General features: G+C 40.4%; 20 protein-coding genes across 26 annotated transcripts; 12 read left to right on the top strand and 8 right to left on the bottom strand.

The window, feature by feature from the left end:
* The first annotated feature begins 53,321 nt into the window (after positions 1–53,321).
* On the top strand, positions 53,322–61,249 carry LOC146301160 (soluble guanylate cyclase 88E-like). The gene is made up of 16 exons (XM_084670615.1): positions 53,322–53,449; positions 53,644–53,776; positions 53,976–54,150; positions 54,244–54,335; positions 56,239–56,496; positions 56,740–56,884; positions 57,297–57,422; positions 57,507–57,627; positions 57,853–57,982; positions 58,406–58,552; positions 58,887–59,033; positions 59,482–59,638; positions 59,896–60,005; positions 60,327–60,416; positions 60,587–60,705; positions 60,886–61,249. The coding sequence occupies exons 1-16, from the start codon at positions 53,322–53,324 to the stop codon at positions 61,247–61,249; spliced, it is 2,442 nt and encodes an 813-aa protein (XP_084526741.1).
* Positions 61,250–64,088: 2,839 nt separating this feature from the next.
* Positions 64,089–69,686, top strand: tnfaip8l2b (tumor necrosis factor, alpha-induced protein 8-like 2b). The gene is made up of 3 exons (XM_084709470.1): positions 64,089–64,478; positions 67,901–68,224; positions 68,421–69,686. Exons 2-3 carry the CDS (start codon positions 67,907–67,909, stop codon positions 68,661–68,663), a joined length of 561 nt encoding a protein of 186 aa, XP_084565596.1. The 5' UTR covers positions 64,089–64,478; positions 67,901–67,906; the 3' UTR covers positions 68,664–69,686.
* Positions 69,687–69,935: 249 nt separating this feature from the next.
* lysmd1 (LysM, putative peptidoglycan-binding, domain containing 1) lies at positions 69,936–71,741 on the bottom strand. The gene is made up of 3 exons (XM_084709460.1): positions 71,120–71,741; positions 70,658–70,965; positions 69,936–70,483 (listed from the first exon to the last, which is right to left on the bottom strand). The coding sequence occupies exons 1-3, from the start codon at positions 71,297–71,299 to the stop codon at positions 70,303–70,305; spliced, it is 669 nt and encodes a 222-aa protein (XP_084565586.1). The 5' UTR covers positions 71,300–71,741; the 3' UTR covers positions 69,936–70,302.
* An 11-nt stretch (positions 71,742–71,752) lies between these two features.
* scnm1 (sodium channel modifier 1) lies at positions 71,753–74,392 on the top strand. The gene is made up of 8 exons (XM_084709448.1): positions 71,753–71,939; positions 72,109–72,179; positions 72,282–72,370; positions 72,466–72,560; positions 72,647–72,747; positions 72,846–72,976; positions 73,276–73,405; positions 73,569–74,392. The coding sequence occupies exons 1-8, from the start codon at positions 71,889–71,891 to the stop codon at positions 73,705–73,707; spliced, it is 807 nt and encodes a 268-aa protein (XP_084565574.1). The 5' UTR covers positions 71,753–71,888; the 3' UTR covers positions 73,708–74,392.
* A 1,009-nt stretch (positions 74,393–75,401) lies between these two features.
* tmod4 (tropomodulin 4 (muscle)) lies at positions 75,402–85,523 on the bottom strand. Of its 2 annotated transcripts, none has more exons than XM_084709431.1 (10): positions 85,372–85,523; positions 81,099–81,295; positions 80,528–80,684; positions 80,029–80,151; positions 77,447–77,539; positions 77,051–77,181; positions 76,774–76,881; positions 76,465–76,608; positions 76,098–76,242; positions 75,402–75,688 (listed from the first exon to the last, which is right to left on the bottom strand). In XM_084709431.1, exons 2-10 carry the CDS (start codon positions 81,198–81,200, stop codon positions 75,666–75,668), a joined length of 1,026 nt encoding a protein of 341 aa, XP_084565557.1. In that variant the 5' UTR covers positions 81,201–81,295; positions 85,372–85,523; the 3' UTR covers positions 75,402–75,665. The 2 variants fall into 2 exon arrangements, with proteins under 2 accessions (XP_084565557.1, XP_084565564.1); XM_084709438.1 differs by lacking the exon at positions 85,372–85,523 and adding an exon at positions 84,144–84,165.
* Positions 85,524–101,340: 15,817 nt separating this feature from the next.
* On the bottom strand, positions 101,341–103,254 carry mcl1b (MCL1 apoptosis regulator, BCL2 family member b). The gene is made up of 3 exons (XM_084709404.1): positions 102,622–103,254; positions 101,883–102,133; positions 101,341–101,763 (listed from the first exon to the last, which is right to left on the bottom strand). The coding sequence occupies exons 1-3, from the start codon at positions 103,103–103,105 to the stop codon at positions 101,647–101,649; spliced, it is 852 nt and encodes a 283-aa protein (XP_084565530.1). The 5' UTR covers positions 103,106–103,254; the 3' UTR covers positions 101,341–101,646.
* A 711-nt stretch (positions 103,255–103,965) lies between these two features.
* Positions 103,966–109,332, bottom strand: ensab (endosulfine alpha b). Its single transcript, XM_084709414.1, has 3 exons — positions 109,068–109,332; positions 106,991–107,113; positions 103,966–106,713 (listed from the first exon to the last, which is right to left on the bottom strand). Exons 1-3 carry the CDS (start codon positions 109,248–109,250, stop codon positions 106,546–106,548), a joined length of 474 nt encoding a protein of 157 aa, XP_084565540.1. The 5' UTR covers positions 109,251–109,332; the 3' UTR covers positions 103,966–106,545.
* A 77-nt stretch (positions 109,333–109,409) lies between these two features.
* On the top strand, positions 109,410–113,806 carry hormad1 (HORMA domain containing 1). Of its 4 annotated transcripts, none has more exons than XM_084709379.1 (17): positions 109,410–109,443; positions 109,621–109,726; positions 110,025–110,098; positions 110,226–110,370; positions 110,565–110,628; positions 110,905–110,941; positions 111,039–111,059; positions 111,197–111,223; positions 111,324–111,391; positions 111,482–111,633; positions 111,722–111,879; positions 112,030–112,119; positions 112,355–112,397; positions 112,518–112,579; positions 112,683–112,766; positions 112,961–113,029; positions 113,288–113,806. In XM_084709379.1, the coding sequence occupies exons 3-17, from the start codon at positions 110,066–110,068 to the stop codon at positions 113,375–113,377; spliced, it is 1,143 nt and encodes a 380-aa protein (XP_084565505.1). In that variant the 5' UTR covers positions 109,410–109,443; positions 109,621–109,726; positions 110,025–110,065; the 3' UTR covers positions 113,378–113,806. The 4 variants fall into 4 exon arrangements, with proteins under 4 accessions (XP_084565505.1, XP_084565518.1, XP_084565499.1 ...); XM_084709392.1 differs by having other exon boundaries at positions 109,421–109,506; positions 110,087–110,098; XM_084709373.1 differs by having other exon boundaries at positions 109,421–109,506.
* Positions 113,807–132,185: 18,379 nt separating this feature from the next.
* onecutl (one cut domain, family member, like) lies at positions 132,186–139,091 on the top strand. Its single transcript, XM_084670603.1, has 2 exons — positions 132,186–133,236; positions 138,781–139,091. Exons 1-2 carry the CDS (start codon positions 132,186–132,188, stop codon positions 139,089–139,091), a joined length of 1,362 nt encoding a protein of 453 aa, XP_084526729.1.
* Positions 139,092–142,826: 3,735 nt separating this feature from the next.
* Positions 142,827–148,011, bottom strand: ctss2.1 (cathepsin S, ortholog2, tandem duplicate 1). Its single transcript, XM_084709360.1, has 8 exons — positions 147,885–148,011; positions 146,613–146,744; positions 146,162–146,284; positions 145,278–145,430; positions 144,567–144,791; positions 144,238–144,403; positions 144,014–144,116; positions 142,827–143,725 (listed from the first exon to the last, which is right to left on the bottom strand). Exons 2-8 carry the CDS (start codon positions 146,742–146,744, stop codon positions 143,626–143,628), a joined length of 1,002 nt encoding a protein of 333 aa, XP_084565486.1. The 5' UTR covers positions 147,885–148,011; the 3' UTR covers positions 142,827–143,625.
* Positions 148,012–148,310: 299 nt separating this feature from the next.
* Positions 148,311–153,660, bottom strand: ctsk (cathepsin K). Its single transcript, XM_084709367.1, has 8 exons — positions 153,493–153,660; positions 152,845–152,985; positions 152,183–152,305; positions 151,933–152,085; positions 150,054–150,272; positions 149,624–149,789; positions 149,265–149,373; positions 148,311–149,011 (listed from the first exon to the last, which is right to left on the bottom strand). Exons 2-8 carry the CDS (start codon positions 152,968–152,970, stop codon positions 148,912–148,914), a joined length of 996 nt encoding a protein of 331 aa, XP_084565493.1. The 5' UTR covers positions 152,971–152,985; positions 153,493–153,660; the 3' UTR covers positions 148,311–148,911.
* A 10,952-nt stretch (positions 153,661–164,612) lies between these two features.
* On the top strand, positions 164,613–169,518 carry lingo4b (leucine rich repeat and Ig domain containing 4b). The gene is made up of 3 exons (XM_084709333.1): positions 164,613–164,701; positions 165,954–166,059; positions 166,365–169,518. The coding sequence occupies exon 3, from the start codon at positions 166,377–166,379 to the stop codon at positions 168,186–168,188; it is 1,812 nt and encodes a 603-aa protein (XP_084565459.1). The 5' UTR covers positions 164,613–164,701; positions 165,954–166,059; positions 166,365–166,376; the 3' UTR covers positions 168,189–169,518.
* Positions 169,519–171,788: 2,270 nt separating this feature from the next.
* On the top strand, positions 171,789–182,100 carry LOC146301148 (semaphorin-7A). The gene is made up of 14 exons (XM_084709343.1): positions 171,789–171,867; positions 173,510–173,649; positions 174,247–174,309; positions 174,835–174,930; positions 175,095–175,200; positions 175,895–176,002; positions 176,318–176,457; positions 176,748–176,926; positions 177,185–177,293; positions 177,540–177,741; positions 178,491–178,606; positions 178,989–179,161; positions 179,258–179,313; positions 179,480–182,100. Exons 1-14 carry the CDS (start codon positions 171,789–171,791, stop codon positions 179,824–179,826), a joined length of 1,914 nt encoding a protein of 637 aa, XP_084565469.1. The 3' UTR covers positions 179,827–182,100.
* A 2,396-nt stretch (positions 182,101–184,496) lies between these two features.
* tlr18 (toll-like receptor 18) lies at positions 184,497–192,167 on the top strand. The gene is made up of 4 exons (XM_084709322.1): positions 184,497–184,621; positions 187,488–188,489; positions 188,655–189,834; positions 189,940–192,167. The coding sequence occupies exons 2-4, from the start codon at positions 187,495–187,497 to the stop codon at positions 190,351–190,353; spliced, it is 2,589 nt and encodes an 862-aa protein (XP_084565448.1). The 5' UTR covers positions 184,497–184,621; positions 187,488–187,494; the 3' UTR covers positions 190,354–192,167.
* A 285-nt stretch (positions 192,168–192,452) lies between these two features.
* s100a1 (S100 calcium binding protein A1) lies at positions 192,453–194,317 on the top strand. The gene is made up of 3 exons (XM_084709316.1): positions 192,453–192,599; positions 193,651–193,813; positions 194,008–194,317. Exons 2-3 carry the CDS (start codon positions 193,673–193,675, stop codon positions 194,155–194,157), a joined length of 291 nt encoding a protein of 96 aa, XP_084565442.1. The 5' UTR covers positions 192,453–192,599; positions 193,651–193,672; the 3' UTR covers positions 194,158–194,317.
* A 153-nt stretch (positions 194,318–194,470) lies between these two features.
* mettl25b (methyltransferase like 25B) lies at positions 194,471–197,964 on the bottom strand. The gene is made up of 8 exons (XM_084709269.1): positions 197,799–197,964; positions 197,538–197,656; positions 197,216–197,429; positions 197,055–197,117; positions 196,792–196,926; positions 195,723–196,657; positions 195,342–195,526; positions 194,471–195,173 (listed from the first exon to the last, which is right to left on the bottom strand). The coding sequence occupies exons 1-8, from the start codon at positions 197,898–197,900 to the stop codon at positions 195,046–195,048; spliced, it is 1,881 nt and encodes a 626-aa protein (XP_084565395.1). The 5' UTR covers positions 197,901–197,964; the 3' UTR covers positions 194,471–195,045.
* Positions 197,962–201,129, top strand: isg20l2 (interferon stimulated exonuclease gene 20-like 2). Of its 3 annotated transcripts, none has more exons than XM_084709294.1 (5): positions 197,962–198,083; positions 198,398–198,537; positions 199,106–199,948; positions 200,236–200,436; positions 200,739–201,129. In XM_084709294.1, exons 3-5 carry the CDS (start codon positions 199,262–199,264, stop codon positions 200,841–200,843), a joined length of 993 nt encoding a protein of 330 aa, XP_084565420.1. In that variant the 5' UTR covers positions 197,962–198,083; positions 198,398–198,537; positions 199,106–199,261; the 3' UTR covers positions 200,844–201,129. The 3 variants fall into 3 exon arrangements, with proteins under 3 accessions (XP_084565420.1, XP_084565430.1, XP_084565434.1); XM_084709304.1 differs by having other exon boundaries at positions 197,967–198,083; positions 198,422–198,537; XM_084709308.1 differs by having other exon boundaries at positions 197,970–198,537; positions 200,236–200,254; positions 200,365–200,436.
* Positions 201,130–206,992: 5,863 nt separating this feature from the next.
* Positions 206,993–215,652, top strand: bcan (brevican). Its single transcript, XM_084709258.1, has 13 exons — positions 206,993–207,068; positions 207,480–207,872; positions 208,252–208,426; positions 208,594–208,721; positions 208,877–209,170; positions 209,315–210,220; positions 210,456–211,598; positions 212,262–212,369; positions 212,497–212,655; positions 213,228–213,310; positions 213,591–213,735; positions 213,835–214,017; positions 214,189–215,652. Exons 1-13 carry the CDS (start codon positions 206,993–206,995, stop codon positions 214,308–214,310), a joined length of 3,915 nt encoding a protein of 1,304 aa, XP_084565384.1. The 3' UTR covers positions 214,311–215,652.
* A 173-nt stretch (positions 215,653–215,825) lies between these two features.
* hapln2 (hyaluronan and proteoglycan link protein 2) lies at positions 215,826–218,508 on the bottom strand. Its single transcript, XM_084709281.1, has 6 exons — positions 218,318–218,508; positions 218,084–218,188; positions 217,509–217,865; positions 217,268–217,384; positions 216,966–217,148; positions 215,826–216,516 (listed from the first exon to the last, which is right to left on the bottom strand). Exons 2-6 carry the CDS (start codon positions 218,160–218,162, stop codon positions 216,239–216,241), a joined length of 1,014 nt encoding a protein of 337 aa, XP_084565407.1. The 5' UTR covers positions 218,163–218,188; positions 218,318–218,508; the 3' UTR covers positions 215,826–216,238.
* Positions 218,509–224,369: 5,861 nt separating this feature from the next.
* rhbg (Rh family B glycoprotein) lies at positions 224,370–232,338 on the top strand. Its single transcript, XM_084709245.1, has 10 exons — positions 224,370–224,705; positions 227,272–227,458; positions 227,680–227,830; positions 228,046–228,193; positions 228,959–229,125; positions 229,915–230,052; positions 230,277–230,410; positions 230,816–230,937; positions 231,057–231,130; positions 231,468–232,338. Exons 1-10 carry the CDS (start codon positions 224,519–224,521, stop codon positions 231,552–231,554), a joined length of 1,395 nt encoding a protein of 464 aa, XP_084565371.1. The 5' UTR covers positions 224,370–224,518; the 3' UTR covers positions 231,555–232,338.
* The last annotated feature ends 10,221 nt before the right edge of the window (positions 232,339–242,559 follow it).

Below are 242,559 nucleotides of genomic sequence, written 5' to 3'. Positions count from 1 at the left end.
CATTATCAAAATTCCAATACAGACAAGCATTGTAAATACCCCTGCAACCATTGTTGACTCTTCACAATTACATCGCCCTAAGTCAGTTTAAGTGAGGAGAAAGCATGTGAGCACAAAGGCTGTATTCTAATGGACCAGTGGGAATGACTTGCTGACTTTTGTCACCTGAGATCCAATTTGAGAAACTACAATTTAATATATCCATGTATCTTCCCATGGGTCTAATGCTGAGGCAGGAGAAAACAAAAGGAACAAATATGATGGTAAATCATGATGGTACAGTTGTATTGTCTCTGCTACCAATGGGATTGAAATGGGTCTACCTCCATAACAAATGACGTAAATCCCAAACAATATAGCATATTAAGGGCCACAGTCATGTGATTTCAAACATAATATATAAAAAATAACTTTATGCATGATCCACGGACAATTTTCTATCTCTGTCTCTCTCTCTGTGTCTCTGTCTCTCTCACTCTATTGTTCTATCTATCTTATTCTCTTTTAGTCAGGAGGTCATGCCTTGTTGTGTTGATGTTGTGACACCATCATGTCCTCTGAATCATGTGCCCACCCCATGAGTAATTTTCTAGTAAACAACTCAGAATTTTGTCACCAGAACAGGGAGAGAAAAATAAGATTTTTCTTCATCTGTGTTCATCCTCAAAACCTGACAGAACACGGTTATTGTCTATGTACAACAGGATAATGTTTTGAAATGATTATATCAGTACTAAAGCTCATTTTAAAACTCAAAGTGGCCAATATAAGGTTTACATAACACATGCAGCAAATCTATAAACAGAAAGGCTGTGCGTAATTTATGGTGACTGACAAAAGAAAAAAAAACAACAATTAAGGAAAAAAGTGTATTCGTATCGTTAAAATTAATGAATGTTTTTCGAGAAAAACACAATAACAAGGAAAGACATAATGATGGAACAGCAGAATGTGCTGAATGGAGTATGCGTAGATGTACTGTCAGATGATGTCAGTGGAAAATGCCAGTACTTTAGAAAAACCGCCCTTCCCTGTTGAAAGACTCCATTTGCAGGTAGCTAAGAGAGGAGAAAAGCGTCCATCTTGCCAGAGTGGTAAAGACCACCATACAAACTGCAAAATTACCTTGAGGTAAGAAAAAACAAGCTTGTTCACTTTGGAGATAAAAAAGGAAGAGGTGGAAGGAGGCAGATAAATGCAGCTTTGTTATAATTTTTATTACCAATGAATGACTTTATTTAGTACAAAGGGGTAAACCATAATGCTTATAATTTTTGTCATTTAGCAGACGCTCTTATCCAGAGCGACTTACAGTAAGTACAGGGACATTCCCCCCAGTGTCCATTTATCTGGGAACCATCCGTGAATGATCCTATCGTGTCCTCTTGTAGGCCACATTTAAATTGCATCATTCATTATGCACACAATGAAACTTCAGACAAAACAGCTGTAGACTTATTACAAACAAGATTGGTTTGAATTTTCACACTTTGTGTTATTATGAACAAGTCTGGTTTTGTTACTGCACTAACACAACTTTACGTGTTGAGTTATCAGACACTTAAGATATGATGACTCTCACTTGTTAAAACCACCTACAAGCTGTATTCAGGATGACCCAACGGCACTGTATTCAGGCATAGGCAACGATTGAGCTATCACTTTGGGACAAATAATTTTGGGAGGGTAGGGCAGTTCAACCAGTGGCCCAACCCTGCCTGCAGAGCCATGTGCCTGAGGAACCAGGTCACAGTTGGTTTGTGGCCTCCTATGCCCTGGCCCAGGGTCTAACCAGACAGCTCAACTACTGACATTGGTCTGACCTTCGACTGGCTGCCGGTTCCTTCTCATTATTCTCACTGGTGGGCAGTTAAACGCAAAGTCATGTAACAAAATGATCCAAGGACCCTTTTGCCCTGGGTGAATTATGAGCAGTATTTTAAACAGACCATATCATACCTGTGTTAAGTTAATAAATCTAGAGCTTTTATGAGGAGTGATTAAATGTTTTGCTGGGTCCATCTGCTGTGAGAGAGGAATGGGGAGCATCATCAAGGAAAATGGAAAACAATCCAGTTTCATTCAGCAATGCTTAGTGTCTAACAATATTGGTGTGGTATTTAACAGGCTGAAAATATCTCAAATATTTCCAGTATCCATCAGTTGCTTGTCTGATAAAGGTTAACAAAAAACGTTCATTTTAAAAGGTATTTTTGGGAAGATGAGGAACTGCCATGTGCTTGGGGTTTTTAAATGTCATCATAATGCATTGTTCAATTTATTATTTATTATTTAATAGGCCATTCGGTTTTTGAAAAGCTCCAACCACTGCCAATTCAATCAATTACATACTTTACTGTTCACACACACAACACTCCACAGGGAGGAGACAGAAAGACATAAATAGCAGTTGGTGAGGGGAGATGTAGAAAGTTGAATAGCATTGCTTGTGCTGAAAGTGGACTAGTTATGCAGTGTTAATCAAACCAGCAACGGGAGGGTATGGTGGAGGAGCAGGGGTGAGATCAGTAAAAGTGTTGACGAACCATAACTCGTTAGGCATCTCGCCCCACACACCCGCACCCATGTCCCTATCTAATGCTGTCTGTGTGCATGTTTAGACACACACACACACACACATGCACACCTGTCTAGACAGACAGACACAGACCTGTCTCGACACACACATACAAACACATACTCGCAAATACACAGCATGCTTACTGATCATAGCCTGTACTCACCAAGACTAATTAGACTGTCAAAGGGAAAAAGACAGCGAGGGAGGGGGGCTGCTATCCTCCTTGTGAAGTGACAGCAATTATTCTGTGCTGAATGTCACTATGATGGCGACCCTTGTCCTGGAGGTGACAGGCGTACTGACATTGTTTCTGCAGCCTAAATCTGTGCTGTTGGCAGTCGTCCATAGTGGTGAACAACATCAAACAAACAAACAAGCAAACAGGAAGCGAGGGAATGTGTGGTCCTTGATCAAGAATATACTACGGTATTGTAAACATTACTTCAATTGCTCATCACACCAATTATAACTATTTAATTATACATTTTCACAATTGGATGACTAGTAATATGCAAACACAATCCGAAAAAAGAACTAGCTTGTAATCAAGTCATTTGTTCATTATTCATCTTATTGCAAAATGAAATAAATTAACATAATGGACTTCCCACGAATAGCATACAATCAATATAACGCAGATGATAAGAAGGCGAAGTGATAAAAATGCCCCTCACATCCTGTCAACTCTACTGTACTTGACTGGTGCCCTCTGCCATGACTCTCCTCTCCTCAGCTCTCAATTACCAAGCCCCGCACGTACCCTTATACCTTGTTCTATGTATCCTCTCTTATAAAACCTCACCGACTGTGTTACAGCCTGGGCCCTGTGTATCGTATATATCTGCATGACAATGTGGAGGCTGTTTTATTGCAATGTAATTTCCATCGCAGCCCTGACCTGAGTTGTCCGACGTGTTTCCTGCCTCTCTGTAATTGTTGTCCTTGTACTTTACCTTGGATAAACCAGGGACCGACGCACAGACTGACACATAGCAATAGTTAAGGTTGCAGGCAGGTAGAGTAGGGAGAGAGGGGTGTGGAGAATGAGGAAAGGAGTGTTAAATAAAGATAGAATGTGAGGACGAGATAAAGAGAGTGTGTTTGTGTGTGTGTGTGTAAGAGAGGGAGGGAGGGAGACAGAAAAGGTATAGCCTGTAATTGTCCTCAGCATGATTACTAATCCCATTCTGAAGCAGCTCATTTCCACAATCACATTATGAGCTTTCCACATGTACAGGTTCCATTTAAGAACAGTCCACAGTTCACACCTAGGATAGCACCCATTGTGACGCATATCAGAAACAGAACAGTTTACAGAAACGGTGGACATGGTATTGTTGGCCATCGACTCTCTCCTAAACTGATTTTTTTCATTGGTAGATAAAATATGGCATTTGTCACTTTTACTCTCCCTCTGGATAGGTACAAAAAGAGATTCTGGTGTAAAAGACGTGGCCACGCTACGTCACAAGGTCTATGGGCCGATGTTTGGCACTCGCTGATTTGCCAAGCGCGACCACTACTAGCTAGCCAACGAAAAGCTAGCTCGTTGTTGATGCGGGTGGCCTGTAATATACTTGAGGAGTTAGTTTCACCGATTCACACCGGTTACATTGGGAAGTAAGAGAGTTAGATGACTTACGTTTCAAAGTTGCTAAACAAACATACACTACAGCTATGCTTTGAATATAACAAAACAGAAGTGTGGAGGGGGGGGGGGGATTACAACAGTAGAATTTACTTCAACAGAGATTAACGTCCTTCTCGCAGTTTTCCTCTGTTCTTCTTTTTTTGTCAAACTGGAAGATTTGATCAGGTAAAAATCTTTAAACGCTCATGTCTCTCTTTCCATATCGGGGTGGGTGATACCTTGAGCGGGTGATACCTTGATCTCTTAACCTCTGCCCTTGTGGTGCCGTGATAAAGCTGATAAGTCCCAGGTCAGTAACGACCTGCCAGAAGGGTGTATGGTTGAGAACATGGAAAGAGAGAGCAAGGGCATAGCTACCCAGACTGAAGCTGATCCTGGGTCTTCCAAAGGCAGTTGGAGACAAAAATAATGACCTGCTAGCCTTAGCCATAATAACAAGGAGATTTGACATGGGGATTTCAGGGTGACATGTAGGAAAAGGTCCCCTGTGCATCATGGGACCCGGATGTTTCTATTCAACTGTGAAAGCTGTGGTGTTCAATTAACCTTAATAACACACTTTTCTTTTTTCAGAGAATTATAGCATACCTGTTTGAAAAGAAAATGATCAGTACAACATCTGAAAACATCCAAACCCACTAAGTACAAACAACAGAAGTCCCATTCAGCTTGCTGGTCACGCAGGAAGTCTGATGGAGGGGAAACGGCACCCGGTGCAAGGGATTATGGGCTCCTGTTTGACCTTTACCGCTCTTGCATGGTGAAATGAGAATCTCTCTCAGTGGAGCATGCAACTGTAGCCAGTCTGGCAATGTTCAACATATTACCCATATCCATATTCATAAAGGGAAGGTTCATGCACCACCTGTTCTCCATTGATCAGCAGTTTATATGAGGGAAATTGACAGATTAACTAACATGCGTTTAGTCTTCAGAAGGAACTATGCTGCCCAGAGGAGATTGTAGGGATATTAAAACAAAACACTGGTTGGTATTTGAAGCTCTAAGCTGAGAAAATGTCCCAAAATGTTGCCATTACCTTAAGGTTTGCTAAAAACCTTGTACAGAATGACTGATTTATGTTGAAACCTGTGGTCTATAAACTGCAAGAGTTATGCAATATGTGTTTCAATTCTTCTCATCAGTATAAATAATGTCAGACCCCGAGATCTTATCTCAATAACCTAACTTGACCCTTCAGAAACTTTTTGGAATTAATACAATTTGACACATAATTTGTGTTATATTTTACATAGCCATGAAAGGAAACTAAGTTCCCAGATCAAATAGAATATCTCAAATGCAAATGCTGATTGGAGATGAAAACTTTCATGATAGTCTCATGAATGCAAGTGAGCCGAGGAACTCTCTTTGATACATCATGCCCATATTGGAGGGTCAAAGGTTGTGAGGATGAACTGCCCTTCTGCATACCCACAGAGAGCTACGAGTCAGTTTAATCTCCTGTCAGAGTTGGAAGAGCTTCAACTCCTGCATTGTTAAACTGACCAGATAGCATCATCTGTAAACCCTTTAACCTCAACTGGCCCTGTTCAAATATTACTGTCTTCAAAGAGGATGTAAACTGAAGATATGAGAAGCAGGGTCTGCTTGAAATGGACTCATATTTTATTCACATGGTTCAAAACACACTTTGGTTGTGTGTTTAACCATACCAAAATCTATGTTTTTGTTGTGCCTCATGTTGAAATGTTTTCTTTTACTTTGATCAAGAGATTCTGCTCAGTTACCGACACAGAAACGTCCATACATTTCAAACAAACAGAACTCCTGCAATGGTTTGTTGTATCATGCTCCTATAAGAGGTATATATGTTTGTCGTATTTTCTGTGGATGTTTAAATGAAGAAGAAAAAATATTTGATCATTATATTTATTTTGTTGATGTTATTCCTAAACAAGTGTTTGTTTAATCACCACATTACCCATTCTAGGCCACACAACTTAAAGCTTTGTAAGATGAATCCTCCGCCTATTATATTAATTTGAAAGTGTCTGGGGGAAATAAGAGTTACAATTTAGTGACAATGGGAATTGATTTGTTGGTGGGGTAGTGAAATATGTTGATGTTATTTTCTATTTACGCCCTATGGATACTCTAACCTTTTCCACCCACACAAAAGCTGTTTTCTTTCGACTAATGTGCTCACAGTGCACCACTGTTTATGTTCCTGACCTGCAGGTGCTCTTAGATTAAAGTGTTCATGTTTATTAAAATAACGGTATCATATTAAAGGCAAGAGCGCCTAGTCATTTTTAGAAATGGCACCTGATGGAACAACATTTATTTACAAATATGCACAAATACAGCAATGTCCAAGAAGGAACGAGAGAGATGTAGAGAGAGAGAGCTTTTGATTTTAACCTTTATATGAGCTGGAGATGTAAAGCATCAATTACTATAACATGAATTGTTTTTGTTCGATTTGAAAAAATACAGTGGGTAGAGATTGTGTTTACACTAAAAACCAATCCAATCAAGACATAGCATGTATGTAATACCATCTCATAATCAATGGAATGAATTTTCACATATGTATTACGCATTCATCCCAAATCTTGAATTTATGAATCTAGCATACCAGAATGTCTTTTTAAACCAGGAACCCACTTTTTCTTCTAAATCCACCTCCTTTTCAGTTGGTCACTGATGCATATGAATGAGCTGAAGGTGGCATCAGTTTAAAATCTTGCCTGCAGACGCCGCTGGTTTCTATTAAAGGGAACATAAATCAGTCAGTCGCAGCCAGTGGCCCCTGTGGGCACAGTGCTAGACTCACGTGGCACACCCTGTGCTTGTTAGTGTCACCAGACAGCCTGGTTGACTGGAACAGAGTGACAGTATGTATGTTTATTCTCTGACACGACCACAACTGTGCCTAAGAAACTACTGCAGGCAATGTGGAGTGATGTTTATCTTGGAGACATCAGATGATCTTTCACTGTGTCTGTCTTCATGTGTTTTTGTCCCAAGTCATGGCTACCAGTTTACACAAGCAAAAGTGTGCAGTACTAACAGCCATGCAGGTGCATACAATTCATACAATTCTGCTCTGCTTATACACCGGTACCTTGAGCCTACGTATGTGTATGAACAATGGGTATGTTCAATGAGTTGGTTCAACTGTTGTATGCTATTGTACACTCATCAATTATATCCTTAAAAATAAATGTATGACCGTTTTGTTGAAATATCTTGAATGTACACAATAGACAGACTAGTAACTTCTTGTTTTAACATACTACTTTTTCATGATCTAAATAGGATGAGCAAGGATGATCATATTCTCACATAAAGGGAACTGTACACTTAAATACCAATGCTATTGCAGTGAAAAGTCTATTCATGTCACCTAAGCCTGAACCTATATTTTCTAGATAAACTAGAATTATTAAAGATAATTAATACTAATACTGTCACTTTTTCAACTGCAGTTAATGTAGACAATGATGTTTATTAATGAGATCTATATTAATGAGAGCAAAAGCTTTTTAGAGCCATGTCTTTAATCAAGGCATAGAGTTTGTCTTATGACTTCTGGGCTGTGCGTATATTAAAGACTGGTGATTAAGCAAAAAGTTGACAACTTTAAACATGTTAAGTCTGACCTCTTGACCTTCTGTGGACAGAAAATAACACCCCACAAATCTTGTAAAAAAACTCCTGGTTAACGATTGAAATGCTCAAGTAAATAAACAAATGTCAGTTGTGCTTTGGTTAGCAGACTCCTACCGCCACTGGGTTGTAAAATGTGGGCGCTCTCAACTGTTAACTCTCTCCTCTACACACTCATGCGTGTGCACACACACAAAGACACACGCACACACACACAAGCGCAGAGTTAAAACCTGCTCGAAACTGGTTTTCATTTATATATCCCGTGCACTACTCAGCACTCACCACCAACCCCCAGAATTAATCTGACCCACACGGTTTTACCCTCCCACAGTCAAATTCCATTAGAGGACCAGTATCTAAAATGTCCACAGCCCTGGAACCCCCACCAGTAAATTACTTCAAATAATGAAGAACATGTGGATCAGGGGTTTGTGTGTGTGTGTGAATGTGTGTATGTATTTTGTCTATGAGTGAGGTGGAAGTTTGATAGTGAATTTGCAGAAATGTTTGGGTGAATGTTGGGGGAGAGGGTAGGTTCCAAGGGGGTGGTTACAGTATGCAGATTTGGAAAAACTATAGGAGTGCAGAGGTGAGATGTTTTTCTCTCAACTATGAGATTGATTTTAGTGATGGCACAGAGGGAAAAACATTATGGAGAGCGGAAGTCCAAGTGCTAATTGGTAAGAAAGAACGAAGTGTCCATTACTATTAAACCAATACACATGGAACACATTATCGAAATGTACTTTACCCACTTATAGCTGTGATTTAGAATGTTTTAGTTGTGAAGCTTTATTGCTAGTAAACAGCATTGGGGTGGAAAGTCTTTGTTTCCCTTGGGTTCTTTTAAAATGATGTTGCAGAGAGGAATGCCTATAACGGGGCATATGACAAAATACATTTAATGATCCTTAAACAGTTACTACTCCTCTACTACATGCATACATTTCACACTGCATACTCCACACAAGCCTGACCTGAAAAAGCACAAATCAAACTCAGGACCTTCTTGCTGTGAGGCGGCAGGTACTGTGCCCCCATACTCTAATGGAAGAGATGAATTTCCCTTTTGAAGAGCTTAACCAGCCACATCACAGACCAATGGTTTCAGTTACTGTCCCGGGCATTCAGAGCTTAGCTTTCTGCCACTGCAAGACAAGACAGAGCAAGCAGAAACCCTGCAGCTACATCCAACTCAGTAGTTCTTTAGATTCCAATCCATTTTAATGAGCAAAATATGTGCAAGATCTTTATGTATAATATGCTAATTGATGTATATATACTGTATGTATACATCCAACCTGACATCATATACATCCATATATCCATTATAACGCTTTCAATGCCAATCTTTCTGTGACCTTCTTTACCAGGTAGCCAGTTAAGCCAGGAATTTATCCAGTGTGAAGCTAAACAACAAGCCAGGTGTGTGTGTTTGAGGTAAAGAGTCAATTCTTTAAGGGACACACACAGGAGGTATGGGCACCTCAGACTGAGACAACATAAATCAAAGACATCCCGTTGGGTAGAGACACAAGAAGAGGCCAGAGGTGGGCAATGTTACAGCGCTTGGCTGCCAATTGGCCGACAGTTTGATAATAAATTCAGTTTGATTATACCGCTGTAGGGGAATGCCACATGGTATGACAAATAATCGAATGGGGGTTGTCACCAAAACAAGGGGCAGTCCAATTTAACGCTGGGTGGCCAGCGACTAGTGGTTCTGAAATAACTCAATAAAGCTGTACTGACCTTGCAGAGACTTTGAGTGGGTGTGTCTGTGTATGCTTCACTAGGTCAACATTACAGGATTAGCGACCTGGTGATACGAAGAAGAAAGAAGAAACCTTTATTACATCCTAACACCATGGCACATATACACACTCGTGCAGGAAACAGTGGAACACAAAGAGCCTTTTTGTATCACACAAAGCATTAAGCAGGGACTCAAGAAGAACAACAAATGGCACAACAGAGAATTCAATGCTTCAGTATGTATCTGACAAATTCAAACCCAGTCTGGTGTGGGTTGTAAAACGATCAAATATACTGCACGTTAACTTCTGATCTGAAATCTGACTTATTTTTGCATTTCCATTAGCTGTCCTACGTTCTTGTTCTAGAATCATTGTCAAGGGAATTCACAGTGAATACCTTTTCACGGCTGTCGGTATTTGTTGATGAAGTCAATCCTTACCGATCTTTTTTCAGGAATAAAGGACTAACGGAGTGTGTGGTCTACAAAAATAAGGTTTTGGTCAGACACAATGCATTGTCTGCCTCTAAAACATTACGTTTTAGATTTCACCCACCCCTAAATAAGGTTTGCTGAGCTTCAGAAAAAACTTGTAAGAAATCCTTGGAGTGCAAGTACCGCAGGACTGGTTCCCTTTTACTTCGGAGCTCAAAGTGGATCTTGCAGTGGGCGATGTGCGTGTGCACATGTCTGGATCAAGGGATTTTGCTAATTCACACCATCCACCTGCCAGTCATCTTGTGTGGATGCATCTCAGTGTATGCACATCGTTTTAGTACTCATTGGGGTGTGTCTATGCTCATAGGAACTTTAGGTTATAGACTATCCTCTAATTCGTTCCCTTTCCTGTCACATCCCCTTCAATGACAAGGACAATTACTGACGTAGGTAAGGTGGCAGAGAGAAAGAGTAGGGGAGAGGGGGAAGAAAGATTAAGGGGATGAGGAAGTGGGAGAGACAGGGAGAGAAAAAGAAAGGAAAGGAGGGAAAGGAGACTGACTGAATGAGAAAAGTATGAGTGAGACAACTGTGACAGGGTGGGTAGATAGTATTGCAACATATAATGTTGAATAACAATAACAAATTGTTATAACAATTAGCAATGTTAAATGTGGACTTTTTCTGTGATTGTACAAGAGTGTGAAAATGGTGGGTATGAGAGGGTAATACATATTGAACTCAGGATGACCCAAAGATGTTGCATGCGAGGTCAGCTATTAGAGGATATCCAAGTCAGGAACAGGTACATGCACTGTCAAATACATTTCCTCAGCAGGCAATATAAACCTAATTGCGGCTCACATCAAATTAGATATACTGAAAGGCAGGGTAAAGAATTGTCTGTGCGTTATGTTTTATGGATTATTACTTATCATTATATGAATCTTAAGAGAGCAGCTTCGCAAAAATGCCATAAAGCCCTCACACCCATTTCCATTATATCCTTTAGACTGAGAAAGAGCAGTCTTGTACTCTAGTAGCTCAGTGAAAAAAACTGTAAACGTATGTTTATTGCAGCACATGCCCTTCAATGGTCTTAGTTCAACGGTTTGTCGTGGCTAATGCAATTTTTCTGCCCTTTTATTTGATTAGTGCCACTGAAAGCATAATCCTTCTTCATCTTTGAGCTGAGTGATTTATTTGTTTGGAATTGTTTGTCTTTCCTTCATCCATTTGTTTGGATTTTGCAATAAAGGTCATCTTGACAGTGTGAAGGATACAACATGAAAGAACAATGTATGTGTGGGCTTTGCGTGTTGGTGTGAATGTATTTAGGTTGTGTGTGTCTGTGTGTTTGTGTGCACATTTGTATTGCGTCTGTGTTTATGTGCTTGTGTGGTGCAAATGCACTGCAAATGTCTCTGATGATGAGTTGTGTGTGTACATAAATATGCATGTTTGAGCCAAGTCAATCGAGTATTAAGGGAAATACCATTCAGTGTTTCACCTGCCTATTTCATTTCCTAATGGCCACGTATCGATTGCACACCCTCTCAATCAATATTTGCTATGCACGGCGTGCCTCTCACAATAAACATCTTGTGCCATCTCATAGGATTTCACTGGGGACAAATCTGCCTGGAAAAATATTGCTTGTCGAAATACATGGTGACACTGGAGGGTAAATTTTTTATGATTATAATAATTGAACATTGAATCTATCATGTTCTTGTTCTTGAGGAAAATTACATATGAATGCCAAGATTAAGAGCACTAAATGACATGCAGAAATTGACGAAAAACCTCCTCCTTCAACATCAACAGAATCGGCAGATAACGGATAAAGCAAAAATAACTACACAAAGGTAATATGACAAAGACTACTTAAAAGACTACAATTAGATTTGAACCCTAAACTAATGCACTTAAACATCAGCACAAATACACACATAGCCTTTCTTTCTTTGTACTTCCACATTAAGGCTCTAAATTAGAGTTCCTATGCTATTATGGATAAAACACTGTCCCTCCCCAGCTCAATGTTAGATTACTTCTTTTTTGTCTTCCATCAAAACAATTCTCCTCTAATCTGTCTCCGGAGCAAGTCCTCATAATACTCAACAACAACAACAGAGTCCCTCATGATGAGTAATTGCATCAAAAACTAATATCCATTGCCTCCCAAATGGGTAAACAAAACATATATTCCCAATAACAAAATGGTGGCATGCCACTAATCATCAAGATATTACAAAAGGATGAACTAATTAATGTACCTGCTGAGAGAAGATTACCAGTGTTGCACAGAAGATCCCAATGCTGTCAATATAATCTAATAGAAACTTAACATCAGAAGCTTCAAACTTACACCGTTGATTAACTCTGTGAAATGTGCTAACTGTCTTGCACACTATCAAGCATTTGTGTATCACCTATTTTCTATCCGCAATGTGGGGTTCTTGTAGGTTTAATTCAGCATGGTTATAGAATCCATATAAACATGAGACAATAAGTCAATCGTCAAGAGTTTTCAGTATTTAACAAAGTACTTTGGAAACTTCTCTTCAGAATCAATGTGACAAAAAGTCTAACCATACAACATACAAAGACAGATAAACACATTTCAGCCCATAAATTGCTAATGAAACATGTATTGAATTCTTATGAAACATCTCATGAGACATTGTTAGTCTGCAACTTCAGAGTGTGAAATTAAAAAAGATGGTCCATGGTCCATCATCTCAAGCCAGACATGTTAAGAAAAACTAGCTTCTTGTCAAAGATAAAGCTTTGAACAGACAATAGTGAGGAAGTCATACAATGTAGTAAGTACAACTGTGCCAGTGTGGTACAGGGACAATACTCGATTGTTTGGGCCTTGATGGTGGAAGACATTTTGAAGAGTCTTGAAAAGGTGCACTATATCAAACTGTAATCCACTGCTTACTGTCAGGGAATCATTCTTTTTTTTCTTCTAAAGGCTGTAATTTTAGGCTAATGTGGCTTAATGTGCTACAATTTGGCTATTCATGGAATTGTCGAAAAGGCACTTCACAATGATAGTTTCATTGTGAGATATGCCACAGGCGTAAATGTAGGCACTTCTTACGTTTGGATTCCCCAGTTTAAGCCCCCTCTCTTGTGAAGAGGTCTGTCATTAACCACTGATCAATTAACAATAACTTAATATTACTAACGATTTCTTTACAACTTTTTTTTTTTTTACAGTTTTTGTTCTGAATACAATAAACTGCTATATTAGCTCATGAGAACATGACCCTTGGTCATGTCCACGAGAGAAATATGCGGGAGGAACGTCCAGGCCATTTCTAGGAGCCCTGTCTAAAGACTAAACAAAAGCTATCTAGCACCATGAATTCCGTCTTGCTTGCGAAGGCTATTTGAATTGTCACCCCGCTCTACCATATTGTGATACTATTTAACTGGGGCACTAGAACAGTTTTTGTTGTTGGGAAATGCTAGGTGAATGACAACATATTGCTAAAGAAGATAGTAAAGTAAAGTGAAGCTTCTGTGTACCCTTGACTTAAATGACACACATACATGTACTCAACATGCAGATGTTTCATTACTCAGAACAAAAGTTATTCTGCAACCACTCAACAGCAGACTTATTCACTGTCGATCGCTCACTTAATCTCTCTCTCTCTTTACCCCTCTTTTATTCACAATACGTTTTTCATCTATTTCAAAGCTCATTCCTCCCTTGAGTCTTGTGTTTGGCAGGGCTTGCCGTGTGTCTGTGAATTGCCTGGCTGGGAGATGCTAGTGACAGGGTCATGACCAGTCTGTCATCAGGCTTGCCTGGCAGTGCTGGGGGACAGGGCACCAGCTACAGGGAATGGGTGTGGGAGATGTCCTTCAAAGTCAAAACTATAATAAGGACGTACAGCACGTCACAACATTTTGTTTCGGCACTTCCTCTGCGACCCAATGTTGAGACACAGATGAAAGTATAAACACAGACTTTCTCAGCTTTCTGGTTTGACACCAATTTTTCCTTAAAGATCAGAAGTTGATAAACAACAAGGCCCCAGCCTGACCGAAGGATTAACTCTAGATATTCCTGGGTAAGTTCTTCAGTGTTGTTTGCAGAATGCCAATGAAGGGGTCAACCTGGACTGTTTATTACGACGGTTGGTTTATCCTTGTTTGTTCCGAATTCACCTATGCTTGTTCCGTAACGTGCATAGGTGAACACAGGTTTTTACACGTTTCACTGTGCTTTCTGTTCATGTCATGCTCTGTGCATTGGCTAAGCTGCCAAGCTGCAGGCTTGTTTGCACAAACTTACTTATTAACTAGACTTATTTTGTGTGACTTCTATGCTTGCATTATTCAAAGTTATGCATGCGTAATATAATACACTGTGGGCTACTTGCTTTTTAATAAATACACATCAACACTTGCCAGAAAGCTGTAGTAACAGCAACAAGTAGGCTAGCCCTTGTAACGGTAAATAGACTCAAGAAATGTGAGCTGACCATGGACTACTGGAAAACATTATACTTTCACATAACCCAAGACTTATGCCTTCTTAGTTTGCTATGTCTTCCATGATTGGATAGAGTCGCTCTGGCAGGGAAGAAATATGTTCATTAAAAGCCATGCACAATCGGCAACAAAGCGGTGGGAGGCCTTAGAGGATGGGTTGCACTCACAATCGAACAACTGTCTGCTCAGCCCCACAATACCAATCGATTAGATGGCAGGGCACGAATCACTTTGCCTGGCAAGTGAAGGTATATATTCTCTCCAGTCTGGATGTGGGTTGGATTTGCATTTTTGGGAGACAGGGGCTTCCTGTGTGTATGCTTACGAGAGACACTTACGAATGTGTGTGCGCAATGCATGAGACTTTTGCTGAGTTACCCCAGTAACAGTGGGAGAGATTGCCGTGTTGCCGTGTTGTCCTTAAATAGCATTTTAGGTGGTTAGTTCTTTCTGTAACTATCTGTCTCCCGCAGTTCGATTTAGCTGTCCTCATTTAATGGTAAAACACTTTGAAATCTTTAAACCGGACTAACTATACTTACTATAACAGGGACTTGTATAATATCTGTGTGATCATGTTGACTCCTAACCCGGCACACACTGTCACTTTAAATTACAGGCCATTCTGTTGAATACCAATGAGCAGATTAGCCCATAGAAGACAAAAAGTTGAATAAACTCCCTTAAAGGTTTTTTTTTTATGGTTCCACATAAGCCCCATTACCAAAAAAGCACAGTGAATCCATAAATTCCACAAGACATTATTATGGCTTATAGATAATGAGAGGATTTGACACATTATTCACAAGGATGATCTGTGTTTTTTGGACCTCAGATCAAAAGTCTGCCAATCACAATCTGCGTTGTATGTCTCTAAGGGTTTCAGCAAATGTAATCCTTGATGATCGCATACAGAAGCTATGTTGAATTAATAGCTAAACATAATGCAAGGAAAATACATTTACATTTAGCAGACTAATGTACACTAGAAAATTGCCACTTATTAGCCTATCCAAGGTCTCCTCATCAATAATTTTAGATATTAGATATTTATATATTACATTCAATTTGAATCTCTAAAAACATTCTGAATCTCTTATTAAGCATTACTTTATTGGGAGGAAAACAAATTGATTTCTTTTCTTCGGAAATTGCAGTTAAGTTTATCTTAATTTTCCAAAAAGTAGGCAAAAAAATAATAATATTGACTGTGGTGTTGACATACAGTAACACACACTACAGTATATCAATGAAAATATTCCCTAATTTTTAGTCAATGTCAATTAATATGTATTGTGGGGTCAGACTGCATCATCGCTCTTTGAAGTCTAAATTAAGGATCACTTCCAAACATTAGACATGAAACAACCCAGAGCCTAGGAGAGACAGACACTGTATGCTTAGAGTGAAAGAGCAGCTAAAAATGATAACCATCTGGATATCTCCATGTTTCCTCACTGTCCATAAATCTTCCATATGACCGGCCTTATTATCTGAAACCATTCCAGGTTCCACACAGCCAACAGACAGAAAGCGCTCAGCAGAAAGCGATCTGTTAAAAAAGAAACTGCTTGCAATAGAGGCAGTTTTCTAATTTCAGACACATATTATACTAAACTGTAATACACTGACATATAAGCTCTGTGGACAAAATACTGGCGGATAATGTTGGAATACAACATAGACCCAGTTTTCAAGAACCAGCCTTGTCTAAACAGACGACCATGAATTCTGAATCCACAGTCCATAGTATCAATCTCCTTTCCCATCCATCCATCCATCCATCCATCACAAACTGCTTTTTAGGTTTCGAGTCGAACAAATTGAACAAATACTGCTTTTGGCACTGATCTGAGACATCATGGCATCATCCTATATTTGAGTGAGGTGCCATTGGTGCCACTGAAACTGCATGTAATAAGACAAAAATGGGGTCACACTGTTATGGTAACATATCGGACTTCTTAAACCCACACTGAGGTTGACTGTGAAAATGATTGGATTTATGTGTTAAACTCTGGAAATAACTTCAAGCCTGTGCTAATGCTCCATAATGATATAATAGGGCTATGGAGTGCTTCAGGGAGACATTTTGAGCCAAGATCCCAAGGAATTAAGTAATAAAAAGCATGGTTAGCTGCCTCACAGACTGGACTGGATTCAAGACGATTCTGCGTCCTTTACCACTGACAGCTTGTAAATATTTCATGTGAAAATGTACTATCTTATTCAAATCAAATTCCATTAGATAGCTTAAATATTTTATAATCAAAGGTGCATTTCTTTCGACATATGTAGGGTACATGACGATTCCTTTTTTTAATGAATGCCTGTTTTCCTTAAACACAAATGTTTTCAATTTTAACTTCTAGGTACGTGACATGAGTAGCTACACTATCTACTGTAGAATAACTGCACTGCATCTTCTAAAACTGTGTAATCACAAAAGGATACCTGTAACAAAAGTGGGGGTGGGTGGTGAACAACACTGCTACCGTTGCACTGCATTACCTGGATGAAGTGGAGTCATCCATCTTGTTCAGAGTGAGTTTCATATCATAGAGCCTATGATAGATGGGATCTGGGAGCTTTTCTGTGTCAGAGGTCGAGATCTCTCTGGCTTTCGTAGATGTGGCTTGAACTCAGCATGTCAGCATGGACACCAGTTCACAGCCTGTAATATTTCACTGAGGAATGGTTTACATGACATTGATTAATATAGTAGATTTTTTTTTATTGTACTTTAATACAATGGTTTAGTGATATTACAAAAAACTGTAATACATGTTGTAAATAATCCTCACCTCAATCTTCCCAGCTGTCCATGTTTTACATCTCAACAGTTTTCTGCAGGGACTTGTGTATATATATATATATATATATATATATATATATTAAAAAAAGGAAACTAGTAATTGGGTAATCTCATCACAAACACTCTCCCAGCCATCTCTGGCTTCATCTCCCTAATTACAGCCCTTTAGTTCTGTAACAGTGACAGCGTGGCACTAATTGCTTTCTCTATAATTGTGGTACCTTTTTTGATACTATACATCCCAGGGAGAGACAAAAACTAGGGAAGTAATTTGCCATCTGTGCTAAAGGTTCCTAGACCTTCTGTGTACATATAGGAAGCGGGAGCAAACATGGTAGCTATCATTACAGTAGCTTTGCTGAGCAGTTATCATAAAAAATATTCATTAGGATGACAAGACGCAGGTGAATAATGGGTGTTTAGTGCTATGTGTCATGGTTTTAACTTGTGGAGCGCTTGTGGATTCAATTAAAGCAATGCAATCAATACAGTAGCCTGCTGTACATTTGATTAATGGCTTACTATGCAGCAGTATGAAATATAGACAGATACTCTGACTAATAGACAGCACACATGTAATAAGCTAACAACATGAATGATATGTCCTCTTACTGAAGTTGAGCATTTATGTTAACTTGGGGTGTCAATGTTGATACTTAACAATGGACCATTGTGTGCATTTACAAGTACATTGTATTTTAATTCACAACATTTGTTGACATTATGTCAATGATATTTTTGCTTTATTTTTTTTACATATTTTTTATGTGCCTAAGACTTGTGCACAGTACTGTAGAGAAAAAATCTGACAGTTCCATACCTATCTAATTTGGGACCCTACAGACTATGATAAAAAGTACAGTTTTAAGTTTCAGTGAACTCGCCATTCCCTTTTTAAAGAATTAGCTGACAGATCATAAAAGGGAAAGGATTAAACTTCTTGGTCACATCCAGTCTGGGGACTGAAACGGATAAATTAGGTCTTTTAATCCCTGAGGCTATCTCTCTTGCACTGTCTCAACAAAAGTTCCAATGAGCCCAAGTGCATTGTTGTACGGGTTAGTCACCCTGACTTCCACTTTAATACAGTCTATTGAAGCAAACTCTTACCGCACTTGCCATGACAAGATGACAAGACCTCAATGCCCCCCTACATCCTGTCCTATTTTGTGTGACATACAGTATACATGTTCAAAGTTTGCGTCTTATTTTTCTTCAACTATAACTGAAGTTACTTGATAATTACAGATTAGTCTTGTTAAAAACATGACATGACTATACTGTAAAATTACTCTGAATCATAAAAAAAAAAAGATCAACAGGGCTAGTGGTAAATATAATGTTACCAATTTTACTAGATGACTTCAAAACCTTGCATGTTGGTTTGTAAAAGGCTATTGCCAGACAAAGAGACGTGTGTGAAGTTACACTTGAGGAAGACACTTATGAATGGTAAAAGTGTCTCAACACACCAGGTCGTACTCTCTGCACAGAAAGCAGTTACATCACCCAAGGTAGGAGCCCAAGTAAGAAATGTAATGAATACTCTCTCAGAAACAAACACACTTAAAATCTTACTGCGGCTAAAATTCTCAAAAACATCCAGTTTCAATCAAGTCAATATTTTTGTTATTTGGACTTGTATATCACATTCTTGTCAAGGCTTGGTACAGACAGGCATGCAGGAATCATTATGTCACCTCATTGGGGGATTAACCATTTTAATTACTTTCACCTCACAGCTATCGACGTCAGGATTGGCCTCCTCGAGCAACATGTCATTCAAATCAATTGCAGTGATCTGCACAATGTTTGCATGATAAGATATGCTGATGTGTTTCTCTGGCTTTGTAATACCGTTTGCATTGAATAGATAAGGCTTATTGCTTCCAGGGGTGATCTTTCTACATCTAGCACCATTCTTATTTAGATTAATTTGCTTGGGAAAAGGACATAACCAAACAAAAGTGCAGGCTGGGGGAGATAATTAATATGTTTTCTACACATAGCATGCATTAGGGAAGCCCTACTACATTGACTTACCCATTGCATCTATCTGGCTATACAGTATTGGCTTATACAATGCTGTGCCTATTATGCAAAACAAGCATCTTGGTTTATGGAGTGGTGGCATACAGCCAGCTCATACTGTATGTTTTTGTCATTTTCACTGCATCCAACTGAGTAAATGATGTCAGCCACAGATTCAATCCTGCCATTTGCTCAACAAGGCAATTACCAACACTAGCAATAAATTCCACAAGGCAAATATGTGAGCAAAAATAGCTATTGACGAGCACAATGCTCAATACAAGATGTAGATATACTGGAAGACCACAAAAATGTATTTTTTAGGGTGGCAGAGTTGAAGTCTTGACATATAGAAGCTAGACACAAAAAAAGACAAAATATGGACAGGTTAGATTGTTGATAAGTAGGTAGTTTTGAGACCAAATGACCCTTGAGCACTGATATGGATGACACTCGGTAATTGAACAGATCCTGTTTGGTATCTTCCCAATGTGAGAGCAAGGGGATCATTTTGAGTTTTTGCTGTCAGTCCTAATGCCGCTAATGGCCGTGAATTGTCTCCAAACTACTTTGATAGTCTCTTCAACACCAGACTCTTTGACTCCAGGGTAGAGAAAAAAGGGATTAGGGGAGAGAACCAGGCACAAAAAGCAATGAGGAAGGAAGGAAAGATAAGGGAATGAGAAGACAAAAATAGAGGAAGAGAGAATAGAAGGCTCATTCGGGGAGGTAGAATGGATGGCTGAGACCAAACATTCTGCCCAGACAGTGTCAATGGTAGATATACAGAGCTAGGTAGGAACAAGAGGGTGGCTTGTCAGTGTTACGGGAGAGTTAATGAGGATCTCGGGGCAGCTGAGCACAGTCCACACTATTAGTGTGGCGGCTGTGCATTAGTCCAGAGATGGCTTTATTTAAGCTGCAGTCAGGATCAATTGGGCCTCCTAATGCAACACAATGAGGTGGACGCCTCCAGGAAGAGAGGGTCAAGCACTCACCGCCAGACTTCCACAGCACATCTTAATCTGAGTTCATTAATAATATTGAAAGTAACTCACATTTTTGCAGCCAATAAAAGCCTGTACATATTTGTTTTAGAGCACAGGGTGTCTTTTATTCAATACAGAAACAGTTTTCTCTTTTAATCAACAATCATTGTGATTAGTTGCAAAGAAGTTGGCTGCCAGGCAACTGCAAACCTGTTTTATAAATGTAAATGAAAAGGGACCTCTTAGAACTTGGTTAGTTGTTGCAGGAATTATTTATTACATATTCTCAGATGCATTAAAGTTATATATTAAGGGTGATGTAGATGTGTGAAAAGTGATGGGTGAGTGACTCTCATAGAATCCTTAAAGTCAGGGTATCCATAGTTGAGTTGCAATGAAGAACACAAAACGTCACCAGCACCTCCAGTACAATGGCACCTAATTTAACATGATAAAATTCCCAAAGAGACAATCCAACATTCTTGCCAACATTCTTTTCTTCACTTAGCCCCAAGATTTTGCTAAATCTTTCAGAGATGAATACATTGTCCGGTTACCCACATAATTGAGCCCCAGACACACAGACAGAGTCCTGCCTTTAGAGTTTGATTAGGAGCAGGCTGGTAGAAAACAAAACAAATTATATAGGGGTTTCCCTCTTAACTTTGAAAAGTATATTCCAGAGCAATTTACCTCTCTGTTATTTCTTTCTTAATTCTTTCTTTACCCATCTTTAATCAGACTAGACACACAAATTGCTTCGGCATGATTGTCTATAGTGAAATATAACCCATAAGAAAAAAGCTATTTGTGGGCAATGGTAACTTCATGCAGGGATTATTAATAGCTTGTTCTCAACATCTAAGATAGATATAGGGCAAGAAATGGGCTGTTCCACAATCAATCAAATTATATAATGCTGACAAATTAAATGTCATTAGAATGCCAGTGATTAAATATGTAACAGCTACTGTGAAAAATCACAAATAATTCACACACAAATGAAACCTTTTCATGGTCTATTTTGGTCCAATTCCTAGTCCGATTACTGTCTTGTACTGGGCCACATCGCTTCATTTTATCAGATGGATTCTTTGATCATATTTTTTTGTTGAAGTTGTCTAATGTCTACACTGCATATCTGGGAATGGTTATCTCACTGGATTACTGTAGTTAAATTTCAGTATTTTTAGTTCATTGCCTTCGCAAAAATGTGTTAAATTTTCCTAAACAAAGCACTGATGAAGCAAACACTAAAGGTGACAGAACTTAACCATCTTACATGTACTGTAGACCTACTATATAGGGAGGCATTTTAATGTGTCATCTATATTTGGATATTGGAGGGAGGGGGGAAATACATTTACATTGGCATCTGGCATAATAGTAACATTTTGCTGAAAGTGGTAGTGCTTGAGATGAGGAAGGTGGAGTGTTCGAATCCCAGGTGCCAATGAATGTTGGCCAATAGTAACATATCACGGTCGGTCTGTGTTTTGGCACAAGGGGTCACATATTTTTATAGCTGTCGTCAGGTTGAATTTTTGAAAGGTCAATTTCTTTTTTTTAAATAAAGTTACCCCCCTGTATATTACAGTCTGGCCATTTATAATGCAATACCGTGATGCTGGTAGTGTATGTTACCCAGATCATTATATATAGTAACTTTCATCTATACACCAGTCTTTCACACTGAGAACACAGGGGGAACAGATTTCCCTGGAGGCCTGGGGAAAGTGGTTCCCCCCTGTATATTATTGTCTGACCATTTATAAAGCAATACAGTGATGCTGGTGGTGTATGTTTCTGTGATCATCGTGTATAGCAAGTTTCATCCATAACAGCTTTCCATGGAGGCACAAGAGGTCAAATGTTTTGATGGCTGTCGTCAGGTTGATTTAAATTTTTCGAAAGGTAAATATATATAGATTTTTAAGAACGTTTCCCAAAATATTTTGTTTTTAAATCTGGGTCTACCCTAGCTATTGGGGGAGGTCTGGTAGCAGGGCCAGACCAACGTTAAAGTTCACAGAAGTCTAGAACTCCAATCCTAACCCAAACCTAGGCCCTTAACCAAAACCTGTCAGGATCAGGGTTGGGATTGATGTTTGGGCAGTGGCTAAACTTAAGTCTCGGCCTACGGGAGAGATAGGGGGAGGTCTGGTAGCAGGACCAGACCAACGGTAAAGGTCACGGCAGTCTGACCCTAACCGTACCCAGGCCCAAAACCCCAACCCAGAAACAGGGTCATGGTTAGGCCGTGGCTAACCTCAACCTTCACCCCCCCCCCTTTAATTTCTGTTCACTGTATCGTAGCATCAAATGATTATTTCTGTATATTGAGGGGACTACAATGAGTAACCACAGTCGGTTTCAGGAATCTTTCTTTTTCCTAGTCAAAGTTAGCAGGTGGTGCAGTTTGCGGCAAGGTCAAACACAGCCCTGCTCTGAATTGCACCCCCCCCTATAATTTATGTTCTGTATATCCTTGCATCAAATGATTACTACTGTATAGTGTGGGAACTACTATGAGCCCCCACAGTAGGTTTCAGGCATTTTGCATGTTCCTAGTCAAAGTGAGCAGGGGGTTGCATTTTGTGGCAAGGAAACAAAAGGTCACATGTTTTGACATCTTTCATCAGGTTGAAAAAAAAGTTTTGTAAGGTTGAAAAAATCTTTTTTTTTCTCTTCACATTTGGGTCCGATAACTGTCGTCAGAATATGTGACGTCCCTATTTCATTGCTGAAAATGGCTGAAACACCAACCAACCATATTAAGGGGACTAGTATGAGTAACCACAGTAGGTTTCAGGCATCTGACACTTTCAAGTTAGAAGTGGGTGCACTGTATTCACATCATTTGCGGTGGGTGTGTGCCTTGGCACAAGAGGTCACATATTTAAAAAACGTTTTGAAACAAAGTTTTAAATAACTGTTTCAAAAGATTTAAAAATAGTTTTGAATTGAAATCTTCTAATGTATTTTTTTCACATCTGGATCGAGCCCACTGCCGACTCTCCCTAGTTCACATTATAAGACAATCTGGCTGCACTGACTATAAACGTTCACTCTTATTTGTCTTTGCAGCTATGCAAGCTGCCCAGCTGCCCCACCCCACCCCCCCACCTAAGGCTATGTGAAAAAAAACAATAATGACAACACCATTCAGTTTTTTCAAGAGTAAACTTTCAATGTGATTGAAGTGGTGGATGCATGAAGTGGGGTGTTTTATAATTGTGTAATTGTGGTGGCAAAATCGTTCATGTGTTACAAATCCTGGCGGGAGGGTAATGTCGCTGCAAGCTGCCTAATTATGCAGCCAGGCTAAGCAAATCAGTGCCACAAACAATCAGGAACGAATGCTGAGCTCACAATAGTTACAGTAGCCCCTACAAATGTTTGTGACAAGCGATAGTACAGTACAAAAATGCAGTGATCCCAAGTTTTTTCAAAAGTTTGGCTTATGATTCCCATACCTGTATATGTTTGGGTAAAAATGTTGGTATTCAGGACAACATGATTCGAGGGGTGGGTCCTTTTTCTGGTTGGGTTTGTACTTTGGTTTGCAAATGATACCGGCCTATAAAATGAGTGATCATTGTGAATATACTACTACTTAGGAGTGGTAAATGTAAAGAAGAAGCAGGAGCAGAGAACGTTTATGCTGTATATGTTGAATGGAAGTTAGCATAAGTATTGAACAGAAATGTTGTGTCTATTATCGCCTAACATTATGTGATGTTTAACAGGCAGTGGCAGGACAGTGTTTATCCCCATCATTGTCCCACTATCAGTAGGTATACCTTGTCTGGATAATCCAAACCCATCAATAACCACACAAGCAAAACCTATTTCCAGCAGGTCCTTGAATCTGAGGGAAGAAGAAAGAAGCTTTAAACCAAAACAGCCATTCTGGGATCATAAATTGCAAATAGTAATTTATGTGAACTAAGATTAAGTGGTGGTTAGAGGGTGGTCTAAACTAAAAATACTAAAACAACATCAAGAGACATAACATTTTGTTTCAAAGACTAAGAACTAAAGGACTCTTCATAACATCTCATCCTAAAAGTCCCTCATGAGCCAAGCCAACACTCAACCACATAGAGAAAGAATTGTCTTATCTGTGAAGTCTGGATGAGTTCTTTTTTAGGGCGAGTACCCCAGTATTTCAGAATCACAAAGAGAACCAAAAACGTATTTTAGATCCCCCTATTGTTGGTATTCAGTGCAATATACCAATTTATCCTCCTCATGATACAAGTACAAATATAACAGACGAGGAGGGAAAATTGGTTGTCATGAAGCCTCTGTTATATTGAATTTCACCTCGAGAATCCAGTTTGTGTGAGTTAATTTGTGAGTCTGTGTGTGTGTGGATGAGCTGTAATATCCAAAGATGATATTGAAAATATACACAATATCTTCCTCTTTGATATCTGTTTAATATTTAATGCTAGACCATTTTATACATTTTCTAAAGACTTGATGTTGTCTCAATGTATGGTTATTAAAAGGTTAGTTGCACACAGAAACTCACATTACATTCTGTTATATTCGGTGATGTATTTGAAATTGTCCTGGCCTTTAGTTTATTCATACTGTACTATGCAACTGTAAAAGAAATAGGCAAATCATGTCTGGAATGGGAAAACTGTATAAGCTTACCTGTAATATCCCTTTTGATTGTTTGGTCTTGCATACTACTGTACACACACACAAACAAACACATGGATGTAACTTCCTGTCAGCATGTCAGTTTAAGTGTGTGTTACATTTAGCAGACACTCTCATCCAGAGCGACTTACAGTAAGTACAGGGACATTCCCTGGAGGTAAGTAAGGTGAAGTGCCTCGCCCAAGGACACTATGTCATTTGGCACGGCCTGGAATCGAACCGGCGACATTCTGATTACTAGCCTGATTCCCAAACCACTCAGCCACCTGACTCCCGTGTGTGTGTGGGTTTGTGTGTATCGTGTGCAGGCTACACGTCTCCGTTAGATGAAGCTCGTAAGAGTGTATGCCACCCAAACACCTCCGGGAGCTGGGGACACCTAACAGAGCTGACAGCCCATGACTAAATACCCTCCTGAGACAACTTCAATGGAACTGACTGCTCCAATGAGGCAGGGTGGAGGAGACAAAGCATGTGTGAGTGGAGGGGACACAGACGGATGGAAAGGGCTGAGCTGGATGTGTCAATCTTCTCAGTTGGGGGACAACGAGGGGTTTTGTGGAAAATGGAGGCCGGGAGACACACCATAGACCGTGCCATAGTGCTCCACTCGGGAAACGGAACTATTGTCCCTTTCATTCGGTTCTGACCATGTTTTGTCTGCTTGGAGGGATGGGAAGCTTGGTGACAATGAGGTTGATGGATGTCTGCATCTTTGGTAATGATTATTCTTTATAAAATGGGACTATGGTTTTGTCGATGAATGGTGGGTATAAGAGAGTATTTGATTGAGAAAGGGAATTCTATTACTTAGCAGTCATTCAAAATCTTTCCTCCAATTTTCTACTTGAAAATACTGCATGCCTATCAACTAAAGTTGTGTTAGAACGGTGCTGCCTCACTACATCCTGGCACATTTTCTGATTTCACCTTCATGTTAGTTCAAAGTCAAGTGCTGATGCTTCAAGCTAGAGTTCAGGATAGCCCAGTTGAATCAATCAATTAACAAATAATTCTGCTGCACTTGAAGATAGACTAATCAAACCCAGCATCATTAGAAAATCTATCAAGTTGACCATTTTGATTGGCCATACACTCCAGTTGATTATAAAGGGGTCTGATAAGACACACGTTGATTATGGTCTCAGGTCAGAAACATGGCCTGGTGCCTCAAGCCCAAATGCTAGAGGTAGAAAATCAGAGTGTTCCTAGATTACCTTTGCTGAATGACTGATTTGTCTTTTTTATTATGTTGCGATAATTTAAGGACATAGTGAAGAATCTAATCTCACCTTTTTGTTTAAGATCTGCTTTGGAGAGACGAAAGACAAACAGTATCATAATGGCAAAGAGAGAAACCATGTGATGTAAACCATCACCGCACTCTTTACTGACAGTTTTTCTTTAAGATATATTTTAGGGTATATTTATTGGATAGTAACAGAGGGAAATACATGCAGAAAATGGATGAGGTTCAACATTGCTGTTGACTGTCAACTACCTTTTTCTCTCATGAAATTACAGAAACGGAGGAATCTAACTTATAGATTTTGTGGTTTGTTACTACACTTATTTTGAATCTTTATAAAGGTTGAGTATCAGGTGTAGTGCTCCAAAACATCAGTTATGTGCAACATGCCTAAATACATTATCAAAAAGATGTATGTGGGCATTTGCTTTGCATTGCTATCTCATTAGCGCCAAATCAACAACAGGCATATTATCTTCATGCTCCATCTGCAGTAGTGGACCCCACTTTATCTAGCGCTCGCTGTTTCTCATGCATGTGTTTTGGTGTATTCATCATTTTGAGTAAAATAACAAATTATGTAGATGAAATCTAAAATGGTCCATTCAGCAGATTTCCTCTTCTTTATTCAATGTCTTTTGCATTTTTGGTTGTTCTTCAATGAATCAATTGAAGCCGGGAGCCATACATCACTCTGTCATCTGAAAGCAGGAAATGAATGTTGTTTGCATAGACCTTTTGTGCCTCTTTCATTTTTCCCATTCCAAAAGATCAGAAAAGACTGAAGAAAAAAAAGGAATAAGGGAGGGAGAGGGAGCAAAATGTTGACCAAAAACAAAACCAAAATTGAATCTTAGAAGGGTGTCTGTAAATGTATTATTAGAACATTTTGCTCTCCAAACTGATCATGGGGATGAAAACGAAGGGGATTGGTTGCAATGTGTTAACACAGAAATGAGGGAAATTACCAAATCCAAGCTGCGGAGGAAACCTCTTGGACTCCTGAATTTCCTCTTCTTCCGGTGAAGTTTCTGAAACTACCAACCATGCAGAGGAGTCAGACACAGGCCACAGGCCAAAGTTTAATGTTCCTATTCCTTCTTCCTTATCACGGTCCTCCACTCATCCCAGGAGGTCAGACAATACTTGTGTCCAATTCCCCCTTGATAATTCAAGAGTCAACAGTAACTATGCTGCCCTAATCGGGTGCAAAGAACACACACACACACACACACACACATACATAGGTCCCCATACAAATGAACACACATAAAACACACACACGCACACAGGCCATATTCACCCTCAATGCTTAAGCTTCTGAAATCGAAGTGCCACAGAACATGCCTGTGAATATACATTGAGAATTAGGGGAAAGATTGTGATGGGACACAGTTGAGTCCCATCTCTTGAGCTCTTAATCAAAGTTCACACAAGCAACATTTTATCTACTGTCCCTGATGTAAACACTGTATGGACAACTATCATAAACTGTAACAATCTGCTGAATCTGCAAAGTCTTTACATTCCATAGTGGCATTGACTTCTTAGAATAAAATGTATTGATTCAGTCACCTTAACTAAATGTGATACACAAAGAGTATATAAGAAAGAGTTGCACTGCCAACACAATCAATATAAGATAAGAATCAAAAATAACTTTCACTGTAATTTTTTCTTACTGATATCATTTGTATTCTCACCAACAGGGAATAACTGTGTTCCTTCCCTCTGTATCCCAGAACAGCTGAACATGAGCCACACATCACAAACACCATAGTGTGCACCTTCTGTCTCACATTAGAACAGTCATCAGTTCTTCAAGGTCCCAAGAACAGAATTTCATGCATACATAAAATATGAGCCGTAATGACTAGTCCCTTATTACAGCAATGTGCAATTACCATCATAATGATTTGCCATTTATTTGCTTTTACAGCAATGTGAAGAATTGGGTTTAATTAATAATTTGTGAATATGAAATTAATTGAAAGAAACTGCAGCAGCAGCTGTGTGCGTGTCCCTGTTTTGCATAAAGGGCACAATTAAATGATTTGCTGCCATGTTGAAATGTGAGCTGGTTTGAAGACTAAATGCAGGAGGAGGAAAGGATTGATGGAGGAAATAGAGTTGCAATGAGAAAGCTGACATGCAAGGTGTGCAAGACTCGTAGCTGTCATTGGCGGAGAATGCCATTGGACGGAGCTGTGCTGTAAGCACAACCTCTGGCAAAGCCTCTGTCCTTTGGCACCGTTATCCCCACTGACGCATGCATCGGGGAATAATTTTAAGATGATCTAATGAACAAATGAACGTTTTTCACAACTTGCCTACTTGATCTTTTAGCAATGACTTGACTTTGACCATTGACTTATCAAGTACATTTACATTACATTTAGTCATTTAGCAGACGCTCTTATCCAGAGCGACTTACAGTAAGTACAGGGACATTCCCCCCGAGGCAAGTAGGGTGAAGTGCCTTGCCCAAGGACACAACGTCATTTGGCATGGCGGGGAATTGATCCGGCAATCTTCTTATTACTAGCCCGACTCCCTCACCGCTTACCGCCATCTGACTCCCTAGGAGTAGGAAGTAACAGGAAGTAGGAAGCAGGAAGTAACATTTCGGCCAAATGGTCTATTTGCCCATGCTCTGGGTGCAATGCTCTGGTTGTTTGCCACCAGCTCAGTTCTTCATCGTGTTGCCTACAGTTCAAGTTAAACTTCATTATCATGTGTATGAAAACAACCCACTACAGACCTACATAGACTATGTACACAATGCACTTGTATGTATACATTAAATACAAAATATACAGTAAAAAAATAACATCGCATATTATACAAAACCAATGTGGTGTGCATCTGGGTGCGGCAGCTGTTCAGCAACCTGACCTGAGTTGAGTGGTGTGTGATTTGATGCTCCGACAATGTTTTTGGGATGGAAGGAGTGGAAACAAAACATGAGTGGGGTGCTATCCTGATGCTGTTATTTTTTTGTTGTTGCAGCAAGTGGTGTAAATGTTAGGTAGCTCTGTGTCATTGATTTTTTTTTTCTGCTGTCTTTACTGTCCTTTGTAGCAATCCTGGGAGCCAGGTTGCCAAACCACACTGTGACATTGACTGAACAATCTCAATGTACAATGATACATGTTCACAAGACCTTTGGTTCACAAACCAAAACTCCTGAGATACCTCAGAAACGACCTACTCTGCTGAGCCTTGTTGAGGATAAGGTTGGTGTTGAGAGACCATGTGAGGGTCTCTCGAGATGTGTACTCCAAGAAATCTAAAACCATCCTCAATTTCAACAGACAACCTTTTGATGTCAATATTTTGCACTGATCCAACAATGATGTATTCTGTATTGTTGACATCAAGAAAGAGGTTGTTGTCATGGCTCCACATTGATGGATTGATCCACTTCCTGTACTTCAGTGACCAGACTTCAGGCTCAAAATTGACATGTTTCTGGTCTGGAGATAGTAAACGTTAAAATTATTAATACATTTATCATATAGAAATGGTATTTCTGAATATCAGTAATTTGTCAACCACACACAAGGTAGAACATCAACTCTTATGATATATGCATTGTAGTGTTTCACTTTTGAGCTGTAGCAAACCTGCCTTCTTAAAGGTAAAAAAGAAGAAGCTGGAATAATTGAAAAGGCTCCACATTGATGGCTTTGGAACAGCACTTGCTGTTCTCATTAGCTTTTAAATTATCACTGGATATCAATAGCCTCAAGGCTGAGACTGCATTTGTTTAGAATGGTCACCCTGCTGTAAGAGTCGATACAGAGTAGTGGAGGCTTGGTTTATGTGTTGTAGTTGCTTTTGTATTTATTTAATGAACATTGTGTTCCTGGGCAGGATGACATGAAGCCTTCACCAAGAAACAGGTAGCGTACAAAAGTATGATCTTTGATGTCTAGAAAAAAAAAATAATATTCTTACTGTAGCTAAATGGAATGCTAATACAGTCCCAAGGGAAAATAAATTAAAAGAACAGGTCATGAAAGGCTTTTATTTGTCATCTACTTGTAGTGAGGACACAAAATATGTTTACACACAGTTGAAAAAATGTCCTTGAGCTGAAATGGAAGACATGGGATCAAAATTCTTAGAATGATCATTTTTCCACCAGTAGTCTTTCACTTCACTTGCCCCTTCCTCTATTAACACACGTGATTAACTTTGCTGTGTTCCTAAACATCAATCCATCCATACTGTATGTCTGGGAAAGCTGAAGCATGCAGTACATCTGTATTCCCTTTTCCACAGGCGGGTGATGGATGAAAGTTAGCAGATTGTGGCAACCAAAACCAATTTATCCAGGAATGCTGCAACTATTTCTTATGACATCTGCTGTCCCCTAAAATGAAACTAATACAATCTGACGGGCACATATGACAACTTTGTGCTTGTAAGATTTTGGCCGCTTAAGCCCAACTCTAAATGAAATTATAAAGTACAAGAGATGTGGGTCCATGGACAAAAAACAACAACAACAGAAAACTTGGGCCTACAGTTCTTAATAGTGACCAACTTTTTATAAGTGAGTTGAATGTGTTGAATATGTTGATCTAACTTATTTTATGTCATTCCCAAGCTAAATATTTCTGGGTCATAATTTCTTTTTAATCAAGGATTAAATGAAAATAACATTTCCGTTCAAAGCACATTTATTCCACCCCCACACTCTGTTCCTTTACGGTTCTCATTATTGTTGTTTAATGCATTTGAGATCAGGTTTATAACCCCCTGTTCTGAAAAGCTCTTTATTCATTCTGTGGAATTCCCCCCGTCTGCCGATTCTCCTCCTGACTCAGCAAGGCCGTATGAAATAACACTGTTTCAATTTAGACTCCTCCGTCTATAACTAGATGGAGTTCAAAAGGTGTTTAATCTCACCTGCCACTCAAGAGACATTGGCAGGAAGACTGACAAGAACAGAGCATAAAACAGTATCCATGGTGTGCACAGTGTCTGCTGAAGTAAGCGGACTAGTACTTTTTGATGAAACATCTTTGAAGATGCATTTGTGGATCCAGTGGTCTTCAGGAACCAAATCCTGTGATGGAGTATTTAGTTATTACCTCTGCAGGAGAACTTTAGGTGCTCGTCTACAAAGGTTAATGCATGGTCTTGTATTAAAGATGGTTTGTTCTGAACATAAAGCCCCCATATGCCGGTACACATCAAAACCATTGTGGGAGACCCTTGTCTAAGTCCCAAATGGGTGGTCCATTACTCACTGTGTAAAGTCTGACTTGAATTTCTGGAGTGCAACACCAGAAGACCCATCATTCTCTTTTGTTGCAGGCTGATAAATCACAGTTTCTAATCAGGGTATAAATATGCATGAGTCCTACTCAGAGTGGTAACTCTCCACAAAGGGCTGTCAAGCAGCCTCAAACATGTCACACATTCTCAAGAGAAAGTTTAGAGGTTGGGAAACCATAGTTGGACTCCTTCTTGGGTTTCAAATTCCCTGGAAAAAGAGGATAAACAAAATGCATTAAGTAGATATGCAGGCTGAGTGACACTTACTTGAATGGGGTCTTCATAAGTATTCATGAAACTAATAGGAAACGGTTCCTAAAATCAAATGTTATTTGCTTGTGTTATGGATGATCACATCAGAACTCATGAAGCTGTTATGAGTGATTTCATAAAGGTGTCATTGAATGCTTATGAAGACCCTCTTCAAGTAAACCGTTACCGATATTCGCAGTTACATTATTCTAACATTCCAGAAACTATCTCACAAGCCTCTTCTCATTAATTCATGGGGATGAAATATGAGGTGGTCAAAAATGAACAATTATGGAAAACCATAAATTTATGAGCAATTTGGACAAGGGTATAAGAGTGTCAGAGACCAGAGATGAACGTGTTTTCAATTTGGGGTCTCTTTGTGCCTGCCAGGTTTTCTCTCCCTGCTTTAAAGCACCATTTCTCCTTGTACTAATTGAATACTCTCTCTTTCTCTTGCCGCACAATCATGTATTGCTCATCTATCATTGTTTGTTGGGAGCCAGTGTGGCGTCCTTTCCGCTGACTTTGAGAGACCACTTCATCTTATTTGTTTGTTCCCTGACACAGGCATGATGCACTCGACCGGGTGGGCCATTTAGAAGCTGGGTAGCATTCAAGATGGATTGCTTTATCATGCAACGCTACCATGTGCAATGGTTGTGTAAAAGAATCGTTTACAGAGGTTGTTTGTCACAAATAAACTATTACTATCACTGACAGTTAGTTGACTTAATTGATTAGCTACTGCATGGAAACTAAAGTACCGAGCTACAATAATGGAGGATGCGGACTTCTTGTAGTGCAACCTGAGAAGACATTCTCAACATTCGATACTGAACTGTTCAAATACAGTCTTCTCACATAGACCAGAAAACAAACTATTCTCCTGGATAGGTATTTTGCTATTTCAATTTCTATCTTTCTATATCAATAGCATTATTGAATATAAAGTCAGCCTACGTCCACTGTGTGGACACATCTCTTCACCCCATGAGAGATGAGAAAACAAGATGACTGCACTTGAAAGCAAGCAGACCACAAATGCTAGAAGAAGTTCATACTCTGTAAACATAAAAGTCCCTACAACCAGAACATGAGCACACAAGAAGAAACCTATGGGACCCGTTGCTGATGGCACACTGTAAATGTCATGAATATTTAGAGTTGAGCAAGCAGGCCAGTACACAAGTGGTGGGCGGACTGCGATTGGAGGGCTACATAGCAGTAAACCTCAGGTGGAATGGAGAGAACATGATTTCTCTAGATATGAGGTGACATTTATTGGAGAATATCTTCCATCATGGGAACCTTCAATTAGATGCAAGTCACTCGGTCTAATCTATTTACCTTCTGTCCTCTCCCAACATCGATCCACCCTACAGAGCAGAAGAGGAACAGATACAGCAGAATGAGAGGAGGAACATTTCAAAATGGTCGACAATGCTATTTTTCAGGGTGCGTTCACATGAAGAGATACAGTATACTATAAATATAACTTACTTGTCTGGACGCATCATCAATCTATTGTCATTATCCATTCATGTATCAATGAAACAATATCTTCAATAAAAGCAATGAAGGCATTTCAATCCATTGTGTCTTATGAGGAATGGGTTTTGATATTCTAGACTTTGACTTTGTGACTTGCAACATTATTGAACAACCACAACACTTTGTAATTGCATCTTCAATAGCAAAGATAATTTGCAGAGACTTTTGCAGAATCTAAAGCTTCTTTGTGACCAAGCATGAAGCCTACAACTTTTAACCCACATACACATGGGTTTCAATGTAATGTTTTTGTTTAATTCCATTCACTTTGACTTCAGGTTCCTTTCAGATGAGGCTTTGTGTCAGATGTTTCTGTGTCTGTCCAATGCTTTTTACCTTTCTTTGATGATATTTACTGCTGCTGCTGGAACATGAGGTTTTGTATTTTCATCCCAGATGGCCATGGTTTGTTTCTCTCCACTGCCAGGAGAGTAGCTTCTCCTGAGGACAGGCTGAATAGGGGGTCTGTCTTAATCAAAACAGCAGCTCTTTGCCAGCACTGACTGCTCCTCTGAAGAATAGAATGGGATGAAAGCCACTGTAGGTGACCAGATGAATCCAGCTTCAACCCCAGCTACTATGCCTTTCTTAGGGTGTTGAAAATGCAGTTGGTCTTGGTAGGTTTCACTGTAATGGGAATTGTCAAAAGAACAGTTTTGAAAATGACACAGCACACACAGAAAATAAGCATAAGAATATAAAAGTTAATTCAGATAAAACAATACTTAACGTGCCAAATGACGTTGTGTCCTTGGGCAAGGCACTTCACCCTACTTGCCTCGGGGAGAACTTGTACTTACTGTAAGTTGCTTTGGATAAGAGTGTCTGCTAAATGACTAAAAGTAAAGTAAAGTAAGTGTTCATTTGAAATTGTCATTATTACACTTAAATAGATTTAGGAATCTGACAACTCTATGACAGCTTATGTTTATAACGAGGACATTTAGTCAACTACAGGATGCTTCTTTGACCAGAGAGATACAGACAGTGTTGTTGACAATCTCTTTGAGTGGTGAGAAAATAGAGGCTGTTCTTTTGTCAGGCAGTCACCCAACTTGAGGAGGCTATGTTCAGGCAACTGGCATATGAAAGTCTGTCATCCGTTTTATTTGATTAGTTTAATTGCCGTAATGTTCACGCAAGTGAAGTATTCCACTTAAATATCAACTCAGACCCTCTAGAGTTGTTGGGTTGCACTCATCTCTCCCCGAACATGCAACTCTCAATTGAATGAGGACCCTCTGCATAGACCTCAACACTTATACCATGTGACAAAAATGAAGATACCAATGTACAAACTACTCCTGACTACAATACCAGTTCACCATTAATGTTTTCTAATTGCTAACCCTATCACATTACAAACCATAATCTTCTTACATCATTTTAACAAGACCAACATTTTATGCAAGAGAGGAACTATGAGAGAAAAACACATTCTGACATTCAGTATGAGCCCACATTGAAACAGGGCAGAAGTAATTTAATTTGCTAGAAGTAAGTGTCAAGCCATAATAGTAAAATACTATAATTTGTTGGTTAACAGATAACCCCCACATACAATATAACCAAAATGACCAAAACGAAATAGGTTTGTATTTGTGATGTCTCTATGACTTGTATGAAGGTACCTTTTGGACCATAAATGCATTGCGAAATGCTCATGTCTAATGTCATCTTACCATTCCCTCTGGCAGCAGTGCACAGTTCTCAAGGAGTTCACATTGTCTGCTGACATTTCCCTGGTTTGTCCTACAATACCTATTCCACCTCAGGAAAAACACGATACACTGACGTTATCAAGTGGTTGCCCGGGCGATAACATTTGGACTCAGCTGTGATGAAGATGAAAAGAGTAAAACTCAAGCATGAATATGGTGGACTCAAGGCGTAATCATTTGAGCTAGTTCTGGTTCAGTGTTTATGTTGTGCTACATGAAGAATTAAGTCACTTATGACCAAAGATGATATTTACTGTACATGTTTGAGGGAAAAATTTGGGGAGAGAGGAGAGATAGAGAAGGAAAGAAAACAACACAGACACAGAGAGCGAGACAGAGAAGAATGACAGATTCTTTCAGCTATGTAATGGGGTCATGCCAAAAAATATTTCATTTTCCCTTCAGTCCATATCACCAATTTAAGCATCATCTCAGACAGTCCATTAGCAGTGATGAAAAAACCCCTGTACAATTAGAGTGGCAAAATAGCCATGTGAATATTGTTTATTGCTGCAAAACTTTTGTCCCTAAATGGATCCCAAAAGGTTTCTGTAAAAGCCACAATCGTATCTTCTGTATTTTCAATAGTCTTGTATTTCTAACAGCACTGTCTCTTCAGGTGGTCGGTGTGTTCACTTGAGTTTGGGTGGTAGTGAATATTTTTGTCAAATTTAGAATTTCATTCTAAATCCACATAGTATTGCTAGTTTATGTACCCTTAGTATAGTTAAACCTCATATTAGATAGATAAAAAACCCATTCTCATTCAGATTCCATTCAGTGTCTTCCCCATGTTCAGTCCCTCGCGTCTCGGACTGCTTGCAGAGGCCATAGTCGCTATAGTTTAGATAGGCTATATTATATATTTCGTAGTGCATTCAGTAAGATTCCTTATGACTCAACATTATTCTCCTGTCAAAAAGTACTTGATAAAGCATACTGCCATGTACACTGGTGATAGACAACATTTCACTGGTGATAGACAACAGCTAGTGTCGCTAGCTGTTGTTAATCTGTTCGCAGTTAACAGTTGCAAACAGAAGGTGTGGAGTAAAATACAAAAAATGGTTTAGCAAGTCCATCATATGTTGTTTGGCACATGATGTACATTGAAACACCCCTAAATTGGAATGATTTAAATCTAGTTTCAGTAAACTATCTTTAAATGTAGGCTTAGCATTATTGTACATGAGAAAAAAAGGTTAAATCACAAGCATGAAACCCTATATTTTTATTATGCCAAAACATGTAGTTCTCATGTGGCTTGAACACCTGTCTGTGTAGAATCCTCTCAAAGGCACATCCACAACAGGCCTCTGAGTAAGCGCCAAAAGAAATGTCTGCGAATAAAAGAAACAGGTAACCATGAAGATCCCTTGCATGTAACCATTTTGTCTGCCTCCTGTGCCTCCTGTGGTAGAAGGGTACTGGTGACCTTGATGAAAAGGAAATTATTTTGGAAGGAAAGGGAGTGAGGTGGGATTTTTTTTTTTGGGGGGGGGGTTGTTCTCAGTGGGTGGTGAGGGATTGATGCCAGCTCTCTGCTGTGGACTGTCAGAATGTTATCAATGCGATTGAGCTCCGACTGTGGGGTAGAAGGAAAGGAAGGGGAGGGAAGGGGGAAGGCACACAGAGAGAGACGAGAGACAGTGACTGAATAACCATGCCAGAACAGAAGGATGAATGGAGGGAGTGAATGACAAAATGAGTGAGGGGAGGATGAAGGAGAGGCAGCTAAAGGAGACAGCAGAGCTTGGGGTCGAGGGATGTTGTTTGTCCCCTTGCTGGCTGTCAACCCACCGTAATGATGTTAAATGAGGGCGACGGGTCCGTGGAGGGACGTGGTGAGGGGTTATCACCGGTGGGTAGAAGAGGGGAAGAAAGGAAAAAGGAAGAGGAGGACTACAGGTGATTGACAGAGTAAAGGATGCACAGCGCTGGGTCAGTCAATCAATAGCTCCTTTTCTCTAGATCTAGGGGGAGTTCAGACTCCTCCCCATCTCTGCCTCGATTGCTGACCTGATAGGGCCACTATGTGTCTGCATGTGTCATCGAGCTGAAAGGAAAAGTCACCTTCTCCTGTTGCTTAATGGGATTCTCTAACAATGAAGAGATCTGGGACCTACAAAAGAGCTCTCACTTTTTATTCTTTAATGGAGGCTGTCTATGTGCTGGGATCACTGTGGGTTCACAGTCATGAAGGACATGAGATCTGTATTCTCACCTAACTTATGTTTAAACGTTGATACAGCTGGCTCCTGGAGGCAAAAATGCCCAAAAGCTCTGAGACAATTTTTTGCCAATTTTTGAATGTGTGGATGTGACTTTGAGACACTTTTGAAAACAGAATGTCTGTTGTCTTTCCCATAAACTATATTCCTTTCATTGTCTGCTAGCCTCAATGTTTAGAGACAGAAACAAAGCTTTATGTTAAGGATCTACTTCACCCTGCTCTACACAACTGACCCTTGCCCCAGGCTTAGTCTGTGAGCAGAGGTGAGGGTTCACACTGTCTGTACAATCTCATCTGAACCCGCTGGGCACCAAGTACCAGACTAACATCAAATTTAGCTCCTGTTCAAATTGGCTACCAGGGTCACACATACTGCTTCTCTGCCGTAGGTTTCATTCCAATTAACAGAAGAACAGATTAGATTTGCCACGTTGAGATGGTGTAAATCAGAGCCAGCAGGTATCTGAGTGAAAAAAAGGCCTTCTCAGCCTCAGAACAACATCTTCTAGAGCAAACAAAAGAAATTCGCCTTCATCTTTCATCAGATCAAATATTTGTTTGTAAAGATGATATGTACTTGACAGGAAATGTATTCCAGACACCCTATTGTATTTTGTTTTACTTCATTTCACTGTGATCAGGATTAACCAAGTACTATAGCAGCAACATTAACTTACTGATATTCTACAGCTATTTAGCTCATTTATTATTGTGCAATTATGTTCAATGTCCCCATCTCACTATTGCACTTACGGATGTCAATAAATGTAATCTAACATATGTGACCTTCAATGACTAGTCATGTTCTGCAACAAGACGTGTTAACTGAATGAGTGGGTTTGCTTTATATTTAGGCTTAAAAACATTGGGTTGGCTCAAACACAAACTTAATGTGAAAAATCACCTATGAGTTGTAATTTACTGTAACAGTCACCTTGGGCCTAACTCCAGTCACTGTGTCAAACATTTTAGAAAACAACCATACATCCAGTCCAACCTCCAAGCTAATATTGCAAAAATGCTACTTGTCATTTATTATTGCACACAGTTTTTCAACTACCTTCTTTTGATACTGGGTTATTTTTCTGGTTGAAGTAGACAACAATCCACTAGCCAATACAGATATTAATTGAAGTCTATTGAATTTTAACTGAGAACAGTGTGCCATTTGCCAGAACGGCAAGGTCAAAAACAACAGGCGGATGATCTGAGCCAAATAACGAATCAACAAACTATGAAGAACACCATTATTATGTTCTCCTGATAAATAAACAAAATAGGACCTTTAACAAATAACAAACATCTGCCATTTTGTTAGGTTTGTGCCTTTGTTGTTTTTATACTCTTTAATCTACCATGCATTCCATTTTGTCTCGCTTCAAGTGTTCCATTAGCTTTATTGCTAATTATATATTTCATTATGGACATTACTGAATACAATTTCAATCTGCTTGTGATACCTGGCATCAAAAATTGTTAATTAAGTTCATAAATGGCAAAACAGAAATAAATAAATAAACCCAAATTAGCATACATTAATTGAATGTCACTCTTAGTTATTCAGACTTTTGAATAGATGAGTGGACACTACTATATACAAAATGGGTGATCCTTAATTTAAAAAAAAATTACATTGTACTCACACGCACAAACATACAATGAGAAAAAACATTTACAAACACTGAACTTGGCTGACTTTGCTGATATGTCATAGCATATAATTAAACATCACAGGCATATCCGACAAGCCAGTGATGTCCAAAATGCCAGAAACATGACTTTTCAGGAAAATGGTCATCAGACAGATTAAAAGGGCATGTTGACTTCAAGAACAAACATTATGGTGATATAGACAATGACAGAACCACTGGAATTACATGCTATAGAAATGTTGTTGTTGCTTTTGTATTGCATTCAATGTATTGTAGTCACATTAACATGTATTGACACCAAGTAAAACATACATATCTAAAAGCTCCAAATACTTACAACAATAACATCGGCCTTGTGTCTTTAAAATACCAAGCTACCAGAGAGCAAAGAAGCAGGGGACGTTTCCCTTACCTAGCAGCCTGCCTGCTGTTCAAGCACCTTTACGGTGCATCAATATCGCCCCTGAAGATTACACAACGTATGGCAGCAGCTCCATCACAGACCTTGGTGAAGAGACAGATTTCAGAGACAAAGGCAGATGGGAAGACCTGGAGTAAAGCTTTGTGCCGGCTAATGAGGATAAGAGAAAAATATGGGCCATTTCTTCTTCTCCTCAGCTTCTTGAGAAGTCTGGGCAGAGACGATAAAAAGAGAGACAAAATTGCAGTCTTAATACTGTGGAAGTGTTACTGCCTTGAGTAGAAAGATAGGAGTTCTAGAAATAGCAATGGGGTTAGATGTGCTATCAAGCCCTAACGAATAGATGTGCCTCAGTCCTTTCATTCCTCCAATCTGATTTACCTAATTTTCACTTTTAGAAATACCTGGTTCTTTTTCCTCACTCTCATTCACTCATTCCCTTTTGCTCACAATTTTATATCACAGGCTGGCCTGTTTCTCCATACTCATATTACAGACTAAAACGCTATCAATTGGCAAAATTAAATAATACATACAGTAGATAAGGCAAACTGTTCCTGGAGTGTACTCATCAAAGCAAGGCTTTTCTGATTTCAGAGGAAGAGTTATAGAGGCTGTATCCATTCTGGGGTAGACTACCCACACCCATCCAAACTTCATTGTCAAATAAAAAATGTTTTATGAAGAGTTAAACTTCCCTTTTTCAAACAGGCAGAATACTTAATCAGTTTTAAAGAAATCTGTTGATTTGATACTGTACCACTGTGCGGTTGGTTAGTTATTTCTACATTCATAATATAAAAAAAAAGAGCATACCTTAAAAGTCATAAAGTAATTTCATTTGAATAACAGATTGTGTGAAATTGTGGTTCCCGGGTTACAAAAAACAGCAGCAGGTTTAACTGACCCATTTTCACCATCAAAACAAAAGCAGGCAACAAAATGGTGTAAACAAAATTGTAACATGGAACATTGAAGGTAATAAACCTGAAATTCATTTTTGTCTCTCACCTCTCGCTGTTGGGTTAATGACAAAAGAGGTTTTATTTAATCTAGAACTCCTCCGCTCATACCCTCTTGTTTAACCCCGTACCAAGCCAGCCACAGGTGCTGTCTTGTCGTTCTCAATTAGATGCAGGCGCATTGAACTTGTGCTACACTAAACAAGAGTTAGGCCAACATTAGCCATGGGTCAAACCACATCAAGATCGAACACACATATCGTCATGGCTAAGGAGGGACACAGCTCAGCGAGATGTCAGACAAGACAAGCTAGATTTCCCTCAAACTCCCACGCTATTTCTTGCCTATTTTAACAGTCTAAAAGCCTTGCCTCAAATCAAATTTTAGACAGTATAACAGTACGGCTCAATTAAAAAAGGATGTGATGCTTGATTCAGTTAGGGAGAGTGTCCTATACTCAGTCTTTAAGATAAGAATATGCTGCCAGCTGATTTGCTGGAGTTGTACATGTTGTCCATCCCATGTGTCATTAAATTACACTATATTATACATTACAAAATGCATTATTATTTTTGACCCTTCCATAATCAAACAATTTTCGCCAGAAGACTAAGGTATTGGTCTATGTTGTTTATTGTTTAATAGATCTATGTAAGCATTCATCTTTTGTTGGAAAGCTCCCAGCCCAAGAATGTATTTATTTTACATTATAGACCAATGGGAGAGAGCTCCATAAAATCCATAATTCAATATCCACCAGCCAAATGTTGAGACTGGGGTTCTGGAGTCAACAACATCATGCACAATTAGATCAACTAGTAGAGGAAATTGAAGTGACTGCAGCATGGTGGTATGTAAGTATTTCAGGTCCTTTGAATAGACCCCACTATCAGGTAATGTGTGCATATTTGTTACAATATTTTCCCCAACATCTACTATCATACTAACAAAAGTCACACTAAATACACCCATTTCCTAATTTGTGCAATGTAGTGAGGGTTAGGGTTAGTTTTTGTTGCTTCTCCTCTACTTGATAGTTAAAGAAAGAAAAGATTAAACATGGCTGAGGACATGGACTACTTAATATTATTACACATGACAGGTTTCCAAACAAAAAACACACAGACCATTAACTACACAAGATCCATAGTCTGTTTCTTAGTCTACACAGCCATTTCCTGTATTGGGTTCACAGTAAAGAATGGGCAGAGATTAAGGACTGACTGTTTAATTTACCTGCAGTATTCTGGTGTACTGAGGGACAAAAAAAACATTAACCAAGATGATTATGGAGAATCTTAATATATTCTGTAGTGTAGATAATTTCTGTCAGGCTGTCAGGCCTTTGCCTCTGACAAACAAAAAAATATGGGCTACAAACAGTCACTTTGTTTTCAGTCTCGGGCTATACAGTGCTTTTATGTACACGTACAAACAGATTTGATGTAAAGGGTAAAAAAATCCTTTGAATGTTTCGATTGATTTCTATTTTTTTTACTTGTCGCTCTGAGAAAAACATCATACTGTTTCACAAAATGTCATGAGAAGTGGGAAAATGTAAAGCAATGGCATACAACAACATTCATAACATAATTCACAATTTTAGTCCTTTTTACTGATTGAGTTTTACTATTTTACTATTTCTTGCAGAAATAACTTTCTATGCGAGCATTTCACAAATGTGGATGTGAGAGTAGTATGAATGTGTGTGAACGTTTCATATGTGAATGTCTAAGAACAGGTCGGAATTATTTCCTAAACGGCCCCTCATAGCCGTAAGCCTTCCCCTCTAGCTGTGCCAAATCATGCAAACACTGGGGTACACTGTAGAGAAAGATGAACAACTATCTATCTAACCAAGTTAATCTTGGTCAGGCTGCCTGGAGCGTAGAGCAGGCAGAGCACAAAGTGAAGGGATTGGTTGAAACGTTTTCATCATCCAACAGTTTGCGGTTAACAGCAGGTTGCAAGCCTTCCTTATCAGATGACTGAGATCGATGGAAGAGCAGCTAGTGACAACAGACACACCCCTGATTTCCTCTCACTGGACTCCATAACAGAACGTAGGTCTGGACATTGGGAACTACCAGCGATAGAAAATCATTAACCAACATTGTCTGATGCAATCAGGAATCCATCTTCCTGTTCCAAACAGTGTTGGCAGGATAACAGTACAACCAGTTTTTTTTCTGGATATTCCAGTTCCAATTTAAATAATTTGATTATCTATAATTTTTAATTGCAGGATCTGTTCAAAGGCTGAGGTAGCCTACTTTTCTACGTTTGTATTGTACCACAAACTAACTAATGTCCGAAAGTATTAAGATATGATACTCAAACTTCAAAGTTCTCTGATAGTGGAAATAAATTACTTATGTCTGAGATTTGTAGGATCCACTTGTAGGCCAACTGCAGCATTGAGACAGCTAAGCCACTAAAGAGACAACTGGCGGTAGGCTACTGCATCTGTGGAAAAGGTCACTGGGGAGTATTTTAGCGGTGGGACGTCTTAAAGGTTACCTCCATCGTGCTCCATCAAATTTTAACCGTACCAGACCTCCCAATGAGACCCCCTGCAGAAAAACAAGACCACTTAGTGAAGCAGGTGTCCTAAGATGCCATAATGCAAGACTGTTGTTATCGCAGTTTAAAACTTATCTTAAACCATCCTAGACTAGTAGCCGAAGCTTCTGTAAAAGTGTACTATTGTTAAGCAGTGTGTCATTGTGGTCTTTTCAGAACCAGACATTTGACAGGATATCTTTAAAAGGTCACAGGCAGGTACAAGGTGACTTTTTGCCCTTACGTTTCGAGTGGTTGCCATTACTTAATCGATCCAGTAACGTCGCTTGGGGAAACGTAAAGGTTAGGGGAATGCTGGTTATCTTTGGTCTGTTCTGTCTTATTACCTGTGAAATTCAGTCCATGGTATGATAATGGATAGTTTTAAAGGAGACAAAACCCCCATTTAGCTGTGAAAAGGCTCATAAACATGATCACTGTGTCCTCTATTAAGGAGTTTTGGCAAAGAAACATGAAAGGTGAAGAATTTAAAAATATCAAACTGAGAATGCATTATTTTGCTGGGAAATCAGAGAGACCATTGCTTACAGTATGAGTCTGTATGAACAATACAAATGACAGGTGATAGGCCTTTTGCAAGGAAAAAAGCTATGTTGGTTTGACTGATAAACAGTGTGTGTGTCCTGATAACCATTCATATTTTGGCAAAAACATTTTTCCCACTTCATCCTCTAACTGCTTGTTTCATCGCTGAAATAATGTCCATGCAATGTCCTGCCGTCCCCTTGCCATGAATGTGGATTAAACCACAAATCTCGTATTCAGACTGGAATGCAAATCAAGAAAACATAAAGCAAGCGTCTGTTGCTTTCTAAACACTGCAGTCCATTTTAAGCCAATGCTTACCCTTAGGGGCAATCTATTAATTTTGTTGTTGAATTTATGCAACCACTTAATACTATTCAGGCTGTGGACCCTTTTTGCCAACACACCTCATTGAACATTAAGTGTCCCTTCCCAGGTCCCCTTCTCTTTGTCCCCTAAAAAGTTCAGTCATTATACTGCAACAAACACACTTATTCACTGTCATTTGCAACTTTCCTTCAATATTTCTCATGTTTTTGTACTTGTTTACATTATGCTACTGTAATGGGCACCATGTCGGTTCAAAGTGACTCATGAATGAAAAGTTCATTTGAATGCACCAATTGGAAGAAAATTAGGCCTACTCCCCTACTGACAAATGCCTGAGAGAAAGCTCTTTTCATTTCTGTCTGTGTATTAAACTTGAATTTAATTTAGTAGAGTATGCTCTCTATACGCACTCTCCCAGCACCAAAACTCCGTATGGGGTCACAGTTGACAATGAAAAGTGCACATAATTCATATTTTCTCTGCACAATGGGACTTATACCTGAGACTGGTTCTGAAATCTCCAGTCGGCATCAGGCTGCAGAAAAACAAAACAAGGCATATCATCAGTGCTGTCTGAATGGTTATATAAGGCAGTTACTTTGCCTCAAATATAGCATTATTTTCTACAGTTCATGTTTTTGTATTAGGTCTTAACATTCTGTGTCTCTGAGTTTAGACATAACGCAGAACTAAAAACCCAGTAGACAGCCCGAATGAGCACTGAAGTGAGGAACCAACAAAATCACCACATCCCACTTAAAAAGAAGAAATACAGACTGTTTGAGATGTTCAGTGGGCATGCCTGGTATCTTGCTCGAGAAGATGAATCAGTGATGGAAAGAGAGAAAGCGAGGGAGGGAGAAGGGCAGGAAGAGTTTTGTGGCTGTTCATTTAGCTTACATTGGATATCAATTTGGGAGTATGTTCGCGTGCAGCTTCCGAGGAGTGCATCAATGTATTGATGTATGAGTTAGACTGAAATTGCACCATGGGAAAAGGGGGCTTCGTTCTGTGTACACGAGGATCAATACTGTTTCAAAGCTAAATGGTGAGAAATGTCCAGGTCACATTGAAAGATGGGACTGGGGTGGAGGTGGTGATGCTTGTGAGTATCAGACCATGGGTGAGATAGTGAGACAGAAAGGGAAAAGGCGTAGGTAGCATAAACTCCTATCATTTCTTTTGGGCTTTGCACTTGTGTATACTGTCTGATTGCTTTTAGAACAGGTAATCCCTGGTTTTTACACTTAGTGTAAGAAACAAATTAAGTGTTGCTATGGATTTTGAACAAAACAAAATCTTAGACTCTTTCAATCATATGTTGAGGTGATACTCAAACTATCCTTGACAATATTGTTAGAATTCAAGTTTCCATCCGTGCTTGACACTAGGAAGTTACTGAAGGTCAAGTTTTTCAAATATACCTACTATGTGTTCAACCCTATCATTTATTTAGAGCAAAAGATAAAAAGGTCATGAAAATTTGGCATGACAAAGTATTGCAGTTGGATTCTTCTATATTTTTGGTGAGTTGGAAGAATTGCTTAAAGAAATTGCATGCAAATGGAGAATCTTATCTAATGATTTCCACAGCTGTAGATGAAATATTAAACAGAGCCAAGGGCACAGTAGCTATCTGATTCTCAATAAAAACCACTTGAACAATTTTAAGTGAAGTTAATTGCATTGCAAAAGAAAGACGGGTGGAAAGAGAGCAAGAGAAAGTGATGAAGATAAAAGTAAGGAAAGGTCATATATTATGCCATTGATGATCCACAGATGCTCTTGATGGTTTATAGCAATCAGCTGCATAGTATTTATTATAAAGGGTTGAAAATGTTATATTACCTACATAATACAGTTGACTAAATATATTTGTCACCTATCTATTTAATATAGGTTCATGTCAAAGTTGGTGCATTAAAATTGACTGTCCAAGATGTTAGTAGACATATGGTTCGTGAGGACCAGTCTGAAGAATACAAAGGTCTGAATCTGCTAAACAACTTTTTTAGTTTAGCAGTCAGAAGAATACTGCACCATGGTCTCTAAAAAGATGCAAAAAAAAAGGAATGAAAGCCTGCTGTTATACAGATACATTTTCTATCGGCCCAGAATGGAACAGGTACATTTACTCAGCTTGCAGAAATTTAATCTAGCCTTGACCTTAAAAAGATGTAGTTCATGTTGGCCCCAGGTGATTCTGATACCAGCCTGATACTAGATAAAGCCCTGGAGCAGGGCTGAGCATCCTGATCAGCGTTTACAGTAAACTCAATTCTAAGCCCTCTCCGTATGGTCTTGACAATGTGAAGGGAGGGATTGGTTCACTTTCTATCTCAATACTTTCTCTCAGGCGCGTGCAATGCTTAAGACATGTTAATAGCCTGGAGCAGATAGGCTGGAGTGTGGGAATTATAAAATGCTGAGCCACTGTCTTTTTCATGGCATCCTTGAGGCAGGATTCTTTGGACCGTAACACATTGACTTCCTTCCCTGAGGGTAAAACAGAAGAGTAGATGGGAATGCTAATCATCTGAAAGAAGAGACTTGCCAGATTAATGCACAGATTGAGCATCAATCTGGCACCGCATGGCTGGGGTGGAGAGGCGAGGGTAGCACGTGGCTGCCTTGGCATGCTGCAAGCATCTGGCACTGGTGTGGGGAAAAGCGCACCCCCGCCAGATTCAGTTTATCTCACCACCCAGCATACTGCAAGACAATGGGGTCTGGAAATCTAGTTACATCCTCTCCCTCACTGTCTGCTGCTGGAGGTCTACATTTGTTTTGTGTACGGGGAGGGCCAGGCTTGGTGGTAATCTCATTGCGCCTGTGGCAGCATTATGCTAGGCTGGGTGGTCACAGGGAGGAGAGGAACATCGCAGGTGATAACAAATTAGCGGGTTTTTGAGGACATGAGAGGCCAGTCCCTCTTGCGCAGCTTTCACCGAGCCACACTTGAGTTGATCGATTAAGACGTCCATCCTCTGGGGTGTGCAATCACTTCCCAAATGCTGGCCCTCCGACTGCAATCTGAGTCAGAAATTTTAATTGTTCTTGAGCTTAGGGGTTCTCCTTTAGAATGATGATTGTAATTAGTCAAATGAGACCTAGGATATTAGTTACTGTTAGAGGAGATATGTCCATGGCCTTAATGGACCAAAGATTGTTATAATTCAGGCAATGCGTTATAAATAGGTTGATGCGTTTTGATTGTTTGTAAATTAATTATTGTTGCGCTGCATGAGGCAAGAGAACCCTAGGCAAGGAAGGAAATGTTTTTTACATTTCAATTTGTTTATCTGTCCATTTAGGGGACCAGGCTAGCCTATATTTATTTTCAATGAAAGACAATAATAAGGAGCTATAATAATATAATAATAACAACCATAATTATAATAAGGAGCTACATCCAGGTACAGTATGAGTCATTCTCAAATGAAATCCTTGTTAAATCAAAAGAATTACATAAACATGCATACATGCACACCTACAAAACACAAATACTACACACTGTACACAAAACTATACCTCCTTATTCTCCCTTGGGTCTTTTTTCTTCCCACCACAACAAAACTCATTACTGGAGCTTACTTTGAGGCACTGTGTACCAACTCCAAATATTTCCCTACAGTTACCAAACTGTGCATGCATTAGATAATCCTCCAATATTTCTGTTTACTTTTAACTGAATGAAATCACTTTGCTATTTCTGCCATGCAGAATTTTTTCTTTACAATTGGTAAAACAGTGGGTGTTTTATGATGGCAAAGCTTAAGGTTTGAGCTTTTAAAAATGCCACAAGGCCAGACAGGAGCACAAGGATTAGGCTGGAAGCTGTCATATGGGCAAGTATGTTGCCAGGCTCCTCATTAGCCAAATTCTACATAGGAGACCAACAATCTGGTTTCCATTTACCCCTGCATGGAGGAACCAGGCTCCACACGTGATTGGGCATAGATTTGCCACTTGGTAACCGCAGCCAAAATCAACCACATGGAGAGACATGTTCAGGGATTCACAAGCCAAACACAAGAAACCACACCGTAAACTGTTAAAAGCGAATTACTGTAGGCTTCTGAGCTTAGTATTCATAGTAATCATTGGCAATTTATTTGAACTATATACAGTACAAATCTCACATGTTAATCTACCAAATAGCTTTGACCACATGTTGTCCAATAATACCTAACTGCCATCAGAAAGCCAAGAGAGAGGAAAAGAAACCAACTGTGCAGAGAAAAAACATCCGGAAGCAGCATTCTCCAGCATCCAAACCAGCTGCCAAGGATTAACAAGGCCTGTCCAATGCCAAACTGAGACTCCAACCAAGAGGACAGGCCTTCTAGTGGGATTAGAGACATTACATGCTGATGCAAGTCCTGTCAGAAAGGGTGTGATGTACAACAGTCTCCAGCAGAGGGGGACGTAATTAAAATTCAAAGACAGGAAGGACTGCAGAGCTCAAAGGCTATAAACTAACCAGTCCTGCTTGGTGCTGTTGTGCTAGTTGACCCAGAGGGTGAAAAGTAGCTATAATTTGAGAAGCAGTGAATATATTATAACAGCAGGACTTGATAAGACTGTCACCTGCAATATAAGACATAAAAAAAGCTCATTAATGCTCATACAAACAAGTGACAAAGGGAAGGAAACGAGACATGAGGGAAGAAACATAATGAATGCAGATTGTTCCATACAGGTGTACTGCATGATACAATTAAACGATTTACACCACACCATTCACTATTATGTTTTTAACTGTATGTTGTCTTTAGTTTGAATACAGTTGATGTAAACAACTGTGTTCTGAATAGATACACCATGATGGGTCCTTTGACAGAGTTAAAACTAAAATGCATTTCCATGTTTTGCTTAAGACCTGATTATAGTATGAATGTCAATGAGAACTTTCACTCAGAGTCAATATGACAATATTATGTCCTATCGTGTTAGTGGGATTAATATTTTAATGACAAAATGACTGATAATATATTATAACTTTTAGTAAAAACGTATGTTAACTTGATTTGTTATCATCCAAACAAACAAACACAAAATCCTCTGAGATAATATCTGCTGATAAATGTCTGTAATATGCCACTCTGCACTTCTTTTACATAGATTGGTTTTGGGCCCAAGGTAAAACATAAGCAGACTTGTACTTTTTGTATATGTCTTGAAAAGTTGTGAAGAGGAGATGATTATGGTTTAACCAAGGAAAAATGCCAACAGTACTAAATAGGACTTACGGCTGTCCCTCCACTTAGTGTCACAGAGACTGTCAATATGATTTTCTGTAGTTTAGCAGTACATCTATAGATATTGTTGCCCCGAAGGACCTAATTACCTTCCAAGTGGCAGCCATGACTGATAACACTGATATATATATATCATCTATATGACACATAGATGATGGAAAAATCACAATGGTGTGTGTGTGTGTGTGTCTATTCAGTGCATGTGTGTGTGTGCACATGTATACACAGGGAGGGACAAATCAGTATACAAACCACATTAGAGCTGTCACAAGCCTGGCAGAAATTGGATTAGTGTCACCCATGATAAGGCGAGGGGCAGAAAAGGAAAGATGGAAAATTGGAAGAGAGGAAATGGCTACTTTCCTCTCCCCTTGCAATAATTTCATTTCATATTCAAGGCACTGAATGCATAAATGTACCATTATAGAGCCTTGCAAAGTTAATGGAATGTGTTTATGCAGATGGTGGAATTTTTTCTTACTTTCTTTGTCTGTTTTTCCCCTTCATTTTAACAATTGCCTTTGTTAGGATTTAACAAAGAAATGTACACCTCCAAGAGGCATGTAGTACTACTGCAGACTACTGAAAAACCCTTAGGGGAGAGACTGAATGAGAACTGTGATTTTGTCCAAAACTATTATCTCTACCACACTGAGGCACATAAAAATCAATGCAAAGGAGTAACAGACCGCCCAGCAGTATGGTTTTAAACTGTGTCGGAAGATTCAATTAGACTAATGCAGTCAGCAATGGAAGATATGGCTAGGCTTGTGAGGTTTAATATGACCTCTCCACAATAACCTGGCCAGATACCAGTCTAATAATTATGTGGTGGTGAATGGAAGGGTGAGGGTGAATGAGTTGGAATGTCAGAGTATGGGAACGGGAGTGAGCTGGTAACCGAAGGGACTGAAAACGAGACTAACAAATTTATACGGATGTATAAATGATTGGGGATTGGATTTAGAAGGAAAGATAGAGAGAGAGAAACAAACAGAGGAATAAATTAGGCCAAAGAAAGAAAAGTGGAAGTGAATGCAAAGGGACCAAAAGAGATAAAGAGAGATTTAAAGCGGTGAGAGCTAGCCCCTCTGCCAGGATCCACAATGAGTCACCCTTCCGTTGTTAGCATTCACCTAACGTAGCACAACCCCAGCTACTGCTGTGTGTACAGTAAAAACCAATAAGAGAGTGGTATCATGGGATTACAGGAGAGAAATATGGCACAGTGTTGTGTAGGGAATGCGCTGAAGGTGGAGACAGAGATATAGGAAGGCTGGAGACAGATAGACTCCTATTAGGTATTCAAGCACAGGGGTGCAAAAGTAAAAGCACATCCAGAGCCGGAGATTTCCATTTGCTGTATCCAGTGAATCATCCATATATAGCAGCTATTCAAGGGTAAACAGGAATATATGCATTCAGCAGTTAACATGTTCGTAGTTTGGCAAGGTCGAATGTTTACAATACTTGTTGTGTCCCAGTCCCACCCTCAGTACAATACATGACAGTCAGTGTATATATCCACATGTAGTCTATGGCCCCTATTCAGACGCTGTAGATGAACACATGCAAAGCCATCTTCCAGCCTACGTTTTGTGCTGGTGCTGAATGTGGTATGCATGATCTCCTGCACTGTCGCCAGTACTCTCTACAGATCAAATCATTCACAAGCTAAGCATGCCAAGCCTGATAACTCCATTGAAAGATAACAAGTGAGGAATAGACAGGGAATGGTAGAAGAGTATGTGTGTGTATGTTTCTTGCCTAGTGGGGGGTCAGACCAAGAAAGTGTACATCAAAAGATATGCGACCATGATGTTGCTGTACACTAGCTTTCAAATGGGGGGCTTTACAACAATCTAAAGTAGACCTAGTAAAGGATGAGATGTATCTCGACTTAAAAATGGATAAGACGAGTAATTTCCCCTGCAATAAAATTGCCTTTGGCATCTATCTGAAGAGAAGCGGTTGGCACAATCAGCACATGGTTATCTTCCCTCCATTTCCAAGCTAAGAGCCAGCCACGGACCTCCTGGGTTGCTGCCATACCGTACAAGAAGCCATTAAATGAGGCTGGAACACCTGGAAAGAGAAGCTGGGGAACAGGCAAAGTATGTGTGGAAGGACCCCCCACTTATCTAACTAGCTACTTTTGATGAAAACACACATACTTTTATTAATTGTGGTGTACAAGGATAATTTGTGGTTGGACGTAAAACTTTATTGCTCAAAACACAAGGTATGCAAGCCTCGATTTGGCACAGTCTCTATGATAACGAATGTGGGACTAAAAGGTTTAGCGGGAGTAAATTCCACACAGATAATGAACAGTAGGATCAAATTGCAAAGTTGTGATTACACATACAGTGTGGACGGAGCTTGCAGGTTGAAGCAATCTATTTTCTTTGGCTTTCAATCTATCTCACCCTACCTTAAGCCAGTTGTCGATCTTGTGGTGCCAGTGATGTAACAGTGTCCTCCAGTGGAAATCAGAGGAACAAATAAATATGGACCACAGCTTCTACCTGGTCACTGCGCCTGGTGAGGCTTGCTTTACTGCTTTGTAATTTATGGTACAAAAAAGTAAATGAATATTTAAGTAAAATTCGCTTTGGTACAAAAAGCCAGATAATTTGGACTATATATTCCTTTATGTACTTTGTGTCCTTATTGTCAAATCATTGTTATATGCTTATTTCTTCTTATTAATGCAAAAACATGTAGGATGCAGAAATACATATTAACTCTATAATAGAACACTTAATTTGTTTATAAACGTTTTCTGTGCTGTCAAAACACAAAAATAATCTAATCTGGGAGGACACATCCAACCGTTCATTTCACTAGGTCTTTTACATTAAGTTCCTATTGGCCTCACTAAGAAATATTATAATGCAATGCATGCCAATGATATAAAAATAAACTTAATTGAAGTCAATGTGTGGCAATAAGTATAGACTTTAAAATGCATAGTTCTAACACATATAGTACAGTAACAGAATTATAACAGGGTAATTCCCTCACAAGATAACCCATTGAAACGACCAACACACCTTTCTATTGGCATACATAACTTACATTTACATGGATTCATTTAGTGGACGCTTTTATCCAAAGCGACTTACAAGAAAGAGCTTTACAAAAAGTGCATAGGTCAATGATCATAAACAAGCCAAAACATGAAGCATACATTGTGAAAAGCAAATAAGTGCCATTGGGTAGAACCAGAAGAGCATGTAGTTAAACAAATTACAATTAAACAACAAGATCCTCGAAAGTGCTAGTGTACCTGAAGGAAAGAAACTTTCTCACATACATGACAATAGCCTGCTCTTTCTATACAGTTTGTTTGACTACTGTTGTACATTCATCACCACCCCTCTTCCTTTGATTACCTGCCAGAAACATGCCTTGGCGCTGCTATTTTAACCCCGGCCACCTATTGACCTGACAGAGGAGTGTCAGGAGAGGGTGGGTGTCACAAGCAGGTGTTGGCTTTCGGCAGGGACCAGAATTGTTTGTAGCATAGGCTGGCACAGTCGGACTCACGGATTTCACGGCATAGACGCACTGCAGGTAAGGACACCTGTCTTTTCATCCTCTGTGATGCTTAAAGAAACATGCTTTTATTCTGCATTTATGTGTTCTTCTACGTAATCCCATGTATTGGACGAGATCTGGTAGGTTTTCAAAGATAAAATCCGGTGATATAGTTTAGAAGTGCTTCTTTTTCAATGACAACTATCTTGAACAGGCTAGTTTATCGACCAGCGTGTGTTAATATATTTCAATCCTTGTGTGGTGTTCATATTATTGGTCCTCACCCAATGTTTGCGGGTTTGATGGACTCATTGGCCACATGGACAACATTACTGTATTTTCAAAACAATACAGACATAATTTCTGTAACTGAACCTTCCATTTGCATTTTACTGGGATAAAGTGTTGGAAAATATTTATTTTATTTTATGTATCACAATAATATTTGGAAATACTGTATTGTAATAACATGGAATATGTGTCCCACAGACCCGGATATGGGTTTAATAGACTATAATTCAAATAACAAAAACTATGTTCACCTAAATGTTATAATTAACCACCCACTTTGTCATTATCTTCTCGTCCTTCAATATTTCAGTTGAGCAGTTAACAAAGGCATCAAAATGGAGGTCCCTAACCCCCTTAAGATGTACGGCCTGTACTTGGAAGCAGTAAATGATTACATCAATGAGTCTTATGGGGAGGATGTATGGAGACTGATTGAGGCCAGAGCAGAAATACCCCATCTGAAGTTTGTCCGCCATCAGATGTACAAGTACGGTCACCGTCATGCTCCTTCACATTAATCACCATGATGTTGGTTACTTTTTTCAAACTTTCAAATCTCAAACCCACTTTCTTTTGCTTTAACATGAAAATAAATATATTTTGAGTTGTAAACTTGGATGTTAACGCAATATAGAAAGCTGTGCCTATTGTGATGTAGATTTTTATATATATTTTTTACAGTGACAACCTCATCCTACGGTTAGCCAAGGCAGCTGGCGAGGTACTGGGAAAAACCCACGACGAGCTGATGTATGCCTTTGGTGTCTACATGGTGAAGAGGATCGGCAACTATGGCTATGAGAGGATTCTGAAGGTGGACATGCAACCTTCGGAATTAATAGCAATCTATGAAAAATTACACATTTTGGATTAAGGGTTAATTCAATATTTTATACAAGACTCTCATGTCAGACAAATGCACAAATATTAAACTTCCTGATTGGTATTTGAAGTACATTGCATCCCAGCCAATACGAAAGATGTCTGAATATATAATTTCCTATCTGTGGCAGGTGCTGGGGCGTAATGTGCGTGACTTCATCAATGAACTGGACAACCTGCACGAGTACTTCCGCTTCTCCTTCCCCAAGGTGCAGCCTCCTAGCTTCTGTGTGGAGGAGGAGTGTGAGACTAGCCTCACACTGCACTACCGCAGCACTCGCAAAGGGTTCACCCAATTTGTCAAAGGTATGTGACAGTGGATACCCTTGGTATACGGTTGAGATTTTGAACTGAGCCACCAGGTTTCTCATGATGATTGTTCCTCCTCTACTGACACAGGCCAGCTCTCCCAAGTGGGACGACAGTTCTACAACACAGACATTGAAGTGGAAATCCTGTCAAAAGAGGAGACTGAGAAAATGACATATGTGGTAAGGATTCAGATGTTCTCTTGAGGGAAGTACAGCTACCCATGGATGCTATTTTATGCTCAAATATGAACTGTGATGATGTCACTCACTGTAATGACCTGTGTGAAATGTACAATAGTATAGTGAGTGCCATACATCAAGCCAGTAGTAGACATCTACACTCTCACCCCACAAAGGCTAAGAATACCAAACCTGGTTGGAACGAGTATGTAGCAGACCACCAAGGAGCCGCTAAGGCGGCTTATAGGACCTGGGTTACAGCTGGTAGACCCAGACAGGGGCCAGACTTAGAACACAAGAAGCTTACTAATGCTAGATATAAATATGCAGTGCGCTTTGTTGGGGAGCTCATTCTATGGCTGAAAACTTGCTTGGTAACAATATCACTGAGTTTTGGAAAGAGGTTAAAGCCACAAATAGGGCCAAAACAGTACTGCCATGCCACATTGAAGGTGTATCTAGTGCAGACAATATAGCAGAGCAGTGGAGGCAGCACTATGCAGCTCTGTTTAATTGTATCAAAAGTGAGCCCTATTGTGTGGGCAAGTTAAATGAGGAAGTGATTCATTTTACTCCCAACGAGGTTTATCATGCTTTAGAGCAACTAGCTGATAACAAAGCCAGTAGCAAGGATAAAATCACTGCAGAGCATCTCAAGTTAACCAGTCCCAGAGTAGCAGCACTGCTGTCCATCTGCCTCACAGGGCTGATGACACATGGCATACTGCCAGACACCATGCTGACAGTCATATTGGTGCCAGTAATTAAGGACAAGGCAGGTAAAATAGGGAGTTTGGACAATTATAGACCCATCGCTTTGGCCAGCATTCTTTCAAATGTGTTAGAAAAAATTGTACTAGATAGACTGAGTGAGTTCATTTGCACCACAGAAAATCAATTTGGTTTTAAGTCTAAGCACAGTACAGATCTATGTATCTATGCCTTGAAAGAAGCTGTTGAATCCTACAGAAGGCAGGGCTCTACAATGCTTCTAAGGTTTATTGATGCTTCTAAGGCATTTGACAGAGTAAATCACCATAAGCTTTTTACTAAACTCATGCTTAGGGGTGTGCCTGGATGCATCATACGGTTCCTGGCTTACTGGTATACTAACCAAGGTCAAATGGGGAAACAGCCCATCCTCATCCTTCAGTGTAGGCAATGGGGTATGGCAGGGGGGACTTCTGTCTCCAGCCCTGTTCAACCTATACATGGTCTTGGACAACCTGTCGAAGCAGTTGGGGAAGTGTAAGACAGGTTGTCTGATGGGGAACACTCTGTTAAACCATCGGATGTACGCAGACGATTTGGCTATGATGTCCCCCAGCACTGTTGGTTTCCAGCAGCTGTTGGATATAAGCTCAGAGTATGGAGTCGAGTTTGACGTACAGTACAATGCAAAAAAGAGTGTTGTATTGAAATGTAGGACCAAGGAAGATCAGAAGCTACACTTTCCTGATGGTCACGTTCATGTCTCGACTTGATGAATCACAAAACTGTGTTATAATGATGCTCACCAGTCCCAGGTGTAGCTCAGTATGGGTGCCTTTTAAAAGTCTCATGAATAAGAGTATGTTTGTATGCGTTTATGTATCTGTTCTTTTTTATGGTGTATGTCTTGCTATAGGGCCTGGAGCCTGTAATAAAGTTTAATAATAATATTGATTAGGAAAGGAGTATTTTTGCCAGGCCAATGGTGCGTGGTCATTGTGACTGGACAGGATTTATCCAGGTTTTAGGTTTGCATTGACCAGCAAATCTGGAATGACCTGTAGTTTGACACAAACGCAACACTTCTGAAGTGATACATTCAGCTCCATTGTCAAACTACCACTGGATTAACTCTAATGCCTCACAGCTGTACTGTTGCAGTTACCATCGCCTGTACTTTATCCACCCACAGATCTATAAGATGAACTTTGACAATGCTGCTTTCAAGCACCGCATGCCTCAACAGAAGACAGCCCCTGGCTATGAGAAGCTCCCAATGAAGAGGGGCATATTCTTCGACATGTTCCCCTTTAGTGTCATCTTCCGACGGGACATGACCATGTATCGCATCGGCGATGGCCTAAAGGAGGTCTTCTCCGATCTGCAGGGCAAGAAGGTCAACGAGGAGTTCACCCTGGTGCGACCCATGTTGGAGTTTAGCTGGGAAAATGTAAGTCTAGAAGTAAAGGAAATTACATTTTCCATGTAATTACCTAAACAAGACCAAAGTTAGCATCCACTTGGCCATGGAAAGCCGTACTTCCTCCATATCAAGTTTCACTGTAATATATTGTACCTCTACACCCATCCAGCATGTGTTACTGTAGGTAATGCTATGTAGTTACATGGTCGTTTTGAATTGCACCTTCATATTAAGTATTTCTGTTTTCTGTCACTGTTTCTGCTCCCTTAGATCTATACCCACTTGAACAATGTGTTTGAGCTGCTCTCCAAAGCTGTGGTAGAGAGCAAACAGAAGGTCAACATCCCAAAACTGAGTAAGGAGGAGCCTGAGGAGAAAGAGGAGTGCGAGAAAGTGAATCGAGAGGAAGAGAGAGGTACCGAGTTGGCAAGGGTGCATGCCCTACTCCGACTTTGCACACAGGCAGCCGAAAAGAAAGGGGAGTACCTCAACCGTTGTTTTTCCATACCAACCATTCACTCAACTGACTTACAACACATTTAAGATGTCTATGAGAAGATGATGGATAAAGTTATCAATAACAATTACAATTACAAAATCAATGTTGTATCGGTGCTCTCACACATTTGCTTGCATATCAGTTGCATATTCACTCATGATGCCGTGGACTCACTCAGGCACTCGCAACTAACTCCTTCACTCAGTCATAACTCACTCGCTTGCTCACTCACTCACTCACTCAATCACTCACTCACACATCGATTCACTTCCCCTCTCGAAGCCTTTCTTTCCTCATTTATTCAGTCATTCATCCCTACCACCGTTAGATGTGAAGTCAGTGGAGGATATGAAGGGAACGGACCAGGAGTACAGTGGTGCCCTAACTCAATACAACAGCTCCGCCAACTCTGGAGGCGAGGACATTGAGCTCCTGGCCTTCCAGACTGTCACTGGTGAGAATCTATTCTGTATTCAAAAAAACACTTCAATCATTCAGATGTCAATCACACACAGGTTTTGATCAATATCATGTCCAGGGAAGTGCAGTGAAACCATCTTTGAGGATATGAGGGAACCCCCGAAGAAGCCCCTCCACTTGAAGGGTCAGATGAAGTATGTCCCTCAGTGGGACTCTCTCATCTTCCTTTCCACCCCCATGTAAGATCCTTCACAATATTTAATAAAACAAGTATATATATACATATATTACAATTACATGAATCAAGAACTGAATTTCAGTCAATCTTAGAATGCTGTTAAAAAAAACCTGTTACACAAACCTGTGTCACTTCAACACTGTCTTACCTCCCCACACTACTGTATTCTATTGATCTATTCTCCTTTTCTGGTGCCTTGTCCTCTTACTCCCCTTAATTCATGCAGCATAGAAACCGTGGAGGACATGATTAAAATGGGGGTATATGTGAACGACTTAAACCTCCATGACTCGAGCAGAGAGCTCATCTTAGCTGGTACGCAGCAGTCGGCTGAACTGCAGTTGGCTCTGGATCAGGTAACATATTTCTTCTTGTAACAGGAACAGCAGGTTATTTATTTTACTGGTACCATTCCGTGCGCGTTCCACCTATTTTCCATTAGAAAATGCCCTTGTCTTACACACGTGAAACTGTCTTGTGAGATCTTGATACAACGATGACTAGCTACAATGAAAAAAAAAAAAAAAAACATTTTATAAATAATAAATTAATAATAATTCAAGTTATCTGCTTTTTTTGCTCATGTCCCTTTAGGGGTTGCACAATACTGTTTGTATAAATATGATGCTGACACTACTATAGGCTCTTACATTGCATGTACAGATACAGTGCATGAAAAGAATGTTTTGCCACATGAATAAGATGAAAAGCTTAGACCTAAAGAAGCTGAGGAATATTGTACATTCCTGAGTCTCTCTCAACCTTGCGTACAACTACAGGAGCAGCAGAAGTATGCCCAGCTGATGGAAATCATCAAGAAGCTGGACGAGGAGAAAAAGAGGGGGGATTCCCTGCTTTATGCTATGATCCCAAAGGCTGTGGCCGACCGTCTCAGGAAGGGCATCACTGCCCTGGAGACCTGTCAGGTAACAGACAGATAATGGCACATGTCGAGCTACATGGATGCAAACCAACTGCTTTTCTTTCAAAAACTTCAGAAAAGTGTTTTGTAATTTGGTGTATTTTCTTGGTTGCTATTAGTGCCAATGAACCCTGAAATGATTCAGGCTTTATCTTAAAAATATATTATATGTATATTTCACAAAGAGCATGCTATTACTTCAGTCCTTTTTGTAAATCTCTCCTATATTCCAAATGTATTATGGCTTTCACTTCATTAGATCCAAAAATACCCATTAAACTGTTACGGTAAACTGCTGAAAACTCTTGAAAGTGACTGTTCCTGCCTTTTCTCGCCAGGTTTTCCCAGATGTAACCATCCTGTTCAGCGACGTGGTGAAGTTCAATGAAATCTGCATCCACATTACGCCCATGCAGGTGGTGGACATGCTCAATGAGATCTACATCGTCTTTGACACGCTTAGTGAGAAACACAACGTGTACAAGGTGAAAACAATCACGACTGTTATTCCCATAATATGGTCCTATAGATGTTATGTCCTGTTCTGAAATTGTCAATTTCAGTCTCAAAAAGGGGATAATGGCTTATGTGCCCTAAATAGATTTGTGGTGGTACTCTTTAACAACCTCTAATCAAAATTCAAGAAATGTTCTATTGTATTCAAGGGTTCTGATCTTTAAAATATCAAATATATTATTTTTTTTAAGACTTGGAATCAATAAATGTGTAATGATAGCAACATCCACAATACTTTTTCCATTATTTTTTGGGGCCTTAATTTTGTCCCGGAAACCCACTAGATTAACATTGCATTGCATTTCTATGCTGACTGTCAAATCCAAGGTCCCCACTCTAAACCGTTGTGTGGTTACACTGATGTAGAAAATTACGTTTTATTCAGCAGCGAGTCTGAACCAAACTTAATCTTACCAGGTGGAGACGATCCGAGACGCCTACATGGTGGTAGCAGGTGTGCCCAACAAGACCACATTCCATGCCCACCATATATGTGACATGGCCTTGGACATGCTGAGCTCTATCGACCACCTCAAAGACCCCTCCACTGGGGACAACATTCAGATCCGAGTCGGTGAGTACAAAGATACTCAATAGCAAGACAAGCTGGACATCGAAATAAACAGATTTTCCATTGAAAAGACATCTTACTTCGAAAGTGCCAATTTATATTGATACCAACACTAATATACTAATATACACATTAGGCATTCCGAATTTACAGTATGGTCCTTCTGACCCTGGTAAAAATCTATCAAATTATGTTCAAGGTATAGCTTTTTTGCAGATGGAGAAATTAAATTGGTAACTTTGTTTGATTATGTGTTGTAGGTATTCACTCAGGCATGGTGGTTGCTGGGGTGGTAGGACTAAAGATGCCTCGCTACTGTATGTTTGGAGACACAGTGAACACTGCCTCTCGTATGGAGAGCAATGGGGTGGTAAGGAATGTTACCACAAGCTCCAATATGTTTTCACATTTACATTTAGTCATTTATCCATTCTTATCCAGAGTAACTTAAAGTAAGTACAGGCCCATTCACCCCGAGGCAAGTAGGGTGAAGTGCATTGGCCATGGACACAACTTCTTTTGCACGACCGGGAATTGAACCGGCAACCTTCTGATTAATAGCCCGATTCCCTAACCGCTCACTCATCTGACCACCTGTTTTAGTTTATTTTGTGGCTTAGCTATATGGTAACGACTGACTTAATGTTTTACTGTCTGTTAGTCTTTAACGTTTGACTATTTCTGTGTAAAGGGTATGCAAATACATATCAGCCAGACCGCCAAAGATCATCTGGAGCACGAGCCTTATATAATCGAGGAGAGGGGCAAGATATTTGTCAAGGTCAGTTTTTATATTTAAAAATGCTGGGCCAACTGACACTGAAGAAAAAAACTACAAACCACAATAGCATTTTGTTTCATAATACTCCTTTTTGTATCAACAAACATACACTGGCATTACAGAAAGTAAATGATAGCAGTAAGTCAATAATAGATTTTGCTTAAACCCAGGGTAAAGGCCAAATGAAAACCTATTGGCTGAAAGGGAAAAAAGACCTCTCGTTCAAGACCCCAGCAGAACTGCGCTACAGCAGTGAACAGAAAGACTCAGAGGACAGGAGCTCACATGGGTGAGTGGGGAAGAGGAGGGGAGGAAGGGTGAGCAGAGGAAAGGAAAGGGGGAGGAGTGAAAAGAAGGGGAGACTACAGTTAGACTGGAGTTGGAAACCTCCATGTTAGCAACCTTTCTATAGTAGACAGATGCAGCATCCCCCTATTGTTTAAGCCTTACTGTGTATGTGTGCTAACAGCTCCACCTGCACTAACACCAAGCGCTCCACCTCCAACCTCAACATCCCCAATGAGGAGCAGGCGGAGAGAAAGCCCACACCGACCGATATGCCTGCAGAAACCTTACCCCAGCGAGAAGGCAACACTGAGGCCCCCTCTGTTTCAGCTGAGCCCCAGGAGAAGGAGAAAGCCAAAAAGACTAAGAACAACAAAGGGGCTAAGCCTGAGGCACCCCAAGTCAATGCTGTGCAGGAAAGTGCACCCCTAGTGGGAAAGCCAGAGAATGCAGCCCCTGTGTTGAACAAGAGAAACAGCTTCCGGCAGCAGTATGCCAAGCTACCCACCAACCTGCCCTTGCGTAGCACTTCCTGCTGCATACTGTAAGAGCCGCCAGAGTGTTCAAGTCATGCCTATAGGGAAAATGATGGTGGGGTGAGGAGTGAGGCGAGGAAAGGATATGTTGTGCGATGCCCCAATATATGTTCCATGTCAGGACAGGGAAGAGTATAGCAACATGAAATGCCAAAACAACATACTCCGGCCATGCCATTTAGTTACACACACAATTAGCCAGTGAGACCATATCCTATCAAAGACATACATAGGTAGCGTATAGGTGGTCTCAATGCCCCTGTCTCTCCTACATGAGAGTCGGGGAGAACAGCATGGCAAAAGTGGCCTGTAAAACCTGGGAGAAACCTAGAACAGCAGAGCCAGTGTTTTATCTCAATGGCCTTTATTCAACACCACCCCAAAAATCCCCATTCTACTCATGGTACTTCCTTTTTCCTTGTTAGTCACTGTGTCTTGCTTCTTCATCAATGTTTATGCTCCCCTGTGCCATTTATACTAAACTAGGTCCAAAGTGAGTGGAAGTGGAATTTAGCTATTATTGACGCTATATCGAGAAATTATTTTCTCCCAAAGTTCACCTAAACCGGATTTGTAACACTTTCATCTCAGAGGCTTGTTGGGCTCCAAGCCTCGAGTATCAGTAATTGTGAATAGATAATGAATGCGGAAAAGAGGTACATTTTCAAATGCTTTTGAAACAGACAAAAAAAGTTATACATTTTTAATCCCAACTTCAGTTCTTCAAGTGTAACGTTTTACATGTTGTCACTCATATAGTCAAGAGAAAACAGACTTGTAATGTACATTTGTTCCGTTATTATGACCATGTTACAACAAAGGAATCATAACAATGTTCTGGAGAGTGATATAAGTCTCTTTTTCTTCAATTAAAATAGACTGCACACTCAGATTGGTACACAGGGTGATATGACGAGAAGTTGTATTTTATTTGCATGAACATCGATTTTAGAACATCTGAATAGAAATGCATATAGATTGATTATTTGTAATGACGGATATTTAGCATGATTTTCTCAATAATTTTGTTTTTCCACTTACCTTTATGTTAGTATATATTTTAACTATAAAAATGTGATGTACAGTCACTAAAACATGACTCTGCATTTTTTTGTTGTTCCTATTCTTCTTTACAGAAAACAAGTTATCCAAGTTTTCAAGACATAAAAAACTGTAAACACAATCAAATGATTATAGAAGCAATGGAAGAACCACAAAAATGAAGGAAGAGTTGCATGTGATACACCTTCAACCAAAGCAATGAGGAAAATGACTCGCAGTCAAATGTGGGGCGATAAGATTAATTCCTTGATCTCTTTTGAGTTAATATGACTTGTCTTTCTATATGCCACCCGCCCACCTATCAAATAACACATGTAGCAGAACTATAATGTGTGCTCAGAAAAAAAACTATTTTCACTCCAAAAGAATTATCAGTCTCGGCTATATTATCTCTAACACACTGAAGTCAGTAAATTAACATTAAAATTGTGATTCTCGCTTTCCTCTAAGAATTTATCTCAACAAGGAAGTTGTTCAAATGGGGCTTGTTGTAATACAGGTGGAAAAGGTAACGTTTTTTTTTCTGGACAAAAACTCACATACAAGCTCACAAAACACATGCACTCATGCACACACATTTAACTGTCACAGACATTTCTGTGTAAGATGTCATTACAAGATAAAGCGGAAGCCATCAGGAAACCGCTTAAGCACTGCTTCCTGTCTGTTGCCATGGTGGCAGGCCCCATTTTTCAGTTGAACAGTTTACTACATCTCAACTCAGTTTATTTCTTACAAAGGGATGTAAGTAAAAAACACTTTTAAAAAGAAACACAATGATGTAAGTCTCAAAATCTCCATTCCACTCACTGTGGGCTGGTATCCGCTCTGGCACTCCCTTCAGTCCAGTTGGGCCTTGATTTGACCTCTCACCCTAACATTTGAAAACAATCACACTCTTTAGACTACAGCACGATTGGACAGATCCCTTTAAGGGGTTGAGCCTCTGTTGATTGCCCTTTGGTCCAGCTGGTTGTCGTTGAGATACACCGATGGATAAACAGATTGTTTTTGAATCAGGGACTGGCCCAACCCATTTGAATCAGTTCATTCATGACTTGTCAGTGTGCTCTTTGATTCTCTTTATACAGCTTTAATAATGTTTACTTCATCTTAACTCTGCAGTGAGACCATATGTGTTTCCAAATTGCCATCTCTGGACAATATCAGTCTATTTGTTTTTTGTTTTACAAATGTAACATCCAAATGAGGTAAGAAAACACTGGAGGAGTGATAAATTCTATGGCAACCAGAGCAAACAAGGATATCACATAAAGGTGAGGAGGTAGTAGCTTGGAACTGGCCTCCTTCTATTACACCACTCCAATCCATTTCAGCACTCCAGTTACATAGGTCATAACAATACCATAAATGTAAGCAGTTTATTCCATGAAGTTTAGGATGAATGGATCCTGTGTATGATTTCCTATGAGGCTAGTGGGAGTTAGGAGAGAGAAATGAGAATGGAAGAGTGAGAGAGCGCGCAAGATAAAGAGGTGTGAAGTTTAAAATTAACATGTTGGTTATGTTTTGTAAGGTTACACATTGCGGGAAAGTGGAGTGTGCTGGTGTTCAGTGCTGACAGGAGCCACATTCCACAAGGTGAACACAAAAAGGACTAAGCCGCTCCCCTTTCAAATGACTGCATCACTGGATTATTGCAAAATTCTTTCTAGGGTTTTCACTTGTTAGGACCTGCAAAGGTACGCTGTCAGCAGATAGAAAAAGAGAGAGAGATAGAAAGAGAGAGAGAGAGACTAAGCAAAAGAAAAAGAGTTGGAAAGCAAGAAAAGGAGGAAAATATAGATTACTGAAGAGTATTGTCATTTCAAGAATAACAAGACAAGTTAGAATTAGCATATTTGAGTCACATACAAAAGAGATAGGAGATAGATAACGAGTGTAAGAGAGAGAGAGAGAGAGGAGAAAGAAAGAGACAGAGACTAAGGGGTGTGTCATAGCAATTTAGTTCCTCAAGGAAGTACAACTGAAAATGATCTTGAGACTGGTGAGCACAAGCAGATAGAAAGACGGCACAACTGATTTTCTTTTGTTTTCGCCTTGTAAAATGAAGGTGTACCGATAAATGTATTCTCTATGTTGACAACTTGATCCACGTGTAGAGAGCAAAAACTGACACAGAGGAGGGAGGGGGTACCACACTCACTGACAGACTCAGGTAAGGGTGCTCTCAATGTTTTTTATCTAATAGCAACCTAGCTACAACTAAACTGTGCAATTAATATTTGTATTGTACATAATTCTGTGATTGAACAAGTTATTTGAACATGTTTTGTGATTTACACCCAGGCAAAAAAGTAAGCAGGAAGGTGGTCAAATCAAAATCAATTTGGCAAAATGGATAATGTTTGATAATGTTCAATTTTCCTCTCATCTTTCTCATCTAAAACTTGGGTAGGAAAGACATTGTTCATTCAGATGGTGTAACAGAAAGGCAGCACCAAAGTGTATGTCCTTATGACCATAAAGCTGAACATACAGTACTGTCAGTGCCTGTTAAATATTACGCAACGTGGAGCAGTAGATGTTCCCTCCTTTAACTGGCCTACTTTGACTGAGTGTCCAAGCCTGTGAAGTGAAAGAAATATTATGACACAACAGCGTTCAACAGATGGTAGGGATGTAAAAAACAAGTTGTGAGTCTGTGATGACTCCTCAGTGCAAACCCAACTGCTGTCAGTTTCGTTTCCCTTTTGAACCAACAAAAGTCTGTGAGTCTTGAACACCCTATTACAAATGTAATTGTTACTATGGTACTACTACACAGTACTATAAGGTATAGGTTTAAAACAATTAAAACCATAATCAATTGATGAGTTCATCAGTACACTGATGATGCACTGGCACATGCACTAACTAGGGCATCTTAGGAAGCCAGTAAACATTCATCAACAGTCTCAGTGTACCTCCTTTGTGAGTGACCACAGTGCTACACATCCCTTTTTGATCTACTATGGGAAACCATTGATGAGGCCCACGTGGAATGTTTAAAAATATATACCTTGGGAACACTTTTGTTTACTTATCTGACAGAGATAACTCCAAGATGTCGCAAAGAACATGGACTGTTTCCATTATTTACTCTACAAAGTTTTAAAAGTTACACATTCTATGTATTACATTTTGATTATTCTCAATTTTGAAAAAGACTGCGAATAGAATAACGTGTCTCACTCGGGTCTCAGTGCCCCCAAGTCCAGACAAGCAACGACACACGTAAGCCTATTGGGGCTAATGTTTAAGAAGCCTGTACAAGCAAGGACCTGGTGCCTCTTAATAACAGTGTTACCCATGTGAGAAGGCCAACCTAAGGGAGTCACCACTGGCTTTACCTATACACACAGACATACATCCATGTATACATCCATAAATACATACAGACAGTACATACACACAAACAGATACAAACACATACACCCAGCCCCTGGCTACACACTGCCGTTGTCTGTGGAATGCTGGAATACTTAATGTTTATCTTTAATGCCTGCCTGCTTGTACTTAATCCACCAATCAGCACTCTCGATTGGAGTGTCTATCAATGGGACTCTCTTGCATCCAAACAACCTGTAGATGAAAGCGAAAGTTACAAAATACTGATGTGATTAATTTCTGGTTAATTCATCTCCAAAGGAGTATTTAGTTTCAGTCCATTTAGTATGGGTCTGGTTTGAGTTGTGACTAGTCATACATTAACACACCACCTAAAGAGTTGTCTCTTTCAATTGTGAACAATTGTTTTGAAGTTAGCAGTATAACAGGTCTGAACTCTTCCAAAATAGTTTTCTGCACCAGGTTATTATAGCTAGATCACCTGTACATAAACTCTTAAAAACACACATTAACCATATTCCTATTCCATTGTTGGTTGGCATTTCCATTAGTTAAAAAGTGGCTTAATGTAATAGTAGTATTTTGAACAATTGACTCTCATGCAGAGAGTTTAAACACAACCACAGTAGACTGTTTCCAGCTCTGCCTCCATATTTCTGGAGTGAATGTATTTCCTGATGGGGGCACACATCTCTCATCAATTCACAGTAGGCTTTTGGAGCATAGAAATGAGATTTAGAGCCATTTTGAAATAACTATCATGCTGCTCCACTTTCATTATCACAGTTGAGGGAAATGAATCTAATGAATGTTCACTAATTCCCCACAGAGATTAAGCTTTCTATTGAAGCACACCATTAGAAATATGACACTGGTTCAGAATTAATGGATATGCATGTATTAGAAGGCGTAATGGGATGTCTTATGCAAGATTAGTGTTTGAATAACATGGATGTTGTAACTGACACTGGGTGAATGCAAGCAATGCAGTGCTACACTTACTATCTATTAAGCACATTATATATATATATATATATATATATATATATATATATATATATATATATATATATATATATATATATATATATATATATATATATATATATATATATATATATATATATGGATCACACTGCTCAACACCTGGCAATTTGCTTTAAGTGCTATGAGTGTGTGCATAATTTCAGTGAAAAGTCTAGATTATCGCTTTTTAACCAAATACAGAAACACACCTGCAGCTGTTTAAAAAGTAGATAAAACACATGTTGTGTACACCCAAATGACACTTAAATGGAGTTCAATCCTGCTGCCCATGTTCTGTAAATGATGTCGCAAAGGAAAGAGGAGGTTTCATTTGCACAAGAGTGCATTCCAAACCTTCTATAGCAAAAAGTGACTTGGTTTCTAACATTCTCTGTTACCACTGTGTCAATGCAACCAGCACGGCAGGTAGGGACCTGCTGTAGCTATGCAGCCATGTCTGCCTCACAAACTTGTCCACACAGGCCTGAGTGGGGTTTCAACATTGAAGTACTTTACATAGGGTGGTGACAACAAGTCAATTAGTTGTTTAGTAGTTAGCTCTTGACAATGTTTATATGATGTGGAATGAAGTGGACTAACTCTAATCTTAATTCACTAATTCTCAATTTGACACATCCCACCTCAATAAACTATGGGAGTTATTCTGTATTTACCTCCATTGATAATATTCTTGATAACTTAAATCTCCAACTGACTACAAGAAAGCCACTGAAGTGCATTGTTAACCATATACATAACTATTTTCTCAAATGGGTTAGGATAAATCTATAATAGGCAAATCCAAGTCAAGCCTCTACCTAGAATGACCCTAATCCTGTCAGACTGTGTGGTATAACAGCAGTATATGTTTGCATGAAACAGATACAATGATCACTGATGACTTCCCATGGGTTGGTTTTCCGTATTTCTCCCCTGGAGAGTGGTAGGCATAGGGAGTGCAGCCTCCTTAGGGGACAGGTCTAGGTGCTTCCCGTGGGTTTTAGCTGTTTACGTCTGTTGTACTAATATGAAAAACAAATGATTTTGTCTGAGCTGAAGGGTACTTAAAGGGCTTAAAACAACCCTAAACCCAAACATCTAAAACAACAAACGGTGGATAAGTAAGTGCATAAAGCAGGCTGGATGTTCCAGATGTTTTTGGACAAGGCACGGAATTTAAAATGTTAACCATTTTTGTTCAACTCTGTCCTGCTTTCTCCTCAGGTGACAATGGAGTCCTTTAGCTCCAAAGACATGGCCATGCAGGCCCAGAAGAAGATCCTCAGCCACATGGCCAACAAGTCCATGGTCAACATGTTTATTGATGACAACAGCAGTGAGATCATGGATGAGCTCTACCGTGTGTCTAAAGAGTATACTGGCAATCGTACAGAGGCCCAGAAGGTAATAAAAGATATGATCAAGATTGCAGTGAAGATTGGTGTGCTGTTCCGACACAACCGCTTCAATGCAGGCGAACTAGGTTTGGCTCAGGAGTTCAAGAAGAAGTTGCACCAAGGAGCCATGACAGCCATTAGCTTCTATGAGGTAAAAAGACCCCAAAAAGTTTTTGTTTCATGTTTAACATGTGTAGTTCAGTATTTAGATAACCAATGACAAAAGGTACCATTTAAGAGGATCAATCAATTTGATGATAGTAATGCTATAATTTGAGAAGACGGGCATTTTGTTATAATACTGAAATCCCATGGTAATTACATGACTATCACTTCCTGTGGTGTAGGTGGAGTTCACCTTTGACAAGACCGTGATGTCAGAGATCTTGACAGGATGCAGGGACTTGCTGTTGAAGCTGGTCAACACTCACCTCACAGCCAAATCTCATGGCCGCATCAACCATGTGTTCAACCATTACGCTGACCCAGAGCTCCTGACTAAGCTGTATGACCCAGATGGCCCCTTCAGGCCCAACCTTATCAAGATCTGCAATGGACTCAACAAACTGGTAGAGGAGGGAACAATATGAGTCACCTGCAATGGCCTAACGTGTGTGAGACACTGAGAGATGTGTTCAAAAAGGTCTGGCTTAGAACTCATTGGGCTGACTGATCAGATAGGATGTGAAATCACTGAAGACTGTTACAGTTGGAACTGGTGTTACATGAAGCAGACCCTGATGTGCTATCATGCCAAAAAAAAGACTGAACAAATGGGAAAAAGACATCTGGACCTTAATATTTGTTGCTAGTAAATGATATTTCAATTTTTAAATGGTACGTCTAACACAGGAGTCTCCAAACCTGTTTCTGGTGAGCTGCCTGCATGTTTTTGCTCCAACACAAATCTAGCACACCTGATTCTAATAATTAGCTGGTTGATTGGGTAACTAGTGTTGAATCAGGTCAAATAAGTGTGTTTGGATCCAAAACCAACAGGCAGATAGCTCTCCAGAAAAAGGGCTGGAGACCACTGGTCTACTGTTTTTTATAGTAAACACAAAGGTCAAAAGGATTTCCAGTTTCTGGAAAGTCCAAAATATGCTTGAATGGGATAAAATCACTATTTGAAAAATGGAATTACCATCTATACATTTCAATTCATTGTATGCATTGAAAACCAAAAAGATCCCCAAACTATAACCAATGCTTTTCATTGAAGTCTTAATCACAAATTGATACAAAGATCCTGCATTGCCATCTGGTGGTTAAAAAAAGTCATGCTTCAGAAAAATGCAGTTACTATGTTGCACATCTATTTCAAAATACTGTGGGGTACAATCAGTAATTAATGTTACAGCTTAGGAAGAACTAAAAATAACGATTGTTTTTATATGAATCCCAAAATGGCTTATTTTGTAACATTCAAACCAATGCAATTTAAACAATAAATCTTGGTTATTTACTGTCTTTTTGTAGATTTTATGAATATGTTTTTATTCTGACAAAATCTATTAAGATTGGTGGTAGTGTGCAATAATACTGGAACATCTGAACTGCAGAAATGTAATGTATTTGCTCCTCACATGAGTAACAAAGTCAATGTACTGAAACATCACATTAAACCCTTCACTAGTTTTAGTAATCCCTTTGTAGTCTCAAATGGTTATCAAGACAACACAATTTGGACAAGCATCACTACCATCTATCTATGTCACCCACTTTTTAAAACACTAACCTGTCACAAGAAAGGCTCTGTTTAGCCTGCAAGATGAATTGACCTAATAATCAGATACACTTAGGGACTTAAACTCAAGTCATGAGCTGATTACATAATTTGAGTTAGGAACCAACACCTTGCATTCCATCTAAATAATTGCTCAGACAATGTTTTAATACAACACGAAACCGTTGTTGAGCTTCCAGACTTCATACCATGATTCATTTAATCCACAAATACCAAAATCGTGACTCACAAATTATCACCAGTTACAACTCGTGCAGCCCTAACTGGTATGGAGTACATGCCAGTTTAGACAGCAGCTAACCCTAACCCCAACAAAACGTGCACACACATTCAAGTAAGGAGCCCATTGAACAAGAGGTGATACTTCTGATGGAATAACAGCTCCTCTAAATCTGTCTGGCCAGATTATCTTGGAGGTCAATCCCTTTGACGAGCCTTTGTATTAGCTTCATCAGTCCCATAGTTAGAGGGGAGAAATGGCATCACAACTCAAAGATCTCGTCCTCCCGGTCTATTAGTTTCTTGGAGCATCTGGTGATAGTTAGGGGCACAGCCCCAAGTACTGTTTGCTGGTGTATTCTGGAAGCTGAAGTTGCACTTTGGGACCTTGTGAGCCTGCGTTCTGGTGCTCTGCTGGCACAAGCTGCTTCCAGAGAGGCAAATCTGTGATGAAGAAAAATAACAGCCCAATAAAGTCACTGATATTTGGCAAGGAAAAGCTTAATACTATTCACAGCACATATTCGTCTGATGATTTAATTTGTTGTCTTCTCTTAAATGCAGTTCAAACCATAATGCTTAAGAATACAGAATATGTGGAATGACAATTATTGCTACCTTTTTTCTCCTTCTAGACATTTTTTGACAGCAGCCTGCTTAGACTGGTTGATCCTACTGTCCATCCTTTTCAAGAAATCCATTGGCGAAAGTTCTTCTTCAAGGCAATCCTCCTTTACAGAGTTTCTCACTGGCTTCCAATGTTGGTCAGAGTTGCAAATGGTGTCCTTTGCCTGGTTTAAATTCTCCTCAGCTAAACCTGGTCCATTGTAAGAGTCAGGTGCCAAAAAAACTGGGATAGACAGAGATGTCTTTAAGAATATTGAGTCATTGGTGTAAAGCCTATTTGCTCTTTTAATGTCTTCCATCTGTAAGAGAGAACATAGTTCCAGGTAAGGTTACAACGTTGTGGGATGCCAGGTCCCATATAATTCCAAGGCACACTAAAGACAACCAAAAGCTAACTACATTAATTAAATAATCTATCACTAACTAGCGTTGCTAACTAGGCTTTATACTTACAGATACTCCATATTTCAAGGAGAGTCCTTGCAATGTCTCCCCTGGTTGGACAAGATGTTCAATTCGTCTTTGGCGAAGTGGAGAAAGAGAAGACTTAACCAGACTACCATACGACCTAGTGCGGGAACACCGTAGTCCACTCGTAGGTAGGGGAGCACATTCATTGACACGGGAGGACATAGCTAGACTTTACATGAAACATATGGTGTGTTGGTTTCAGCCTTCTGCAAATCCCTTGCGTCCATCAAGATCCGTCAGCTGCTTTGTCATGCAAACTGAGGTTAGCAAGCTAATCTAGCTAACAACGTAAACGTAAAAGCCTAGCAATAGTTCTAAACTATTCGTCTCTATCACATAGCTAGAGCTAGCTATAATACCGCACCGCGTTAGCATTCGTCTAACTAACTTCTTGGTATTTCGATTTCGGACAGCTAAACACGCTGAACTAGTACTTCACTGATTCACTCAATAAACTAGGGTTGCTCGCAAGCATGTTACCGTCAAATGTGAACGTAAGTCTTTACGGTTGGCTACGGAATAAGGTGCCATGTATTATATATCTCAATGGCAATCTTCATGTTATTCTAAAAACAAACAAGGAAGTTCAACGATTGAGGAATTCGTCTCATGCTCAGCATGCTCACTGTGATGAAACCCCATATCCCACAATTCTTTCTCCAAAAACCCGGAAATAAACATGAACACGTTCACTGTAGTCGATCAGTCTGCTAGTGCTAGAGCTACATAAATTGTAACCGAGAGACTAAACATGTCTTTCAAACGAGAAGGCAATGACTCAAGTCAACTGAATATTCTGAAGGTACTGTAATGTTTTTCACATAGCCTAATCATTTAAAACGTTTTCTACTCTACAGCCAGCTAATTGTCAGCATATTTTGTTTGTTCATCTGTGTAGCTAGGGAGTATTAGCTATTTACCTAGCTGGGAAGTCTAACTTGCCGGTCTGTGTTCAAACGATTACTTTCCAGAAACGACGTGTTGCAGATCTCCTATCTAACTTTATTCCAGAAGACGAAGCAGCCTTGTTGAAAAATGGAAGGTGGGGAGTATATTACGGCGTGTTAGCTCGATGCTTAGACCATGAAGCCTGCATGCATGTGTAGTGTGATAATTGATCAATGATTCTCAATTTCCTTTGCAGATACACTTGTCTTGTGTGCTCCTACCGTCCTGTTTTTGATACAGTTGACATGCTAACAGTACACCGGAAGGGTAAAAGGCATCTTGAAGGTGAGAGAAAGATGGCAACATTTTTTTCAATTTTAAGTAACAGGCTACTACTATCTGTGGAGATTGAACTTGCTTACACAGGACATATTTTTCAGGAATGAAGTGGCATTATGGACAGAAAAAACAACTGCAAAATGAAATAGCAAAAAGGCAGCATCAAGACTATGTTTTAGCTGAAGACAGTAGACAGGTAAAACTTGGATAGTTTTTTCTTGTAAAGGAATCAACAGGCCACTATCAGTGTAAGGCATTAGTTTGCGATTTTGTTGTTACCAGGAACCTTCCAGTTCAGCCCCCCTTCTGACACAGACACGCAAGATTGCCCATCATGCCTTACTGAAAACTACACCCTACAGCAGTTGCCATAAAAAGACCAGGTATGGTGATTACAAATTTTAGACACTGGTGTACTACACTGGTTCACTGTCAAAAGTCAAACTGTGCAGAAAACAATTGTTAAAATATTTATTTCCAGCACAAAGTCTGAAAAAGGGCCCGCAAACTCAGGCTCTGAGATTAATATCAGCCCTTCCAGCACAACATCATCACCTCAGCACCAAACAATAGAGCAACCCTCAATCAATGCAGCCCACAGCACACCAACAGGTACTGTCTACAGTAGGGCTGCCTAACCCTGATCCTGTAGAGCTACTGACCTGTAGCTTTTCATGCAAACCCTAATAGGACACACATGATTCTAATAATTAGATAAAGTGAAACATGTTTGCTTCAACAGGGGTTGGAGTGAAAATGTACAGGAGGATATTATAGATCTCCAGGAGCAGGATTGGACAGCCCCTGGTCTACTGCATGATTGTCTTGGGAACCTGGTTATATCAATGCATGGGTGTATTCATGAATGTTCATACATTCTTTAGTTGGACCATTGTTATGTATTTCAACAGTTGATCAGGGATTGTGTCCATCTGAGAGGAAAAATGAGTCGAAGACAACAGATCCAACAGTGTCCCATGAGTCTGAACATTCAACAGCCCAGAGAAGACGAGAGTTGGAGCATTATCTAAAGTTGAAAAGGTACTGCTTACAGTTTTCTGGTCATGAATTCAAGTCAAGCTTTTTACCGTGTTTATGATTTGCTTTCTTCACTTGTATATCACACCACTAGGTGTCAGTATAGCCTTTCTTAGTATTCATCCGTATTCCTTTTCTACAATTCTTTATTCCGTATCATCAACAGTGCAGGGTGGCTGCAGGATAGAAGTGGTCAGTGGGTGAAGGATGAGAATGTGGAGTTTGATTCAGATGAAGAGGAACCTGCTCCTGTACCGTCTTCCCCCGGTGACTCAACCAATAACAGACCAGAGGACCAGCATTGACATCACTGTTAGTGATTCCAAAAGCCCATTGGTGGGGAAATCAGCTAAAACTACTGAGGTTTTTAAATAATATAGGACCAAAAAACGATGGAAAAACAATAACCATTTGACCTTAGAAAATTAACCTGTTGTAAAGTCTTAACAAAGATTGTTGCAAGATGATCACAGTGACTTTCCACCTGGCAAACACTGTTGCCTCTTGCCGGCAACTATTTTCAGTTCCTTTTGTGTCCTACTCTTTCTCCTTTCTCCTATTGTATTTTGTCCCAACACCTTCAAACTACGCCCCCTGTCAGTTAACTATAAATCAGCTAGTCATCAGATGGCCAATAAAAGTTGCTAATTTTGGTTGTGGAGCCACCGGTTAACATTTCTCGGAAGGTTATTATTCATATCACCAGTTGGTTTGAATTCGATCTCCCTCGGTCCTCTGTCGCTCTGTCCTTTTGGAACTCAGCATGTGATTGTCTCAGGATGTTGAGAATAAATGACTTCTTGATCTGTTATCTGTTTAAGCTAACTTTTATGAATAGGCTGGTTTAAAAAATAAATTAAAAACAGGATGGTTTTAAACTTTTTAAGCAAATACTGTGAATGATTGTTAATGACTGATGTATCATTGGAAATGCAAAAACTGACTGGTTTGTCTGGTATAAATCAATACAATTACCTTTTGATTTTCGAATACTCTCCATATATGATTGCTAACCAGAAACTTAAAACTGACCTGAAATGGATCGTTCCTGGGCACCTCTCAGCTGGGTAGTTGATAAAGTAGGTCAAGCACAACATAGTCTACATGTTATCCTACATTTGGTCTCCATAAATACACCTGTTTTTTCCTGTGCTACAATTATCAAAGGAAAAATACCTCCTAAAATAAATTATGGTATGGCAATACTGAACTTAAATCATTGCAACACTGGTTTCCATGCCAAGTGTCACCATGTAAAACAAGACAATGCAACCATGATCCATGCTAGACCGCATGTGAAAATCACCTGCCGCTTGCATAAAGAATGATTTTCTTGAAAGTCAAATGTTCAAAGCCTGTGGATTCCTTTAGGGCTGTGAAAGTCCTCAAAGGTTAACAGCTGTTTCTTCATGAGTTCATCATTTTTATGTTGGCAACTTGCGCATGTCCCTCACTGCTCCAGAGCTGTGAAAAGTTGTTACATATATTTGGAACTGGGAAACTCAAGCCCAGAGGAGTGAGTTACATAGACAGGACAGTGGCTTGGGGGTATATGGTGAGAGGGTTGTAAAAATAGGTCAGGTGCTGGGGGTGCACACCAGGAGGACTGAGGAAATTAAGAGTCATGATTCTCAAACTGATATAGAGGTATAAGAATTACAACAAATTAACTTTGATTTTCTCAGTACCATACTTGAGATCTTAAATCGTTTTCCTTCTGAACCAAAAATGTTAAACCAAGAAAGTATCATTTTGTTTTGGAACAGATAAACAAGAAATGTATAGATGGTTTGGCAGTGGTTTGTTATTCTGTTTGTCATATGTTTATGAAGTCATGCAGTCAGACCACATTATTCAAACTTTTTATTTAAAGTATTTACATATTTTGTCATCTATTTATAGCACCACATTATGTGCATGAATTAAGGAAATCTGTTGTTTTTTGTTGGATGTTGTCATTGCATGCTCTGGAAGCAGAAAAAGACACATCACATTTAGATGAACTGTACATGCTTTATGATTGAGTTTAATGTTCTACAGAATGCTGTTAATGGAGAAGGAAAAAAATCATATTTGGCTCATCTCAATGTTATTGTTAAGTTTTGTAGCTATAATACAAGCATGTGATGAGGACTTGTGTGAGCTTCGTTGCACCCCACTGTCAAAGCTAGCACAAGGATGTCAAGGGCAGTCTTTCACAGTCAGAATATCCCAGGGCTGAATTTATAGCCAAGAGAAAGAGGGGGATGTTGTTCTTGTTCCTTCATCCTACTCTCTGTTGGCGAACTGGATGGAGGAGAGAGAAAAAAGTAAATAGCAGGTGGCAGATTGTCCCCCAAGAGCTGTGACACCACACTAACACATTATCACAAACTGTACTGATCACTAACATTGTACTGAGGTCACTAACATTGACTTCTAAGTAAGAGCATACGGTTATCATGACATCCTATTCCTACTTCATGTCCTTGTACACCATATTTACAGAACAAATTCAACTTTGAAATCAACGTGCTTAAACTTGGATTGGCAACATTTCATGTTGAATCAGAATGATTTACTTTCTCAGCTGTAAATCTCTTACCAGACACAGTGCTATCAATAATATTGTACATCTGTAGACACAATTGGAATGCTTCGAAGTGTAGTCCTGACAATTGTTTAAAGGTTTTTGTGTGAAATCCTCTACACTCACGGATGTCGTTGTTCCTGGTGACAGCCATGCCTGCTCTGGCGCGGGGCCCCTGCTGGGTGAAATGATAGCCAAACTTGATGATGCTGGAGTTGTTCTCCAACATGGTGGCTATCTCCATCTCCACTGAGTCTCCCAGTTTCTGTCTCTGTTGGTGGATAAGGAAGCAAAAGTGAGTGAATTGGTTGCACCAGCTGATCTGAACAAATCTCATCGAAAACTGTCACGACTTGGATATCTAAAGTAGGTTATGAAATCAATTAGCAATCAGTTGTTACAATAATACTAAATGATACAATCCTACAATTCTAAATGATGTGTAACTCAAGTTATGATGTATTAGTGCATTAAGTAAAATGGGATGTCTGACCTGGTTGTCTATCTTGAGCTCCAGTAGTGTTGTATTGTTGGCCATGGCCTTGACAATAGCCATCATACCCTCTCCAGTGATAAAGTTGGACTCAATGTTAAGACTCTGAAGAGTAGTGTTGTCATGAAGCATCTCAGCAACAGCCTGAACCACAAACATGCAAGAAGAACCTGTTTTCAGGAAGCTCTTTCAACACTATCATGAACAGGGGAGCACCGGTAGTAGCTACAGAGGTATGTCTGTTATAATTTATAGCCTTTTATTCAGTAAGTGAATTATGATATTACACCTGATGAACTGAAAACTTACATAGGCCACAGGGTCATTGCTACGAGTAGCAGCAATGCTCAGTGTCTCCACACAAGAGTTTTGTTTCATCGCCTCAAAGATCTCTTTCAATGTGGGAATGGGTATGTCCTAAACAAGAAAAGTGGATAGTCAGTACTTTAAAAGGCTCTCAGTTCATTCAAAGCTCAAACCGAATCTACCCCCTCACTGGAACTGTAGCATCGACACTACTCCTTCAAGAAGATTTATAAACCAAGGTTGTGTGATCCCAATACTGTGTGAAATCAATGCCTTTCACCTTGATGTTGTTGAGGTTGACTTCTGTCAGGCTTCTGTCATTTTTCTGGATACTCTGCAAGGTAACCTCCACATTGGTGGTGTTTGGGGGTTCTTCCGGGAAGATCTTGAACGGGTCTGGTTTAACTACGCCTGGAGGTACCAGAGTACCACAGGTGAGGGAGCTGTGCAGTAGGCTACTATGGTGGGGTATTCATAATCAAGGTACATGAAGACATGCAAAGAATCCATACCATTATGTCAAAATTCGAATTTGTGTGTTAATGCTATCATTGTCCTTGGATTAATTAACGCACTGAAATTATAGTAGATTGTTATCATATCACAACAACTCAAGCCTACTGCTAAAATTGTCTAGATATTTTAAAGAAAGACTGGTTGAATATTTCCCACATACTGTTGATTCCCTCTGTGTTGGCGATGGTGCCTGTCGTGCCCAGAGCGTCGTAGTACTGCTTGTTACTCATCAATGTGTACATTCCCAAGATGGCTGAAAAGACATTGTTGAGGAGACTGTTAGTTAGCAAAACCTTAGTATAAGTATTTATTTAGAAATGTACATGTAGAATTCATAAAGGACATACTGTAGCTAGGAAACAGTAAAGGAGTAGTACAAAGAATTCCATGTACTTCTTACTGCCCCTGTACTCCTGCTTCTTCTTGTTCATATGTTTGTGTCGTTTATGTTTTAAAATGTCCATTATGTTGAGATTATAGATGCATTATTTGTCCATTTGGATTTTTTGGCTTGTTTTTCTGCTGCTGTAACAGCCAAATTTGCCCTCCTGGGAATCAATAAAATTTCAGGCTGTTAAAATGTTAAGACACCCAGCAATTATGTGAGGGATTTAGGAAAGCCCAGTCTTATTCTTGTTGATAATGGTTCAACACTAAATGATGGATTGTCTTGCTTCTTGTTTGAGTTCATATATAGGCACAGAGAACACTGTATGGTCCAGTGGCATTCTACTAGCTAGGGCATCAGAATTTTGAATAACAAAATCAACAATGTGTTTGAGCTGGGGCAGCTCAGCTATGTTCATTTTGCAAGATGGGGCAAATCACAATGGCCTTCTAAAAATGTGCAGTGTAGTTTTAAGTTGATTTGTTGCTTCTGCCAGTGTTACAATTCACCAGCAGGAGGCAGTGCTTCAAATGCCTTCTCTTCTTTTGGTTACAGCCGGCCCATCTCCACCAAACTGTGTCACACACCAACTGCTGCGACAGCATACCCCCAACAGCCCCCTGACCTGGAGCATGAAACTCTGGGAATGGCCTTGTGACGATAGAGAGATGCAGAGACAGCTGCTTGCAGCAATGAGCCAACGGCACCAAATCAGCTTTGAGCAGCCTTGGTCAATGTTAGCTTCATAGTGCAACATGCTGCCCTCCCGCCCCTCTCCCAGGATAAATAGAGTTAAGTAAAAAGCTTCCCTTCCTGTTGAGCTGGCCAGCCTGTCCATCATGGATTACACACACTCTTCGTCTTATATTCTCACACTGTGTCTACATCTTTCTTTCTGTCTCTCTTTCTGTATCTCTGTGTGTGTCTCTCTCTCTCTCTGACATGCATATATACACCACACACACACACACACACACACACACACACACACACACACACACACACACACTCACACACTGTTTCCCACTGACACCAAAACAAAAGATTGACAGAGGCTAACGAAGTTCTAATCCCCATCTAGGCTCCCTCCATGGTTAAAACTGTGGACTCAGTGAGAGGGCTGACAGACTAATCTATCTGGCCTAGACTCCCCCAAACCCCCACTGTCACTTTCTGGGTGACTGTCCAATGCATGCTTAAGAACACCTTACAGGAAACTACAACTATACACAAGAACACAATAAAATATGAAAGAATAAAAATGTTGGAACAATTTACTTTTTAGATATTGTTTTTGTTTGTGCCATAGCTAAAAATAAGGCTGCATTGCTTATGCTGTTTGTGTGAAATCCATGGATATATACAGTACAGTATAATACTATAAATATTTCCATGGAAGCATCAGCTTACTGCTAATACACCGACTTCCTGATAATGCATTGACTTAATTAGGACTTTTTGTATATGACAATGTGGGCCAAAACACTAACAGTACATCGGTGAAGTCCACCAAGACCCCAAAAATACCTTGGGGGAGAAACATATAAAAAAAACTCCTACATGCCAATTTAATACATAATCCCGCAATAACATTTTGCAGATTTATTGCCTCAGAAAATAAACACAAAAATGGTTGGTCCAATCGAGTGTGCAATGGTTCATTGCCACAGTGTCTGGTTAAAATTGATACAGTATCTGTCCCCAACATTCAACTCATTAGCCCCCTTCCCCCCCTTCCCCTTCTTCCCCCCTTCCCACTCCACCCTGCCTTCGGTGGACCTATGCAGGCCTATTTTGGTATTGTTGAGTGTGGGGAATTGGAACCCCCATGATGCCATGCCCCACATCCCATGGTTCCATGTTTGTCTTTAAGTGGGGGGTGTTTCATCCGACTACAATGTGTTATGTGAACCCAACACTGATCTAACTAAATATTGCCACATAATGTGCCAACAAAAGCAATGGAATAAAATCGACCAGTAGCACACTCATGTCATTGGGCCACAACACATAAGATATCGTCACAGTAACTCCAAGCCTGCATGAAAGAATAGACCTCCACAAAAGGAAATCAAAGATTACATCTTAATGGCCGTGTCATATTAATTTGGACCTTCATCAATCAACGCAGATTACAATTAAATGAAAATGCTAACATCACTGTAAATCAATTTGTTTAAATGACAAAGGAACAGTGTAGTCTACGATGTCATTGTAAGTGGCAGTTAGTTAACAAAACAATAGTGCTCACTTGTCAAAGAAAAAAATGCATTAACTTGAATTGATAAATATTGAGTCTCCAGTTTCAATGAAAGAAATGTGTGTGTGTTTGTGTGTGTGTGTGTTTGTCTCACCTGCGATGTCACACATCTCAGCATCAGTAGCATTCTTCAGAGCCTCCTCCAGCTCTGGTTCTAGGGTGATCTGTTCATTATCAGGGATTTTTCCTGAACCTGGCTTAGGCACAAAGGTCTTCCCTGGATACATATAGGGAGACAGAAAGGGGCAGAGAGGGGAGAACTAAAGATATAGTCTTCAGAGCAAAAACCTTAATAATGGTGAATTCTCACCGGTTTCCTTCCAGTAACATTTACATGGCAACACATGGACTCACAAAGATTGTTTGCTCAATATGAGTTTGTTTTCTCAGGCAACATTGTGTGTCCCTTTGAGTGGATTTGACTTTATTTTCAGGATGTCATTGGATCGTGTCTGCTTTTAAAAGGGATAAAGCTTTTATTGGAACTGTTTTCTGCCCTGCATGCTGCCATACATCTATGCATATTGAGTATACAGAGTGCAGATGTCCCCTTTCAAGAGTTTTCAAGAGGTTGCTGAAGCTCAGTTAGCTACCTTTCTTCTCTCCAGTGAAAGGCACCAGGTCATCCCTGTCTGCATGCTCCAGAGCCTGCTTCTCCAGGTGGTCCATCAGGGCGTCACGGTCAAACTGTCCTGTCGGGTTTTTCTTAGTCTGGTCACGCTGGCGGTAGCCGGCTGGCAGCATGGCGTTCTGAGGGAGGGCAGAGGTGATGTTTATGTGGCAGAGACAAGTACAGATTGTTCTCGCTGGTCTTCCTACGTGTTCTATCTGGCTGTACTGTATGCAACCATGGCAACCTTGATGGCTGTACTCTTGAGAAATACAATAAAAAATTAAGCTGACACTTTTTTCCAAAGCGATTTAAAACTGTGGTTAATGTGGCGGTGGTTGAATCCCTCTGGATAGACATTTTGTCTTTATATGTTATCGTCCCAGTTGAGGTAAAGTACAGTACACAGTTATGGTACTCTACCTGTTTTAAACTTTGGCATTTGTGTGTCAATGAACCCAACCCAAATGTGATGTGTATTCTTCCTCTATCCCCTACTACTGGAGACTACAGGGCCAGTATCCCTGGGTGTTCCTCCTTGTCCAGGTTTGTACCTCTGGATCCAAATCCTGCAGTTCATACTCCAGTTGCTCCAGCTCCTGTGGGCTAAGGCCCTTGAGGAGCGCATCCTCGTCTATGTCCCGGGGGTCCGACATGTCTGCAGGCTGGTGGGGGCCTTCTACGGCTCTCTCTCATACACACACACACACTCACACACTGCTCCACACACCACTCGTGAAGAGGGCACTGTCTGCGAAAGGGGACAGAGAAAAGAGAGGGTATGAGTTAAGATATTATGAAGATGTGAAATAATATCCAATTTGACTTAACTGACTTTGACTTGTTTTATTGAGACAGCTCACTGCCTAATGGCTCTATACAAGATCATCATAGTTTCACTTATCAACACAAAATGCATAAAGGACTGTATTCAACACTAATGTACATGTGCCAAAGCTGAACTGGAATCAGATCACAGATTCACACATCTTACATACTAACTTCTATGGGTCATGACAAACAAAGTGACAGAGAGAAAGAGAATTAATTCAGGCAATGGGGTGAAGGTGGGAAAATGAGAGAGAAGCAGCAAGAGAGAAAGAGAGAGCTAGTTCTTTGCTATTCTTAGTTCCAGTGCAGTGAGCAACAGGTTTAGAGTTACAGAGCAGAGACGTGAGAAGGGAAGGAGTGGGGTGGAAAGGGTGTATCCTTTTTTATCACTGACTGACACACATACAGTATATTAGATCCCACCCCTGAAAAGCCACAAAACTTAACGCTGAATGACCACAGATAGAGTACCAACACACTGGTACAACAAACTGGTTTGTAGTACATTTTCAGCAGTATTGGTGGATAAACGAGAAACAATGACTATATTAAGCCTGGGCGCCCACAAGAGGAAATGCCATAAAAATTGAATACCTTAGGCAAAGTAGATGACTCACTGTGTGAGTAATGCAGCATCGTATAAGAGGTCAAATCCATTTTAATGTTCAGCCAAAATTCCATTCCAACTTGGTCAATGCATTTTTTTTTTCCAAAATCAATCATATCAAGTAATGAAAACAAGAGAAACCCCTAACTTTCTGTTATTGTGATTTAGAATCAGCACACAGTAGATGATGCCTAACCTGGTAAAAAGAAAATAGATGATGAGAAACTATGTGGAAGTAAGTAACTCATCAACATCAGGTGTGTCGAATTTTTTATACCACCAGGGACAATAATAATGTACCCACACATTTTAATAGCAATGTCAATGTCACATTTCCTTCACCAAGGTCCACTGAAAGTGATACGCCCTTAGCCTTCAAGTCAACAAGGTGAATGTATCCACCGATCAGGTTACAATGGCAACGTTTATTAGTAGACTCACACATAGCTTGTGACTTGATGAAAGGCACATGTACACAGTCTGTGACTATGGATTTATAACATCAACTAAATACAATGACTGTATAGTTGAATAGTGTACCCGTAAACAATGTGCTACAGATCACAATGCCATTTTATACAATGTCTGAATTTGAAATGTTCATCTTGACAGGAAGTGCCTATGTGATGTGTGTGCATGTGGTGTGTGTGTGTGTGTGTGTGTGCATGTGTGGTGTGTGTGCATGTGTGTGTTTTTTATAATCTTAGTGTTCCATGGACACCATGACATTTGCACAGTGGTGCTCTAATGTGTAAAGCCAACAACTTATACACTGGATCAAACAGCTGATTGTTTGGGAAAGATGGAGGAGATAAGAACAGAAGGTGCAGAATACTCGACTCACACTTTAGGTTCACGTCAGATGCCATTCTGAAGTGTCTGAATACTTTGAACTTGCTAAAAGTAAAGGAGTAACCAGAGTAACCAGAGTAACCATTCTCAGCCTTTTCCCCTCTCCCTTGCCAGTGATGCTTTAGGACAAGCTTTCCAACCCATTTCAATTAACTTGAGATCTCACCGGACAAAAAAAAAGAATCATATTGATGCAGCCCCTAAGTCTGGGGTTTTGTTTACATAAATATGGTGACTTTGTGAGTTTTATGATATCCATGCCCTGGAGATCAGATGATAAGGCCCAAATGGCCTTTCAATTAACAGCAACCAACTACATGATAATGAATCATAACAAAATGGCTATGATAATTGTAATCATATTTGTGCATGCCCATTCTATACGGCAATTGAAATAAGTCTAATTATAAGTTAATGTAAGAGTTGTGATTTGCGATATACCACATATACAAGATAAATGACCAAGGGCCAGTTTCCCAGAGATTAATATAAACCTAATCCTAGACTAAAAACGTTTTCAATGGAGATCTTCATTGAACTTTTCACTTCAGGACTAGGCTTAATCCATGTCTGGGAAACTGGGCCCTAGAGTTCAACTGTCATGGTTTGACTTGCAGTGACATTGTAAATAGCCATGTCTCATATTCCAGGAAACAACTGATTGAATGCTAATGAATGCACACCTGTCTACAGAATTCCCATGTTTTTTTTTTATGGGAACCAAAACAATGTGAGAATGGAAGACATAACAAACTAGCTGGGTCAGATTGTGTCTTTCCACAAGCATTATCCACAAATGTGAGTTGACAACCAAACCATTACAGGAGAGGCATTTATTAGCTGGCTCCTCTCCCTTGCATTCTCCATTTCCTAAAGGGAAATGGTGGTAAGAGATTTTAATCCATGAGATTAAAATGGAAATACCTGTTGACACAGAAGGGAATCTGTATAAAATAAAAAAGATTTATCTCAAGTCTTGTAGTCCCTCTTTTGCACAGTTCTGATATTAATGGAACATGTTTTGTCACATACTATACAGCATGTTTTTGTCAACAATTACTGTCCAGACTGAAACTCTTAAGTACTCTCAACATATTCAAATGTTAAGTGATTTGTCCAAGTCTCTCGAGTACAAGGGACTTTGTACAATCCATAGTCATATTCACCTCTGGCAAGACTCAATATGATCTAACTGCATACGCAATTCAGGTCAAGGTGAGAGTCTAGCAAACTACCTGTATGACAGGCAACACGGCGTGTACAAAGACCATTAGAAACGGTGTCCAAAGTGCCCAGAGCTGTGACTCACTTTGTCCGGCTGGCAGATCAGGAGATCTCACACCATTTGCAGGTCGGCTCCTCCAGTCCTTACCACTGAAGTGTAAAATTCCAAATCAACCCCAGCTTAATTTTAGCTTCACAAGTCAGCTTCTTGCAATGGTGTAAATCTTCTTTGGCTTGGGTTGCACTCTCAACCCAGCCCAAGAGTGCCATTTGGAGGACTAAGAACGTTTATTCCAAAATTACTGTATGGTGTTGTTCATCATGGAAGTGTTTCAAATGAATGAATGGGAAGAGTTTGCCGATGAACATTGTAATGCATATAAATGGTTAGTGTAATATGTAGGCCTCGGTCACAAAAGTAGTGTACAGAGTAGCCTACACGGACAAAAGTGAAATGAAGAAATCTTCCGATAGCATTTTAGTGTTTATCATGAAATTACAAAATGTACCGACAATATGTTAAGGGGAGTGCATTTGTGGAATGGTACTTCATGACATAAAAAGATAATTAAGTTGTTTCAATGTCATATTCCTACAGAGCAAAACATTGTGAATGAGAAGCAAATTATATGCTAACAGTATCTACATGCAAAACATCTACCCTCTACACATCAATACACCGGCATAGCAAGTTCCTTCCATGCGCCGCTAAGTTACAGTAACTAAACAACGGGACTTTACTCCCTCTCCCACTTCTAATTCTATAGTCCCCCTGAGTCAACATCAAAAAAAGACCCATGATGAATTAAGTGCAAAGCATTGGACAGCTATTAGATGACTTAACCCCAACATGCCTAAAAAATAGTTTCATTTGAGTGACAATATTTGAGTTTAGGTACCCCTGTGGCGCCCCTCATTGGAAATGCCCCATTCAAATGTCAACTCATGGGCAATCCTAGCCTGGGCAATAATAGAACAAAAAGGATTTGGTCTGGGTAGATGCATACCCATCTGTCAATGCAAGTCATCAAACACACGTGAACATAAAGCAACATTGCATTCAGTTTAAAATATAGTTGATTTCCACTACAATGCAATACAATTGTTCATGGTACATAAATGAATCTGGTCATCACGTGTTCAAATACACATGCTTTTTTTGTCACACATGCACAGTGGCACATTTGGTAACCTGTTGCCCCAAGCAGACAGCCAGAGAGAGAGAGAGAAAGAGAGAGAGATATTTAAACATGGGAGATCCCCTTGCCAGCAGTATTACACTAGTTCAGAGAGAGAAACAGCCTCTCACCTACCTTCACAAAGTAGCAGTGGAGCCCCTCGGCAAGGCAAAGCCCACAGTAGAAACCAGATAATGTTGTTTCTCTTTTTTCTCTCTCCCCCTCCGGCTGGTTTACTTTTTTTTCTATCTCCCCCTCCCCTTGTGTCTCTCTCTCTTCCTCTCTCCGTTTCCTTATGTCTCTTTCTCTCTCTCTTCCTCTCTCTGTCCCTCTCCTTATGTCTCTCTCTCTTCCTCTCTCTGTCCTTCTCCTTATGTCTCTCTCTCTTTCTTTCTCTGTCCCTCTCCCTGTCTCTCTCCGTATGTCTCTCTCTCTCTCCCTCTCTCTGTCCCTCTCCTTATGTCACTCTCTCTCTCTTCGTCACTTTGTCCCTGTCTCTGGTGTGCCAGGCTTCTAGGCTGCGATGCCGAGACAGGGATACTGGCAGCGTTTTGAGAGCATTTTATTATTTGTGCTTTGCAAGAGTGACTGTGAATCACTGGAGAGTGGGGGTGGGTGTTGGGAGTGATGGGACCATCCATGTGCTCATTGGGATTCAAACTGCCATCGGGGGATGGAACTGCTGTGAGGAAACGATGACACCCGGTGGTCATTATTTGAATGAATCTGACCAATTGACCATCTGACCCATGGTTACAGATATGCTTCAGAATGTCTATGTCATGCTATTGGTCAGTGGTACCGTGCTTCTCCTATCTCCCTTACTCTGCTCCTCTTTTCTTTCTCTGATAAATTCATGCCTGATCTGAGTTCTAGGATGATCTGTGGACAGCGTCAGGGCCTGCCTTCGGGTTTCTATTGTTATCACTTCCTTTGCTTAGTCCTTCTATTTTCTCTCTCTGGCATCTTTTCCAACCCACTCTTTGTATCTGAAACTTCTCCGGTGTTCTACAGTACAGTCAATGTGTCCTTCTTTATTCATGATTATGTGACACTTAGTTTAGTTGGATAGTTCATACTTCAAAATATAAAACTATAACATTTTGACAGCATTTCTTATCATATGCAACAGGTTATGAGCAATAGCTAGTTTGCACTGCTATAATGAAGCTAAGGGATAGGCAATTTGATATCATTTCAACAGTTGATAGGAAGCTCCTTAAACCTCAAAAAGGCTCCTTTCATAAATGGTGTGTTTTTCAGTTTGAATCACACGTTTTTTTGTGGTGACATCCGATGTGTCCACATGCCTCTGTATTACAACGTAGTCCCTCCAGGAGGCGGCAAAACTCCATTCAGGATCTGGGTTCTCTGGGTATATTGAAACATGCACACCTCTTGTGCTCTGTATGTTACAACACATTAATTATTCAAGCATGCATTAGGCTAGTTAACTAACTAACCTAACTTTATTGTCACATGATGAAACATTGCTGTGTTACACAATATGATAGGTATGCTTGAAAATGAAAAAAATCTGTGATCAATTCAGATTAAATCTTTTGCAAAACTTTAGTTTTGATTCTGTATCTTCCTATCAGTTTGAGATACATTTTGACTCAATTAAAGTTAAGTGGCACCGGGTATATTTTGACATAGTACCAACGAATGTGCTTAACAGACAAAAAGCCCAGTAGCCTATACAGTATTTCTTGTCACAACTGATTTCAGTGGGCTTATGTTAAAACTCATTTTAAAAATCTAACAAAAAGTACCTAAATCACTTTTCCTGCCAGTCATTGCCCACAATGTGACGTGGTGGCAAATAGAGAGATAAAGAGACAATAAAAGTAATGTACCAAGAGAGAAAGAGAGAGAGAAAGAATAACATCGTCAACAGGAAAACCCCATAAAATGAAACTCTTTCATACTCCTACCTCATCATAACCCTTACTGTATCAAATACTGTTTGGGGGACCACAACATGAACTGGCATCGCTTGTGACAGAAGTTTCTGGTCCCTGTTTTGTGAATAGTTACGTATGCAGAAAATGTTGAATTGACGTGCACAGAAGAGTTTTGCCATCTGGAAAAAATGTGTAATAGACATTAAAACACAATAGACTTCCTTATTTAAGGTCACTTGCGTCACTAAATAGCTTCCAAACAGGAAATTAACCAAAGAAACGCAATTCTCAATGTGGCCACCAAATGTCACTCTTCAAAACGAGGAACAAGTTGAGCTGAAAGACAAAAGGTCTTTGTTGCAAATATGTGTGTTCTCAGAGTTTACACATACAGAATGTGCTCGGAGCACGAGTGTTTACAGCAAACAAAAATCTGTTTAGGTGACTCCTATTCAGTTTGGGTTCAGGAACAGCTGAAACTGTAAGATCCAATCATGTGTCAGAAACTACAAGCACATTCAACATAATGTAATAGTCTTTCTTATTGATAGCTTGGAAGTACTCCAAAGTTAGCTTGATTAAATGTTGTATGTGTGTTCTCTTTGATACTATAAAAGGTCATGGCATTTTTGCTGTTGTGTTTCACGATTGCCTTACTGTATCAAGTTATTGTGTCAGGAATGCAAGATCTGTAGTCTCTGGTGTTGTGTTATGTCTGTAGAGTTATCATTTTGGCAATTCAAGTAGATTTGTTCTGGATTCATGTTAATCACAATTATTATATTGATGAAAGTTGAACAATTATCAGATTCATTTGAACAGATTTTACAGATTAATACATTTTAATTTTGAACAGCATGCATGATTCGCCTGTCCCATTGACTCATTCTGCCATCCAAAAGGTTGTTTCTTATCTTAACTAGCTAGTTGTCACCAAGTATGGACCGTTCAACTCTTCATGTTGTGAAATAACATTATTGTATCTACATTGTATCTTGTATCTATGGGAGTGAGAGGTTCTTTGTCAGTATAACGCCCCAGTGGGGAGGTGAGTTAGGGTGATCTGTGATACTGGATGGTAGGTTGGAATGGAATGAATACACACACCCACCATGCCTGTCATTGTTCAAATGTTTTAAAACTCAGATGAGTGATGTCTTTTCTCTCTCCACCCAAAGAACTGTCATATCAAGTGCAGAGTTCAGTTGGGTGAGGCATGAAACAGGTATCATAAAGGTATGCAGCTCATTTGACAAACAGGCTAAATATGCAACCCGTGCTAAGTTATATTTGACACAATATTTCATTAAAAGTCTACTCTGGTAAATACAAATGTCGTCACATTAATGAGAATTGGAGAGGTCTAATGCATTTTTTTGTATTTTTGAATTGACCTTATTACCACGTTTTTTCTCTGTGCTTGTAAATATATATAAAGCTGAATGGGGGAAAAGTTGAATGGAGGCCGAGGTATGTGCTACGTAGGAGCAAAGTCCCAGCGTTCATGGTCACATGGCAGATCGCATTTCCTTTGTCCCTGAACCTCACAGGCTGCTTTGTCTGTGAGAGGGGATCCAATTTCTCTTCGCGTTTCATGTCTCCTCCTACCACATCGCTCCCCCTCTCTTTTTCTCTCACTCCCTCACTCCCCTTTCAGTTTTCCCCTCTCTTTGCCTTGCTCTCCATTGAGACAGTGCAGACACAATACAGCATCTGCCAGGGCTCTCAATCTCGATGATACGTGTAAATATACCATGAACCTATACCCTGATGAGGAACTTGTCTAACTACATGCTGTTATTGTTCTTCCCTTTGGGACTTATTTGGTTTTCACAATGTATGCTTCATGTTTGGCTACCCGCAATATTTGGGGCTATCTCGTTGTTATGATCAGTGACCTATGCACTTTTGTAAAACTCTCTCTTGGAAGTCGCTTTGGACAAAAGCGTCTGCTAAATGCATAAATGTAAATGTAAGTAATAAAACAAACATATGTATCCCAATACAATAGTTACAGCGAGAGTGGTTTGGGTATGTTTCAGTGTTTACATTAAATCTGTGACCTGAATCTCCATACTGCCAGGATAATCCCAGGATCTGGGCATCTCGTAATTTATTCTGAAAAACAACATGTGGTATGTGAAGCATCCCCCCTTAAAAGATGCCTTTGATTGTATTGTTGTGTGGACGTCTTCTTGTAGGCCGGCAGGGGCCGTAGCTGAGGGTCTGCCTGGCAGACTGGGGTCAGGGGCCTTTTCCCGCACACAGTCATCATTGAAAGCAAAACAAGAAGCCCCCCCCCCCCCGTGTCCTTCCTCCAGCCAAGCTGATGTCAAGGGTTTGGAATGTGGAAAACAGAATGTACTGGGGGGGCCTTGTTCTCATCGACTGAATAGTCCTTGGGCTGGAATCCAAACCACATGCCACACAGAGAGGCGAAAGCAGGGGAATATGGGGGGGAAGGAATAAAGTCTAAGAAAAGGGAGTATGCTAGAAGTATACAGAAAAATTGGTAGTTTGGGAGAAGCAGAATTATGTCAAACTAAATTGATGAAGGAGAATTGAGAAGAGATATCTGACTCTATCTCTGTGATTAGACGAGTATAAAGTGAAAGATAAAGAACGTCAAAACAAAAAGGGGAGGGAAAACACAAGATGATGGCATTTCCCACATCACAATGAGCAAGACAGATTAAGTTTTGTACAATTAAACTGATTCAGAAAATCCCCAGAGGTTTCTGGTCAAAACCAGAAAGTGAAAATGAAATGGCTTATTCTCATGTGTTGACAACACAACAAACATATTTATGTAATAAACATCCATCATGTCCAAAACCACCCTGACAATATTTACCCACAAAGTGTGTTGCTGTGTCAACTTCTAATCTTCAGCGTGAGACAAACTGTCAGAAATTTTATTTCAGAAGGCTTCATACAGTGTTCTGTGGCAGCAGAACAGAATTACATGGTGATTAGGTAAAAAAAAGTAGGGTGACAGTGAAGGTTTTTAGGGGGTTACATAAAGCCTGTTAACATAAAACATGATGTTTTGTAATGTTGTTTTGGTGTGTCACTGGTATGTGGTCATCATCCTTAAAGATCTAGTCTGGCCAGGATGAACGACCGTTGTTATTAGTCCTTGTTATTTTAACATCTCGTAACGTCTGTTGAGCTCTTTGACCAAAGTGAGTCTATGTTGCAAGTCAGGACATGCTCCCAGTCCCAGCCCAAACCAAGCTTTAGTTCTGAACACAATGTTCCTAGTCCAGTGACTGACGTAACTGTTCCACTCTATTCAATACACGCACAACAAGCTGAATCCTGCATGCTTATTCCAGTTGTCATACTGTATGTTCTCACTGTCATGCCTCATCCCAGCTGATCTCAAGATCCAGTCCTTGGATCAAAATGTTCTCATGCGTCATAAAAAACAGCTTGATTGTATAACCACATAGATTGGTATGCATGCTCACCAAACTTGTCGGCAGTGATGTTATGTACACTTTTATGCATGCCATAACTACATTATGTACAGTACTTTTACATCAGATGTTTTTTGGAAAGGAGGTTTAGTTTTCTTCTCTTGCAAAATAGTCTTGGGAATTTACCAAAATACATTAAAAATCCCCTTTAATCTTCTTGACAGCCTCAGACATTTTGGATAACATATCACACCCACGGTCACCAGTGTTAAAGTAGCAATAGCTTCTTCAAGACTATTGTTAATTGTCAAACAAGCAACTTGTGGGTCTAATACATATCTTAGGGGTTGGTGCATCAAACATCAACAAGTACATTTCAAATCAAATCAAATGTATTTGTATAGCCCTTTTTACACGCAAGCATGTCACAGAGGGCTTCACATACGCCCATAGAACTGCCCCTCAACCAACCTAAACCCTCATTTCAACTTGTAGTGAAGAAATAACATGGTTGAAATACTTGAGACAAGGAAGAAACGCAATCTGATGATCAAACAATGCCGCAATGCTATTCCTTTCCTGATGGTGCTTTCCTCCACATTACTGGAAGTGGTCATGTTTGTGCAGGGTTGGGCAAACTTGTGACTTAACTAAGGCGTGTGCTGCATTGTTTAATTGCTCACAGAACATGTGAGCATGTCTTTACTAAGCCCAAGTTGTTTTAATGGGAATCTCTCACATGCCACACCAACATGTTAGACTTTGCCCATTGTAAGGTGTGAGGCAGAAATTAATATAAGGTGTTTTGAACAGACAAGAATGAACACAAACACACACACAAAACTGACTTAATAATATATGCTATCCTGGCAAGTTCATGCATGTTCAGTGTTCTCTATAAACAGAGACCTTTGCCCAAGTCTAGACATCGGTCAGAGGTCAGTCTGCACATAACTGTCTTGTGAAAACTTGTGACGGTACATTGAAATGATGCAGCCCTCTTTTGAATCATTGTCTTTATTCACAAATAACCTTTCAGATCTCTTAACTGCAGCGTGATTTACAGCCATAATCCATGGCCCAGCTATTGTAAACACTTTAGATCTGGCTGTGTGTCAACGCCGATGACAGGATGAGAACAGGGTAAACAACTTTTCCCAGAGCCAAATACTGGCAATCTGAGTTATACTGTACCTCACAGCCTAAACTGAATTTCAGGTTTATTTAGTTCTATGAGAAAGTATAAAGGCACCTACCATGAACATCTTGAATGACAGATTAATGATTTTCACACATGATAATGTATTGTAGTCAAGTCCTTCTTTTTGAAACCAACATTCTGGAATAAAAAAGTGTTTATTTGTTTTGTCTTTATTCTATTCAACTTTAATGCTTTTTGCTACAACATAAAGTATGTAGTCATCATATTTCACCAATCTTATTCTGGCAGTAGGCTTTTAGGTACTTTCCTCATCAGCAAACAAAATGTTTTCTTGCTTGAAAGCTCTCTCATATTAATGTTTTGCTTATGCTACCCCCCATTACTTTCTGAAAATATTTCAGTTTCTCAACCAACTTTATTTTGGCCAGTGTACAGCAAGATTTTGAATCCTTTCCTGAAACTGAGTAGTCATTGGTGAGAAAGTAGTCATTGGATATGCAGTGAAGATAATAAAATTGAGGTGGGAAAAAGTACATTACAACCAAATTCAAATGTTTTCAGATGAACTCTCATGAGTGTTTGTTTGAGAAAACATGAATAGTCACCTTACACCATTTTGTTAGCATGAACACAATCAAACTTTCAAAGCCTTTTGATTATATTTGCAACACCTCAAGGAATTAAAGGCCTGTTCTTTTCTCACGGGATTCTAACCTGTTTACTCTCTTCTCTCTCACAGACAGCTGATGGTGCTGTTCTTCACAGTGCTTACAAAGCCTAAGTCTTTCATCTTCCTGCGTGGGAATGTTATTGGTTCAGTTCACCTGTAACTGAATATGACCTAAGCCTCACTGTGAAACCCTCCTGTTATGTGCAAGGAAACCATACAGAAAATGTGACTGCCCTTCCCCCAAACTGGAAACAAAACAAACTGGAATAACCAAAGGCTTGTGATTACAGTTGAACAGGTTGGATCTTGACAGAGGGCAAAGTGTACTGCCTCAGACTGGTATTCATGTGATTACAATACCTTAGAAGTGGTTTTGATACGTGGGAGATGGGCCAATCTATTTCATATATTGGCCTACTGGTATGCAATGTAAATTTCCTTATCATGTTGGTAAACTATGAAAGGGGACACTGGATAGGCTATTGGTAATAGTTTAAATACTAATAGGTATATGAGTCTCATGGAAAAGACAGCTTTTGAGCTTGTCTCAGGGTTTCTCTGGAAGGAAGCCAACAACATCAGGTGGGAGAAGTACCGAATAAACTGGATAGTTAGACAGAGAGAGAAAGAGGAAGAAAGAGAGTCGATGTCTACAGTCAAAATTATTTTAACTTGTCAGGACTGGTAAGTCAGTTGAGCAGGAAAATAATTCCAGTGCTAGAGATATAAAATAAAGAACAGTGTCAAATGAGACAGTTTGGTTGTTAAATATACTGTTTTAAAGATTGCTTTCTAAATATGACCTGACCAAAATCATTCTAAACTTCTTTCACATAAAAGATGTGGAATTTTAATATAATTGATGTTAGTGTTACAAATGACAATCCTATATTCACAAAGGTGGAAAGCTTCATGAGAATCCACAGATTTCCATCCCAACCAGGGTACCTTAAAAGAAGTAAGTTTGAAAGTAAACTATAAAGGCCTTTATATCCACAGAAACTATTCAGTGTCGGTCTCTGTTAAGTCTGAATGCTGAAGTGCTCGAAACTAGAGAAACTGCGTGGGCGGGTTAAAGAACTTGCCAAACCCAGAGAGATTTTCTGTAACCGTAGACATACATTTCCCAGTCTAAAGATGCAAAACACCACAGAGCAGCCTTTAATAAAGCCACTTACTGAGTGGGAGTTGAATACAAATGTATCCAAAACACTGTGGGTTAACCCTATGTTAACACCTAGCTAGGAAAGCTCTTTGGTGAAACAGTCATACAGGAAATAATGAAAGAACAGATCTTGGGGTTTAGGTTTTTTTCTAAAAAGGAATCTAGAATATAAAATCTTATCATAAAAAACTAATTATTTACAGCCTAATCAAAACATAATGGTTTCCCATCATAAAGTGTGGTTATCAAATCACCTTACCCACCACTGTGTTTGTTGTTTGTTCCTTTGACCTTAAAGACATTACTGGCTGTCTTGGTGAAAATGGATGAATCATATCTTTATTTCAGATCTAGAAATATTCATCATGATAGTATCTCTTCTACTGGCTGAGAAAGGAGTGAAAAAAGTTAATAAAACATGTGATAATTTTTTAAATTTTGAACCCATGCCTTAAATATTTTTTATAGTAGAAGAGTACTCCAGCTCCACCTCTTAGCATGTGAAATATGCTTAAATATGTTAGGCCCTGTTGTCAGTGTCTCATGTACAGTAGCAGAGAGAACCAACATGGTTTAACTTAATAACAGACACTGGGAAGGCTGGCGTAAACATGCTCGCAATAATCATATGCAGATGGCACATGCAGATCATTAACATAAACATTGGCCAGAAAAGGAAATACTCAAATAAAGGAGACAAGGAGTGATAACAGTCATAAACATGCACATATTTGCAAACTATATGACAGGCTGGTTAAAGCTGGATCCCCCAATATAATCCTCTAGCACCAAGCACAATACAGCAAAGTGTACAACTGCTATGTGCACATAGATCTACACCTTTAATCATATAAACTACACATGGTAGGTGTGGAATACTTAACCAATCTATCAAGACAAGTCACTGCTCTGAACATCAGATAATTGGGTACTTCCAGACTGTGTTGTTGGTCCCATATCTCAATTAGGCTAATAAAAGGTATGATGGGGTTGAAACGAGTAATGTTATCAAACAATAGTAGGCAGTGGCATTCTCTTCCTGTGTCCTTCAGGTAAGTCAATGTCAGTAACTGTGTTGCTTCCTCATTGGTTCTCACGTGTAGTCTTTGTTTTCCTTCTCGGTTTATTTTTACTCTTACAAGTGAGTGCTCTCTGGGAGGCAGGTGTATCAGTGTTAAAATGGCTGCCATGCAAATTAAAATAGGCTAAACACAAATATTGGCTCATGCAGGTAAAAGCAGTCCAGATACCATACACATACACCTTTGCACAAACTTTACACCATTTCTACATGCTGGGGGAACCTGTGCACTATGCAACTGAAATGTTAATAGATGATGTGACTTATTCTTTTTCTTTTATTCTAAAATATAGGGGTTTACAACACATTACTCCAATTGACGTGTCCGAAATTGTGAAATCCAAAGAGTATATTTGTAAAGTCATGAAGTGGATGTGCAAAATGTACATGACTTGAAGTAACACGCATGTGACCAAGCACTAAGACTAACTGTAGTTACTATATTCAGCATGAACAATGTTTGACCGCATCAAGTAAGTTTCCATATCACAGTTTTTAGACATTTTACTGTCATAGATAAGCCCACCCCCACAGTTATATGGATTTTGATCCCAATAACCAGTTTTATGGCCTGGATTACACAAGTTATATTTTAGATTTGACAATTAATGTCGCTTTTGTTTATACCTTTCTCAAGTATTTGATGTTTGGACATCTGAATAGAAGTATTTCATCCTCTGACAAAACTGATTAAGATTTATAGGAGTTGTTGGCATTTGTATTAGCATTTGTTTGTTCTTATTGCTGTAAAACAAGACTGTGTAGGCCTACTGGAACTATATTGGGAACTCCCATATGCATTTTGTACTTTCCCAAACAGTTATTTTCACATTTAAATCATTCACGACACCCACTTCCTGTTATAGAACATTACATTATAATTATGTGATTTTTCAGATTAAGATCTACATGACAACAACATCTGTGAATAGAAATAATGGGATTACGGTGTTTTTGCTTTCCAAGTCTTTTGTCCGAGACTTTATATGCCTACTTCCAGATTTTTCCAGAAGACATGAACATAATGCTCCCCTACGCGTTTTTTCCCCGACAGTCTCCGCCTTTTTATTATAGTCATTGGGGAGCGGCCGCTTGCAGCTGATAGGTTGCCGCTTCGTCGAAAAGCACCGGATGCACCGCTTTTTGGAAAATAAACAGAGCTCAGTTGTTGAAAATAGTTACACTTTTGACCAAGCGCAACTGCGTCACCGCCGTTTTTCATAACGAAGATAAGACTGCTAGCGTTCCGTCAAAGTAGCCTACCTCTTGATAAATTAAACAAAATGTTGAGCTCAACTTTCTCAAGGGATATTGTAATGGAAACGTACGTATCACGTGATTCGACTCTATGAAATAGAAACTTTAAAAAGCCCCACTGCCTCCCCTTTTCCACAAAATGCATTGCTGGCATTTGATCATGGGTATCATGCGATAAGGTTTCATTATGACAGAAATATCCTACAATTGTTTATGATCATTCCAATCGGTGCTCATTGGCAAATGTTTGATCTTTCAAAGGTTAACATGCAAGGTAGATGAATTGCCACAAATCATTAAAAAGCAACGCCACATATGGTAAATCTGTCTGGTTATTCTTAAATTCCTCCACATCCTATTAGCCCTTCATTTTCATGTTGTATTACGTGCAAAAATAACCTGAATATCTTTGCATAAAAGCTACCACAATAACACACACAGTATGTAAGCTGAATTTCTGCATGGTAGGCTAGGGCTGTCTCTTACACCAAATAGTACCTATTCAAAACAAGGCATGGGCTGAATAGGTGTGCTTATATTGTCTGTTGTAATCCCCATTGCCAATATGAAAGACATCAGCCCTGACCCACATTCATGAATTGCACTAGAAAGACAAAACAAAAGCAGACAAAAGACAAGAAGGATCTTCCACCATGCATAGACAAACCTGACAGTGGGAATCCAAGAGACAAAATTCTGATGTGTCAAGTGGTGCATTGAAATGCATTGAAAATGTGTCATTTGACAATACAAATGTGAACGATAAGATTAGGCTGTCAGGAAAAGAATGTAGCCATGTTTTACAATGTGAATCACATTTTAGTTTCTCCACATAGTAGGCCTATTATTATAATTTACAAAGAGAATATACTCAGACAGAGGTGCCCCTTGAGAAGGTTAAGTGCTTTTCTCAATTGATAGGCACCAGTGAAGTACAACAAAGTTAACCTTCAGTTGTTTTAGATTGCCTGCCCTCTGGTCAAGGGTGGGAATCAATTTTAATTATGAAGTAATGGATTGATTAATAAAAAAGACCACTAACATTGCAGAAAACCTTTCTCTCCGAACTTGACATTCACAAAATGATCAAAACTTCCCTTGCATTGCAAAGCTTTCCGGATTATTTTGAGATAACACAGAGAAGAACAATTTCATTGCCCATTATCCTTGATCCCTGGACATTGTGGACAAGATATGAAATCTCACAAATACCTTAGTCATTCACAGTCATGCTGGGTCACATGAAAAGCATTACTTCGTAATGACTCTACTGTTGCTTACACAAAAACTGTGCTTTGGCAAATGACCCCCTGATCTGATGTGCTTTGTCCATCCGCAGCACTGTGTTTAGCGTTACAATGAACCCAATGACTCAACATTCTAAAAGGATCCACAAAATAAAAACGGAGGTAGACAACAACACAGCCAACCGGTGCATTAGAAAACATGACATTATGGTTCGTCCTTATCACAATTTTCCAAACAAAAGGTGAAGGTTCACCTGACAATGACCATTTGACCCAAATGCACTGTATGGATTTGCCAGACATATCACACACAAGAGCATCGGGACCAAACAAGCCTAGGCCTGAAAATTGACCTGTAGATACAGAAAACCATGGTAAGGGTTGACCATGCCTTTACAATGTTTACTGCTGCATCTCTCGGCAAACACAACCCTTCAGGCAGTTATAAATGTGGATCCTCCTCTAACTAGCTTTATATAACATCAAATTAAAGAAAATGAGTGACCCCCTTTAGTCAACATAGTTTTTATGGTCCATGGGTATGCTATGGTCCACAGTCTCCTGATCAAAATACCATATGATACAAGTCACTACAGCCACAATTTGCACTACTTGAAGTGAGAACATTTAGAATTAAATTACTGGCAATATACATATATTATATTCCAACTGTTTATAGTCATTTTCACTGGACTACATTTTTGGCTTTGCAGAAAATGGAAAAGGCTATTAGTCCATTATAACCTCCCTAGGGATCATTATCCTGGCTTGTAGTCACGAATTAGGATAGACAGCCAAAATGATGTTGTTGCTTGAGTATTTTAGAATAGAATAAATAGAAAAGATAAAGGTTTAACTGTATTCCCTGAAGAATGATGGCTTTTATATTACATAAAAATGTAGACTGAGAAAAGTTAATTGTGGACAAGTTCAAAGCAGAATTTCAGTAAGTTTATTGATAATTTATGAGTGAACAGGGAATAACGCACAGGGACACATTTCACCAGTGTACTTTGGAATAAACACATGACACATGATCTTGTGGACTGAATAGGATCTCTTACTCAGACCAAGTCATTGAAGTACAAGGTTCAGAGTTCTGTTTGAGGTGGCATACAAGAAGACAGCAGTATACAATTTGCAAAATACCAGTCACACTTCAACTTGAATACAATTTCTCTCCCATCTCATATTAAATTATTCCAAAGTATTCAAGTAAAAAGTATTCTCGGTGAAGAAGAGAAGTCTTTTTGCACTGGTCTCTGTCAACAATAAACTTGAGTCAGCTGACTTCTGGGAAACTGTAGCTTTTTTTAAATTGCAGGGGCGGGTTGTTGCTAAGGGGAAGTGGAGAACCTGTCAGCCAATCGTATAGTTAGTTTTTCCTTTTTTTTTTACAAACAAAAAACCCTGCCCTTTTGCTCAAGTTACCTAACTTGTAAATAAACTTTAATCTCTTCAGCTATGCAGTGTTTCTGAAGGGAATACGTCTGTACTGGTCTTAAGTTACTTTAATCAGTCAAGCACTACAGCAGCATTGAAGTTACTTATGTAAAGAATTTGAGATAAAGACAAAACATTTCCTGGTAAAAGGTTTCTAGGAGGTCATGGCCAAACGTCCAAAGCAAGCTCCTTGAGGGTTTTTGAAAAGTATTTGATTACAAAGAAATACTTAACATTCTTTTAAATTATCTGGTTTATGCTTTTCCCAAAAACCTTGTTTTTCAAGTTCGACACCAATTCTCTTTATTTCTACTGTTGTTAAGTTAACAACAGTAGAACAAACAGAGTACTTGTTGACTGTTAGTTGTTGCCTGTAGCATAGGTATGGAAAAATGGTTATCAAAGAAACAATTACAATAATTTTACTAGTTTAGCAAGTCATTACTTGTAACCTTTTTAACTTCTGTATTCTTCAACTTCTGTAGTTTGTGGTTAACCACTCCAGGTAGTTTGTATGGTGTAAACCCCTATATATGTTCACCTTACAGCTAATTTCCACAGTGTTTAATCCAAGGTGTTTGAGAAGGCCCACATGTCCTTGTACTCTGGTAACCACAGAGGTGGCCAACGTCATTAGCTTCTGGAGAGGATTAGGTGAGGTCTGGTGTGAGCAGTCACCATGGACACGACATACTGTGTTTCCTCATAAGACCTCTATGAGTGTGTTTGTCCTGTAACCAGAGACAACAAGGATGATCTGAACAAACAAGGGTGCAGGGACACACACTGAGTGACAAAGCTGCAGTCACTGTTTCAAAGGATTCCCATGATCAAACCTTATTACTGGCTTCCTTCTGCAGGCTTCCACAATAATATCCTCAAGATGTAAGGCATATTTTTCCATACCCCTCACAAATAAGTCATTTAACCTTTTAAAAGAGAAGCTGTTATTGAAATACATAAATAGAATAATACCTTAAAAGATACATTTTGGACATTTCCCTGGGAAGTTGTAAATTGTACTTACCAGTCACCAGTCCAAGCCAACAATACCTTGTATATTGGTATGTTCCATAGCTGTTTGAAAGGATACCAGTTTACATCACAGGTCAATGTGCCCATCCACCTATAGGGCCATTTTATTTGGAGCATTTATTTTAAAGTTATCGGGAAGCCTATGTAAATTGGCAGCTAATTATGCCCTTTTTACTCATCTCCAAACAGACACATGCAAACTTCCTTTCCACATTGACATCAGTCTTGAATCAATAGCCTTTAATAATTTTAAGCCGTGAAGTTTAAGGCCTTGCCTAGCATGACCAATACAACTGGAATATTTAGTAAACTGCATTTACTGAAACTCAAATATGCATATGACAATTCATTAAAAACATGAAATGAGGAAGTTTTGGGCTGCCACCAAGTCATTGCACAGATGACTTTAAAACAATTTACATAATCAACTGAACTCATTTGCTAAAATTAACTTGCAAAGCAAGTTTGGTGCAATTTAGTGTTTGCACACATTTAAATGTTATTAAAGGAAGTTTACTTTGGTGTGTCAAGCAATCATGTTGTAAACTGTTATTCTATTTATTGCATTGGCTAAGCTATGCATATTCATAAACATGTTCGAGTGTATATTCATTTTCTGACTGCCAAATGAGGCTCAACTGCAAGCCTGTGGTTAGGTGTGCAAAACTGACACACCATTCGGCTACGCAACGTAGCCACAGCAGCAGCAGTTTCTAGGAAATAACAGCCGTCTGCTTCTTTGGGGTGGTGTGAATAAACAAAATACTTGATGCGTTTAGTGAATGAGGAATTCAAGTTAGAGCTGGAGTGTTCTGACTCTGCATAAGAAACTAGTGTTACGGTAGAAAGAAATATTGGCACCCCCTCCTCCAACCCCTTAAGTGAATAATGTAGGGTGTCAAACTCAGACCAAGTTTAGCATGTCTGATTTATTAAATTGAAGCCACTACCAAAAAGGAAATATTGCAACACCATTTAACTGAATCTCAATGAAGGGCTGAAAAATATTGCTGCAAAAAACTATAGCAGTAGCTTTAGACTAGATTTGTGATGCAAGCACTAAGAATGCTCTCAGCATTAAATATTTCAATACAGGGCTGTCTCCAATCATACATCCATCAGCACCATGTGAATTTTGCTTCATCAGACAAATGATTACCAAATTGCCCTTCTGGTAGACAAATAATTGCACAAAACAAACTCGACATAAGGTGAATTTAGAAATGCATTGCTCTCTAATGTTGAAGTCTTAAAACGTAAACTGCCAAATATTACCAGTCATTTACCAGGATATATTACCTTGTACAAGGACCCATATATTTTACCTTTGTACCATGTAAACTGCCAGGAAAACCATAGACCCTGGCATAGTGGATGGGCTGTGTTGAAAAATGGGATGAAAGTACAGCCTTTACAACCCAGTCTTTCCTACACTTCCTAATAAAGGCTTTTTCTGTAGCATGTCTGACTTTACAGTCAACCATATCCTTAGTCAGCAAAGTTCCACTTTTCATTTTTAACTCTGCATCCATTGACATTACTGATTCACAGCAGATGTTAGACTAACAATTTTGCAACAAACTGAAACTAATTTGAAAATAAAAAGGTTCTAAGGCAGTGATGAGGCCTCCATCTTGGTTACAAATGGCATTGACTATTTATGGGTATTTAGTTGCCATTTCAAAAGTACAAATGTACAATTTTGATGTACAAAAGAGTTGGCAAAGTGATTTTATTTTATACATTTATTACAAAAATAGATTTTAATAAATAAGAAGCTATTTGTGCCAACTATTTCAAGTGTCCTTACACAGTATGCATCCCCCCAAAACCAAAAGAACATGATTGAGGGGGATAGAGGAAAAGCACACATTTACACACCTCAAAATAATTCTCATATAGTCATAAGAAAAAAGGAACATTGTTCAGTGAACTACATCTTCGGTGTTGAAGAGTGTGATGGATTAGTCTTTGCTTCATTGCTTGGACATGGAGAGAAAAAAGTCCCAAGTCCAACCAGTTCACCTGATCAATAGGGCCAATGTTGCCCCAATCCCAGCAACTCCAGCAAATGCCATTAGGGTGTTCCTCACTGTGGATTCTGGATCGGCAATGCGAAAGAATTCCACAAATCCCTCCTGAAAAAGAGCATAGACAAAGTTCAATGAAATGTGGAGCAATAAGTTGAACACATGCGTAAGAGCACAATAGTTATGCAAGTCACATCCGGTCATGCTAGACAAAAAACATGACTCACCCATGAATTGTTGCTGATCAGCCAGTCTCGTTGATCACCAAGGAGGTAATTGGAGATCTCTTGGCCCACCAACTCAACACAGTTGTCTCTGCCATTTTTCTTCTGGTACTGGCACACCACCGACCCAAAAGCCACCAGACTGACAATACGACCCCAGTTGGTTGTTCCATCACTGAAGATGTTCTTGGCCACTGACGTGATAACGCTCATGTCATCCCCTCGGTCATCCAAACTCAGTTTGGAGATCATACCTGTGTGTCAAAGTCTGGGTCAGAAAACTCACGAAGCAAGCTACATGGACCTACTAGCATTGTTATCAACTATTTGGGAAACAAAATCCTTCTACTTAAAACAAATTTGCTTGTTTATGTACCCTTAGTATAGTTAGACCAAAATGTAAGATTCCTATGTTTATTGTATGCACCTTCCTACCAAAGCAAATTCCTTGTCTGTGCAAACTTAAATGGCGAATAAATCCCTTTCAGATTCTGACATTGCAATTTCATTGGATACAAATGTAAGAAATATTTTCAGAATGCCACAAGCTCAATATCCGCCTCGTCAAAGCAAATTCTCTCATGTCTACTAACAATAGGAAGGGTTCTCCCTAAAGATTAAGTCCTGGGTCACTAAAAGGAGAAGTGGAAAACGGGCCTCGTGCAACGAGTCACGGATAAGTTGGGCAACTATGTGTAGTCTAGCATGGTTGAGCTTTTTTCCACTTTCAAAATTAGCTTACCTTTGTACGCGAGTTGATGTTTTTCAATTACGTCTTCCACCACTCGTTTCATAGTCGAAAAAGGTTTGCTTTGGTTACAACTACGTTGCGACCCAGATTGTCCCGTGTAGTCCAGAAGTACACTCCCTATTAGTTCTCTGGTATCATGCTCCAATACTTTATCACCTGAAGGGCAGCTGCTGGTCAAATCTAACCCATATTCCATAGAAGATGACAATTCGGGAGTACAGGGCAAAGAACCCTCGTCGTCATTGATTTTCTGGAGTGACCCATGATTCTCCAAAATACCGCTTTTACAGGCGCTGTGTACTCCTAAAATCTTGGGTCGTACTGGAGTGTCGCTGGTCAAAGTTTCCATTTGATTATCCATTTTGGACGGGGCTCCAGTAGTCGTGCCATAGTGCAGCTCGACGACTCCATTTTGAGGCGGAACGAGCAGATTATAAACGCTGGCTGTTGCTCGTTTTGTTAGGAAAAAACTCATCTTGGCGTTTAGTTTGAAATAAATGAAAGAGCTGCTTTTGAATCAAGAAAATTTAGAAAAGTATTTAATAAACGTGTGTTCCGTATAAAGCTAGCTTTTACCAAGATGCCGAATTGTCCTCCATCGCTGACGAGTAAGGCAGGAACGGAAATGATTCAGAGTTGGTAAGCCTTAATAAAGCAAGAGGCCACGCCCAGGAAGACGTTGGGCTGACTTCGACGACGGAAGCTACCTTTTTCATGTTTTATTATTCTTGCATACACTTTCTGACATATAGTGATTTTTATAACACGTTTGCTGCCATTGCAATTGCTATTGCACACATGCATGGTAATTTAAAGACACATTGTCGGGCAACACGTCACGCTAACAAACCAGTAACTTAGCCAGCTAGTGGGACTGCAAGAGGAAGCCCAAATATGGTCTTTTTGTCTTTCGTTCTTTGTTTTTCCCCCAGTTCTAAATCTTGAATTTAAAATGTATACACGTTTTGGGGGGTTTTGAAAAATGAATTTTGTGGCCACAACCTAATCTTCTAGGTCTTAGAAGGAAACTGCAGAGCTCTTGCTTTTATTGAATTAGAAGTATCTCTCAGCATTCCAGACATTGTTTTGGTTAATGTTCACAGTCACACAGGATTCCAAGTAATGCAGCAAAAAAAATCTGCTTATCTCGGTGTTTCAGTTACGCATCTGACGCAAATTGAGTGAAGAACTTAAACCATAAGGGTGTTACTTCCCTCTAGAGGTCAAACGTTTGTAATACATTTCCATACATGCAGTACAACCCTTTGTAAATCTGTACAAAGACAAATATAACGATAACAAAAACATTACAATAAACGTATACAGTGCCCATAATGATTTGTATTAATGTAAAAGTTTATTTCAAATACTGACAAAAATCCACTCCTATACCCTTACACAGATGAAACATTCTCAGTATTCTTGTACTTCCTAAATTCTTAATTTCAACATTTATATTTGTCTACAGTCATCATATTCTTATCGAAATTAGTTTACTTGGAAGCAAGAGTGCTCCTGATATTCCTGCAGTTATCATGGGCCAGGATAAAATTATGTAGTTTTGCAGTGCGAACATAAAGAAAAATAAAACTTTGCAAAACAACAATAAACTGTAAGCAGCACAAGATACTATAGAGCACACTGTCTGCAATTTTTTTTTTTTTTTACATTCTGGCACATATTTATTAAGCTTAAACAGGATATATTCACTCTGTCATGGTATTTAAACATACCCTGCAATATACCTCTGAGTTTAAAACATACAAAACCAAGACAGAGCACAAAAAGTAGCATTCAAGAACCCTCATCTTCTGTTGCTGGTCAACAACCTCACTCATGCTCTATTCCAATACATTTTTGACACTTTTCCTAAAGCCTATCCTGTCCGGTTACAATTCTTAAGAGTGAGATTGCAGCAAGATATTAATTGAATGTATGTTGTTGGGGTCAATTTGATCATCTGTTCGAGATTTGTCGACTGTTTCAGCAGCATTTACACATATATTCATATTTTACAGATTCACATAGCTTCTGCCGTACAAATAGACAAAGCAGAAGTAGTAATGGTTGGGAAAAACAAAAAAACATCCCCCCCCCAATAAAGTATATTACTGTACAATGGCTGGGAAGTAGCACATTCATACTACACCAAACAAGCACATTAAATGCCAGTTTCACACAAACTTAATATTTAACAACAGGAAAGTGTGGGTCTCTTTCAATGTTCGTGTGACCCTAAATCAACCTCATTCAGAGTGTGATTATTCCCTCGAGAAATGCTAAAAGAATAGGGCTAATTTGTTTGATAATGAAAGATCCTACTTCATCTGTTTTGGACTGCATGCAACGTTTATTTGACTCACTTGCAGAACCTTGTAATGTCGTTGTCTGAGTTAAATGTCTCCAACAGGTGTCATGACTATGTATGCCAGCACATTGCCCCCTCCCCTTACGTCATTAAACTCTGACACTTTGCCATATGTGTCAAAGTGAGCACATCCCAAAAGCATGCAGTGTCCCACTTAGAGTGTGCAGAGGTTGATCTTGGGACCATTTGACACCTGGTAATCAGATTGTTCAGAGTTTACCTCGTAAACACAACCGAGATCTTAGATTTGAATATCTGTAGCCTGTCAATACGGGAAAATCTAGAATTAGCACTGTGAGGGCCCCATGTTGCAATCCGATGGAGATAATGTAGACAATGATTTAGCAACTTATTAAATCTAGAACTTGCTGTTTCATCTTTCTTGGTAAGAAAGGATAACAAACGCACTGTTGTGATGAAGTCCACACAATAATTAACCACCAAGACCATCTTATAAAGACACATGATCAAAAAGTAATTTCTGAACACTGGCTGCACACATAAAATATATTCATTGCATTATACTGCATCATTCCCTTTAAATCATTAAGGCTTGCATTAAAGCCTAAAGGTTACATAAAAATTAAGTAGTCGGTGCACTTCCCAGCCTTGAAAATGAATACAGGGTGCATTCTTTCAAAATTTTCCATTGTCAATGTACAGAAGATGAGTGTGTATTAATCATCAGGACAAGGAAAAGAGGGAAGGAATAAGGAGTGTAGTGTCACCACAGACATCCTAGGGCTCCAATATGGTTCATTTCGTACTTCCTAAAACTGATCTTACCTTCAACAAACGTTGGTGTTACATGTTACAATCATGCAGCATATTTAAAGAGAGAAGACCTAAGGGAGTCAAGAAATAAAGCAACATGAGCAGAAGAATTTGCAGTTTCATATCCATTTGGTCAGGTAGGAGGGTGACCTTGTTAAACAAACACCTAAAAGATAAACAACCTATATTCCGCCACCAACTATCCCAATGATTTTAGCAATCAATTTCCTTACAGGATACCTCTTCCTTTCCCCAATTTGGTATGCAAGCAATAATAATCGTAGATTGACTTCACCAGCATCAATGGAAACACAACATTGCAATGCGGCTAAAGACGCAATTGTGGTTCCTCACTGCTTCACACAACATTATTTTGGTGTCATTCAGGATGTAAAAACGTACTTTACATGATACAAAGTGCGTTAACTCAGCGCACTCCCCATGACACATCTGCTGTTATCTACCTTGGAACACCAAACAAAGACAGTGGAAGCGGTAGAGCAGAGTGCAAGGCGGTTTGATGTGTGAGTGAAGAGATGATGGAAAGGGTCCCAGGCAACCATCCCATTGCATCCCTTCCCTCTCTTCCTTCCCACTCACCCACATATTGTACATAAACAAGCAAATGGACTGACTTCAACAGCTCTCCCCGATATTGTTAAGCCAGGTGGAGCCTGGAAATGAATAGGGGGAGGGGAGTGAATGTGCACATCTTAGGAGAAGGGTGAGGAGAGACATTTGCCGGGAGCCCTGGGTTGAGAGAAGAGTGGAGGCTAGCCAGCAAGTTTGCTGGTAACCAAGGAGGACTTCCTTTGTGGAAGGTCTTGAGGTGTGGGAATGTGGTCCCCAGTGACAAGGTTTTTGTCAGGACGTGCCACAGGCAGCTGTTTGTTCATCTTATCCTTGGCCATGTTGTAGTCGCCTGAGTCAAAGTACTTTTGCTGGAGATGGAGACAAGAAAAATGCTCACTGCATTTAGAAAGGCTTGGTAAGGTGCCCCCTTTACAAAGTGGTACTTAACATCTACTAGTTATTTGTCTTCCGAGCCTGATACAAGGTGTGCAAGCCTTTTACTCCTTTCTCGTTCAACAAATCGATTCCTCACAAACATTGAGGCTAGAAGTAGATCATTATCACTATAAAACTCAGACAAAAGCCTGCACACCCTCATGCAGACCATGCTTGGTGGCCTAGTCCTCTTCAACTTGCAGTACTTACCCCTTTCTGTAGCCGCTTCATCAGGAAGTCTGAACCTCCGGGCTTTTGGCCGAGACTGGGGTACTTGGCTTTCAACTTGGCCTCCTCAGCCATCACAGGGTTGGCATTCTTTTCTTGGGAATCCTGCAGCACCCAAAAAGAAAACATTTCTTTTGAAAGGTCTTGTATGAGATATTCATGATGACTTGGACGATGTTTAAAGGAAGACATATCAATCTAAACATTCTCACGTAAGATGTAAGATGACCATTGTCTTTGTTTATTTGGGGCAATACCTGTACTGTTTCTTTGCAGTATAGCTTTGCCATTGCGTTACAGGTTACTAAACAACAAGATGACTCAATCACAATAGCAGGGTACACAATTCGTTTTGGCTGTGAAGTTGGGTACAACCAAAGAAATGACTTATGAGTCTCTGATCATTAGTCACACTGCATGAACCAATCCCTAACGCCCTCACAGTTGCAAATAAACAGCTTCCTCAGAAGACAAACTTGCTCTTATTGAAAAGAATGAATGAACAAGAGCTTCACAGCAATTATATCACACTCTTGCACAATTAATGTAGACAAACAACCTTGCCTTTCAGTTTCCCAGCAATGCCATTGTATTCTTTGCACAAAGCCCTGATTCTTTCAACCATGAATGATCTGTGTATGTAGGGTTTGGTTACATTTGACACTGGAGTTGTGATAAGATTTAAGAGGGTCTTTAACACTAAGTGGGATGGCAAACCAATGTATGGTACTTTGTCAATTGCTATTGTGCCCAACGCCTAGCAAAAAAATACCCTGGCTATGATGCATGCATGTTTTGTTATAAACATGCCGTTGCTTGGAGAAACCCTTCTCTACCTGTATAACTGGTTAACCCATCTCTCTAGTCACTTCCTGTGTGACAGGCAGCAAATGGTGACAAAGGAAATGTAGATTGAAGAGACACACCTGTCTGTGTCAGTTTTCTGGAGATTGAGTCAAAACAATTCTATCAAAATTGAAATGTAAAGTCAGCATGGCCATACTTGAAATACCTTTTAGTTGTAGGGTAGCATTAGGCTTGAGAAACCCATCTTCGAATGAATACTGACAAACAACAACAAAAAGGATGAACATGACTCAAGGCATGGATGAACAGATTTCCATAGGAGAAGGGGACATGTGGCACTGACTATGCTGATTCACTTGGATCCATAACAAAAAATGTATGAGCTGCTTTATTCAGCCCCACACATGGCAATAGAGGGGTGAGGCCCAGTTAGGCTACTATTAAGGGGGCTGGTATGTTTTATCTGACCAACTATAATAACCAATCAAATGTAACATTAGGCTATAATGAATTTAGTGCACTCTTTAGTGTTACAACATCTTATTACAATGTCTTCCATATAAAGGTATGCTAACATTTCTGACCCCACAAGAATGTAAACATACCTCTTAAAAGCATTAAAATCAGCAGGGCATCTGTACTATTAGTACAAGCATTTTGACAACAGGCCGCCATTTGACACTCATATTATTTAATGTATCGCTAAACAGATGCATACAGCAGGCATTAAGTGACATGAAAACGACGAGATATTAACATATTCTGCGGATTACCATAATAAAGGTGCATAGATGACTGTTGTACTGTTTGACAGAGATTGCAAATTATATGGGGAAGCCCATTTTTATTAATGATGTTAATATAATTATAGCTGGTCTGACGTGAGCAAAGGCGGAAGCCTCAACTCACTGCAGTGTTATACCAATCACAGGCCCTGGCATATCCCAACCTGTAGACTCGCAAGCAAGGGAGAGCTGAAGGATTAGCGTACTACAATACAGCTAGGTTTAGCTAGCTAATGCAATTTTATGTTTACAGTAAAGGTACACAATCGCCAGTCGTTCACACGACCATTCCAGTACATCTGTTGGTCAGTCAAAGTTATTGCAAACTTTTGTTAACACATTCTTAGGTCGTGATGCTACAATGTCAGTACAATACTGTAGCATCAGTTGAGCAGAATATACATGGCAATGCTAGCTAGGTAGGCTAGCTTTGGCTGGCCAACTCAACAGTCTCATTAAAAACCAACCTGTTTTTCGTCGTCGTAATCCATATGTGTGTCTGAGTTCAGATTTTCTGACGACATTTTGCAGCTGAAGTGGACAAGGGCTGTCCGATTTGGCAAGGTAGACAATGTATGCAACGTTTTGTTCTTATACCTGTGCTTTCTGGCTAAACCTAATCCGCCTCTTATGGACACGACCATAGACATACGACTGCTCCTCAACAAAAATGGCGACGAGATAGTGACATCATGATATGGGAGTTCCCATAAGTGATATACATATACAGTAGCCAATGGGCGAATGGAAACCTGTCTTTCTATTTACAACAACAGCCAACCAAAGGTCAAAAATCGTAAAGAAATTGTGATTGACTGTACTTAATTCAAAGACGTCGCAGTGGTGAGATAAGGGTCACCGCCAGGTGTTGGGGCTGCACTGCATTAAACCACAACAACTATTAATGTATTAATTCAAATAATACAAACGTACATGTACTTCAACAAAGATCAACCAGACTTCGTTAAGGGAAAGTTTAAACGATATAAATAACGGTACATATTTTGATTTCTGATTCAGCTCATTCAGTTGTTTAGGCGGGTGGACAAGGACCGGTATATTGTCTGCAGCCTTACCGCGGGAAAGATTTTGCCCTCAGAAAGCGTGCAGTTTAGCTACATAGCAGGTAGACATTCAAAATAACACAATTATGTCAGTTCTGTTTGTGTTTTTAGATAGACAATTGAGACACTCGGTTCAATGTTGTTCTTTGTGAGCTATCCAGGCAATGGAATGTGTGTAGATGTGTTGTCTGTGGATAGAACTGTAGGCATATAACGCCAGCTAACGCTAGACTAACTTTGCCTTATTAGTTAGCTAGCTAGATAACTTAGCTAGCCCAGCTTAAGTTTCACCATGTTTTCAGTGTAGCTCTCATTCTATTTTTTGCTGAAATTTGTGAATTGATAACTGCTCATTTGTAGATCCTAATTAAAGACAACTTTCTCTAACAACTTGTCCTGACATGGCATGTGAGCAACGTCAGAGGACCGGCCAAGTAAGTTCCCTAGCTAGCTAGTTAGGAGCTGCTTTGGGGCAACCTGGCAGATAAATACAGTCTTTATCTGACTTATTTTTAATCTAATGTCATCACATTTTTAAAATGTAAATTATTTCACTTTTAGGGTACTCAATTACTGCCTAATTTGGTTGCCACAGAGCAGCAATCTTTGATTGTTGTGAAGAAACTGCTTGCCATTGCAGTCTCTAGCATCACCTACCTCAGAGGTCTTTTCCCAGAGAAGGCTTATGGAAGCAAATATGTTGAAGGCAAGAAACACTTGTAATTATTCTATTCACTTAGTATTTGTTGTCTGTTACTGGATACTTTTTCAGTATCCAAATGTTTTTTATTTTTTACTATTAAAACCACTGTATAATCTTGAGTGGAGCATTTGGGAAATCTGATTTAGAGATATCTTTTGCTTGCATTTTCTCTTGCCATCCCTCCGCCTCTCCCATAGAGCAAAAAGTGATGATCCTTAGGGAGGAGCGCAGCTGCCCTGGTGCCAGTCAGATTGTACAGTGGTCAGTATCTAGTCTCAGTAGGACATTATCAAATCAATAGCCTATGATTGTGATATTGAGCCAAAGCTCTATCATGTTTCAAAGGCCAGAAGGAGACTGAGTGACATTCTATCTTGGCGAGATCACACTGGTCTTAAAGCGACAGTGCCAGGACACTTTGTTGAGTCACTCACTCTGTCTTTCTGAACGGAAGTGTTCCCTTAAAATGTTAGATAATTAAGTATTAATTCACTTTTCTTAATTTTTTTCTTTTGGTTTTAAACAATACCCGGACAGGATGCAGGGATGCTTTGATGCCCTTCAGCGGAAATACGTAAGTCATTACATGAAGTTGTTGGACAGAATAACTGAGTTGGGTATCTTATTATGGGTATCACATATTTTGATGCATGTTCTTGTCCATCTGATAGCTGCGAATGGTGGTCCTGTCTGTAAGTACATGCAATACATGAAACTATGTTTAATATAAACTAAATACAAGTTATTATAATTTAATGTTTTGGCAAGTGAACCTCAATTTTATCATTTGTTGTTTCCATTAAATCTGTGTTCACTTGCTACCTTCTAGATATATACAGATCAAGATAATCCTAAGGTAAGGTGCAAACCTTGGTAACATTGATAATTATCACCACAATTCTAGACGGTAAGACCTTTACTTTTACTTGTTTTTGGTATTTCTTAACCACTTGTAGAAGGTAACAGAATGCTACCAGTTCAGGATACAGTACACTGACAAGGGACCTCAGATGGACTTTGAAAGGTTTGATGCTTTATTGACTTGTAAATCCACAATCGGTTTATATTTCATGTCAATTACTTTTATCTTTTAAAATATTTCCTTTCCATTAAGCAAAAACAGTAATAAAGTGTCCATGATGGCTTGCGGCAACACCAAGAAGGCCAGCATCCTGCTGGTGCGTAAGCTCTATACGCTTATGCAAAACCTTGGTCCCCTGCCCGACAGTGTCTGTCTCAATATGAAACTATCCTACTATGACAACGGTAAGAAACACCCCTCTTCAGTGTACCTCTTGCATAGAGTCTATTTATTATTTTGTGGTCTAGAATTTGTGTGTGTGTGCCATCTCAGTTACCCCCGAAGACTACCAGCCTCCTGGCTTCAAGGAAGGAGACAGCGACAGTATAGAGTTTGAAAAGGAACCTGTCAGGTTGACCATGGGTGAAGTGGCCACTCCCTTCCACACACTGAAGATGGACGTGACCACAGAGAGAGGAAGGCTCGAACAGGTAAGGGTGGAGGTGGGGGCAATTTGAACAGGGTTTTCAAATATACTGTATGGTACTTTGAATAAGGAGTTGAATATGCATCAAATTCCAGCAATGCTACTGCCGTCTGAATGCTAATCGATTGACAGTTATGGTACCCACTTTTCACAGGTGGATGAGGATAAACCTGTCTGTGTCAGAGACAAGTGGACGCTGAAGATGGCGGAGGAGGGGACTGTGAGACAGATCAGCAAGTATGAGGTAGACCTCGGGTTCCCTGGAAAGGAAAATAGAGTTTACATAGAGCTGACACAGTTTTCTGTGATAAACAATAGTAAGTTATGTCAACATTTCTGTCTATCAAGCTCTGAGTATATTATAAGGTTTAACATAATGGCGTATATTGGGTGTGGAAGATTTACATCACTAAAAATAGCCAGACATCACTAGGTGTTTAATTTACCATTATTTCCTAATGTATGATCCAATCATAAAGGACGTGGATGATCCAAACAACAATCTTAACTTTGACAACTCGGGTAAGAGCTCCACATAGCTGTTCCTCGCCAAACTCAGTTGCAGACAGTGCATTTGCTATCAATAGCAGTCTGACGCCTATCTAACTTTGTACTGTCTTTTTCACACAACTCCCTTGACAGATATCCTGGTGAGCTGCCAAAAGAATATAGAAGTATGCGAGACAACCACGGAACGCTCTCAGGTGTGTCAGTTGTGTCACCGTGAAAACAGGAATTACAGCTTGAAAGGCTCCACGTTATTCAATATCAGTGATCCTGACACCTCCCCTCATCACCGTGTCTCAGATGGACATGGTGGTAAAGAACACCTCTGACCAGGAGATGACTCTGAGCAGGACGAGGAGTGGACGTGTCATCCAGTCGACTACCGTCAGTTTACATTTTATTCTTCTCACATGACTTCTTGTTTTTAATCCCCTTAGTTACAGCTAATTAAATGTGTTTTCTATGACCAGGAAAAATGTACGGTGGATTGTAGTAACAACGGAGGTAGTTACTGAGTTCTTTTGAGTTGTCTGGGTTTCACTTGTGTGATTTACTGCTTGTGTCTTCTTCCTGTGCAGGAGAGGAAGGGGAAAACAGAGGTGCACAGCATCAGCAAGATGAAGTCATCCCATGTCCAAGAAAAAATGGTAAGCATATTGGTTGTTGTCATGTAAAAAGCCATTGCTTCAGTCCTACATCTATCTGTATACACATGGTGCATGTAGTGTGGTATTTGTTAGCTTGAAAGGTTCGATAGCACCAATTTAAATAATTTGTTTCCATGTTGTTCAATAGGAATTTTTAACCCATTGTTTGAACATAGTATTCCCCCCAATAGCTCCAATAAAATTGCAGCAAACTCTTGTGTTAACTGTGGACTTGATCACCTCCTCTGTGATTGGTAGATGTCCCAGTTTGAGTTCCCCTGCAGCCAAGAGGTCCCATCTGTGGCACCGAAGAGACGCAAGTTCAGTGAACCTAAAGAGCGTTACTAACATCATGCTTCTCATGTCCAACAATGCAGCCACCACGAAGACAAGACTCGGTTAGATTCCTCAGTTGGAAATATTTTTAGGAAAATACTAGTTTTTATGCAAAGTATAATGTAACTTAAGTCCCTTATTCAGTTGCTCTTAGTGAGATTCCAAAATACTGTCCACCTATTTTTGTTAATACTGTTAGTTCAATGGTTGCGTTCTAAATTAAGATGGAGTGTGGATAACACTGCTGTTCATGTTTTTTTCTGTTGATTTTCTGAATGTAATAGGTTTACATATTTTGTTACTTAATATTTATGTACCAAATGGTATCTTTATAATTATATATATAGTCTTAATGTGCTATACCATTACCTTATGTTGGTATTACAATAATTGTATGTATTTATGTTGATTCAAAATAAAAGTTATTTCATTTTTAACAAGTCTTTGAGTTCAGGCGCAACGACTTTTACACATTTCAGCAACAAACCTGGTCACACCTGCTTTCATCTTGTGGTTGGAAAAAAGCTTGCTCTCGCTACTGTTGGCAAGATTAAAGAACCCTGGTTTCCTGTCTGCAAAACTGGTTCTGTTTTTGACACGTTTGCAAACAAAATTGACAAACATACTGAATTGTTCGAAAATGATAGCGCTCCAGAGGGGGAGAGACTTAACTATATTTGCATGCGATGTGTCTTAAATGAGGCTGTTAAGTGAAAAGTGGATTATATCTGTGCACACTGACCTTTGGGCAGAGATAAGGGGCCATCAGCAGCCTGCCGCCCGGACGGTTGGCTGTGTGTTTTTAATCTCATGTTGTTTTTCCCAGAGAGGCACATTTGCTGATAGACTGCCTTAACCCACTGCAGATCAATACTGGAGGAAGCCTTTGTGATGCATATCCAAACAGGCCCCTCTCTCTCGATCAGTCTAGGGAGGGATGGAGGGGAAAGCAAGCATCCATCAAATCAACTCTTACAACCAAACGTAAGGGCTTTGTCTCCAGGACTGAAGAATGTGTTTATGTCATTGACTCTGTTTTTTTTTATGGGCACAGTAGATAACATTCCAGTATAAAGAGGAATGGACTGCAAAATCCAGTGCAATGCCCTCTGTACCATTGACAATACGCGCACACAGCAGTGAATTGGCGATCTTTATGAGCTGTGAAATGAATCTGGGTTCGCTAACCTTATATTGACTCAATGGTGGCATTTTTCAAGAATTTTCCATTTAAACAGCAGGGCTTCTGCTTGTATTGATAAGGTATGAAACACAATGACAGTTGCAAAATAAACTCCCCTATAGTGTTATACAATATAGTGTAGTTATTTACCTATGTATCTATGATGGATAGTATCTACCCCGCATACAACATTGGCATCCACCAATAGTAAACATTTTAACTGGCAAATTAATCTTACAATCTTGCTTTATATTGCAGTGAGTGTGCATTATGTAAGGTCTTTTCAAAACAGGATTGCTTTCTTGGTATCTCAATCATTGGCTGTTGACTGCTTAATGGGATGAAAATAGATTTATTAAGCTATTATAACTATAATTATCACCATATTCACTCATAAGACAAATGTAAATAAAATATTTTTTTCAAGTTACTATACAGTGCTTGATTACATCAAAACCACATCCAGCATAAGCACTAAAAAGCCCCGTCTCAATTAATTTCACCTCAACCATCCGATCCTCCCTACTGTATATCCCTCTCAGCATTATTTCTGTACACACGTCTGGAAAAAAAATGAATTCAGAAATTAAATTCAGGGACACACATTGAACCACTCGTGTTAACAGATCAATCAGCTGGTCAAACACAAGACTGCTTTACAGGCCCCTTCTCCCTTCCCATCTAAGGCTAGGACTAGGGAGCCTGAGTCAATACGAGAAGGCCAGGGCCATCCATATGATCAGCAGGGAAGCCCTCGTCAGAAAGACGTGCGGACAGACAGACAGACAGCCTCGTCTATCCCTGGGTCTGATTAAAGGGTGGCTCTGACAGCATATACAGTGCTGTGATTATGCCTGCAGGGCCTATAGCCCCCAGAGGGGTTTGCGATTTAGGAGAAAGAGTGGGGGGACTGGACATTCATCCCAGAGACCGTGACCTGTTTGACCTTGCCAGAAGGGCAGCAAATGTTTCCGAGCGGATGAACGCTTGTATGGAATACTGGATAACCCTGTGGTACCATGTACATGAGAAGCAAGACAGGATTCTTATCATATACCATAGATAAATAGATAAAACAATATATATGAAACAAACAAATCAGGCTGACCCCTCTTGAATGGATGATGTCTGAATAAATATGTTTACAGTAAATCTGACATCAATTTAAAATAAGAAAAAAAATGACTTTCCCACACAAATTAATGTGAAGATAGTACCATCGATAAAACACAATGTAGTAATTTGCTGTTGAAGTACGTTCCTCAATTTCACCACAAGGTGGCGATGTTTGGCTGTACAATGTCAAGATGCAGGACTAAAACTTGCATACAATGGCGTATGAACCATGGTAAGGCATTTTATAGCATTAATCAACAGCACACACACACAGGTGCCTGGACACCTTCCAGTAGCTAGTTTCAATTGAATACAATGCAGTCGACCACCAGAATCACCATTGCCTGTATGTGACACTACCGAGTCATATTATTGATTTGAATTAGAAATGTGAAAAGGGTCTCTGCGAGCAGGTGTTTGGGAAGCTAACAGATTCAGGGATGTAGCTGATGGTTGTATATGGTCAGCGGAGATGTCTACCTACTTGAAACAGATGCTCAAAGCAATGGGATGTGCTTCTATTGTGATCTGAGTGGACAGCTGAATTGTTTACTCAAAAGGGCTCTTTTCTTCAGCTGCTGGCCTGCTCACAATGGGGCCCAAGTTCTGACACCAAGGATTTCTACAGGGGGGGGGGGGGGGTTGGGGTGGTGGAAGGGGGTCCCAGGGTGAGCTTCTGGACATACCCCCTTTTTCTCTGTCTCTCTATGTGCTCAGATGGACCTCTACACATCCACCCCTCCCATTCCCCCAACCCCCTCTTCCCCTAAAGCCATCCGAGGGCAGGGGTTTAAATGTCACGCTTGGCCATCAGAGCACCCAGCCCCCGGCTTGTGTCTCTGGGGAAAAACATGCAAAGAGAGAGAAAAAAGGGGAGGGGAGGGAGACACTTGCCCTCACCTATTGTCCATGACGCTAGGCATGAGTTGCTAACTGACTCCAAATCAAGTGTATCCTCTCGCCACGCGTGCTGTCTTGTCCCGCTTTGGTCAAACACAAAGCTCTTTTTTTTCCATCCATATGTGAAAAGCAGTTTTGGCTATGGTGAATTTGCAAGCGTATTTAAGGACATATAGCTTAAATGTCGACAGCTGGTCATAGGTCGAAATGAGAAATAAACATTTTCATCAGAAGACTCCTTTGTACTATGGTGTGCATGGCCCAAAAAATCTATGCAAAATGTAACATTCGATACCATTAGAAGGTTTTAAAATCTAAGGGGCCTCGTCAATGAGACTAACGTCAACCTGAAATACAAGTAAAGGACAAAATATACGAGCTGTTACCAACGTTATCCCCGCCAAGGTCCTGGCCCGTACTTTACTCACTCACAAGATTGAGTGCTTTATGTATTTATTTGTTCTAAATAGTGGCAAACTTGACCTTGAGGAGAGATGTGTGGTCTTCTAACCTATCCTGAGAATCATCCCTGCTGTCAGAGTGCAGGGGGTGACCTTGAACCGCGAGCACAAGCGTAGCTGAGTGCACAAACTCATTTAACTCCTGGGTTTGGTATCGACATGCTGTGATCGTTAACATTATGGATGATGAATAACTACTGACTGCTGTACCTATACGCTAGCGAACCTAGGCTGGACAGGAGAAAATGCATGCTGATGGTTAGATGACTTGGGCTGACACATCTGTTACAACAGATTTTCACTACAGTGCTGGAGCAAATGTTGACCAAATCCTTACAATGATATTGTGAATGGTATAGTGAATAAGCATAGGCAGTTGTTTAAAATACTTTGGATTTCCTTTTACATTCCATGGTGGTAAGTTTGACCGAAGGAATCTCGCACAGGTACAATAAGTGAATAATACCCCACAAAATGATAAATGTTATTCAAAGACATTTTCAAAAGATGAATGGTACATTTAGATTAAGGAATTTTTTTTCATATAATTGTATTTAGTAGCATATTCATATTGTAAATATAAAGTCTTAATGTTGGCCAGGTCTACAAATACCATGAAGTAAAAAGCTCTTCCAATCTCATATGTAAATATATGATTTTCAAATGTAGGCCGTATTTCATAATTTCTGGACACGTTTCTTTAGTACTAGAAAACGTCTCCCCTGTGCTACCACTTTGTATACTGCACTATGCTTGGTTCAGACAGGGGGAATTTCTCACCGTCCCATACTTTGACCGTTTTCACACAACTAGGCTGGAGGGGAAAAAAAAAGTTACCTTCCCTGACTCTTCTCTCTCTCCCTCATGCAAGAAGCCTGTGGATGCTGACTTCTGCCCTGCTCCTGTTTCCTTCTCTTCGGGCTGAATAGGATTTTCATCTCAGCAGGATGCAAGGGCAGACACTTTGCTTCCCACTTGCTCCCTCCTCCCCACCGCTGTGCACAAACACAGGGTGATTTCCATTTCTCCAACAGTCCACCGCACAGCGCTAACACCACCTCAAGGCTTGCCAAACACAGCTATCAGCGGAAAGACTGCCATGGAGATGGGCTGGCCTCATACACTGCCACTAGGATCTGTTTGAAGCCACAGGATATATAAAACATATCATTTTAAACCCTTAAATGAAGTCCAATCTTACTAGGGCCAACCAGTAAAATCACAGATTAATTTAGGCCCCTTGAGAAGCTAAATGTATCACCTTGGTGCTATGGTAAAACACATACTGCTCCGGAAAAATGGTATTGGATCCTCAACGGAAAGGGGCATGTGACGCAAAGCCATGAACATCTTTGGTTACGTATATTGAGTAGATCAGGTACACTGTTGCAGTATCACAGTATCACCATCACAATTGACCTGTAACATGTGGCACAACTACAACTAAATTGTGGCTGAAATATTGATGCAATAGCATACAAAGCATTAAGAGTGGGGGGCATGAAAGGAGTCAACATGGGACTGGTCTGCTAATTTCATATGGGAGCCTAAGGGCACATTCCTCCCAGTGAAGACCAAACATATTGACATACTGTGTGTAGAGGGGGAGACTGTATATTATATCAGGTGGTGTTGAAGGAGAAAATGAACTAGGGTAAAACCACACATCTCTACCAATGCCAGTGTAAATAAAATGTGTTCTAGGCCTACCTCATACCTTTTGTAAAAAAAATAGGGCCCAACAGTGACATGTCGGAGCACACACTAAAATTCCACTTGACTGCTTTAAAATGAATGCACTGTTCCTTTACTTTCTTGTTATAGGTCCGGGTGTATCGTTTCAGCTATGAAAACCACAGCACCATACACTTATCACCTTATCAATCGTTTGCATTGGAATATCAGAAGGTCATGTATGGAAGTGTGATGAATTGTTATACAAACCTGGCAAAGAACCTTGGAGAGAGCATTGACTTCTTGTTGAAGAAGATGGTGGTTTACCATCACTTGCTCCTCGGCTAATTTCTCCAGAAGTGTCCAAAAGCCTTTGTCCTCAGTATACTTTCATTTCCAGCCTCTCTAGGAATTGTGATGACCGTGCCTCGGGGCGACAGAGACACCTTGAGGAGCGCCCACCTTTAAATCCGGCGCTCCATGACTTCAACCATGACCCCTAGCTTGGGGGATCCCTCAGGCGAGATTTAAACGAGCTCCCCCCGGTCTGCTGCGGTTCCTTTCACACCATTACTTTAAAAAGAAATGAATTGGCTGTCCTATAACGGTTGCTTGACAATATTTATTCGAATAATAGGGAATAGAGAAATTTGAATAAATGGATACAAATTATAGACCACTTGTGCCGTTACAAAACACTGTGCCTCAATTGCTAGCATTTGATTTGGGAATGACAGTGACAGAATGACAAAGAATGCTAAAGGCCTTGGAATCGCGCGTTCCTTTTCTTTAACAACGTTTCCCAACGCTGTCGCTAAGATCCTGGAGCGCTGCAAATACATTCTGCTTTTTATGCCATCTAATTTAAGTCTTTTTTTTTACCATAAAAATTCGACTAAAATACTATATCTTACATTTTCCAATTATTTTTTTCTCTCGTTTTGCTATTATGGAGGACGGAAGGCGAGAAAAGCATACAATATCGGGATATTGATCCACGCCCATCACTGCAGAAAAAAAGTCGGTTCAGGGGGCTACACAATTCCGACTGGACACAGCGATCGATAACATACTCTATCAGCCGTTTCCATGGAAACTCGCAGGCAGTGAGGACAGAGGCTGTCATGTATTTTATACCTGTCTCTTCCATATAGCATGCCTACGGTTATAATTAAAGTATTAGTAAATAAAGTCCTTGGTTCATAGTGTAATGTTATAAGAATCATTGGGAAAATAAAAAGATTATTTTTTTATAGAGAAAAAAAGAGAGATGGGGTAGGAGTAATAATCCATGAGAGAGGTAAACAAATATGCCACCATTCATAATTTTAGGAAATATGTTGAGCCAAAACTGAAGAAATTATTTTTGAAAAACATGCACAGATGACAGCAGTTGTTTCCTGACATTGGAGAGGGCCTCTTTTGTGGTTGACCCCAATTTAGAGGTCGAGCAAGCATGATCAATGTGCTGGCCATTAGCTCACCATGAGCAACTGTACAGGCTAGGCCAGGGAGCAAGCAAAGAAATATGTGGGGCGGAGAAAAAAAGAGAGAGAGAGAGAGAGAGAGAGAGAGAGAGAGAGAGAGAGAGAGAGAGAGAGAGAGAGAGAGAGAGAGGGAGTGGTGGAAGGATTGCCTTGGCTCTCCACTCGGTCAGCATGAAAGATCAAAATGGTGCAACCAAGCCAGACATAATGTCAAGAGAACTTGACACCCAGTCAGAATACCCTGGTCTGTCTTTTGTGGGCATCATTGAACTTCTCACACTTTGAAACGAGGGAATTACAGCCTCATAGCACTATGTGGATCTGACTGCCCTAAGTGAGGGGGATGGATATCATGATCTGGGTAGTGTTGATCATGTGTTGTTTTATTGATCGGCAATCGAAACTACTGCTGAAAATGCAGGGCGCTGGAGAATTGCTTGTATGTGCTTGCTACAGTGGCTCTGTTGCACAATTCTGCGGCCACTGACATTGAAGAGAGGGAAATAGCGGTTTCAGAAAGGCATGTACACAACACAGAGACCTGAAGAGCCTTGTTAATCATTCAACCTGTATTTTGCTGCATGATATTAATTTTGGTCCACACATTTTGACCCATCTTGTAATAATTTCAAATGCTGTTGAATCATAGTCAAGACATCCAAATACAAACTGTGTATTTACAATGAATTATACAAATAAGGAAAATGGATCATTGTAAACTGAGTTACGCTAACATTTTTGTTGTTGTTTTCTTACTGTTTAGACCTCATGTTTAGAGCTGTTTATCCAACAGGATTCTATGCTCCACCACTGGTACAGGAGTGTATCAGGGAGCATCACTGCAGTGTGCAGAAACAGAGAGAGCACATCAGAGGCGATGGCTGCCTCTGATTTGTGAACTGTGACAGAGAGCTATTGAGGGGCACGTGGCTCAGCAGTGTTGCTCAGGGGCTCCTGGCCACTACATTGACCTTTGACCCCTCTCATTGTGTTTGTGTGTGTGTGTGTTTGGGGTGGGGGTCCAGTGTGAGGAGCCCAAGTGTCAACCCCCTCCTCATCCTTAAACACACACACACCCTACCACCCAAACACCTCCGTTCATTCAACCCCCACTCACCCCCCACTCACCCCCCCACCCCTCGCTTCACCTTATGCCGATCAATGACAGCTTCATGTAGCTTCTCAGGCCCGCAGTGACGTGTGTCCTATTGATTTATCGATATTACTCCAGGCAACCAAACCTCAAAAGCCCCCTCTCTCAGTAGGCAGCCAGCCTCCAGCCCAGAAGAGGCATACCTCCCCCTGTGCAGGATGGGCCCATGCCAAGTCATCGAACTGCAGAGAGCACCGGGGATCCTTGAGAGCATCACATTAGCAGCAGACATCCAAATGGAATGTGTTTCTGCTGAGCAAAAGACATTCTTGAGAGTCCCTGCTCAGTTTCATAAGACGTGCCTTTCTTGCCCAGACGTTGGCCAGGGAAGGAGAGAGACACATGAACTCGCTCACTTAAAGGGCTACAGGCTACTGTCACTCCCAAGTTTACAGGATCTTGATATTGTAAAAGGTTATTTTCATTTTGTTTTGTCATGCTTTGGTCTTTGCCTCATTCTTGTGCTTATCACACTCATCTGCCCTATTCTCTTTTCAGGGGCCTCCCTCGCTCCCCCTCCCGACTCACCACTACCCCTGCAGGCTCTCTGGTGTCCAGTGAAATACCAGTGGAAAAGGGGGCAGCTGGACACTTCCAGTGGCCTGGCTTCTGAGAGAGAGAGAGAGAGAGAGAGAGAGAGAGAGAGAGAGAGAGAGAGATGGTCAGGGGAGGGAGGCTCAAACATTAGTGTTGTCCCCGCTGGCAGCTGGCTCTAAAAAAGGGGGATTGGAGATCAGTGACCTGGCCACAGTGTCCAGCTGGGGGGTCATTTCACGGCCCACCTCCGGCCACGTGCTGGCCAGCCATCTGGGTGTCCTGCCGCAGCATCCTCCTATCACAGGGTTGACCACCGACAAAGGTCAGGAAAGCTGTTGGCTCTAATCTGCAGAGAAACTCTAAAAGGTCAACATTGCAGCTGTCCACTAACACGTTAAGTTTAATGTTTTGATGCTTATCTCTAAATACTAGGTTCTCCTTAATGATTTATGTTTCTGTTTCAATCAAAGAGAGAGAAACTCTTTTGTGTGTGTCCACTTTCATAATAAGGATCCCGGGATTTCTGAGCTGCCCAAAAATCAACACAGTATCCCACCTAAATCCTCTGAGAAGACAAAGTAACATGTCTAACAGGAGAGAGGAGGGAAAAAACACTGAAGAAATCTTGTTCACTCTTAACTATCAGTTCATAATAATAATATTTATAATGCACTTTATATTTTGCTAAAAATCTCAGTGCTTCAGGTTAAAAACAAGAAATGGCGCAAAAAAAAAAAAAAATCTGTTTCAAAAAGTTCAGTTGGTTTGCTGGTGAGATGACGAATTGATAAAAAAATGTGCATGGAAGTAACTCAGCCCATATAGACAGATTTTGCTTAGCCGACCATTCAGTTTGATGGATTTGATCGAGAGAAAGAGATGAACTGAGATGAGTCACCACAACCTTACCCATAATCCTCAAACCACTGCATCCTTCCCCTGTAATACACCATTTTGTCTTCAATTGTAAAAGGTTTTCATTCTCATCCTTACAACATGCCTAGATAGCATCAAAGCTCATTGCTGACCCATTCCTGATTGTAAAGGTTAGGGGACCTCCGTAATAAATAGAGGTTCTGATAAAGGTGTCTGTTTTGCTCTGCAGTACATATGGTAGCACCTATTAAATCTGGATTCTGAAAATTCAATAAGTGTTTGTGCTGAAATGGATCTTTGTGTAACTAATTTGATTCATACGTGAAATACAACAGATGTCTTCAGATGGTTAGATGTTGCTTTCACAATTGCTCAATTGCACACGATACATGTGTACACGATCTTGCACCACTGCTTTCTTCAATTCCTGTACACACCTCTGGCAAGCAGACAGACACAGAAAGAAAAGCAAAAGGATCCTGCTTTGATATTTGATTAATTTTCTCTCCTCCACCTCTCACTCCAAACATTGGTTAAAATGGAGGCTTCTTGACAGCATAGATACATCAGCACTTAAGTCAGAGGCCCTTGGCAAGCACAGGCATTTCTTATCCTGTAACAGCATATGCTTAAAGAGCGAGGTGTGGAACATTGAGAACTGCATCGTCTACATTTGGCCACAACAGGGGGGAGGGGAAAAGGTTGGGAGAAAGGGAGGGGGGAAGGGAGGAGAGCCTGAGCGAGGTTCGTCCGAGGTGTATCGATTGATTTCCCAATAGCCTCTGGTCCATGAGCCGCGAACCCTGGCCCTGTTGCTAGGTGACCACACCATCCAGGATGGAGAAGGGGGTGATGAAGGGTGACAGCGGAGCTGAGGGTCAACAGGGCCAGTGGTCATTCTAAACTCCCCCGGGACGCATTGGACATGCAGATAATGCAGAGAAACTGGACCTTGGGCTGTAGGGAGATACACATACATTTGTCACAGAAAAAGAGAAGTAATCGAATACTTTAGTGGAATCAGGTAGTGATATGCGGAAATTGTTTTAAATAATGCTGAAATCAACTGAATATGAAATGCAATGTACTGTACTGTAAATTTTGTGAAACATATTCAAACCACCAAATAAGAAATGTCAACATGGCTGAGGCACATAAAACATATTGCCTATACAATATTTGTTTAAGAGAGGATTATTTCAGTTTCAGGTTAAGTGTGCGTTCTCTCATCACACACCATTGAGAAAAAGGATTCTACCAACATATATAGTCTATATTGACTATATATATTGAAGAGTAAACATAGTATTGAAGTCTGAAGCAATTGGTAACAGTCCTTCGAAGGGACAGTATGTCCAGCATTGTGCAATGCTTTGAAAATACCACTCACCAAGGTTAGAACATATGTAGTTGGCAAACATGCCAGTTATACTTTCAATTTGAACCTTTTTTCAGATTTCCATTGTCTCAAATACTATGATTTACCAGACCTCAGAAGAGCAAACTTTAAAGATCCTTTAAAAAGAAAAATAATTCTCATTTTAATGCAATGCACACAAAACTATACACTTTTTTTAAACTCAAATTCCATACTTTCTTTCAAGATCACCATTGATGACTGGTGATGGCTCACCAGTGTTGTAATCAGTGTTGCCTAAAATGTTGATTGAAATCACAAAACAATATTGTGATCCATAAATGTGATGTAAACTAACAAACAAACAATGATCTACATTATACAATATATAAAATATTAGATGCCTTTGAATTTTTTGTACATATTGATCGTTCATTGTGAGACGGTAAAATGATATGGAGGACCAACAAGGGGAAAAATAAAACCACTGGCAAATGTAAAAGGATCTACATCACTTTTGGCTGAGCAGAGAACTTACCAGAAGGCAAAACCACACTGGGTTAAGGTCAGATAGGGGAGCCCATGCAGGCGGCCTTAAAAGGCCACCTTGCATTGTAACTGTGTCTGTGTTCTCTCTGTATGAAGAATTTCCCTTCATCCACTGCCATGTCTCTCAAGTCTGCCTGTAGAAACACAGAGCGTTTTTATTCTTGGGTTAGAATCCATGTCCTGAGGAGGGTAGAAGCATCTCCCCTTCCCATTCTATTAATAATATCAGGGGTTGGAGGAATGTGTGTATGTATTTGCTTTGGTGTGAGGGAAAGTGCTCTTTCTTTACTCTTAGTTTCCAAGCCCTGAGCTGTGAAAGTATGTTTCTCTTAAACATTTCTATTCCTATTGGGATTAACCTTTTTCTGCCTTCAGGATTCTGTGAACCTCACTGCCCAAATAATCAAATAACTGTAACACCACCACCACTACTGAAAAATCAAGGGGTATGGAGTTAAGGGCTATGGACATGAAGAGCTCAAGTTCTTGGACAGGAAGGAGTAGGACAAAAACGACTGTGGAAGCAAATTGAGTCGAGCTTTTCACTCTTGGTAATTAGATTGATGTGACAAATTTGCCCTAAACAGTTTGAAAATGATCATCCATTACAATTACCAAAGAGGGTCCTTGTATAGTGCTTGAACTTTGTGTGTCTATTTGTTTTTATGTGTGTGAGTGTGTGTGTGTGTGGTGCTTGTGTGTGTCTGTGTGTTAAGCCTGGGGAGAGTGAAGGGGGTGGATGAGATGGTATCAATCGCCAGACCAGGCCATTGAATGTATTGATTAGTTACCTTTCTTATTAACATGCTGATTAAAGAGAGAAGGGGAGAGAGAGCGAATCGGTCGGCAGAAGCAAGACACACATTTGCAGCTCCAATAGAGAGGAGCCTCTCCACAAGCCGGGAGAAAAAGCTACAGCAAAGGATGCAGGAAGGATTTAAACGGAGAACGAAGAAGAGAAAATCAAGGAGTAATTGGAGAAGAGGAGAGAGAAGCTTGGAGGCTACAAGGCGAGGCTGCAGCCTGGAGGAGGGGAAAATGGATACGGCAGGGGGCTGACCTGACAGGCAAATAGACGAGAGCAACCCTACCGGCTCGAAATCCCCACTAGCACTGGCTGGACAGCACTGAGCTGGGGAAAGACTGACTGTCTTTGAGAGTGGCTGACTGTCTCCTTCCGGGAGAGATGCACACACTCTCACTGACAGGCCGAGGCAAGGCTTTCATTACCATAACAGAAAATAGAACAGTACGTATGTTACTAATCAATATGGAGATGTTGTGTAAATGGTATTTGTAATGCAAAGTGGCAAATGGCCATACATTGTTAAGGAACGCGTGCGTGCCTAGGGAATTACAAAGATATTTATTTTTAAGGAAAGGGTTTTGATTCCAAGTGGGACTGAAAGGTGTGGAGGGCAAGCAAGGGGGTTGAGAAAGGGGTGGGTAGAGGAGTACGCTAAGATGCTATGCGTGTGTGTGTATTTATACGTGTATTTTTGTGTGTGTGTATGTGTGAGTGTGTCTGTTTGTCTGTGTGTGTACAAATGTGTTTCAAAGAAAAACAGCAGGAGGGAGAGGGAGGACATTTCATAAGCACTGGCAGGGTGTGGATATCTTTCGAATAGCTCCACATACTGTTGCTTTCAATTGAGGTATAGATACAAAATATTCTGCTATAGCCACCCCCCCAAATGCTCTTCTTATTCAAATCTAAGAAACAATGGTTGTTTTAAAATTAGTCCTGGCTTTGACCTCTAACACTGAAATAAGATAATTAATTTAGGTGTTTGTATGCCACAATTGACAGTCTGTACAGTAGCTATGTATCTTATCAGCTATCCAGTCACAAAGCAGATCAAACTGGGCACAAGAGCACCAGAACAAACAGCCAATAATGAGCCATTATTAATATGATGCAATTAATTTTCAACAAAACAACTAGGCCTGCGTTCTGATACTGAATATCTGTACTGTACATCAATATTCGATCAAATTTGACTCAAAATTCAGCTAGAAACAAAATGACAGCAGGCTATTTAAGTTCTCAGCCAAAAGTCCAGATATTATGTTGCGTTGTAAAACTATAAATCCAGAACAGCTTCAGTCCATCAATAATTAAAAAATGTTTTCCGAAGTTTGCATAACCTCTTGACTTTTAAAGACACCTAAAGCACAGCATTGCATAAATTAACAATTTTCTCTCGTATTAGTAAGGAGCTCAAGAAATAAACTAATGTCATTAACATAGAGAAGGTAGACTGTAATTATTCCAGCTAATAATAGTAAGGCGTTATTTAAATTATTACATGGGAAATAGTTTGGCACAAACAAACGCATATTTAATGTGATCGTATCGATTGACATGCACGCGCATTTAGTCATTCAATCTCACTCCTGCACGTATGCACACGCGCGCACACACACACAAACACACACACAACCACACAAACACAATACAATAGTTGGATTGCTGGATAACTCGCAAACACAAACCCACATCCCCAAAAGAAAAAAAAGACAAAATACACCGTCCAATGACCATTACATCGTTTTTAAAGCAATACAAAAATCTGTCAAATATCCGTTTTCGTTTACATCAGCAAGCCTTATAATATAGGCTTTCTCTTGGTCTTGTAAAATCAAATAATTAATTAGAATTTTGAGTGAAAATCTTTACATAATAGCCTGTTCCTGCAGTTACAGGTAGTAGGTTTGAATTAAATATTACCTTTGGAGTCAAGAGGATATTTCATCGAAAATTTCAGTAGCATGGAAAATGAAAGATTTTGAGTGAGTCTCCTATCTCTCAAGCTACAATTTTACAGCGTTTGCCACACTTCTTTAACCGCCAGCATACATATAGATGCTCTGACATGCACTGTGTACCCTGTTGGATATTTTGACCTGTAAGGTAAATAACTGATTCATAGACCAACTCATTGATTCATGTAGCCTGTGTAGGCCTACATAAAGGCTGGTCATTTAAATCGATACAAGTTATTCTTGCCAAAACTCTTTAACGTGTCTCATTTGCGGTTATTCTGACACGATCAATTCAAAAAATCTAAAAGGTATACTGCAATCTAAAGAGAAAGGTAGGCTATTCCTGTTATTCAATTACCTAATTTGTTATTGAGCAACCCAATTGGACTGGAGTGGATGCGTCCCAACAAACTAATGTAGACCCCTCTGTAGCCTCAACTTTTTCAGAAAGTTTAGATTGTAAGGAACTGCTAAATGGACGATTCTCAAAATACACATAACGACTTTAAACGATCCAACATTACCTCCTTTTGTCGTTTAAAGTTGTAAGCCTACTCTGATTTAAATTTGTAATGTATTTTTAAATGGTGAGAGTGATACGCTTAAACTGATTTTAACAAGCATGTTGTTTGGGAAAATATATTTTTTAGATAAATTACACAGTTAGTTTAAAAACAAAACAAAAAACAACAAGATTTTGGCTAAAACACAATGAATTTGTAAAATGAGAGTGTCTTGTACAAACTGATTGAGGAAAAAGAAAATAAGTAGGCAATTCATGGCTGTGGTAAAGGCTTCCAAATATTAGTAACATTTCATCTTTTGAAAACGTTTTATCCCTCCATTGACAGTCAAATATGACAGTCAATCAATAAAATTATGATTCTAAAATTAAAATAGCAGACTATCGTTTGAAGTTTGAAAAAAGTCAAAAACTGTTTATTACAACATTTCGATAATGCAGTCTGTGAGCACACCTTTTTTACGTCTCGATTCTCACCTCAGACAATAACCTACATTTCGCATATATACATTTTCAAATTTGCCTACCTGCAAATTCCCCGAAACGCAGTCAAACTACACAATGGCTATGCAGCCTATCTAAAACAGTTCAGTACTTAGTTCATGAAGTATTTTTTATTCTAGTGTATAAACTCACTTTTGTTATCCGAAATGAGGTTCAGAATATAGGCCCTTTACTGCACATCTGCCAGTTGTTTTGTTAAATTGTATAGTGTTTGTTGTATGTCTTGTCTGAATGCTGCCATGGATTGTTTGTTTACAACGTGTTAGAGGACGTTTTATAAATGTCAAACGCTGAAATAAAATAAACGTTTTTCTCTTGTCTGTTTTCAACTGTTTCCTTAATAACTGTATATCGTGGAAAGTATTTTCAATATAGGATTTCCATTTGCAGTGTTTTTATGATCTGAAATTGTTCCGACAACGGATGGGCAATTAGGTGCTCTACCACTCTTTAACCGTAATTCAGACTGATCATTGTGCATTACGGTAAAAGGCCATTATAAAATCATTCAAGTCATTGAAAAAGTAGCTTAGTTTTGACAGCAGGAAAGCCAACGGTTATTGACTGAAAAGGAATGTGTATGTGTGTATGAGGTTCAGCGTGTGTGGTAGGCCCTATCTATTCCGTTTGCCAAACAAGACTTAGGCCTATAGAAAGTTTCTGAATTCAGTAGGCCCTACTATATCAGGATAGGCCTACTGCAGGAAACGTATAGACTATAGACAGAGTAGCAGATACCATGGCTACAGTGTTTTTGTTTAGGGGCCTTTTCACCACCAAGGTAGCCTACATAGGTAATGTTTTGGGGGAATTCAAAGACTATAAATAATTAAATCAACTGCATATTAAATCACTCGGCCTACCCTAAATGAAAGCATAATATTAAACCTGACGAAGCAGTTACGCTTCTTTAGAGTGGCTCTCAAACGCACTTCTCACAGAAGTCTGGTATAGAGGTCATTGCAGGAATACACTTTTTTTTATCCCAGTGAAATTCTTATTCTAACAACATAATTACAAATTATATTTTATTCAATGGTTTTCACAAACTCAACATTTTACTTGCCTGGTGTTTGCATGACAGTGATCTTTTAAATATTTATTTATTTAGGCCCATTTATTACATTTTTCAACCTATTGATTGGGATTGTGGGTTCTGACCACTGATGTATATGAGCTGTTGATTATTCATTTATTTATTTTACAATAGCCTGTTTATTCATGTTAATTAAATTGTTATATAATAACTATGAAGCGAAGTAGCCTATCCTAAAGTCGGTGAGTCAGTCCACGTCGGCAGTTTAAGGATAACTCTGTCAGTGTGCCTGCTTACATTTTCCAACCACAGAAGGTGAACTTTCACCTCGACCTCCTAAAAAGACCTCTTATTTTCGCTCTGTAGCTGCTGACCATTTTACCTCAAGCTACTTGCTATCCATACATGTATCTCTCCATCCTGGCTTTGGCGGCGCGGATCGATAGGGCAGCATCTGCTCCGGGAAGGCAGCGGTCCCACACCGCACACGGAATTTTTTCAAACGCTAGAATTGCTCATCTCTGAAAATTAAACTGACAGTTAGATATGATTAGTATGCCAAGTATCAACTAGATCTTCTCTCAACTCCCAAATCTCCCTATCCCTGATCTACACGGTCACACACACCGAGCGGGCTACAGTAGGCTAAGTGCTGTGTTAAATGAAAAGCTAAAGCTGAATTTTCTATAGGTTGAGTGTCTTATTTAAAAAGGTCGCTTTTAAACGAATGACCTCATTGATATTGTTTAGGGACTTAAGACTGAAGTGCACAATCTCCTGTCAATAGGCCTATTCAACCGTGGGTGGAGTGCTGATGAAGAGGTTACCTAAATGAATTACGAGCATGTTACCTACTTGACAATACCTAAGGGTGGAACTTAACCTAGGCTAGGCTATATTTCGGTGACATCTGTACATTTTGAGGGGAAACATTTTCTGTTTCTTTTGATATTTTATGTAAGGCATTTAATCTCCTTGCAACATTATGTAGGCCTATGTTAAATGTAGCCTATAAATGTCTTACAGTAGCTAAACAAACCACTGCTGTGAATCTCATAATTGAATAATAGCCTACACTTTTTGTTATGGCTCATAAAATAACAACAGTTACAAAATATCCTATAGCATTCCTTAATAAATGTCAGACAATCCTAATTACTATAGTAATGCTAAAATAAAATATACATATCAAATTTAATAATAGAAGTACAAGAGGCATAATACATTTAATTGCAGTAGGCTACAGATGATACAATGTAGGCTACGGGGAATTGTTACAGTATTTGAGGGCACTTTTAGGTGAACAATACGACATCAGTTTTGAAGCATTACACACACACACACACACACATGCATTTGTAGTGGGTAATCAGGTGAGGCAAATGTTAAAATTCAGCTGTGGCCAAGACTTGCACGCTCACATAATTCATAAGCTCTGCATGCTATTAGATAAAAAGGCTTAACTTTGGGGTTGTGAGAAAGGGGTTGTCTTCACCTCGTTGGTCAAACCCAACCCCCTCCCTAGAGACGTTGGCCGAAGCGAAAGGGTTAATTGGAGTTGGAATTTCATTGCACATCTGTCAGATTTTAAGCTTGTGACGTACTGAAAGGAGCGAGTGGGAGAGGGGGGAGGAAGAGAAGAGAAAGAGTTCGTGGTGAAATCGATGAAGTGGCAGGCTGAAGGAAGAGGTGGAGGAAAATCTCACGAGATAATGAAAGAAAAGGATAGCTGCTAGGTAAAGAACAGCACGGCTAAAGATATACGTTTCACTGTAGAAATAAGACAAAAGGACAAAAAAATACGTTTACCTCATCGCCAATTGTTTGGCTTTTCCTAGAATAAACGTCTCTTTATACATTACCAATCGTATGATACTGCGCGGAGAGGTTGGTTGACCGGAGACAAGCGACACAATCGGAGAGATGTGGACCGACCACAACCTCGAATGCGCTCAGATAAGGGTTTAAAAAGGTGAGAATGCTACAATCAAAACATCACTTTACCGTTAAATGTTATGATTGTAACTGTTGAAACGTAATGTTCGCTTATTTAGAAGAGCATCTTTCGTTGCCTGTTTTACGTTGAGAGGCATGCAAGCCTGACGTGTTTGTCTTAAGCATCGCATGCGCGCAAGTCCTTTATTCAGAACTTTGCATGAGACAAACATGTTCTGTAGATACACTCTCGCAATTTCTGACTATAGCATTCATCACGATGGATGTTTTGTTTGTGCTATTGGAGCAATTGCCCCTCTCTTTTGGAATAGAGTGATCAATATGATAATTATGATTTGTAATGAAATATGACAACTTTGCAATCTGGTTATTCTTTCAATGGCGAGTATAGACCAATACAAATGCATAAACCTATTATGTTGTCTCCTGTAGGCAAAAAAACAACGATTATATCGAAGACTTCAATTGGGCATCAAAGAGGGGGAAGCAAGTGTGTTGTTGCACAAAGATAATGTGATTTTTGATGTTACTTAATCTTCTACTCACTCAATGTCCCGGAGTTTGAGGGAGCTTTGACACTAAAGTTACCAGATAAATAATTAAGAACCACCAATAAGCACGGAAATATTTTTTTTCTGAAATCAATAAATCCATAGTTGTGCATGAAAGGGGAAGGACCAGCCAGAAAATAATTGTGAAAAGAACAAATAAGAACAAAAAAGATAATCTTATCAAATTGAAAATGGATGGAAGTCTAGGGGAGATGTCCATCCACAGCCACTCTGAGCTTGCACATAGCCAAGATGGCAGGGCTATACTGCATTCAAGGGACCTTTCAGCAGCGTTCCCCAGGCCGTCCCTCGGGGGCCCTTCCATGTCCCTGGAGCCCGAGCACCGACCTCCAGGCTTCGACCACTCCATGTCTGCGCTGGGCTATGGAGGCGACGCTCCGTCTAGCTGTGGCAGCACGTACACCACCCTTACTCCCTTGCAGCCCTTCGATGACAAATTTCACCATCACCACCACCATCATCCCTGCCTTCCGGTCAGCAACGTCATTGGGAGCTTTACTCTTATGCGCGAGGACAGAGGCCTTGGCGGCAACTTCTACAACCCCTATGGCAAGGATCTGGCAATGGCACAAAGCCTCTCCCCACCTTCCACAGGCTCTGGCTTGGGTACTCCAATGCACGGCTATGGCAGCTTGGGAAACAGCCCCAATGGCAACCCTGGCCAGATGCTTCCAAGCAGCTATGAGGTCCATGGTGGAAACATCTTCTGCCGGACGGCAGACTTTGGTCGGGACATGTCCCCGCCAGGGCTTGGGAACGATTCTTCACTTGGCCATCAGCTAAACAAGATGGAGTCCCAGCAGCATGCACCCAACCACCACCCTCACATCTACAGCCAGCACTACCAGCACCCCCACCCCAGTCAGCAGTCTTCCAAGGCAGGGGAGCACCCCTACTCCTCCGCCTCGTCCTCCTCCTTGTCTTCGCCTTGTGAGGGCATGCTGCCCAGCTCCCAGGGAGGTGGAAGTGGAGTTGCAGCTGGAGAGGAGATCAACACCAGGGATGTGGCCCAGAGGATCATCACTGAGCTGAAGAGGTACAGCATCCCTCAGGCCATCTTTGCAGAAAGGGTGCTCTGTAGGTCACAGGGTACTCTGTCTGACCTCTTGAGGAACCCGAAGCCCTGGGGCAAGCTCAAGTCTGGCCGTGAGACCTTCAAGAGGATGTCCCGATGGCTCCAGGAACCAGAGTTTCAAAGGATGGCCTCTCTGAGACTGGAGGGTGAGATATATCTCTTTCTTCAGCAGGCAAACACAAACAAACAACCAAATCAAAACACACACTGCATTTCTCACACCACGTTTTTTATCCATAATATACACTATTTCTTAAACAATATCTTTCTCAGGGCAGAGCCTCAGAGACATTAAGTATATCCTAGGCTGAGGTAAAAGCTATACTCATACTGGGGCACCATTTTAAGATTCAAGGAATAAGCATTGTTTATTGAGTGTGTATATAATGTCCAAAACTTACAGTAAAAGAAGGATTGTTCCACACATTCCATACACATAGTTTTTGCACACAGGGGTTGCTTTGTGTGATTTTCAATTTTATACACTATTTCCATTTATGCGTTGTTCTAGCAGTGCCAGATCCATTACTATGCCTTCAAAAAATCCTGGAAACTTGGCCTTCCCTTAAGTGAACCATAGAGCAAATATTATGGAATTACACAGATAGCAGTAAGGGATTTAATAATTCAAAAAAATCACATACGATGGGCAGAGAGGACATTGTCAATAGATGTTACATTTCTGCAAGGATTTCTGCAATATCTACTTGATGCTTGACTGAAGTTTAAAGTTGGCAAGATAGTTGACACAAATTAGGTCTGAGCCTTTGGCAGGCAATAGGTTAATCATTCCTAATTTAAGATCTTCCCTGTAGCAGTCACTGTAAAATTACAATTATTTTGATGTTGAAACATCCCTCGTGTTATCGTTTATTACACATGAAGCTCGAGACCCACATATATTGTTAATCTGTAGAAAATAGTCAATGCAGCTTCGAGGCAGCTTCATGATAGGAAAAAGAGAACTTCTTAAAAGGCAATGGCTAATCTGTTGGTTGATATTTGATATTCATGGGGGATACGCATTGAAGACAAGATAGCACAGTGTACAGTGCTATGTTACAGTGTTGTCATTCCATAGGGACTGAGAATCCATCTGATACATGCAGCTGAAGAGGTCTGTCCTAGAAAGAGATCCAAATGAACACAGTAATATGAGATGAGCAGAGGGGAGTGTTTGCCTGTGTCGGCTAGTGTTCTGTTCACTGCAGGGGTCTGTGAGCTGTGCGTGTGTGTAGGCAAGCACAGCTAATCACAGTTTTTCACTATCTGTCAGCAACCCAACTGATTAAGCCCAAAAGCACAATAGGGTTTATAAGTAATGATTGTGCACTCTTGCAATCCCCTCACAATTATTGATCTTTGATTGTTTGGCTCTCTGAGCACATGTGTACATCCTCCATTTGACAAAATGTTAAACTGTGTCTAGTTTGCGAGTGATTAGTGTTGTTAGAGTTTGGAGAGATTGTTTTATTCAACAGCTTATGTTGTTTATGCTGTTTATTTGATTAATCAAATCTTGATTTAGGGTGAGGCGTTAACGCATTCAATTTACAGTATATATGGGGTGCTAGTTTCAGTAGCATTCTACAGTTTTTATTATAGCAACATTTTTGGATGTCCTTTGTCTTTATTTTTATAGGCTAAAAGTTTAATGGTTGGATTATCTAAATAACAGTTTGACATTTTTGGAATACTGTTGGTTTATGTATGAGTAGACACAAATATATTTTAGTCACACTGTTGAAAATTAAAGAAGTGGATCAATCTTAGTCATGAAAAATTTAAGGCCCAACATGGAGAATGTATTGAAAGTGCGCTAACCCCCCCCCCCCCACACCCACACACACACACACACACACACACATACACACATACACACACAGTCTAACTTGCATATTTAGTTCCTGGCAAAGCCACAATTTGGACAGCTCTGCACTTTTCTACATAACCTACTTTCCAAGGGGGTTGTTTTTTTCCCCTGGCCAACCCCCTTTTGTTTAATTACAAGCCTCTATTGATTTCCATGGGAAAGCACAGCACGCCTTGCCCACACACACCTCGACCGCATCGGCAAATCGAGACTGGAATTAGAATGCACAGTGCTGTGTGATCCACAGTCTGAAGATAACTCAAGTGTTCTTCGCTTCACGCCTCAAGTTTTAAGATGATCCACCTAATGCAGCACTCCCTTAAATACATACAAGGTCCTTCAGCAAGGTCCTTCAGTGTAAGTCAGGATTGGTATTTTCGATGTTTTGGCTCTGCGATTGTTACGCAAAACTTTCAATGGTGGTCCCGATTATGGAATTCCATCTTGATTTTTATTACCAGAGGCACGATGAGGCGTTTAAATGGAGCAGGTTATGTCTAATGCTTATCTGCAGCATCTTTTTTTCCATTCTGGTTCGTGTGTTTGGTACTGCACTCTATATAAGATGCATCTCCAAGCCAACCTCTGCCTGTTAATCAGATGATCTGACAATAGTCCGAGACTGTGCAAGAGAACAACCACACAGTGGGGCCTTACCACTTTAAGTTGTAAGGGGTTAGGGAATATAACTTTAAAGAGGATACCTGAAGCCCTTGACTAAAGGTCTAAATGAATAGGAAAGGTCAATGTGGTTTATGCCTTGGCTTCAGTGACTGCACCATCCCCCAGTGATGAATGCCACAAAGCCTTAGCCACCACCATGTACAGTTGCATTAGATTTTTGGAGCTCAAATGTTACGTCCCGGAACACATCTGCATTAAAAAAAAAATTAAACAGGACAATTGCTCTTTCGCAACCTTGGTCCAAAATAAACAATGTTGTTTTTATCTGGCTGTTCCAGCTACCCGTTCTGGTGATAAAGGGGTTAACCAGCCTCTGTGGGTCGAGGAGTCTGAGCTGCACAGATTTAATCAATAATTTCTATCAGCCCCTGGCCCAAGAAATCAGCAGGGGGTGGGCTGGGGCTGGAGCTGGAGGGGGGGAGACAGGAGGGGGTCGACTAGGAGGAGGGTGGGGGTTCAGGCGCCGGGGGGTAGGGAAAGGGCTTTCGATCACGTTTCAGCAACACGAGACAGGGGCATACATCATGATTAGGGGCTGTTCCCACGATCATACGAAGCCTATGGGGGAATATTTATGTCTCGAGGAGTAGCCCTACTGCCAGGGATTTATAGCATGGTAATTGCAAGCCTTTTACACATGATTACAGCATAAGGAAGCATTTACTTAATGGTTGGCGTTATGATCGCCGTTAAGGGAGAAAGGAGAGGACGGGATGGAAGGGGAGAGGAAAAGAGAGGAGTAGGACACCCTGACTCCTTGCACAACCCATAAATCCAGGGTACAAGCAAGCTATTCACCACTATCATTTCCTTTCTTTCATTACTTTTTGAAGCTGCGAGTGTATGCTCCATAGCTGCCATCTTCTGGAATATGTAACGTCCGTGAAAAATGTTGCCGTTTGATTTTCTTTTACATTTTAATTTGAGTCATATTGACATGTTTCTGACATCTCTGCCCTAAAGTATTTTAATGTTTTGATAACTCTCAGAAATGCTAATTACCTGTGGATGCCTACAAATTAACAGGCCTTCTAATCTCAAGGTGATGAGAGAAGAGTGCTTCAGGGAGTCAAGTGTTTCCTTTGGATAATGATTTGGAGCAAATGCACACTGTGAATTACAGCAAGCGTTTAAATTTTTTTGTGCATACGGATTAATTTGATATCCTATTCATATTATAGGGACTCTGTAGTTTTGTAACAAGATCTAATGTTATTTTATGATGGCACTGGTACAATATGCAGCTGTATAGTTTTTGGCTGGACAGTTATACTTTTACATTATGTGTTTAGGATAGACTTTGGCTTACACAGTAAGCATAAGAATTGTTCCGTATTCTATCTTTTGCTATAAGCAGACATGAGCCAATCAATTAAATGTCTGCTTACTCTTAGAAAAACCTTTCTCATCATCAGCAAAAAAGCAACAACCACACACTGCTGATTGAGATGTCTTAAAAGCGTACATTTAGGTAATTACAGGAATCGCCCAAATATGTCTTAGTACCCTTATGGGCCTCAAACACTCAGTGTGCACTGCAGACTCTGCTTGTTTCACTCACCTCTGACGTAACCCCTTTAATAGAAAATAAATTAGTTCCCCTAAAGTGATTATCACTCACTCTCTCCGCCTCATGTAAATTACTTTTATGAGAAACTAATGATGTTGAAGTGTCCGGCAAGGCAAAGACGAGGTAGATGGAGGCAAGGCTGACAGATAGAGAGATGAGGGGGGTGAGAGTGTGAGGCAGATAGATTTGTATACAAATACAACAGTGGGTGTACAGTTTTCAGTCCATACAGTTGTATTGCAATTCAGTGGAGGTTAAAGATTTAGCTGTGGATATGCACAGAAAGAGACGTCTATAAAAATATGCATGTGGAACTGCCTGTCTATTCTCAAATGGAATTTAGCACAACCTACACATTTTGTTACATCTATCCTCTCTCGCTCTGCCTTTCTTACATTTTTACACTGACTTAATGTAACTTAGATCTTTTATTATTTATCTTCAATTGCATGAATTCTCCCTGGGATCTTTTGTATCGGAAGGGAATGTTATTTTGGCTGCAGTAAGAAAGGAAAAAATCAGGCTGTTTGACCATTGACTGCTAACTGAGATAGACAGGGTGTAGGTTAATGTGATATATTTGTCTAACTCCTTCAGACGATGCATTGAACTAGAAGTTAGTCTCTTACGGAAATATTCCGTAAGGACCTTTTACACAACTGAATACATTTGATTATATACTGTATTATGCTAACTATCAGATAAAATAAATGGATATGGCTAACAGGATAATACTCTACAAATCCTTGGTTGCTTGGCTCCACCTTAGTTCTTTCTGGCCTATGTTTCATAATGATGCTGTAGAAGGCTACAATATTTGTGTTCATCAGTGTGACACTACTATGATTTTTCCCTCTCCAGACCTTTAGCTGAGTAAAGCAGAACACATCAGTCTAAATGCTAGCTGGAAATTGGCACACACATACTGCAAAATAGACCTGGGTAAATAGAGGTGCTATCAGCTCAGTAGATAGCTCAATAACTCGACACCAAATGGACTCCATAAAAAAGGAGGATCCACACGTTTGTTGTTAGAATTGGGTTCGACAAGGCCTAAGTTACAGTTTAGCTGGACATGCTGTGATGTTCGAGTGGATTCAGCCACATAACTGCTCACAACCTTGTCAATAGTTGAGATGTGTATGACCATAAAGAATTCAAAGGAATTGAGGACATTGACAAACATCCACTTAAAAAAGAAAACACCTATTTTATTGTTTTATCTGGTTGATTCTCCCTTATTTATTTTCTGTCTTTTTCTTTTGGGCTGTAAGGTTTGATATATTAGCTTTGTGTAGTTGTCTAATTAATCCAAGTACAGCTTCACCTACTTGCATTTAATCAGGTGTGACAGGCTGAATGTCTTGATTCCTGCGCAGGGGAACATGTTGCTGATTCATCACTTTTATCTCATCAGAGTTACCTAGTTAGATTGTTTTCTTTCAACAGATCCTTTTTTTCTCCATTAATCCATTTATCCTAGTTAGCCTGCTGGCCTGTTTTAGTTAACAGTCCCCACACACATTCACTCCCCTAACCCATCCACCATTTGTTTGCCTATAGCTTGCAAACGGAAGGAACAGGAGCAGAGTAAACTGGAGCGCAACCAGGGACCAAAGCGCACCAGACTGGTGTTCACTGACCTCCAGCGGCGTACGCTCATGGCCATCTTCAGGGAGAACCACCGGCCCGCCAAAGACCTGCAGGTTACCATCTCCCAACAGCTTGGCCTGGAGCTCTCCACCGTCAGTAACTTCTTCATGAACGCCCGGCGCCGCAACATCAACAAGTGGGCGGAGGAGGGCCGTCCCTCCTCCACCGGCTCCTCAGGCTCCAGCATGTCCTCCTCCGCTGTGTCCTGCAGCACGGCCTGATGGGATATGGGCGGTGTGGCATGGAGCCGTCGGGAGAATAGGGGGCGCATAGACTGGTCTAGGCAGAGATCAGGCGTAATAATGTACTCCTCATTTTCAGAGGGAGTGATGGAGTTAGCTAGTGTATGTTTTGAAGACGACAAAGCATTTCAAACCAAAGTGATCACCACTGGGATGTGAAAGAGGTGATGGAAATGATTGTGTAAGAGGAGATGCTAATTTGTTTAGTCAAGGGTGCAAAGTTCCTTTTAGTTTGAAGATGGCCATGGTAAACACCCCTGACTTCAAAATAGACACCATTTCATCACATTATTTTGATGAAGATATTGAAAAGGAGGCAGATTCTTACCCTGATGTGCCCCTGCGGTTTAAATCATCAGGATGCACCCGTGAATCTGGAAGCCTTGTTTGTCCCTCATATTTAGGCATTGTTTCCTTTCCTCCATGTTCATGCCCTGCTTTTCTCTCAGAATCAAATGACGTAGGTGACAGGGAAAAAATACAGGTGTATCAATTGCATAGCTCCATCAGGCTAATCATTTCTGAAGAACAGAGTGCTGAGAACTCCACCTAACAAGGTTCACAGGATTTCTAGTCCCAAGGAGATGATCCAAGTTCTAGGTGTGGAGTATCAGGAATGTAATTTACTCTACACGATTTTCAGTTTTCAATCATTTCCAAGACAACAGGATCAACTAGAATAGCTCATGCGTCTCATTGATGGTTCCAACTTGAATTAATCAGAGTTTTCAAGTCAGGAAACCAAAGTGTATTTTACTGGAATGTTCACGTCTGTCAACAAGGGCAGAATGCAAAGGATGCCATATCAGAGACTTATTGGTGCAACCTTCTAGCTTTAAGACATTGACTGACCTTCCAATCAAAAGCGTCGTAGCCATTTTGACTCAACATGTCAATCTTTTGAATACAATGAACATAAAGGAGAGGTACTCATGATACAATGTACAATAATGTTGTAGTATTTTTTCCACTCATGTTTCAAAACACTCAACTAAACACACCTTTGCTCCATTGCAAATCTTTTTTTACAGAAGTCTAGAAAATGGAGGAATGTGATTCTTTCAGCCCTTTTGTACAGATTTCAAGCACATCACTCTATTTATAGAAACATTTTGGAAGTGCGGGTTGTTGTTCCAGTCCTGCTATGTACAAGGTAATTATTTTCCACAAAGAGATGGTTTTAACATGTCTCCATATAGTCAGTTTAGTTGGAGCGATATGTTTAAAATGCAATTGCCGAACTGATCAATGTATTTATTACTGCATTTAAGTATTTATTGTTTTTTTCCTCTCTATTTATTTAGTTATTTATTTATGCTATCTATATACTGTAAGTATTTATTTAACAATGCTTTGTATGTCTGTGTGAAACTGAAGATTTTTTTCAGATGGGCACTTTTAGAAATAGGATCCCATCGTAATACCAAAGATTAAGATTGTCCTCCCTGAATGTACGGCCTAACTACTTCCCTCCCCTGTAGTCTCAGTGATGTTACGTATCTCTCTCTATCTTAAAGGCCTGGCCTTTGTTTTTGTAGATTTATGGGGATTCCTTTAACCTTGTCAAATGTCTCTGCGATAAACTCTTTTGCTAAGGCCAAGCTTGTTTGAATGTTGTGGTAATAATAATAATAATAATGTGACATCCCATAGGCCTCACAGGTTGCTTGTAAAGTTGTGTTTAAACACTGTTCAGCAAAGTGTGCAGTGCTGCACTTAGTCTGAAGGCTCTCAAGTGCGAATCTTCTGAGACCACATGCAAACGTGTATTGAGCAGCTGCCGGGGGATTGCATGGAAGTAGTGATTCCCCTGGCTGCAGTGCAGACACAAGCGTCCATGTCCCCCTCTGTGTGCTGTGGCTATCCTCCAGACTCATCCCCTTCTGCCAGTTCTTAGTTCCACAACCTGCCAGAGTTCTCCAAGGTTCTCACTGATGCGGCGGGGCTAACTCGGCAATTTTCACCCAGCCTGTCTTGTAAACTTTGGAGGGGCATGTTGCTGGGTCTCCCTTCACAGCGTGCACTTGAAAGACAGGCGGTCATGAAAGAGGCCATCGACTTTTTCACAGACATCAAAGGGGGGCTTTTTTTACACCATCCGTCTCCTCTCTAGGTATTGGGTCTAGAGGTCTGCTCTCGGCCAGACCTGTGGGCTTTAGGGGGCATTCAAAGGGGGCAGGGAGATCAGAGGGGTGGCTGAATCATCTAGAACGTGAGGCGATGTTCAGGGAATACGGCGGGGGGGGGGGGGGGGGGTGTTGAATTAAAGTTTAATGAGCAACAACTGTAAGCATGCTTTGAGCAAAGGAGTAGAGGCGGGAGGTTTGGTGCAGAAAGAAAGAAAATAGCTAACCAGGTTTTCCACCTTGTCACTGTTGTTTTAAAAGAAGGAGACACCTTTCATTCGTTTTCTTGTATGTCTGAATGAGTCTGGCACAAAATTGGGACAGGCCAAAGGCTTTGTCTGTAACCTTCTGCTGTGTGTCAACTGAAGGAGATCTGCCTTTTCCACAAGGAGAGAGAGTAGACTTTACTGTTGCAGATTTCAGCCACAAATTAGACTGTGGCACCCCTTAGTGGTTTGTAAGGAAACATCACCCTCGCTGTGTATTTTTTGTGGCTTATTTTATGGGAGTTAATACTTACAAAAGATGTTTAAAACAAAACAAAAACTAATAAGAAATCCATCTTGTATTTATATCCATTTAATTACCATTGGCATTAATTATTACTGGCACTAGTGCAGCCCAGTATTTATGTAACTCCAGGTTCGTTAAGTGGAACTTAAAAACTGACACAAGGTGATTTGTTCAGAGGAAAGTCTTTTGACATAGTAACCCTAATACTCCCTTCACCCCCCCCCCTCCCCCAACTCATACCCCCGTGTACATGAAGACTTACCCATCTACCTCAACTGTGTGAGATGTTGTGTGGCCAAGCTGTTCCTTAACCAAAGATCCCATCCTGTCAGGGTGTCTGTCTGTCGCTCTATTTATCTATCTGCCCATCTGTCTCGTCATGCCTTTTCCAAACCAAGTGTGCTGGAATCAATCTGTTATAGGGTACAAACCAAACCCTGTCCAGCCAAAGCTTAGTCCAGTATGCTAGAATGTCATATTTATACATGTTCTGTATATAATAAAATCATTTTCAAGACCAAAAAAAGGAGGTGACAATCCAAGCAAGGAGGATCTTGCTGTAATCAATGTTGCCTATTCCATGTTTTCCATCTAAAATCATGTGGTTAACTGTAACAGTTCACAAAATCCCAAAGTACTAAACTGAAATGCTCATTCGGATACAAAAAAGGAGACAAAAGCTATTTTTCCACATTTGTAAACCATTCTCCCCTTCTCCAAGATGTTTAGTGTAGTTGAAATACTGTTTGATCCCACTGTTGTAAGTAGGAATAAATGAATCAATACAAAAGCTTTAATGAGGACAAGTTGAGGGGAATATTATAGTTGACTTAGTCTGAGTTTCCTCAACTTTGACTCGCCCACCAAACTATAGTGCCATTCTTGTTCATGTGTTAGACTTACTAATGAATGTGGCTAACCAACCAAAGGCTTTAAAAAAACACAACACTTTAAACGTCAATCATGGTGGGACATTTTGTATCAATAACTAAAGAGAATCCCTTTGAATACCTCATGTGAAATTGTTTGTTGTGATGTTGCACTAAAAAATAAAAATGACTCATTTGTAACCCAATGGTGTAAAGGAGTCTGCTGGCTTTATTTACTAAGATAAATGGAAACACAGAGTATGGAGTATGGATGTGCTGTAAGATAGACTGTGGTTCAGGGAGCAGAACTAACCCTTTTCAACCCTATCTCCTTGACCAGAAAAACTTCTCTATTAGGTTTTTGGACGACTACAGAGATTTGGTTTCAACAGAACTGATCAGGCTGCTCCCTGATATATAATATAATATATTATATATATATATATATATATATATATATATATATATATGTCTAAAATAACTTGTTTCAGCTCCAAGTTTTTATTTCACGTTCTCAAACTTCTTTGACAGCTGGTAGGCAACATGTAAATATAGGAAAATAATTGGCACCTTGCAGTAATATAATGGGGGTTGATTTAAAACGTTCTTGTTTACTGTGACATATCTGGAGTATTTTAAAGTAGAGTACAGCAATCTCTACACGCATACAAACGAAAATTGCATGATTTTTATCAGGGCAGCACAGATCATTTTATTTTATGATTTTCAAATGCATGTAACTAAATTATCAAAATCAAGTACAAAAGTTTGATTGTTTGCACCGCTTAAGTAGTTGTGTAAATCCTTAGTATTACTGGTCATCCAACCACTACATGAATGACCTGTACATGAATGTACTTTGACCTGTCCAAAGAAGTGCAGATAGTGAAAACAAGATAACAAAGGCTACTGGATACATGAAAAATTACCAAAAGATAACTTAAATTGACACATCCAGTTCAGGTTTCCCAGTAATGCAACTTGATGCATTTCTGATGTCAGGAGTTACATGATGGGGTAGCAGCCGTACAGAGCAATGCCACACTGGTTGTTTCTGTTACGAGACATCCGGATGTACCCGTTTTCTCCAAATCCTGTTCCCCAGCTACAATAGGCAGATGGAGACATTTGTAAGTTCCTAACAACTTCGCTTGGCCATAAACCTCAACATACAACTTTAAAAAGTTCAGACTTTGAAAATCTTTTTCTTTCACTTCCCTTTAACGCTTTGTAAACAGCTAGAAATCAGATTGGATGATTGAAAAAGGAAATACAGTAGCTACACAATAACATTTTATTTTCTGTCTTATGTTTTATAGAAAAATACCCACGGTTTATCCCTGATTAATCAGATACATTAATTAATTAAATTAACTAGGTAAAATGTCCATACCTGTTCTTCACAAGCCAGTAGTCCTGTCCATCTAGTGTGCCATATCCCACAACAAGGACAGCATGGTTAATCTTCTGTGTGCAGGTTAGGTCATTGTAAACTCCTGAACAGATAAAAGAGTTGACAGTATGAGCAAGGTCTCATGTTGAATCACATTTAAATGACATACAATGGGAATACTGTAATAGCTCTAATTCGATGACAGTACAGGAAGTGAACCATACCACTGCGCCAGAGGATAAAACTGGGCCGAGTAGCATCAATGGCGACAGAGATGGGTCCGATCGTAGCCACAGCCTGCTTTAAGGTTGTTTCATCTCCCTCTGGCAAGAAACTGTATCTGGTGCAGTTGGCAGAGCGGTAGGAGGGGTTGTAGTGGCAAGTTCCTTGCTAAAAGGTGTGGCAAAAACTCAACATTGTTAGTTACCAAACCACAATGACATGAAACCGCCAACAAGAATCAGACAGAGCAATGAGCTTTTTCTTGTTGCACTTGTGTAATTTTTGGTAAGTCACTTCCATCTCTAGCGTGAATAGAATCATCAACACTCACAACTCCTTGGTATGGGTAAGACGTGTCTGAGTCAATGCCTTTGTTGTCGATGACGTACTGGAAAGCCTGGCTCATGAAGCCTCCATTGCAGCCCTTGTTGCCATATTTGGAGGAGCAGTCCACCAGGTTCTGTGGGCTGAGGTCCACCAGTTTCCCTGTGGTCTTCATCAGCTGACCCTCCAGGGCCCCCGCAGAGCTGAAGGCCCAGCAGGATCCACACGAACCCTTCAGTGCAGAGGAAATGTTTTTGTTTATTTATATATAAAAATAAATATAAATCCCAAATGAAAATATAGTTCATACCGGGGGTTGTAATGTACACTTAAACATAAGACTTCTTTGCAGCGTGTTAAAAAAAGTAATGGTTATGTAATTACATTTTGCAAGTAAGTACAAGTTAATATAAGTCAGTCAACAACATATGATTAAACCCAGAAAAGAAGGAGTGTCAGGACTTGCCCTTTTGAACAGAGCAAACAGTAAATATGCAGTACCAAACTTGCTCAACGCCATTTCAAGTAATTACTTCCTCAATCATAAGGAACCAAGTCAAAAACACATGACATGGAAAAGGTCCCTTAAAAAAAGGAACTGATATCTGACAAGATATGCCAACTTTTTCCAGATATTTCAGAAAGAACAAAGTAATTTAGGTCCCACCATTAAACCACATGCGAAAATAAGCCTGAATTGATGACAGTGCATTCGTACCTGGTTTTTGACTGGTGTGACATAGCCTTTCTGTCTCCAGTCTATTGTGTCAGGCACAGCGGTGCCTGATGAGGCGACAAATGCAGATGGCTCCCTCTTGAGGTCGGCAGGGACTTGCAAAGAGGCGAAAGACTGAATAATCTCCTCTTCAGTCTAAGGACACATGACAGGACAAAGAAATAATCAGGGTAAAAAGAGTGTATATTTACAACGGGGTGTGTTGAGAATACAGGGGGAGGGCAGTGCCATGCAGTGTAGAGTCTGAATAGCTATAAACATGGTATTTTGCTGGTACTTGTAATGTCAGCAATGCAGTGAAGAAAACTGTAAGACAACAAAAATGTTTAATGTAACTGGCCCCTCTAACAGTTGCCCCAGCTTAGCCCCCCTCCCAGTTGAAATGGCCCAAAACTTCCCCTGATTCCGACATTTCTCTTCCCTATAAAAAGGTCAATGTTGGTGTTAGTAAAGAGTGTTGCATTCTGTCAGCACTCTGTATGGTTAAAAAAGTTTGATCCATTAACTCTTCATCATTCAGCTTACTGGAACCAGTTTTGCAAAAGGCCTGAGGAAAACATATTAAATGACAACAAGCAATGTGACAATGGGGCAAGAATACATTTCGCAAGACACTCACCTGACTTTTAACACCTGATTGCATTGTAACATAACAGGTTTTCAAGTTTTCGATTCAATATACATTTTCCATAAATGTAACCAAGTCAAATTCAATATGAATAATGAGTGTGTATTCCAATGTATTACACCCACAACCAACACTTTATGAATAAGCAAGGGGCACACTAAGACACAACTATAATGATAACAGCCAATCAGATAACGGGGTCTTAACCCAGCCTTCGGCATGGTCAGCATTTGCTCACCATGTCTCCCATATGGTTCATGCCGAGGTCATAGGTGTGCATTCCCATAGATGCCTCCAGGTTGTGTAGGCTGATCAGCTGAAGATTTCTCTCCCAGACCTCCCTTCTGCCTAACTCTTCAACCTGTCCACATAGGTCACACACAAGTGTTAAAAACATATACCCACACATGATATTACAGTAACATGTTATTTGACAATACCTCAAGGACACATGGATGGATCTGTCTGTGTCCAAAAGCTGTTGGCTGTGTGGATGTCACTGTGGTTTTTAGCAAGAACATGAACTACATAAGCCTACTACGTAAGCACATTTTGATACCAAACAAACCGGCACCATATACATCCTCAAAAGTCTTACCAACCAGGGGTACCTACTGACAGGGGGCCCAAAAATTTGAAAAACGAATAGAAATTATTTGTATAATTTCTGGCGCGTCCTTAATACCAACCTCAGTCTTGTAGTTCTTTCCATGTTGCTTCTTCCACATCTGCCAGTGTAAATCCAGTTTGGCATCCAAGGCCGCTGCCACCCCACACATCACAACTAGAAGAAGGCTCCCCAACATTGTGTCTGTATACATCTGAGGCAAAAAAGTTCATTTGAGTATCATTGATATCATGATTATAAAACTTCCAATCCACAGTGCAATGTGGTTCCTAAACCTACCTTTGGACTGGAAATTATGAATTGACATTTAAACAATGTCCACAGAGAGGAAGTGGTTTAGTGCTTATGGTGTTGTAGCAACCTCGCTGGAGCAAACTGCAGCACTAGCAATGATTAAGCAATCCCTAGCTCTAACTTCTGAAATTCTGTTGAGCTATATGCTTCACTCTTATGCAAGGTAATGGGTTTGAGCGGCTTTAATTAAGAAAGCAGCGTGGGGGTGTGTAAGTGTGTCTGAAGTTAGTGTAGTTGGTCAATTTAAATAAATACAAATTGTGAGTTGAGAATGAGAAAGAAAAAAAGAGAAAGAGAGAAAGAGAGAATGAGAGAAAGAGAGAGATACCCTACTTTACAGTAAGCTAACAGATGAGACAGCTCATCACTCAGTAGACATGGTGTATCGGATCAAATTGAATGCACGAAATGCATGAAACGCAACTGAAATGCATGGTACATTTTTACCACATTATTATTCTCAGTTCAAACAGTATCTTTTTCAATGTATTTAATGGTAATCAAAGGGATGTCAAAGAGATAGCAGAACGATTATATTGCAAAAGAAGATGTTGTTTCCAAGAAACTGCAGTTTCATTTACAAGCAAGGGCTAATTAAATAGTGCTTTTTTAACCTATAACGGGGTTGATCGAAATTAGTTTATGAATTTAGCAATATAGCCTACTGTAAGTAAGCGTAGTTTACCCTTCAACTGCTTACCTGTTTTAAGGTAGACCTGAAAACATTTACACAAAGCCTATCCCTCCAATATCGGTGCAATTTAGCGTCTTATTATAATTGTAAATAGAGGGCAGGCAAATGCTGAAATACATGTTTTAGATAAGTATGTTTGTCCGACAACACACATAGCCAACTCTTATTTAGATGAGTCTTTATTCAGACCAATTCAAGTGAAGGAAACATTGCATTGTAGCTGTAAAAAGTGAAAGTAAAACTACTTCCCTATAGTTACAGTTGTTTTTAACGTGTTAGTACATTAAAAGTTGCCAGTTATAATACAAACGTACATTTATATCCCAGAAACCTATTTTGGCTCACCTTTTCTACCAGTTGAAGTACTTGTCTTGAGAGATTGTAGGTCTGCTTTTGATCTCCTTTTCCTGCTGAATACTTAACGTGAATGTCACATGGTGTATTTCTTCCTCATAACGACATCAGTTTATTTAAATTAGCTTACAGAACGCTGACTTCAAAAAATATCATATTACCCATTGAGTAGAGTAAGGGTGCAGATAATTTCTGATAACTGTTTTGCTTGACTTTGTTGAGTATATGAAAGGGTTAGGGTAAGTTGAGTACATAACATGTTTAATTAAATGTATTATCTACATGTCTTCAAAAAGAAGACATTAAATAACAGACTCTCATTATTATAAGCCTCTTCTGCTTCCCCTCATGCTTCTTATGAACGAATGGATGAATGTGTTTGCGTTTTACATTGCACAAGTTCAATAAAATGCACCCTTTAAAATGAACTTTTTATTGTCATTTTTGATAACATTTATATTCAATAATCAGAATTTGGTGAAAAAATGCAGAAAAAAATAAAAATATCAACACCATCAAGATGCTAACAATTACCCACACAATCCCGCTACACTAACATGAATGTGATACAAAATTCCCATTGCACAGCAATGGTATCTGATACACTGAACACAACCTATGTTAAGAGCTGTGTTTGCTAGGCTACACATACCTTATCACAATCATAGTTGTACCACCGTTGAACAAGTCTGTCTGAATTCAAAATCATTCATGAGATAGTGTTTTTAAAGTGCTTGCATAAGAACTGTCATGTAACCTTAGACAATTATACTACTAACCAAGTTAGGCACTTCTGACCAAGACGTATTAAAACCCTTAACCTTTTATAAGACACAATATATCAACTTTTATCAAGTTTCACATGATTTCACCCTCAATTATCTGTCAAGAACCTTAATAGGCTTTATAAACGGCTTACGATGGTTCATAAAGCTACACCAATGTAGAATGTGATGAATGTGTTGTTCCAGGACTTTTGTTTAACTCTATTACTTCATGCCCTGAGCAACACAGTGGGTCACATGATAGGGTAACTGGCAAGGTTGGCAATGCCACAGAGATTGCCACGGTTTCGTGCCATGAGGATGTACCCTTTGTTGCCCCAGCTCTCACTCCAGCTGTTAAAAGAGACAGATCAAGACAAAGAGAAAACAAGAAAGAAAAAGAATAAACTGTTAATGCTCTTTAAAAAATAAGTTATGAATGAAAGTTCATTCTTCGTTAATTCTTTTAATTTTGTTCTACATTCTTTCACATAAGTTGACTAAACATCACTAAAGGTCAACCTCATGGTGGTATGGTATCGTCTTTGAGCTTGTAAAAGTTCTGTAAAAAACAGTTGTGGCCATTTGATGCTATCCTACTCCTCACCTGTTCTTGACAATCCAGTATTTCTTGCCCTTGGGGGTGACCCCATAGCCGACCGCAAGCACGGCATGATTGATGTCATCCTTGTTACAGTTGCGGTCATAGTACACACCTAAGTATGACAGAGAAAAAGAAGAAAAGGGATGTAAAACCACTGATACGTGATAAATGTGATACAAATTCATCTGGCATCAACTAAATGAATAGGACAATGACAAGGCAATGTTCAAATCCTTATTTCTTGACTCAGAAACATAATGTTTCACTTCTTTATTAGTACAATGTAACGCCCATAGAGGTTTCTTCTACTTTGAGGACTTCAAGGCTGAACAAACAACCCAAATTGTGTATGTGTATATAACCTTTCTGGTAGAACTGGAAAGTGGAGAGGGTGGCATCAATGCCCACAGACACAGGGCCTACTCTAGCCACAGCTACAGTCAGTGCTCTCTCATCTCCCTCTGGGATCTCCTTGTACCCGCGGCATGAGGCAGTCATGCCAGACACGTTGTAAGCACATGGCTCGTCCTGAGAAATAAAATATACGAAAGTCAACATGTGTCTGAGTCACACTTGAATCACGAGACGCAGAGCACGCCACAGTTGTCACTTCCCATATCTGACAACAGTAATGTACTCTAGCGGGTAAATCTAGCGGTTAAGATCTGCTGAAACAGATACTGGCGTGACAGCAGACAGCTGTACCGCATTTTCCCATATTTCTTCTGCATTTACTTTACTTGAAAAGCTGAGATACACGCACAGTCACATGTTTCGCCGCCCCTTCTGTACCTGGCCAACGTATGGGTAGGCAGCCTCTGAGTCGATGCCTTGGTTATCCCTGACGTAGTTGAACGCGTTGGTCATGTAGCCTCCCCCGCAGCCGTTGTTTTCAGTGACACAGTCCACCAGGTTCTGTGGGCTGAGGTCCACCAGTTTCCCTGTGGTCTTCATCAGCTGACCCTCCAGGGCCCCCGCAGAGCTGAAGGCCCAGCAGGATCCACATGAACCCTGGAGGACAGAAAGAGTCCAGTGATTGTATTTTTATATTGTATATTATGGGCATTTTATATTTCATATTGCTTATTTTTATTCTAAAATGTATATACTTAAGCACCTTAGGATAAGTGCTAACTTCAACAGAGGACCCGCCTTCAAGGAAGTTAATGTTTGTCAATGGAGAGATCCCAGACCCTTTGTACAAATGAAATGTACGAGGGTCTGGTTAGGACCAGGCTACTGGGAGCTCGGCTCTGAAGTCGGTTTCCAGAAACACATTTTTTGTAGGTCCAATCAGCGAACAGAGGGAGTGGCTGAGAACGATGACGTTAATGTCGTGCACTAGTTTGAGTAGTTCAGTAATGGCGGCGGTGAAAGATGCGAGCAAAACTATTCTGCGGTTGTGGCAACGCTGCCGAATATCCATAGGTTAAAGCCGGAGCAAGAACATTCCTTGCTGAGTTTTGTTGGTGGCCATGATGTTGTGGCCCTCCTCCCCACAGGGTTCGGTAAAAGTTTGATTTTCCAGCTACGGCAGCTAGCTTCGTTACAGTAGTGGTGAAGGAGTTGGCTAAGGCGAACGCTTGCGATTGGTTATGGCAAATCAGAGTGGCTCTGGGCAGATCAAATAGTTTTAAAATTCAACAGAGGACCCGCCTTCAAGGAAGTTAACGTTTGTAAATGGAGCGATCCCAGATCCTCTGTACAAATGAAATGAACGAGGGTCTGATTAGGACCAGGCTAGTATACACCTTCCTGCCTAAGTAAATTCCTTGTCTGTGCAAACTTTCATGGCGATTAAAACCCATTCTGATTCCGATTTATCAGACAAGAGGTGTGTTCTTATATCTGTCCACTAGAGAGCACCCTTTGACATTGCAATGGAGTCTGCTGGCCTTACCCATTCTTTAATCATGTTTTCTTTCATCTGTCCTATGCCCATGCTCCTGCAAAGGCTCTCCACTAGAGTGGATTCATGTTCTATTCAACACAGTCCCTTCCAGACTCTTTGTCAACCGACTAATCTAATGTGATCTAATGTTCATTAGTTGCTATAAATGTTTGACTAATTGGCATTTCTTGCCAGTAAGAACAAATTAACTTGTATTTAGAATGTGTTCTTAATGTACCACAGGACAAATTACTCCTGTTTATGTAAACAATGCCTCACTGTCCAGTTCGAATGAGTCATTACTTTTCATAATTAGCAACATCCTCTGATTGCCATAACAATTTGCAGTAAATTGTGTTGGCTGATTGTGAGTTTACTATAAATGCAATGATTCAATACCTTTACTGGAACAGGGGTGGTTTTCTAAACACAACACCAAAGGAATGTTTAGTGCTCCTATGCTTCCTCATTGTTACTCAACTTTTGGTTTTCATTTATCAGTGCCCGCTTAAACTATTATGGCGCTTCTGATTTCATATAAACTAGCTTGGCCAGTTCCGCGAGAGGGAGAATCCACCCATTATTGCTTTACGAATCTACAGGTAAAATAATGAAACAACAATGAAATGTCGAGACAAATTTTGAAACAAAATGGTGAGATTTCATGGAGAATCACTAACCTGGTTACTATATTTATTGCATAGTATTATTTTCATTATGTCAGAATGAACCCATAACTGGGCAGCAGAAATGCTGGAGAGGAACTCTGAGAAGTCTGACCTGGTTTTTGACAGGGGTCACCATGCCTTTCTTGCGGTAGTCAATGGACTTGGGGAGCCTTTCCACGGTGTTGTCAGGAACAAAAGTGTTGCCTCGGTCCCGATTCAAAGGTACCTGGAGACCCATCATCTTCTCAGCCACCTCTTCAGATGTCTGGAGCGAAAGAAGGGATAAGGATATTATCAAACAAGCTTTTTATCGAAGAAATGTAAATGACACATTTACACTGTAACAGGAAGTGTCAACTCACCATGTCTCCCAAGTTATTCATTCCCAGTTCATAGGAATGCATGCCAAGGGCTGCTTCCTGGTTGTGGGCCTCAATCATGCGCATATTCTTCTCCCAGATGGCTCTCCGGATCCCTTCCTCATTCTACCATGGGACACAAAAACAGAACTTACCGGTTGGTCTTATATGAGTAGTATATGCCTGGCATAGTGATAGAGTGAATGAGCAGACATGGCTCACGCTTAACTAAATGGCGGAGAGGTTAGGATTGAAGATTTGATTGAGGAGTTAGGAATAATGATTAAATCCTGGGCTTAGCCATGAGAGAGTGCTTTCCTGTGTTCTGAAGAGCACTGAAGAATGTGCTGAGCTTAGATTAAACAACACAGAAAACACACACATCCTTCCTGCCTTCACCCAGCTGCACCTGGCTTCATCCTGTGACCTAATGCCCTCAAAGTGAGAAGACAATAGATAATACCACAAATGCTTAATTAAATCCTTCCCAAAGTCAAGTGCAGTTCATTTTAGGTGGATTTTAATACTTATCTCAGAATCTGGGCCGATAGCAGTTCTCCAACACAACTTTGTGTTGGAGAGGCAGGTCAATAGTTAGGATAGATGGGCAGGCAGACAAATAGACAGAACTAGACACTGAGATGGGTGGAGAGGCAGATACTGACCAGGCCATTGTACTCCTTGTTATGGGTGGTCTTCCAGTTCTCCCATTCAGTATCCAGGGATACCTCATCCAGTGGATGGGCCAGGGTCGAACCCAAGAGCAGCAGCACGCAACCACACAGCAGCATTCTTGGAAAATAGGCCTGTAGTTTTGTTTTGGACACGGTTTCATAATTATGAATTAGGCAACATGAAAACCTGGACTCAATTGTAGTGAGCTGTTATATAATTTCAATGCCTGTGCTGTTTCGAATCAAACAGGTTCGAATCAACAGATCGAGATTGAATTTCCAACTGAAAAAAAGTTGGTTGTAAAGTTTTTATAACATTTTCAGTTCCCTTGTAGGCTATTTTTAAAACGAAACAAAATGTGGCTACGCAAATACAAACTACATAAGCCTAAAGTTTACGCCGACTCAAGGCATATGACTCCTACAGAATAGCTTGTTTATTAACCATTACTAAAAGTTTCAAAAAGGTTTTTAAACAATCGCTTTTTTCTACTAAGAAGACTATATCGCATATCTGCTTTACAACAATAAATCGGCAAATTCTACTCAAACAAAAAACGGAGAGAAAAAGAAAGCTGTTCTCGTGATGTTTGCAATGGACCTACGAATATGTTCACTGAAAAGGAGATGTACCATTACCTTTGTATTTTGGAGAGGAGTTGGGCAAAGTCTTCTGAGCACTTCTTTCTAAGCACTGAAGTAGGTCACTATGTGAGTTTTTTATATAGCTTGGAATTTGAGGAAGTACGACGGTAGCTCCAAGTTTAAGGGGGATTCGGCTACATCTGGATTCGCTCGACACAAGAAGAATCAGATGATGTCAGGTGTCACATTTCACGGGAAGCCTTCAAAGCCTACATTTTTTCAGGAACTACATATTTACTTCCTCACTCTTTCACAGGCCTTTTCATACACTATGTCTACGCTAAGTATAATCACCAGGGCTTTTAAGTTTTAAGTTAAAACTTTTATTACCATACCTGTCAATTTTAGGATACAAAAAAGCCGTATGCCTGCACCTCGTCCATTCATTGTATATAGCGGGATAAGTTTATATTAATCCTCAGCGTGAGAAATACAAGGTGTTGCGTGACAGCGTAAGAAAGGGCTGAAATGCGTGAGTCTCACGGCGAATGCATGATGAGAGTCCTAATCACGGATATACAGTAGCCTATATGGGAAGATAATAATTACAGATATGCCTCGAGGAAACACTTAGGCCTACTGGCATATAGCCAGTTTAGTTTGATTTTAATGCGTCTTGTAAAATCCGATGGTCCACCAATATTGTAAGAAACAACTGATTAATTCAGTTTCATTTGTATTATTTTAAACGGCTTATGGTGTCCATCCATGAGGTAGAGAAAGGAGGCAATTCCGGAATGGTTGAGGTTCTCCTATGTTTGTATGACGACTCTGGTAAACTTCCCTGTGTTAGTCAACCCCCTGAGGTCCAGTGGTAATGTGTCAGGGTTGTGTGTGTATGTGAACACTTTGTCATGATGTTTAAGTCTGTTCAGACATGACACAACTGCATGCTAAATCCATCTCTCTAAATGAGTATGTCTTGTGACATACTGTATACCGCAGCAGTATGCTGTGTGCATATTAATCATATGTGTATCTCCATGAATGAGGGCCTATGCTGGCACAAGCTGCAGTTGGGCTGGTTTGCGGGATCTTTTGTCTTACCCTGTAGTTATTTACATTGTTATGTTGAATGGACTGTATTAGCACAGTAATATAACACATTTGTTTGCATGTTTACAGCCTTTTTAGTCTTTTAAAACTGCGACATGTAATAATTTTAAGGAAATTCGAATATGAGAAAGAGTGCATACAATTATTGTGTATGTGCTTTCCTCCAGCTTGTTTGATTGATGTAAAATGAGCCAAGAAGGAAGGATCACCTTGCTGAAAGCGATTGGCTGGAACAGGATTGCCAGAACATTATTGTCTGGAAGGTAAAAGGCTGATCTCACCTTTAAGACAGGTTCCTGATAGGACCCATGGCTCCAAGGTAATGCCAATACCATGTGTATTCGTCAAAGGTTTGAAACTCGTTCATGTAGAGGTTTGGCTGGGTACGATCAGTAGCCACTTATGATCTGTCTGCCAGCAGGACACTTGGAGCCTCTGACCACTGGAGCATACCAGTTTAAGCTCCTTTAAGAGTCTTACTCGTGGCTGTTTAATACAGCCACCCACTCTATTTAATGAGACTGTGGTCATTTCTCCATCGATCCACTAGTGCCCATCCCCCATACATTTGCTAGAGATGGTTGCAGTAGGTTTGTGTGTATGTGTTTGTGCACAGACTTGGCCTACTCAGTAGAATAACTACAAATGAACTATTCTTGCACACATGCATGTAGGCGTTTCATTATAGTTGTGGGCTCTTATTTTAACTGTAATATGTTAAATGTACTGGACATTGTTGTAACTGGTGCAAATGTGTGTGTGTGCTAACCCTAACCCCTAACAGGTATTGAGTTATAATAATCCATTATAATACATTATCATTTATCATCTCCCAGGAAACTAGGTGAGGTCCAGTTAAGCAGGAGAAAATAAGACAGTGTCTTTCACTGTAGCACACATCTGTTTCCTGTTTCCTGGTGTAACCATTACTATACCATAAAACTGGAAGCAGAACCTAGGATCGTAGGGACCTTCCTAGGATCCTTTTGTACCATCATATGACTATCCTCGTGACTGAGTCAAGTAAAGACCACTTTAGTCCACGGCTAAACTGGGACTGTAATAGTGTAATAGTCTAACCAAAACTATAATCTTGTATCATTGTATTGTTTTTTTAGGTTAGGAAAAATATCTGTCTATCTCTATTTACATATATATCTGCATCTATGGTGTACATGGCCACTAGGTTTGTGGATTACACCATTTTGATTCAATTTTATGTGTATAGAAAATTGATATCTGCTCAGCTATGGTCATTCAGATACTCCCAAATCTACTGAGAAATATGGAATAATTTATCCTGCTCTGAACTGTGAGCATTTTTACCGACCAGTTCAGAGATTAATACATTAAACACCAGAGGGTTTAAAATCCATGTTTTCATTCCAACAGATTATTATGTTTACCCTATTTCAATCCAAGCCAAATCTTGTTTTTTATTAAAGGAAAAGCTATTTGCTTTTGTCTTTTGATTTGCGAATGCTTTGTACTGTTTGCTCTCCCTATTAATTGTGTTGAACAGAAAATTGAGATTTGGAATTGAAGATTGTGGAACCCATCCCCTCATATTGGGATAATACAAAGTTAAGGAAAATAAACAATGCATTTGTATTCGTAAACATCTCTCAAGGTCTTATTTTTCAGTCAAGGGGAATTAATTCACCTAGAATACAAATTGGATACGATTAAAAAAAGCTATAGACCTTCACCTTGTTTTACCTTCACTGAACTAGACAAAGGCTGTGGATCGCTTGTGAGAGATGGAGACCTAAGGCCTGAAGAAGAAGTGAACTAAACTATAGTCCCCTAATACAGAACATCTACAGCCAGGTGGTCAAAGAAGGAACCTCGGGTCCCGGCCCATCTGAATCAGATTTATTCAGATTTATAGTTTGGTTATCGTCAATACCATAGGCCGTCTGTGTCGAAGCAGGGAGCCAGAGGGCAAGATTTACTCAGGTAGATGCAAGCCAGAAAGTACCTTAAAGTAGGGTAGGAATGGACATATTACAACAAAGCGGTTCAAGAAAGATGTTCCAGTCAGAACCAGGGAATATCTTCATCCCCAGGTGATCTCCTACCTAGAGACAAGCTCAATGAAAAGGAAGTGAGGCAGAATTGGACTGCAATTCATTCAGAGTATTCCTGTGAACACGAGCATATTTTAAGACATTGCTTAGACTTATCATGTCTGCCTCCTTGTGGCATCAAGATGGTCCTACTTTAAAAACAGAAAGAAGTAGAGGTGACTGAGGCCTCATCGCAGCGGCCTGGTCTCACATCTGGCTTTGGCCCCTTTGCTGAATATCTCCACCTCTCTCTCGCTCCCCACCTTTCCCGTCAAACTTCACTCCAAGTGTGTGTCATAAAGCATAACAAATGCAGATCTCTTAAGAAAGGAGGCTATATGATGCAGCTGCAGTTTTTCTTCGTTTCTTTTGTACCTATTTCTCAGGTCACCATTGAAATTCTCAAAACTACTTGTTCAACCTGCCCATCATCCAGTCATTTATGCATATCATAAAAGCAATTACTTATTTTTATGAACACATTTACAATGTTTTGTACATTCATGCAGTACTTTATCCACTCCCCCCATTAATGACTTATTGATTGCTTGATTGACAAACAACTTCAACAGCTGTTTGTATTGGGTCGAGATCAGTTAAACCCGTTGTCTTGAAATCTCTTGTTATTTCTTTAAAGGATTAGTGCTCAGAAGAAAAGACACTACCTATTGTGCAGACATGGTGAAAAACAGTTTTGCCAATCCTCCCCCTGCATATTCACAGTCTTTTCCATGGTAAATCTGCCAGGTGCTAAACTATCTTCACGTTTGCTCTTTAGGGATTAGTGGCCTAACACGAGAAGTATTAGAGGAAGTGATGTTTGCCACATGGTTCTGTCTCCAACCATATTTTTAGACTGGGGTCAAACTCTCTCTGCTGCGATAAGCAAATTAAATGGGCAGGAAGACTGTGTCTAAGTGATATTCACTTTATAGCTGTGCCAAATAATCTAAAGAATACTTGAGTACTCTGCATTATATGGGTCGTTATTAGGGAAGCCACATGAGGAAACAGCTGAGAACTCAACATGGGTTTAAGAGCCTATTTGGAGTAGTATGCTTTGATACATGGGCCAGTATTAGTTTAACCTTTGGAACTCTAAAGAATTCAATCTGAGTTTAATGGCCAAGTAAACTTTTCCACATAAGATGCCTGGTTTGTATTGCTTTAAGTTAGTATATGCAATATTTAGCATGGTTTGTTGAAAACCAATGTGTGTTAAAAAACACAACGCACACAAAAAAAATATTAATAATAATAAACCGAGAAACAAAAAACAGATGAGGTGTGTTTAACAATGTTAAAAATGATACATGTCCAATCCATGAAAGAGCAGTAACTTCCTGGAAATCCTACAGTTGTCAAAACACAATGAATTTTCTCCTAACGTCACCATCAGACACATCACAAAGTGTTTTGTTTTAGTAATATCCCTATGTGAGCGGAGGACTTGTGTTTCTTTACCTTACCTCACCTTGGAGAGAGGAGTGTGCGTTGTTTTGGTTTTCACCCTCTTTTCATTACGTAAAGAACATTTACCAATGGATTCAAGCCATCCAAATCAAATAATCCCCACGTAAGCTACATGGTTACAAAAACAAGTGCTGGCCCTTGCCCAAGCCAAGACGGACCAGATGTCTGTGGCAGCCACTACAATAAGGAAGCCCCTCAAAAAAACTGACCTGAAAGTTCTTTAGTTGCAACACAAGTAAAATAAATGGGAAAATGATCATTTGAAATAAATTGTATATTTGATAAGCGCCCGAGATATTATTGCATTGTTTTCAGAGGGAGACTAAGGTGAGAGGATTCATTATATGTTTATCTTTGGTCATGCTCAAAATGAATAAGTAAAATAAATGTAGTTTGTAGTAGATATATAGGGCAGTTTTTTCAATAATTGAGTTTGGAGAAACTAAACTTCTTAGGGACAAAGGTGAATCTGTCTAATAAAAGGGAACTAGCTCCATCCTTTATTCATTACAGACATCTTCCCCCCCGTGGCCAAATCTAATTAGATTGCTTTGGGTTGCCTCTGTCATCCCAAAACTCAAATGGATAGAACACCAAGTACAGACACGGATACAAGGTTACTCATATCCTTTTGTACAGACAGTTATACTGTCCAAAGAACTTTGTGTACTGTCAGCTATATTATGTCACTAGTGGGCACCACTACAAACACTAACATATCTCAAATGCATTCTTGATCACCATCCCATTTGATCTGGATGCTTGACATAATATGTTCCAAAACAAACTCTGACAGAGCCCCAGGCAACCTCCCTCAAATTAACACAGCCATGTGTTATGTGTTGCTAAACTCCATAACCTTCTGCACTTGCCTCAGTTTCAGACTCACTTGTCCTCTCTTCAGCTGGCAGATGCTATGTTCTGCTTTAGGGAACAGAAGAAATGCAAGCCAACCCTTCTACAACAAGCAAAGACTGGGCAAGCAAATGAGGATTCATTAAAACAGAATGTGAGATTGTGCCCCAATCTACTGTTTACTGGTGGGAGTCAAAATCATACATTTACCATGTCAACTGATGTAGCCTAGGTTTGTGATTCACTTTAGCATGTTCTTATGTAAATTAAAATATAATAGGACATTAGAAGCAAATCCACAACAACACATTTGATCCCCTCTGAATTGTGTTTCAGGATTGTGTTTACAGTTTGCATTGTCAATAAGGACACCTTTCAGTGAACTGGCTTCCTGCACAGGCTTACTACAACAAGCCTTTAGTTCTCCATTTTAGATTCAGCTGGTGATCTAAATCCGGATATTTGGCTGACCCGTGCACATTTGCCCATCATTCCCTTCAAATGTCGCTGTGCAGTAGTAATGTCCTGTCCTGGATTGGTTCCAGCACTTACTCAGTCTGCTGGATAAAATCACAAATCCTGTCAGAGGACAGACAGCACGGGGAGTTTGCTACCATGGACGCGTATGTTGCCATTTGACCATGTTTTACCATGTTTGTTTTTAGCATTTCAGTAAGCTGTCCATTCATATAGTTGGACAGGTTGACTTGCTTGTAAGCTCAGTAAGATGCAAAGACTCATCACTGGTACGCGTGCAACGCAAGAGAGAGCAAGGACGGGGCAAGAAGGCGGGCCTCAGAAAGCGTCAGAATTGAATAAAGAAGTCGACCTAAATAATTTTCAGTAGCGTAGGCTAATTATCTAAACCCCCTCCCTTCCCCCAAGGATTCTGCAATAAATGAAGAAGGTGATGAAGAAGAAGGACAAATTAAATTGCGCGGCGTTTCAAAGCAGATGTTTCAAAGTATTATATGTCATCAGCACCTGGACGAAATGCGTATTCGGAAGAAAGTATTTTGATTGAGTTATAACGATGACAACTTGTGAGCAATGTATTGAAGTCTCTCGCAGGTGAGTTTCTGTATTCTGTATTCTAGCCCATAATTCACTCTTGAAATGTAGTTTTTTGTTGTTGTTGCTTTTTTAGACTTAATGTTGTAAGCTAATGAAGGTTATAACCTATTTATTTCTTGATAGCTACGCCTTCGTAAACTTAGCTTCTGTTCAGTAAAAAAAAAAAAAAAAAACGGGGCACCTGTGGACTGTAAAATAACCCATTAAAGTTATGACAACGTTTATGAAAAATTATATATTTCAAAAAGGTAATAATGTTTAGGACAATGCTCATGGAGAAGCATGTTATAGGCTAGTGATCCTGGATTTGTACAGAGACTTGCTTAAACTAATTGGTGCCACAGCTGTAACCTCATGTAATCTTCAGAGTGCGTGCCAAAATGGTGACTCATGTTCATGCTGTAGTCTGATGCATGTTTCAGTGTTAATCTCCTGTACTGTCTCTAGCCTTGATGGAGCTTGGTTACTTTATTGTAGAACACAGGTTAATTGTGCCCTAAAGGTACATCCATTTTAATTGTCAAATAGGTGGATTTTCAAGTCTTGTTTATTTTGAAATTGAATTACACCTATAGGCAAATGCCTGTTACAGGTCACATAGTCCCTCTATCAGAATGTTCTAGCAATCCTGATTGTATATAATGTCAACATTCTAATCAGCCATGGGAATTAGCTATAATAATCAAATCCTTCAAATTATACAGGAACATAGGTGAAAGGTGACAGATAAATTATATAACCTACAATATGATACTTTGAGTTAAAAGAGGTTATTGAATATGATTGAGGGTATCGTGTGTACGTTCTGCCTAGATGACAGATGAAAGCAGCAAATGACAACCATGAAGTGCAGCCTAGCGGTTGGAGCAGACTCAAGACCCAGTGAGAGGGCCAAGTGAAATATACTTGGAGATGAGCCAAATGGGCAATTTAATCTCGGTGTCTAAGGACACTATTTTAGTCTCCTTGTTGGAGAAGATTTATTCTGACATTTGAATATACTGTATGTTACTCCTGGGCCTTAAGGAATCAGGTAAATGGCATTTTCTTGTTACCAGTGATTTTGTTTTCCATGGTCATTGTGTACAGCCAGGCTTTAAAATGGACTGACAGATAATTCAACTGTTTTGGGAGGCAACGTTGCTTGCAGGCGCAGGCCATTAGGAATGGAATATCTCATGGGCGTCTGTCCAGTTCCTGCTTTTAGTAGCCCATCTCTGGCCCTTAATAACAGGCTTATCTACAAAGCATTGAACCTAAAACCATTTAGAGACTCTTGCAAGCCCCCATTTTATACTCATAGTTCGAGGGATTAAGACCATGATTTGGCTATGAAAAAAAAAAAACTTTTTATTGAGCATAATGGACTTTTTTTCACAGCAACTCGTGGGCTGGCAGTTTTAATAGAAATTGTTTTTTTTCTCTCTCTCTTTTTTATATGTCATTCACACAGTGTGCAACATAACCTATTTGGACGGATTGAGCTGAAACAAGTCTAACCAGGACAGAGTCTGTTCCCTGCAGCATGTTGCTGAGCATAAACAAGTCTAACCAGGACAGTATCTGTTCCCTGCAGCATGTTGCTGAGCATAAACAAGTCTAACCAGGACAGTATCTGATCCCTGCAGCATGTTCCCTGCTCTTCACTCAGGCACTATTCAGGAAGTAGAGCTCATTTGAAGTTCATCACTGATTTAGCCCTTCATAGCTAAATACCATGACTTAATATGCATTATGAGAATGGTATAGAGTCTAAACATGAGGACTGAAATGGCATAGTCCTAGGGATTATGCCAACAAATGCCTTTGGTCTCATACTGCAGGAGTTTGCAAACAGCTCGGGGACTTGTATTCACACACATTCTCTTATCAACCTTAATTAGATTACGTCAACTTAACTAGTTATGTTTGCATATATTATTATCAAAGGGCAATTTATTATGTAAACAAAACAATACAGACTGAAACACGAGCCCAACTGAATTATTGACTCAAGGTCACTACATTAACAGTGACAGCAGAGCATAGCATTGCATGGGACTCTACAAGCACTCCAAAGGCTTTCACTTACTCCTTACAGAGACGGCTTTGACACTTCAGCTTAAGCATCATAATAGCTGGTTCCCTCAATCTGAATCAAGGTTGGATTGTGCAGCGCTCTGATCAGATTAGCAAGCAGCACGTAAAGTGTGCCAAAGACAAAAAGCTCCACCTGTCTAGTAATGTGGGGGATTATGCATTTGAGGGCTCTTCTGTGAAAAATGTAGTACAAGCTTTTAGGGACACCAAAGAAGCTCAGCCTACATATTCATAGTATAGTTTCAGATATAGCCTTGGCCCAAACACACAGGTTATAGGATAGAATATAGATGGTGTATAGCATGGGTTCAGTTATGTACAGTATATTTTCTGGCGAAATCATTTTAGAATGATGAAATGTTGGTATGTGATTCAGTTTGCTTGAATCTGTTTAAACACCCGTCTTTCACTGTCAGACATATTTCTTTCCCCCATTTCACCAGTGAACCTTGATGGATCCAGCCCATCAAGGCTGTTAGCTAAAGCGACCTAATTTGTCATGTCACATCAGCGCTGCACTAAGACTAATTCCCTTTTCTCATTTATTTGGGCTATAATTAATATTGCAGACAGTGCACTTTGTGCAAGCAGTGAATTAACTGTCTCCTGCTTGCAATACATAATTGTAATACAGGGTAGCTTCCTACTCATTGTCTCTCATTGAAAAGAAAGATTGGAGTAGGCTTGTATCGTGACAAATGTGGGCTTTGAACCTTTCCAAATATGTCTGAGTGTGTAAGAACACACACCAGAACGCATTAACCTCCAAACTCTCAAAAAGCCCACAACGTCATACAAACTTCATTGATGCGTTTTTTTTTCTCACAAACCATGAAGTATATGTGCGCACACATACGCAAACACTGTACATATGCCACTGAAGAAAATATATCCTTAATTAACTTTACAATGATGCACTTATTGTTTGAATTAATCTAAAAAAAAAAAAAAAAAAGCAAGAGAAGGGATAATGCCCGACGAGGTGTACATTATCACCTGATAATGGACACCCCTGCAGCCAATCAGAATCGAGTATTCACCCAGACCATGGTATAAGAACTACAAATTGTACTGCTGTTTCCCTCAGCCTAGGAAATGTTCTGGTTACAAACTTCTTAATACACACTTGTAACACACTGGCAATCTCATTGTAGCTGTTGCCATGGGCAATAGATAAAGTATTTCGAATACACACACAACACAAGAAACCATATACAACATGCACAGAGTACTGTAGACAATCATCACTCTGAGCGTGTGATCCTGATAGTTGTTCCATTTCAGACATGCTAATTGTGGATTTGAGCCAAGCCCTTGTCTTTATCAATCTGAAAGGATAAGAATAGCATGTAGGCAAGGGTTAGAAAATGGAGCTGGCCTTCACTGAAGTTTACTTTGAAACCCCTTTGGGGGATCCAAAGGAAGAGGTGTGTGTGTTAATGTGGGATTGATGCTTGTCATGAATGTCTTCTTTGGATACCCATTACGGTGCTCCAAGTGAACCCAAAATGTTCCCCTCCTTAGAATAGGACAAAATACAGTTTGTCTTGTTGTCAGTCAGTCAAGGCATCTTAAGAGATTGGAACACAGAACACCTATAATTTCAGAATTCAAATTGAAGATGGTGTTTAGGTTTTTCTTCAGTAGATGGTCAAATATGACCTTTGCGAGTCCATAGAGCATGGAAGTCTTTCAAAATGTAATAACATTGGGAAGATGTCCAAAGCCCAAACATTATGACTAGATCCCTTGATGAATTGTAGTTAATGTTCTATCACATTTGCTCAGAAATTGTTTGCCTTTAGCGTTGTGGAGATTTGTTATATAAGAGCTGGTCACTGCCTAGGTTTGGACCGATTTGGCGTTATACAAACGTTTTACTGAACATTGTTACCGGTCAAAAAGGCACTGTGCCATGAACCTGACAAACTGAAACAACAAAAAAGTTGCTGAACTGGAGAGACTCTATCAAGTATAGCAACAAGACAAGTTTTCCACAATATATTATGTTTATGTAAATATACTGTAATGCGATACCACCACTGGGTTCAAACATTGATCTAAAATTAGAAATTAATTCATTCCCTCACTTTCTAATTTGGCAGGCAGGGTCAGCTCCCGCTGTGACCCTTTAGGTCATTGACTGCAATCTAGTTTGGTGGTGTTTGTGGAGCCTAGGAGGAGGAGGAATCCTATACCGCTGTGGTCAGAGGGCTCAGAGACTGACAACCCTGGCACATTCAGACACTCACCAGCCTGGGACTTTGCACACCTGCTAGTCTCTGTCTTTCGCAAGTCGACATCGGGGGATCAACACGTTTAATTCGCGCGAGCCCTTCCCAGTATTACATACAAAGTAAATACGGTGTTTGAAAGGCTGGGGGGAGGGGAGGTGTTCCAAACATTTGAACCCAAGTGGTGGATTATGAGTCAGTGCTTCCAGTCTCTATAAGAACCAATTGCGTGAATAGCAGGGGTGGCACAAGATAGTGGTGCTCTGGGACTGTTGGCACACTCTGGCAGATACACTCAGTGAGAGCAGACAGAGAGGAGCTATCTGTTAAATTGTGGGCCCTGAGAGATCTCCACCTCTACAGGTTTGACTAAAATTGTATATTTCTTACTAGACATACACATTTTGTACTTGAATCGATTTACTGGATTGATTGCTAATGTGCATCAACTGTAGATTTTTGATCTGGGATCTATTATAGTGGTAATGTTTTCCAATGTTTTTTCTGGTCACTAACCAAGGGACCAGCTTTGTTTTTCTTAGGTTTGACTTGATTTCAGGTCTTGAATTTATGTTTTAGAAATGCAATAAATGAGTCAGCTCATTGTCGTCTTTATAAACAACCATCGGTCTCACAAGCACAGGGACAGAGACAGTGTATAGCGAAAATGAAAATAACAAAACTAGACCTAGTTTTTGTTTTTGATATTGACATGCAGTGCAAGTAGCCTGGTATTGCCAGACCAATTAGCAAATGTATATTAATCTGGAGCCTCTCAGTACCTTTTCGACATCCAAGGGTCATTTATCAACTCCAAACAAAATTCCTCTGAATGCAATTGATAGATTCAATCAATCAGAGCAACAAAACATAATCTTGTTTTTTTTTTACAAAAAGGCCTCATATATGCACTTCCTGTACAGTCATATTAAACACACCCCATATCAAATACATGGTTGTGGCCCAGTACTTCTCATGCTGTAGGAGAATCTGTTTGAATGGAAGGGTGCCAAGACAGATCGGCTCGAGTAAATAAACCACAAGCTTGCAGACTGGTCTGGTTCCAAGACCACAGTGATTTCACAATGTTTGCGGGGAAAAAAAACGTGTATTGCAAATGTTGAATTGTATGGAATGTGGAGTTTTTTATATTTTAAATCAGCGTGCTGTTTATGTGCGTAAACAAATGCCGTCCCCCGCCTTTTCATGTCTCTAGCCCTAACCTCAGTTGGCCTTTAAGATGCAGATGCTTGGCCAAGGGGCGAAACTCCCATACCAACTGGTCCCTGTCAGGGCTTTTAGAGACCATTAGTAAACATGGGCCAGGATGCATAATGGCATTTTCAGTGGTGGGTGCTTGAAACGTAAACATAAAACCTTCCAAGTATAAAGTGTGCTATGTTTTGTGCATTACAAATGTGGGGCAAAACTAATCACCGAATCATGACATCTGCTTTGAGCTTTACTAACCTACTTTTTCTTAATCCATTTTATTTATTAATTTTTACATTTGTTTGTCTAAAATACTTTTAACACTTGTGCATTCATTGTTATATGTTCATTCACAGTTTGATTTGGCTGTTTAAACTTAATATTCTAATTTTTTTTTCTCCAGGTGATTTCTAAGGGCATGCTTTTAGCAGAAACAAAACTCCTTACTCCAGTCAGATTCCAACTTGACTACAACTGGTTATGAAAACCTGCACCTCTAGATTTAATTGGTGAGCCATTCAATAGTACCTTATTACAAAATCTATTTGTATACATTTGTAGACATATAAGACATGAAATTTAACTTTGATAATGATTAGTATATTAAAAAAAAATTAAAACAAATTTTGCAGCAGAAGGATGTTGATTGTTTTCATCCGATGTCCTGTACAGGGGGTGTTGGCTCTGGTTAGTATTAGCCACCTACTGGTGGAAAGTATCGAGTTCTAGTTAGAAACACCTGCACAAAAAACGTAGTATTCCACTTTAACCTTTCATGTTTTTTTTTTCATGTTCATGTTTTTTCCTTTCTCAGGCAGGTGGAAAGATGTTTATGGAGTCTGTCGTTCGATTGGGAGCATGGAGCATCCTGCTCCATTTTGGATTGGGTGTGTCAGCGGGGTTCTGTCCACCTCGGTGTGTGTGTCGCCCTGACACTATGGAAGTGAACTGCTCAGGCAAACACCTAACCTCAGTGCCTGAAAGCTTACCCAGTGATATGAAGCGATTGGACCTGTCCCAGAATAAGCTAAAGACACTGGGTCGTCGCCAGTTCTTGGGGCTCACCCAGCTTCAGGAGATGGACCTGAGTGACAATGTCATCTCAATGATTGAGGTTGAGGCTTTCCAGGGCCTGCAAAACCTCAGGATTCTTCGTATTAAGAATAATCGTTTAAAGATCATTCCTGTTGGGGTCTTTTCGAGCCTATTCAGTTTGCAATTCCTGGACCTCAGTGAAAATGAGATCCTGGTCTTCCTTGACTACACCTTCCGAGATATGGGGAACTTGCAGTTGCTAGAGGCTGGGGAGAATGACCTGGTGTTCATCTCCCAGCGGGCGTTCACTGGCCTGCAGAACTTGCAGGAGCTTAACCTGGACCGCAGCAACCTAACCTCCATCCCCACAGAAGCGCTGTCCCAGCTCCAGAGCCTGACACGCCTCCGCTTACTACGCCTCACCATCTCATCGCTTCCCAACAATGTCTTCCGCAAATTGCACCGCCTGCGTAGCCTGCTGATCTCCCACTGGCCCTTCTTGGATACGTTGGCCAGCAACAGTCTCATTGGCCTCAATCTGACCTCTTTGGTCATCAGCAGCAGTAACCTCAGCGCTGTTCCTTACTCTGCCCTGCGCCACCTCGTATACCTGCGCTATCTAGACCTGTCCTACAACCCCATTACCAACATCCAGGGCAATCTGCTAGGGGACTTGTTAAGGCTGCAAGAACTGCACCTGGTTGGGGGAAACCTGCTGAGAATCGAGCCTGGGGCCTTCAGAGGACTTGCTTACTTCCGGGTGCTCAATGTTTCCTCCAATCAGCTCACCACCTTGGAGGAAGGCGCCTTTCACTCCGTAGGGAACCTCCAGGTTCTCCGACTAGATGGAAACCCACTGGCATGCGACTGCCGTCTGCTCTGGATCGTCCGAAGGCGGTTCCGCCTGAATTTTGATGGACGGCAACCCACTTGTTTGTCTCCTGATATGGTACGAGAGAGGGAGTTCCAGGGGTTCTCGGAGAAGGAACTCCCAAGAGTGTTCATCTGCCGGCCAAGCCGCATCATAGACCGCAGAAGACAAGAAGCCAACGTAGAGGAGGGCACCAACATACTGTTCTCCTGTAAGGCTGATGGTGATCCAGCACCCACAATCACATGGATTTCAGCCCAGAAGACCCTTCTCTCTCCCACGGGCCGGATCAGGGTGTTGTCTGATGGGACTCTGGAGGTACGCTATGCCCAGGTTCAGGACAGTGGCATGTACCAGTGCACAGCAGGCAATGCAGCTGGCAACGACACCCTGTCTGTCAGCCTGCAAGTGAAGGGGTTCCCGCGAAATCGCACCATGCCCTTTTTTACTGAACAGGGCTGGATCGAGTCTTCCTTCCCACCCACTGCTAATTCCTCTGCCCAGGTGGCTAACCCATACCCATTTGATGCCAAGACATTGATCATAGCCACCACTATGGGCTTCCTTTCCTTCCTCAGCTCTGTGGCCATCTGCTTTGTCTTCATGTTCTTCTGGAGCCAGAGCAAAGGGCAGATCAAACACACGGCCACGATCGACTTTGTGCCTCGCGCCTCCATGGGGGGAGGAGGGGAAGGAGGGGACACTGGTAGGTTCACCATGAAGCTTATCTAAGTCCTCTTAGGAATGGACAAAAGTAATACTGGGGAGCTTTATTGACTATTTAAACCCTTCTGGATTGAGTACTTATTGCGTACACAGATTCACAATGCTCTATAGGAAGTGGTTCTACTTGTGATGATTCTGCCAGGGTATTTAAGGGCAGTAGATGAAAGACATCAGACATGTTAAATTTTAAACTGTTATTTCAATGCACATGCCTCTTCACCTCACATTTTGACACTATCTAGTGATACAAAAGTAGAACACACTTATGAATGAAGCAAGTCTTTTTCAGGGTTGAAAAGATATATTGTGTTTCATACATTTAATTTTTGTTGCAGCATAAAGTTTGTTCCAATTTTTGGGGGAGAGAATTAGAGCGTTAACATATACAAATGACAGCAGTTTTAGATGAAGGATTAGACCAAACATATCAGGTTTGCTTGGTAAATACTGTACAAGTAATCTGAGGTTTGCTCTTGCCAGTACAGGTAAACCAAACATAGACCTTGTGACACCCACAAGGGAGACCTTCAGAGACTGCATTCTTAGGATTTTGTAAGGCACTATGAGACAATTATGCAAACACATGACTGTAGCTAAAAGCCTATAAGTAGCTACATTAGATGTATACGATTATGTACCGTAGCCAAATAGTTAATGCTAACTTCAAGGTAACATTTAGTCACTGCTCATGTTTTGACTATCTAGTATTAAGACTATTACAAGCATTGTGTTATTTTAAAGACATAATTTGTGTGTGGATACTTAAAATTGATGTCCTCGTATTGATTTGTAATTGAGTGTCAAGTGGCTTTTGGCACTGTGTTTATTTTAGTTTGTACATAAGAATGTATACAATTCAATTTCATACTTTTAACAATTTTGCTGGTGCAACTTTGATCGTTTTTTATTTTTTTTTATCGAGAGTTTTCTGCTATTACATGTTCATTCATAAATGCTTTGAAATGTATTCAATTCTTACCCTCACGTAACCTTTATATTCCGTTTTTTCCCAAAAGATCATAAACGTAAATAATTATAAAATGTGCCTGAGTAAGATACTCGCCATGGAGAAGCAATGGAAAACTGTAATCATTATTTTCTTGTGAATTTATGTGAAATATAGGTTGAGGACATTTTCGTTCTCTGGGTTACTCTTTGGCTTAAGTCCAACAGATCAGTGTCTCTTCACTATGCCACTCTCGTTTTATGTATACTTGTAGAACCAAATTGTGTAAATTAATTTAAACATAAGTAATCAAATTTGTTTTTCTATCTTGTTTGTAACGTATCTTCCTTTTGAATTTTAAATGATTAAATGCCTATATTTAAATCTGAATTGTGTGAATGCATTCACTGTACACACACCCATGTACACCCCCTCTGTTCACACCCAAGTCAATTTTAAATGAAAACAATATTTAAATGTTGAGGCATTCAACATTTCCTAGCATAACACAACGTAACTTTAATTCATTTGATTTACTCTGTGTGAACAAATTAAAAATCTCCACTAATGATCAAATCAACATTAATAAACAAACTAGTGTTGTTGCCTCAATGTACACAGATATTAAACCTGTCTTAATTTGTATGATAAATATAAAATGAACGTGTTTGTGCGGTGTGACACTGATTAGACCAGTAGAACTTAACAGACTAGAAGGTTGACATTTAGGTCCACTGACATTCTCCCAATCCAGACAGCTACAAAGCCTTCCCAGCTCTAAGTGGATTCTGTGGACAGTAAATCATTTCCCCCTCCTGCTGTTTCCCAGAATAACCCAGAAAAATTATAATCACGTGTATGAGCAAAGATTTAAACCCTTTTGGATTACCTCTGCATGTCTCAATCTGTTATATAGGTCTGTCTGGTGGCTGCTAACCCACCCGCCTGCTTTGCTCTTCACATTATCTGTTTTAATGCAGTCATTTCCTCACATGGAATTAAAGCCAATGGTCAGCGTACAACTGGCGTTTATAAGCCATAAAATTCACAGCATTGAGGTTTTTTTTTCTCATTGGTGTTGTAAAGTAACTATATACAAAGAGAACTACAATTCTTATTTTCTTGATCTACTAACCTATGGAATGAAAGCCAATGGTCAGCTTAAGACTGGCGTTTATCAACTATAAAATTCACGCATTGAGGTTTTTTTTTTCCTTCACTGGTGTTGTAAAAAAAGAGAACTACAATTCTTATTTTCTCAATCTACTACTGCCATAAATCATGGCAGCCTCTCAGTATAAAACATATTCTAGTGAGAATGCCTATAATTTCGAAATGTTGTACAATGTGTGTCTGTTTAGAAAAGTTCTCCTTGTGCTACATTTTCTCTTCTGACTTGCCACTGAGTGGTGCTTAATATCTATGATTTGAGACCATGGAATCATAACCGTCAACACATTCTTATACATTCTACAGTAGCAAAAATATTTGTATTTACATGAGTTATTCAAAAGTGCCGGGTCGTCATTTTAAGTGAAATGGTTAGCGTTCTTAGTGACTGGATGTTAATGGGGGTAGTCAAACCGGACAATATTACCATGTACAAGTGGGCTGCCAATGTGCATCATGCAGCACTTACAAACAATAAAGGCACTGTTTGCTATGTCTGATTATATCCTTAGAGATATCACAGTACAGTGGCAGGTCAGTCCTTTGGGTTGGCCTATGTAATGCATAAGAAGTGCACTGTAATCTGTAGAAGCCCTCTTTGTTAATGATTAGCAATACTCTCATTCATGGCATAGACTGACACGCACAATTGTTAACGTGAGACTTTTATTTATCTATTGCTATTTAGCATTTTGTCAGCTTTGATAATATTGATGTATACAGTACACTGACCTTTTAACACAATCAAATCCCAGAAATGCACATACAGCAGAATGCTGATTCATTGCTGTTTGGGTCTATTAGAGATGAGTATTGACAGTTATATTGGGCATTTCAATGGTAGCATCACGTGGGTCTGACCTCTTGGTTTCCTGGCTTGATAATCTATGGAGGGACACTGCACCCTGTTCAAAAGCAAATGCACTGACAATTAACAGGGATGGTAGGTTTAAACGACCAAAAAATAAGACCTAGTTGCTCACACAGTTTTATTTCCAGCATTTTTGTTTGGTTAGGTAGTTTCATCCACTCAATTGAAATAGTTTTACATTGTGTCTGTTGCTACATTTTCAATGTATTATTAATTATGATCCGTTTGCCAAAGTACCACCTACGCACAACAATCTTATCACGACCGGCAAATGTGAAATAACGCAACAGGTAGGCTATTTCATTTCATGCCAGGAATAGGGGTGCCAAATGAACGGCAAGCAACGAACGAACAGTGTGGCCGACTTTATCGCGCCCCTTTCCTTCACCCATTTTGTAATGTTTTCAAGGTGGAGCTTGTTACCCCTAGTTCGGCAGACTGGACTGTCGACTAGGCAGACGAGAAGCCATTCATTTGCGTTCGGGATATATCAAATGATTATACCAATACCCACACAAGTCGATAGATAGTTACATTGTAAAAGAAACAGGAATATAAAGTCTGAACGCATTGTTGCAAATCTTTTTGTGACAAGGACACTGTGCTGTGAATCTGAATAATGAAGTACCTCTTGTTGGCATCTCTTTTTTCGATGATTTTTGCCAGGAAGTCTCCTCGGCTGAAATTCGTTGTGCAAGGTATGATACACACAGTATAGAGTTGGGCAGATTTGAGTGGACATTCCGGCAATGACGTGTGTTTGTTGGTGCTTACTGTATAGCTTATAAATATGCTATGCCACTGTAATGGCTATCAGGACATATAATCCATCGAGGATGTAGTTAAGATAGACTAAATGACTAAATTGATGGGTCCACAATTTAAAAGAAAGTGATGCAGTCCAGCTGTATTTTCGTCTATGGTGACAGCCTATACTGTGTTGTGACAGTCTGTAAACGAGCAATAGGCCAAATAGCTTACAGGGAAATGCATTTTAATAAAAAATAGTTCACACAGGCGCAAGCTTTGATCTAGTTAGCCTATGTGTCCTGAACCTGAAAACGAACTTATAGGCCGATGAGCTGTTATGGATATTATTTCATATTGCAACAATATAGTATAGGCTACACACTAACTTTGCGTTGACAGTGTTGAATGATGTCATTCCCAAACCAAGACGTGACCCTAATACAAATTACTTTACCAATATGCAAAGCCCAGGGCATCTTTCAAATAAGTACCCGAGGCTATCCAAAGCTATTGACCATCAGCTTCAACTATCCTCTAGTTAAAATATACCAATGCGCATCTTTGCATGGCAATGTGTTTGCGTGGGTTTTTTGGCGAGTTTGGGGGGGTGTTCTTTTTATTGATAGTCAAGTCATGTGGGGTTCCAAATGAAGGCATATTGCGCACACATTCGCCGGTTAGTCGTCATGGAAACGTTGCTGTTACCAATCAGAACACTTGTGATAATTTTCTCAGGCGGCAAGATGGCTTGTGAGCAATGCTTGACAAAACAGATGTTGGTATCAACCTAAGAAATACTACAACAGTACTGCTATAAGCCTAATTAATCATTTTAATCGGAGGCTGACACATAGTCCAGGCTTTAGCTCGCGCTGGAAAACTGCAATGCAGGTGCACGAGCTGACGCTGGTGGTAGTAGCCTATTGCAGTAGCGGACGTCGTCTTGAGGGCAGAGCAGCAATATAAGCAAGTCCGTAAACATTGTCATCAAAAATGCACGGACACACACACACACACGCACAGCTAATATGGAAATGGGATGCGTCAAAGCCAATTGGCAATTAATCATTCAACTTGAGCCCTCACACCCGGGCATTGTCCGATTTGCAATCAATAGACAGGGCTGTCTCAAGATGGGTAGCGGTCATTACATTGGCGCGGCCACTCTTATTTACTGTGTAAAATCAGCAAAAACCGACTAAAGTACGTGCTTGACCAATTCATACCATGCAATAGATTACCAACCCTACTACTCGAATAATTAGTAGAACAAAATCGATGATAGTGTTTCTTAGTTTTTACTTGCACTTATGCTGCTGGTGTCCAAAGCGGTTTCAGCACCATGGACAGCGCATCCATCGTCCACCCTTTTCTGTTCTTGACACCCAGATGACTCTGAACGGAAAACCTAAAGAAGTCTTGCATTTGCCATCAATAATATATAAGCCTTTTCTGCTATATTAATTGACACTCAAGAAAAAAAATCTAACTGTATATCCCAAACCATTGAATCCTGAACTACCTTAATCAGAATACATGATGTGACATTACATGTTTTGCCATTCTAACTTGATTTTGTGTGACCTGCAGAGTCCCCTAGGTTTCACTTCACGAAACCGGAGAACTACATAACACTGTACCAGCAGCCGGGCACCAATGTGCTGTATGTGGGGGCCCAGGCTGTGATCTATGTGTTGACATTCAGTGACAATGGGGTTCGCAACCTGCAGGTACGGAGGTGGTGACAGTAACACGATAACCCAGTGCAGTGCTACAGTAGTGGGTACTAAATTAGACGATTGCCCCAGTGTTGACCTAGAATGAGGAAAAAAAGAGATGGAAGGGAAAACAGTAGATACAGTGTGTCATGCAGACCATATGAGCCAAATGCAATCTCTATCCAAGTAAAGATAATCATACCCATGACTTCTCAGCAAATACAGGTTAGAGATAATATTGTCTACGTTTTCATGAGCATTGACAGTAGATAAACAGGAACATATTGTGAACATAGCGCCTTGTGTGGTTCATAATGAAAGGCTGTGTTATATTTAGGTCTAGTTTAGTCCATCAAAACATATTATGAGAAAGTCCCCGAGCTGATGAGTCAGGTGGGTGAGCGGGTAGCGCATCGGGCTAGTAATCTGAAGGTTGCCAGTTCGATTCCTGACCGGTGCGCATGATGTTGTGCAAGGCACTTCACCTACTTACCTCGGCGAGAATATCCCTGTACCTACTATAAGTCACTCTGGATAAGAGTGTCTGCTAAATGTGTAAATGTGATGAGTCAAGGCATGAGCTAAGAGTGGCTCATATTGTTTTGCCAGATCCCTGTGGTGACAGATGAGAACACAAAAGCAGCCTGCATGGCCAGGTCAGCACCACCAAAAGTAAGCAATTATCAACGTATCTTAAATGGTGTATCTAAGAGCTACAGTAAATTCATGAATCTAGGGGCTACAGTGAATATAGAAGCAATGTGAAATGCCATCAAAACATCTGTAAAAATAGGTAAAAGATGGCTGGGACTAGAACACATAGGGCCTTCCTTCATTTTCATCCTCACATACTAACTCCAGCTGGAAGTGTACCATATTAGTCAGATGGCTGAGTGATTTGGAAATCGGGCTATTAACAGAAGGTTGCCAGTTTGATTCTCGCAGTGACGTTGACATTGTGTCCTTGGGCAAGGCACATCACCCTAATTGCCTCGGGGGGAATGTCCCTGTACTTACTGTAAGTCGCTCTGGATAAGAGTGTCTGATAAATGACTAAATGCAATGTAAATATAACTTAATTAAAAAGTGGTGGATACGGAGTTAGGCAGTCAATGCTTTCCCTCTACCCCTCACGACACCGAAAAACACATACACACAAGTTTTTACCTCACTTAACTTTCCCTCTCTCTTCTACAGTTGGAGTGTGATAATTTTATCACAGTCATTCAGAAAATCAATGATACATTTGTGGTTTGTGGGACAAATGCTGGAAGTCCTAAATGCTGGCTGTTGGTAAGATTTTTTATGGTTAACCGAACCTCTATAGCCTCACAACTTAATTTAGCGTTTTGCCAACAGTAGCAGGTTAATACTGTAAAATGCTGATAGCTTTACTTGGCTATAAAATACCCATTGGGACAGTTTAAATTATGACCTAATCTCCTCCTTTTAAATAGGTTAATGAAACTGTATTAACAGACGTCCCCACAAATGGGCAGATGACTTCCCCATCTGACATCTCCCCACCCTATCCCTCCCAGAAGTCTGTCAGTTTGTCAGTAGGTAAGAACACACATAACTGTTTCTCTTATTCTACTACAGTATATTGTTCATAATTGTTCATTCAAGATCTGAAATATTCTGAAAATTATTTGTAAGATGGTAGGTCTCTTTTGCCATATTGCTCTGACCTGTACATATCTTTGAGCATTTGAGCACGGTCTTTTACATAAAGATGTGTGGCTTGGTTAGTCAGTTAGCACATATAATCATTTCCACATACCACTGACATATTGACTCATGCTGTATCTACCGAATCAAATAGAAGGATCCAGTAATGAACCCATGAACTAGACATTTTCGAGAGTGTTGCGGCATTCTGATAATGATTGTTCAAACTCAACCATTAGTGTCAGGATTCCAAATGGCTCCTCTTATTGCTATGGAGACAGAGCAATGAGTGAGGTGATTGTAATATGGTTTGAAGCCTGCATAGATTGCAGCAGTCAGTCTAACCCATGTTATTTTCATGTGTCCCCCCCCCTTCTTTCTCATCTTTATTTCTATCTGTCTTCATCCTCTCTCCTTCTACATCCTGCCTTCACTGGTGCACACATACGTTATCCTTCTATCTCTATCTCTTTCTCTTCTGCCCTTTCAATCTCTCACATCACAATGTTCCTGTTTTGGCAAATTCCTTCCCATTTTATCTTCATCTCCCACATATCTTCTACCCCCACCCCCCACCCTGCCTTAGATGGGAGTCTGTATTCTGCTATATCAGCAGTGGGCCATCACACAGGCTCTATCAAACGGACCTTCAGCTCTCAAAAACTCCTGAAGACTGAGAGCAAATGGTTACTGAGTGAGTGGGTGGAAAATGGGGTAGTTGTGATTGGCTGAGAGTGTTGTGTACTGTGGAGCTCTAGAGAGAATGTGGATGGGAAGATAATGAGTACATCTGGGTGGGTGGCAGGACAGTCTTATTCCAAGTGAGAACACCAAATGTCTCTGTAGAATATGTGCTGTAGTAGCGTTTATACCTCAAGGCACTTAAAAGAACAGAATTGCAAAATGTATGCTCTGGTAAAGGTTGACTTCTACAGTATTTATGTCCCAGGCGGGTTAAAATGATTACTTAAAATATTGGAACATTGGAGTAAATACAGACTTGTTGCAGATCCACAGTTTGCAGGAGCAGCGGTAATCCCGGCTTCGCGGAAACATCAGGAAGAGATCTATGTCTTCTTCAGTGAGATCAACAAGACGGCCAGTATGGATGAGGAACCCTACAGGGCCCGCATCGGACGAATCTGCACAGTAAGCACTTTGTTAATCAGTATTTGAATTGTGGTGGATGCTGGGGTGTGGAAATCCACGCTAGGGTGTGGGCATCCTGGATAAACTAAATGATCCCCCATAATAAAGATGTTCAAACGTTGGCTTCCCCATGCTATTTGTGTTCCCCACCACCCCACCCACCATCCTGCGTCCCCCCCAAGACCTCTGATACAATTTGATAAAATGATTGAAATGCAGATCTGAGCCAAACAACTCACAAACATTCGAAACAGTTGATTCACATATAATCCGTTGTGTCAAATATCCAGGTGGATGATGGGGGCATTAAGAACCTACTGGCTGACTCATGGACCACCTTCCAGAAAGCCAGAGTAATGTGTGGAGCTGGCAACACCCCCCAGCAATACAACAAACTGAAGCAAGCTGTGGTGCTGACAGCCCAAGACAAGAGGACCGGCGTCATGTATGGTCTGTTTGCCAACGCGTGGTGAGCTAACTTCTCTGACCCTGGAAACCTTATGCCTACATATGTTATAAACCATGCTTGAATGCAAGAGAGAGAAATGTGTGGTATTAGAGGGAGGTATGTACTTTGGAGATGAACTCTGTAGGTGCGTGTGCTGTAGGTTGAAGGCACTTGTTTAGAGAAAATACACAATTTCACAATGCTTTACAATATCAGCATTATAATTAATTGTTTAGATTCAGTCTGAATAAAATGAACTAAATGTGTTTGTTTATTCAGGGACACAACAGTGATTTGTGCATACTCCATTGAGGTCATTGACCAGGCCTTCTCCACCTCTAAACTGAAGGGTTACAGCAGTCCTCTGATTGGCCATAGACCTGGAACGGTGAGAACTTCATTAATAAGGAAAGAGATTGCACAGGTATCGGTAGTGCATATTGAATGCAGATACTGTCAAATACTTGCAGCTCAGGCTTTTGGGGAGTCTGCGTTTATCACTAGAGTGGAAAACCTGCTATTGTAGACCATACATAAAACACCTAATGAAGTCCTTGTAAAGTCCTTGTACAAAGCCAGCTCTTGTCTGAGCTTTGATTTTATTTTCTCCTTTTAACATCATTCCCTCCACCAGTGTGCCTTCAAAAACTCGACTGCAGCCCACAACCCAAAGAACTTGGGAGTTGTCAGGGACCACCCGGAGATTGAAGATGTGATTCGTCCGGTTGAGGCCACTCCCCTCGACCTGCTGACTGATGACCATATCACATACATCATCACAGACATGGTGCTGGCTGTCAACGATGAGCATTACAGTGTGCTCTACCTGGGAACAGGTGAGTTACGTTTTTTGCTGTGTCAATTATAAATGCTGTTTCCTGCCTTTAAATATGTGAAACGATATATTAGTCTGTGTCATTGTTCTTCTAATAGCAGCCTGATTAAAAGCAGACCTGATTTGTGATGATACTTGCTGTGTCAATGGCCACATTGATGTTGCGACCCTTCAGTTTGGGATCAGGACTTGGCACAGGACTTAGGCCTGGCAGAAATGTGGGATCCTGTGGATCAGATGGGATCCAATACTCATCTAGAATGCTCTTTCTGCCATCTAAAGGTAGCTGACTGAATTGGCTACAATACCACATACTACGCTGCCAGGGTACATCAAGGCATTGTCGAATGAATAATGGAATTGTCCATAGTACTGTCTACCATTCCGTAAGGGTCTTCAGTGTGCTGTGGCTATGGTCAGCTATAGAAAATAAATTGACAAAGCCATGAACAGGCATGGTCCTTGGAGATGCCCTCCAGTGTTAAGGAACTAGAGACTAGATAAGAACTGAAGGATAGCCCTGCTGCTCCTCGAATCTCTGACTGACTGATTGACTGACAAGTGAGTGAGTAATTCAGTCAAGATGGTCATTGACTTTGGAGCAAGTACCTTTTAATGACAATTCAAAAATTGTACTTTATAGTAAACCAAAATGTATTTTTGATAGATTACTTGTTTTACATTTACCTTGTACCATGATTTCATCATGTTTCTCAATTGCTCTCTTTCTCTGGTTGTCTCTATTCACAGAGCAAGGGAAGGTTCTCAAGGTCTTGCATACCATTGAGGAGGCTTTCATCGTATCCCAGTACTCTCTGTTCCACAACGAGGGTCCTATTCTAAGCATGGCCATAGACTCCCAGAAGGTACAGAAAGACTGTCAGTGATGTCTATATATTTCAGTTCTGCTTTAAATGTTGGTGTACAGTCAGAAGTCTGACAAATAGGCTGACAGTTAGAATATGACAACTCCAGTCGAGAGTGGTGACATTTAATCTATTTGGAACAGCATTCTGGCTGGTGTTGTTTTGATGGTCGTCCTCTCTGTCACTGAAAGACACAATTAATTTATTTTTGGCCCTGTCATTACAGTAATGATGGTTACTTGACAGCAACACACTAGGGGCTGTTCAGAGCTAGTTCTAAAGTAAACATGATGTTCTTTTAGTGCTTCTACAGTATAACGTAAACATTGCGTGACTTAATTAGCCCAGTTCTTGTGACACAATTTCCCGTTCCCACTCCCAGGGCCACCTATACGTGGGCACTGCGATGGAGGTCCAACGACTGCCATTGGCTGACTGTGGTCGTTATGGAGACACTTGTAGAGATTGCATTTTGTCTAGGGATCCTTACTGTGGTTGGGATGCTGCCAATAGGAAGTGTATACCCATCCCTCCTGGATACAACATCACTTCTGGGTACCTATTCATACGCAGAACTTCTTGTTGATGCTAATGTGCATATTAGTGATAGCCATTTTTTGCATTTATTGACATATTGTTTGACCCCAACAGAACACTCAGTCAATACCTTGACCGATCAAATGCCTCTATTTGCGGGGATGCTGCTGGTGAGTGAAAGGCAAATGACAAGTGAAAGGACTGATGGAAAAATACATACACCGGATAGATATAGGATACATTAAAGAAGCAAATCATATTTAATGATTCTATTTTAAGTTTGAAATGATAGCAGGGTTAAGGCCAACCATTCTGCTTACTTTCTGACCCTAACAGGTCTGAAGTTGCGCAGGACATCGCCAAAAGAGGTGACCGTAGATGGCAAAAGCGCCGTCTTCCTCCCTTGCCCTGTGTATTCATTCCATGCCCTTTACCGTTGGGAGAAAGACAACTGCATGAAGAACTACCCCTGTTTAATCAGCGGGGACTTCTGTGTGTTGGGGCCAGTCACTGACCTACCCCTAATGGAGGGGATCTTCCGCTGCATGGCCACAGAGAATGGCTACAAGGTGGAAATCATCTCCTACAAGCTGTTGTACAATGGAGGGCCCATAGCTGCCTCCTTGGCCTCCACCCTAGGGTCCTCCCTCTTGCTGGCTACAGTCACCCTCTGGCTGCAGTAACCATCCCCAAAGATTGAGCCAATAATGCCGAACCCTTCCACCCGATTGGCTGCCTCTGGCAGGGATGAAAAGGGGCTACATAATTACGGTAGGTTAGGTTCACAGAGCGAAGAGATAGAGTTTGGACTAAAAGTTTTGTTACCAACAAGAACATTTTTAGGTTTAGATATATAGAAAATGTGAAGTCCAGAAAATGCCATGATAAACTTTCAACAACTGTGTAACACAAGTAACATACCCCATGCATTACATTAACAGTATATTTACAGTACATTTGAAAACATGGTTTGGAGTTGAATGTTGGAAGAAATTATTTAACGATTATCACTTTCTTGTCTCAGTCCATACCATAATAAGTGCTTTGAGAACCTTGCCTTGCTGATTCAATCAAGATACTTTTTATCTTTTGAATTGAGCAATACAAACACTAACACCAGGCCAATTGTATTACATTTCTAAATAGAGCATTTATTTACTTGACATTGCAAGTTTGAATATTATATCTTGAATGCTATTCAACAAAACGTTAATTTTATTAATTCATTCGTCAATTAGTCTTTCAGTATTTGGAAAATAAATAATACAGTATTGAGATTTTTAAAAGCCTTAACAATCTTAGGACACAACCTTAAGCACAATTTGCAGTGGAAGAAAAGAAAAAAAGGAAATGCATAATGCAGAGGACTTGGCCTTGTAAAATTGGCATGGAGAAAGTGTCATATTTTTGACAGGGAAATGGGCATGGGCATCTTCATATATCACTGTGTATTGGCAGGTCCTCAGGCAAATTAGTTGTTGTGTCTTTATTGAATTGTAACCATATCTTAATTACGTGAAACCATTATATACGTGTGTACATTATTGTACAGATGTTCATTCTAAATGAGTTGACAAGACGCTGTTGTATTTTGTAGTTTGCTAGGGGAAAAGCTTGTGATTATACTCATCCTGTGTGTTCAGTATTTTAATGCTCTGCAAACTGCTGATGGCAGTGATACAAACCACTGCTGCCTACTGTATATGAATGTTATTTGTAATGATTTCAGTTCTATGCTATCGGTATACACTTATAATACCTGACTGCTTTGAATGCTTTAACCAGCCTCTTTGCAAGGGGAAAACTGTACGATTGTATCAGTATATGTTGTGACACAATGGATTGATGGATGAATGCTTCTGAAGTAGAACACTTGAAGCATCAACCATACTCTGGAGAGACAGACCATAATGAATGGCTACAATTATTAAGTTGCACATTTGAAAAATGGAACAATTACTCCAATAGTGACTTTCTCTTTCCATCACCTGACCTGAAATATTAATGAAGCCCAAATGTGCCTATAAATGGCACAGAATGTTATCTCATTAAAACACTGATTATCTCAGGCTTGGCCTAGAATGTAACAGTTCTGATGTTGTAGTTGCAATATCATCACACAAAAATCAAGTGCCAACGTATTCAAAAACATCAACTGTTTTTTTTTTGCCATAAAGGCAGGAAAGGCAAAAAACAACAACATTTTGCCCACCATTATTGTGAAACAGTTTTGTACAGCATGCTACCAAGGAATATAGGAAATACATATTTGTTACTAAATATTATAAATAGCTGCCACTGATGGGGAGGCGAATAACAATGTAATAGAACATTGTGACTGCAGAATTCTTCACTTGTGACATGAAATCGGGTAATGTGTTTTCCAAATTTAAATGGCACTATATGTAATTGGTTCTTATAATATCCTTTTTAGGTAAAATTATATTCAAACATTTTAAAAACAAAAATTTAAAATTAGAAATTAAACTTGCATGTTGCCTGCTTGTAAAATAAGTACATACAAAATGAAAACATTACCTGTTGATCTATACCTGTTTGAAATGGCAGAATCTGAGTTAGCTATGAGTTAACTGTGAACTACTGGACATAGACATGCCAATATTCAGTCTTGAGCCAGCTCATGGTCAAGCGACAGGCATTGATAATGATCAAACTGAAGGCGTCTTTCTCTCTGGGGTTGGTTGTTTGTCATCTCCAGGTGGAAGGATGCTTGCTGCGTTGCACAGACACGGGCTACTGACTGTGCCAAAACAAAGCAGCGTCCAGCTGCTTAATCTGCCTGCTGCTTCTTTTACAAATAGCTTGTATTTGTTTGGCCAAGTCCCTTCTGCCAAATTGCCAAATGTCTCTCTTTCTCTCTCTCTCTCTCTCTCTCTCTCTCTCTCTCTCTCTCTCTCTCGCTCTCTCTCTCTCTCTCTCTCTCTCCCTCTCTCTCTCTCTCTTTCTCTCTCTCTCTCTCTCTCTCTCTCTCCTTCTGTCTCCCTGTCTCTCTCTCTCTCCCTTTGTCTCCCTCTCTCTCTCTCTCTCTCTCTCTCTCTTTCACTCTCTCACTATCTTTCTCATTCACCAGTGCAGTATTTGTGTGCATATGTTTCATGGTATTTTAACAAGCGGCACCCAGAACCCTGTATCAGTCCCCTTTGAACAGACACCACTTTCTCAAAGGTTGAAGTAGCCAACACTAATCATGTGATTGAACTGGCATTGCTCACTGCAAAACAAGCTTCTTTACTACCAGGATAAACAACCTAGTGTCAAGGGGTATTGTTAAAAATGATCTATTACTTAGCTGAGCAGACTTGATTGTATTTGGCCTTTTACAGATCTATAAAGGGGTGGCAGTTAACATCTCTACTGGAATTGGGGCTTGTCAATTGAGCACTTTACTAAATGACAGTCTCTTAAGTACTTGCTTTGATTTGAAGATACGGTATGCACAGTTAATTAACTTGCCTGAGAAAGATTGTTGTTAATATCAAGTACCTCACTGTATTGTTACTGTGGATGAACCCCCCAAAAATGTTTCTCTTTTTCTTTTGCACAGATTTGGGTTTAAGTAACCATTGACTACATAATTCAATATTGAGTAGGGCTTTTAAATAGTGTCTTTGCAGCATCATAGATGTCTACGTAAATATTTTAACATGCCAAATAACATGTATTTTTTGTAGTCTGATACTATGAACCGCAATACATATCCATGTAACAGTTCAGTGAGTCCATATGTTTCACTGAACTGAATTTAATTGCAGTGAAAACCAATAAAGTATTCAAATACAGTGTCACTTGGCTCTAGTCTGTTTTTCCATGTTGTGAGAAAGAGAGAATAGTGGTGATGTTGAGATAGCTGAACGTTTGGAAATAATGTGTTTGACAAAATAAACTAAACAGCAACATTGAAAATAAATTATACAACGGAAGGTTGAGACAAAACAGATGCACACAGTAAAACTCAACAATTTGAGACAAAATGGTTGGTACCATAGACTGGTTGGTACTAATGTCATATTGATCTAAGAATCAGCGCCATCTACTGGTTCAGATGCACCGCTGAATCGTGTTGACTTCCATCACAAGCTTGACATTGTGAAATAACATGTCGATAGTACTGTTAAAGGTTTTGAGGAGGCTACGTTTTTTCTAATGGTCAAAAAAGGAGTGATAGACCGTTTTGAATAGGTTATATGGCATTTGAGGCATTTAAGACGGCGTTTCCTATTTTTGCCCTACTCTTTAATTCCATTTGTTGCCTAAGACCTGAATTCATGTGTCATGTTTTTGTCAATATTTTGGTGTGCCAACTAGGGTATGATTTCTTTCTGTGGTGAATGAATGAATACATGATTGAACAAAAATAATTAATTTACCGTAGGAAGATACACACATATTGATTTAACAATTTATTGCTATGGAAATAGGTTTATCTTTGGTAGGCTACCGTGGGGAATTTCCCTGACTTGGAGCAGCGAATGTGAGGAAAATGACATATGTGAATGTGCCAGGGGAAGATTTGTGCACACATATCCAAGGATTCATCAAATAGGCTAATGTCAGGCGCGGACTGTGTTGTTCATTCAACATAAGTTCCTGTAACACTGACTCAACGGAAAAACGATGATTCACCACATGCATGATGCTATATTTAACTTTTTTAACCACTAGGTTTATATAATGTTCAAAATGTACTTAAATAGGCCTATTTAAAACATTTAATCCATTGATGATAATGATTTCAGAATAATACAGACCTACATAGCCTAAGTTAACCAAAGTTATTGGATAAGACTGGTTATTGTGGTTAATCGATATGATCCGTGTTCTACCTCTTGGCTGTTTAATAGCCTAATATGGTGCACCCGCAATTATATTGACAATTTGAAACTGTCTAGTCTGGAACCACCTTAGATCCGATAGATTTAGGTTCATTCACGTCAGGTTTGGTTTTTAATGTTATGGCCGGAGGTAACACAAACTGTAATTGTAGGCACGTTGGGCAAGTACACCAATTTTACTATCACGATTATATCGTGAAGAGATCTAAGCCTTCTAAGACTTCTACTAAGATTCAACTAGGGTTGCCAACTTTGTCACTATGCAATGCCGGACAAAATGTGCGAATTGTTCACGAACGACACATCACGTATTAGCGGTCAATAATTGGCAACCTTAGATTCAACCTACACCATAACAATAAAAGGTGATAGTTCAGTCGAGAAAATACATCCAAAAACATGTGACGTCGCCGTCGGCCAGTTGGCAAAGTCCCACGCATGCCTGAAACAGGAAAAATGTAAAAATGTAGCCTAATGTTCACAGACGCATAATGCCGTGGCATTATCCTGCTCATCGATCACTGTCACTGAAAATTTAATGAATTTACCAAAAATTGTCTACAGACAAAATACATAGCCTACAGTAAGAGTTGAAAGCGATCTTTAATATCGTAGGCTACTTTAGGTGAGTAAAGTTTTTCTTCTTCAAAGAAATATGGCTGAAAGAAAAACAAATTTAGCTAGTTAAAATACAAACACTGCAGAGTTTACCTTGGATTACTTGATATTGGTGTTACTTGCTTGTTGTGATTTCTAAGTAGGCCTACTTTCGAAAAAGTCGAAGAACGTAGTCAAATACATGTGTCAGTGACAGTGTAAAAAGCATTGCGGCGCGATGTATTCGTAACATTCCTCTTGTTAATGAAAAATAGAGTTACACATTTTGTTAACTGCCACGAAGGGCACATTTATGTTCTGTTATATTTGGTTACTGTGTTTAAGATGGTACACTGGGTTTGTAAATTTGTTAACAAATATGAAGGCCCAAGCAATTAAAATGTGTAGCACATGCATTGAAACTTGAAAGAATAAACTGACTAAAGACAGCAGTCAGTTCACTCTAATAAAAACACTCTTAGTTAATGCTCTCTGTGAGAGATTAAAGACTATGAGCCAGAACACTGATTATCAGAATACCAGTAATTGCCCCCCAAAAGAAACAGCGCTCCCAGAAAGATCTGGAATCAAGAAGGAGAAGGACCATGGTGGGATGCAAGAGTAGGAACAAATGAGTGACATGTAGATCATGGTTGAATTTTCTGGATAATGTCACCTATTTATTAGTCTCAGGTTTGTTTAGTCATTTGCATATTGGAACTAGGTGTGAGATTCACTGATGGGTATCAGTGATGTGTATGATCATGACAGATTAAGTCAAGCTTTGCTCTTTAAATCTCAGTCCTATAAGGACAGTCTGAACAGTATGCGGCTGCATGCACCCTTAAAGATAAGGAGAGCATCACAAAGACAAAGCAGCGTTATGAAGCTGGAACTGAAAAGTCATTATTTTAAACAATGAGGCCGATTGTACCCGATACAGCAAAACTGAAATACCCCTGCTATGTGCCAAGGAATGATTTTTTCAGAGGATTAGATATATCTATTACACATACCCAATTGCAACACCTCATTCTCAATGAAAAGCTGATTGTTAAGAGAATAAGCTTAAAATAGTACATCTAGTACACCTTCTGGTAAGTTCTCCTTAGTTATTTTCTTCCTTTCAGAGTTAAATATTATAAACCGTATCAGATATTAACATTGTTGGATAGCTAAGAGTAGAAACATTGATCTCCTCATGGAGGAGAAACAAGTTATATCATATTAGAAACAAAATGGGTATGACATATAGATTTTCATAATAAATTAATGTCTTGTCAAACATTTGTAGACCCCAGTTACTGTAGACCAATCATGGTGAGTGCAAACACAAACACTAGCAGCCAGGTGAAGTTTAATTTCAATACAGTTCACTTCAGTTTACTCAACACAGAATTCTCAACATTCCTCTCGCAAAGGATGGTACATTTCTTGGAAGTATTCCAGATGTCTGGAGACTCATAAGTCTAAGACCAAATGTCTCCCAGCAGAGTTTGCTCAGTTTGTTCAGTTTTTTGTTTGCACAGTTTTATCAAGTAAGGCGTGCGTTTTATGAAGTTTTAAAAACTTGTCATTACCTTTTTCATAATTTATGATACAAATAAAGAATTATAAGTATTTCCCACAAATACTTCAATTGGCAATTTATCAATTCCAATTGGCAAACTTTGTTGGCATGATGACTAAATATAATAGTTACATTTTGAAATCAAGCTAATCCTAAAACATTACATTAAACAAACATGTTTCCACTATCAGAGGTTCAGAAGTTCTGCAAGTTAATGTTCATCCGAGGGTTTATGAACTTCAACAAAACACAATAATGTAGCCATCAATATTATTAATAAATGTATGTTATATCTCTGGTAATTATTGTAGTTAACAATTCCAGGTTGATTTATGATAAAAGATCGTGCTCCTAACTCAAACACGTCGTGTTTGAGTATAGTATTATATACATTGTGTTACGATTTCACATATGATCAAAATGCATGCCGACCACTGGATACAGGCCTAATTACAAGAAATACCCCGCCCAGAAAAGTTAATCAGTTACAGTATCTAGTTTAGCTCAGCACTGAAAGGTGTTCCTGTAAGTTGAGAATAGATAACAGGAATATCAATATACACAGTATACTTCAATACAAAGTCTTACTATGGTAGTATTAAAGCCAAACACACATACATCTTCCTCAGATGCTGAAAGCATCAAATTACAATGCAATATAAGTTCTAAATAAAAATGATGGCTAATTTAGTCATGTATCGCAGCAGGTACCCATTGTTTCACATTAATAGATGCAGGCTATGTCAATAGCATTGAACTAGGTTAAAAGCTCAATGTTTAACCTAATTTTACCATGACAACGGAAGCAATAAATCTGTGAACTTTCCATATGAATGGTTATAAATATTTATCTCCTTCTGCTCAGACTGGTCTGGATTTAAGATGTACTGCGCTTGTTCTACATCATGCTAAAACGTGACAGTCTCCATGTGACTTTATTGCCTAAGATAGTTAGAGCCCTAGACTCACTGTATAAATATGACAGGATTTTATGATTAGAGGAATCTGATGATATGAGCAGTCTGCCTAACAGACCTAAGTAGAATGCGTCTCAAACTGGTAGGTATCCGAAGAGAAGTGAGTAGAGCAGAGTATTCAAAATAATCTCCTTTTGTCAGCATGTGAAGATACTGTAAATGCTTGTTTGGATTGTAAACATTTTGACAGACCTACACAGGTTTTTGTTAAAAGAAAATTGTATAATTACAGATATTACAATTCATATAATTTATAGGATTTATTTATAGAGGATGTGTTTTGTTCTTTTTTGATTATGTTTATGTGCTATTTTGATTTAATTCCACTCGTATTGATTTATTTGCAGATGCAGAATGATGGTGCTACATTTTTTGTGGTTCAGTCCTTTACTTTTAGGAATACTTACTTCACCATTGCCAAAACTGTCGCCAACCACCAGTTTAAATGAAGATAGACAGCCCTGTTACATCTTCAACTCTGGTCGCTCTGCCGACTGCCTTGGCAGACGACTGGATCACGTTCCATGGAAGCACATGCCTTCCACTCTTGTCGAAGTTGACCTCTCCTATAACGAACTTCCTGCTGTCCTTATTAATGATTTCTCCCACCTCCCTAACCTTCGGATCCTTCAGCTGCAGTACAACAACATTTCACTTATTGAGGATGATGCCTTCCAGTTCAACCTCCTCCTGGAGCACCTCGACCTGTTCAACAACTCCCTAAGGGAAATTCCAGCCAGAGCCTTGCAGCCCCTCAATAATCTAAAACATCTCTTCATGTCTAATAACATCTACCAACATGCCACCCTAGCCACCAGCTTTTCTAGATTCCTCCACCTACAGACTCTTTCCATGGGTGGTCCCCTTGTTCAGGGTCTAAATAAAGGAGACTTCCATCCAATGAAAAACATAAAACTACGGAGTTTTGCTATTAAGTGTTCGTCCAATCTAAGTTACTATGAACCTGGCAGTTTGGAGGTCATACAGACACAGTTTATGGGAATTGACATGGCTATAGATCAAAGACCAAATGCTCTGACTATGATGTTGCAAGACCTGGCCAACAAGACTTTCACTGTCCTCCAATTCAGAAATCTCTTTGAATTTAAGTATTACATGGGAGAAAATGATATTTTTAGTGGTCTGAAATATATCAGTGCCAATCAGCTCTTGTTTCACAGAGGCAAATACAATGAGAATCTCTTGAGGATGGCTCTGGTGAATCTTCAAGTCAGCCCAGTTAAAATGCTGAGACTTCAGTATATTGACTTTGCCCGTTCACCAACCTTTGAGGATAGTGGCTTAGAATCCAGTGTGACCGACCTTTCACTGGACAGACTAGATCTTTGGTAAGTCTGTTCATGTCAAAAGCACTTTCAAATCGGATGCATGTTTCATAGGAGAAACATATTTAACTTTTGTTTTGTCTTGATGTACTATGAATTCTGTGTATTTTGCAAAAAGATGTAGCAAGAATTTTTGATCTAACTATAAATGTTTTTGTGCATCTTCAGGCATATCAGTAATCCAGATATCTTGCGTTTTGACTGGCGCTTCACCTGGTTCAACAAAATTAGACAGTTGTCCATCCAAAATGTCAACTTCAACTTTGTGCCTTGCGACGCTTGGCTTCAGATGTCTCACGTGGAGGATTTGGATGTCTCCAACAACAGACTGTTTGACAATGCTCTTTTCAATCAACGCTGCGAATACTATGGCACAATGCCATCTCTTCGTTCCTTAAATCTAAGCACCAACTATCTCACCAGCCTGAGAGACATATCTTCACTAACCAAGGAGTTCCGACTGCTACAGGTATTGGATGTCAACAATAACCAGCTAGGATCAGCTGAGAAGAGTACAAAATGTGTCTGGAAACAGAATATCACTCATTTGATTGCTCACCATAACCCATTTGAAAGTGATGCCCTACAGTGTCTTCCCACCACAGTGCAGTTTCTTGACCTCTCATACTGTGACCTGGATCAGCTGAACATTCATTACTTTGAGAGAACCACTCGCCTTAAAGAACTACTACTCAGTGGGAACAAGATTAAGTTCATTCCGTCAGATTGGAAAAGCTCCTCACTACACTCTTTGGCATTAGATGGTAACTCTTTTGGGCTCATCAGCATGGCTTCCTTTCAGAAAATGCCTCAATTGTCTCAGTTGAGGGCTGGGAACAACCCTTATCATTGCACCTGCGATCTTCACACCTTTATCCAAGACAACATGTCAAAGGGAAAGGTCAACATCACTGACTGGCCTATAAACTACAAATGCTACCACCCAGAGGCTCTACTTAATACATTAATAGCAGAATATTTCCCTGGTCACGTGGCCTGCGATATCAGGCTGGTTGTCATCATCTGTGTAGTCGTTACAGCAACAGTGGTCCTAGTGCTGATGTTATTGTGCTATCAATTTAATGTTGCCTGGTATATCAAAGCTACTTATCAGATTATAAGAGCCAAATATAGAGCACATAAGGAAGGAACAGCAGAATCCCAGACTTTTGCCTATGACGCCTTCATCTCCTACAGCCACTATGATGCTGACTGGGTTAGGGACCAACTTTTGCCCTGCTTGGAAACCAGCAAGCCACCCTACAACCTCTGTATCCATGAGAGGGACTTCATGCCAGGAAAATGGATTATTGACAACATCATTGAAAATATAGAAAACAGCGGCAAGGTATAGGCATACCAGAACAAATACAAAATTACAAATCAGAATACTTTCTTTTTTGTTTTCTAGTATGTTAAACTTTGTTTTCTTAAATATTGTTTTCACCCTCAGGTAATCTTTGTTCTTTCCCGTCACTTTGTGGACAGCGATTGGTGCAACTACGAACTGTATTTTGCCCAGCAGAGAGCCATCGGCAAGACCTTTAGTGATGTTATTCTGGTGGTAAAAGAGCCTATTGACCCAGAATCCTTGCCCAGCAAGTATTGTAAGCTCAAGAAGATGCTGCACACCAAGACCTACATTGAGTGGCCCCAGCAAGCCAATCAGCAGGCCTTCTTCTGGGCACAAGTTAGAAGTGTTCTTGGCAAGCCCTATCTGACTAGAAAGCAGGAAACTCCTAGTGTTAGTAGAAAGGTCTCCTCAGTTGGTTTTGTATCTATTATAGAGCTCCCCCTAGAGGAGGGAAAGCCTGAAATAGCTATCAACCAGCCAAAGAGAATAGAAGAACAAGAGGCAAAACTCTGATGCTCTTTTGGTAACAGCCACTAGGTGGTGCTTCGGTAGTTGGAACGTTCTATTGGCTTTACATTCTTGTCAATATAAGTTCTTTGACCCAGCTAAATGAAGAGGGAGAGTTCCAAAGAGAAAATTTCACTGAAGACGGATTGTCTTTTAGTGAGCAGTACAGAGATTAACATCCAGAGGTCTAATCCTGTAGTCAGTCAAAGAGCCACATAAGGAATACAGAATGCATTTGTGTGTACGTACCGGCTTGCTTAGAGCACAATATAATCAGCAACAGAAGCTGGAGAAGCGTCTGTAGCCATCACAAGCCAAAGAAGGAAAGTATGTTGCTCCTTATACTTGCCCTGAGATTACCTCTGTCTTTACAGAGTTGCTTATTGGCCATTCTGTGTCAGATTGAAGTTGGATGTGCTTTCTATAAATGGCAATCCCAGCCAATATCTTGTTGAGATGACTGAAAATAACACAATTACCCCAGTGGCCATCAATCGTTCATGCCACCCAGGGCAGAGAAGCAACCTTTTCCACTCTGAGAGAAACAGGCCGTTGACAGGTATTGAAAAGCTCAAATGGGATCTTCTCTGTCGCACTTGTGGATAACAAGCAAGGTGCCAGTGACATGTGGTGACAGCTGTTACACAGCACTGGTAGACTCCCACCCTTGGATGCCTCCCATCTCGCACAAGCTGAATATAATCTGTTTTGCTGGGTGAAAACACAAACAAACTGTATACAATCTCTGCTGGGTAAAAAGGTACATACGCTGTTGAGGAATGTCATCTGTCAGGGTAAAGGGCATGCATGCCACATATATGATGGGAAGTCATGCAGATGTTTTCATTAAGTGACATATGGGACCAGCCTGCTGATTTTCCACATTCTTGAGACTTGATGAGGCCTATCTAATTTTTTTTTCCAATATGTTCTGCAATAGTATTTTACAAAAGTCTGTATGTTTATAATAATATCTTAAAACAGCATTTCACTCAAATATATTTGTTATCATTTGACTCAGAAGACCAGTAGATGACATCATTTCACAATCTTTGGTGAATTTGTAGAGTTACGCACAAGAAGAGTAGAACCATCACAGAAACTGGCAGACATGTTGGACATCAGACTGAACATTTTGTTCTGTTATACTTTGCACTGTATGTATTTATACAAATGTTTATATTTTTGAAATTGTTGACATTTCCAGATGACCCTTCATACAAATATTCTGCTTACATTTATTTAGAAAATGGTGTTCATTGTGTTGATCATTTTTACTAAAACAAATACACAGGTTGTTAGAAGTTCACATTCTTGGTTTTACTGGAGCTCAATCAGTAATAAGAGATGCCATCTTCAGTTTCCAACACAAAAGGGAAAGGTATCTGGGTTACTAAGGTCGGCATTTACTCAAGTGAGGTCACTCCAGCCAGCCCAGAGCCCAGCTATTGTGGCCATGACATGACTACAGCTAGATAAATGATTTCCACCAAGACTCATTAGTTCTGCATACAGCTAATCCTGTCATGTAAAGTGAATTGCACTGCAACAGAAGTTCAACTGAATGACATGTAAATGCTTGCTTTGCATTGAATAATCTACCCCGGAAGTTCAAGTTTAAGGCAGTATTTTATCAGCATTGAATTTGCATCATCCTTATGAAAATAAAAGGTATGGCTTAGTTAACAATATAATAAACGATAAATTTTTGTAGGCCAACATAAACGTTAATTCACCTTTTGTAGCTCTAAACCATGTAATTTGCCACGTTTTTAAAGTAAGATCAAATATGTGTATTTTACGTCCTGTCATTTAAAATAAAACTCAAATTCCAAAATAATATCAAACTATACCGTAGACCTACTTTTCATGTTTTGAAATTAAATCTGCATGTAGGTTTATTGTTTTAGATATTATGCTCTAAATGTTGGCGTGAAACTGTCCGAATAATTGTTTTGATAGGGAACCAGTTGTGTTGATTAGTTCTCAGGCAGTGTCAGCAGTTTCAGAGGTCAACTAATGTTGTTATCTGTAGCAGTAGTGAAGACAGACTACGTCGATCATTTCGTCTGAATTCTATCATTGCCTTAAAAGGCAGAGTTACTTAGCTGCATGTGCAGTATCAGTACCGTTTGGGCTGGGGGGAGGCGCCTGATTTTGATTCATTCACACAGGTGGTAAACGGCCGGGCCGCCATAAAACAGCTGAGATGAGGTGTTGTTTGAAGTCGCATCTTTGTCTTCGTCGTTGAGGTGAGTGAAAATGCGAGTTACTCGTGTGACATTTTGAATTTTCTGAAAGTTTGTCAGACATGCAGCCTTAAGGAGACGACGTCGTTGAGAGGAAAACATTTAACGCTAATAATTTCTCTCAAAAAACTTTGATAGACGATGGTCATTGATTTGAAGTTGTTAAACTTGTGTTGTAACGCCAGTTAGTTGGTGACCCTCATATGCTATGTTATACAATCGGAGTTTTAGATATTCTAATGAATTGCATTAAAGTCTAGTGCATCAAGTTGAATTTTATTTTTCCTCAGTTCAAGTTACCCAAATTAATGGCACAACATGCAATATATTTGAGTTCTCCAATCGTTTAATGTATTGCAAAATGAAGGTTAGCACATGGCGAGCTGCAATTGTAAGCATCAAACATTTGCCCTTCTCCTATAGAGCTTCAGTTACATAAGGATGGCAACACTTGTCTCCCCTTTCTCTCACACACGGGAGCCTATTGTGCATTATTCATGTGACAATGTCTCACATTAAGAAGAAAATTCAACAGCCTGTCATGGGAAACCATCCATAATCTGAGACACTTGATCTTGAAGGAAAGGGTTAATCTTGGTACCAAGAAAAGCAGGATCAGCCAGTCTCGTATGCAAGAAGACCTTACTAAATGTTTACTGTGTTTTCATCTGCAACCAGTAACTGCATCCCTTTTCTTGTGATGGTGAATCCTATGTCAAAAGGACTTGTGTAGGGAAATGTCCAGTTACAGCCCTGCACCTACACGTCACCTAGGCTTACAGGACACCACATTTTAGGTTCTTGTCCTCACTAATTGCAGATACAAGCCATTGTAACTGTCAGTGAGTGGAGAGTTAAGATGTAGCCTACCACTTTTTGGATACAGTCAGATGCCAATTTAAAATTGGGATGGTTATTCTCTTTGTAGTTCCTCAATGGATTGCATCAGGATGTAGGATTCTGGATTTGAATATCCAGTTGAAGTTTGAATTTGTGTCGATAAGGAGTTAACAATTTGCTAACTGAACTGTTCAATCTCTAACATGTTTCCCAGGTATTCGTATACAAAACTTGACATGGGTTCCAAACTTGAGAGTGCAATGGAAGGCCTCATAACAGTGTTTCATTCCTACTCTTCAAAAGAGGGGGACAAATACAAGCTGAGCAAAGCAGAATTGAAGAGTCTGTTGCAAGGAGAACTTGGTGACTTTCTGGCAGTAAGTTTTGATTTGTGGGGCATGGTTTGTTGGCCTTTTTTTGCTCTGCATGAGGCTCCTATCTTAACTGTTGAGGGCAAGAATTAAGGATGAGATGGCTGCTGTTGTGAAGAATTCACAGGCTTTTCATGGGAACTCACATTTAGACTTGCAACAATCATGGCGTATGAATATAATACTTTATTTCCACTCAGGCCAGTAAGGACCCATTGGTGGTGGAGAAGATAATGACGGACCTGGATGAGAACCGTGATGGTGAAGTTGACTTCCAAGAATTTGTGGTCTTGGTTGCTGCACTAACTGTGGCCTGTAATGAATTCTTTGTGGAGAGCATGAAGGAATGAGTGCTGAAAGCAGCAGTGAGGTGGCTTTTTACTACTCATTTCCCTTTTACTGAATCAAGAATACCTGCAAATCTCTATACCAAGTTAAGATGTCACTTTCTCTGCTTTTGACGGTTTCAAATATTTATGGGACAAATTAAAATTCACAAATGTAATACCACTTCTAGACTTGCTGTCATTTCAACATGCCATTACGCATTCAGTTTCTAGATGACGTCCTGATCAAATCAAAGATGTCACAGAATTTATCATAGCAGTGTGTTAATTTGAGCCATAATTCTACCTGGGTATGCCAATTGTTGGTATTTTATCTGTTACTGCTGTGACCTCTTAGAATATGCCCAGCCACAAACTGCAAATCTTGACCACAATCCAACACATGCACGTGCCTCCCATACAAAGGAGTAAGTGCATGTGTTAGATCCTGTGTCTTCATTAATACAAGTGGGCCACGGTGCATTCAGCAGGAACAAAAGCTTCTAAAGGCTTAAAACACAGTAGTCTCAAGCCACCTAATACTACACATAATGGCTGGATGCTTCCTTAATTATGTAACAGTCACTTGTCTTTCAGTAATTTGACTTGGCAAATCCCAACACATGGAAACTCCAGTAACAAACCCTTGTGATGGTCTTAATAATGTGTTAACAAGCATTGGTTTATTTAAATATGTACACTGTACAGAAATGTCTAAGTCTTGCACATTACAAATCCTAACAACCCCTGACTGATGTTACCAAATTAAAAAAAATGGTTGAATTCCAAAGCATTTAATCTTACCACTTTGTCTGTTTTTATAGCCGTTTGTAAGGTCCTTGGGCCAATGGTTTTGTCTCTGTTCTCAGGGGGATGAGAAGGCCCACAGCCATTATCAAAACCAAACAAGTTTTAAAAATGTCCTGGGTTAGGAAGGTTTTTGGTTTTTCCTTGGTCCCTTTTGGGCTTCAGTGCTACCAGTACCAGGTTTCGGGGTGAGAACACAGGGTCAAACACTGGCACCAGTTGACTTTCAATACCTAAAGGGGGGAGACAAATACTAATTTGTCAATGCAATGATTATAGTAATCGACAGTGGAACACATTAAAAGCAAGGGAGGTTTCCAAAAATGAAAGTTATCTAAATCTATCATTTCAGTAATTGTTCTCAAGTCCTTGGTAACAATTCAATCTAATGATGTCCTTACCTTGCTCCTGCAGAAATATCATCCTGTCCAGTAGAACCAGCGTCTCCACCACTGGTGCCAGCAACAGCGCCAGGCTGAAATACACCACCACCCTGTCCTGCTGCTTCAGCATGGCCTCCACCTTACCAGTGTCCAAGGGCAGGTCGGCAGGCAGGCCCACCCGAGGTAGCCCCAGTCGGGCATACCTGTAAGCACAGGGAAGGAGAGGGACCAGGGGCCATTATGGATAGACTATTAGGTCTGAATTAGTGTCTAGGTCATGGATAATCTTTAAAAAGGTAATGAATACATTAAAAAAGGAAGTACAGTTGTCTTCTAGAAAGAAATACAACTGTCACATGTAGAGGTACAGACTGTATTGATTACTGTACAGACACTCACTCGTGGAAGGGTAATTGGTGTGACTTCTTAATGGTCTGGATTCCCGCTCTGCGCATGTCAGGCTTTATCCCCCGGATCACTGACTCTAAAACTGCCCGGTAACAGTGCGTCTTTAATAAACTGCTGTCCTCCCTCAGCCTCTGCATGTAGTCCTCAATAGCATGACATGCCCCCTCTCGTGACTTGTAAGACAACTGGTGTCCTGGCAATCCCTGCAGCCAAGAGCTCATTGGGTATCCAAATTCACAATGTGTGACCTCATTGGTAAGTGTAGAAGAAAGGGGAGGGGCTATGAGTCCAGGTGGGGTGGGCTTCTCTTTGGTGGTGATTTTCATGTAGCAGCATGCCACTGAGGTAATGCCACGTACGTGAGGGCAGTTGGCAAAGTGTCGCAGAAGGGTGGCACTAAGATCTCCACAGGAATGGAGACCGGTTAGGACAAAGTCTGGGTGCCCGGGCTCATTTTCTCTGGGGCAGACAACTGCTCCAGGAGGTAATTCCTCTTCATACATGGGGTGGGCATATGGGTAGCTATCTGCACATAGTTCCTTTCCGGCTTCCATCTTGCAAAAACGTTTTGGAGAAGATGACGACATTGACTGGCATTCTGATTCCTGAGCATTTTTTGACATGGTATTGTGGATTGCATAGCTAGTATTTAACATCCTATCATCGTCGTTCTCCAGTGACAATGGTGTCTGGTCTGAGTCTGAATTGGCTGCCGACAGAGGTTGATCTCCATGTAAATGTTTCTGTTCAGGAACAAACATGGACTCCCATTGACTTTTCTTGAAGGTTGCACCTATGTGATCCTCAGCAACACAATCACTAAATCCAAGCTGCTTGATGAAAACCTCCCATGATTCCTTGGGGTTGATCCAGCCTGTCACATGGCTAGGTGAGGGGCCAGGAACAGAATGCAGGAGAGAGCTGTTCTGGAAGAGATGATGCATTTGAAAACAGGAGCAAACCACAAAACATGCACTGCATCCCTGCATTAGTCAAGCAAAACAATTACATTTTCAATTAACTAAACTTATCTGGGAAACATGGCATTCAGCAAAACAACCTTTTTCTTCTCTTTTTCCAACGTGCACTGTAGCTGTCCATCAAATTTGGACGCCATGGCAACCAGTGTAGCGTCAGCCTCAATCCCAGTCACAGAAATGCCAAGGCCAAACGACAGAAAACGAGACAGATGACCCTAAAAAGAACAGAGGGAAGGGACACCATCATTGTACAGACAACTGTATAACGATTTAGGAGTGGTGTGATAATGCGTCATATTTCTTTTGGATTTGCAACCCAATTGATTAATGTAGATTACATTACCTGCCCAGAACCAACATCCACAACACGCATGCATCCTGTCACGTCACATATTTGCTTCACCAACTGCAAAGAGAAAGAGTTGTCAAACAGATATAATGGAATTGCTAATACAGAAAGAAAGAATATGCAAAGAATAAACAATAACATCTAAAATGTCTTACCGTGCCCAGTCTGCGTATCTCATGCTGCTTCTTTGGTTTGACATGTTTCCTAAATATGTGTCCCAACAATGAGCTTTGACTCTGGTTCTCTTGAAATTCCTCTGGCTTCAAGGTGCCAACTTCTTTTGTGGTCGACCGGGGCATCCTAGGAAATGCCAGAGTGTGCGCTGTGGCCCGGAACGCCATGAGCGAAAGAGGCCACACTGAAGGATAGCTGAAATAAAGCAAGATCATTTTTAACCTACCATCGCTAGCAACCAAAAACGCACTCTGTATACAGTAGACTATGAATGCTACAAGGTTTACACATCCAGCAGCCTACCTTCTATGTACATTACTTCTGTCAAGTAAAAGGTCTGATATTTGTGGTGGTGATAAGTCGCAGAGGGCCTGCTGCCAGTTTGTAGGCAACGTTTCCCACAGCTCCTCACTGAAGAACTCCTGCAGAAAGAATACAGTAGTCTCCGTTATGTTGTAGCACTAACGTTTGCACAACGAAGTTCTGAAGACACCACAAAACCTCGTTTGATAATACAGTGTGTTCACAACATTTCTTAATTTGTGTTAATCAGAGTTAACGTACGATTATGTAGGAGTCTGATATGTGCTTGTATAGCGATAGAAAAGTAATGAGATTCCTCGACAGCTCTTTTGTCTGGATTGTTGAAAGTGTCGGTGAGCTCATCCCGGCCTCGGACGTAGCTTTGTCATCAACTGTGTCGCCACGCAACGTGACACTTATTAACACTACTCATGAGTTTATTTCATCGTTTCAGACGACGTTTGAGAAATAACTTCAAACACCCGTTTCTTCATCTATGGGATGTGTAACGGCGGTTGGTGCATTACCGCCACCTTTTGGGTTGGAGTGAGTTGTTGCAGAGACAGACGTGTATCTTCCACATTCTATTTTAGCTCCACATTGTGTCAAGTGTGTATTCCTCCAAAGGGAACTGTTGTGGGGATTGGTTGTGTAGGATTGGTCGTGTTTATTACAGTCCAGCGACGCCCACAGATATTGGGATTGATTTCATTTAATGTCAACCATTTAGATTTATTGTTTGCTGTCAGGATGTTAAGTTTATTTAAGCAAATATGACAAACGGTGCTTTTCAACGACAACATTAGCTACCTATCGTGCCTGTAAGGACACTTGGTTGTGGAGAATAACAATGCTTGTAGGCCGTGATTGTCTTCACACTCCAGCACAGTAGGTGGCGATGTACATTACAGTTGGATGCGTTCCGCCAGTCAGAACCCAAAGAAGAAGAAGGATCACATCGGAAAAAGATACATTTAGCGTGGGTTCTCTCTGTTCATAGGCAAGTACGGTCTTTTTCGTATCTAAATAAACTTTTAACATATTTATTTGATGTAGCACTAAGATATTCAGTGTAATTATAATGAACCTCATGATGAGTTATGTGAAGCAACATGGATTGTTTCAAGCAGGGATGTGCAAATATCACTGATACAGAGATTTGACATTCATTAACCGTGTCTTTTCTCAGTGAATACGTACTGTACAGGAATAAGCCAAGTTAGTCAGCTACTGTACTGTACTACAGCAGAATTCTTTGTTGCTGATACATCATATGTAGCCTACCTAACGTGGCAAGTAGCTAGCTATATTTCGAACTACAGTCAGGTGCTTTTGTTTTTCGGTGTTGTGCCGAAATCGGTGACCCATCGAAAACTGTGACCAGGGGGTGGTTCTAACGGATTGCCACACTGTTCAGCAAATGTTAAGGTTAAGGTTAGGTTTGATGTTCGGAATCGAACATTCACCGTTTTCGATAGGTCACTGATTTCGGCACATGTTTGTTAATCACGGCGTAGCTACTAGAATTGTAACATTGTGCTTTATCATGTTTGTAACTTTTCCTTCAGGTTGCTATTACTTCCATACAAACGGATGATGATATGGACTGGAGATGAGTTTACTCCTTTTTATGACCCCCATTCATCTTGTTTGTTGATTTATTTAGCATATGCTGATCTTACCGAGCCTAAATACTACATGCCTTAGTATATATACCCTCCAACATGTCAGATATAAAAGTAAACATAAACTTTGAAAGCAATGGTGGGAGCAGGGCATCAGCAGGGAAAAACAAAAACCTCAAAAGAAAGCAATACATAAAGGGAAAGGATTACTTTCAGAACAAGCGGAACCAGTACCTTCATGAAAAAGGGCATAACCATCTGGGAAAGCAACCTTGTCCTAATGGGGCGAAGCCTACACACAAATCTCTACCCAGTGCCAAACACAACAAAAGTTCATCTCACAGGACCAGTGCGGTTCCCGCTGTCAATCCTACCCTGAAACCTGCCGCGTCCTCAAGTAGCTCAGCACCTTTGACCATCACTGTGAAGAACACTGCCAAACAAGAGCAATCAAGCAAATCGGTTGTCTTCACTAAAACCATCACCCCAGGTCTCTCGCCTTCAGCATCGAGGAGCCATACGCACTCTGCCCATGTCTCTGATGGGTCCGCACCATTCGGAAACCCCCTAAAGTACGTTGCCATGGACTGTGAGATGGTGGGCACGGGACCTAAGGGTCGCAACAGTGAGCTGGCACGCTGCAGTATTGTCTCCTACGATGGAGACGTGATATATGACAAGTACATCAAGCCCGGCAATCCGGTCACTGACTTTCGCACCCGGTGGAGTGGCATCACCTGGTCACACATGGCTAAAGCCATAACCTTCAAAGAAGCCAAGAAGGAGGTAAGCGACCAAATTTCAAATGCAGACGATTTGAAATGTGGTGACACATTCATGACAAACCAACACCTGCTGTATTTACTTCTTCATAATTGTTTAAGCAGATTGGAACTGTATGAAAAGGCTTCCATTTCTATGATGTTGCCTCTAGTCAAAAATAGTATCAGTATATCACTTGCATCGTAGAAATGGTAGGTACTATTAAGTTAGTAGCAAACAGCAACATAATAGTCATAGCAACTTATAATATCTTCTATAACAGTTTTTGCTTCTGTCTTATAACCCTGTAGATACTGAAGATCCTTGCAGGTAAGGTGGTGATAGGACATGCCATCCACAATGATTTTAAGGCGCTGAGTTATGGTCATCCAGCCCGCATGACGAGGGACACTTCCCACATCCCCCTTCTCAACAAGAAGGCTGGGTTTCCAGAGAAAGGGTGTGCCTCTCTGAAAAGACTTACCAAGGCATTGTTCAACCGGGACATTCAGGTAAGGAAATGTTAACCAATTAAATGGGATTGTGAGAAATTAGCCTATACTCTACACAGCATGCATTCTACTGTTTACATTTGAGTTTTCTCAACTATAGTGCATTATAAGGCCACCAATATATTTTTTTACGTAATGGTTTACATACTGTCTCTTCAAATTAAAGATGCTCCTATAGATGTGTACTTTGCTCTTAAAACATGCTTAGCTGAATAGGAACAGGACAAAACATGTCCTTGATTTGCAGGCTGACTGTGTGCTGTGCTGTTGAATGTAAGTAGGAATGGCTCTTGTTTCCTCAGACTGGGAGAAAAGGACATTCTTCGGTGGAGGACGCCAAAGCCACGATGGAGCTGTACAAAGTTGTGGAGGTGGAGTGGGAGAGGACCTTAGCGTCCAAACCATAGAAGATGGGAGCGTGTTTTGGCATTTTAAACTGGCTAAATATAAACAATGAAGAACGTTTCATGTTTTTAGGGACTGTGTGTGATTTACCAGGTCTTCCATGGGTCTATCGGGCATATGTATCACATTTTCCATTGAAATACCGCTGCCTTGATTCTCAGGGATGGCAGCTGTGCTTCATGCAGTACATGTAGTCTGACTATTTCTCACAAGGTGGCAGTCATGGTGGTAGGATTGTGACTTGATGTGATGTCAGCATGTTTAAATGTTGGAACTGTTTGGAGATAATGGTTTACAATGTTTCATTATTCTACTTCTTGTTAAGTTGAACATCCATTTACAAGAGTAAAGAGTTTTTTTTTAAAACTAAAGTAAAGTGTTTTTTTCTCTAAAGTAAGAGTAAACAATATATTTTCCATAGTTTAGTACGTAAGTAAGACACATTTACTTTCCACACACATTTTGGTATATTGATGTTGGTCACCAATGTGACTTATTGAGACTCCAAGAGAGGTCTTGAGTGCCTTAATGTTACCAATATAATAGTGGAGTGTTTAGGTTTTGCAAACTACTGCTATGAGAAAATAGACTAAAGTAGAAATATTTACAGATTTTCTTTTGTTCAAGCAGACTTAACATAGTTCCGAGACTATGGAACTGCACATTTTTGTTGCTGGAGGAAATGACTGTGTCAGCTTAGCCTTCACAGAGGTTCTCTCTGTTGCTGTCTGGTTTGGCTACCTTTCTATTGACCAAACAGGAAACCAAAACCACTGTTTCACCAGTGATGTTGCTGAAACACCTGATGGCTAAATCCAGAAAATAACATCTACTTGCCAGAGCGCACTTGTGGTTCTGAGATGGCAGATCCTTTCTGGTTCCAACCATTATCAGGTAACATTACATAGCCTGCCCCACAAACATTTTGTTAGTATCATCTGTTGGATTTACAATTTTTGTATATAATCCAATCTAGTCCTTCACATGAAAACAATTACATAGTAAAAAACAAAATTGGCTTAAATGAGTAAAAAAAAGTGCTGTAGTAAAACCACCAGTCTTGAAGATGAGCTCATTGTCACCCCTACAGGTGGGTGGCAGCCTGCACTCATGAACACAGTCTGCTTAGCATCCATGTTGACTGTCCCACCCATGCCTATATGTTAAATTCCTCCCCAGCCCGCCACTCGACCACGGCTGTCAACTAGGCAAGGCTATGTACAAAGCCGTATTCACCCAAGGCCTCTTGCTCCACACTCCTCCACTACACCCTGTTCCCTGTCCATTCGTTCCTGACATCAAGCCACTAAAATAGTTACAGGTGGCCAATGTCCACCCTCTGTCCACAAGCGGTCAGCATTGCAAGCATAAGTCATGGCTGACGTCTTGTCACGGCCTCAAGATTTCCATATTACTGCTGTGTCATCGAGTCTCTTTTATCTCTTTCATCTCAGACCTTCAATGGGCCCAATAGCCGACTTTTTCTTGGGTCCTATGGGACCTATGGGCAGTTTCATGGGTTTTTCAGAAAAATATCCATTGTGCATCCAACTGTGATGAGTCCTGGCTGTTCGTAACAGGGTTGATAACAAATATTCCAAGGAACCCAAGCATGTGATGAAATCCATGTCTTAAAACTACCAGATTAGGTATGCCCAAGTAATATCTTTGTTCACCAGTAAGTAATGAGGATAATTATATATAATTAATCACTTTTGACCACGATTTTACTGCAGCCTATGTTTTAAATAGATACAAACTGATCTATTCAGTGGCCATTTTATGTCAGACGATTAAATTAATCACGTGTCTGATAAACAGTTTATTCCTCACACAAAAAAATCTTGAAACTGCTCATTAGGCTACAGGGATTTAGGTATCTTGTTTAGTCATTTTAAGCACTTTTGCATTATTGCATCATTTAAATCCAATTATTGGAATAGGCTCGATCAAGACTGGTTTCAATAACTGGAAATATGATGCAGTTAGTGACATCAAGGATTTCCTCCCATTCACATAGGGAACTGTAAGCCAAAAACTAGAACATGATAAAAATGTACGACAGATAGAACTGATTAATGAGTGGAATTTATATTTCGTTGTTTCATTGAATTAAATTGTAAATTTCAATTTAACGTGTGTACAGTAACACCGTATGGGTTCGTTGTCGGTGTCTTAGTTCCTCTCCTCAGCAACATCTTTGTCTTACTCTCCACTGGGGATGCTATCCAAAGTCAGTGGTAATGACTCCACCTGAATAACGTCATTTGTAGATTTTAGGTCTATGTATAGTTGTTAGTAAATATTTTTAAAGAAGTATAATTATATACTAGTTGCATTTCTTACGTGTCTAGGTGCATGCTATTGATTTGCCCATACTATTAAATTATCACCCAACCCACTTTCCTTCCATCATCGAAAACTGCACGTTGAAAGTGCGGGAACAAAGAAGAAAGTGGGCTGTGCACTTTTTCCCCAGCGTTGCTTAATTTCTTCCCCCCCTCCTTATTCCAATTCCTTTTTTACCTTGTCCTATGCACTTACACTTGTGGACGGAGCTTAATTCCATCTTTCACATTCAGGACGCATGGTATACCCTCCTGACAACTCGTTTTGTCAATTGGCTCTTTTCTAGAAAACATTATTAAAAGAGACCGCACCTGTCAAGCGTGGACCTCAAACAAGGCAAAACAAATTGGAATCGTTTTAGGAATAAGGTGAGTGAACTGGATTAATATCATTTTGGCGCATTGCCCTTGATCACTACAGCTGTCACGTTGGTTAGCTAATTAATGCTGTACAAAAAAGTTATGCTTGTTAGATCAGAATAATATATCAAGCCAAATATTTATTGTTTCCTTAGTTGCTTACTTGTAAAATATATATTTTTATAGCTTTTGAGTAGAGTAGCTATACTTAAATTCCTGACTAGTTATAGGCTACTACAATATGCACACAATTACGATTCCATACATAAATATACAGCCAACTTTGGAGATTAAAAACATGTATCCTTTATTTGTAATAGGTGTTTACTCAAAAACAGACTTAGATAAACTTGTATATTAAACCTTTACCCTGAAATATCAGCAAGTATCTTAAATTAAATGAATGAAATTCAAATGCTTGTATGCATCTTCTTGTTGAGTGTGCAGATAGCATCGTACATTTTAACAGTTGTCTCAGTGGGAGCGAAAGACAGACTGCACCTGCTACAGTATTGTGTAATGTTTCTCTCCAAACTGATTTTGTGATGTGTACTTGTGAAGACCAAGTATAACATATGGGTCATGGAATGTACAGTACTGATCTCTTTGCTGGCTAAATGGACATCCTGTGACATGAACCACTGTATATTTCCTTAAGCAGGTATTTTCTAAAAAAGAAATGCAGATCACTGAACTGAGCATTACAACCTTAATTTCCTCTTTAAGTAGAAAATACTGTCAATTGGATAACTGTTGGCAACTAACTGTGAAAATGCACATACATGGGGCTATAATATGTGGGGGGAAACTGTAAGATGCTCACATTAAACTTTTTAGAATGATGGTCATAATGAAGTTATGCATAGATTAAACCTATATATGGACTCATCAATACTTATCATGCTTTGAGAAACATGCCGTGAATAGTCTTCTTGGATTTGTGAATGAACATTGTGCCACAGTAGTGCTTAATAAATACATTTGTGATGAGTCGTGACTGAGCATATACTGCAAGCTGACCTATGAGAGCTCCATCCATCAATCTCAGCTTGATACTTGGTCAACAAGTTGTGCACTTGTACAGGAAAAAGTGGACCTTCGTTTATTCTTGGCTCAGACATTTGTATTTGCGTGTGAAAGAATCCTCCCTCTAACCTTTACACCCTCATACTCAGTTAGGCCCCTCTAGATGTACCCATCGCTTTACCTTCTGTAGGCAAGGTGTCAGCTACAGTATGAGCATTGTTTGGGGTGGGGTGACATCATGTGACATGTATAACCTCTTAAAATTGGGGAGTCAGATGGCTGAGCGGTGAGGGAGTTGGGCTGGTAATCAGAAGGTTGCCGGATCGATTCCTCGCCGTGCTAAAATGACATTGTGTCCTTGGGCAAGGCACTTCACCCTACTTGCCTCTGTACTGTAAGTCGCTCTGGATAAGAGTGTCTGTTAAATGACTAAATGTAAAATGGATGCTTGCCTGGTGAGGAGGAAAAAATAGCAACATGATAAAAGTAGCAATATATAGGTGGATTATTTCACTGTCAGAGATCACTTTTATTGGCAATTCATATAGGTATGCACACATACATATTGTACATGAGAAACAGACCATGTAATGCCGATGTTATACTATTAATTGAGTCAATTAATATGTTTACACTCTAATGTGATTTGCAAATGACAGCACATATGTTTCTGAGATATTTATGAGGTTGACTGATGCCATTAGCTTCATTGAACTGAAAAAGTGGGACTGCCAGCTAGTGGCTAACTCCTGATACTTGAGTTAGCTCCCCTCTTTCTCACACAAGTCAGACTCTGTCTAAGAACCAGCCTAGCAGTTAATGACTTAGCCATGTTCCTCACGTTCGGCTGCATCCTACCCACCGGAGGTGAACTGCTGAATCATACCAAAGCATCCCTCTGACTGACTTCTTCTCAATGCACTCTCGGTGCACTCTGAACAGTTCATGTCTCTATTCTTTAAGAATGTTCTCCTTTCCTCCTCTTTCTAGTCCCTTGCTTCCTGTCAGCTTGTGTCTGTAAGAGGGGAATGGGTTGCCCCTGGAAATGGGCAGACAGAGTCATTTGAGGTGATGCAAGGCAGGATTGGAGGGTAGATGTGGCATTGGGGGTGGTACGAGCACAAGGCAGGGGACTCGAGGACTTACGGGTAGCTTTGTTGCCAATGGCGGAAAAGGGAGACGAAAGCGGGTCAAATATTTTCTTTCAGTTTTCAGAGAGCAAGTGTTCTTGTTTGATACACCTCAGTGACGGAAAGAAACTCAAGCCTGTCAAGTAATCCAATAGTTTATCTGTTGAATTGCAAACACCAGTAGCCTCGAATTAATCATTTATAAAATGAAATAAGGTACATGTATTCCAAAAATGAATATTTATCACTATATCTATGGCTGTAGTTCCACCAGTCTGAAATTACCTTTCTTGGCAGGCAAACAGCCATGCTTTTCCTTCCACAGCTCTGCTGCCTTTTACCTATTTCTGCCTATCCACATAAAAAACTAGACTTTTACTTGAAATTCATTATATGAAATGAAGTAATCAATTGTGAGAATTCTGACTCACAGTGCATTGGGTTTGCTGCATGACGTTCCGGTTTATTCTCCGTTAACCAATAGACTTAGTGGAGGGCTCTGTTTACTGGAATACAATGGTCTGTTCACTGCTCAGCAGTTGAAATCTAGGATCCTCTCAGATCAGGCCAAAAACTGTGTCAGTATGACTGTGATTTTTTTGAAAGAACTGGTTCTGTTGTTTGATTTAAAGGATTGGAATTCACATTCAGGTCACTTAAAAGCGTGTTTTAATGGTCTAGCAGTTGAGTTGCCGGATTATGCTTTTGCAGTGCCCTACATGGGGACTTTGGGAGCAATCAGAATTCTGCTCACATTTGAGAACTCCCGGCACAGCCTGACTTATGCCAGCTGGAGCAGACCAAGGACACACAAACAGTCCTTCTCAGCCACTGTAGCTGTCTAGTAGAGGGCCCTGTATGATGATACATGTACAGTAACTGTACTTACTTTAAGACTAAACTAAAACTTTTATCTAGTATTGGGTTTAAATATGGGAGGGGACTTCGTATGTACCTTTGTCTTTCGAAGAACTCAAGTCTAGCTGGTCACTTTATACTGAAAAATGATATACTGAATGCAATGAATAGCTCAGCAAGCATGAATCAATTTGAGTGATCTCATCTCCTTTGTTAAGAGAATGGCAGAACCTCGAAATAAAAACCGTGGTATGAAGCCACTACAATCTCACATCTCACCTTTTGAATGCTTATATCCAATCTGTTTTAATTTTTCAGAGTTTTATTCTGTAATGTTTTGCCCATTTGAACCTAAATAGCGTTTTGTGTTCTCAATCCCTCCTCCCCTCTCTCCATTCTCGGTCCCTGTCTCTCTGCAATAGACTGGAAATGCTCCTATCTCTGCTGCTGTGCACCATCTGTCTCCTTGTCCTACCATCCTCCTCTACCCCCAGCCATGGCTCAGGTATGCACACTCACCCCTATGACCCTCCCACTCTCAGTTCTTGCTACTGACATCCATTATATTATCTATGACCTCTGACTGCGGAGGGGGCCCTTTAATCACTTTCCGTCATTCACTGATTTTGCTGACGCGCACAAATGGGGTTTAGAAGGTGTGACATTGAAAACAGAAATCAAGGTTAACTTGATGTTCCCCAAGGGTGGCCAGTGTGTCTCATCTGAAACTGTCAACAACACCTTGATGAGGGCTGAGGATGCGTGTGGGTTTAGGTTTATCTGTACACACTACCATAAGGCCAAACACTGTATTTTTCACATGGATGTTAATACATTAAACATCACAAAAGCAGGTCTTAGTCAAGTCAAAACCTACGTATTTATGTTAGCCTAAACCTTCTACCCTAATCTCCAGATGACTCAAGACTCCTACAGGTGACCATCCCTATCAAACCACCCATCACCGCCATCTTGGGTGGCTCTCTCACACTGCCTTGTTTGGTGTCCCTGTCCCATCCACCCCCGTCCCCCTCAACGGTGGGTCGACACGCCGTCCTCACCTTGCCCCGGGTCAAGTGGAGCATCCTGTCACAAGGCCGAGAGACTGAGATCCTGGTGGCCCGTGGGGACAGGGTAAAGGTTAGTGAGGCTTACAAGGACCGGGCCTTCCTGTTAAATTACGCATCCTCCCCTGCCGACTTGACCCTGAAGCTGGAAGGTCTGCGGTACAATGACACGGGCTTCTACAGATGTGAGGTGCAGCAAGGCCTGGAGGATGCAGATGATGTGGCTTACATCAAGGTCAAAGGTGAGGGCAGGCTAACCTTACAAGGCAGTGTTCTTATGAAAATGTATGTATGTTGACAGTATGTGTCACATTGTGATACATTGTGATTTCACAAGTTGAAAACCAGTCATAAGGAATTGTATACCGTATATCATTGAAGGGTTCAAGGATAAAACAACCAACAGACTACATAAAATATATTGTTCCTCTCATGTGTCTGTATATTCATCATGCAATATACATTCTGAGAAAATATATGAAGTTTCCCAATGGATGCACAACCTTAATTAATTAAATATGGATCTCTTTACCAGGAACATTTGTCAGCCCTGATGAATTTACCTTTCACACCAAATAAGCCACCCAGATAACACCTGGAGTCTTGTGCTTTGTCAAACAGGGGTGGTGTTCCACTATCGAGAGGCTGCTAGTCGGTACGCCTTCACCTTTGAGCAGGCCAGGAAAGCCTGCAAGGAGATTGGTGCTCACATCGCCTCTCCAGAACAGCTTTTTGCGGCGTATTATAGTGGCTACGAGCAGTGTGATGCAGGCTGGCTTTCCGACCACTCAGTAAGGTGAGGTCATTTTTTTTTGCTTGTATCTAGAGGGTTCAAATAGGGTTAATTTTTCAACACTGAACAAAAACGGTATTGAAATTATATCCTGAGTCTGATTATGGGATGTGAGAAAACTTGCAATGGTGTTTGAGGTTTGCTACACTGTGCACCTCTTTTCTAAACAGGTATCCTATCCAGATGCCAAGGGAGGGCTGTTTCGGAGATATGGATGGATGGCCTGGAGTCAGGAGCTATGGACTGCTGGAGCCTGATGAGCTCTATGATGTGTATTGTTATGTGGAGGATATCGACGGTAATAACACTGTACTGTTGATACCCTTGGGTGTTTTTACATTATCAACTGCATCCCTGAAATGGTACAGAAACTAAGATTACAGTATCCTTTATGGAAAGGTAAAACACATTTTCCGTTTACGTCATCGTGCCGCGTTTTCTCCGTATTCATAGGCAAGGTCTTCCATGGCTCCTCCCCTCACCGTTTCACCTTATGGGAAGCAAAGGCTCACTGCAGGGATCATGGGGCTGAGTTGGCAACCACAGGTCAGTTGTATGCAGCCTGGAATGATGGCCTGAACCACTGCAGCCCCGGTTGGTTGGCAGACGGAAGCGTACGCTACCCTATCGTAATTCCCAGAGAGCGCTGCGGCGGGGGAGAGCCTGGCGTCAGGACTGTCTATCGTCATAGCAACCAGACAGGCTTCCCCGAGCCACACACTCGCCACGATGTCTACTGCTTCCAAAGTAAGACAGTAAAAATTGTTGTCACGTTGAAGGAACAAACACATGATATATAGTCTCATGCTAACACGCACACTTCTGTGTTAATAACATATCTTTGATTAAATATTTGGTTGACCTCAATTTTCATCCACGTTCATTTCACAGGCTACAACCACGCACACACAGACTCCCCCTATGAATACCTGGCCACCGAGCCGGAGGACATTGTGACCCTGGCCGACCCTCTGGACGAGTTCAGCCTGGTCCACATGACAGAACAAGAGGGTAGTGAATCTCAAGGTGCACTGACAGCCATTCCTGTCCCAGAGGAGCAACACCCTGAAGAGCACAAGGAGAAACAGGGGGCTGTAGAGGGTCAAACCCCCACTGTGGCCTATGACGAGCTCCCCTTTCCCATGGAACCCCAGAGCCCAGTTACCTCTTCATCCATACCGCAAGATTCCAAGGCCACAAAAGACACGTGGGAGCCCGTGCACAAGGCCACTTACCCAGAGTCACATCAGCCTGCACCAGGGGAACACCAAGACCCAATCTACCCGGTTCCTCCTCACGATTCTCACAAAGACAGTAACACAGAGTCTTCTTTGGAAGTTGACAGGCACACCGGAAGTGTTCCACAAATTGCTTTGGAGTCATCTGTATCCAGCTCCAAGTATGAGGTTACAAGCCCAGAGAGTGGGTTCACCACACCTCAAGAAGACCATTCTGAGGATGCTCACGTGGAGCAGTGGATCCACTCAGGCAACTCTCACAAAGTTTCAGGAGATCCTGAGGAAGCTCTTGCCGGAGGTGTCATAGAGTCATCTGTACCTGCCACTTCATCTCATGCGCATCCAGAGCTCTTCCCTATCTTCTCCACCAACCCATCCTCACCCTTTGAAAACACTACGCCTGAATATCCCCCAAAAAAAGAGAATTCTGTGGAGCAGAGTTCCAATTCAATTCTCTCTGGCGAAGAGCATCACTTGTCCTCTCAGACAACGGCTACCCTAAGCCAAGTGGACATTGACCCCTATGACACCCATGAAGTGATACCTACCTCTGAGTACAGTGAGTCTATAAAAAGCCTTTTTCGTTGAATATATCTCTGAAATTATTTTTCTTAGAAGTATTTATCGGATGCTTATGTGGCTTGTGTTTTAGGCTTGCAATATAAACTTCAGTTGGTTTGAGTAACACAAAAGACACAAAAGCACTTTTTACACAGCCCGAACTAACTATTCTATTTTCCATATATTCTATATGAACTACCATAGACTGATATGTTTTCACATTTTATCAACAGGTTATATTCCCACACGGGAACCGTCTGGCTTAACAATACCAAATTCCTCTACTCCAGTAGACCATGAGGAGCAGGAGGCTGATGGAACCTCTGTGGAGTCATTACTAGAAGCTTCCACTCGCTCAGCAGACCTGACTTTGGTCACCACAGACAATATCATCACAGTCACTAGTGAGCCAGGTTCCAGTGAAGAAGGCATCCACAGAGATAACTACCCTGTGACTCTTTTGACCTCACCTATTCGCATGACTCTGTCTCCTCCTGTCGTGGAGGTGGAGGCCAGCTCTACAGGAGAGGTGATCACCTTCATTCCTGAAGTCAGTGTCCCCTCTGGGTTTGACCCCTTGGAAGGAAATCTGGACAAGGTGGAGCAGGAGGGGGTGGGTGAAAGCCCAGAAATGCTCATTACTAAAACTCCAGACATTGCAGACACAGCCTCGGACCTGGGGGGTAGTGGCCTGGAGGCCAGTGGCCTGGAGGCCAGTGGCCTGGAGGCCAGTGGCCTGGAGGGCAGTGGCTTGGAGGGCAGTGGCTTGGAGGCCAGTGGCTTGGAGGCCAGTGGCTTGGAGGCCAGTGGCCTGGAGGCCAGTGGCCTGGAGGCCAGTGGCCTGGAGGGCAGTGGAGAGGATGCTGGGTCGGGATCAGCAGAAGAGATTTCTGGATCTGCCGATGCATCAGGAGAAACCTCTGGAGAAAGCTCAGGGGTCTTTGCCACAGAATTCCCCTTGACAAATGAAACTCTCAACTCCGTCAATGACACCGATAGTGGCGAAATTGAGGCCGGAACAGATGCACCCTCCTCCGAGATAGAAATCACATTGCTCCCTAACCTGTCACTAACCCCCAGCTCGGAGACAGAACCAGCCCCCACCGTCCCCCAGGAGTCTCGGACAGACCTGGAGTACAGTGGGGAGGCAACTGACACTGAAGTCGATGCTCCCGAGTCCTCTAACCTGTCACCCACAGAGGAACCAGAGGAGGAGACTCCCAGCCCCTCTCCGACCACAGAGGACTATGATGACCTCACAACCATGACAGCCACTCCGTACCCTGATGACTTTGACGAGGAGGAGGAGGTGACTACAACCCCTGCAGCACCACCTTCTGGCAGGTCATCTGTTGGAACATTTTGGAGGATTTCAGGTAGCACATACGTGTTCCACATAACTTATCAGCCACCTTGCGCATAAGAATTCAGTGTCAATACAATTTGTTTCTTTTACAAACTCAAACATTTTCCAAATTATTAACAGTATATAATTTTTTATATTTTTTATAAGTCGCATTCATTTAGCAGCTAACTAAACATCAGAACTTAAACTCCTGTGGTTAATACTCATGACTCGTTAAACTGATCAATCCAGCTCATGATTCCGAAAATCTTATATCATATTATTTGGTGGTAAATTGACTCGTGGTTAAAAAATGAATGCACAGTAGAGGGCGCTCAGACTCTTTTCAGACTCCAGTAATGCTTAATATATATATAATAGCAGTGTACTGTACACTCCTATTACTTACACATCTACAACAGAGATGACCAGCTCTAACCTTTGAAAGCAGCTGTTTATAGAATACAGTATGTTTGCAGGGGAGTGTGTAAACTGTAAGTTAGGTAATGGCTCTCTCTAGTGGCCAACATCTATCTCTTTGGAGGAGTAGCCATACTGTAATAACAGCAAGATGTACACAGTGACTAATGGTGTTTTGTGGCACTTAACTTATATATTGAATAAAATGTGTTTGTATAGTTTACTGAACTTTCTGCTTTTGTACATTGAATATGCCCTCATGTCCCTGACTCAGATGCCTGTGTGGATAACCCTTGTTTGAATGGGGGCACCTGTGTTGACGGTGGAGGAACAACACAATGTCTTTGCCTACCCTCATATGGTGGAGATATGTGCCAGACAGGTACAACAGCAAAACATTTAAAATGGTTCCAATACTGATCCACAATGTCACATAAGAAAAGAAGAAGTATTTTTGGTGAAATAAATGTTTTCATGCATCTCACGCGTTATTTGGACTCTTCCTTTAGATTTGGAGTCCTGTGAACCTGGATGGGAGAAGTTCATGGGATTCTGTTATCGTCACTTTGACAAGCAGCAAGGCTGGGAGGTGGCCGAGCAGCACTGTCGTATGTGTGGAGGTCACCTAGTGTCCATCATGACCCCCGAGGAGCAGGACTACATCAATGGTAGAGTAAATCTGAGAACATGCCCAAAACCCCCTGTGAAAAAACGCTCCCAATGCAAATTAGCCTCAGTAGCTACGGTAGGTATAACATACAAATGGAAAAGAAAACTTTGGCTATTGTAGGGCGAACAATCTACTGTTTCAAGTATCAAAGGTTTGAATTTACTGCGATTTAAGGGTGACTTCCAAATAAACCCCATGAGGTCTGTGAGGCTTATTTTATAAAAAGATTGAACTTGTCTAGCTTGTTGAAAATAAAGGACTTGGTGGTCTTCCAGAAAAGACACAACATTGGATTTTGTGTCTTGCCATATAGCCAGTTTACAAGAACAAAGAACAAAGGAAGGTTTTGAAATCTGTGTTGGTATTATGTCTGGGAATATAGAAAGGAGATGGTTATCTCGTAGAATTCCTTATGTTCTTTCAATGGTTAGTAGCCTGACACCTGTACAAGTGTTTGAGGGGGCAAAGAAAGTCCACATCCTCCACACTGATAAGATACTCAATCATCTACCATGTGAGCACTTCAAATAGGCTAATGTACAATAAGTTATGCACTGTCTCTTTCACTAGACAAGTATAGAGAGTACCAGTGGATTGGACTGAACGATAGGACCATCGAAGGAGACTTCCGTTGGTCTGATGGGAACCCTCTTGTGAGTGTCACATTGTCCTTTTTTTAAATCACATGTACATTGGCTGTTTCACTATCAGCTGAATATATGAATGTTTATAAAGCTTTGTTTTAAGTGTCTCTGGGGTCAAATAATGTTTGCACTGGGTATGGACTGCTTTCTTGTTCCTCACGATGCAACGCAAAATATCCCTTATCCTCCTCCCTACAATATCTGTTACCATTACCAGCGTTCAGTCTTTTTCCACCACATCTACCGTACTCACATTTCATATTGTACTCTCCCCTTCTCATTCTGCAAGCTGTATGATAACTGGTACCGGGGCCAGCCTGACAGCTACTTCCTGTCGGGGGAGGACTGTGTGGTGATGGTGTGGCATGACGAAGGGCGCTGGAGTGACGTGCCCTGTAACTACCACCTCTCTTACACCTGCAAAAAGGGCACATGTGAGTACAAAAACCATACAGCATGGACAAGTTCCACAAGCATCTCACAGAGTTTTCCTAAATGAGCTTTTCTCAACCTGACATTGTGTCACTTGCTAGCTTCCTGTGGCCAACCTCCTGAAGTCCCCGGTGCTAAGTTATTTGGTAAGAGGCGTCTGCATTACGAAACGAACTCCAAGGTGCGCTACTACTGTGGTGAAGAATTCCTCCAGAGGCAGAATCCTGTCATCAAATGTCTGTCAAATGGGCAGTGGGAGGCACCTCAAATAACCTGTACACCAAGTAAGCATTCATAATTGACATTAATTTGCTTTACACAATTGTTCTTATGTAATAGGCCATGCCATTGTAGGACTATGCTGATTATGCAGTTGTATGTGGTGAACAATTGGTACAGGATGTGACAGAAACATGTTGTCCATGCCTTGTTTTCATGTGTTTGCGTTTATATAGACCAGTCAGCAGAAAACGAGCAGATAACTACACCGCCATACCAGAATGAGGGGGTGTTGGTTGTGGACACAGCTACAGAGAAAGCCACTCCACAGTTTTGGGACATTAAGTGGAACTTTTAAACTCTTGAGTCCAAGTGTTGTGCACCCTGTTTAGTCTCCTGTCACTGATGTGTTTCACTCTAAGGCTGCCCAACCTTGTTCTCCAACAAGGTCAAACCTCACTCAAATGTTGTCTTTGAAGTCAAGTTGTTGATGAATTCCCATCACCTAATTCTTACAGAATAAACCCATTAGCAAAATTATAAGACTTTGATAGGACTCTAATACAGTTATGAACTCACTTTAAGTATGTCAAACATATCAAGAAAAGGAAGCATAGCAAAAAACTAGTGCGTACTGTAGTATGTTAATGGGAAACGCCTATTACTGTACGTGATCTATCAACTAGTAATGACACTGTTGGAATACTGTATTTGACTGCAATGTCTAGTTATGAAGCTCTTAGATGGGGAGGATGGATAAGCACAAATTAATTCTCAACCTCAGCTGGTCTGACATTAACTGAAGCCACTTAGATAGATAGATAAATGGGTACTTTATCAATCCCCTAGGGGAAATTGCTTTCATTCTCTCTTCCTCAGCAACAATTGCAATTTTTCTTTGAGTCCAGTTTGTATCTGATTTTCCTACATATTTCAGAGCTCAGATATACCTTCCCACAGGTCTTATCATTCAACATGTCCGCATTCCTGGGGCTTTGTTTTTCAGTTTTCTCACATTTTGTTCCACTCATAGTATCTGCAGAACACATAATCACTAAGATGCTAGCAAAAACGTAAAACATTTTCTTCCATTTATCTTTGTAATTTCTAGATATTGTATCAATGAGATCCATCAATAGCTAGTCAAACTCGGTAGGGTATAACAGGAGATGTGTATGAATACATATGGGTTTTAACCTTTCAGCTGATTCCATCTACTTAGCTGTAGTGATATGTTTACTTACTGTACTTATAAATAAACTATGTAAGGCACCGTAGTTATTGGTTTTACAATTCTATTTGGACTCAATGTTAGTTTCTTTGTATTGTTAATTTGATTAATTCCAACTGAGATCTGCTGTCAGTGGTCTAAACCTTTTTTGTTGTCAGGATACACAAAGATGCATAGATCTGATTAATACAGTTTCATGTATGATTTCATAAAATATACAGTTGCTATTAAAATACATGATTATGTTTAGATATATTATGATATATTTATCAAGGGGTCTTGGAATATATAGGCACTGAAAATGAAAATATGGACATTGGGTGTCTTGTTAAATGAACCGCTAGATTTTTACTACTCCCTATATTGTAGACGGTAGTTTTTTACTAACACCATTGTGTTTGATGTAAGATGTATAGATTGATGTGTAGTAGGGTGAATGTTGTCACTGACTGACATTTGTGACATTGAATCGAGTGAGTTAAAACATTATGAAGTAAGATTGATGCAATAAAAGTGCAGGTACCCAAAGTTGTGTAAACAGGTTCTGATGGTGGTGGTATTTTTGTAAGAAGCCATTTTAATACAACTCTCTACACTCATACAAAGACACAAAGAACACTTTATTAATCATTATGTTTTATGATCAGACAGAAAATATCATAACACTAAATATGGTTAAACACAAGATCATATTTACATGTATTAATTGTCATTATGAAAGATAAATTGTCTTGGTGTGCTAACACCTAATATGTTGAGTGTGAGTGTATATTGAGTGTATTGTCTTGATGTTGTTTCTTGTTTCTCAAATTTTCCTTCAAAGAACGCTGTTCTTAAGAGTTCCAATTTGGGGTCTTGATATAGCTTTCAGTAACACTTAGATAAGAGGTATGGCAGGTTTCTTGAAAAGGTGTTGTGTTTCCGTTACTAATGTAACATGGATTTGTATTTGCAAGTTTTGAGGTCGTGAACCTCTTCTACTTATAATCTACGCAGAAATTCTCCATCTTTGGATCAAGGGCTTTTTTGGAAACGGGTAGCATGCATACCACAGGCTACCTGTAGCAGTAGGCTCCATAGAGTTTTAGTATCTTGTTGGGGAACCCAAAGCTTCGCACCCCAGGGTCTGGAAGGCCTCCGCAGCGCTCCCTAGGGGTGGAGATAGGGAAGCGCACACTGCCGTCCTGCAGCCAGCCTCCATCGCAGCGGTCAAACTTCAGGAAACGCCAAGCAGAGTACATCTGACCGACCAGAGCTAAGTCTGTTCCTTCACCCTTACATGCCTGCTCTGCTTCCCCAAAGGTGAACGGCCCTTCAATGAAAAAGACTGAACCTGGGGAAAAGACAAACACAGTAGTGTCAGTGGCGCCGTCAAGGAAGAGCCAGGGGGGGCCGCCACATCCTGGTACAATCGCTGCCCCCACTGGTCCCCCCTGCCAATTCACATATTGCCTAGATTTCATCTTTAATCTTTATTATAATATATATATTGTTTTTACTCTACTAGCATTTTTCTATACACATCTGATCATTAATGACATTAATTGTAAAATAAGAAACCAAAGTATCAGTAAGCCATTCCTCTCAGAGTCTCATATTGACATAGTAGTTTTTAACTTACTACAACAGCATACTGGAATTCCTGAAAGTCAGTAATGGCTTTGAATTTTGGTGTGCCATCCCAACATTTTAATTAAAATGACAGGAATCTGTCAATATTGATCTGTCTGAACTGAAAACACAATAACAATCAACATGAGCAATGACAGCCAGTCTGCTTACCAGCTGTAACAGATGTGAAGCAGAAGGCGTCAAAGTGATCTCGGATCCTATCTTTTGGACCGTAGCTCCGAATACCTGGCAGCAGTTCCCCTCCACAAGTGTCTCGTGGATGCAGAATTGGGTAGTGGACTGTTCCGTCCTTCAGCCATCCTGCATTGCACCAATCCAGACCCTCTGTCCAAGCTTAAGAAGTAAAAATGATCAATGAGCAATTAGTGAAGTGATAATTCAGGTATACAATTACTAAAACCCTCAATAGCCGATGAATGAAATGTTTTCTCACTGAAAGGATTATTTGATACCTCTGTACAGCTGCTTGAATGTAGCTAGTATACCATCCTGTTCAGCACAAGCCTCCTTGGCATCATGATAAGTGTATTTGTAGCGACCATTCCTACTCTGGTATGGAAACACCACTCCTGAAACAATGAACATCGACCCATTTTACGGTTTTGAGTATTCGTACACACAGAATTAAATATTCTTACCCTATCTGGAAACTCAGTGAGCAGTACCACTTTACTGCCTGACCATGTACTCAACCTTCGATTCTCAGTGTGATGATGACACTCTCGTCCTCGATACCATTGATCAGCTCACACCGGTACCTTCCGTCGTCCTCCAGTTCCAGATGACTGAGCTGCAGTGAGGCATCCATAACATGTGCCTTACGAAGAGAGGCTCGCTGACCTAACAGGCCGTAAAGCTTGTACGCATAACCGTTTGTCATCAAGACGATGTTCTCGGTTCCACGGCGATGAGGCTCAAGTTTGGTCCATTTAACTTTGAAATGTGGCGGTTTGACCCTGAGGATGCATGGCAACGTGATGTTTCCCCCTCGACGAGAAATGACTTCAGCATAAACAGGTGGCTCAATAAGATATTTCAGTTTCTTGTGGGCTGTGGAAATATAAATACTGTTATGTTAAGCAGCTTGTGAAAGACAAACCCACAAGAGAAACTAATTTAAAAAAAATCTTTTCAGAAATACTTAAAAAGTATTAATTTAGAGTCATGATTCGGTACTGCCATGGTCTACAATAACCTGTTTACAATGTCTCAGATTTGTTGATGTATTAAATACAAATAGTCTAACAATAGAATGTATGTCAACATACCATGATTGTTTGGGATGTATACAGCTGACATCCAGGTAACACAGCTTGCAATTATTAGAATAACAGTGGCACAGATCATAATGGATTTAGTCGCCCTTGTGACCCCTGCAGTGGAAGAATAACATTGGTAAATTGTTTCAATGGAGCTTTGTGTTCTCTATCAGAGTAAATCATCAGATCAATGACACTTAACTCTTACCGCAGTGTAAAGAATAAAGATGCAGTAACTCAAACCTTATTTAGTGAATGCTTTTTTCTTGTTTTTTTTTCAGGAAAGGGTTACCCATTAACAGTCCTTACTCCAAACATGACCTCTTAATGACCTCTCGTCCTTTGGTATGGGGACTCTCCTCAATATTGTTTCAATGACAACCCATGATCTAGACACTGGCTCAGCTTAAGAATCAAGTGGCAGTATTTAGACCATCTCCTATATCTCCTAGCTCTAGAGCTTTAATCGGCTGTACCCTCCCTCTGTCCCTCATGATTCACTTGCTCATCCTCTTTCTTTTCTGCTTCTCTCTCTCTCTCTCTCTCTCTCTCTCTCTCTCCCTCCTCTCCCCCCCCTCTCTCTCCCTCTCTCATATGTTTCGTGCAGCATGCAGTGGTGGTCAGGATTGTTGATCTCGTTGCTACAGATGTTAATGAGGCTGTAACAGTCTGCCATTGTATCTGTCTGTGCCTCCCTCCTCGGCTTGTCAATATGGGAACAAACAGGAATAGAAATAAAGGAAGGAAATACAAGCAAATAAGCTGCGACAGTGTGCTTGGCTTTTTACTACTAAACTAAGGATGAGGAAGAATATTTATATTAGGTATTGGGAATATTTATTGGTGTATGAGGTTAGGTACTTGACCCTCTTGCTGTGACTATGTTGAACTGTTAATAATTTCTCACCGGTGAGAACCAGTAAGAGTGGTTATTACTTTAAAAAGTATCATCCTAATGGCCTCCTAATTGAACGTGGGACTGCATTGAGGGATTTTGTTTCCATGTTTCCGAATATGACCATATTACAACCATCTTATACAACCGTCTTTGTTTTGCCCACACAGCATTGGGAGAGGGGTGGGAGGGATCCACGGAAGTCCTGGTTTTCCTCTGGCCCCAAGGCCCCATACACAAGGACTGCATTGTGAAGGCCAATGGTCTCCTTTTGCACCAAAGACTACAGACGGCGGTCGTACAAACAAGAGGAGAAGAGGGAGGGAGAAAATTAAATAATGGGATTCTTCTGCTTCCCCTGTGTCCGCTCACCATTGTGCTCTGCCATCAATGGGACTCTTTCTGGTCGTACGGTACACAGCAATTAGTATTCATCTGGGCACGCTTAGGTGGCAACTGCCTCCTCAAGCCTGTCTAACACACTCCCAGCCACCCTCTCCCTATCTCACTCTTTCTCTCTCTTTCTGTCTTTCTCTCTCTCTCTGTTTCTCACCTTTGCGACTGCTCACACACTGCTCTCTAGTGGACAATTAATCAGTGAAGGGTGTGTGTGGCCTCAAGCAAACATTTGCAGAGGCTTTCTTTAAGCTTTCATCCATGTAATTGATTGTAACTCAACTACTTCTGTTTCAATTCGGTGTGTCCGGGTAACTTCTATGCTGAATAATGTTGCAACAGGTCCGAGTCGTGAGCTGAATCATTTGTGGTACGGAGAGTCATGCTACAATGTCAAGTTTACATCAAATAAGCTTGCTCAGAGGAGCCACTCTGAGAACATTCAGGCCATCAGTTGAGTTTCAAGAAGTTTAAAATACAAAATAGTAACTGTATATTCTATTACAAAATACAGCCAGTTTCTGCACATACAGTATGTTACAGTTAAGTGTTATTTTGACAAAACGTTCAGCAAGTGAATCCACACGATCTTTTGTGTCTATTTCACCTTAACACATTTCCTTGACACAATCTATTCTTACATGATAGCAGCTGAAACAGGGGCTTCAGGTGTTAACTGTACTAACATGTTAACTCCAACATGCACCGGGACACTAGATTATTTTCTTCACATTTTTGCGGCCAACCATTCGAGTACCAACATTGTTGGACACGAAAATCATCAATATTATAGAAGTGCTCCATACAGCTCTGTAAGGTGAAATACCTATTTTTCCTCAACAAATCCCACTAATTGTCCGACAAAAAGCTAAATAATCATTATAATCCAGTTTTAAACTAAAGTTTAAACTGAAGACAGGACTCCCTAGTCTTCACGCTTAAAATGAGAAGGCATAATATTACAACAGGTTTGGCATACCAGCTCTGCTGCCCTAAGGCAGTATCAGTTTGCAGGAATCAGTGGTGCATAACTGTGTTGACAAAAACTGTAAAACACACAGGGTTGTGAACGCTTTCAGATCTAAAGGTATGCATCGTCTATAATTTGTCACTTTCTGTTTTGCATTTAAATACATATATTCACAAATAAATGTCAAATATTGCACACAGTTTTGAAAAGGGTCAAACCTTTACTATTAGTATGAGGTTTACAGGCATATTTTAATGTTTGTCGGGTTGTCAATCAGGTAAATACTGACCAGTAGCCTACAGTATATAATTTTTGCATGTGTAGAGTCCATACATATTCTTAGATTCCATAACTTGTTCTCTGATATTCACAAGATCATTTGTTTTATTGACATACTTAAATGAAGTAACTTAATAACAGACAACTAAACTCACAACTTGCTGACAGTTATATTGTATAAACAAACCGTTCCATGTTGAACCACTACACTATTTTCTCTGTTTGTATCACTTGTACTTTTAGATAATTATACAAAATACTATTTTGAAGGAACTGATAATGGATCTACACACATTCTTAAGTGAATGGTGTTTTTCATTAGACTTTGCTGAGCCATCTTTTCAAGGTCTGCTGATGAATGTCTGGATGTGTCATGTGATTTTGTCACATGAGGCAGTGAAATGTATCTCCAAATTGAACAACGATTGTTAGTAAAAGGTTGTGTACTCTGCAGAACCAGTTTGGGTAAAACAGTTTCAGCCTTATTAAAAATCATGAAATGTTATTGTACATTAAGTATTACACAAGGGGTTGAGTTTTCCTACATTACCCCTGAACCCCTTCAAGTCCAAGTTTAAGTCCATAGATTTATTGACTCTATATCTAAAGTTTGTTTTGGGGGCCTCTGTGTTGCTTTTGTGACAGTCTAAGCGAAGGTACAGATAGGGATCTGAGGCATGGGAATGTGAACTTATCTCTCGCGTTTTTCCCTCCAGCAACTTCCAGTTTTCAGTGATCTGGTGAAACAGATGAGTTAATGCCATAGATGTTCACAAAAAACGCATGACTAGTTATGCTAGTGCTATGTGTGTCTTTGCAAAGCCCTCACTTCACATGGCTGAAATGCCATACCACTGCACATATTCACAAACCTCACATACCAAGAGAACTGACAGATAACACAAGTCTTTCACAAGTGGTCCCATGTCTACACACTCAAGAACGATGCTGTTAGGACCCTATTCATTTTAAAACTCTATTCATGACATGGTTTCTGCCCCAGTATAATTTTTTCATGCATAAAAGCCTTTGTTTTACACAAGAACCCACTTAACATACAGCTAAATGTTATACTTATTGTACTTATTTTGTAAATCATACTACCTGTATGTTGAGCTTTATAGTGTTACTGCTGGTTGCATAACACCGACAGGTCTTGTCTTGTGACTGCAGCGTGTGATCTGGTGCCAGAGGCCATGATCGCTCTTCTCTACTACGTCTGTCCCTAATCTGAACCTACTTCTCAACCATCTTCCCAGCCCCCCTTGCCTGCGCCTTCCCCATGTCTCACCAACCCTGATGGCCAGATTGTGTTATCTATAGCGCCCAGGAGCCAGCCGACAGATATTTTGACAAGGGCACACACTTTACAATGAACTCTTGCACGCACATTTGTGGAGAAGGAATTCCACGGTTACTGGGAGGACAGAATGAGCGGGGAGGGGGTGAGGATGAGGGTGATGGTGAGGAAAGAATGGTGCTAAGGTATGTGTTCTGTAGTTTTTAGAAGTCTTACTTATACAGGACAATCGTTGATTTTGTATAAGTTGAGTTACATTTCAGAGTCCTGTTCCCATGTCCATACTTGATCATTTCTTCATTAAACAAATAAATAATGAAACACTTATCATACGTACGTGGGCTGTGCCGTATGTTGTAGTGTGTGCAGGAATGACTTCTGTATGAAAGAATCTTGCAGCTCGACCCTAATCTCTCCATCATACACAACTATAACTCATGGGACTGGAGGTTTGATATGGGCCCATCCACCACGCTTTAACAAGAGTGTCCTTTATGGAGCCACAACGAGTGTCATCTCTATGCACTTAAAACATGTCACAGTGTTTCCTCATGTCACAACCCGCAGTAGTCCACCTGTGGACAACTTGCTGAGCATGTTCAGAAGGAAATGTGGAGTATGTAATGCCTCAGAGAGGATCCCTGAACCCACCCTAAGCCTACAGCATAGGCCACAAACAAACTCACCCCATTTAAAGGTCATTCAATTAGCCCTGTTATCAGTTGTATATCACAGGCTCTAGGAATGTTGACCTGTTTCACTGATTCCACTGATTCAATTTTCTCACCATAGTGTACCTAATAGAATTGGCTGCTGTATAAGGTTGAAACAAGCACACTTGAGGTGTCATTAACTAATCCTTCGGTTACTTGTGAGATTTCTAAGATGCACAGTCGGGACATGGACTTTTGGTCAGGCCATGGATAGATCTAGGAAGTTCTCCTCATCTGTAGTACTCACATTTGGTGTTGGTAGATGTGTTAAACTGTGTTTCCAGACCTTTTTTGATAACTCTGAAATATACAACGATTTTAACATACTTCATTACTTTGTCACATTGTTTTAAGGTTGATCAATATATCATTCTCCTCATTATTTCCATCTTCCTCCTCAAGTTCCCTTCTTGGTTTTTATCTTGGTCCTAAATCCCAGTCCAATCCAAACATGCAATTTACTTGTCCAAGTAGTTCCTATCAGTTCAAGGAATCTCAACTGTAGAACTTGGGGAGACCGGGAAGTGATTTACGAAAATATTGCGGTGAACGTTAAGTGAAATGCAACTGTTAAAGCATGACTTTTTTTAGCCCTGCAGCTCACCTTTCTGGCGTGTGGTGGGGTGGGATGTAAGTTAAACAGGATTCAACATGTTCCTGAAGGTGAGCGGGAGAATACCTGGACACAGAGTTTGGGTTTTCCCTTCCTAAGTTGATAGTTGACTTCAACTTTGCAGTAATGATAATGTAACTATGACAGGGCAATGCTCTTCAAACACATTGCATGGAGACAGAAGGGCTCACTCTCCCCTTATCCTTATTTACTACTTCCGTTAGAATTGGCAGTTGGAAGAACAAATTACTCTGTGTTGTTGTACATTCATCTTTTAACGTTTTATGAATTTAGTAGACACTTCTTCTCACATGGAAGCTGAACAAATCATGCCATTTTTCATAATTAGAGGTTCTTTTTTCTGTGGTCAAAAATACAATTTATTAGACATTTCGCCATCCCCCACAGTTGAACCATGCGCACCTTCAAAGACACCAAACATACAGGAAGTTGATAAGATGGCGATGCCTCAAACTCAAAGACAGGGTTTGACGCCTGTGGTCAGAAGTGACAATAGTTCAGATTCTTTAAATCATAATAGCATTCCTGTGAGGTAGACAAGGCAATCACTGATGTAGGATATGGGGCTTTGCTCTACCGTATCTCTCCCTGAGCAGTGAGCACACAACACTTCTTCTTCAGTTTGGGGAAATGTGTTGGTCTGGATCTTTTGTCGTTTTGGAGTTAGGATAAGCTAACTCAAAGTTTTAAATAGCAAACTGCTTGTGTAGATACACATTTGGTGAGTTTGAAAAGTGTATCTTGTCCCAGTGATCAGTAAACAAGCATAAACGACATAGCCACGCAGGATCCCGTTCTCCTGCTCTTCTCCCCCTTCGGTGGAGGGTTATGGTTTCAAACTGTCCAAACTGCAATTGCAGATGAAATGTATAATACATGTAAAACATCTTTAAATACAAATTATACATTTCTTTGCGGGGATCTCTACTAAAGGTTAATCAGTTTAAGGTGTCCCAGAAAACCCACACCACCTTAACAAAGGGGAGGAGACAAAGTTCACCCTGCAACCTCATTGGTGACAAGGTGCAAAGTAGTGGGCGTGTACCTGCAAAACCAACACATGGAAAAAAACAAGACTGGTGCATCCACATGCCTCCTCGCACAGTTTTCTGCCCGTGCAGTGAAGCAACTCCTGTGTGTCCTGTGCGAGTGGGTGTGTGTGTATGTGTGTTTCACTCTCTTTGGAGTCTAGTTGTCCTTTTAACCCTTTAATCTATCCTCCAAGGCCAGAGAGCAGGTCCAGGACAAGCCTCAACTATGGCAGACGCAGCGACCAACTTGCGGCTGAAGCTACCACTGGTGTGCATCATCCTTGAGATCATCCTCATCATCCTCTTTGGCGTCCTGGTGGAGTACAACGTTGACACGGATGCGAAGCACTGGCATGACAAACTCAACAATGGCTCCAGCAACTATGACAACGACTTCTACTTTCGCTACCCTAGTAAGTGACTTTTTTTGGAGTAGAAGGTTGATGGAAATAGATGGAGAGTAGAGACTATGCATGCAGACATGCAGGTAAATGATGGGTCTAAAAACTCTGATTTTCTTCTGCCAAAATTGAAAATGGGATGATTGTGAAGTTAAGTATAACCCTAACCCTGTATTAGAGACTCTTTGTGGAGTATTGCATTCTTGTTTTTTTTTTCAGGGTTGCATAGGGGTTGAATTATTACATATTTGCCCTTTCACAAAAATACGTTCTCATGGATCAGTGATGATCAGCCTGTTGTTTTAATCGACAGGTGATCACACAGTTCCTTTTTGTGAAGTGCAAGGCGCGCACAGCAAGGTGTGGCTGCTCACCGAATGATGAATTTTGGTCCATCTGCTCATGTCCTGAGAAGCATGTGTCAAGTTACAGGGTAAAAGTAACAGGGTATTAAACAGTTAAATAGATTTTCTAATGGGAAAAGTGTTTTATTGACAAAGGCTGCTTTCAGGCTGATCATTTTCTACTCCACTGATGCTCCAAATAGTTACCAAAACATCCTCCTCATGATTGGTTTAATTACTTCAAGGGGATTGATGGTGCAGAAAATTGTTTTGGGTTATTATTTTAGTTGACATGTGTTCACAAAAAACGTATTATCCTGTTTTATTGGAAGATTGTACTGTCTGGGGATATAATTGTATTTTCTCATTTCAGGCTTTACGCACAGTATCAGTCTTCAGTAATCAAATCTATTAAGATATTCACAATTATGCTTTTGCTCCTTGCTAAATTCTATTTGCATACTTCAGATATGTAATTACAGAAAGGGTCTGTAATGCTGTCTTATAAACTAATACAGGTTGGTCAATAAAAGGATAGTTATACTATTTTTAAATATAGATAATAAGAGCTATTTAAAAATAATCTCTAAACTTGAACACTTTAAGGTATCCAAAACTGCCTATACAAAATTGTGGTTGTGTAGTTGACAGCCAAAACATTTTGACTGTATGAATGTTATTCACCAAAACACTTTGTCCAGCTTAAGAGATCAATCATTCTCTCTAAAAATGGAGATGGGGATGATGGTAGCGGAGTGTGTCCTGATACACAGCACTGTAGAACCTGTGTATGTGGTGGGGAGGGTGGGGCTGGGAAAGGTGTGGCAAAGGGCCCTGCACCTCTCACTACGCTAACTCAGAGCTGCTGCATAACCGTGTCTCTGCGCGGCTATGCAGGTGGCTGTTGCAGCCTCAGGCAGAACAGATATGGGAATTTGGTTAAGGAACACTCAGTTTTCACATTCAATCAATCATTGTCTGATAAGGGAGAGCATGAGAAGTGGAATGAATTTTGGAATAGATAGAACGGTTGCTGAAAGAAGGGAACAGTGTCAACCTAATTTATGTGTTATGAATCATAGCCTGCAAAGCCATTCGATCATTTTGTTTGATTAGAGACTTGGCTATATGACAACTTACATTACTGTAAAAAAAAAAACACAGCTAACTATCTGCAGTACTTACATGCAGTTGCACTACGACCTTCATTAGCTTGTTGTATGTCATTCCCACTTATTCAGGGTAATAAAGGAAGGGACCCTTTTACGGTTCAGGTCCGGAGTAAAGTTCAATTAAAGTTAATGGCTTTGAACAATCTTTAACCTAACGCTCTCGCAACCATTTTTTTGTGACACATGTTCATGACTCCACCTGCAAACAAAATCATACATAAGAACATTGATTGCGTGCATGCACACCAGGTGTAGGTGCAAGGATTTCACCTAGTGTGCATGCGCACCTGTGACGCTTTCAACTTGGGCAACAAAATGTTAAAATGCTAGGATACAGAAAAACCTTTCGAGTTTTTAGACATTGTCATGAGATAAGAAAATATTATGTCAGCAATTCATGAGTGTATGTTCAACACCTTGCATGCATTCCAAGTGCCACTCAGGTGTTTGTCGGACGGGGGTGGAGGGGATAGGGGGTTGCGTGATTGTAGACTGATATAGAAAGCAAGCGGTACTCTTGAGTCGTTTCACAGCCTGTTCAGTGAGTCTACAACTGCAGGGGATGGCACAGGGCTATCTGGGCCACAGCGCCCACCGGGACCTCTGTCTTGCAACGGCGTTCCATGCCAATGACCTGTCGCCATGGTGACTGCACAGAACAATATTGTCTGTGGTTCGGTCAGGGCAGGGGAGAGGATGAATGCTTGGCAAAGGGGAAGTATTTGGGCGTAGGAGGGCTGAATTAGCGAGGGCCAACGGAAGGCTGAGAGGAGCCACAGGTCGTCCAACTGTATCTAGTCCCATTGAAGCTCATTGAGGACCCCTGAGTGCCCTCTCATGGACAGAACTGTGTTTGTTTATACTTGGGAGCGCATCAAGTCATTTGAATGACAAAATACTCAGGCACTGCTTTCTGGCAATTGGTGGATAGGGGAGGGAGGTTTGTCTTTATTGCAACAGATTCTTGGTTTGAAATCACGTCTGGACTCTCTTGTTATTTTTTGTTTTCGTTTTTTTTTAAACCAAAAATAAAATGATTTCGTGGTCTCTGTCTGTGCCCAGGTTTCCAGGATGTGCATGTGATGATCTTCATTGGCTTCGGTTTTCTCATGACCTTCCTGCAGCGTTATGGCTTCAGCAGTGTGGGCTTCAACTTCCTCATCGCGGCCTTCGCCCTGCAGTGGGCCACTCTCATGCAGGGCTTCTTCCATGGCATGCACGGGAGCAAGATCCACATTGGAGTAGAGAGGTGGGTACTTCAGTGCACACCCTCACACGCACTCACTGCCAGCCCTCCCTCCACTGAAACAAGTCTACCACGCAAACAGAGGAATGGATTCATCAGATTGCAGGCAGTCATAAACCTATGTGTTCACCGCACCACTCCACACATGCCGTTATATGGCGGATTCGTCTTTGTCAGTGGTTGAAATCCTGACAGTTGTTGCCTGTAACCTCTCCTCTCTCCAGTATGATCAATGCTGACTTCTGTACCGGATCGGTCCTCATCTCGTTCGGGGCGGTGCTGGGCAAGACCAGCCCAGTCCAGCTGCTGGTCATGGCTATGTTTGAAGTCACCCTGTTTTCTGTGAATGAGTTCATCCTGCTCTCTGTCCTGGGAGTAAGTGTGTGTTTTATACTATGTGTATGTGTGTGTGTGTGTCTGGAACCACGTAACATGGGATAATGCAACCAAACTTTCTTGACTACTTGATATTCACCCTAATTGACATTCCGTATGTTCTGAATATGCTGATTTTGTAAAACAATGTATTTAGGTAGCACCCCCAGTACAGACCCTATAAGTAGTAGTGTTCCTGTTTGTTTCCGTCATAGGCCAAGGATGCCGGTGGCTCAATGACCATCCATACTTTTGGAGCGTACTTCGGCCTGGTGGTAGCTCGTGTCCTCTACCGCCCCAACCTGTCAAAGAGCCAACACAAGAACGGCTCTGTCTACCACTCTGACCTCTTTGCCATGATCGGTGGGAACCTCTATAGCCCTTAATACTGCAAACAACAAACAGTACCTGGAAATCAGTTTGCGAGCTCTTGACCTGGGAATCTGCTACTTTTTTTAACCCGGGAAACCATTGACTCGTGTTTGACCTTGAATTACAAGCTAAAGCCCCACCTTTGTTTAGACTTTACATACATCATCAAGGGGAATATGTGTTGCCCGATACCATTTCAGTTGTCATGCGTAACACTGTGATACCTTTCTCTCATTGCACTTTTCTCCACTTCATTTCTCCACTTTTTTTTCAAGTCAGTTTCAAGTAAAAAAAATAAGGGACATTATAGGGAATGGGTGTCCCCAAAACAAATCTGTTAACATTAATTTATTCCTGGAAAACCTACCCTTCCCCATAACAGGTTTCACTTGTTTAATAACTTGTACTGCTAAGCCATAATGAAGAATGACTACATAGTAGTTTCCACACAACTAAAATGTTTTACTATTGCTATGTAGTTACATGCTAATTAATGCAACCTTACTGTAAAGCAAGGTTCTCCAATCCTGGTCCTCGAGGGCCACTGTCCTGCATGTTTTAGATGTTGCCCTGCTCCAGCACACCTGATTCAAATGAATGGGTTGTTATCCAGCTCAGTGGAAGCCTGGTAATGCCCATTCATTGAATCAGGTTAACATTTCTCATAGTATCAACTTGATGGTACCTTGAAATGGTAGAGCTTTTTCCTCTGGCTTAGTTGACCTTGCCAATGCTTTACCCTGTATTCCTACCCAGGCACCATCTATCTGTGGATGTTCTGGCCCAGTTTCAATTCTGCCGTCACAGCCCATGGTGATGACCAGCACCGCACAGCCATGAACACCTATTACTCCCTGGCTTCCTGCACCCTGGCTACCTATGGCTTCTCTGCACTGGTCAACCACGAGGGCAAACTCGACATGGTGAGGCAATAGGAAAGCTTCACTAGGACTCTGGAAGGATTTGAATAGGGGATAAAATGGGAAAATGTAGGATCCATATGATGACACTAAAGGGTATTTAATTAAATGAATTGATTAAAATATAGACATTCAATATTTATAGCCTAACTATTACTACAACTTTCATGCTTATACTTGCATGTTCGGCATTGTTTTCAACCTGAAAAAGATATTGTTACAGTAAAAATAATTAATTGGAAATCTTTCTGAACATGTGAACGCATGTCTCTTGAAGCCACACCCTCTTCTACAGTATCTGTTTCCAGATAAAGTGCTTGTCGTTTTGGTGGACTTGCCAGTTGCTTTATCACATGGGGATCTCAGAGTCTGTGATAAAATCAAAGAGATGCATTCCAGTTGTGAAGGGAATCGAGTTGAAGTTGACATTTTCATTGAATGAAGCAGAGGAAAATAGTCGCATGACCTGTCAGCAGTTTCTAACCACCATTGGCTATCTGATGCTATCCAATGGCAGCATGTCACTGTGTCACAGTATCTGTGAATCTGATACAGGCTCACTTAGTCATCATGCTCTGTTCATACACGAAAGAAGAGACCATTGTTTTACAAACGCGTACATGAATGTTTTGACAGAATGACAGTTTAGATGTTCTCACATTTTTCCAAATAGCTGCCCAGTGACTGTATGCACATTATAAGAAGCCTTGATTCCAAATACATTACAGATCCATATGTGTCTAAACTGACAGTTGGCCATTTAGTTAGTTAATGCTGCTTCTGCCGCTTTAGGTGCACATCCAGAATGCTGCTCTGGCTGGAGGAGTTGCTGTGGGAACGGCCGGTGAGATGATGCTCACTCCATTCGGCTCCATGATCGTCGGCTTCCTGGCAGGAACCATCTCTGTCCTAGGTTTCAAGTACCTCTCGGTAAGGGCAAACTGCCATTGTTTATATGGGGTTGTGTAGGGTAATCATAACAAGTGTGTCTGAATGGTGCCAACAAGTACTTATTTGACACTTGGTGGAGTGTGCACTAGGTCAGAGGCCTGCTTGAGGGGGTAAACACAAACACGCACAGGTACACCCCAGAAACAGTGCTGTCAGTGTCTGCCAAGATGTGAACATCCTCTCGCCATTCCTCTCCCGTTCAGCCCCTCCTGGAGTCGAAGCTGAAGATTCAGGACACTTGTGGCGTCCACAACCTGCATGGGATGCCCGGTGTCCTGGGGGCCATCGTTGGAGCCATCACTGCCGCTGCCGCCACCAAGGACGTCTACGGAGACGGGTGAGTGATTCTTGTTGATGGAGGAAGCTACTCTTATGTGGCTGAATCGTTCCACGCGGCTTTGAAAACCTGGTCGTGCAACTCTTTTCTATTTACCCGGAAATGAAATGAGCAGTATACTAGGAAAATGTGATTAGACTCGCTGTATTTGTGCTGGCACACACCCTTTTTTATACTGTGGGTTTTGAAAGCTTCACACCTGCTGTGGTTGGATACATGACATACATACAAACGCATTTCTGCTGAGCTAGGCACTGCAACAGGAAGTTGAGGAAGTCAGACCCTAGGATTGCAGCATTAGAGCATTAGTCCACCATACAAACATGGTTTCAGTGCTTAATCCCTACAGTTTCGCCAACCCAACATACACATTTGGCTGACCACCTTTCCTTCACTATGTTGCAGTATGGAGGACGTGTTCCCCGACATCCACTCTGGTGAAGTGACGTCCTCATTCCAGGGCATAAAGCAGGCCATCTCTCTGGCCGTCACACTGGGAATGGCCCTCATTGGTGGACTTGTTGTCGGTAAGTAGAGTAATAGGACTTCTTGTTATTTCTGATATCCTTTAAATGATGTGATAGTTTTGCTGTAGCAGGTATACTTTTAAACTAAACTTTGACACTTTCCTCTCTCTGCTATCAAGGTTTTATTCTGAAACTCCCCATCTACGGAGCTCCTCCAGACACTATATGCTTTGAGGATGGCATCTACTGGGAGGTGAGATTAAAGATAACTATTTCAACTTTCTTATGTCTGGATTCGTTTCCCTTAAGAGTTACCTGTAGCTAGCTTTGGCAAGTTGTGACAAGTGATATGCCTGGCTTCAACAGTCTACTGTGTGGCATACCATATTGTGACCACAAGGTGGCACACTTGCATAGGTAACTAAACCCTTCTGACGGTGTATTCATCAGTCAGGGCAGTCACGGTACACCAACAGGTGGAGCACGTTCCACACTCGTAATGATTTTGAAATAGCGAGGCATTTCTTGAAAATTAGACGCTCATTCTTGTAAAGTAAGTTTACTGTTTTTTTCTGTTTTTTTCGTCTTAGCTTCCTGGAGAGGAAGGTGCTCACGAGGAGATGACCGACGTGCGGACGGAAACAGCGGATCCAGAAACGCACAAACTCAACAATTAAATACACACATACAAAACCTCAGTGTCAATATTCCGTCACTTGAACTCATAACGCTATACATGATACAATCAGGGAAATGGGAAACACAGGATGCCTGCCATGTTTTTCCTATTGATGTCAACAATACTCTTGAGTCGGCTTGTTTTGAGTCACTGAAGCTTGTAGAGTTTATTTGTAAGTAAAAGTAACCAGACTATGATTTTCACAGTTTCTGTCAACCAGCATGTTTAATACTCATCTAGACTGCTCTAGAATGCTCTTTCTTGCTACTGAGGGTTCCTTGCAACATCTTCTAAGTTGCCATGATGCTGGGAAGCTATAATGCTATGCTGTGGCTTTTGGGAATCGAGTGTGGAAAATTGTTTCTTATTCCTATCCCTTTCCCCAAATTGCCTTTGGGCCATTTTACTTTATAACCAAAGAATTGTCCTTAGTAGCCATCAACTTGTAGGCCTTTGTGATAAGTAAACATAAATAAAACTTCCAATAATAGTTGACATTTTATGACGTAAAGGTATACTATTTTATGATTAAGTGAACCATGAGACATATACTTTTGATGTTTGAGTATTACCTCTTCATGCTGGGTTTGGGAATGGGATTCAAAAGTTTTTTCCTTGTAGGTCTTTGTATTTCTGTAGAGTATAGGCTACCTATTTTGATGTACCTCACTTATGTACAGTTATGTGAATTGTACAGAAATGCTTAGGCATGACATGGGATTCCACAGAGAAATAAAAAAACACGTCATTTATTACTTTAAATAATAAAAGTCACGCTTGAAAACGGCATGCATATTCATATTGGTTTACTTAGTGGTGCATATATCTCCAATGCTCATTTTGGGCAGAATTAAAGTATGTAGCCTATTTGAATATGTGTGAGCCAATAGAATAGCTTATGGGCTGTAGCCTATTTGAAGAGGGAGTGTCTCCGTTGACTTGATGAATATCACGCCTACGTTTACGATTCAAGTCAGTGTCCTTCTTCACAAGACACTGATTAATGAAAGGCTGTTGGGCCTACAGGCTACTCTTGACAACGTCTTCGTTTATTGAACAGTGTAAAGCATTGCAATCACTTTTGAAGTCAAAAGTAGATTATTCCTCCTGACACAGTTTCACTTTATGGTATCGTTCAGCTTAAGGAGCGTGTCCTCGTTAGATATTAGACTTTACATGCGCTTGAGCCATCTCTTGTGTGTGTCTGTGGGGTGCCTTAATTCTATTAGTGTCTTCCAAGTGATGCGACGATACCTCAAAGTGAACAGGCGCCATGGTACGTTCCCAGGAACGAGAAACAGGTGTACAGTAGTGTGCTGAATAGACGCTCACTCTGAAGAACTTAATTGAGCTTTAAACGACCAATTTTAAAAACACAAAATATTTTCAAGTGATTACGATAATTAAAATGGTTTAAGGTGTTAAATAAAATGTGAGCAAACCTGATCTGTCAAATTGTTTAGGTCAGGATAAAACTAAACGTAAAAAATGTACTGGTAGCCCAGTAAATTCTATTGACTGCAACCCAATTTTTCATGCTAAATATGAACAAGTTATGTTATTATTAAAATGGATAGGTTAGATTATATTAGCGTGTGAGGGTATACTGGCTTATAAACGGGACACAGGTTGACATGGGAAAAATGTTAAGAGTCTTGAACCATTTCAGGGTTTGGAGTCCTAACCAGCTGTGGCCTCCCATGGTTGTCCCTCTACTCATGTCTGATAACTACTCTTGAGCTGAACATAATGGGTTAATGGGTTCCCAAAGGACACCCTTTCCCTGTGGGACCCAGGCTACACGTTAACCTGAAGTAGGTCTTACTTTAGTTCTGAGAGTGAGGCTTTGTGTACATATTATTATTATTATTATTATGAAGTAGGAAATTTGTGATGGACATGCAGTACATCCATCGGTTTGTTACAATTTCAAATGCAAGGACTCCTCAGAAGCACATTTTTGATATGAACATAGCTTGATAATCATGTTTTAAACCATCGCAATACTTTCATAACCCACAGGTTCTGACATAAGTGTAACATATAAAGAGACACATGGTTGGAGCTGATGGTTTTGGTGGTGGTGGTATTGGTGCTGCTGCTGTTAATGATGGTGGGGGTTTGCTAAACGCAGGAAGTTGTTAAGATAGAGAGGAATGGCCACTTGACTGGGAGGGAAATTGCCTTGGTGCTCCACAAGGACTTTGAGTGTTTCACTTGAATTTCCTCCTGGAAAAAGCCTATAGGAGTGTGGATAAGGAAACAACAAAAGGAGCAGCAGTTTTCTTTTCTGTCCTACAAGTCGGCCCCAGTAATCTGCTGCCTGTCGCCGGAGGGTCTGTGTGAATGTGTTCAAATCAAGTGCTCTGAAACACCTGCTTCCTGGAACCTATAGTATTTTAGTATGTATGGAGAGGATGAGAGGGTGCACCGTGCCATCTATCTATCGATTGGTCGACCAAGATTCTTAACCACCCTTTGCTTTGATCACAGCTTTGCAGGCTATTGGCATTCTCTTCAATCAGTTGTATGTGGTAATTACCTCGATTTATTTTGAAATAGTCTTGAAGGAAATCCTACATGTACCGAGCACTTGTTTGCTGCTTGTTCTTCGCTCAGGGGTTCAACTCATCCCAATCAATCTCAATAGGGTTGAGGTTGGGTGATTGTGGAGGCCAAGACATCTGGTGCAGCTCTCCATTACTCTCCCATATATATATATATATATATATATATATATATATATATATATATATATATATATATATATATATATATATATATATAAACTCATTTATAAATTCAAATTATATTGCATGAGTAGTCTATCCCAAATGAGTAGTCATTCAACATTTTACTCTGGATGTGTAAGTTTAGGTGGCATGGTAATGCTGATTTCTAGAACTACCAAGTCATCTTTGATATAGATGAAAGAAAGAGAAGTCTTTCAAAATAAGAGAATCTGAAGACAAAACACATTCAGGCAGCAGCCCATATTCACCAAGGGGATCACGTTTAGCAGAAATAGCTTCCCAATCCAAAACGTCCTAAGAGGTCTTTTGGCTTAGCACCCCATGCACTAACAAGACCTCCCACTGCTACCATCACAAGTGGAAAAACCAACAAAGCCATTTATTACACTCCGCTTGTGAAAGGGCGGGGAGTGAGCTGGACACGACAGGAACAAAAGCGCTGACCACCCCCTTCCCCTCCTTTGCCGTATACTTGTGCACGCCGTGGAGCTGGCTGCATTGTGGAGGTGTGTGACCCTGGGTGTCATCGGAGGTCAAGAGAGGTTGGGGCTTCGTGGCCTGTTAATTGAGAGGCACCATTCAGAAAGTATAAGGCTCAGCAGGGCCCTGTCAGGGGAGGGGAGGTCCTGCTGTCGTAGGCCAAGTGATTAGAAAGTCACGTTAGGAGCGTCCACTCTGTCAAGTCGGCCTTGTCCAGCTACGTTTGCTTCCCACACACACAGCAAGGAATATTTTCATCGAGACATACATGCAGATATGCACACACCCACACACACGGACACATTCTGTGTTGTTTTTGATGTTGTAAGAAAGCTTGTGATCATGCAAAGTCTACAAATGTCCGATGCAAAACATGAAACAGAGTTTGTGCTTGTTGAAAATGTTAGGTGAGAGCCTATATATTTTAGGAACTTCTCAAGTGTGATAGCAGGAAATTGAACACTTCTGTTGATTCAGTAGTACATCTAATATTTCCTGTATCCCACTTTGTGTATCATGTATGATAATTATTCAGTCACATTTGAGGGTTGTGAATTGCAATAGAGAATCTATGTAGCTCTAAAGAATGTGATTCAAAAATATAGTATGTAGAACAATAGCACACAAATTGGAGGAGTACGTTTGTCCTGTATTTTGTAAAATACAAATGATTTATAAGGTGTGCATAATTCATTATGTGAAAGCACTATTGGTGTGGAATCATGTGGAGACATGATGTTTAGAATTTACCACTGTTCTAAGATGGAGTGCCCTCCACACAGTGTTATGTGGGGTAGACAGGATAAGTAAATTGCAAATCATTCCATTAGTACACTCATATTCAAGCATTCCTAATCTTTTAGCAAAATATCCTGGGGGAGAAACCAGAAGATGATGATCCCTTTTGCCTGTTTCATAGACCCCATTACCTCATCCTCATCCGCAGAAAAAATAAAAAGGATCAAAGAAGGAGAAAGACCCAGAAGCTGATACAATCGAGAGAAGAAAACGAGGGGGAACGAGAGGAAAGATGGGGAGGCATGCCTTAATTAACGAGGGACTAATCTCAACCAAATTAATAACCGGGTCATGGGTTTGAGGAAGAGGGGGATAAAATGTGTGTGAGAAAAAAAAGCTGAAAAAGGCTTGAATGCAGCGCAATGGCACCATGTTCCCCCGATGGGAATTTTGTTAATGTCTTTTCCCCATAACCCCTCCCAACCTCTCCCATTCTCCTTGGTGCTCCGATCACAAACACTCTTTGTGACTCCCAAAACCTTTATCGAGTGCCAATTTGCATGAAGGCAACAAGCAACAACACTTTTTTTCATGCAGAAGGACAGCAGCTGCTCCCTCCTCACCAGCAACACAACAATTCTTGTTGTCCAACCCCTGGAATAGAGACCAAAAAACCACACCAACACACTAACACCGTACATACACAGATAGCTAATCATCTTTTCCCATCGTTTCTAAAATCCACCTACATAGGTGTATATGTTCAGATGCAGGGATAACCCACACCTCTACGCCACCACTCGCACATGGCCATCTCTCATTTATTTGCGAATGGCGTTGGAACACACACAGCCACACACACTGCCACACATTCTCTTTCTCTCTCTCTCTCCCTCTCTCATTTTTGAGCATAATTAAAACAGGAGGTGCCAACACAATACTCTTTTGTCTTAGGGGGAAGCAGAAGGAGGCGGGGCCAGGACCACTGCATATTAATTAGAACACAGTAGTGTGAAAACGAACCAGGCGTATTAAACAGATGACATACTGGGAAAAATATGGCTCTACTTTCTCTCTGCTCTCCCACCATGGCGCAAGGATACAACATGCGCAGTGCGACTTCCGACCATGGCAGGCTGCCAGGAGTTGGAAATTAGCAGCAGGCGCTGTGAGAATGAATTAGTGATAGAACAATGCATGGATGGTGCTGTGTTCAAGCATCTCTGCAGGCAGAACACAGCACCGTGTTTACCCAACACGCAACCACTAGGTGGCATTATTGAGTCAAACGAGGTTAGAATCTGTACCCATCTTGAATATCTATCACCAATGTTGGTAGTGTAATTGTACTGTAATTAATATAGCAATATACAATTAAATTAAAGACTTGCATTCGTTTCATTGAGTTTTTTACTATATTTTCAGTCAGTACAATTGCCAGTCATTCAATGTGTCAATTTTGTTTTTCGTTTCCAGCTATCTTAGAGAGCACAAAGAGCTCACCAAAATCCGTTGACTGTAAACAACACCATGAAACAATCTCCACCCTGTACATTGATGAATTACATAACCACCGCCTTGCTTAAATGTTGCCTATATGTTCCCATGACAGCGAAAACCGTTACTTTGAAAACAGATGTTCATGCCAGGCTGGTCACATCTGTCTGACTAACTGTAGCACAGAGACTATTCTAAGTCGCTGTCCTCCTCTATTCATACCACTTTTAAATCACAACAATTCAGGTGTTATAAATCACTGGAGGACTGGCCAGTAAGTGGGTGACAGGCTGTACACTGGAGGGGAGACCTCCACTGTCCTGGACCTTTCTCCCCAAGGGCCACCCAACTTAAATGATGTGTTTTGGAGAGGGCGATAGTTTTCATTACTTTCTCTTGGCACTCTCGTTTGTTCTGCCTATCTGTTAAGTTACATTGTGTTTGTCTGCGGTACACCATTCTATCCTCCTGTCCTTTTTCATTGTCATCAGTTTTGACTCGTTGGATCTTTCCGTTTCAATCTGACAATGTCTCCTTTTTTTCCTCAGTCTTTCCATCTCACCTCCTTTCCTCCACTGTAATCCCCATTTCCATTTTCTTTTTGCCATTTCCCCTACTATTCAAATGTGTTATTTCCCTCCCTTTCCCTCGCTCCAGCTCTCATTCTCACCATCCCTCTCTGCCATTTCCCTGGCAGGGGCATTTTGCTGCCACTGTCTTTCGATCTCCGCTTCTGGCATCTAGTTCTAAAGGGCCCGGCCCTGCGTGTGAGGAGGGAAACTGTGTGTGAGCAAACGGGTGCCCACTCTTGCCCCCAGCGCCACAAAGGAGTCTTTCTTTGCCCCTCAATGGGTTCCATTAACGCCGGGCCCTTTGCCTCTGGAGGGGATGTCAGGCTTCCCGAGATGGCACACAGAGACGGCCATTAGAGGCAGGAAGCCGGGGCAGGGGCATGGGAGAGGTGCCAGGGCGATGGGGGCAAAGCAGGCATTTGTTTTTCGGTACACACACACACCCGAAAAAGACACATTTATCCAGTCACACAAGAGGACCACGCACACACACACACACACACACATAAATCTTCTGTATACAGAAGAGGAAAAAGGGGGAAACCGCAGATGGACACACAAACACATAGATACATCCGTACCTATACATTACAATAACATGCACATACACACATCCTTACGCACTTGCGCACGCACACAAAAGCCTCTTAGAGGCCCTCTCTATTTTCCATGCCTATCATGCATATTGTCCTTTCGATGGACATCAGATGCCAGGAATCAGGCACAAAGAAGCAGTAGCACACAGAGGGGGTATTAGTGATGGGATGGTGTTGCCCCTGAAATACGGTCTGTTCTGTATTCTTCCTTGTGAAAATTTAAAGGTAGGATTGGAATATGACATGGTGATACCAGCTCCATGCAAACTGCATACTGGCGGTTTGACCCTCAAGCCAGATCTCAGCACTGATAAGGCCTGGGTGTGAAAGGAATCAGGTCAGGCTTCTCAAGACATTCTGAGGAGACGCCACAGGAGCGAGGGGAGGTTCCACACCGCAGGGGTGTGTCTTGAGAGCAGGTGGGGTGTGTGTGTGTGTGTGTGCGTGCACAAGGCTTGCATAGGGCAATTGTGTGTATAGATCAGAGGCGTGTGGGGATGGTCAGTATCCAGTGATCTAATGAAGGCCCAACTTCTAAGCAATGTCGAACAGAGCGGCTTCCTTTGCGTAGAGCCAATTAACTCCAAGGGTGGGTACAGTTGATGGACAAGTCTATTATTAGCATCTGGGGAGCACTGCGGTGACTCAAAGAAAAGCGAAAGAGAAAAGTCTTGAAGGAAATGGCAAATGGAAACTGAATACGTGTGATATGGTTCATTGGTCCAATTGTGCTTGAGTTGCATGCTTCTCCTTTCCCCCAACGTGCAAAGAAATACAACACAACTCCACAAATTATGTCATTAGTGGCTACACTAAGTGACCAGGGTCCTCTGGCATGGTCAATTATGGGTCTCTAGAAAAAAACAGTCCTTCATTCAGAGAAATAAATCAAAGCATTTTCATCAATTACCTCAAATGGTTCAAATGAGCGTAATAGTTCTTAGTTCTCTGCCAACCCCCCCGTTAGTCCCACCTTTCTTTGTCTTCCAGAAAGACTGCTAACACACTGATTGGGCTCTATTTCAAACACATTCGCATATTCTACAGAGTCTTAAGGACATCAAGGAAGTATACATCATTATGAAGACTGAGCATTCTGGCATCCAGTTTCACTGTTGCTGAATACAATTCATTACCATTTTCTTGTGGTGTCTTGGACTTTAAGAAAACTGATTTCCATACAAACAAAAGCTTCATTGATATGATTTGAGCAAAGGCTTTTTTTCCTTTTATGACAGCTGTATATTCAGATATTGGAATACATTAAAAATGGTAGTAACAGGTAAAAGTAAAAAAGGTAAATATAACTTATAATAATTAACACATTTCTAAGTTACAGATTTTTTATCAGATATAAGAGTTAAATAACTCAAGATGCAAAAGACAACCAATAATCTTAACTCTGCGATAAGGTTTTATGAAATTATTGTAAAGTTATAACGTTTTTAAATTACGGTTCAAATAAAATTAAAAAACACAACTTTATTCTGTATCTGAATGAGCCAGTCCATGGATCAGTAACTTCAAAAGAATGCATTGCCCCCTGAGGATTTGTGATATTGCAGAGGCCTATCAGAGGCCTATGAAAGGATTTTGAAAAACAGAACAACTCTGTTGAATATGTTGAACTGTGTGATAGATTCCAAACCAAAAGCCTTTCAAAACTTTGACACTAACAATTCCGAAGAACAGCATTAACTCAGTTAGAAATGTAGCTTTATTTTTAATATTTTGGCTAATTGATATATATTATTATGAAAGGTACATGAAGGGAATGTTGCTAAATGAAACTTATAAGGCAGTTTTGTCATCAAGTCAGGTAAAGTAGCAAAACGTTTTAATTATTAAAAGTATCCATAAGACATGTAAAAAAAAAACAAGTGAAATGTGGTTTATCTTAAAACTTCAGATTCAGACCTGATGCTCATGAATGGTCATGAATTATGTATGATTGGCTCTAAGGTTTTTAGCACTATCCATCCCTTGGCACAATGTAAATTGTTCATTAAGACAATCACTAACAATTTAACTCTTAATTACATTTTCACAATATAAAACAATACTACAGTTTGCTGACTTCAATTAAACCCGATACAGTCTTCTTCAGTTAACAGCAGACAATTTTTAAAGTCTTCCAGCATCTGTAATAAAAGTAAACATTAAAAAATATTGGTAGGCCATAGAGTAATATCTGGGTCATAAATGACTAATGTCATTCATGAATAGTGCAAGGTGCAAGGTTTATGGAACCAAAACCAAAACTCCTTCTCAGGTTAAGCCACCTAACTTCTTGTGGGGGACATTTCATATTCATCACTTAGGTCTGCGTCTGATTTCAACCTCGTTCTGGACAGTATAAAGGCCCATTTGAACATAATTGACTAGATAACTGTTTAAGTTAATTTCATGATCTAGGTTTCAATGTTTTTAAATAGCAACGTCATTAGCAAGAGTTAGGCTTCCCTACTATTTTAAATATTTTGAAATGTGGGAGTCATAAAAATGTTTTGAGACAAGCCTTAGGAATATTCTTTGCAGCATCACATAAAAAAATGTGTACAGGGAGGGAATTAAACTAAGTCAACCTGTTTGACATGCAGATACAGCAAGATGTAAGACTATCTCCAAAATGTGTCACATAAGCCACGTGTGATGGAGATTTAAGATGCATATTTCGTTGTCTATGTCAATGGAGGAAGCATTAAATGAACTAATCTCTCTGCGTGTTACAATTCAGGCTTAGGCTACCTTCCCCTCTTCCCGCTCCCAGCTGGCAGTGTGATGTTCCACCCATACGGCTATTCATGAGGATAGGATGAGAAACAACAAAATGAAAATGGCAGCTGTTTGTTTACGCGTTCCCACGACTCTATGCCAATTAGCCATCGTCATTCCATCAGCCGCTTGTCTTCCCTGATTAGACACCCCTCAACAGACAAGTGGGGCCCAGATAAAAGGCGGACCCACGCACAGGCCTACTCGGCCGTGTAACTGTCTTGAAGCCACTGCCTCAATTTCTGAGCTGGATAGGTACGACATTGATAGCTTCCAGGACCGTTTCAGTTTTAGAAGAGAGACTTTATGCTTGCTATTTTACATATGAGTAGGCTAATATACACATCTGATAAATAGTAGGCCAGTGCCTCAAAATCACGTTATCCTCTACAGACGAATGAATGTTTCTGAAACTGAGCGCTCTAATTTGTTTTGAAGATTGATTAAATGTCATTTGAACTAGAACGTTTCAGGTTACATTTGCGTAATAATGAATTAGTCCTACGAGAGAAACAGAACTGCTAGCCTATGACAACGACAACGACGACAACTAGGTCTACTACCACTACCTACGCAACTACTGGCCCATAGGCTGCTAATTCTAATAACAATCACCCACAACTGCCAACAAGCCCGTTATAGCACCCAAAAAAGCTCACAAAAGTTTTCGTACCCAAAAGTCTTTGTCATCAGCAACTCAATGACCTGGTAGGACCCACGAACGGATGTGTTAGTATATTCTGAGACTGTCATTACTTTACACGCATCCATGCAGTTCAATTGATTCAGCGGTAATGACGGTGCCATCCTAGACCAACGAATGCATGAATTATCGCGGTTGGCACATGACACGGCATTCTTGTAGCATACAGTTCCTCATTTTAATTGGTTACAAATGCAATACTGCTACGTGACAAACAAAGACTGCTCACACACAAAAAAAATGCCCATGTAACATAAAAAACGACTTTCAAAGCTGCAATGAAGGGCTACATGCGGTGAGCATTGGACGGTGGCTACCGCCTCAAGAGGGGGACAGCGTGGAGGGGTGCCAACATTTTTGCTTTCAAATAATGTATATATAAATGTTACAGAACTAAAGCACAAATGTCATTGCCTTCATCATTGTCAAGCCGTTCATACAATTATAAATCAACAATGTATTGAACTTGCAAATGGTGGAACTAGAGATTAGAAACCCATTAAGACAAGGGCCAACTTGCAATAAATTCACAGATGTGCACTAAAGTCAGTTGAACCCCCAAAGCTATCAAAGCTTACCATTCAAAACAACATAAATACGTCAAGTTAAAGTAAGAATTCCCACCCCCAAACATCCATTAAAACATACAATCGAAATGTAAAGCTCCTCAAATAAGATATCAGCTGCGGTAGCAAAAGTTATAGTGTGCATACAATCATGCTTCGGTTCAGATTTAGGCTCAGCATGCAAAGATGTTCCTAAGCCCAGGGCTATGACTTGGTAAGAACAGCACTAGTGGCTTATTTTGTAATTGCTCTCAAATAGGTATGTTCAGTAGGAGCTACTTATTTGATATTGCAGCCATGTTCCACTGCTCCAATTCTCTGTT

Source organism: Hypomesus nipponensis, chromosome 2 (assembly GCF_054491055.1).
Source record: "Hypomesus nipponensis isolate SF chromosome 2, ASM5449105v1, whole genome shotgun sequence".
Classification (NCBI taxonomy): Eukaryota; Metazoa; Chordata; class Actinopteri; order Osmeriformes; family Osmeridae; genus Hypomesus; species Hypomesus nipponensis.
This window is presented reverse-complemented; position numbering and strand designations above follow the sequence as displayed.

Excerpts from the sequence above, each read along its gene's own strand:
- bcan (XM_084709258.1), top strand. The coding sequence starts at position 206,993 with ATGCTCCTATCTCTGCTGCTGTGCACCATCTGTCTCCTTGTCCTACCA. Across the intron at positions 208,722-208,876 it reads TTATGTGGAGGATATCGACG|GCAAGGTCTTCCATGGCTCC; the intron begins GTAATAACACTG and ends CCGTATTCATAG. Across the intron at positions 210,221-210,455 it reads GATACCTACCTCTGAGTACA|GTTATATTCCCACACGGGAA; the intron begins GTGAGTCTATAA and ends TTTTATCAACAG.
- tmod4 (XM_084709431.1), bottom strand. The coding sequence starts at position 81,200 with ATGTCGGACCCCCGGGACATAGACGAGGATGCGCTCCTCAAGGGCCTT. Across the intron at positions 77,182-77,446 it reads CAACACAGAGGGAATCAACA|GCGTAGTTAAACCAGACCCG; the intron begins GTATGTGGGAAA and ends TGGTACCTCCAG. Across the intron at positions 76,609-76,773 it reads GCAATGACCCTGTGGCCTAT|GCTGTTGCTGAGATGCTTCA; the intron begins GTAAGTTTTCAG and ends TTTGTGGTTCAG.
- tlr18 (XM_084709322.1), top strand. The coding sequence starts at position 187,495 with ATGATGGTGCTACATTTTTTGTGGTTCAGTCCTTTACTTTTAGGAATA. Across the intron at positions 188,490-188,654 it reads CTGGACAGACTAGATCTTTG|GCATATCAGTAATCCAGATA; the intron begins GTAAGTCTGTTC and ends GTGCATCTTCAG. Across the intron at positions 189,835-189,939 it reads ATATAGAAAACAGCGGCAAG|GTAATCTTTGTTCTTTCCCG; the intron begins GTATAGGCATAC and ends TTTCACCCTCAG.
- hormad1 (XM_084709379.1), top strand. The coding sequence starts at position 110,066 with ATGGCATGTGAGCAACGTCAGAGGACCGGCCAA. Across the intron at positions 110,629-110,904 it reads GCCAGTCAGATTGTACAGTG|GATGCAGGGATGCTTTGATG; the intron begins GTCAGTATCTAG and ends ATACCCGGACAG. Across the intron at positions 112,120-112,354 it reads GACAGATCAGCAAGTATGAG|GACGTGGATGATCCAAACAA; the intron begins GTAGACCTCGGG and ends CCAATCATAAAG.
- lingo4b (XM_084709333.1), top strand. The coding sequence starts at position 166,377 with ATGTTTATGGAGTCTGTCGTTCGATTGGGAGCATGGAGCATCCTGCTC.
- hapln2 (XM_084709281.1), bottom strand. The coding sequence starts at position 218,162 with ATGATCTGTGCCACTGTTATTCTAATAATTGCAAGCTGTGTTACCTGG. Across the intron at positions 217,866-218,083 it reads ATACATCCCAAACAATCATG|CCCACAAGAAACTGAAATAT; the intron begins GTATGTTGACAT and ends ATATTTCCACAG. Across the intron at positions 217,385-217,508 it reads CATCACACTGAGAATCGAAG|GAGTGGTGTTTCCATACCAG; the intron begins GTTGAGTACATG and ends TCATTGTTTCAG.
- ctss2.1 (XM_084709360.1), bottom strand. The coding sequence starts at position 146,744 with ATGTATACAGACACAATGTTGGGGAGCCTTCTTCTAGTTGTGATGTGT. Across the intron at positions 145,431-146,161 it reads TGAACCATATGGGAGACATG|ACTGAAGAGGAGATTATTCA; the intron begins GTGAGCAAATGC and ends ATGTGTCCTTAG. Across the intron at positions 144,404-144,566 it reads CTTACCCATACCAAGGAGTT|CAAGGAACTTGCCACTACAA; the intron begins GTGAGTGTTGAT and ends CACACCTTTTAG.
- onecutl (XM_084670603.1), top strand. The coding sequence starts at position 132,186 with ATGGATGGAAGTCTAGGGGAGATGTCCATCCACAGCCACTCTGAGCTT. Across the intron at positions 133,237-138,780 it reads GGCCTCTCTGAGACTGGAGG|CTTGCAAACGGAAGGAACAG; the intron begins GTGAGATATATC and ends GTTTGCCTATAG.
- s100a1 (XM_084709316.1), top strand. The coding sequence starts at position 193,673 with ATGGGTTCCAAACTTGAGAGTGCAATGGAAGGCCTCATAACAGTGTTT. Across the intron at positions 193,814-194,007 it reads AACTTGGTGACTTTCTGGCA|GCCAGTAAGGACCCATTGGT; the intron begins GTAAGTTTTGAT and ends ATTTCCACTCAG.
- tnfaip8l2b (XM_084709470.1), top strand. The coding sequence starts at position 67,907 with ATGGAGTCCTTTAGCTCCAAAGACATGGCCATGCAGGCCCAGAAGAAG. Across the intron at positions 68,225-68,420 it reads CAGCCATTAGCTTCTATGAG|GTGGAGTTCACCTTTGACAA; the intron begins GTAAAAAGACCC and ends CCTGTGGTGTAG.
- ensab (XM_084709414.1), bottom strand. The coding sequence starts at position 109,250 with ATGTCTATGGTCGTGTCCATAAGAGGCGGATTAGGTTTAGCCAGAAAG. Across the intron at positions 107,114-109,067 it reads ATTACGACGACGAAAAACAG|GATTCCCAAGAAAAGAATGC; the intron begins GTTGGTTTTTAA and ends TGGGTGCTGCAG. Across the intron at positions 106,714-106,990 it reads TGAAGCGGCTACAGAAAGGG|CAAAAGTACTTTGACTCAGG; the intron begins GTAAGTACTGCA and ends CTCCATCTCCAG.
- isg20l2 (XM_084709294.1), top strand. The coding sequence starts at position 199,262 with ATGTCAGATATAAAAGTAAACATAAACTTTGAAAGCAATGGTGGGAGC. Across the intron at positions 199,949-200,235 it reads TCAAAGAAGCCAAGAAGGAG|ATACTGAAGATCCTTGCAGG; the intron begins GTAAGCGACCAA and ends ATAACCCTGTAG. Across the intron at positions 200,437-200,738 it reads TGTTCAACCGGGACATTCAG|ACTGGGAGAAAAGGACATTC; the intron begins GTAAGGAAATGT and ends TTGTTTCCTCAG.
- lysmd1 (XM_084709460.1), bottom strand. The coding sequence starts at position 71,299 with ATGTCCTCCCGTGTCAATGAATGTGCTCCCCTACCTACGAGTGGACTA. Across the intron at positions 70,966-71,119 it reads CCTTGAAATATGGAGTATCT|ATGGAAGACATTAAAAGAGC; the intron begins GTAAGTATAAAG and ends TCTCTCTTACAG. Across the intron at positions 70,484-70,657 it reads TGTCTAGAAGGAGAAAAAAG|ATTTGCCTCTCTGGAAGCAG; the intron begins GTAGCAATAATT and ends TCTTCATCACAG.
- rhbg (XM_084709245.1), top strand. The coding sequence starts at position 224,519 with ATGGCAGACGCAGCGACCAACTTGCGGCTGAAGCTACCACTGGTGTGC. Across the intron at positions 227,831-228,045 it reads TCCTGCTCTCTGTCCTGGGA|GCCAAGGATGCCGGTGGCTC; the intron begins GTAAGTGTGTGT and ends TTTCCGTCATAG. Across the intron at positions 230,411-230,815 it reads AAGGACGTCTACGGAGACGG|TATGGAGGACGTGTTCCCCG; the intron begins GTGAGTGATTCT and ends ACTATGTTGCAG.
- LOC146301160 (XM_084670615.1), top strand. The coding sequence starts at position 53,322 with ATGTACGGCCTGTACTTGGAAGCAGTAAATGATTACATCAATGAGTCT. Across the intron at positions 56,497-56,739 it reads TGGAGTTTAGCTGGGAAAAT|ATCTATACCCACTTGAACAA; the intron begins GTAAGTCTAGAA and ends CTGCTCCCTTAG. Across the intron at positions 60,706-60,885 it reads GAGGACAGGAGCTCACATGG|CTCCACCTGCACTAACACCA; the intron begins GTGAGTGGGGAA and ends GTGTGCTAACAG.
- mcl1b (XM_084709404.1), bottom strand. The coding sequence starts at position 103,105 with ATGAGTTTTTTCCTAACAAAACGAGCAACAGCCAGCGTTTATAATCTG. Across the intron at positions 102,134-102,621 it reads ACATCAACTCGCGTACAAAG|GTATGATCTCCAAACTGAGT; the intron begins GTAAGCTAATTT and ends TTTGACACACAG. Across the intron at positions 101,764-101,882 it reads TGATCAGCAACAATTCATGG|GAGGGATTTGTGGAATTCTT; the intron begins GTGAGTCATGTT and ends GCTCTTTTTCAG.
- scnm1 (XM_084709448.1), top strand. The coding sequence starts at position 71,889 with ATGTCTTTCAAACGAGAAGGCAATGACTCAAGTCAACTGAATATTCTG. Across the intron at positions 71,940-72,108 it reads GTCAACTGAATATTCTGAAG|AAACGACGTGTTGCAGATCT; the intron begins GTACTGTAATGT and ends ATTACTTTCCAG. Across the intron at positions 72,561-72,646 it reads TAGCTGAAGACAGTAGACAG|GAACCTTCCAGTTCAGCCCC; the intron begins GTAAAACTTGGA and ends TGTTGTTACCAG.
- LOC146301148 (XM_084709343.1), top strand. The coding sequence starts at position 171,789 with ATGAAGTACCTCTTGTTGGCATCTCTTTTTTCGATGATTTTTGCCAGG. Across the intron at positions 175,201-175,894 it reads GTCTGTCAGTTTGTCAGTAG|ATGGGAGTCTGTATTCTGCT; the intron begins GTAAGAACACAC and ends ACCCTGCCTTAG. Across the intron at positions 177,742-178,490 it reads TGTGCTCTACCTGGGAACAG|AGCAAGGGAAGGTTCTCAAG; the intron begins GTGAGTTACGTT and ends CTCTATTCACAG.
- mettl25b (XM_084709269.1), bottom strand. The coding sequence starts at position 197,900 with ATGAGCTCACCGACACTTTCAACAATCCAGACAAAAGAGCTGTCGAGG. Across the intron at positions 197,118-197,215 it reads AGATACGCAGACTGGGCACG|TTGGTGAAGCAAATATGTGA; the intron begins GTAAGACATTTT and ends TTCTCTTTGCAG. Across the intron at positions 195,174-195,341 it reads GATATTTCTGCAGGAGCAAG|GTATTGAAAGTCAACTGGTG; the intron begins GTAAGGACATCA and ends TCCCCCCTTTAG.
- ctsk (XM_084709367.1), bottom strand. The coding sequence starts at position 152,970 with ATGCTGCTGTGTGGTTGCGTGCTGCTGCTCTTGGGTTCGACCCTGGCC. Across the intron at positions 152,086-152,182 it reads TGAATAACTTGGGAGACATG|ACATCTGAAGAGGTGGCTGA; the intron begins GTGAGTTGACAC and ends CTTTCGCTCCAG. Across the intron at positions 149,012-149,264 it reads TACTGGATTGTCAAGAACAG|CTGGAGTGAGAGCTGGGGCA; the intron begins GTGAGGAGTAGG and ends CTCTTTTAACAG.